This window comes from Gymnogyps californianus, chromosome 2, assembly GCF_018139145.2.
Source record: "Gymnogyps californianus isolate 813 chromosome 2, ASM1813914v2, whole genome shotgun sequence".
Taxonomy (NCBI): Eukaryota; Metazoa; Chordata; class Aves; order Accipitriformes; family Cathartidae; genus Gymnogyps; species Gymnogyps californianus.
Window position 1 is genome coordinate 141713077 of NC_059472.1, and position 229742 is coordinate 141942818.

General features: G+C 39.7%; 5 protein-coding genes across 9 annotated transcripts; 4 read left to right on the plus strand and 1 right to left on the minus strand.

Annotated features, from left to right (window-relative positions):
- Positions 1-14406: 14406 nt before the first annotated feature.
- CDK6 (cyclin dependent kinase 6) lies at positions 14407-143005 on the plus strand. The gene is made up of 7 exons (XM_050891876.1): positions 14407-14643; positions 44528-44663; positions 70444-70611; positions 112621-112730; positions 136282-136332; positions 140299-140434; positions 142287-143005. Exons 1-7 carry the CDS (start codon positions 14411-14413, stop codon positions 142431-142433), a joined length of 981 nt encoding a protein of 326 aa, XP_050747833.1. The 5' UTR covers positions 14407-14410; the 3' UTR covers positions 142434-143005.
- Positions 143006-160934: 17929 nt separating this feature from the next.
- Positions 160935-177175, plus strand: FAM133B (family with sequence similarity 133 member B). 2 transcript variants are annotated; one of them, XM_050892328.1, is made up of 11 exons: positions 160935-160993; positions 164928-165025; positions 165713-165791; positions 168079-168153; positions 168327-168359; positions 168747-168815; positions 169418-169513; positions 170754-170801; positions 172597-172692; positions 173485-173529; positions 175097-177175. In XM_050892328.1, exons 1-11 carry the CDS (start codon positions 160970-160972, stop codon positions 175181-175183), a joined length of 750 nt encoding a protein of 249 aa, XP_050748285.1. In that variant the 5' UTR covers positions 160935-160969; the 3' UTR covers positions 175184-177175. The 2 variants fall into 2 exon arrangements, with proteins under 2 accessions (XP_050748285.1, XP_050748286.1); XM_050892329.1 differs by lacking the exon at positions 175097-177175 and adding an exon at positions 174797-175016 and having other exon boundaries at positions 173485-173533.
- Positions 177176-177882: 707 nt separating this feature from the next.
- On the plus strand, positions 177883-188210 carry CLXN (calaxin). Of its 2 annotated transcripts, XM_050891970.1 has the most exons (7): positions 177883-177940; positions 178294-178449; positions 179938-180042; positions 182226-182377; positions 184569-184673; positions 186746-186815; positions 187950-188210. In XM_050891970.1, exons 1-6 carry the CDS (start codon positions 177883-177885, stop codon positions 186794-186796), a joined length of 627 nt encoding a protein of 208 aa, XP_050747927.1. In that variant the 3' UTR covers positions 186797-186815; positions 187950-188210. The 2 variants fall into 2 exon arrangements, with proteins under 2 accessions (XP_050747927.1, XP_050747926.1); XM_050891969.1 differs by lacking the exon at positions 187950-188210 and having other exon boundaries at positions 186746-186934.
- Positions 187087-192098, minus strand: RBM48 (RNA binding motif protein 48). The gene is made up of 5 exons (XM_050890927.1): positions 191961-192098; positions 190057-190247; positions 189781-189926; positions 188293-188828; positions 187087-187268 (listed from the first exon to the last, which is right to left on the minus strand). Exons 1-5 carry the CDS (start codon positions 192096-192098, stop codon positions 187182-187184), a joined length of 1098 nt encoding a protein of 365 aa, XP_050746884.1. The 3' UTR covers positions 187087-187181.
- A 358-nt stretch (positions 192099-192456) lies between these two features.
- PEX1 (peroxisomal biogenesis factor 1) lies at positions 192457-227431 on the plus strand. 3 transcript variants are annotated; one of them, XM_050891043.1, is made up of 24 exons: positions 192457-192585; positions 195030-195173; positions 197068-197151; positions 197394-197508; positions 197598-198370; positions 199805-199924; positions 202021-202144; positions 202427-202536; positions 203883-203983; positions 205500-205632; positions 206369-206465; positions 207570-207740; positions 209172-209326; positions 210601-210790; positions 210998-211164; positions 212022-212156; positions 212742-212806; positions 213634-213776; positions 213854-213957; positions 215133-215309; positions 216881-217111; positions 218582-218782; positions 219120-219250; positions 227139-227431. In XM_050891043.1, exons 1-24 carry the CDS (start codon positions 192457-192459, stop codon positions 227221-227223), a joined length of 3885 nt encoding a protein of 1294 aa, XP_050747000.1. In that variant the 3' UTR covers positions 227224-227431. The 3 variants fall into 3 exon arrangements, with proteins under 3 accessions (XP_050747000.1, XP_050747001.1, XP_050747002.1); XM_050891044.1 differs by having other exon boundaries at positions 210601-210787; positions 210995-211164; XM_050891045.1 differs by lacking the exon at positions 207570-207740 and having other exon boundaries at positions 210601-210787; positions 210995-211164.
- The last annotated feature ends 2311 nt before the right edge of the window (positions 227432-229742 follow it).

The window sequence follows — 229742 nt, forward strand, 5'->3', positions numbered from 1 at the left end:
AAAGAGTCTGTGACATACACATGTGCCCTTTACCTTTCTCTCCATCACTCTGAAAGCGGTTTTACTTGTCATTATCCTGTAGTTTCTGATACTTAGAGATAATTTGTATTTGGAGGATGAGAACATACCCCATGTCCTGGAAAGCATGTATATATGCTAGAGAAATGTTAAAACAGCAGCAAGAGATCACTAAGACAATAAGAGAAGAGGGCATGGCTATATCAATAAATACTTTTATTCAACAAGCCTAGTATATGGCAAAATGGCAGGGGGTGAGGGAAGGAAGGGTGCAGCAAAATGTCTGTGGCCTCGCTGCCAGCTTTGCCTATGCCAGAAGACAGGGACAACTGCTGGCAGGAAGGGGGTGCGATGGCACTGCTGGTAGCCATGCTGGGCAAGCTAGCCCCCAAGCGCCGCAGGTCTCAGGTGCCTCTGTCTCTCCCTCTCCTTCCCTCCTGCGGTGGCAGCTGTATCCAGCTCAGCTCTGCAGAGTCCTGTCCTAGCTCATCCCTTAGCCCTGCCGCTCCCTTTCCTGTGGCAGGAACAGCCTGCTCAGAGATCCAGGTGGCAAAATTCAGTTTTCCCTCCATTGTCTCTGCCTTGCACTAGGTTTTTTTGTCTCCATTTTCCTATCCATAAATTTCATGCAGTGTCTTTACTGAGTTTAGCAGTTTTGCAGGGCTTCACAGTGTCTTTATAGAGTACATTGAGATTAGGTACGAACAAGCATTGCCTGGCCTTCAAAACTCACTGCATCTCTACCTAAAACCCCAAAGCTAACAGTTTTCAGGTCTTTCCCAGTCTTCCCTAATTCAGAGGTCTGTCTCAGTTTTGTTATTAACAACACTGGAGGGGAACATTGATCTTCTCCTGCTTTCTCAACTGAAGTATGGCCAAGAGAAGAGGTCAGGGGATGCATTCCTTGGTGATGCAAAGCATGGTAAGAAAAACATCTGTCATGTGATCCCAAACTTTTACGTTGTTTTTAGAACAGCAAAGAAAAGGATTCACATTTTCCTAAGGAGACTGAAGCTGATAGAAGGAACCTTGACAGAAGCAATATTTTCTGTGGTGCCACATAACTTTTTTTTTCCGTTAGGCATGGTTTCAAGAGAAAAGGCAGTCCTCTGCAGCCTGTTTGTATTTTAGCCACTGCATGCTCATGCAATAAAAAAGTGAAAATTGCAATAAGATTCTTATCTTGCAATAAAATCCTGTGGACAATTAGTCCCTGATAAACAGTGGTTTAAGTATGGGAAAGTACTCTAGCTATACAATAAATATAAGAACACCTTTAGTTTTTAACTGCAACAGTCTGGTTTTCTCTGAATGGCAGGTGTTATAGAAAAGCTGTTACTCGTAACCGTTAAGAGCTTTCAAGGACTGTGGAAACAATATGTAAACGTATACTTGGAAAGAAACCAGTCTAACTTCTGCCTTCAGATAGACTTATGAGAAGCCTATGGTTCTTCATAGATTTTTTTAAATTACTGTCTTAATGACTTTTGTACTACGTTACTATTGGACATTTCTGGAAATAGCTGTATCCCCAAAATGCAGAAACCTGAATTACTGAATTCGGTGTACTTCAGTTTAGGCAGTAGGAGAGTGGGAGTTTTCGGGACTGATTATAAATCTGGACATCCAAATTCCTTGCAAGTTACATTTTGATGCATTAGTCTTTCCTGGAATCAAGCCATATATAAGAATAAACTGAAACATTCAGTCATAGAATTAGTATGGAGAGGTTCATTTCTGAACTGTGCCAAAGGGTAGATCTGGTCGATGTTTTCAGTTGTGACATAAAAACAGATCAGGCAAGTTTAATCAGTGAAGCAGAGAGGCTTAGAAACATTTCAATAAGAGCTGCTCTTACACCAATAATGGACAGGCTGGATGAAGCAGGCTGTGTACGTCTACCTCCTTTATTGGTTTCTGATCTTGCTTCTGGTTTGTTTTTTCCCTAAGTACTTAGAAAATATGTGCAGTAAATTTTGACATGGCAAAGCTTTTAGGAAATAAATAATAAAATAGCTATGTTAGTTGGGTGTTAGAAATCTCAGAAGTATGTCTAAGCCGATCTGCAGTGAGGAACCCCCCCCCAGGAAGTCACTGGGTTCTGTCCTTCCATCCTAGCAGGAAGGTGCCGCAGGTCCTGTCCAGCCCAGAAATCTGGGTTTACTTTCTGCAGAAAGTGGGGCATAGAGAATAAGGAAAGGAGGAGGAAGAGGGAGTTGTACACACCCTGATCTTGCCCTGACATGGAGTACTGCAGCACTCCCAGGTCTCTCAGCTTAGAAGAAACCCAAGTATTCAGTACAATTTTGTTCATAACTTTGTCATTCATTAAATCTGATTTCAATATATTTACATTATCACAAAATACACAATTATACAGTTTAACCCTCAGGTAATTATTTTGCCTTTTAATGTCATCTCTTTTTAATACCTGGTGAGGTTTTGTCAGCGATGTTAGATCTTGTTCAGAGCAAAATATTTGAGCTGTGTGTGTACACGCATGTGTGCCTAGGTACACCCACGCTTGAAAGGTGATGCAATTTCCCATTAAAGTTTGGGATATTCTTAGCTAGGAAGAGATAAATAATGATTTTACTTCACTGTCATAAATACTGACAGTGCTCCCTTGTGTAGGACCCTTCACAGTCTTCACTCTGTGAAACAGGGGTAAGGGAATCATGTTAACAATGGCTGGGCTGGTGCACACACTGTTTCTTATTTGCTCAGCTTTATGTACTAATAGCAGAGGCAAGGCTAGGAACTTGAACTTTGGGGTTGTAATCCCTTGTTCTAAGCATCAGACAATTTCCTTTATCTTGAAAAAGTAATAGTAGAGCAGGGAACCGATAGTACTACGCTTGAACTCTTCTCCTAGGCATACATTATTAACCACTATCAGAGACTGCACTATAGAGATCTTTGTTCTGACCCACTGTAGCTATTCTTTTTTTTTTTTTTTAAATTGGCTGTTGCCATTGTCTGGTACCTGAAATCCCATGTTCACCTCTTCTGCTCGGTGTAGAAATTAGAAATGTGACATCCTGACATCAACGTTGGATTTTAATAACTACTGCACATTGCTTGCACCAGACATGAAAACAAAAAATTAATTTTCTAAAGCAGCTTAAGGAGAATATCTCTTGATGAAGGCCAGACTGCATACTTAGAACTGACCATCATATAATAGTGGTCATACAAGTAGGGAATATTGGCAGGCATCCATTGTATATAATCTGCTGCATAATTATATTTGATAGAAGCTTTCTGGTATGTGTGGATAATAAACAGCTCATGCATTTATGAATCTGGAATGTTCCTAAAATGAGTTAGTGCATGCTCAACATGAGTTTCCCAGGTCTTTTTCATACTGTAGTATTACATTACATTTACTAAACAGATTAAACTGTATTGCAGCCTTAAGGGATACATTATTCCTGTGGACAAGCAAGGGCATTTATGCAAGTAACATTGATTGATTTTAATAGAAGTTATGCATGTAAATCTGTGTGCAATGAGATCACATTATACTCTACAGAATACTGACAGAAGTGCTTTTATCCTGAAAACACACCTGCCCACTATTTGCAAAGCCTAATTTTCCTTTAAAACAGTGGACAGCAACATTTTATAGCCACTGTTATCTACATGACTCCAGCATACATTGCATTTTGTGCCTGCCATGGAAATATTGAGGTCTACACAAATGTGCAGCATAATAAAATCAGTAATAGTGACAATTTGGATTCAATAGCACTGTATTTCTAAGCCTATGTCATGGGGAACATTAAAGAACTGTTTACCAGAAGCCATCAGTCCCTACCCTATGGTATTAGGGTGAGATGAAGAATCCACAGCAGCCTCCATACCACTCAAAAAGGCAAATATTCCTTCAACATTACATAGGTATAACTTCATAGAGACAAGAATAATGTAGTCAATTTTGTAGGCACTGCAATATATATAATGTATAAATATATATCTTTATGTAATAAAGTTTCTAATTTAAAGTGCATGATGTGATAGGTAAGTATATTGACATCACTTACCAACATTCACAGCATTGTGCTTTTCATTTATGACAGTTTACACGTAAGTGGCATCACTGGATGCCGAACACAGGTAAATTATACTGGCTGATATAATTTGTTGTCATTCCTAAGCTCTTAAAGTTTTGCCTTCCTTGTTATCCCAGCTTTCTAATCCATGGAATTGTGTAAGGCAGACCAAGCTTTCCCCTTTCCAAATTGTTGCTATGTGTTTGCCAGCTAACTGGGAAGAAACAGAGGTGGGTGCACTGATGTGACACTGTAGGCAGAGTGATCAGTATTAAACACTTGCTACTAAATGTTAGAGAGCAGTTAGCTACAGGGTTTCCATGTTCCCAGTGCTTTTCCAGAATATATAAGATGACTTTCTTATCCAAAATGTTATGCATTCTGTGACAGCTGTTATTGATGCTTATATACTATTACTGTCTTTGTACTCAGGAATGGTACGTAATCAGAAATGCATACAGCTAGATGGGAGATGATCTCAGAATGACCTAGTCCATCCCAGTTCTCTGGAGCAGGATTAGATCATTCCCAAAAGATGTTTGCCTCTTGTGGTTGCCTGACCCTGTGCTAGAATACTTGTACTTAACTATATGCTTGTCTTTAGAAAGTGTTTTTTAATGCCTAACATAGATCTGTGCTGTAAATTAAGCCAATTGTTTCTTGATATAGATCAATAAACAGCACAGATCTGATAGACCCGTATAAATCACTCAATGAAACAATGTAGCTCTCAGTTATTTCCACATAATAAAACAGCTTCCTACTGCAGCTGCTGAACGACAGCCATTCCTTATCCCCTCCATCACTTGACTGATACAACACGATGCTGCTTTGGTGCTTTAGGGCAGCAGTTTCTTACCAGCTCCCAGCAGTTTTACACTATTAATTTTTTCTGCAGTCAAATGCTACATAATTTCAACTTAATTTTCATTACATTTATTTTTACTGACTGACACCAGAGATTGTATGCGGTCCTATTTCTATTTGATTTATTGGCTAAATGTTCATTAACTTCCAGTGATATCATACTTTGGGCATGTTCCTATCTCGTACACCAGTTTTTCTAGCACACTATGACAAACGTTACTGCATTTTTCATTAAGCAGGAACAAATACGCCATTTCTCTCCAAAATGTGACTACACAGATGGCATGCTGGGGTTCTGGGTGAACTGGCAATTTCCAGATCAAATTTACTTAATTCCCAAGTGCAGCACAAAAAAGGCTTAGTGGCCACCCACCGGATAAATGCCGTGTGGGCTCTAGGATAAGGTAGGTTCTTTCTGCATGACAGAAGGAAAGCCACAACTGGAACATGTTTAAGAACTTGGTCCATGCATTATCTACATTCAAAGTCTGCTCCCTTTCTGTGAAACACTAACAGAAGAAAAATTTATAAAATCTTGTATTAGTCACTGTTACCAACAGATAAGACTATGTTTACTTGGGGCCAGATCAGCTGAGTAAAGTCCTGTTTTCTGTGGCCAACTTTCCTTATCACAGCTACGCTCTAAAATAAGTCATATTGTGAGTCATTTTTTAAGACCTGAATGACACAGAAAGTTTAGGATTATGGTGTACAAATCAAACAGGGTTTTCTTTGAAAGCTTCCATGGACAACATCAGTTTTCACAGCTAAAGATCTGTCCGCTTCTCTCCTACACTGAATGGAAAATAGAGATTAAGAATAAGCGTTCTACAAAAGGCATGAAGAAAAAAAGATACAGCCATGCATTGAATATATATGCACAGATGTAAATGCACTTATCTGAAGCAGATGTAAAAGCCACTAAAACAAATAAAGAGAGAAGAAAGGAAGAGGGAAGAATCTTACCCATGCCAAATATTGCTATAAAGAAGTGTAGAATATAATGCCAACGAGCAATGACTCTCAAATTAGAGAAAACACTTGGAAGAAAATAAAACACAGGTCCCTTCTCTACTGTGTCCCTCAATCATTGGCTATTGCCAACTTCAGGGTGGCCGATATTTCTGCCCCTATGAGCCCCATTCAAAAAAAATCTTAATCTTGAGGCCAAGACAGACACCCCTCGGCTCTGCACTCTGAGCTGAAAGGAAGAGTGCCAGCAAGAGACCACAGATGGGAGATGGCCCCGGCTCCTCGGGAGTCCCACCTCGTGCTGCATGCCGCAGGGTCCCAGGATGAGCTGGCAGTGCCCATCTCAGCAGACCCCACTGGCTTGCTTCCCCACTGTCACTCCTGTTAGGGATTTGGATTGCCCAGCAGCTTCCACAGCGGCACAGCCCGACTGCCAGTCCCGTGGCATAAAAAGTGCCACCAGGACCCCGCCACCTTGGACACCATCTGCAGCATGTATGCCACAGTTTATCTACCTCTGTGCTAGATCATAGGATCAGGGCTCCATAAATCTCCATCTTCTTGCTCTATTTTTTCCCTGCTGATCTGCAGTGTGATTTTCAGCAAATCTTTCCCCTTCTCTATCCCTCCATTTCCCTGGCTCTGACTGCAAGCAGTTTGGTGCAAAGATTGCCTTTCAGTATGATCCTGCATAGCATGGAGTGCAAAAGGGAACCCAGTTCCTAGCTAAAGCTTTGAGGGAACAATGCAAATACAAATAGTGAGCTGTTTTCTTGACAGTAGGTATAGATTTTGCCCTTGATCTTCCATTGTGTAATAATCCCCAAAGTCAGCTTTCTGAAGAAAGCCAATGAAGTTTGCTGGCTCTAGCATTAAGAGCTGGATAAGAAAATATGGCTGGTGGATTCACTCAGGTGCGTTCCTTGGAATATTCAGAAACGATTGGAGCAGACAGGCTTGTGTTAGTTGTAGGCATGCTTTTCACATGGCACATTTCTTGGCCACTCCTGCGACTGGTAATTACTAAAGCGTACACAAACAAATATGGGGAAATATGTGTATGCTTAAATGCCTAACATTATGTTATGGTTCTTTGTACTAAGAAACAATAGCCCCACAGTATAGTTTATTACTGTAATAACAAAAAGATACAATTTGTAAAACATAAAATTATCTGCTATAAACAAAGGCTCTGATTGAAAGAAAAATAAACTAAACAATCACACTGTAATTGGCTTAGATGCCTTAATCACTGCCAATTATGCAGTGGCTGCATACATTTTACATGGATTAGACTATTTTCTTTCACTTGAATTAGTTAAAACATTACGTGAATGTTAATGAATTATTTTTCTGTAAATATGATTTAGATTTTTTTTGTGTTCTTGTTCAACTATCTGAGAAGGTACATATGGAAAATATTTTAATATTTCACATTGGAATGGATTCTTAGTGTTCAGTTATATCACATTTCTCATTATGCCTATGCTTCATTAAAAGTAGCTTTAAAATGTTTAGTACATATTTATAGTCCATTTTCACACACATATATAACACAGCTAATGATAGGTGAAAATAATTATTTCCCAAGTTCGGTATGAAATGTGGTATCTGAAATATCTTTCCAGGAATAATTTTCTATGCAGTGTAAATATTAATTGTTATGTTTATAAAACCTCTTTCGGCTTGCTAAAGGGAACTTCTAAAAAGTCATAATTTATGCTACCATTTTAAAACAAATTGTGGCTACTGCAGGTTCTAAATATTCATATTCACAATAGTTGACTGGTGTCTCTCTACTACAACAATAGTTGGTCTCTCATCAGTTCAGGTGTTTCGTTGAGGATAAATGCCCAGAAAAATTGGTTAAAAATCATATTAACTGAGACTGAAGATGCAAGTTAAACAAAACCTGGCAGTAAGACCATAATCAAAGCAAACTGTTTTCCAAAGCTTTATGAAAATCTGTACTTTGAAAAGGAAGTTTCATGCTGTTTTGTAGAACACTTCTTGTAAGGTCAAACTGTGAATCCCCAGCAGAACCTCAGCTGTTCCCGAAACACAGATAAAATACACAAAGCAAAACAATACACTGTGTCTCATCCTTTCTGAAAGTCTTAGTCTATTCATCACACTTCTTGGTATTGCCCACCACTACCAGCTTATTTTCATCAACTGCTTTATACTCATTCTGGTAATTGCTTGTTATCCATTTCCACACCACTGGCTTATTCATTATTTCCAGCAAAACATTGCAGACCTCATTTTATGAAAATGATTTATATACAGCACATAACATAATTTTTTTAGTTTTAATGGAGTTTGATTGCAATTTAATTCCAATTCAAATGATATATTAGAATTTTCCTTTTTGAATGCATTTCAGTATAACTTGTTTCTCTTTTTCGCTGTGATTTTAAAAAAATACTAGAATTAAAAATACTGGAATTGAAAATATTGAAAAACATATTTTCACAAAGAAAAGGTGGATGGAAAATCGGAAAACAGTGATGTAGAAAGAAATTTATTTTCTTCCTCTTTCGATACACATTCCCAAATTTTTGTTTTTCCAGAACAAAAAATACTTTATAATTAAACAAGTTTAGAATTAGCAACAAATGGTATTCAAAATTCATTTCACAACAATATTTAATAAGCTTCTTAAAACATTAATTTTTCAAAATAGCTGTAAATTTCTAAAAATTAAAGTGTTTTAAATTATAAAAGAAATAAGGGATTTATTAATTTCTCTATGGGGAAACCTCCGTTGTTGATAAAAAATAAATGTATGCTTGCCTATTCTAAATCAGAAATGTTGGAAGTAGAATGTTGCTTTCATGAAAACAAAAGATTAAACATTTTTAAAGGTTGTTATGGAAAGAAAAAAAAACCTTATTTACAGTGTATTTTTTGTTTATTTATAACTATTCTAAAATGTATGTTATTTGAAACACCTTCTTGACTTCGAACTTTAAAACAAATGTAGTAGATTTTATATTTTCAAAGAATTCTGACAATTCAGGTAAGTAATTTCAGCCTCTACAACAAATTATTTGTAATTTCATCCATTTTAGCTGATGTTTCTGTTTAATCATGTTTGGAAATTTCTTCCTGAAATCACTTAACTTGTATATAAAGAAAACTGAGAAAATTGGTTTAGGTCGTTTTAGAGGTTTGTATAGCTTCTTTGAACTCTGTACTTTGGGAGACGAAGTAGTTTGATTACCTGATCTTCAGGTGGAGAGAAAGAAAAAAAATAGTCACATCATTTTTTGAAAAAGTCCCTGAAAAAAATCTGAGGATCATATAAAGCCACATTAACTATGTGACACTTCTATGTTTTAAATTCATTCCGTTTGACAGCATGAGCATTATAATCTCCCAGGGCAACCTCTACTGACATCACCACACAGAAAGGCAGATAAAACACTTCTAAATGACAGAACCATTACATATACTCCCCCAAAATATTGGGAGAGTATGGGATGAAAGGGTGAGTTTGTGTTGAATGCTGTTTATTAGGAGAATGATAACTCAGCGCATTGGAGCACGGAGGTAAATGTCAGGGGACTGCAGAAATCTCCCTTCCATGTTCATCCTGAACATGAAGATGCACATTTACCTGGCCAAAGGACCCGGTGCCCCTCTGTCCCTTCTCGGGAACAGAGCCCGACTGGAGTTTAAAGATCCAGAGATCTTCAGGGGGAGACAGCAACCGAGACTTCACTTCTCCTTCCCCAAAAGTGAAACCTTTTGCATGTAAAGTGAGACAGCTAATGTCCCTGGAACCTGAGGAGGGTTTTCTGTACCAAGCTTGTTACAGCTGCCTAAATATTAGGTTAAGGAAGGAAAGGAAAGGGGAAGGGGAAGGGGAAGGGGAAGGGGAAGGGGAAGGGGAAGGGAAGGGAAGGGAAGGGAAGGGAAGGAAGGGAAGGGAAGGGAAGGGAAGGGAAGGGAAGGGAAGGGAAGGGAAGGGAAGGGAAGGGAAGGGAAGGGAAGGAAACATTTAAGAAAAACATAAATGTTACAAAACAGAGGGAGGTAGTGTATGTACATATGAACCTTGTAATGTGATGTGATTTTTTACATCTTTAAAAAAAAACCAAAAGATTTGATCTGTGTATTTGAATCTGACACTTTCACATTTAAAGGTTATGGTGTTTGCCATTAACTTCAGCATCTTTTTCTGATACATCACGGACTTCAGAAGTTGTTGAGGAATTTCTGTGATTTAAACTAGAATATATTATGAGCATAAACTAAGTTCTTGCAAAGTATGCATGGTGTCCTGCAAACACTCACATGCCACTGGCCTTTTCCTTGAAGGCATGAGTGGTACCAGCTCCCTCTTTTCTCCAGGGGAAATCAGAGGTCTCCCTTCTGCTCTCAGCCAGTTTTCCCACACTGGCCCCCCAGGTGCTGCTTCTAAACCTCTCAAAAATAGGAAGGGCATGTGGAATTGCTGGGGTCAGTTTTGAAGCCAGGAAAACAAATTTTATTTAATCTATAGGATTTCATATATGCTTGGTAGCACTGTGAGTCCAGATAGAGTAATTACATTATATGCTGCTTTCTGATATGAATTTTTTTCATTTGTACAGTATTGTATCTATTTTTTTACTTATTCTAAATTGGTGTATGATGCCAAGTCCTTGACATACACTTTTTGAGTTATAAACCCACTTAGTTAAATTACACTTCTCATTGGGAGAGGGGATCTGGGTCCACTCCCTCGCAGTTAAACCACCATAAGAGCTGGTTCTGGAGCTGGACCATAATCATCCTTGAGGTCCTGAAAAGCATGTGCTAGAGGGTACCAGCTGGGAGAACTGGGAATTAGGCATTCCAGATGTGTGTTTTCCCCCCTGGAGACGGAGTACATTGGCATCTGTTTTGTGATTTTTTTTCTGTGGTGAATTTCAATATTTGTAGGAATCGTCTGCGTACAAAACGTTCTCCACATCAGAGAACGGGCTGACTACATGCCCAGACCCTCCGCGCACCCTGCCCTCCTCGCCCCCCTGCCCCCTGCATCTCCAGCCTTTGCAAGCCTGCAAAGACTTTGCTGTGGGGAGGTTCTTCAGCAACGAAGTTTCTTGGTGCTTCCCGACACCCTTCATGGGCGCTTACTTCCTGCCGGAGCTCTGCGCTCTCTGTGAATGCAAAGGAGCAAAAAAGCACCGAAGAATCCGCGTTTTTCTGGAGAAAAAAAAAAGATGGTTATTTCCCAGGAAGGGAAAAAAAAAAAAAACCAAAACCCCAAAAGGGTTATTTCCCAGCGCCTTGCACACTGAGCCCTAGGAATGAGTCAGGCTTCTCAGTGCTGCCGCAGCCGGCTGAGCTCGCGTCCGTGCAGCGCCGAGCACGGCGGGCGGCGGCGGGGCCGGGGCCGGGGCCGGGCCCTGCCGGGACCCCCCGGGGCGCCTCGCCCCGGGCCATGCCTGGCCGCGGCGCTCGCGGCGACCCTTGCGGTATGCGGCTGCCTTTGGCAGAGGCACATGAAGGATTTCATTGAGTGTGAAGACAGAGAGCAGAGACAGAAAGCAGAAGGAGGCGGCTGCAGCCTTTGTAGTCGGGGAGGAATGCGGAAATGTTGAAGCACTATGTCAAACTTTTTTGAAACGGGGTCAAGTCACATTCAGCCAGCGTGGGAAAGCAAGGGAAAAAAAAAAAAGTTGGGGGGGGTGGGGGGAAGCAGCAAGCTGCTGCTGCTCCCAGGCTGAACAGAGGCCGAGGGAGCGAGCGAGGAGAGGCAGCGCAGCGCAGCGCCGGGGGCAGCGGCGGAGCAGCGGCAGCGCCGAGGGCCGGTGCCCGAGCCCCGCACCGGCAGGCTGCGGCCGGCGGGGCTGCGGTCGCGGCGCTGCAGCTCCCCGGGGGCCGCCGGCCGCGATTTTTATTTCGCGTTTTCGTTTTCCCCGGGCAGGGTGAGGGCGGGAGGAGCGGGCTGGGGGACGAGTGCGAGCTGCCTTCTGCGCCGAGGTGCAGCCCGGCGGCGGCGGCGGCAGGAGGAGGATGCGAGCCGAGGGCGGCCGAGCCGCGGAGCAGCTACCTGTGTGGCCCGGGCGGCCGCTGCCGGGACCTGCCGGAGACATCGCCATGTGAAGGGGCAGACCCCGGGCCGGCTCTCCACCCCGCCTCGCTCAATGGGAGGTTTGTTTTAGGGAGGACTCACCCCCTCCCTCCCCAACCCCCCCCCCCCCCTCCCGGGGCTGAGGATTATTTGGGGATCTGGTGGCGGTGGAGGCGGCCGTGGCGCACACCAGGTAACGCGGGGTGCCCATGTGCTCCGCGCACCCGGCCCAGCGGCGTGGCCCACACGCCGCCCCCCGCCCGGCCTGGGGAGCCCACGCCGCGCACTCCCCCGCGGACGGCACCGCGGACGCGTCCCTTCGGCGGCCGGGGCCGGGGGCAGCTCGCCCCGCGGCGCCGGGGGCAGCTCGCCCCGCGGGGCCGCTGCACCCCCCTCGGGGTCGGCGTGGGGGCGCCCCCCGTGTCGGTGGCCGCGGAGGGGGCCGCGGGGGAGGGGGCTGCCCTCCCGGGGAGCCGCCGGGGGGGTCCCCTCAGCGTCCTGCCGAGCAGCCGAGCCGGGCCCCCCCCCTCCGTCCCCTGAGAGGAAGCGGGGGGGACGCGGTTCCCCGCGTGTCTCCCGCGACCACCCCCCGCCGCGTGTGGGGCGCCCGCGGAGGGGAGCTCGGTGCCGAGGCGGGGGGGCTGGGGGCCGGGGGGTACCCCCGGTATCCCGCCGTTCCCGGGGAGGGCGAGCGGTAACTTTCCACCCGGCGCAGCGGCCGCGCCGAGGCAGGCCCGCCGCCCCCGCGGCCACGCACACGCGCGTCGCCGCTGCCCGCCGCCCGGGGGCGCCCTCCGCAGCGGCGCGGCGCGGTGCGGTGCGGAATGCGGGGCGCGGGCGGCCCCGGGCGGGGGGCTGCGGGGCAGGTGTCCCCCCGCGGCGGCGGGGCCGAGGCGCGGCGGTCCGCCATCGGTGCCGGCCGGCGATGCTGCGGGCGCGGAGGTGCGGGGGGCGCGGGGTTGGCCGCTGGACGGGGCGGTGCGGTGGCGGCTCTGGTGGTGGCAGCTGAAGTCAGTGGGGCAGGGTGGTGGCTCTGGCTGCAGGAGGGGAAAAGGGATGAGCAGCGGGCACAGGTTTCCTTCAGATTGCTCTTCTTTTCATCTGCAGCTAAGGTGTAAGATCAGCATAAATGTGCAAAATACCTCTGGCTTTGTGCGTGCGTTCAAGTCAGGGGATCCCCGACTGAGCTATCTCGGGCTCTTTAATCCTAGCACGGTAAAAATGCAGTGTAGGAGAGGGTTACAGCCCTGGAGATCGCAATATCATTATATTAAAAAGGGGCAGGGGGAAGGGAGAGGATTGATGTGGAGCTTTGTGAGGGGAGCAGATTTGCCCACAATCCTGCAGAAAGTGTGGATGAAACTGGATGCAGAAGGAAGCGCTTCTGCTCTCCAGCCTCATGCACGATGCAGCAGAACGTGCTGTTCGTGAAGACCATCTTTCATCATGCTGCTTCACAAGGAACTGCCAGTCACACATCCAGCGGTAGCAGTATCCACGGCCAAAACCCTTGCATGTTAATAAGCTTGCTACAGTGTACATTTCTGAATCTACCTCAGCACAGAATGCTCGGTAACATATTATTATCGTCATTTAAATATGTACATATTTCTCCTCCCCACAGGCGCTTTGAGGCAGGAACTTGTCTCTTGCGATGTGTTCATGCAGGGCTTAGCACAGGGGAGAGCAGATCAAGGCTGAAACCTCCAAATGCTATTATTTACAAATAAGTAACAGTAATATAGCCTGGGATGTATTTCCAAGGCTCCACCATGTGCACTGAAGAAACCTTTGAGTCCTGCAATCCTGACATAAGTTCCTGGACATAACTTACTCTCACACGTGCATAGTTAGCTCTGGCATCCCCATCACCCATGTCTCAGAGGGTCGTCGTATTCAACCCATTGCTCAGTAAAATCCCACAGCACGCGGTTGCTCTGTAGCTGTGTGTTGTAGCCTTCTGTGCAGAGCACGATAACTTCGTAGTGTTGTATCAGCCATGCAGGGACGTTGATACATGCGTCACCCTGGTGGTTCACGTCTTCCTTTGCACCACGCTTTTGCTTTGCATGTAGCTATCTACTATATTAGCTTAATTTTCTCAGTTTTTGAACAATGCAAAATAATGAAGTAAACTAAACTCACTTTTCTTGCTTGGTTTGTCCTCCAGATCTAATTGGCTTTACACAGACAATGCTCCCAAAGACTGTATGATAATTCCTGGTGGCCAAAAGAGGAGGCACATTGGGGCCCCTACAGAAGAGGAACGAGAACAGGAGGGCAAGAGCTTCCTACTGCCCCTCTGGCAGAGGTACCAAGTGCGTGGCCTATCTGCAACGCGAGCAAAGTACTAGTTTTCAGAAAGCAAGCGAGACTGAGAGCCACCCCGAGGCACTTGGAGCACAGGAGGAAGAGGAGCTGTGCCAGCATGGATAAGGACAGCACAAACCTGGCTGACCAGCAGTATGAATGTGTGGCTGAGATTGGGGAAGGAGCCTACGGGAAGGTGTTCAAAGCCCGAGACTTGAAGAATGGAGGTCGCTTTGTTGCACTGAAGCGGGTACGGGTGCAGACCAGCGAGGAGGGGATGCCGCTGTCCACCATCCGAGAGGTGGCAGTTTTGAGGCACCTGGAGACATTCGAGCACCCCAACGTGGTCAGGTGAGGAAGTGGGGCAGGCATCCCAATTAGCGTGGTCCTGGTTTTAGTACATGAATTGGGCAAGCAAGAGTTTGGGTACATAAATGGACTGGACACTAGTTTGGGTTTGTGGATGAAGTGAGCACTAAACTGTGTACATGAAACGTGGTTTGAGGTTTCAGCAGGCCATGGTGCTGCCTGCCAGACCTCACCTCATCCCTGTGCATTGCCTCCCACACACACAAACACCCATCTCCAGAGGCATAGGTGTGTGACTAAAGTGTTTGAGTGGATGGGCAAGGAGCCATATATACATTATTTCCTCAGGCATAAGAGAGAATGAAAAAAACGCAACGTCTCCCTGGTTTTGTCTCAAGTATTAGTTCTGCCAGCTGCAGCTGATTTTTAGCAGCTCTATTCATTATCGAAATGGCAAAGATTATGACAGCAGTAGTGGAATGTGCGTTCCACCTTTTTAGATGCTTTTATAGAGTTGTATGTTGTCATGTTAAAGAGAAGTAACAGCTTGAGACTTCAAGCTTTGCAGGCAGCCTTACGGTTGAATACTGTTTGACTGGTACTAATTTCACCACGTGCTGATGATTGTGCTACCAAGAGTGCAACAGTACAGATGTCAGGCCTTGCTTGCAAAATGGCGGCAATGGCCCCAGGATGTCCTTTCTGTCATGTCGGTAGCATAAACCCCAGATAAATGACCTGTGTTCTTGAACAGATTCTCTCAATGGTAAGACTCGCCCTACCGTAACCTCTTACATTTTTGTATAGCTGGAAACCTCCAGCAGCCTGTGAGCGTCTTTTATTAATATTATGAACTTTAAGAAGTAAGCTTCACTTTGCAGATACCCAGGTACGCAATGATTTGAAACTGGTCGGCATCTTGCTGATGGTGCTGTATTAACAAGAATATTTCCTGTTGTTTGTGTTATTGTACACACATATTGCATAGCAAAAGGAAAATATTTTATACTTCACTAACACCAAGACTCTTTCAGTCCTAGAGAAATAGATACTCTGAAGTTAGAGGTGACCTTCAAAATGGCTTGTAGCTGTGATCCTTCTGTTTTAGAGTCTGAGATGAGGGGGTTTATAGTAGGTGCAAGTGGAAAGGTGAGACAGAGAATAATATTTAAAATACAAAAGTGAATAGCTAGAGATAAATTCATTTTTGTTCATTTCAAGGCAGTGTAATACAACAGCCTCATTTCTGTCTAAGCTGAATAGGCAAAGCATGTCTATTCTGAAATACTGATAATGGAGTGCGTGTCATCGGTCTCACTGCAGTGAGCAATGGGATACGGGCTGCAGCTCACACTTTTCCATTGCTAATCAAGCAAATCCACAATTTGGTTAATAACCAGTATTTTGACTGGCACCTAGTAATGCCAGAGGCTTAGTCAATACATTTCAAAAGTGGGGGTATCTTTGTGTGGACAACATGTTGTATTTGATCACCGAATCAAGTGGCTTGGTTTACAGAGGAGTGCACACAAAGTCCTTCCTTGGCAGTAGAGAGATAATTGAGAGTTCTCAAAATCTCTGAAATCCAGCCCAATAATTTATGAGAGTAAATGAGGATTTAGTTGTCCAGGTTTAGATGTTTACATATTTGAAAATTGTAAACCTTGTTTGGGAATAATTCAACATAACAATACTTACAAATTTTTCTGCCATTGAGATCTTTCCATGTGAAGTAAAAGATTTTTTTTAAGAGTGTTCTAATCCTGAATTCAGAAAAATCATGAAAATAAAATTCTTGTTTTCCAAAGAGCTATTTGATGAACTGACTATGCAGCTGCAGGCTTGTTTTGCTTGGGTTTAAGTGCAGTGCAATCTCAACATAGCATTGCATAAATACATTGATGCTTACAGTACTTTTACAAGTTTGAATGAAAATTCATTCTCTGCAAGCAGTAAGTATTTCAACCAGCAATATGAAAATGTAGTTTCAATATAAAAATCTCTGAAAGTGTGTTCCAGGTCCTTATAGTGGTGGTGTGAAGCCTGTACCTTTTGCGATAAGCAGCATTTCAGACACAAGGGGTTGGTCTGTGATGTGTCAGGATGCTTGGGACCTCGGCTGCACATCTTTTTCCACAAACAGGCAGGGAAATATACGAAGCAATTTCAAACATTATCTCTTTTAAAATGTGAGGAATGCTATTTTAAAACTCACCTCTGTTGTGCATGTTTTTAATCTGTAGAGCAGATGAAGCTCTAAGTAGCACTTTGGGAGTGACTGAAATCATATCCTTATAATGACAGATTATTTGAAAATATTTAAATGCCCCAGTTCCGTTACAAAATACGGTAGAAGAGTTTGTAATTTATTGAAATTAACGGTCTGTTTTTGTATTATGTAAATATACTCAGAAAAGGAAATACTGTAAAAGAAGATGTGCAATTTTAAGCAGCTGACCTAGCTGTACTTAATTATTGAACATATTATACTTAGAAAAATGTTCATTGTTTGGGCGTGCATTCTGGAAACTGGTATCATTTAGTAGGCCAGGCTACTACATAAAAATAATGTCAAATGCATTGTCTACATACTGGATTAAAATGTACATCATTTTCAGAGCACTGGGATAACAACACAAATATTTGAAATCAATTTTTTTTTTATTTTGAGGGGATGTCTAGCTTTTTTCTGAATATTACAGGCAACTAGCCTGAGAGAAATAAGTGAGAACTGCAAATATAATGTTGAACCTGTTACCTCTGAGTAATGGCATGTGTGATCCATGAGTTGGTCAATGCAAACCGACTGTCATTCTGAGTCAAAATTTAGACAGACTTCGAACAGATGAAGCCGCATACCCCCTGTGCTCGGCTGTGGTACTCTGGCATCAGCTGACAGCAACAGCAGAAATCACAGGCCACATGAACTTATGCTGAATGTCATGCTGAACTCAAATGGTAGGTCTGGGCATCTCCAGAGAGTACAGTAAGGAGCTCAGCAGTCCAGGGCTTCTCTGTCTCCATAAGGTGGTGCTGAACGTGAAGAACAGTTTGGTAAGGAAAAGACCCAGTACTTGCTAGGCAGAGGTAGAGCTCCATGGCTTTGTTTGTCATGGAGCTAGGTTGCAGGACCAGCGTTGCTACTGCAGCCCAGGTTTGTCATAGCGGTAGTGGATTCCCTTCCTCTAAAATCCACAGAAACACTTAGAGCCAAAACTGGTTTCCAGTGCTTGGCATTGGGGATGGAAGAGAATTTTCTCCGTAAAGTAGAAATGTCTAAATAGCATAGAATAATTTTAAACAAAATATTTATCATATTTTTCCGTGCTACTGCTTGCTAATTATGAGAGCTTTGTTTCACGTTCCTTCTCTCCAAGTCTATCGTTTCCATATTCATACAATGAAGAGATGCATTTTTCCGAGCACAGTTGCTTTCACAATGATAGATAATAAAGTTAGATAAGACTTTATTGCAGAATAAAGCAAAACGAGGTGCAAGATAAGAAGTGAAAGGAAGTCTAATCTTCATCAGAAAAGTGATGGTAGTGGAAGTCTCTGAACTATTGACTATAATGGAAATAAGGCCCGGAGGACTGATCTAAAATTTTGTAAGACTGTCAAAAATAATATACAGAAAGGCATGGTTAAAATACAGTTAAAAGGATGATTGCTATATGCTTAAAATCCCCTCCTGTTCACATTTGCCCTTGTATAGAGTTCCCCTCCGTCAGAACACCTTACTCTATTCTATTTATCTTCACAAAACAAAGTAAAAAATAGAATCTTCCAGAGTAAATCTTACTATGAATTGCTCTAAAATGAGGTATGTTGTAAGCTTTGAAATGTTCTTTGTAACTGGTAGGATGATTAAGGCGCTCCTCTAGCTCACCTTTCAGATAATACGATGTAATGCTTTACTAAAGCTTTACTATATACAGTAGTTAAATCTGGCAAAAGTTGGTCCAGCACTTATGTAGCTTAGTGCTGTTCTGTTTGGGAAAAATGAAATATATGTAGACAAAGGACAGACTTTGCCAGGAATAAATGACATACTAGATTCAGGAAATTCCTGTGTGTAAAACTGGGAGTATTCCCTGCTGCAATATATCTGTAAAAATTCCTCGTGTGATTATAATGCTAAATTCAGCAATGTATTGTGTTCATTTTATCTCTCTCCTGCTGGTAATCAGATGAATAATTTTCCCCTAATGTTAATCATCCATCAAACTGTGAATTTGCAGTCTGGGAAGGTGACATACAAGACAGAATACTGTAATTCTTGCCGTGCTTGTTTTCTAACATTATATATATATATATTTAACAGTTTTAATAGTGTTAAACCTTAAGCAAATAGAGCAAACCTGCAAAGCTGTATATTTTTGCTTCCTGGCTCATAGTTTTTTAAGAAATACAACTTTTTTACTATTTTCATGGGTTAGTAAGTCTTCAATTTTGAAATAACCAAAATTATATTTAATATAATCTATTAGACTATAGTCTCATCTAGGTTGTTATTATTTCAAAGATAAGTGTCAGAAATCTTGCCATTCAAGGTCATCATTACCATATAATAAGGAATTAAAAATCTTAGTTCTCTCCTTCCTGTTAACTTGCAGAATAGGTGCCCCAGCTAATTGACTTAGGTTCAACGGAATGATCCCCCTAGCTGGAAGTGTAACTCTATTCCTCAGTCTTTTCAGTATACGAATCAGTGAGGGGGAAATCCAGTAATTATGAGTATTTGCACCATTATGCCATGTTCAAGGTTTTCTGTTATTTTATATCCATTGAAATATAAATGACACTGTAAACTGCCGTCTGTGGTACAGCAGTACTTTGGCTTTTTCCCTGCTGTTGCAGTCCACTGGTCCATGCTGTTATCTCTTGGTTTGCACTTGAGTACTTGATGGAGCCCATCAACTGATTCCCTTGGCAAGGCAACCTGAGTGTGGGGGGAAGAGGCTGGGGCACACGTGACTTCCTCATCCCCATGTGCCCTGACACAAAGAGCAGCACTTGACTCTGTTCAGAGGTCCCAGAAGTGTGTAATGGCTTGTGCTTAAAATTGCATTATACTTAGAAGGTGTCTTTTTATAAGCGTCTTAAAATTCCCTGTCTAACCTGATAGAGAGAGCATTCAGAACATATCTGTAGCAGCTCATCAATGCCTAGCTAACCTTTTGCAAGGCAATTTGAACTTGTAGTTGTTTTGCTTTGTTCTGTTTGTCAAACTGAAATGATATGGGAACTTGCAGAGGGAAAAGAATTTCAAACTGCAGTAGCTAATTTTGTTTCTCTTTCCAGTTTGTGGTGACGCTGATATTGTCTGCTGGCTTTATCCCTGTACTGTTAATAAGTTTAAAGGATGATCTTCTCAAAATCATTGAGATGTTCCATCCCATCAAGTGAAACTTTTCTATTTTAGGGGTGTTGGTCTCCAGTGAATTCTGCTTCCTTCCTTACTTCCTTTTTCTGCCAAGCTAATGTTAAACTTCTAGTGTGTGACATCATTCTTACAGATCAGCAGTGTGCTGTATTGTGCGGTACAATTTATTTTTGTGTAGCACCACTCATATGACATCTGGCAGGCCCCTGGAGAGAAAGAAATGGTTACCTCTACATTGCTAGGTACAGGGATCGTCTTGCACGCAGAAAGAGTAAAATAAGATGCAAGGACGGAGTGAAGCGGAAGAAACTGCACTTGAATCTTGCCAAGGTTAAAGGGATTAATGTGGCAGATGAGTCTCAGCTGAGGTAGAAGAGGTGGATGAGTAACGGGAAGGAAAAACTGAATGAGCTTCAGAGTCAGTTTTAGTCTAACACAAACAGGATGGTCTTCAAGGCAGATGTGAAGACAGGAAGTGCCTTGGCAGGAGAGAGGCATTTCCAGGCTGGAGAGCGGTGGTGGTCGGAGGGGAAGGGAGATGGTCCCTGCACTGACTGGCCGCTGCGAGGAGGGACACTGCAAAGGCCTTGGGGAGGGATGGACTGCCTACCTGGACATACAGCTTCTCTGATGGCAAGAGGGCAAAGGGGAACGATGTGGTTGACACTGAACAGGGTTTGGCAGGAGGTAGGATTTGGAGAAGTTTGTTAAGTTGGCAGAGGACATTGTGAAGTGACTGCACATGAATGCTGGCCTGTCATCGTCTGCTTGCAACCCTACAGTACACAGAATAAGCACGTACAGGGAAAATAAGCTATATTCTTCCTGTCCATATGAATTGTTTATTAGCAATGGATGTGATGATTTAGTTTGAATACGCGGTCTGCCAGAAACAGGACAAGATAAGAGCATGTCAGGAAGGAAAGGTTCAATACGGAATAGCCTTCTGAGCCTTAGGAAATTCAGTTTCTGGAGTGAGTAGAAGCTTTCTTCAAAAAGTATTTTATCTTATTCTGAATCTAAGCTTTTTACAAAAAACATGTTTCCAGTCTTCATGTGAGTAAATGTTAGTCATCTTAGATTATGTCCAGTGCTCCCTTCCTTCTTTAAATCTGTGGATGGTTCTGTCTCTGCTGTTCTTGGAGAGATCTAGTCTTGCTGGGTCCTGCCAAGAATGGAAAACCAACTCATTTCACCACAACCATTGCTGGTGACAGCCTGTGACTGCCAGGAAAGGTGTCAGCATCCTCTGGGTTAATGGAGTGGGGTCCAGGATTCAAAACTGAGCATTGACAAGGACAGGAGAGTGGATGGTCCACTCCAGCAAACAGAGGCCAGGGTAGATTAGTTGGGACTTTCCAGTTTGCTTCATGGTATCTACCGCCGGCTGAAGAGCGGAACAGAGCCGGGAGAAGGAAAGTGCTCACTTTCCAGGTGTTTGAAAGATAGTCGGCTGGAGGCTGTGACTTAGCAAAGCACTAAGTGAGTCACTCAGGTACATTTAAGGCATTGTTTGAAGTTTAGCACAGATGTAAGTGCATTATCAAATAGAAATAGCTATGACATTAAGTATGCACTGAATTTTAAAATGCTTTTCTGAATAGAGTTCAGGGACAATATACATAAGAATATGAATCACAGATATTGATTCTTATTCATGTATTACATTAACTGAAGCCTTATTTCTAGAGAGTTTTTCTATTAAAAGTTAAAATAAATCATGCAGAATAAATAACTATCCTGATATAGCAGTAATGTGAATTTGGCATCAAGAGTGGTTATTTGTCTTTGTAGTAATTCTTAGTTGACTTAATTTAGTTCTGAAGTTTTAAAATTATTTTATAAAGTTTCGTAACCCTAAATAAAATAGAAGTTGCTGTTCATTCCAAAACTTTGCAGCTGTATATAGAGCATTTGGTTTTTACTCTTTGTATGAAATCTAGTTGTTTTCCAGTTTTGCTGAACAAGTTGATTCTTAATGATCTAACAAATTATCAAAAGATAACTGTGCCCATATAGATATATAACTAAGCTGTGTTTTTTCATTCAAAAGAGAGGAAATTTCTCCTCCTATATCAGTTCTTCATATATTTTTCTTCTATTCTGAAAAATATTTTAAATTATGCATGCATGATTATTTAACAGCTATACCTTTAAACTATAAAGCATTTGTATTTAATAAACAAACCACTTTAGAATTTTCCAAGGAGTGTTTTTTTCCATTGTGTACTTCGACATTTTCCATTTGGGAAACCTCCATTTGGGAAGCTTTTCATGAGATGATCATCAAAGAGTGGAAATGTGACTGTTGATTTCTGAACTGTTTCAAAATACCTCATTGCATCCAAATTATTGTATTGATTTTCCTATTTATTTATTTATTTACCCTTAGCCTTTGAAAATTTGTCCCGTCCTTAGACAATGTTCACAAGGAAATATTCCACTAAATAATCCTTTTAAAATCAGGCCTTAAAATTCTAACAACACAGTTGTGTTTTCTTTAGGCGGAACAAAGAATGTTTTATATGAGTAATAAGAAGCTCTTCCATATGATGCTTTGGATGTCTTTTTAGGGTTTTAGAAGAAGATGGGTCTCTAGCCTAAGAAGCATCCCACGTAATTTTAGGATCAGGTGATGATTTCAGATACCTAAATACAAGTTGTACTGGAATGTGCCAATTTGCTGATATCGGTAGAGTTGCCCTGGAGTAGATTTCCCATTATATACTTAGCAAACAAATTTACAAACTTAGCAAAAAGTTCCATACCGTTTTAAAAGCGTTCATACTAACACTGACTGGTTATCACTCTGGATTATCATTAACAGGTGACTGATCTTTTCTTAGCAAAAGAAAATAAAAAAATAACTCGCATATGAATTCATCTTTGAAGGAATTTCCCATATTTAATGATTGAAAACTCAGTTCTAGTGCAGATGAATCATACTGAGTTTAAATGAAACATATTGAGTTTGGACTTTTGCAACATTAGTCAGTGCAGAATGTTACATATTTTGATAGAAACAGAGAAAGGAAGTGAGAAATAGAATGGAAAAGCCTATGTGATTTTTTACTCTGTTTTATGTGAAGCTTTGGCTAGTCCTTTAATATCTATTTGAAGTGCGGCCACTACGATAAATAACTGAAGGTGTCTGTTGCTGTTTAACAATGTCAGAGAATTCCCTTCTCCCTGAAATCAATTAATTATAAACTGGAAATTTCAGTACTTTGTTCACTGTTTCTTAAGTTAGCATATTTCTAGGAGCTTTCTGTGAATGTAATTCCTAGCTGCACTGGTGCTTTTGTTTCTCTTCATCTGTGGAGCCAGGGCTCTACTGTAAGGATAGAATTCTATCACTTTTTTTTTTTTTCCACATTTGATGTGGTATTTTGCATACAGCTGCAGAGTAGACAGTTACCTTTGAAAAGAACATTTGGCTGGTTTAATTTGATTAGAGCAAACCACCTCAATCATTTCTGAACTAAGACCGTTTTCATTTTAACTTGGCAGTAGGAGTTGGGAATGTACTGACTGTGCTTAGATGTTTGGGGGAGGACTCGTTTGGATACACAGCTACCGCCGAAGTGAAACAACCTTAGAGGACTTTGCCCACTCTGCTCCTTCCCCATAAAAAGGAAGGGCTGTGAAGCCATTGAATGTCACATTTAACTTGCACTCATTATGACAAGGAATTGAACTCCTTGTGAGTGTTTCTACAAAAAAATGGAAACCTTTGATGCACAGAAATACATAATCATACATTTTTTAAAAATCCCGTGATACTAAAAACAGATATAGGATATGAGTGTCTTTTATTTACAACAAAATTAAACATCCCTAGCAACAGCATTTTGAATAACGTTATAATGAAATCCAACAACTAAATAGAAATTCGGTGGATTTCTTACAGATATATTGTATCAATGTTAAAATTCTGTCCCTTTTAGTAAGTCTTAGTAAGATTCCCACATTCTGTCATTCTCCTAGTTTTGACTTTCTACCTCTTTCCTCATCATATAAATATATTGTGATAGTTTTTTATGTTGCATATTAAACATGAAATTAGATTCTTCAGATTTACAATATTATGTATGATATATGATTTTTGCTTTTCAGTTGCCCTCACTGGTGATCAAATAATTTTCCTATAAAAGCTCTTGTGGCTGTCTAGAATATCAATGTGTCTCATAATAAATGACAGCCCTTCAATAAATTATAGTCAGATGATATTCTCCAGAAAAGACAGTTCTGATCTTTAAGTGCTCTGACTTTGCAGGAGTGGATCATCATATATACAATATTTTAACCAGAAGATAACAGTTGAAGGAAGATCTTCTGGTTATTCTTGTATTGTATTCTGAAAACCAATACGCACAGTTAACTGTTCATCTATGTGAGCAGCCTCACACGCACTACTAACGGGGGGATTGCATCCGCATCTTCCAGCTAATCCAAGAATGCAGTTATAAATTTAAGGCTTGAGTTTCCACTGCTGAAGTTAAAGTCCATAGAGCTACACTGATTCAAACAGCTGTGGTTGTTCAAATCATAAATTCCTGATGTTAAGATGAACAAAAATGCATTAGGACAGGCAGACTGTGCAGAGGTGTCCCATCAAGCATGCACATGTGAGACTTTACCATTCAGATTTTAGATGCTGCAACTATTGAGTTCACCAAACTGGGGTATAAAAATAGTTCTTTCATTAGGAGGTTTTTCACTGATGTGGACTTAGAGTTTCTGTTGATCTGTTTCACTCTTCCTAATTACATTCCCTTTTAGCACCACAAATAATTCCTCTCTACCTTAGTATGCACCCTCTGAAATATTTGATGTCTATCTTTATGTTGTCACCTAAGCAATTTATACAATGCTGTGCTTACCCCCGAACTCCAGGTTGCATCACAGTCATTTCAGTGCTATGTACATCTTCCTTCTTCAAGAGAAAATGCTTCTATAGCTACAACTAGAGACTTTCTGATTGCTGTACAGCATTGAAAGTTTATGTCTAACTTGTTATTCACTAGCACAGCACTAGAGCCTTTATTATTGATTTCCAGGTTTCTTCAGGAGGGTGAAAGTTAATGACCTATATTATTTTTCTCTACTAGGAAGTAGGTTATAAGGTGAATCTCGTTTTGCTAATTTTATCTAACAGCATACTTTGTATTTGTGATCTTTACAACATCGAGATTGAGCAGCATCTGCACTTTTAATTAGTGTGTTTTTTATCCTTAGATAACCTTCTAGATTGTTAATGGAGATAGGCCTACCGACTGATCTTTGTGGTTTCCTTGCAGACATCTCTAATCAATTTGTTGCCTTAATGTTCATCTCTGCTTTTTATAAAACGCTGAGCAACAAGTTTTGATCAAAGCAATAATACCCATATTCAGACAGGCTTGAATCAATGACTATAGTCTGAAAATCAGAATTAAGTGCCTCATTAAACTTAAAAGATTTGGCATTCTTGGAAGGGCCCAGACAAGTTAGTACTGCTGCAGAACAGAGCACCTGTATCTCTTCATTGCATGGAATCCCATTCATCACATTGCCTTTACGTTTGTAACATCATTAAAAAAGAAAGAGTTACCTGGCATTACTTAATTGTGCTGCTTATTATTCATGTTGTCTCTCTTCTTAAGAAATCAAGAAGGTTTTATTACTTTTTAAATTTTATTTGGTCAGATTAAAACATCTTTTAGAGATGTCAATGATTTCAAAAGCAAATCTTTATCCAGTAGTGAAAAAATACAAACAGATATGAGACTGGAACTGAAGACCATGACAGTACAACAGCAAGAATAGTTAGGAGATGCACAGAAGAGTCGGGTAACCCATTTGACTGAAAATGAAAGGTATTTGTGGCTATAGATAAAACCCAGATAGGTGGGTAAAACACTGATGAAGGAGTCTTTTAAAGAGACATTTTAAGTATATTGGAATGTCCCAAATCAATAGGTTGTTGTGATGTCTGTAAGAAAATACATTTCAAAGACTGCTTGGTTTCCAGTAACCCAGAGCTGAGAGTGGACAAGACCATTCTGCAGAAATAAAGCTTAAGTCATAAAAACCAAATTTAAATCTTCTGCCATTCTCTAGATCAGTGAAAGGATATTGAGCCTATAATTCTGGAAGAAGCTGGAAAGTCAACTAAGTTTATTAAAACAGTAATAAAGGACAATTTCAACCACTGTTCGTAATAAAGTGGACAAATCAGACAAGGTTTAAAGACAAAACTTACAGACACCATCAATGAAGCAGCTGTTCCTGGAGTACAAGGAAGAGAGATCACTCTCTGCATAGCCTGAAATAACTTGCAATAGCCAGTTTAAGAAATTCTTATAGTCAAGACACACAGTCATAGTGGCCGCAATAATTAAATCTGATATTTTTGGGAAAGGGATGGTTCTCAAACTTGATGTAGTAACAATAGGCTTTAGAAAAGAGAGATTAAGAAACAGGAGGTAATCAAAAATTCGTCAAGAGGAAGGATATGAAAATACTTAGATTTAACATGGTAGGTACTTAAATAGAGATTTGTAGCAGCACATTTTTTCACTTGGGTCATACACCTTTCCCTGGTGTGATGTTCTGTCCAGTCACTGAAAATCCTGGCTGCTGCTTTGGATCTATAGCCTCTTCCTGGGCGCTAGATATGGCAGGAGAATTTAAACGTATTGGTTCCTCAAACTCTCCGAAGGGGTGGGGGATGTCAAAGGGAGACACTGAACTTTCTCTACTCCTTTTATGGCTCTGCTCCAGTATATCATGATGGATTCACAGAAGGTACACATAGCCATGCATAAAAAAATAAAACAGGAATGTAAGATAATTGTGAGCAGACATCTAACTTTAACCATCTGAATATTAAAAGTACACTCCATCCTAGTCATTTAGAGTCTCCCCGTAGTGCATGCAAGAGAGAGTATGCACTTTCTGAGAATAATTCATCCCACTCACGCTCCGTACCCACCCTGGAGCAGAATGAATTGCCCTCTGGAAATGCCTGCCTCTCTCTTGTTGACTGCAGAGAGAGCCCAGGTGGCTAATGCAGAGTGGACACCCAACCGTAGCCTACTACAGCTAGATGAGATTAATGCCAGTCAGTATGGTTCAAGTTTGAAGGTGGAAAGTGGAAACACTAGCAGGGGGGTTGTACAGCAAATAAGAGAAGTTACAAAAGCCAATAGGAAATTATTTTGGGGGTAGGGGAACAAAAAGCTAGTACTGAAATCAGAGGGCACTTGAACTATAAGAGATTAGAGGAGGTAATCAAATAAGAAATTAGTATTATAGGGGATCTTATTTTTTTTACCAAAGTCTATTGTATATGGATTGTTGGTCACGGTTTGTACAAGACATTTTTTTTTATCAGTTGGCAAAAATGATGTACTTTTCCTAATAGCAGAGTGTGGGTTTCTGTGAAACGTACTGACTTCAGACAATCTGCTTCTAGTTTGTGCTTGGCATTAAAGTACTAAGGGGAACAGGACGTAGCTGGAATGGGTGGGCATTGCCTGGTTACCCTGTACCCAATTTTAAGCTCCAGCAGAAGCCATTTTGGTCAAAACTTGTTAATTTTTTACAAGAGGAAGAGTAGCTGAAGATGTGTGTTGGAGATGGCCAGTCATGCAGCCTACAAGTGGTTTAAGGCACCTTTCAAAGCTTTCTCAGATGTAGTTTCTCTTGCGTATTTTTCTCATTTCCCTTCACTCTGCCATACTGGTCTCATACAGGATTTGCCACTAAGTGGGCTAATTATCTCATTATTGATAAAATTCTGATGCTACACGTAGTTTCATTGCCTCAAATTCCTTTCAAACAAATTACGTGATTGTACAATTGCAAGTAATTGGAAAATTCTGGTGTCTAACTTACATTCCACTCTGAATTATCCAAGACCTGAGTGCTTGGAAAGCAGTGGTACTATACCTTTATCTCTTGGAATAATTTTTTTGCAATTTCAAGTTTTATTTTTCCATAATCTCAAAATGTGTCAGCCCACATTGCTCGGTAATAGCCTGCAAAATTAAAATCAATCAATAATCCTAACAGATTCTGCTCCATCATTTTTTATGTTCAGTGTCTGTTGGAGCTAGTTTTTTTATAGCTTGATTTGCAAAGCTTGAAAACAGCTTTTTTTATTATAGAACTGCTAAGACAATATAATTGTAGTAAAACAAATAAGCTGCTCTATTAAGCTGTTTGGATGTACATATTACATATGTGTGTGTGCGTATATGTGGAAAAGAAAAACCATGAAAATTTCAAGATTTGGCTGCATTTATACCAGGAAGTTCAGAATTATTATTCTGTAACATGGATGAGGATTTTCAGACATGTAGGCCTGCAATTAGTTTAAAGTCTGTGCCTTAAAAATGTCTGAACAGTTTTCTTTTTTTAAAGTTAAAAGAAAAAATTGAAAGGGAATGAGGGCAAGCCAGGAAAAAAACCATCCCAAAAGCTAATTGTTTTTAAAAAGTTACATGACATTGAAAATTGGAACTTGGAACTGAAATGCCACCTCACTCCTAAGTATAATAAAATAGTAAATTTTATTAAATGTATTCTGGAAAGAGTAAATGAAAATTATAAAGCCTGATGTGAGTGGCAAAGAGCCCAGGCAATATCCAAAAGAGTAAACATCTAATGGCTTAACCTAACTGGGGCACAGTCCACTGCAGCAGGCAATTGAACAGGGGATGTCAATATTTAAAAGCAGCAGAACTAATTTTTGAAACAGATGGCTTTTTTTCCCTCCTGTGTGCAGTACAAATATATATTTTTAAAGGCTTTAGGGAATATTTAGACAATGGGATTACGTGTCTCCCTTTAATATTGACCCTTTTTTAAATTTTTCAAATCTTGCAAAATTTAAGGTCACTTTGATCTTTCTTCTTTCAAGAATGAAATTGCCATCTTTAAATTGCATTATTCACTCAGTTCCAGAACTCATTCATCCCAGAGCACATCCTTTATACAAAAATATCACAATATCATCTTGTCAGCTTTTAAATGGAGGCTCTTCTTAAAAAGACTGTTGAGTTCTTGAAATAATTTAACTAAAATTTTCTGAATGGACATGATTATCATGGCATTTCTAATATATTGATCACTGTCATTTTCACAAGCCTGAAAAAGTGTTCTTGTGCTTTGGAAAATCTAAATCCATGTCAATTCTCTGCCTTCTGGAGTGAAATCCCATGGACTGTACTGCACTTAGATCAATAGTCATATACCATAGGGGCTTGCATACAGAAGCACTCATGGAAATGAAGACTACTGTGTCCTGGATTTAGCAAAAAAAAATGCTCTACTGTGTATGTTTCTTCCAAATGGACTTGAGATAGTTATTTCTCAGTCAAATATTTTCATAATCCAGACACAGATTCTTATTTCAGAACATATAGATGCCAGTTGTGATGTGTGAAAACCAAGACATGCCTGCATGAAAAGTAGGTAGGGGAAAACACCAGAAAGTTTGACCTTTTCTTCACAGAAAGTCACTTCAATTCTGTGATAACTCAGAAAGCGGCTGAATGGACCTTTATAAAACATATGAACTAAGTCACTTCTAAGTGGAGACAGCTGGGGTCTATTTAATATCCTGTGTAAAATAGTAGAGGTCAGCTTCCTGGAATAACTTAGGAGTTTTATTTCACAAATATCCTACTGCTGCAGGGACCTGGGGTGACAATGAGGCTCTCAAACTAAAATGCACTGTAAGGAAAAGCTCCAGGGCCATAGTTCTCGTTCTAGCTCTGCATTTGGTATGGGATGGTAGGAAGCATCTTGTGGCCTGCAATATCTGTGCATCCTCATAAATGCCTGTTGCATGGGTGCTTATTAATGCAGGCAACTAGTCTCTTTTTTTGTTTCCAATCCTATATTCTTATGATTTAGGCATTGGGATACTAATTGAAAATCATCGAGAAGTGACACTTTGGACAAAAAGTGATTCTCAAATGTACTGATGACCCTAAATACCTAGGTTATTTTGTAATTTGGGACCTTGGTTCCTAAATCACTTAACTTATCTTGACAGTTTTATGATGTCTTTTTTTCTCCTTGAAATTAATGCAGCCATATCTGTACTATCTAAGATCGTACATTTCCTTAATGTGTTCCCTGTATCTACTCAATTTAATTACTCTTGACTCCTCGAGTTTAAAATCTTATTTTCTAACTCCTGCTATTCCATCGTATATTGGCCATGTGGGTGAAAAAAATATATTTGTCTTTGTAGGCCAGTGCCACTGGTAAGTGTTCACCCTCCCACACACAGACGTTACACGATATAGCAATTGCTATAATTGGTAGTCCAGTGACACCTTAATTAAAAGCCTGTGGTGCAAAAAGCATGAAAATTCATATAAAAATTGTACATAAATAATGATGTCCATGATAATTACATAAATTTCACAGTGTGAAAATTTGGCTTTTCCTTGACTACATATTTAAACAGAAGATAAATGGAAGCTCTAAAGAAGAACTAAGAGGGGTAATTGTTTCTGATGGAAATTGAAAAAAACTAAATCGTAGTGTGTCACTGGAATAGGCAAGCTGACCACAGCCAGAAAAGGCTTTTGTAGACTGTGCTGATTCTGTGGGCCCTGTATGGTGTGTGCTGTTGCCTGTTTAGTCAACTGTACAAAGGCTCAAGACCATCAGTTGTGATATAAGTGTCTGTGCTGTTTCTCTGAACAGAGGTAAATAGGATGATTGTAGGGTTTGGGGATGGATTAGGGAAAATAATGAGGAACAACTCCTTCAGCCCTTGATGTCTCTTGACTTATTCTTGAAGTAAAAATAATTACATTAATAAAACAATTCATATATGGCTTAGAAAGGGTTAGAACAATTTCCATCTCACCCAGGATTTTTCTGAAGTGAGAAAGGGCAGATAGATAGCTTAGGGAATGGTGTAAGAGCAGGACAGACCTGAAGTGATAATTCCTGGCAAATTAAGGCTTGACAGTTTTGACACCGACTTGCTCTATGGTCTTAAGTAATCTGTGTCCACTGCTTTGTAAGTCCATGCAGCATTTGCAAGCAGATGTGAGCCAGCCCTGCCTCACTCCCAGGCAGATGCCTACTCGCTCTGCCGGTGCTTTGAGCCAGCTGGAAGCCGCGTAGCCATGTTAGCGCTGCGGAGCCTCAGCCATTACGCTCTGCTGTCCTCAGATCTTCCTCAGCTCAGCCTGAGCTGACACTGGCTGCCTGGACATCGCAGAGCACGCTCTCCTTTGCTTGCAGAGCTTGTTTTCATTTGCCTAGACGTAAAAATGTTTTAGCGCTCCAGGAACCAGACCTTGTTTTGCAAGATTTATTATAGTTTACGCATTTCTTTCAGAAATGTGAAAGATGTTGTTGCAAAACAACCAAAATACAGTTTTATCATGTATTTACATGACATACGCTGTCATTGACAAAATGCTGAATTTATTTCAAAACTATCCATGCATTAAAATGTAAACCCTCATATCATGCTGCTAAAAGACGCCCCAAAAGAAATAGTTGCCTTTGCCCTGAAGTAATAAAAGTCGAATAAAATTTATTGCCAGCTCAAAATGCTACTAACACCTCATTTTCATTGCCAAATTCTGCAAATAATCTTTAATTTGTTTTCTTTTACATATGTGTGCAAAAGCTTAAAGGAAATACTTAAAGAGCTGTACAGCCTGTAGAATACTTCACTCTGTGTGCATTAATCTTTAAATGGCTGGCTCACAGGGCCGTGTAAACTGGCTGGAAAAGGAGGAAACATGTATTAGACATCTACCTGAAGAACTGGAGGGTGAAAGCACCTGAGAATCTTACAGAACTAGACATTTTTAGTTTTCTTTGCATGTGCTATGAATTAATTAAAAAAAAAAAAAAAGACAGCTTAGTAGAAGAAATGGCATGACAGCCAAGGAGCTTGTATGGCCACGTGTGAATGACTATGAATGGGAAAAAGAGCAGCCATGAAGTCCACATTTTAAAAAACTCGTAATGTCTTAAATTCTGGTGAAACGTGTAAGGAATTTGCATGCTAATGGAAACGAGGATCCCTTGTTATGTATCGAGTGTTTAAGAGCAGTTGCCCCCTGGCTAAATTTATTAAGCCAGAAAAATCTTGTAAATTTCTATTGAAGATTTATTAGTCCCATTTGTTGCTGTTCTGTACAACATGAATATTAAACTCAATCCTGCAAGTTTGTCACAGGTGAAACTCCCTTTCAAATTACAGGAAATTCTGGACCTGAGCCAAAGCCAGTTAAATACATGTACTGACTTCATGAGGCTTAGGTAAAGGCTCTTGTGTGCAGAGCTTTTTAGGATTGATCCTGATCTGTGGGGGTTGAGTGAATAGGGCAGAGGCATTTTCAGTGTCTTTTTTTTTTCTTTCGACTTCTCATTTTTTTTTTAAGTTCCTCATGAGAATAAATATTTTTAAATATCTTCAAAAATCAATTGAACATAATCTGGAATCCCACTGTCGTGGTTTAACCCCAGCCGAAGCCAGGACACCCACCAAGTAAAATTGCTCAGTTATAGTCTTCCTGGGGAAAGAGTCATCTCTCCTAAATTCAGTTAAATTCAAGCATCTTGTCTAAATTAGTCATCTAGGCGTCTTCCATAGCAAGCAGGGAGAGACAGTAACCCCTCCTCAGAGTGATTCAACCAACCTACTTCTTTCCCTTGAATATATGGAGGCCTACATGACCTGTTCAGACTAACCACCAAACCCCTGAGCAGCTCTATTACATGAGTTGTGTCTCTTCCACGGTAGCTGAGAGGAGAACTCAGTGCTCCACGAGCTCTGCTAGGCTGTTGTGTAGATGGATGGCATTTGAACTGTCTGATGATGGGTAGCCAAAGACAGCTATGTTCAACGGAGTTGTTAGTTTTCTTGCAAGCCTTAAATCTGCCTTCTGTATGTGCTGAATTTAAGTGTTACCTTAACTTTGTATTCCCTTAGTTTTGATGCTTTGATTTTAGAATAAATATCCCCTCACTGTTTTCTTTCTCTTATAAAGTTATATATTACTCTCTGCCACTCAGTTTTTCTTTCAGAATGCAACTTATAGAGAGGAGTGCAAAGTTTAGGTGCGTAAATCTGGCTGCCTCCCAAAACCTGGCCAAATCCTGTTTGTTTTTCTTACCCATGTGAGCAATTGCCTTTGTCTTTTGATTTTTGGAAATCACCTGAGTGCTATTTACTTTTGGGCAGATGGGATGTGATTTATAGCATGTTGAGTGGTGGCGACAGGACACAGTACAGTGCCGCTGGGAGATTGGTTGAGTTCACTGTGCTCCCTTCCAGGTTTTGCTGAAGTGAATGGAGGAATTCCCTTTGTCTGAAGTTAGAGGTGCCCCTGGCATCATGGCACACAGGCTTCTTGGGAATGCATCTGGCATCACAGCTTGATCAAAGTCATTCCCCATATCAAGTGTAGCCAAAAAGCACTGTGAACTGCATCTCTATTTTTATGTCTTTTAACCTCATGCAGGACAAGCATGTGTGGAAATCAATGCACAAAATGTAAGACACCTTTTGGATTTTGACCTGGTCTATTCCTGAATGTGGCAACTGCTTTCGCTGCCTAACCACCATGCTTGCGTTGGAAGTGGGTGGATATGTCTGGTCCGTTTTCAGGAAATTTTGAGCAGTTCTAGTGAATCCATAAACAGATTCTTTCAACAGATTTAGACATTTTTTAAAAGTTGTTTTCATGCGGTTTAAATATCTGCTGTTAAATTGCTGTTTCCATTTGTAAAATAACAAGAACTTTTCATATCCTTTGCTGTTTTCTAGTCCCCCAGGTAAAGACTGGGAAAGCAACATTTCACAGTTTTGTTCATTTCAGAATTTAAGGAAAAACAAATATTGTGATGAACTCTTTGGAATAAATCATGAACATCTTTTTCAGAGATGTATGGCCATATTCAAGAATTAACTTGAGTCCTAAAGGTAATTAAAAAGTTAGGAAGGAGAGACTGTGGTATAGATAAGGACACTGAGGTGCAAAAGGGGAGCTCACATGCAGGGCCCCAAGTTATAGAGTTCTCACTGCATGGGTAAGAGAAATCAGACCAGGAACCACAAACACCAACTGTCATAGTAGATATGGGTTTAAATGGCATACAGGGATTTACATTGCTCTGTCCAGGTAATGACTGGCTTAGTATAAGGAAGAGAAAAATGGCCTTTTTTGGCCTTTTATCTTTCGTTCCATGTGCATAGACGGTGAATTCTCTTTTTTTTTTTTTTTCTTCTCTGCTTTCATTTCTGAAAGATACCAGGCATGTAAGGGAGACAAAGCTTTAAATGATGCTTACTTCCTTAGAAGTTACTTAGCTTATTTGCATGCTGGAAGTTAAGCGCAGCGTAAGTTCTTTAGTAGTTCAGGGCTAGCGGATTACGCAAGATCAAGATCTATGACAGGTTTTTTCCGCACACTACTACCCTAACTCCAAAATTGCATTTTTGTACTGACAGATCTGAAAATATTTCATAAAATACTGCTCAAAGCTTGTGTTATGTCAACTGACCGAGCTGTCATAGCAATAAACAGACTCTATAAGAAGTTTGCACCTGATTTCCCAGTGGTGCTTGTTTCGTTCTCTTACCAAGGATTTTCTTTGCTATAATGTCACCTAGAGAGCCAAAAACGTTGTATTTAAGAAATGATACATAATAATAAACCCAAATATAAACAAATGGGCATGACAGTGAACCATGCAATGTTTTACTGTGTTTTACTCCTATGTATACTAACTGCTCTCTGTTTAATACATGGATATATAGCATGTTACATTAAAAAGCCTACAGATTTCCTTAATAATTCCTTGACTACATTAGAACAACACAATTCAAAGGACTAAAAAGAATGAATTTGGTTTTCAAATTAACAGCTGTCTTTACTAACATATACACTATTTATTTACTTTGTGCATATCAGTATTGTCAACTTTAGCCAATTTAGCCTTTTATTTTTCTTTAGGCTTTTTTTTCTTCTGTTTTCCTGCTCTTTTGCTTTTGCAGTGGAGTTCACAGTATTGTTGAACCGTGGAAGTTTTCCCTTTCTAAAAGTCAGCTTTTGATCCTTCTTTGAGAAACACAGACCATTTGGTCTCATCTCTACATATGAAGCATTGTAGAAATGTATTTTCTTAAAAGGCTTTAATGTGTCAGTGTCTCACAAATCACTACAACAATATTTTTTTCTGAGGGTCTTAATCAAAACTGTTGTGAATGCCAGTAAAAGAACCACAACGAGACATTTTGCACCTAGTGCTCTCTCTCCCCTCCTCATCACCATCACCATACCAGCTTTGGGCTCCTTTCAGCTACTGCCAGTACTGGCCCTTCTTCCTAGGAAGTGGTAGCAACATCATAGAGTCAAAGAATCATGGAATGGTTTGGGTTGGAAGGGACCTTAAAGATCATCTAGTTCCAACCACCTGCCATGGGCAGGGACACCTTCCACTAGACCAGGTTGCTCAAAGCCCCATCCAGCCTGGCCTTGAACACTTCCAGGGAAGGGGGCATCCACAACCTCTCTGGGCAACCTGTTCCAGTGCCTCACCACCCTCACAGTGAAGAACTTTTTCTTTACATCTAATCTAAATCTACTCTCTTTCAGTTTAAAGCCATTACCCCTTGTCCTATCACTACATGCCCTTGTAAAAAGTCCCTCTCCATCTTTCTTGGAGGCCCCCTTTAGGTACTGGAAGGCTGCTATAAGGTCTCCCCAGAGCCTTCTGTTCTCCAGGCTGAACAACCCCAACTCTCCCAGCCTGTCTTCATAGGAGAGGTGCTCCAGCCCTCTGATCATCTTCGTGGACCTCTGGTCTTATTTCAACAGGTCCATGTCCTTCTTATGTTGGGGGCCCCAGAGCTGAATGCAGAACTCCAGGTGGGGTCTCACGAGAGTGGAATAGAGGGGGAGACCTCTATAGGGACCTGCTGGCCACGCTTCTTTTGATGCAGCCCAGGATACAGTTGGCTTTCTGGGCTGCAAGCACACATAGCTGGGTCATGTTGAGCTTCTTGTCAACCAACACCCCGAAGTCCTTCTCCTCAGGGCTGCTCTCAATCCACTCATCACCCAGTCTGTATTTGTGCTTCGGATTGCCCTGACCCATGTGCAGGACCTTGCACTTGGCCTTGTTGAACTTCATGAGGTTCGCATGGGCCCACCTCTCAAGGCTGTCAAGGTCCCTCTGGATGGCATCCCTTCCCTCCAGGGAGTCAACCGCACCACACAGCTTGGTGTTGTCAGCAAACTTGCTGAGGGTGCATTCAATCCCACTGTCCATGTCGCTGACAAAGATGTTAAACAGCACCCGTCCCAATACCAACCTCTGAGGAACGCCACTTGTCACTGGTCTCCACTTGGACATCGAGCCGTTGACCGCAACTCTTTGAGTGCGACCATCCAGCCAATTCCTTATGCACTGAGTGGTCCATCTGTCAAACCCATGTCTCTCCAATTTAGAGACAAGGATGTCATGCGGGACAGTGTCATCAGGGCTCAAGTGTATTTGCACCATTTAGCAAGCCCCTTTACCTTACTTGTTCAACAGCTCTGACGACTAGATTTGCCCTTCAGAAGTACTATCAGTCAGGCTGCGGTTGCTTGTATTCCTGAGGGCTTAGCATACGCTGGAAGGTTAATTCGGATTCAAACAGAACCTGAGTTTTGCGTACAGCCACCATCCCCCAGTAGAACTGTGGCTGTAGAGTAACCTGGAGGTCATTCAGGAACAACAGTCCCTGAACTGATGGTAAGCATCAAAACAGTAGACCTCTTATGTCATCTTCTACAGTACCTGCTTCTTGTTTTTTAGGTTTCCCCATGCATCTCTAAAAGCAAGAGTTTGGAATCAAATTTGCATTGGAATTACTTACCACTTAAAAAATGCTGAATTAAGCACTTTGGGAACTGCTGTGATATTGCAAGGATTTAAAGAACTATATGAGATGGTACAGAGTATCAAACAGGACATTTGATTTTTTGCTGTGAATACTTTTTATATGGAGTGATGGAGTGGAGGGTTATTATTTCCTTTGTTGTTTTTGATATGTTGGCATCACCATTAAGTCTCAAGTGTGGATAGATTAGATTATTAAATTACTAAACAATAAATGATAATTTATACTGTTGTAAAATCTTCTGAAGATGAGTTGTTGGTTTTATTTAAATCTAGGAAAGAAATATCAACTTAGATTTAGATCCTGTAGGTTTGGCACAAGCATGAATTCAAAATGTAAACTGAAATGTGGAGTCTGTAACAATCAGTTTGACTATGAGCTACACATGAATAAAGACTGGATTTTGTTGTATCCCATCTTGCACCAGGTACAGCTGGGAGTCCAGAATAACTTCTGTGCTCCTTTCATTTGAATTAAACAAAATCAATACTGAGACATAGGTTTTATTTACATGTTGAGCAATTTAGGGAGTGTAAAAAGGAATGCAGCTTTCCCTGAGGAAGGTATTCTACAAAAAATCTAAAACACTTAATAAGAGATGCACGTGCACTGTCAATGAATCGGAGCATCTTTAATTTGTACTCTGAACTGGAAGCTTATGGAAGCTTACTGGAAGCTCTCAGTACTGTATAACGGCAGTGTACATGACTCTGAAAGGCAATGTACATTTGCTTGCTCGAGGATCACATGAGAGCACTATGAATAGGTCAGACAGCTATTGCTGATCCTAAACAATCTGTCAGCAACTGTCTTCGTAACAGGCCATGTTATTTTTCTGATTTGGGGGTGACTTGGCCTGTCCCTCGCAGAGAGAATCTGACAGTCTGTTTGGTACAACAGCGCACAGGAGTAAGCACAGGCACCAGCAGGCTGGTATTTTCCCTCAGTAATGGCAATTGCTCAGTCTGTGGCCAGTTTGGATTTAAAATCAATTGCAATGAGATGAAGCTGTTAATGGACTGGTGAGGAGTTAAGGATTTAAAAAACTGGTGAACTGTAGGACAAGTCCTGAAAGTGAAGTTCTGCAAGGCAGGATATTGTTTGAATTACTGAGCCTTACCAGATCCATTCCAGGTCCATGCCTATTAAAAATAATCTCCCTTTGCAAAGAAGGTGAACAAGAAATGGCAGTGTGAGGGCTAAAAAAGACAGCATGCTGCTATAAACAAAGAGAGGTGCAGAGAACATCTTGTCAGGCGTATTTTTCCTTGAAGTAAAACTCTTAACAACAGCTGCATCTTTTAGTGACTTAGGTGGCACAGTGAGTAAATGTACTTGGCCTTTTCATCTTTTGGGCACAAATCTTGGCTTCTGTTGAAAATGAAAATTAGTTTTGGTGGTTTCATCAGAGCAGACATTTGTCTGCATCACAAAACCATTCAGTCTGGCACCAGGGCTCGTCATTGCTCGAGTGGGGCCCAGCGCAGGAGAGCAGGGGTGTTGCAGGTCAGGGCTGCAGTCGGTACTGAGCGTTGAAAGCTTGCCCAGTCAGCCCACACTATCGGACTTCAGCCAGTGCTATTTACTTCGCTTTCAAGAGCATCTATTTCTCTCTGTCACTTTCTCTGTCTCTCTTCCTCACACACACTTAAAGAACAAAAACCTCTTTTATACAGCTAAGCATTTTAAATAATTTTTCCAAGTCAGAAAGGGAGAGAGACTGGAAAAAATTACAGCACAAAGCTCAGCTTGCAGATGAACGATTGCCTTGCCATCCTAATATCCCCCTTCCTTCCCTTAAACCTCACTGGTGAGTGGGCTATAAGCAAGAATATTGGCTGGGCTCTGCTGGAGTAGGTCTCCAGGATAGGACTTTCTGCTGCCTTGCTTTCATCATGCAATTGCTTCTTTGCGGTAGCTCTTTCTGCTCTGTGCACAGCAGATAATGAATGAGTGACTGCAGGGTTGAAAACATCTATCTGCATAACATCTGCCTGTCCTAGATAAATTCATTTATTTTATCTGATGTTATGTTCGGCCCTTTTCTGCTATTTGCCTCAAAGACGTTTCTTCTGAAGACAAGAAGAGATCCTGCTACTCTTTCCTGGAAGGGTAGCAAAGCAGGAAAAATGTTCACAAACTCCAAGAACTGAGTAGAAATGTAGAGAATAAGGATTTGAGACGTAAAGTTGCCATGAGCAATGTAGAGATACCCAAGCTTATTTTAATTAATTGAGTTTGACTCTAGGCATCTGGCTGCTGCTGGATGGAGCTCATGGTGGGCTAGTTTACCGTGCTGCAGGCAGTGCTGTGCTGTCACGCCATACATTTTCAGTACCAAGGTGGGTCAGTTGAGCGTGGTCTAAGTGTCTCTGCATTATGTTGCAGTCTGCCATGGAGGCATATCCTAAGTATTGATGCCCATTGGTGCAGCTGCAGCTGGCGTGACGAGCACATTGGGAAGCTCCTGAAGACCCCATACGCTTTTGAAAATGGAACTTAGGTCTTGCATTACTACGTGGCTTTACAAATGTTATCCCAGAAAAAATACACTTAAAGTATGAGATACTTTGAATTTAGTGGCCTGTTCATCTGCATGTGCTCTTTTTTCATCTAAAAGTACTTCACTAAAGCTCCTTCGAGTGAGAAAAACCTACGTCTGAAATACCAGCTTTCAGAGGCATGGAGGAGTAGGTGATTGCTGATTAAGATGAGACAAAGCAGCATGTCCTGAACAAAGGGAAAGAGCTCTGTCATATGTTTCAGAGTGTGAAGCTCTATTTCCTGTTTTGCTACGTGGGACATAGTTCTCGTAACGCACATGTTCCACTCCACTTGCCCAGCTATTGTCTTCTTCATCTGAAATACGACCCCTTTGTTACAATACATTGCGTATATGTGATTCCAAGTAGAGACTGGTTTCTGTTAGCAGAGTCTTTTTCCTCTTCAAAAACAAGAAAGGAGAAGGTAGCTAATATCAAAAGTATGGGGAAAGCCTTTTTTTTCAAGGAGTACATAGTTTAAGAAGTTGGAGTGAATGAAGGGCTTGCTGCTGAGTGGCTTCCAGAGAACAGAAGTCTAAGGCTGCTGCTGAAATTTGGACTCAAAGGATGCCTGACTGTCATTCTTCAATGCTTTTAGGTATGAGAGGCTGAAGTTTTCTGTGGCCTTGAAAATTATGGACTCACAGGATTAACCTGAGCCAAAGGCAGTGAAAGCAGAAGCTATTCAGGCTCCCCCCCCCCGCCCCGTATTTGTCAATAAATCTCAATCATGACCTGCAATAGTCTTGGTATCCCAGTCTTGTGGTGTTCGCGTAAACACTGCCAATCATACATAAATTCTGTCCTGGTTTTCTGTCATGTGGATAAATACCTTTTGGAGTTAGGTTGAGACCACCAAACTCTTTCCATCTGAGTATTTGTCCAGACTTACGAAAGCTTAAAATTGTAGCATATTACTATGCCACTACTTACCCCACCACAGCCGTCTTAAACATTTCTCGTATTCATAAATCAATGGCTCCAGTTCTCTTTCTCTGTCATGCATAAGCTAGGAAGTAACTGTTTCTAGGAAGACACTGTTCCCAAGAAAATTAAAGTAAATCCATGTTATTGAAGAACTTTAGAGGTCAAGGACTGTGTTTTTATTCAGTGCTGTGAGTGACCAGCAGAGTAAAGGCATATGTGTTCATGTTGGATTAGTCCTACTGCAATAAAAATAACAACAAGCCTTTGGATGCATTGGCAGCAAGTATCTAATTCTTTGGTCTTCCCTTTGACTATGATCTGACTAATTTTCCAGATGTACTTACTCATCTGTTTGACAATAGCCAAGAGAACTGATGTCCTACAGTTTTTCAAGTCTTACAGTCAGATCTGTTTTTTGGTATTTCTTGCAGGTGGCTGGGACTGATGGATTTGATCCCCATCGCTGTTATCTCAGTTTGCTCAGGAAAAAGATGTTTTTTCCACTTGAAAGTAGATAACTTTATAGCAATTCTCAGAGCATCTCAAAAGCAAGTCCAGTAACATTTAAGGACTTTCTAGAAGCAGTTACCAAATTAGTACCAGTCAGTAGACGCAATAGTTTTCAAAGGAATTGGCATAACTGTGTCTTTTCTTGTAAAAGCATTAAGCATTCGGACTGTATATTGTAAAATGAAGATGAACTGAGGTTGCATTTGTCAGATTACATGTTGTAAGAAGCCATGGAGACTTCAAGAGGAGTCATCTAGTTCTCTGCATTGAAAAAAGCCAAAGTATTTTTGTAGGAAGGCAGGTATTCTGCTAGGGTATAGTAAGATCCACTAGGCACTAGACACATAAAATAAAACAGAGACATAGATTTGTAGCTGATAAGCTTTTTTTACTTTAGTACAATTAACTTGAAAAAATGTCTGCATTAAAACACAGGTGCTCTGTAAGTGTCTGTACAACAATGTTCCAGTTCAGATCGACACATCAGGCAGTGTATGACTCCCAGCCAAATATCTTGTTAAATACTTGCAGGATTTCCCATAGCGGATCTTACTTTAATCAAATAATTCAAATGTTTCTTTTGTAAGTACAATAGAAGGGCAGGGCTTGTGTTTACAAAGTATTCAGTATGGAAATCCTGTATTAATTGAGGTACATTTACTTCACTTAGGACAGCGTCCACATAGTAACTCTTTAAATGAAAGGCCTTTTGCTGTTGCCTGTTCCAGAGAGGCAATCACATGCAAAACTAACCCATCATGTACAGAAAATCATGAGGAAATGGCTTGAGAGATGTGCGCTGTAGACAGCAGAGATGTTCCTACCTAAAGAACACAACTTTATGGATGATTTTCTCACAGTGGATATAAAAGAATATAATCTATAAAAAGGGGGTTTATTCCTATGGAAACTACTAAATAAAGAGGCTGTGTCTTTCTCAATCTATTTCCAGAATGATTAGCATGGGCAATATCAGATGTTGTCTTTTTGTAATATTGCAGATCCGTATAAGCTGTGCTTTAAATTATTATATTTCTAAGGCAGCAGCTGTATTTTCTGTGAGTAAACACAATGTGCTTCCACCCAGCCTGGTGCAGGATCTGGAGTTTTCATTATTAACAGTAAAGCTCTTAGAGTTTTACACAAAGGGTGTATAAAAAAGAAAGATAATATTATTACTCAGTAATAAGTGACTAGAATTGCGCTCCTCTGAGTTCTTTATTTTGCTGTGCCAGAAAATGCCAGAATCAAAATAAGCCACATACAGAAGAATTAAACAGAGAATCAGCATTTCCCTCCACAGTGAGTTGGAAATTACGTGTTGCTTCTATATTCTATACAGTGAAATCTTTTTTCCTTTTTTTCTTGAATTATAATTCTGCTATAGTTGAAAAGATAATTTTGCCAGTGTATTAAATACCTGGCAAAAAAGGTGTTTTAGAACATTTTTAGGTAAATGTAGGTCAACACAAAGGAATCATACAGTTGGAAATATTTTCCAGTGTTTATGTTCAGATGTTCAGACCTGTCTGGCTCCTCTCTATTTGCATGTGTTGGGGTTATAGGCAGTCCGGCTACATTCCACATTGATTTATATAAATATATTGCAGATTATTAACCTCCAGCCAAATACCAGCAAATTTCACTTTTCAGGAAGGTTTGTGACTTTTCACAAAACTGATTTACTGTGTACAGGACATCTATCTTCCGTGTATGCCCCATTAAGGGAATCATAAAGAGAACAGTATTTGTCTTTATGAGAAATGTGCCGAGACATTTGCTGTTACAGTCACCATGTTACCATAATAATTTAGTTAATACTTGCTCATATGATGATTACAGATCAGTCTTCTAGTAGAGGTAGGGTGACAGTCTCTCCATATTCTGTAACTCCAGTTCCCAAATTATTACTCACTGAAAAGCTTCTTTAAGCTAAAAGGAATGTGCATGCATCCATTTTCAAAACATGGTGGCTAATAAAGAATTTTTAAGTGTCTGACCAAAGATTATTTAGGAAATGCTGTTAAAGTGGGACCACGGCCTTAACACATTAAATCTGTATCATCTCAAGTGAAACATACTGCTCTCTCAAACCTGGATTACAGTCTTCACAGATAATTGTGCCAATTCTTATCTTCCCTTCTCTTGTGAAATATTTTGAGATTTAAGGTATGAAAAGTGTTCAAAGTGTTCAAAGTGTTTAAGTACAAAGTGTTTTCCTAGTCTGTTTGTCAGATGTCCTCTTTGAAAAGCAGTGACCCCCAAGGCTTTGTGCATGATCTGTTGTCTACAGATCCTGCATATAAAGCCTTTAGTCTTAGGACAACGAACAAAAATATTACTTGATAACGTTATCAGGAATCCTGCACTTTGCACAAAGTAAGGAAGCAGTTATTCTAAGTAAGAGAATGAAAGATACATGTAGTAAAACAATGTAACTGCTATGACGTTGACCAAAATAAGCAGTAGTATCAACACTACTTTGGTTTGTTATCAATGATAGGTTCTTCAGTTTAACTGTATAGACATTTTTCTCAATAACTGTATTCATACATTTTTTAAATCTACTATCACCTAATAAAAGTAGCGATTGATTTTCTGCCTCGCTTCAGAGAGAAAGGCAATCTGATCTGTACAATTTAAAACTAAATGAATAAACACATTAGTAAAGTATGTGAGTGGAGAACAAACGTCCTTCCATCTGTGAGATGGTTTCCTATTGTGATTTTGCAGAAGTGGGACTTGAGGAAGGATAGTGAAAGTCACTGGTATGAGTGTAGGTGTGAAGCATAGAAGGATGGGCAGATGTTTGTGAAAAAGATAGAACAGTGATTAAAGCTGGTATGGTAGATGAAGTGGAGAAGATGAGAGAAATCCTAATTAAAAAGAGAAAACGATAGAAAATAGAGTAATCAGATAGGAATGTGACATTATGAAGAGCCTTGCAAATTAGTTTGAATTTGATGTTGTGCAACAAGGTGAAATGATAAAGAAATTTCAGTAAAAGAATGACAGAAAGCGATGACAGAAGAAAGCTTTCTTAGTAGTGGTATCTTGTGCACAAAGCTTTTTTCCAGGCTGTATCCTGACTCTGAAGGTATTCCTTGCATCCAGGAACTTGCAAGAGTAATCAGCAAAAAAATTCTGTTTCTGCCAAAGGAGATTGAATTATAAAGCCATGTAATGGTGAACATGGGAGTTATGTGGGAAGAAACTGAAGGTGCATGCAAACACCCTGTATATTTTTTCTCAAAAATGTTTCTCGCAATTTTTTTTTTAAATGACTGTAAGTGCTGCAGCATACAATGTGGATAAATATCAAGTCATTTTCTGTATTGACTGTAGTTGCTCTGTCCAAAAAACATTTTCTTTTCATGTAATTATTTTACTTTGAACAGCTGATGAATTCTTAATCCTATTTCAGAATTGACACATGAAAGCAAGATATGATATTATTGATGTACCAGTAGTTATCTGATGAATCAAGAGCTCAAAGATTGCTCTACCTTTGGAAAGCTCTTTTTTCCATTCTATATACTGTAAGAAATTTAAATAGACATGTATGAGCTGCAAGGTATGTATGTCTGCACTGGTTCCTGTATACTTACCTCCTCTTTTCTTTTCTCCTCTCAGATTGTTTGATGTGTGCACTGTGTCACGAACAGACAGAGAGACCAAGTTAACATTAGTGTTTGAACACGTAGATCAAGACTTGACTACTTACTTGGATAAAGTTCCAGAGCCTGGAGTGCCTACTGAAACTATAAAGGTATTTAAGAAGAAAGATTTTGGATATTATTTCAGAAAGTATTAGATAGGAAGGGCAAAGAGATAAATCACAAAGACAAACTGTGTTTTGATTCCATAGGATTTTGTTATATCAAAATTGAGTAATGCGCAGCTTGGGACATGAATTGCAGCACAAAGATCTGTATTCACTAACAGATGTAATCTCTTTCTGGAAATGTTGCACTTGGGTGTTTTTTTTTTCTCTTTTAGATTTATAAATCCCCTGAATCTCTACTGTTTTACCAAATGTAGCATTCCAAATCATTAAGAATGACCTTTGCTTGCAACTGTAAGCAGATGATTCCTTTATTGTTTAGTCCAAGACTACTTGAACCTTCCCTAGAAGGTGTCTGGTAGAGTGCTGGATATTGTTAGAATGGATAAAATAAATCCTGTGCTCGTATCCGCTTCCCTTTGCCTTTTGTTTCCCCAAGAGACTCCTTTTGTTTCATGTCCCTCTTGCCAGAAAGGTTTCTATACATTCCAGGAGCAGGAATTGTTCACCGTGGACCTGTGGTGAGCTCTGCAGAGGATGGGCTCAAGAAAGGGGGTAGCCATGACCAGTTGTTGTAGAAGCTGGGAAGGCTCTCAGTAACTGGAAGGATGATCATGAAGTTTTCTCATCATGTTATCTCATATTCTGCATCTGTAAGGGAGGACCTCTTCCCAGGATAGTACATGCTTGCATTATTGCTATTAAAATATGTATACCAACTCCTCTTCTCTCCTGGGAATTTCACAGTGAAGTGTGACATTGAGGATCATAGCTTGAAATGTTTGACAAAATGTTTACACCTGGGAAGAGAAGCAGAGGGATTGATGTTCCTACATTTTGACTGTGTCTGGTTGACATTTCTTTTGATTTTTCTTTTTTCATGAGGAGAAATAATTTATGCTTTCAGAAACGGATTATCTTGCATTTGTATAAGTACTTTCTGGAAGTATGTTGTGTCATCTTAGTCTGGCAAAAGTCCTGAGGGAGGAAAAGAAAACATGAAACCTATCTGAAATTTAGTTGTTTCAATATTTTTTTTGTTAACAGTTTCAAACTTAGGAGTTGTTTGATCTTTCAGTATAAAATTAGGCATAAAACTGATAAAGATCTTTTCACTTGTATCAAAGTCACAAATGTATAATATCAGTCAGTTCCAGCAACCATATTTTTTAAGCAACCTTAGTGGATAAAATAAAATTTAAAAAAAATGGATACAGCTTTGATTCAGTCCCAGCAGAAGACTGGAATGTACCTCTTGCATTTGAAGGACTCTTTTATGATAATGCTTTTAGGGTTCTACTTCCTTCTAGGGCGTTGAAGCTACCTAAGGGAACTGTATTTCAATGTAACTAACATTGTGAAGGTAACATACAAGGTGACTGACATATTATCTAACTAAATATATTGAAATGGATGGGAACTGAATGTCCAAGCCTCTGAAATCTCAGTTTGAAATATCTTTCGAGCTATGTTTCATTTAAAGCAAATAGAAGGGTGAGCATTGGACTAAAACATTCGTGATTTTCTAAAAGCCTCTTCTAAATTTGCACTAGTAGACTGTAATACATATGTGTGAATGTATATTTCATGGAGGTTATAGACTGGTGAAGGAAATGTTGGGTTTACATTTGAAAAGCACTATTCTTCATACTGATAATTTGGCACAATAAAAGAGAAAAATTTAGCCGCACAGAAACAATGAGGAGCAATTCTGGTCTTTCATGTACAGTGCAAGTTCCACTGCAGCCAGTGAAATTAGTGAGTGTGAAATTCAGCTTGTGGTACATACAGCTCTTTTTAAATGGGTGAGGAAAAATGTAAAATTGCTGTTTACTTGGTCGTCGCTGTTGATTTCAACATTTGCACAGTAGCTGATGTGTTATTTCTTGAATTTTGTTTGGCACGGGAAAAAAGAGAAATCCGGTTAACTTAAGTTGCACCCTGTTGCTTCACTATTTATGTGAAAACACCCAGTTTATGGCGGTACTTTTGCTGGTAGTCAGGGCTGATCACATGAGGAAGGGTCTCAAGGCTTATTCCTAATGCGTTTCGATACCTTTCTAATGATACAGTCTTATGGATATTCCTGGTAGAAATTGAAGGGAAACATAGTTCTTCTGGCTGCAGGGAAATACCGCCATTCATAGCAACTGAGCGTTTAAACCAGAGCACATACATCGTTAAATGACTAATCTGACTTTTTATAGTTTGGCTTTTGAGGTTAATATGGATTTGTATTTCATTTATTTTCCAGAATTGCAGACAATTTGTGTAGAGTATTTCCCCTCACCACTAGCACAGTACAAAACAACTGCTGGTATTGTAAGACCATCTGTTAAAGTTCTGCATGTGTCAGCAACACAGAGGTGCCAAATGAGCCGAGTGAGCTTCGGATAGCTTGAAGTTGAAGGAGCTAATATACCTCTTTGGCACCATGGTGTAAACTCAACAGTTGTTAGTGGAACTTGAATGACATAAAATTACTATGAGAGAAGTATCAGCCCCAAAAGATCTTTTCTGTGTGAATTAACTACCATCATTACATACCATTTGGGGGAGGGAGACTCAGCTTTTGCTGGTTTGGGGCATGCTGGGGTTTTTAGTTACCAACTGTCAAGGAATATAAGTGACACCGGTACCATTTTAAGAATTTCCTTTATGTTTAGCAGATAGTAGTCAGACTGTAGCAGTTCAGAGAAACTAACCGTATCGATCATTTAAACACAACTAAAGCTTTTGTCTTAATGCTGCTCAGCAACCCTTTTTTAACATCTAAAGCCCTGCAGCAGGAGTCACTCCAGAGGGTATTTTAGGAACGTATCCACAGGTACCCATAAAATGCTAGAAGAGAGGCCATTTCCCTTTGAGGCATTGCCTAGTAGTGGGAATACTTACCCAGGATGCAGGGTAGACATGCTCACTTCCCCTCCCTGTTGCCAGAACCATGAATGCTGTAGTCCATTTCTGTGGCTATAGCTCTGGCTACTGAGTTCTAGGTTATTCTGGACAGAGGTATTTTAAATCTTTTCTGCTGAAGCACGTCCATTATTTTTTAATGGAGTATACTTTGGGCTAGAGGGATGGAGAACATGACTCCAAATACTCTTTGACATGGCATTCACCTTTGAAAGAGAACTATGTTCAAGCCCTTAATCTAATTAATATGTCTTTGTAACTACTGGATTATAGTCCTGCTGACCCTTGCTGGCTTCCTCTGTCAGACCTGATTAATATATGTTCCATACGGGATGAATCAGAATCAGCAATGACAACATCTTCCTTCTTTCCTCTCTACCCATCGTCTCCTCCCTTCTTTTCTTCCTGGGATATTCTTTAACTCTAGGGCAGTTTATGTGGAAATGGAAGGTATGAGTTCAGTTTCCTTCAGACACAGCTCTTAGTCATGCACAGGTCTTTGGTAATGTTAATGTGGTTAGCAGTTGAGCCTCCGAGAGACTTGGCTCATTAGGACCTTTTGTTAGTTGACATAAGGGTAGTGGAAATGGGAATGACACGTCTCTGCCACAGAAAGATTTTTTTTACAAAAATAGTTAACAGGCCACTAAAGCATTCTGATGTATTAGTCTTTGGGACTGAAGCATGTTTAAGCTGGGTGGTCACATTTTGATGTGATGCTTGTGAGGCTGGCATGGGTTTTTTGATCCTAAAGGATTTGGATATGGATATGGTTGTTATAACACTAATTACTTTTTTAATATGGAAACCATGTGTGTGCAAACAAGTTGATGCTTATTGATTTAAGCTATTGCAAGGTATGTAATAATATTTAGCTTTAAATTAATATATGCATGTGATGGCTTGGTATATAAAGCTGTAAATTAACTGGTTTAGGAATGGCTCTTTGGAGTTCCCTCCAGTCATCTTGTTCTGCCGGGCCAAGGAGTCTGTAAGAATGAGAGGGGATAACAAACTGTTACCAAGGTTCTTTAATTTTAGTAATCAACAAAGTTAACTTTGCGAGGTAATGTCATTATAAGTAAACTTGTGGCTTCTTGCAATAGTTTTCTTACAACTGATCAGAACTTAGCCTACCCACGCTACACGTGCTAGCTGGGCTGTACCTGTTTCAATCTGACAGTCAACAGAGGAGGGAACAGAACAAAGGTCTCCAGTATAGCAGGTGCATATGTTATCTATCATGGGATGTTAGAAGAACTGGGAATGTCCTTCTACCCAGGTCCGTGATCTGTGAATCTTCGTGGTACTTCCCCCGGCCTGGAACAGGGCAGCCAAATCACAGAGAGAACAGGGCTTAAGGTATATCCTTTCTCTGGTGTTTCCTGATTCCTCACCCAAATGAATGGCTTCTGTGGATATTACTCTGTTTCTCCTTTGCATAGGATCTCCATCTGATTCAGGGATACGGATTTTGCTATTTAGATGCCTAAAATTTAAAAAGTACAGCAGTGAACCTAATTTCCTTTTGTGGATTTATCTGATAGTAGCCCATAAATTGAATTTTAAAATATTACCCCCAGTCCTAGAATAAATGTTGCTGTTGCATCCCTGTGCATTTCCTGGAACTTACATTACCTGCTATCAAACCAGGCAGACCGGTCACATCTTTGCAAGACTCTTAGAAAATTAATATGAAGATGTTGCTTCTCAGAAAGCAAACCAGTGTTCAGTGTTGTGAGGTGAGTCATCAGCCATCTGCCACGGTTGTACCTACTCAGTCGATCACGTATGAGATGCGGAGCAGATGTCACACAATCATACAATTCTGAAAACAACACAACATATTCCAGGAAAACAGATTCGCCAGTACTTAGAGTCTTCAGAGTGTGGCCTTATTTAACAACATCAAAGTTAAAAGTCACTATAAAAAGAGCCTACTCAAATTAATAAGAAAGATACTAAAGGAAGAGCTGTTACTGACATTTTCCTGTCAGTACTTTTGTGGTAAAGAAAGAAGCAAAACTTAGTGAGGAATTTAGAGTCCACAAATAATGGATCAGATCCCCAACTGATACTAAAAGAGGTGTAAATCCAGTAGCTTCAGTGAAATGATGCCCATTTACAGCTGCTAAGGACCTCATTCTTTGTGGAGTATTTTGCAATAAATTTTATTCTGAATCCGTATTATGAATTAAAGAAGAGCTGCCACTATAAATAAATGAAAAACAAAAGGACTGAACTGATATATTATTGTGGGATAATTTTTTTTTTCCTCTGTTATCCTACTACCAGGGGTTGGACTGCTGCATGGAAGGGTAGCAGGAGAGAGAGCAGGTGCCCTACAGAAGTGGCAGCTCTGAAGGAACTAAACCTTAAAAAGAGGATAGTCTCCAAAGGGTGGTTGTTCCCTCTGTTGCAGGTGTTGTCATTTCCTTCCCATACTCTGCTGCATGTAGAGAGACAGCCACATCTCCTTTGGTGCGGTGGTGCAGGTAGTAATGTATGGTCTGACCAAGGGGCTGGGAGGACTCATGATTCGAATGAAGGGACTGCTGACCACAGGATGCTACAAAATACAATGTTGTATCCATACAGTTACTTATTTAGCTTGGGCCTTTTTACAGTCAGTGTACAGCCACTGATTTTAATTATGGTGGCGTTAAATATCTCCAAATCCCTACCATTTCCAAATTCAAATGCAAACATTTTCAAACTGATGATAATGTATAGTTGGTTTTTTGCAGTGCTGTAGCCCAGGACTGCCCAGACCTCCATTGCTTGCAAACTGAGAGCTCATAAAAATGTGAGGCACTCCAATAATTTTAAATCACTCTGTCCTGACTAGAGTGATTTAAAATCATTGGAGCGCTTCACATTTTTTCAGTTGTTCCAGTTTGGAAAGCAGTCAAGCAACACTGTCGCATAATGCATGAAAGCAACCTGCCTGAAAAATAATTTTAGTCTTTCAAAACAATGACACTGAATTAGAAATGTCACTGTGAAAAGATGTCTATCAAGGACTCTCTAAATAGACGTCTCAACCTACTTTTCTTTTATGGCCCAAACTCTCAAAGCAGTACAGTCCTGTAGGGCCCGAAGGGACACATCCTTTTTGAAGTCAGAAGGAAGCTATTGTTTTCAATAGATGGAGGGCCAGAAATCATCCTTATTCAGAAAGTCAAAGGGAATTAAGAAACTGAAGAGATTCTGAATTGTGGGCAGGGATGGAGATTGAGGCTTTGGTAGAACAGAATTTATGATCAAGTCATTGCAAAATTGCAGTATTACAAACACTGGAAGTGAAATGTTGCTGTCAGCTCATTTCATTTCTGTTAATTCTGCAGAGCTGGACATTGATGTGATGCAAAAAAAAGCTTATGGATCCTACTGCTCTGGATTCCCCTGAGATGCTCTCGGATTATTAGTGACACTGGGTTTTTGCTATTGGAACATCAATGTGGTAGCAATTGCTATGTGAAATGCTTTCATGACACTGAAAGAAAGAAAGGGACCACGTGGTAGGAGTAATGCTCAAGCAGGTGTAAAAGTGGGGCCAGGCTGCCAGGCAGCATGTCAGAGACAGTGCCGTACTGTTCCGCAGTGAGCCAGTGGCAGTTCCTCGGAGTGGGGAGCATTTTTGAGATGATTTCCTTTGTCTCGTATAGTCGCAACTTGCTCTGCAAGTAAATCCTGCCTCAGTGATCAGCAGAAGCATCACTCATGTTTTCAGAGTCTTTCTCTTCATCAAAGATGAGATGCCACAGTTAAAGCAATTAAGAGAAAGCTGTTGCAGCTCATGGTGCACGTAAAGCAGGGGCAGAACAATAGGCTGAAATGTTTGGATTTACCCGTGTTCTAAATTTTGCTTACAAGCCATATGTTACTTTTGACAAGTAATTTGATGGTTGGACTGCAGCAGATGTGAGATAAAGAGGAGACATTCAAAGAGCCATTCTTGATTTTTATGGGGGCAGATAGGAATCACTTTCTTAATAATAGTAGTTTCTGCACTGGAAGAAAATCAGGCCCCTATGCCTCTGCATACCCACAAGGCTATACTTCACCCCAAAACAAGCACACAGAGATGGGGAAGAGGAGACAGAATGACACAAATTGTGACAAGGTAGATATTTGGGAAACTTGGCCAGCGTATTTTTTCTTGTTGAACTCCAGATTCTAAGGGTTGAACTCAGCAATCTGGGACAAGAAGCATTGCAGCAGGATACCTTTCCCATCTCAGCCAACCCAAGTTATTGCAGCTCAGATTCTCTATACTAGAATATTCACAAAGTGTCCATATTTATTCACAGCAAATGTACAGCTGTAGTGTAAAATAATTCAAAAGTTGGCCACAGACAGCTCATAGCTAATAGAAGATAATATAGTAATCAAATAAGTTATTTTTTTAAAACTGTTTTCTCTATTCCACCGCAAGAGAAATTTAATACTCTTGCACTAGCTGTATGCACTGCTTTTATACCAGTGAATAGGCAAGTTATTGTCTCCCACAGTAAAAATTAATTTGAAGCGCGTTACTTCAGTGGCACATTGATTTAATCAAGATATCTTGTGTTTGTTTCTTTTCCTCTGTAACAGATGTATTTAGCTTATGCCAGAGAACAAAGTCCCATACAAATGGATAGGGATGGAATTTTTTTGTATTGCATGTTTTCATATGTAGAACTTAAAATTAGCTTTAAGAATTTTTGAATTATTTATATATATGTAGGCACATAAACACACATACATATATACATATAATTATTGTAGAAGTCTTCTAACATATTTGCAGAAAAAATGTTGCTATTCGAGCAAGTGGGAGAAAGGGAAAGGGAAACTCGATGATCATCACTCTACTGTCTATGAAGTTCGTGATCTCAAAATAGCTGTGGGCCAGAAGAGGCCAGAACTGGCAACTCAGATGCTTAGAGAAGAGTCAAAAGTACAATAATACAGAAGGGGTAGCACCAGTTCTCCTCCTGTGCCTAGGGAGTGGTTTGGTGTATATTGTCTTTATATGTATACACGTGAAGGCATACTGCACATACACATACACGTATATATATACACATGTATTATCTGCTGATTCCCAGAGTCCATCCCATAGGCTTATGTTTCAGCTCATCATCAGATACCGCTGAGCCGGAATGAGGGCTGTTACAGTCATAGGGAAGGAATAAAATGGGACCCAACTGAGGCTGCGCCTCTCCCTCCTACTCAGTGTGTCGGATCAGAGACACATGGAGAGCCCCCGTCCCACCTGCCCCTGCAGATACCAGAACAGACATGGTTCCTCCCTGCTTCCCGTCCTCTGGCCATCAGGGACAAAACTGCAGAGAAGCACCAGCCAGTGGCATCAGCCAGCTACACTCAGCTGCTTAAGCAACCAAAGCCAAAACCTCTGACACGCAGAGAGCTTCCAGCGATTTCAACTCAATGTTTCCTGCCAGTGCTAATCCCATTTTTTCCAGCCCTTTCTTCCTTCCATCCTTCCCTTCCACCTTCATTTTTTCACCTCACTTTCACTCTATTTACACTGTGTAGCACTCTTCTCTTCTGTTCTTTCCCTCCCTCCAGAACTTTTCTCTCTATCACTTTTCTTTCCATTTTGCTTATCCCCTTCTAACTGACTCTACTCCCATTAAAAAGTAATATCATGGAACTGTCACACTGTTTCTCCACCTGGGGTCTGTCTTGTCCATTTTATTTGTGAGCTTTTAATGGAAGAGGCTGTGTGAAAACCCTTGACTGTATAGTGCCCACCATAATAGGTCCTCCTTTTTGGCTGGCCTTTACACAATACCTTGTTAAACATTAGTCGTGATAATCAGATCCTACAACAGCATTATTTGCTTAAAATAGTGCTTTTCTTCTGCTCTGCTGTTTCCCCACCACAGCCACTTCACACCACAACTGCTTCCTTCATATATCAGTGCTCTGTAATCAGCGTATGGTTCATGTTACAGGTTTCTCAGGTTTCAAAGTGAAATAAAATGAGCTTTCTTCCATTTTGAGAATATCCTTCTTTTTAAGAAGTCCAAACAAAGACACACATTATTAGTAAGTTCGCAAGCAGCTGCCAGAAGACAGAAAATTTAGAATGGAAACACGAGTGAAATAACACAAATACTGTTGTTTGCTCTTGGTGCGACAGCAAGGGAAAATATTTAGAAATTAAAATGATTAATTTATTTGTAGTTTTAATAAAGCAGACGTGGTTTTGTAATACTTGCCAATGTTGGTACTCCAGAGCACAACTATGGGTCAAATCCTTCTGTGGTGTAACTGTTGGCTTCTTAGGGTTCCTCCAGGGGTGAGTGTGGTGCAATGCTATTAGCATCAGTTAGCAAGCAGCCTTTCATTTGTTTTCATGCAAAGCCTGAACAGTTTGCAATTAAGAAAGAGCAAATTACAAGGGCTCAAGCTCCTAGTTCAAATCTGTCCTTAATTTTTGGGTTGGAAGCCTTATCCAAAGACGCATAAACATCAGTATTTTAGGTTCTTCTTACTTCTCTGTCATTGTTACAGCTATACAGTACTATCACTTACGTCAGTATACATAAAACATTTAAACTCATGCTGGAAAATATACCTGAATCTTCTGGTTCAACTTCAGACCTTAAAGGAGAAACCCCAAAGGGAGCAGAGGCTCTGCTCCAGCAAAGCACTTAAGCTTCTGCTTAATTTTATGTAAACAGATTGCTCCAGCTTTAGAAGAAGTGAGGTTGGAAGACTGCAAATTAGAGGAGCTAACAGAGGAGAATCAGTTGTTATCCTGTACTACTGACCTGATGAATTCCAAGGTTAGAGCAAAGAAGAATTGAAACCATTGTTTCCGTAGTCTCAGATTAGTCATAAACATGCATTTTGCTTGTGTTTAAATACTTTGTCAGAGCGAGGAAGTAGTCTTCCCTCAAAACTTATGTGTAAGCAATGTCTGTGCCTTTGGAACCAGACTCCTGACTATTCACAAAAGCGTGTCAGACTTGGTCATCATAGTAACCTGACTCAGTAATGGAAAAGGGCTCTGGAGGATCACAGGTTTGACGGACTGGTTTGTTTATTTCTTTTTTCATTAATATCATAACTGTTCTGGCCACAGAATTTATCCCATTTGCCTTTGAAAATCGTGACCCTTGAGAATACCCATTTAAAAGAAGAAGCTGTTTTTTACCATCATGACCAACTCATTAGAAGCCAGCGCATTATATCTTTATTAATGTTGGAACAGTGTCTTATACCATAAAGGGCCCATTGAAATTAGTGGCTTCATTGCAAAGAAGGTTACTGCTCAACAGTTTTCACTGTTGCTAAATATGTGACTTTACAAACAGCGCCATAAAAATTCTAAGTATTTCTAAAATGTCCCACTTCTTTGGCCTGTGCAATAGGAAGCATTGCACTGTAACTTTAAAATGCCAAAAATAATCAAGAAGACATGTTAGCCATCTCTTAAGAGCATTTCATTTCCAAGCCAATAAATTCAGCTGCTGAATTTTTGTCCTTTGTTTTAGGATGTGACAGTTCTGTTGCATAACTACAATTAAGGAATCTCAGAAGGCTCCGAAATGTTACAATATTCTGTGGATGCAAACACAGAGTCATTTTTCGTTTAGTTTTACAGCAGGGAAGGGGCACTGGAATGGCAGCGTGTTGCCTTTTTTTAACATCTAGTTTATGATTCATTCTAAAATATTCTTTCATTTGGAATTCACTTCAGATATTCCTGTTCTGACAAGCAGAGTAAATATTTTAGCAAGGACTTTTTAGAGAGAATTTTTGACAGTAACATACTCCTCCCTTAGTGTTACAAAAGAAATACTTGCTATCCAAACCCAGAGTCGGCATTTTAATGGAAATAGTTCCAAAAGAATACGTAGGATATTACAAATGTAAAATGCATTTAATGAAAGAGTATACAGATGTCTTTCATGTATTTTAAATAAAAATGTCTAATTTGAGACTTGAGAAAGTCAACAGCGATCTCCGAGCCATATGCTTGTTATTACCATAGCATGTTGTGTATAACTGTCATTCAGTGAGAAACAACACAGACCAAAAAGGAAAATACATATAAAAATATGAAGTTACAGGAGGAGAGACCATCTTACAAAGCAGTTTTTATTATGTTTTTGCCTTGATTAGAATATATCCCTTTCTTGCTTTTTGTTTGCTCACATAATTCCTGCTGATGTCTATAGGGCTTATTGAAGACATAGGAAAAGGAGAATAGAGGCCAAGCTGCGTGGGCTATAGTGAACCAAAACTGCAAAGAGATGCATACTTGACAGGGAGTTTAAAATAAAAATAAACCACAGTTTCTTTGCTTGGTTTCTGGAGCAGAAAGTCGCAAAACAAGCAGAAAACTTTTGGTTCTTGATGAAATGGTTAGTTTAACTTCCTTACCTCAACTGCTCTGACTGTTTCAGACTTTAACCTTCATTTCAATGAAAAGAATTTAGACCTAATTTGACTTAGGTTTATGTCTGTGAAACCGGGGCCTTGGAAAATATTTCAGAAGTAGCTTTAGCCTTATGTTTTCATTTTGTTCTTTTGCAAATGTGGTGGAGGTAACCTTGATTTGCTAGTTAGTGGAGTCATGCTTTATTGTGACAGAAAACTAAGAACAGTCCTTCAGTGAAAATAACAAAGACCTACCCCGTGGTGATTGATGAGAACGTTGTACAAGTGAAATGAGCTGGAAAGTCATCATCTTGTCTTTTCCTTTGCCACAGGAAAAGCATAACAGAGAGATTTCTTTTCTTCTGGTCCTGATAAGGAATCTAACGAAGCATAAGGAGAGGTTACACAGCATGGAAATGTGTTACACCCAGCTGCTCACTAGCTTGCAAAGCTGCAGTAAATAATACAGTTGCTATTTAATAAACAAAAGAAAACAGAAGTCCTTTGATAGTGATCCCTAGCCTCTCTCATTTGCCCTTCTGAAGATACAGTTTGTTTCTACTTAATTGACTGTCATTTTGGAATAACATAGAGTTTGATATTGTATTGTATGATTTGTAATGTTTTTTTTGTTCATAGGGAAAACAAAAGACTTATCTTTCTAGGGCCTGATTCAGCAAAGCACAGACGTATGTGCTCCAGGTCATCTGGATCGTAGCTACTTTTATTCTCATAGGTTCTCCATGAATGCTTACAGTGAAGATACACAAGAAGACATGTAGTTGTCTTTTCCAAATTAGCTTACATAATCAATAGCATACTTTTTTGCTTGTCACAAGTTACCCTTCTGAAAAGCAATGATGCATTTGTCACAAGCTACATTTGTCACGTGCATCATTTGTGACACTTTACTTTCAAAAGATACTTCTTCATGGAAGCAGTTTGTTCCATTGATTGGCTCTTTTTACAAGTTAACTTCTAACATACCTTTGGCTTTTTATTAAAAACCTCTTAGAGTTTGTTTTGTTTAGCATTCGGGAAGGTGGGGGAAAGGAGAGAACATTGTGCCTGTGAAACATTGGAGGCAATCTTCTCCCCTCCGAAGAAGACTGTTGACTCTTACGTTGCACGTTTCCCCCCATCCCCAAGTGTCACCCTCACCCCCAAAGCAGAGCTGATTCTTGTCTATTGTGCTAACATTAAGAAATAAGTAGGCTCATTGCTCATTGTGTCACTACAAGTTGAAGATGCCTCCTTTTTTAAGAACCAGTCAAGTGTTCAAAAGAAAACAAGGTGAGGTTTACACTAATTTACGCTAATGTAAATCAGTGTCATTTTGCTCAGAACTGGAGGGGCTATGGCCCATGGCACTTCGGAGAGACTCAGCAGATGTATGGGACCATATCCCGCCACTGCAGCCGCAGCAAACATCTCAGGCACATCACTGCCTGTAACAGTTTGTTATATCTGAAATCCAGAGATGAGCTGCTGAGGCATGCTAATAGCTGGCATCTTCTGCTGATCTACCTTGCTCGGTAATCACCTGGCCTGTGGGAGGCAGCAACCGAAAGAGATGGAGTAGGACCACAGGGCCTGAGAGTGAGTGTGGTGGGAGAGGAAATGGCTGAGCGGGATGGGGTGTAGTGAAAGCGTGAAGAGAAGGGTCAGAACTGGGGATGGGGCAGGAAAGGGCAACAAGGTGCATGAAGGGAGGGAAGAAAGAAGTAAAGGAAAAGGTAGGAAATCAGAAAAGAAAGGAGAAAGTGATAGACCATGTAAGTGGAAGGGAATGGGCAGCTATTCCCCTAGTCTGGCACTATTGGCAAACTTCTCACGCTTTTGGTGAAAATAAAAGACTTTGTGCACTTGCTTGACTCCTCTTGCAAAATCTCTTCTATATGCTTTGTCTGTAGGATAAAGTGCTTGCCTGTTCCCCTTGTAAAGCTGTTGGTTCAAGAGCTATTGATTTTTTAATTCAACGTAATAGAATTGCAAATTAATTCCTACTGTAAATATGGAGAACAACTCAATCTGCTAAGTGCTTCCAAGAAACAATTCTCTTTTTCCCTACTTTTGATTTAGGTGTACTAAGGCATCAGTAAGATTCTCATCCTGAAGACTATTTTTACAGTTCATACGATGCTATAACAGCATTGCAAAGCTATATCTACAATTCTTGGATTGAGGCTCCTGGCCAAGCTGAATCCAGTAGGCCACTGTCCCCTCTTGGCTCTTCCTTGAAGCCCATTTCTACCCATAACTTATATCTAAGAAATCTTTCCTCTTGTGTATATCCTTGGTTTTCTTGAAGGTTGTTGTGCTGTTATAACTGATAGCGAATTCTAGGTCTTCGGAGTACTAAACAAACATTAACCAGTTAATCTTTGCAACACTCATGAAGTAGTTAACCATTATCCCTGAATTTATAATACGGAGCAAGAGACGCAGCAAAGTTAAATGAACTCCTGTGACTAAAGCTTAGGTAGTAACTGACCCCAGTGTTGAGCCATTGTACAGCACTGACGAGCATCACGATACTTCTGCCATGCAAGTACATTACAAGCAAAAAAAAATTATTGAAAAATGGCTTTTAAAAAGTACACAACTAAGCTTTATTTATTATGTATTCCCTGGAGAGGTTAGGAAGGGATTGTCTTCTTACTTTCCTCTGTGTTCACATCTTTAATAAAAACTGTTAACTGTTTATTAAAAGAGTGTCTTAACTCTAGAGAATAGCTGTATTTTGATGTCTGGTGTCATGCTGACACTTTTGTCTCAGAGAAGGTTGGCTACATCTCTCTGAAGGTCCTGCTGGTTCTGATGAGTGTGGGAGGAGGATGGAAATATTAAAAAGTAGTGGGACCAGCTCAGGTCTTTGAAAATTGATGGATAGAGTCCCAGTGACTTCATTGGGCTTTGGTTATGCCTAATACGAGGCCATCTTCCTCAGCATGCAAGTGCCGTTCATGACTATGCTGAATTCCTAGACATTTTTATGATGGAAGCAATCAAAATTAATTAGGCCCTAAGTCCAAACTCTACAGTAACCCTAATTTCTAATTCACAAAAGTGACTCTGCTATCCTGCCAGCCTCTTTTACAGTGCCTTGAGCTCTTATGTATTTGTGTATGTCACAAAATATATTTCCTTTTATATCAGGAAATGGAGCAGGCCTGTGTTAGAGTAAGTTTAAACAATTTTTCTATTAAACAAAAATTGCTGGACTGAGTTTATAACTTTGAAGGAGCCATAGGAATTAGGTGCCCAAGTCCTACTGATTTTAAATGTTTGGGTTTCTAATCTGTAGGATCCTATTGACTGCTTTTTTCTCAGTTTTAAAAAAGCGTAACTTATTTTCTTGTTGCCATGCAGGTGTTTCATAAAGAACCCATGCATTTTTAGTGGATACTGTTTAAAAAAACAACTGAGAGAGAAATTAAAGGAACAGTCTTCTTGAGCTTTTTTTGTCTAGCCAAGGCTTTGACAGTTTTCAAAAAAGTCTTGGCTGAAATGTTCAAAGCTGCCTTGGGTGTAGGAGATCTGGTCATCCACATCCCCTGGGATACTTCTAAAGTCTCATCCTTTATTGTTATGTATCAGCGTGTAAACAAATCTCAGCCTTCTTGATGGCACACTGCAGACAAATCCAATGAGAATTTCTGCAGAAATGTCAGTAATGTTGCCAAGGTGTTGATAGACCATTAGGAAGAGTAGTCTGTCATAAAACTCCATGTATTTACATAATTGGAATGCTCCTCTGGACCAGAATCCATGTGGTCTAAGCTGTTTGCACATGATTTTGAGCATGTTAAGATGTTAGTCTTTGTTCTGAGGTTAGCCCTTCTTGTGCTCAGGTGACAATGTAGGGCAGACATCTTCCAGGGCCTTCCACATTATCTCTAATGTTAGCTAAGTTAGCAGTCCCCAGAAGATAAATGTACAGATTTACTTTTCTAGGAGACTTTACCTCCTAAGTCCGAAGCTGTTTGTAAAGCATTTTTCTTGATGTATGTGCACAGCATTGTTTCAGCTTTCTAATCACTGACCAGCTGGCTTGTTAGTGAATAGAGCTGTGGGCCCCTTGCCACGTTTCATGTGAGGTCTTGGCTGGGTGGCCAAGCAGGCAGCCTGCAGCCAGTGTCAGAGCAATTCAAGAGGTATTGGCACAGCAGTGTCCCCATTAATTTCTGCTTGTCACATGCTGTCATGCAAGTTACACCAGAGAGGAAATGACCGTTAAAAAAAAAAGTACGCTTGTGGCACTTGGTCCCCTCCAGACGTTATCCCTGAGGTTAAACAAGTGGATACAATTAGCTGCTATCCACAGACAGCTGCAGGGAAGGAGAAGCCGAGATCTGGGCCCCACAACAACGTGTCTTTCCTGTTAGCAAGGAGTGTCGGCTGTCAACATATGCCATATTTTTAACCCTTCATGGAGTTTGAGTAAATTAAAAAGAGCTGTTATGACCAACAGTGTCATGAAGCTGCTGGTAAATAGCTGTAGTGCTGATTGATTGAGCAGCATTCTCCTCTAGGAAGGGGTTTTGTTTGTTGGTACCATTCCTTGTAAGGACCAGTGTGAGCGGTGCTGGAGGAGAATCAGCTTGTCAGTGGTTGATAATTTACTGAAGTTTGTAGATTCTGGCAGGGAGTGAGACAGTGATTTCTGCGAACTCCTCTCAGAAGCGTACTGAAGTAGTTGAAGGGAGTCACATCCAGCTTTGTGTATTTTCTGGGTGGACTAATTTCTCTGATAACATCAGGAGAGCTTCCACAAGGATTGTGACAAGTGATGATATGCTTTGGATGTCCCAAAATACAGCTTGGGAATGCAGAAGCAAAGTCTATGAAGGGGAAATGGCAATGATGTCCCACGATGAGAGAAGGAAATATATACTATTAGAAGCAATCAAAAATCTTTTTCAAAAACTGAAAGCACTAAGCTCTACTGAGAGGTGATAGAGACAGGGGAGCATACACATTGCTCTAGAATAGATTGACTTAGTCAAGTGAAAGTCTGGGTTTTACCCAGAACGAAGAAGCTCACAGCATCAGTCGAAGGAGGGATGACTTGCCTTGTTGAGAAACGTGACCATTAAAGAAGCTGGAATTATATGAAAAGTGTACTCCAGATTTCAAACTGCAGCTCTGCCCCAGCTATCCAGCTTGACCTAATGTGATGCTTAGATAACAAATTTTGACTGGTGTCAGTCCCCAGACATGTGCCAGAAGGGGTTTCAGAGCCAATGGATACAAATCACAGATGCTATTCCAAGTCATTTGTATGGGGCTTACCAACTGAGTGAGCCAGTGAAGAGTTTGGGGGATTTCTTGGTTCATTTTAGTCCTCATCTCTTTTTCAGATGGTATGAGGAATAAAAGAACAGAGTGGGTAACAACTGTCAAACCAGGATGCGCTGTGAGAGACTACTGTCTCCAGTACAGTTTTATGAAAAGCTTGTAATAAAAGAAAGGAAATTTCCCAGAAAGTATTTGGGGATGTACAGAACTGTGATGATATCATCCAGAGATAAAGGAAAAAAATGTTTGTTTGCTTATCTAGACTCAATTCTATAAATTCTGTTAAGAGCTGTGCCTTCTATTGGTTTTTCTGCTGGGCACAAAGTGTGGAAAGGTTTGAGCGGTGAAAAAGATTGTTAATCACAAAGTTACATCTACCTGCTGTAAAAATTTCACAGCCAGGACAGGTCTTGGTAACAGTGCTACATTTGCCAATTTCTGTCAAATTGTTAAAACAAAATTCCCCTCTGTTCTCATTTAATTTGCATGTATTTTCTCTTAAAAATACCAGTAGCCAGATAGAAAATATTATGTGTTTCATTTGCATGTCTGGTAATTCCACTTTGATAGGAATCTTTGGTACACTGAATCACTGAAAATAAGTAAGTAGGACAATAATTACATAGGTTTCCTTTCAGTCACACAGATTCTTCTCATCAAATATGAAAAATAGCAGTTGATAAAGTAAAACTTGAAAGATCTATATTGCAAACTGACTTGACAGGTGTTGAGCTATAAAATGAGAAATTGATGTGGAAAGACTTATAGACACTTAAATTAATATTGATCTGGCTGAAATGAAATGCATCCACATGTGTGCCTATACATGTGGATGTACGTATGTATCCCACTGATGTCAAGTACACATTTCATATACTGAATTTGGTCTTTGGTTCACAACTACTGAGATCAGTATGAAAATCTGGCAGTATTAAGACACTGGTAAAACAGACATGTACTAAGATTGAAACTTTTAAAGACCTCTAAAATATTAATCCAGCTCTCTATTTTAAGGAGGGCAGACAGAAGGTTACTCAGAACAGTTCCTTGAACACAATTGGGTACATCCATTTGTCTTAATCTAGTCTTAATTATGTTGCCTTTGCTGCTGGTGAGCACTGGTGTTTGGGGAGTGTTTGGAGCACTCCAGAATATGCTTGGTCAGGATCTCCTGCAGCAGTACAAATTCAGTGGTTCCGTTCTAACTCAGAAGGGACAGCTGGTGAGTTTAAGTAAAGGGACTAGAACATGTTAAACCTGCTGTGGTGGCTATGAATTGAATTCAGTCTACAAACAGGAGCTTGACAATAAAAGGAAAATAGTGCCTTGGTATACTGAAAGCTATTCTATACACACATAAAATTCAATCAATCACAAACTTATGGCAATGCAGTAGCGTTGTTAAGCCTCAAACTTTTTCAAAGACTACCATGGACTTTTATAATTCGGTTAAAATTTTGCATTTTTCCTGAATCTTGTGCACCGTTGCAGTACTTTTGCTTGAAACTGACATATAATGTTCATGATATACAGGCAGGTCCGTGCATAATAATGACATATGCAAGTTTTACTAGATTGACTATTAACTGATTGACTGATTATTGTATTCCACAGTAATTTATTTAGGACTTTCTAATCTTGGTTACCTTACTATTTCTAATAGCAACCAAAATAGTCTTCAAGACAGTGTTTTAGAGACTCCAGTCCTTCAGGTATTGTATCTTTTAAATTGTTATACAAACAGTTCTAGCCATTAAAAAAACAAAACAAAAAAAAACCCAAAAAACCCAAAACAACCCAACTATATTCATTTCAGTGTTTATACTTTTGCAGTGGACTAGTATGGATAACATTGCCTTCAATGGGATTATTTAAAATACTAAAATGCATGTATACATACATGCATACTTTTGTGAGTGTGCATGTCTGTAGGGTTCTTCATCCTAACAATTGGATAACCCAGAATCACTTGTCTGAGCTGTGCTTTCTTTCTTATCAAAGTAGTTTAAAATAGATTAGAAACTGTTTATCAGAATATATTTTAAAATATCTGTTAATCTACTCTGAGTGTATTAAAGTATCTTTGATATGATTAAAATAATTTTACAATTCAAAAATAATTACACAAATATTTCATATTTAAAAATATATCTAACTGTTAATTTTCAACAAATTGTTTACCTTTAGGGTAGCACATACAAAACATCAACAATTATTAGACCAATTCCTTGCATGAGCTTGGCAGATATTAGTTCCCTTCTGCTAATAATACACTAAATGAATTTGCTGTATTTTTCTCTCTGCACAGCATTTTATTCTATGAACAGAAAATGAACATTTTGTCTTGTACAGTAAGGTTGATTAATATGACTAAGTGAACAGGTGATTTGGTTTTATTGTTCTCTTGTCAAAACAGTGAACATATTTAAATTGAATATGCTGTGAAGTTCACCTTCTCTTGGTACTCTGTAGTTAATTGACAGGAATATCACAGCAGTCTTCTCTTCTGAGGGGTGACCCTTACCCTGTGAATACTTTCATGGAAAGCAATAGGACTAGTCTGGGATAAACTGTTACCCAATATAAGGAAAAGTAAGAGCTCTGTATCCTGGGTGTATATTGGGTTGGATCATGGATGACTACTGAGAGGCTATAGTGTGGCTAGGTGAAGGCAAAGAGCACAGCCTCCTCCTCCCCTTTCCGAATGCCCCGCAGGGAGACCGATCAGAATAGCTTTCTCCTGAGAGAAGGAAAAGATTACAAGGGCAGGGATCTATCTGGCTCTTACTGTGTCCCAGCCGCTACACCCAGCCGGCTGCATGGAGAAGAGCACCCTGCAGCTCCATAGGCTGTGGCAAATTGCTTCTCTGCCCCCACCATCACAGTCATGGCATTCTAGATAGGCTGTTGTGATGGGTTCCCAGCCCAGTGTGAGGACAAGATTTAAAAAAGAAAATCACTGCATTTAACAGGGAGTCACTACATTATTACTAATGCTTTTGGGATTCAGTGTAACAACATTAATCATGTCTTTTGCTATTCATGTATCTGTACTGTGTAATTCCTCAGGAATGCCATTGTTTTTTTGGCATTAATTAATGTTGACTGTTTGTTACAAAGTATAACCATAGAAGTGCTGTAATTATTCTGCTTCAAAAATAGGCCCCAGAGAATGTGAAAGCTCTTTAAACTTTCATGCCAGCATGTTTAAAAAACACCCTTTAAAATGAAATCAGTTTGATGGTTGGGGGTTCTGTATAATCCTGTAGGATATGAAGGAAGCCTCATCCTGCTCCTCTTCTGCTCAGAGAAGGTCCTGCTGTTCAGTGAGAGGCAGTGAGCCTTTTTGTCAAACTAGGTTGACTGATTCATTACACATTGCAGTCTAAAACTCATCCCCTTTGTTTACACTTGTGGTTGTCTCTTACGCAAACACTCCTACAGGAAATGTTCAGGACGAGTATCCCAACACCTGCCATCCAAAATAGGGACATTCCATTCTGCTCAGCAAAAAGAGACAAATTAGTTACAAATAGAAACTCTGGGTGAAGGATGCAGGTTGTTGTGCAGGTGCATGAGATACTCCACAGAGGAGTAGGAGAACTGTTAGGAGATTCCAAAGGATTGTTGTGTTTTACCAAATGTTAGCACAGAAATTGAGCAGGAACAAGAAAACAGGCAGGTTAAAAAAAAAAAAGAAAAGCCATAAAAAGCCTGTGCATTAGTACAAATTCAGGGTCTGTTGTAGTTGACAAGGATCTGTACTGTGGTGCTTTTATTTGGTGATATGACCAAGTATATTTGTGGGCTTCCACAGACTTACTTTGTCTGGTATTAGGAACTCCTGTCACCATGACCAAGGGCAATCTGGTTAAAGGTTTTTCTTTCTTCACATACTAGTCAATGGAGGAAGAATGTGAGCTTCACATAATGAGCAGCCATTCATATGTGTATGTTACCTCTGGGTGTATGTGTTCTCTGAAGACATATTATTCTTTGTGTTTTCCTTCAGATTGCATTGTGCTGGGTCCCCCTTTACAAAGACAAAATCTAGCATCTATACCTTTACTGCAGTGGTGGGTTAGCCTAGCCCAACAGCCAAACTCCCACCCAGCCACTCACTCACTTCCCCCACCTCAGCAGGGTGGCTACAGAAAATAAAGAAGAACAAGGAACAAGAAAGCTCATGGGCTGAGATAAGACAGGGAGATTGCTTACCAATTACCATCATGGGCAAAATAGACTCACCTTGGGGAAAATGAACTTAGTTTAATGCCAATTAAGATAGATATTTAATTGCTAATTCACGTAGTGGGGGCAAAAAAAGACAAACATTCAAAGAACACCTTCTCCTGCCTTTTTCCAGGATCCACATCGCTCCTGACTCTCCCCACCCTGAGCAGCACAGGGGCATGGGGTATGAGGGGTTGTGGTCAGTCGATAGCAGCTCCTCTCTGCCACTCCTTCCTCCTCACACTTTCTGCCTGCTCCAGCGTAGGTCCTCTCCACAGGCTGCAGTTCCCTCAGGAATATCCACCTGCTCCAGTGCAGGTCCTCCATGGGCTGCAGTGTGGATATCTGCTCCATCATGAAGTACCTCCTCTTTCTCCTCTTCCTCCTCCTCTCACCTTGGTGTTCCCTGTGCTATTTCTCACTCCTTTTGTTCCCTCTTCCTCTCTCCCTCCAGCCTTTTCTGCCCTTTCTTAAATATGTTTTCACGGAGGCCCCTACAGCTCCGGCTGGCAGCACCTGTGCACCAACACCCAAAACAACTCCGTACTTTCTGTTTTCTTTGAGTAGATACTTGAATTATTTCATCAACAGCCATGCCATCCTCTTTTGGATGAGGCAGGCAGCGTACTCCAGAGAATCGGGCTGGTCTTAAATAACAAGTAAGTTACTGCAGGCAATTGACAGATATTTTACCTGGAAGTCAAGATGGTGGGTGACTCTTAAAGGATCTGAGTGGTATTTTGAAAACCAATGGCTTGGAAGGGATTTATGGATCAGAAGCTGGAGGAGGGTTAAGAGGGGTCAGTGAAGCGTAGCGTCAAGAGGGGATAGGACAAGGAGACAAAAGTCTGTAGGAAATCAAGGCTTTCTGCTCCTGCTGCCCCTGAGTCAGGAAATGTGAGCTGTGAAGCCCGCCTTTGGCAGAGGCAGCAACAGCAGCTGCTCAGCCTAGCCCAAGCCTATCCCCATCCTCGCTGATGCCAGAGGCAGAATATGCAGGACGTATTTCTGTGTATTATTGAGACTCATGACATAATATGGTATTGCTTGAAAAGTTCATCGTAATTTGGTCCTGACATTCAGTGCTGATAAATTCAGTAAATATCAGACTGAGCAATGCCATCACCGATACCATATATGGTGGAACATGCAAAGGATGCAGCATTTCCATAACAAATTTTGCTCCTAACTGTTTCCATTATGAGGCTTTTACAAAATTAAAGCTACATATTCACCTCTAAGGAAAGTGTATTTGTTCATTGCATCCCAAAATAGCTCAGTTTTCAACTGAGTTACAGAAAAATATTTTAGATTTGTGCAGAGACCTCATTGAAAATGTAGCCTGAAAAGGGGAAACATTGTAAAGCCATGATTATCTGAAAGTAATCAGAGTGGAATAATGTATGTATCTTCAACTCGGGCAACAACCATCATAGGTTTTGTGATATTAGAAGCATGGCAGAAATATCTAATCTGAAACAGCAGGCGTTATTCTGTGTCTGTGTTTGTAAACGTACAATATCCAAAGAACATCTGATAGACGTCAGTAGAGGTTTGATCATGACTCATTAGAGCTTGTTCCTCAAATCTGTTAAGGCATGAATCTTCTTGTTTGTCAAACAGAATTGATCATTTTTCAATTAACTTTTGAAATACAATTTTAACTGTAATTCCAAAGTATGGTATACGTAGCTACCACAGAAAATTTCTCAGGGAAAAGAAGACATGGAACAAACTAATCCTTGAGGCACATGAAGACTCTCTTGCAGTTATTTCTAGATCCTGGTAATTGAGATAATACTGGGTAATCATCACTAATAAAAATGGATGCATTTCCGTCAGATGAGTGGAATTATCCTGATTTAATTAGCTAGTGATCTGGTTTGTGCATGTTTACAGCCTTTATCCAATTTGCTAGCAAAGGTTAGTATCTTCTGATATTAGTTACGGTATCAAAGAACACACACAGCCCAGACTGAGTCTGATGTTTCTTGCAAGTGGCTGACTAAGAGTATGAAGTTATTTTCCAAACATGAGGCCTAATGGTTTTTGACTAGGCTTATGTACAGCACAAACTTAGTCATTCATTATGGATAAAAAAGTAATTTAAAAGCTCTCTCTTTTGTTTGCTTTGATATTGAAAATCTATTTGTGCAAACAAATATCAAATTCTGAGCTGCACAATTTCGTATTTTGTATTTAAAGTGCATAATAATAAGCCTATGTTATATGATTTTAGTTTCTGCTCTTTTTGTAACTGGCTGAGAATTTAAAAACAGGACAATAATGAATCACAAATAGCAAATGGTCTTTTTACATCAAAGTGCCCTTCTTTACACACACGAATCTTTAGGCTGTTCTTCCAAGATAATTTTGAACTGAAATCTGTTCATATGTGTAATAGTAAGTAGTAAGGGATAGCAAAAGAGCATAATCAACAGTCCAAAATGAATACTAGAGAATAGCCTGTATGGACTAACTCTGAATTTCCTGGAAGAGGAAATATAGCACTTTTTTCCCCAGTTTTCCTTCTTCTTTCTAATACCATTTAAATTTACACTTTCCTGGTACACTTTTGTGTGGCACATCTCATTTTTTGTGTGTGAAGAGAACTTCAGGAAATGATATTCATCTTTTGAGTTTTGTCAGGGGAGGGAAAGATATACCAGTTTCCATTTTCAAGTATTTTCTTTTTTTGCCTGTGCCTGGAAGAAGACTCTGAATTTAGAAACTGAAGACATTGCTTGCAACTTGCAACTAGCAGAGCAGAATTGCATTTGCTGAGCTTGAGGAAGAAAGTTGATACAAAACTAGCATCAGTTGTAGGAAAAAAATATTCTTGATATGTTTGGTAACTGCAGGAATGAGTTTACATACTTGACAAATGAGTAGGATGCAGAAATGTCACCAGAAAGGGACTCACCAGAGTTTACTGACTAATCCTTAAGTTCTTTACATTATTTTCTTATTTTATCTGATATTATGTCTACCTAGAATAAAAAAAATTAGGCCCAAATTCAGTGAAACCATTAAGTACATACTTAAGATTACCACAGGCTTAAATGTTCTTGGCATGTTCTTTACATCTGCAAGACTGATCCAAAGACTGCTGGGATTTGATTTAAGTTATAATAGCACAGAGTGAGCAGATATAATGTATTAATTCTACTGATGACTGAAACCTGCAAAGGTGTAGTCCTAGCTCTTCCACATATTTCTGAACTGCAAAGGGAAATTATGTAAATACAAGAGGATTCAATACCCTTTGTATATTTGTTTTAAAGGTGCAAACCCTATTATACTAGTTATCAAAATTATCAGATCTCAATTTTTCCTGGGGAAGCAAAGGGAATAAAAAGCGTCAGCTAACAGGGAATGGGGTTCTCAGTTTACCACCATCCTTCAGAGGTGATAATAATTAAATGCTGTCACAGCATCCATAGTTCCATGGTAATATCGCCATCATCAGAGTCTTCAAATAAAAACTGATTACTTTACGAGCAGCCCACTGTTACGACTGTTTGGCAGACAGAGTTATAGGCTACATATAGAAATGGCCATGTTTTATCAGAGGTCAGATTAGAGCTTCCAGCCTTAATATCTATACATTTTATAATACTTTCTGCAGAGATGATCAGGCAACATTACATGAAAATAATAGTTTTGTATTAAATTATACAGCAATGTCTATAAAGTGTAATGTAAAAATGCATCCAGGTAAAGCAATATTATCAAGTTGAATGTTTTGAGCTATTTTTAAACCCATTTTCAGATAGCACTCCTTTTAATAGTGTGCCTTGAATATTTACTTGAAACATGCCCAAGTCCATAGAGAAGAACAAAAGCAACCAACTTCAATTTATCCTTCTTCCCTTTTCTCATGTTTCATGCCATCCACCTCTCCAAGATCATTTTGGTTGCTAATAACAGGATTGGCGGACACCCTGCTGCATGGCTTATGGAAAGGACACATGTCACCACCAAAGATAGAGCTGGAGTTTCATGAACTCAAGTCAAGTGCATACAGAAAATAAACTTTTTCTTTATCCTTTTTGTTTCTTACTTGTTGCAGCATCTTCTTGTAACTGCCTGTTTTGCAAATATAATTTTCAAGTTGACAGTATCCTTCTAATTTGGAATTTAGGGGATTTCTAGTATTTAGTTTTGAGTCTGTTGGTTCATTCCTTTCACGTTACTAAGATTAATGTGAAAACATGAGTACAGATGAAATAGTTTCTTCAGCTGTGGAAATGTCATAGAAGATTGCATCACTCATAACAAAATAGAAAGCAAAATGATTATTACACTGTTGTAGTGCTAAACTTTGATCTAAAGGTAGTTTCTGTCCTATTCAGTAAATTCTATACAACAGGTTTTGCCAAGTAAACTTTTTGCCTCTGTAACATTAAATCCTGGTGAATTTGTCATTTAAACAGCTTTTCTGATTGAAACAGAACCCTGTGCCTGTTGAAGTGAATGATAAAATTTCACTTCATTGGGGTAGGACAAAGCATAAACTTGTGAGATGCAAAGTGGTGTGTGGTTTCAAGTTAAGAGCAAAAAGCTGTGATGTATTTTTCTTACTTGGACAGCATTCTTTTGAAGTTGTCCTGGGATTTACAGACATGCTTTTGCTATTTTTTTAAAGTATGTTGACCAGTCTTTATACTTCTATCAATTAACCTCAAATAATTCAACAAGAAACAATACATTAACTTGATAAGAACACCTGTTCAAGTTAGCTGGTTCTAGCAACATCCTGTCTATTTTATATTAATGGTTGTTTTTATCTCCTGTGCACATATTTAAGTCAATATTTATCAAATTAGTTTTGCAGATTATGACAGGGAGTTTACTTGTTTGCCACCTTGTCTTGATAAATGCATATTGATTTCTTCTTTATATTTAGGATATGATGCTTCAGCTGTTTCGGGGACTGGATTTTCTGCATTCACATCGTGTGGTGCATCGGGACCTGAAACCCCAAAATATCCTTGTAACCAGCAGTGGGCAGATAAAGTTAGCTGACTTTGGCCTTGCACGAATCTACAGTTTTCAGATGGCTCTTACCTCAGTGGTAAGTTTCTGTAGGCTTTTATTTTTCTTTTAATGCAGCAGTGTGCTTTACTCTCTGTGTTCCTGGCTTTTTATCCCATATTATAACACTGCTTCTAAAACCACCTCTGTGACTGAAGTTACTTGTGTCTCCAAAAACAATTGCTTTCCAGACAGGATTGAAGTTGTTGTGGTTACTTTGTACAAGAAATCAACTACTGATTACTGGTTCTAAATTAAATCATGACTGATTACTGAAGGATAGGTATCTGCTAGTTTTCTGAAACTCCGTCAGTCTAGCTTCTGTTGTGCTACGGACTTCTTTTGCACGTTAAGCCAGACAGGTAGGGTAAAAGTTTCTGAAGTACCTATTTTAAGATAAAACTCTTGCTGATCCCCAGGTATCTTGCCTGAAAAGATACACAGATACTTGTGAAAATGCCACACTGTCATGCCTCTGATTTTCCACCTCTGTGAATATGGGTTCGATGCTTGCTTCCATATGTTACTCAATGATTCCAAATAGGGCTGTGCTGGAGGCGGCTCAAGTGGACCTGGCAGCCAAAATCACAGCTATTTCCCAAGCCAGCTGTTAAAGAGCACCTCCAGTATCTCTAGGCCCCCTGCCACTGTTGCCCCTCTCCCAGCAGCTCTCCTGGTTGTCCTTGGCTCAGACATGAGCTCACTCCCAGAAGGGCTGGCCCTCTCCTGCATTCATGCTGGTAGAGAAGCCCTGCCAGCTCCTTGCTTTTTGACCCCATTTCCACGCTTGCTGGCCCTGCCCCCAGAATCAGCTGCTGTTAGCTTGGCACAGCATCTCTGAAGTGTATTGAAGAGTAACCATACTGCATGCATGTTGGGTGTCATTTGGTTTTGTTGCCTGCTCATGAATTTTTTTGTTTCCATTTTCTGTTCTGAGTACCACAACTGCCATGGCAGTATCACTTATGCTAAAGACAGGAAAGGGAGAACTGCTGAGAAAAGAAACTGAAAGGAGTCCACTTTGCATTTTACATCGAATTGTAGAACTAGCCTGGCTCACGTTGATAAAAAGCAATCCATTGTCATTATTAGTTACCGTAAGAGTCTTCCCATCATTGTGTGATGTAACTATGACATCCTGGGTTCCGGCTTCAGTGTGAATGAAGGCAGGAAGCAATAGAAAATTATATCATCATCTTGCTAAACATAGGAAAGTATCCTCATCACATAAAGCATATGTAAACTTGTGTTTTGGGGCTGGTTTTTTTCATTGCCTGTAGGATGTAGCCTAATCCAAAGCTGAAAGAATCTCTCTGCTGAGGTCAGTGAGGATTGATCATGTTGTAACTCAAAACAGAGCTTTGAAGAAAAGGAAAGGTTGTTCCTGAATTGCTGTAATTTTTCATTTCCCAGTTATCAGTCAGTAACAGCTTCAATGAGTATTTCTATTGATCCATAAAATTCTTAAAGCTAGAATTGCTGAGCGTTGTAAGGCTTCCAGCAGGGCGTTTTTTAAAAGTTCTGCATAAAATGAGGATAAAATATCTACAGAACTGAGCAGGAGTTTGTCCATGATCATGTAGCCTGCACAGGAAGGAAGGTCAAAAGATCCAGAAATAGAGTGCATCTACTGAGGCAAAAACGTACCAAGACCTGCTTGTAAGAGAACATTGCCAGAATTGCTATGCGAAGGATGTATGTATGCTCAAGTATCTAATACTTGTGTGCTAGAAATCACGTTTCAAAACCCATTAGCTAGTACCCTTAGCACTGCTGTGAACAAGAGTTGTTCAATCTAAGGGATTATCCACATGCAAGTTTGTACTGTGTTTGCACAAGCATTCAATTGTCATTGCAGCTATGCTAAAGAGTATTAAAACAATTGAATTATTCAGTGACCAATGACAAATGAAGTATATGGGCATAGGTGTGAATAATGGCTTTCACACCTACAACTTAGTGTATCATTATTTTCTTATTTAAAAAAACCAGCTATGACCGTGGCTTTTTAAAGTTAAAAATTTATTGGTTTTAAAACACTTAGTGTTTAACACCGTCAAAATCAACTTTTGTCTGGGTATGTAGAAACCTATAGGGGAGCGTTGCTTACAATGTGATAATGTGGTATGGTTTTAAATGTCAGTCTTCATTGCTCCTACAGACTGAGTGCTGGTTAGAAACTTTTACTAAATGTGTATTAGCTGACACAGGCCATCAGTTTTCCTTTTCTGAATGTAACTTTTACCTTTGGCTAGCTGCCTTGGGGCGCAAATTCTTTTTTTTCCTCCATTAAAACTCAGAACATGAAACAAAACTTTAAAAAAAAACCCTTCTGTTTTTTAAACACAAAGACATTCTTGACTTTACCGTTCCCAAAATAGTTTAAATTGCAGTTCTTTGCCAGGCAGTGAGTCAAACTTTCATTGACTTCAGCAGGACCATCTTTGTTTTGAAGTGTTTGCAGAAAAAAATGTTGCATTATAAAAGACAGCATATAGATACACATATATCAATTAATAAAAGTCCTAGCTTGCAAGGATTTGCTTTGGAGTTATATTGAAAAGTGATAGTGCAGACGGCCCAGTGATAAAAGGCACATGCGTGCGCTATCATTGTGATCAATACAGGGGCTCTGCAGCATTTCCTTCAGAAGAGAAGCTTACTGCAAGATAAACTACAAGAATCATCTTTTGAAGTATCAGATCATTCCCAAGACGCATCCTCATTCATTGCTCACAAAGAAACTCTTCACATGGGACAAAAAGAGCTTGCCATGAAAGTAATCCAGTAAAAACTGATCCAACCCAAGTACTCTGGGTGCTGCAAATGGTAACTTCAAAGCAGTCTCTCTCTGATAGCTGGTTATTTCCACAGAAGCCTTCTGGCAGATCAGTCATCCGGGCATATTGCTGTCATTTAAAGAAACCTCTTGATATTTCCGTCAGTGAATGAATAAAAGATTCAAACTAATGTTACGCAGGCTTGGGGGGGCAGGGTGGAGATCACTACTGCCAGCTGTGGTCAGACTGAGAACTGATACACGTCTGAAATAACAGCGCTAGAAAGAATGAGGTCGGGCGGGGGTGTCTCAGATGGTGGGTAACAGGGCACACTTTTGGTTTCACACAAAGTTGTACTCTTTTCCAAGTGTTGGTCTTAGCCCTTGGGGAAATTTTGAATAGGCTTTGTGATAACAGAGAAGCTCCATAGGACAGAGGAGGTGGATTGATGTGACTGTAATTTTAGAGTTTGATAGCAAAAGCTAATGAATGTCACTTTTTTTTCCTGGTGCAGAAAAATGGGCACTCAGTTTAACTTTCTCTGAGCAAAGGAGCAAGTGGCTGTCTGGAAAATCTGAAGTTATATTACAAAAAATAAATAAGCCATTTATCTATTTTTTACTTCTAACTGCCTTAAAGAAAGGAAGCGAAGCTGATCATGGGACACGAGAATGCTAAGTGAGATAAGTGCACGCAGTTGTGATCACAGCATCTAGGTGGAGCTGAGGCTGTCCAGCTTTTAAAACCTGACCCGCGTCAGGATCTGAGTGAAACTGGCAAAATGTTAGCATTTGTAACACACTCATAATACTTTCTTCGAAAACATGTGTGCTTTACCTTAGATGGCAGCACTACTGATGGGGGTTTGTCCCATGAAATGCAAACAAAATTGTTTTATGTCTTCCTTTTTAAAAAAACCCACTTGTGTTCAGATTTACTGAACATCAGAAGGGAAAACACATCACTTTCTCTGCTGATGCTCTAAGTTGTTGAATACTAGACTTGGCTAAATGGACGATTAAAAAGAGAAGACACAAAAAATCCTGCAGTTACTGTTAGTGAATAATTTTAGATTACGCTAGCATTTTATTTGAGTGTTTCTTCAGGATAAAAACTTTCCATCCATTTCTGGCAGTCACTTCAGCACAAATGGTTTACATGTCACATCATGCAGGAACTTGGATTTCATTTTGTTGGTATAGTAGCAAGGAAGCATAAAATAATTTTCACTAACTCGGCTTACTTTGTAAAAATAAATATATAAAATAGTTACAGCAGCAAAAACAACAACCAAAAAAAGATTGAAAAACCCTCTTCCAAAGAGGAACGAGTGCTTTCCTGTTTTCTGCCCACTGTTGCATTGTAATTTTCTAATAAATGCCACCTGTTAGTAGATAACGTGAATGTAAACTCTCGTCTGAACTAATATGATAGTTGAGAGCATAGTCAAAGAACTTTCTTTTGCTTTGCCTTGTTTTGGGGGTTTTTTCCCCCCTTTTTTCCATGGCCACCTCTTCCTGATACTACGCTTCCCAAAATCCGCATGTTTATTTGTATGTAATACACCCTGCCGAGTCCATTCCTATGTTGGGTATGTTCCAGCAGACCTGGAGTCTGTTGCAGTACAGCTTTAACCTGAGATGCATTGGGTATCCCTAAATGGACCTGATTCAGCGATCTATTTAAAGCTCGCAGTTAACATCAAACATAGGAGTAGACCTATAGAAATTAATCAAGCACCTGCCTCTGGTGAATCAAAGTCAAAATCTGGGCTGTGTTAAGGAGTGCCCTAATGGAATCAGTACAGTGACACTAGATTTTATCTCATACATAATTTGATAAGAGCATAAATCTTCCTCCCTCTGACAGGTGGAAGTGACATTGTTTTGGTATGCACTGAGCCTTCACTGTTGTGAGGAAGCACATCACCTTAGATCTGAGCCCCAATCTCCAGTTCCTTCTTCATGGTGCATTTCTCCAGTCCACCCAAATGTCCCTGAAAAGGAAAATGAGTCACAGACAGACATTGAGAGGATCAAAATATGTGTTGTTGAGCTTGTCAGTGCTGCTCCTGAAAGGTTGTGGCTATTTAGGAATGCAGTATGATTAAATTGGTTGGCTTATTTAAGAAAAATCTGTCTTCCCTACTAACACAGAGTTCTGCATAAAAAGTCCATGTATCTGGCTTTTTGGAGAAACGAGTGAATTTCTCTGATATTTTAACATCTGGATAGCTGAAGGAATCTTTATTGCATCCTCCCAAACACCCTATAGGAAAGTTATTTCCATCGCATAAAATGAGTCATTTATCTCCAGAGCCATCTTAAGAACAAAAATCATTATCAGCACATTGACAGTAAAGTCTACAGCTGACTAAAAACATTTTAATATATATTTACCTTGACTTCACTCAGATCAGATGTTCACTAAGAGGGCTCAGTTTTATATGAAAATAACAATGAAAAAACAGATTGCTCAATGTCACAATATTATCAAAGGGCAATACAGAAATACACGTGGACAAAGTTAGGAAATCAGAATAGAAGTTTCTTTTATTCATCTGCATTATGATCATATAAGATCATTTTCAAAACTGACTATGAATTTTTGTTGCCCATTGTAAGAAACTTTAAAGTTTTTAAGACCTGTCTGGAAGAGCAGTACTAGCAGCTCTCATCGAGAGACAGAGGATATATGGCAAGGTTGTTATTTTTAGAAACACATCCTAGAGATAATATTCTAAGGGTGCCATTTCACAGTCAGCATAAGTAGATGTAACATTTCTACTGCTGCTGAAAGGATGGTCCTGCTTTTGAGAACACACTCCCATCACTTCCCTTGCGTCGGCATTAATGGTTGCACCCTTGCAGTCCGACTGAAAATGAGCCCCATAAAAAGTAGTTATTCCTTTTCAGGTGGATTAGCGGATGCAAATCACTGCGCAGCCACATGGGTGAAAGCACTGACACACAGGGGAGGGTGAGCAGAAAGATGGGGTCATCCACTCCGTAGACACCACAGTCTTAGATTTGTTGGAGTCAGTTATGAAACCACATCTGAAGTCTTCAGCTGAGGACTCAAATAACTAAACTAACTCAAAGGCGGAAATGTTTTTCAAAACCTCACAACTCATGCTGACTTACACTGTTTTGACGATGTTAGATGAACCAGTTACCGGTTCATTTAAGGCTCTTACTGTATCCGACTTTAACAAAACTTCTAAGGGTATCTGTATCGATGTTTGAAGTATTTTTTACCCCCTCAGTGCCAAGGCCTGGGTTCAGGGCTCTGTGCTGTTCCTCCGCAGCTGATGCCACAACTCACCCTCGAGACCTGTCAGGAATGCAGGGAATGCAACCCTCTGCTCTGATTCAGGCCCAGGTTTATCATGAACCATAAAAAGCCTATCTTTTAATCTTTCAAAGAAAGTAAATTATTTCACAGTAAACAAGCAAATTGGCTCCCCATGAGAATATTTTCTGTGCCAGAAAACTCCTTTTCAGAGCTGCAAACATTAGAATATATATCATGTGATGACAGAGTTTGTCCACACTGAGCTGAGCATGTTTTGCAGCCCTGCTGCTGCACCAGTGCAACCTTGCAGAATAAATTTACCTTGTGCTGGCGGAAAAAGGGAAGAAAAGGTACAACTTCAAGCACAGTTCATATCAGAACAAAGGAAGTTTCTGCTGGGCTGGACCAAAGGTTGACTGTGCGCACTACCAAAGGATAATGTCCAACAGAGGATGCTTAGGAAGGAGACTAAGAACCAGCTTTCAGCAATCAGAAATGTAGCAATTTCCAGTGCTGGAGATTGTATCTGGATCATCGTCTGTAATAATTACTGAAGTACCCATCCTCCATAAATTAATCTACTTTGAACTATTTATACTTTGGGCTGCAGTTAATTTCTGCACTGTAAAACTCTTTATTTTGTTTTAAATCTGACACCTGATAATTTTACTTAGGTTCCTCTTAATTCTGCTTTTGTGAGGCATTCCCTTTTCACCTCTGGGTGAAATTTGGTACTCTTTTGCAGCAGTACAGTTCCATTGGTGCGAGAAAAATGTACTCAGTGCAAATAGGCCTTCACATGTTGACATGAAGATAAAATGAAATGTATTTTTTTCTTTTCTGTTCTCTTTATTTTCCTTCTCTTTCACTTAAGAAGATACAGTAGATATTGTTAGTAATGGTACGGTACTGACTTACAGTTTTCATACAAATATCTGGTGAACAGACTTTAGGATGTAGAACTGAATTTATAAGGAACAGACTGTGCTCAGTCTGCTGAAAAAATGGGGGGGAGGTTGTAAAAGGGGGAAAGAAAGGGAGAAAATTACTACTGTATATTTTCTTTATACTATAAAAGAGCATCATGCTGTTGTGTGACTGTACTTCTGTTTTCAAATATAAAAATACGTGGTGCATTTCCCCACCCAGAGATTTACATCTTCTTTGTACTATTTTTCTGTTGATTTAAGCGGGTTTGTTTTTACATCTACTCCCAGCGATAATTGAGTGGGTTGGATTGTAAAAACAATTCGATTGTTTGACAAGGTCTCTCCCTGTGTATTTACAAAACTGTTCCCACATAATTTCAAACCATCCTGAAACACTAAAATACGGCCTCAGGTTATGCTCTTATCAGAGCATACAGGATAAGCAGGCATGGGCCTGTTTGGTACTTGAATGTGAGACAGCCAAAGGAAGAGGAGCAGAGAAAGTAGCATACTCTCCTCGGAGCTCGTGCTATTCCAGAGTGAAGGCAGGTGTCTGTACACTGCTGACAGAAATGCTCTTAGGGCTTAATATATAATAAAAATGAGTCGCTGACAGGGTTTTGCAGTGACAGGGAAGTATCCGTAAATTTCCTCTGTGCAGTGGCCGAAGTCCTGCTGTAGAAGGTACTTCTAACTGAAAATTCCCTTGTGCAGGTACACCCAAGGAAATTTCTCTTAGCCTAACAATATTTAGTACTTATTCAGTGTTGCTGGTGTGGAATTCTAGAGCTCAAAAGCAGAAGAGACATGAAATCATCCAGTCCTTTTGTGAATCAGGCAAGATTGTTCTCTGTTATGTCATTTCTAATGTTTTGCCCATGTTAACTTTAAATGTGCCAAGAAATAGGGATTCCATCGCTTCCCATGGGAGCCTGTTCCAAAACCTCTATATAATCACTCTCAGAAAGTTTCCTTGATGTCCAGCCTTCTTAATTTAACTCCATTATATTCTTTGTTATTATATGCTGAATGGTAGCAGATGGCCAAGGCCGTGTAGTTGGCTCCCTGCATTAGAGAAATCAGTTACATATTGCTGTATACATTCGTCCCTGCAAAATGTGAAAAGATAATTCATTTGATAAACACTGGAAGTATAATAGTCCTAGATTATCCAGATTTCAGTAAATTATAGGGCACCAATGAATTAAGCTAGATTTCTCTAGACTTCCCATCTTCTAGAACTAAGTGGACAAATCCAGAGGAAAATATGTTATGCTAAAACAATTATTGAGCTACAAGGTGAATTCCTCATTTTTGAGGATCTTACAGATAACTTGGTAACAAGTTGCAGAGATCACAGGCAGGCTATGAGTCACTGTTTAGATGCATGAAAAGGGCAAATGGAAATTTAGACTGTTACGTGTAGGATATTTTATTAGAAATAGGAAAATACTGATGCCACAACACAAATTAGTTGATCAGACCTCATCTAGAATACTGTAAGCTGTTCAGTTTCTCTGTGGTTGAGAGATGATTTTGGACAGGAACAGACACGGGGAAGGACAGACTTCTGCCTAACGATCAGGGAAGGGGGGAAACTATTTTCTGCAAGGCAAGAAGAACCTGACTTAATTTAACAAAATGAATCGTGAGAGTAGATACAATTGATATCTAAAAACATCAGGAAGGAGCCAGAGAGGGAGAACAAGAGTTAAAAAAACAATGGTGGCATGAGAACTAGTTAGTTTAAACTGGGCTTAAATAACTTTAGACAGGAAGTTAGAAAACAAGTAGTGGGATTCTGAAGCAGCCTACAGTAGGACCAGTACAGGCAAGAAATATAACTGATTTTGAGAGACAGCTTGATGAATGTCTGTGATGCAGTTGGCAAATCTTGATGACTGAGGCACTCCACTCCAGTTCCTTATCTCTGTATTTGCCCATTCAAGATTTCATGTGCATTATATAGTCAACTTTATCAAAGAGATGCAGTTCATGAGCTCCACCCTGAATGGAAACAGCTTTCAGCAGGTCAGATGGATTGGCATAAATGTCAGAGCAAAATCATTTTCCAAAGAAAGAAATGGTAAGCTACTTAGCTTTATTAAGGTGAGATGGAGCAAATAGTGCAGATGGTCTCATAAACCAAAGGAGGCTATAGTTAAAATAAAGGCTAGCATGAGAGCAGAAAGAATTAAAATGAGATATGAAACAGAGAGACACTCCACTAAAGAAGCAAAAAGACAACTGGAAGTTTCCCAAATAGGGATGAAAGATGATCTGAAGGCAAAAAATGGAATCTTTGTTGGGACAGCAAGTTGAAAAAGTCCAGATGGAGTGGAAAGTCTGGTTGCAACGTTCCCCATCTGGAAATGGGATGAACCTGGCAAGTCACGTCAGTGAATGACAACCAACCTGACTGCTGAAAACTTGATCAGAAGGCTTTCCGTGAAACATGGGATGCCAGAAAAGCTTGGATAAACTTGGAACTGGCTAACAGAAATAAGCTGCAACAAGGACTTGAGCTGAAAAATCAGCACATGAAAGTAAGCAGAAACATAGGCTACTGTGGAAGTAAAGTGAACACCTGGATGTAAAAATGAACCTGTCGGGAGACTGTGTGCTTATTATTCTTTTACTTAGTGTGCATCCTGCAGACTTACATTTTCCCAGCTCAAATAATAGAAATGCCTACTGAAAATCCCAGGGAAGCTGGCTTCAGCATTGTACTCTATATGAATGGTGAGGAAAAGGAGCAGAAAGGAGCACTTCTGGTAGCCTTTCTAGGTAGCCCAGCTCTGATGGTGCTTCAGAATTTACACTCAGCCTCAGCTGTTCAGATCTGCTATAAGGCCATGATATCTATGTCAAGGACAGCCATCAATCTGAGTGGGCTTGGATACTACTAAGAGCTAGAGAGAGGAAGAAGAGAGGACACTTGCATTCTTACAACACGCAGACACCACAGAGCCTGACAAGACACATTAGCAGTGATTGGGGTTTGCAGTCAAGGTAAAGCAAAGAAGCCAAAGGCACTCTGGGGATCTGTAAGATTTGCCACAGAAATTGAATATTTTCTTATTGAAAGGAATCAGAAGATGATACAGCTACCACAGAATCTGCTTGTCTGAAACTCTAGGAGAACAGTTCTATGTTTAAAAGACAATGGAAAAGGAGATTCTGATCTGATAAATTGCATTTGTAGGTAAGTAGAAAAAATATTATATTTTGTTTATAAAACAAGAAGAATTGACATCAGTGCCAAGATTAAGAAATAATTCAGTTAAATATAAGTGTCATGAAAGATAACTGCAGAATGCTTTTCAAAAATACAAAACCAGCCAGGACATAATTAGTATATACCAAAAACTCCCAATATAGTTCAGGAAATTCCTCCAGACTGCAAGTCAGACCTTGGAGGTACAAGCAGTGGCATGAGTTTTTGTTTAGGTCAGACAGATGAGTAGCAGTAGTCAAAACTGATCTATTAAAATGTATAACTGGCTCTATGAAATGTGCAGAAGGGTCATAAATTAGTTACTGAATGAGACATGCTAAAACATTGAAGCAGGAGATTTGAAAATAAAACTTCTAGTTGTTCTGAAATGCACACAGAAGTTGTCCATTGCAAAACTGAGACAACTGAATTTGAAAATGGAGTCTTTAGAATTCAAGTGCAAATCGGAACAGCTAAAGTAACGGATAAACTACTGATTGCTTTGGATTTTGCTCTCTCTGTAATGAATGCAAGGCAAAGTTCTACAGATACAGTCTATGAAAATACCCTTTAAACTTGTGATCAACATGGAAGAACTAATTTGTGGGCAATTGGTTTGCAGTCAGCAAGTTGTTCTGCTCTCCAGGGCAACTATCGTAATGACATAGGCATCTTGTAGTAGCTTTCCAGTAAAGAAGAAAAAAAACCAAATAACTGCATACTATTTGAAGACTCAGTACATTTTTGCTTTTAAAGTTCAGATTTATTTGAAACAGGATCAAAGTTTTGATCATTTGCTGAGCTTGAGTGACAAAGAGCAGATGATAAAAAGAAAAAAACAAAAACAGCTAGCATTACAAAACATGAGCAATGAATCTAGTAAGCACAGATACAGGAGAAAACTCTGATGCAAAAAAGGAGGGAAAGCAACCACCTGCAAGTTCATGCTGATTGTGTTCTAAGGTCATGTTGTAGATTTAAAAGAGGAATAACAGAGTAGGGACTTTCTGCTTAGGAAGCAGGAGATATTTTTTTGGATTTAACGAAGATATAAGTTGTACTGTGTGGGCCCCATGCAAGATTGTAACCATGGAAACCTGCCATGTAAACAGCTAGTTCATTGTTGACCAGCAGGAAAGAAGAAATAAGTCTTGAAGAAATATGTAGAGACAGAGATGTGCCTTCAGCTAGTTCTTGGGCTTTACCCTTAGCTATGATTCAGAAGAATTTGACAGCACCATATTTTCTATGGCTACTAACATCCAAAATTAACACTGTTAACTTAAAAGAATTATTGTTTATTACAATTAATAAATAGTACCCTTAATGCTGTAGTACTTGGTTTTCACCTTGACTGTTAGCAGTAGATAATGTCAAGCGGGTCCAAAGGATGGGGAAAGTACAGTAACTATCCAAAAAACTTTGGAGCCAATTCAAAGCAAGAGGTCTTTGGCTGGGACAAGTCGAGTAGCTAGTGGAAAAGGCAGTCCACAGTATTTCTTTCTCGTATTCTGCACAGATTCATCTGCTGTACTTAAGGTAAATGACCTGGTTTTGGAAGAAACGTTTCAACAGCTTTATTCCTAGCACAAATTATCTGAAAATACATATATTCTGTTCTGCAGAACAGGAGGAAGAATGCCTAGTGGATGGTGAGTTGCTTCCAAAAGAGGTCTTCTACCTTGCACACACAATCTATGAATGGGGGAGTTTCCACTGAACAAGGACCTTGCAGCTGTACAGAACTGTCAACTCCACAGCCACCCACCTGTACGGAGCATTGCGTTCCTGTTACAGAAAGTTTATTTATGCATTGACCAACATTGCAAAATTATTTTAGGTGAAAAGCTGTGTAAGTGAACAAAAGAGTAAGACTTTTTAAGTTTCAGTGTTGGAAATGGTTCTTATGAGTTCTTCTCCCTTTGCCTATCCCTTTTCAAAACCCCTTCAAAACCCTTTTTGGCTCATACCGGGCACAAATTCTAGAGCTTAAAAGTTCCATGGCAATATTGACGCAGAAACACCACAGACTTAGATGATGATCTCAGGAGTATGGAAAGATCTTATGCCACTCAATAAAACCCAAACCCCATCTCTACAGTATCTTCACTGTCATTTCTATGAGAGAAAGTTTGAGGATAGGACAGATTGAGTGCCTTGGTGAAGTTCTGATTGCAAGCGTGGCCCTAAGTGGAACTGTGAGGAATATGTTGGCAAAGAAACGTGCATCGTCAAAAGATTTTTATTTTCTCCTTTCATGTAGTTTACAGAAGGATAAATGTTTATGGCTTATCCACTGGGACAGCTGGAATGATCCACTGTTCAGTTAAAAGCTTCCCAGACGAGAGCATCATGATATGTGAAAAGTTGTTTGGCAGGTGGAATTGTAGTATCATCTTTGGATAACACAACGATGGTAGCAGATGGTAGTAGTCTGGAAGTTAAAGATGAGATACAGAATCAGCAAGGATTGGGGAGAAACAACAGGTGATAACTACAGGTATCAGTGAAAGAAAGATTCAGTTGTGCTTGTTAAACTGTCGCACATTTTGGGATTGGGAAATCCGTGCTGAAACTAAAGGAAGAATTTTACTCAGTGGAGAGCGCAGAGAAGATGGAAAACAAGTGCAGGATATGCCATGGTTGTATGGCAAAGAAGTTTCTTCCCAAGAGAAAGACAGATCCAGCTTGCTACAGTATCACTGAGAGTAGCAGTGAAGCACGTGGCTGCTGATGTGTTTGGACCTCAGCATGGAGGAAGCCCCTCAGTCAATATTAGCTGTTAGCAGTAGGCCATTTTTTGAGATGGCTGAGGATACACAAAGCAAGGAACCAAGAGTTGACAGTAGCAGACATTGTAATGAATTAATTCTTCACTAGGTGCAGGATCCCAGGCAAATTGCACACAAACATAAGGAAAAAATTCTGTCAGGAATCTGCAATTTTGAAACTTGTCAGTCAAAGCTGGAGTTTAGCTGTGTATCTTTGTAGAACAGCACAAAAGGGACTGGAATCAGCATATAATATTCATTCTGATAGCACACAGAAGTCATTAAAGCTATAGTGTGCCTCAGCATTCATTATGTCTAGGTATGAGCTAATGATCTACATTTATGTCATGCACACTGCATGGATCTGCAGGGACCATGATTCTCCTGACAGGAATCAGAGAGATTTGGACCACTTGGTTGATGCAGAAACTGTCCTAATTTGGAGGAGCTCACATCTTTCTGAGGAAAAACTGGTGATAATCTCTCACAAGTTAAAAATGCCCAATGGCTTACAACATGTGCAAAAGCTTTTAAAAAGGGGTGTTGATACTGTCCCAGAGGGCTAGGAGAAATTAGGGGGTAAAAATCAATACTGAAGAAATTCAGAGAGTACTACTGTCCAATGCTGACCTGAATAAATGGAGTGGTGAATAGGAAGCCAATAGATAGATCCCATAGTAAACTCAGCATTGTCCAGCCAATCCCCACTGAGCATCTATCAAATATATATACATGCTGCCAAAACAAAGTTGAAAAAACTGTAGTAGTGATACATTCCCAATTAGGATAAAACTACCAAGGTGTATCCCTGTGTCCCAGACAACCTAGTATTGTTAAAAGCAAAAACCATTTCTTGGGGATATGTGAGAAATAGTTGAAATGAAATTGGACAAAGGAAGAAAAACTCTAAGGGGACTTGGAAGGCTGTATGAAGAATATCTCCTGGCATAGAAATACTGTAAGTGGGATTTATCTGACCAAATGTAGACATCTAACTAAGCTAGTCCACTGAGTACGTAGCCTAGTAGTAATCAAAGGAGATCTCCTAATCAGTGTAATCAGTAACGTGAAGAGTGAGTTATCTCCGCTTAAAGAAGACAGTTAACATAGGTTGGATTAATCAGACTCTAAAAGTACCTACTTCTTTCCACTGACTGTCCCGGGTGTCAAGTTCAGATGTGAACATCTACACGGTATTCAGATCTGAAGTCAGCCAAGATGAATCCAGCCCAAGTCAATCCTGATACCATTGCCATTTGGGCTCTTGGTGAGTCATAAAGAACATCACTATCAAGGATTCCATCAAGATATGGGCAGAGCTGAGACAGCTCCTGGTGAAATGAAGTCTAATTGAAGCATAAAAACAGTGGTATGTTTTGGATAAATCTGTAAAAGCAATTAAGCACTTTTGTGGAATATATAGCTGAAATAATAAGAACCACCACCTAAAATACATGACATATGCAAGGCCTGTTAGGAATCTAAGCTATGTGGGTGAGCAGGTTTGACTGAAATCTGAATGGAAATGCAGAAGGGCCAGCGGTGTTTGAGAAGGTATCTGTGAGAGTGAGAGAAACAATGGAAAGCAGTGCACAAATACATACACACACAGAAGTCACACACAGCCATCAATAGGAACATATACAGCAAAATGTCGAGAAAGCTGAGAGGTTCTGGGTGGAGTATTTGGAATAAGTCCTAGAGGAAAACTGTATCCTCCTGTTTGATTTGTTCAGGGAAACAGGATTTTCTACACCTTTTTTATGAAGCAAAACAAAGAAATACATGACTTCCATCATCACTTCATGTCTTCTTGCCCCTCCTCACCTAGCGTATAAAAAATTAATCTGTAAGTCCCCTATTTTGATTAAATTTTCAGGCAGAAGGCACTATAAACTAATACAGCCTGAGAATGTTGTGTCTTTGAAAAGCATGGAATGTTTTTCTTCTGTGTATACATTGTTATATACATAGCAGAAAGATTTTGGGTGTAAGAAAATGCAAGGCCTAAGTCTGTGAGAATCTTACTACCCCTAAAAGTAAGGTATGAGCTTGAAAATGAAAGCCATCAGGAGCTGCCAGTGTATAATATCTTTGGGAGTACCGTAAATCAGTTGAGAATTTCTAGAGTGGTATAAATGTCTCATACTACCCGTTACGGCAATAGTTTTCAGAGAATAATTAAGTAGTATTTTTTAATCCACTTGGAATATCAATAACATTGAGATAGATGCAAACTAAGTGCTAGTTTGGTGTTAAGGGACAAGCTGCCTGAGCACTCACACACCAATCAAGGAGTCGCACACACACCACCTGAGACTTTAACTGCTAGGACCGGAATCCCTTTGCAGCAGGTGACTCCAGTGAGCCGACGGGTGCCCCTTTCAACTCCTTGCACACACACACTCACTCTCGGGTGCTTCTTCTTCCCTCAGGCTCAACCCTAGGCTCCCAGAAGCAGAATCTCTAATCAAGGCCTTCAAAATAAAAAGCGTAATTTAGTCTCGCTATGGTGCAGAAATTCAGACAGCTCAAGCTGGGTGCCTCCGGAGAAGGACACCAATCACTAAAATCCCTGGGCAATTATACCCTTACAATCTAAATTCCCGCCCCTCACACCATAGTCTGGTCCAATAGTAATATTTGGGTCTGGGGTCATCTTCTCTCTCGTTGGGTCCTTGTTCTCATCTCTAGGTGGGTTCTTTCTCTTTCCTGTTTTTTTTAGGCTAGTTGTTACTATGTCTCCTTTTCCTGGCTCAAACTGGCTCTGGGGCTTTCTGAATCTTCTTATTCCTCCAATCAGGGAATAGGTCAACGTTAAGCAAAAGCATTAAGCAAGCTATGAGTTCTGCTTTATCATGAACAACTACTTTTAAGCAGCTAACAAAGTCCTTAAAGCACTCCAAAACATATTAACAGCCTCTATAACTGATATACATTCCTATGCTATTATAGCCTCACAATCTTATCCCATTATTGCCACGTGCTGTTTACATCTTGTTCAGGTGTGGTCCACATGCTCACGTAGCTCAGCTTTGCCACCATTCCCAACATCTCTGCTAGCACCACTTCTACTGACTGGCTCCATGCAACAGGCAAACTAGCTATTTAGTTCACTCTGGCATAAAGCCTGGCACTTCTTAGGTGATGGTGAACAAAAATTTTAGCTCTTTTACAGGGTTCACTACCAAGTATGGAAAACAAGTCGTTTTTTCACAAAATGTTAAGATCGTTCATGGAAACCCAGTTGTTTCTGAGTTTTTTGAAGTGCTTTCTATTGAACAGTGTGACTGAGTTCTTCAAGTGCAAGAAAGGAGCATGGCACAGTTTTCATGTTAGAGCACATAGAGTCAAGTTGAAGGTTTTGAAATTCCAGTGAAAAAACAGATAGGAGAACCTTTGAATATTTTTTAATTTGGGGGGGTACTTTTTCAGATGTTCTGTTGGAATCAAAGTATAATCAAACACACTTTTCCTGACTATTCTGTATTTTTAAACAGCTTCAATGTGAGTACCTGAGTAAATTTCTGCTAATATTCACTAAGAGTAATATATATTTCTAATGTTCATTAGAGGCATTGCAGTTTTGGCTACCTTGCAAATATATTATTGATCACTTCAAAGAATATGCTTCCATCACTGGTACTGTAATTTCAATGACAGTACATCTCAGAAAAAGATTTAGCTGATGCTTTTTAACCCTGCTTTATTTGGATATACATTTTCCACACGGTGCTTACATGGACTGCTTCGTATTGCATTTGCATGGACAGAACCAACGAAGTAATTCTTAAAATGCAGAAGATGATTGCTGGAAAATTTGAAAATCTTGGTGCGCAGTTTAGTATGCTGGGTTGATCTGAGTGCCATGTTACATTAAGAAAAAACATATCTCAAAACATGCTTAGTATAGCATCTAAACAGAGAAGATCAGAGGTAGATATGTATCTTCTTAATGTAATGGTATTTTCCTTAATTTTGTTTACATATTTATATTCTGGCTCCATAAAATGAAAACCAGCTTGGAAACAAAGCTTAAAAATTGGAAGCGCTTTACTGGTTTACATTTTTTTATGGCTATTGGAGTAGGTCGTAATAGCCACATACTTCAGCTGGTATAAATCAACATGGCTTCATCGAACTAAGCCAATTTATAAGGCGAATAAGAGGATCTGTCTTTAAATCAACAGTGAATATTTTGCATTTGGTTTATTTTTATTTTATATTTAAATTTACTTGATTGTCTTTTTGTTTCTCTTTCACTGTCTGATGCTGCTCAGACACTATTGCTTTGAAATGAATGGGACTATTTAAGTTAATAAAGACGCAGCTGGCACTGCGTAGATTCAGTGCTATGAAGCTATGGATAGATTTAAGTGATTTGTGACACTAAAGACATCCTGCACCTTATGTAATTTAAACACCCAAAGAATTAAATAAGGAGGGGCCTGTGCACGATATCAGTTCTTGTGGGAAAATATGCTTCAGTGACTTACTGGCACTGGTTTTGGAATGTGGCATTTAAAAGTACCTTTTTACAGTGGGAAAGAATTTGATCAAGAATAAACAGTCTGACCTTGTTAAATGGACCAAAGTCTGTGCATAACCTAGTTCCAGAAAACTAGTTTTCACCAGTCTGTGAAAAAAAAAAAATCAGTTTATAAAAAACGCAACTAGATTTTCTAGAGAAAAAATTATGTACATGGAACAGAGTGAAAAAAAAATTTTATTCAACTACGACTTCTCTGGTTTGTGGGAAGTTGGCTGTGAGCTTTAAACATGGTTCGAACCATTATTTCAGAGGACATTAAAAGCAGACAGTATCATACACTGTAGCCAGATCAATTGAAGTCATATATGGGATAAGTGAATAATTTTCAACAGAAATCAAGGCCATTTGTATTACCATCAATATCTGAAAATGTAAAAACTGTGAGTTTGTAGTAAAACTGAATTTATAATATGAGCTAAGTTTTAAACACGAAGCTTGGTATCTCCAGACATAGTCACTTGACTAGCAAGAATCCTTTGATACAAACGAAGAAGAAAAAATGTGGAGCAAGAAAATGACTCCATTTTGGTTTTAGCTTCAACTTTTGCTGATGGTGAACTGGCACACTGTCGTTGAATCTCCATGGTATGAAATCCTAGCTTCAATGCAGTCAATGGAAAACATCCCTTTAACTTCATTGTGGCCAGGATCTCATTCCAGGTTTTCGTGTTCTATTTGAAAAATACAGACACTTTCTCTGAACAAATATTCAAGCTGCTTTGGAGGAGTGGAGTATACAGAGAACAGCAATGACCATTGGAAATGGTATTGATATAAGTGCCTATCCAGTTCATAGGCTTTGGCCACAGAATTCTCACAGGTACTTTGTAGGATAAGAATACAACCTCTTTTTTTTTTTTCACCTAGTGTTAACACAACAGTGTCAAAATAACATATTAAAATTCTCAAGGCCTTGCAGGTGATCCATTTTTTAATGCAAGAGTGAATGAAAAATCTTACAACAGTTCAAGAATATGAAGTAACATTGAAAGACATTGTTGAATAATACTTTGAGTACATCATTTAAAAACTATAGCCAGTTGAGATCCACTGACACAACAATCATTGCTGCATGAAAATGAAAATGTAGCCATAACTGCAGTTATCAGCAAAACTACTGAAATAGTAACATTTCCATGTTATACAATTAAATTCGAGGTAAATTAAATTCGAGGTAATAGATGCAACTCTTTAAAAAGCAGCATTAGATAAAATATGTTTGCATCAGGTAAGTTCAGATTAAAAATTACAAAGTGTGTACATTAGGTTTTGACAAGTTTGGATAAAGAATCTGTATTAAGCCAGAAAAGAAGAAAGCCTCTCTCAATGTAAACACTGTTTTCAGATTTTTATAGTCAATGTAAACATCTTCTGAACTTAGCCTGAGTTTCCTGAATTCTGTCTCACTCTACTTTGTGTTTACAACATCAGCTATATATTTACCCTGCAGAGATTTCTTGAGGCCCTAAAGGGGGTGGGGTTCCCACCCTGCTGTGAGAAGGCTCTGTGTATATTCTATGTATAGTCACATTTGACAGATTGACTACTGCACTGCTCCAGTATCAAACTATCAGGTTCTGAAAATGGGAGTCATACACTGCTAACTCTGAATGTATGCACAGATTTATCCCCTTCTGTAGTCTTGGACATTACCACTAGCTCCCAGAAAAGCAAGGACAAAAACTACAGCTGTTCTTAGAATTTACAAGCCTTTTTCCCCAAACTTTTTTTTTTTTTTTTTACTTTATGTGTGCATGTTCTCATTTCCCTTCTATTCTGAGTGATGTTTGTCATCCAGATCTGCCTGATAGCCCAAGCCCTCACCTTTTTAAAGAAATTTTATCGTCAAGAATGGACGCACCAGGAAGGGATTAAGGAGCTACTATTTACCCTTCTCTACATCATTAGTGTGCAGAACAGTGCACAAATACCAGGTTGTCTGAGAGGGGAACTGCTATGCTTATGCAGAACCTACTTTTCCTGCAGTTGATGATACACCGCAAGTGTAATCTGACCCTCACACTATTAGCAAGTAAAATGCATAAATCTTTCAAAAACTCTTAGATTCATACTGAACTGAGGAAGCTATTAGACTGACTAGAAATAAAAAAGTTTATGATAAGTGGACACTAATTCTTATTTATATTGAGTATTTGATATCACTGTGTGTATTGTGTCACTCTTCCTCCTGGGTACTCCACTAGTAAGTTTTTCTTATTATTTTTCACACCAAGGGATGAAAAAAAGATTTTTTAAAATAAGAGAACTATGAACATCTTCCCATATCATAGGCACGTACAATCAAAAATATGCAAAATACCTGAAGCTTTTTAAGTCGTATTAAAAATCAAAGAGATTTTTTTTCCTCTATGCCTTCAGTAACATCACAAGCGGTGGTAATAGGCTACAGTACACAGATAATTAGTATGAAAAAATGGAAGGCGTTTTATACTTTATCCTGAAGAAGAGCTGAATGTGAAGGGAACCATGTATTTTGTATTTAATATGCATTGAAATAGGTTCTCTGTTCACTTGCTGCTTTCTATGAAATTGAAGTGAGTTAAGATTTTTATACGGTTGATATCCCGGTCTTAATTTTCTTTTTCAGTGTTGCTAGTCAAATCATCATGGCAGAGAAGCTTTCAGCTTGTACCTTGAGATGTTCACATTAGATTGACGTTAGATTAATCACTTGAATAACTCAATAGACAGTAGCTGTAATTAAGCCCAGAAGTCTGAAAAGACAGCATGAGTATTGAACAGACAATCATATCTGTTGGATCTAACATTTTCTTCTGAGGATTCCCTACATGTCCTTTAGGCTCTGGAACCCATTCAGAGGTGTGAGCACAAACTTCTCAATAATTCCTGGTGAGGCGCATGCTAAAATGGAGAAGAGAAGCCCTTTAATCCTGATTGAACATTCATTTCAGGACTGAAATGTCCTGCTCTGAACACTGCTTTGGGTATTTCCAAGAATTAATGTGTCTGTATAAGCACCTTGTCCAAGTGAGGAGCTCAACAGAACTCTTCCTGCATGCTTCCACCACAATCTTCATGCCATTACATGGCATGTATATGTATACATATGGCATTGGGTCAGTATTTACACTGTAAAGGATTCCAGATTTGGTCAGTGGAACTGAGGATGATGGGCTGTAAAATGAGGGAAGATATAGGACCGTCCTGTCAGGCTAAGCTCATTCAGATAAACTACGGATTTATGTTCTGACATCAGGAAAGAACTTGTCTACAGTTAAGCCTTTGCTGTCATAATTCCCTCAGCAGAAATGATTCCTTTTGAGACTCCCTGGTCATGGAACAGAACAGCATTGTGTTAAGAGCTGTACAAATTTGAATCAAGATCTAGTTTTCTTTCATAGCCTTTTTTGAAGACATTTTATCTTATTATATATTTATGGCCAAGCATTAAATTTTTCCGCTATGATAAATGCCTAGTTAACATATTAATTCTTCCTATTAGTCAACATAATTATTTAATCAAGGATTTTAACAATATCTCCTATTCTTCAGAAGAAAGAAGATTTCTTTATGTGAATGTATTACTCTCCTTTGAGATTTGTAAGCATCCGTGTGTAGTTATGCATATTGCTTTTCATTCTCAGGGTTTTATCCTCTCAGGAATGTAATTTAAATTCATGTAAATTAAATTACTGAGTTTTTACATTAGTATTCAAGCTTATTTGGTCAGGAAGTGAAAATGGGGAAGAAGTTTGGAATTGTAGGAGGAGCTTGACCTCTGTTACATCTTTAATGACTTGTCATAAGTATACTGTAATATTTTTTAAAATTGTAGTGTTCTGGCTAGAATACAGCCCATCCTACCTCTTTCTTTGAATTCTGCTCAGCACAGTTCCTAACATCTTTGTTTCCCGCAAATATTTTATGTTTGATGGCACATGCCTAGCAGTCTATGTAGAGTATATAGAGGGAGCTAGGAGAAAAGAGAGCAAAAAGAAAGTGAGGAGACATAAAAAGACTGGGACAGTCATTGCATTGACAGGGAAAATGAGGCCATACTAAATACAATGACAAGGATTTTTTTGTTGGGTTTTGCTTGGTTGGGCTTTTTTAATTTCTTGTTGCTTTAGGCCAGGGAGTGTTTGAATTCACTTTTATTTCCAGTTCCTGCTTTGCCTTCTGGACAGAAGATGCTACTTTTTTATATGCAAGCAGTTTAATTTGCCACATAGCTGAAATTCTTTCCTAGTGAATATGTGAAATATTATACCCTGAATTTGCAATTAATGTGACAAATGACATCGTTTTTGTCCTATTCCCTGCTAAAGGTGCTTCACAGACAGAATCATTCCAAGTCAATTAAGTGCTATTTTAAAACTAAGTAAAAGACATTCCAGAAACTTTTTAAGTCTTGCCCTCATCTAAAACATCCTGACTTGTTACATTATCTTTGTGCCCATGTGGCCACAACAGAAAATCTCTTGTGCTACTTTCCATTCCTGTGATGGGTTGGTGCATGAACTAATCAAAACCACTAACATCTATGTTGATCACTTGCAGACTTAACATGGCAGTATACCTATTTAATAAAAGAAAAATGAATGAAGTTCAGTAACATTTCCTCAGTTGCCATAGAAACCATTGCATCTTATATAGGATACTTGACTGCTTTTGGGCCCCCATCCTCTGATATGCCAAGTGGCTTTCTGTCAGTCCTTAATGTCCTCATCGCCTATTGAAACTGCAATCAAAATCAGGCAACAAGAACTTAAATGCTGCAACTTGAAGACATGCAATTTCTATCTTAGCTTCATCTACTCGAATTACAACCTACTACGATTGGATTCCTTTGAATGGTCTGCAGCAACGGAGAGGTAAACTACCCACGTGGAAATCAGGGCCCCAGTTCAGTGTGCTGAAATTAACTCATATGGTGGAACCTTACAGCATCAGATGGTTTCCCTGGCAATCAAATGCACTTTTTGAGCTGTAGGGAGCAAACTTTTGCATCACGTTAGCCAGTTCAGCATTGGTCTAACCTCAGCTGAAAAAAATGGCACCGTTTTCCAGGAAAGCAGAACTGACAAAGCGCTGCCTATGTACCTAAGCCTGCACAGCCAAAATCCCAGCTGACACAGTATTTTGAGTCATATGCTGACCTTAATATGAAAGGGAACTTCAATTAGATGTCTATTGTGTTTTCAAATATAGAAGAATGGCTTTGTATTCAATGGATTACCCCACTGATTAAGACAAGGAAGCAGATGCTGCAAGGGCATATAGAAGGAAATTTAATTTCTCCCATTTTATTATAATTCAGAATCTATTCCACCTACCAGAGCTATTAATACATAAAGTAAAAGCCCACAAACATATTAGGACCATGAGAATTTCCCAATAGACAGGGGTACTGGTACCTATGTATAATGAAACTCCCAGCACCTTCCGTGTCCCAAAAAGCAAATAGAAAGGATGGGGGAGGGAGGAGAATCATGAAGGGAAGTCTTTTTATTTTCTTCTTTTCACGTGAAGGTTTATAATTAAAGGGGAAAGTAAATTAATTACATGAATATTAAAAGGTTACTCTTCTATTCTAACATTTGGTCACAAGTTGTCTAATGAAAAGGAATGCAGGCTGGAGGGCTGCCATGCCTTTGCTTCTTTCTGCAGAGGGCCACAGGCTGAAGCAGTGATTGTGCGTGACAGATTCTGGGAACAATGAGCCTGCGCACAGATCATCCAGATGGAGCATGCTTTTCTAAATTACACCAACAACAGGGTGGCCCACAGGCAAACAAAATAGTTAAACAATACATAATAAAGTTTTTATTTGGTATTTCCTGTGAGCCTCTGCCAGTTGCCAGGGAGTGTACTGTATTTTTCTTTTGCTGTATTAATTGTTGACCACAACTGGCAAAGACCCAAACTAGCAGGGACAGATAAGGGGGGGAAAATGGCATCTGGACACTAAAGCCTCAAGTGTACTGGGAAAAAAAAGCACAAAAAATTACAGCATATATCTGGAATTTTCCAACTAACGATGTGCGGATGTGGTAGCGCTAGGGAAAAAGAGCCAAACTGAGCCTGCTTTGTTCACTAAGAGAGGCCCCCCTGTAACATTCCTTTTAGCTGTGCATATTTTGGCTTCAGTTGTGCAGTTTTAACTATATACTGTGTATGGAGCAGTTCAGTTGTTGCTGCATGAATCTAATGATTTTGTTACAAGAAATAAAATTATGTCAATGCATATGCATTTTTGTTGTTGTGAGATGTTTAAACAGAGGCTGTGTTTTAAATGTTAAATTATAGGTGCTAAGATTTCAGAGGGAAGAGGGAGAAAATTTCATTAAGTACAACCCATCACAGCAACAGCTGCAAGGAGGAGACCCTCAGTAGCAGTGAATGCTGCCTTTTTAAACTCATCAATGAAATCAGTCCTTACAGTTATCTGGTTTAGGGAAAAGCCTACGATATAGCATTAACACTTGGATAAAAACAGGAGGCTGCATAAACATGCTAGTTTGATACTGTTTTTCTATTTTTTTTTGTCTTTATAAACAGTTAAGGTATTGGCATCTCTTTAAGGAAGTTTTATACTCCTGATTTACTATACACAATGTAGTGATTTTGCTACTACTAGTACACAGCAAAGAAGAGAAGAAACAAGAACAGGTTGCTGTTATTTTCTTCTACAGGTAAAATAGCCTTGCAGGTATTAGGCAGTCTCTCCAAAGATGATGAAATTTGGTGTGAAGACTATCAATATGTATAAAGAAGAGAATGAACTGCACTAGGCAGTGACAAGGTTTGCAGCTACAGCAGGTCTGTAGTTCAGTTGATGGGGAAGAAATTATTGTTATGAGCTTAAGTTGCCATATATTTCTATGGCATTTTTGGATGTACTTGGACCATCTTCCAGTGACCAGTGGCCCTTGTTGCCACAGGCTTGTTTGCACTTCCCAACTCACATGCTCTTTCTGGCGTTAAGTACTTTGTTTTTTTCTTTGTTTGTGTTTTTGGTTTTAGGGCAGATTTTTTTGTGATTGGTTTTAGCTGCAAAATATGGAAGTCATCTATTTCATTATTTCTTTGTACATGTGCAGTTTTCTTCTGTAAGAAAAAGTATATTAAAAAAATGGAATTTCTTCACTTGACATTATATTCATGTGCACGCTGGTTATCAGCAGGGCTGAACCTATGGATCAGTCACATAGATTTCTTCAACCTGAGCTAGCAGAATATCTGGCTGTAGTGGATGGCTGTCATAAGTAGCTGATTAAACAAGAAGAAGGCAGGATGCATGCCAGTGGATTTCCCAGATTCCCATTCATCTTCCAACACACAGCTACTGCTATTCCTTCCTCTCAAACCTGTGTTCCTACCTCTCCTCCAGCCCAGTCTCCTCTCTCTACTAAATCTAGCTCCCACCCCAAATCCTCTGTGAAGTCTGCCCTCCCACTGGGCTCCAGACATGCCCCTCACAACTTCACAGTCTCCACTGCTTTCAGCTTCAAGCCTTCCTCAGCAGTCCCCATCTCCTTTAAGATCTCCATCAGACCTGTCTGATCCCGGTCTCACGCACCTTACTGGTCATTTTTCCTTCTTCTTCTCTCCATAGCTCATAGTCATCTTTCTTAGCCAGTGTCAGTTACCCCAACTCTCCACACACACTCCCACTCCCCATTGTTCTTCAGCCCAACAAGGGGATGGATGTCTTAATCTCTTCTCTTAATCTGGCTTTCGTACTGTCTTCCCCCAGTGTGTCCAGCTATTTTCATCTCTGTGGCTGAGACTGATAGGTTCCTCTTCAAACGTGGGATAGATCATTTATAGAGTAACATGCTTTCTGTACTCAGTCAAAAGCTTGAGATGCCATGATGTCCCACTGAGCCCCCTGCAGCTGGCCTGAAGCGTGCTCGTTGAAAACAAAACCTTCCGAAAGTGCAATAATTATACGCTAGTGTAAATCCTTACTGAGCATGTGCTGTTTTTCAGATTTATGACATGGCCAAATTTGGAGCCAAGTTTTACAAGGACGGCAAGAGACACCTCCTTGACATAGAGGCCAAGTGCCACAGTCCTTGTTCCAAAACATGAGGGCACCAGAGCTTCCCAAAAAGAAGATTACCAGAATTTAAGATGGGCAAACCATGTATTTTTCCTAGCCTTGCTCATGGAAACCCCTGAATGGCTTCAACTGAAATATTCCCATAAAGCTGAGTATATTCCAGAGAGAACCAGCGTGGAAAATATTATTGTAATCAGTGAAATTTTGGTGAAGTTAAAAAGTGCTGAAAACAGGGTCTTATCCAGATAACTTCAGTAATAGGCTATGCTAGAAGCTTGAATGTATTATATACGTGCTGCTTCTGATGGTTGTCCCCTACCAGAAGGAATCTGCAGAGTTCTGAGAGAGTCTCCAACGACTCTTTCTGTTTCCCTTAGTAAAAGCCAAGGTGCAAAATCACTCAGTTTTTACTAATATGTGTGCTGTTTGCTATGCATGGATCCCTTCTTCACACCCTTATAACCAACCGTTGTGTATCCTAGCACATGTGGAAACTGATTCTTATTCACTTTAAAGACCCTCTACAAATTTCCAGTCCCTAACGGCATCTATAAATGTAATTTATTCACAATTAGGGACATCAGTTGGGAACAAGCTGTCAAAGTGGTGTAAAAACAGTAGATGAAGAAAAGGGTCAGACCTATGGTAGAGATGAGTATGGCTAGCTACTGATCACTGACAGGCATGAGACTCCTTAATCCTGCTGAAGTCAGCAAAGTTCAAGAGCAGGTATATGCTTAGCAACATAAACATACTGATACCAAAATTCCTTTCCAAATTACAGATTCGTCTTTTTCTCTCATGACAATGAAAAATCATATATTTGCAACCTAGTGAGCTACTATTCATCCTAAAATATGTAACACTTCACTGAAAGTCAGATTAATTAGAATAGGCTTCATTTCCCGTAAGTACAGTGGTTTCTTCTCCAGTCAAGGACAAGGCAAGACTTTTAAACTTTGAAAAAGAAGCTGATTTATAGATCACTTATTATGGGAGCAGTAAGTAATCTACTCTGTACTTGCCTGAGATGTAATTGATTAAAATTACATTTGTGCCTCACGTGTGAGCTACAACACATGGCATTATTGTGTACAGCATTTCCCAGTCAACTGTCGTTCATCCCATGTCCTAGAGACAGGAATGGCAGGATGGTTAAGAGAGGTCATCTGCAGTACTCTACATTATTTTTCAGCCTGAAGATTACACCCCAGAATTGTTTTAAGAAATAGTGTGAGTCTCCACATAATTGATTTCAAGGCATGTTGCCAGACTAACACTTCAGTTATTCAGAATAAGCACTACAGGCCTCTTTTATTGTTGCTGATAACACCTATAACTGAAAAGATTTAAAATCCATTCTGTTTTTTTCATTAGTTGTGCTGTTCACTTCTGTTTTCCTTCTGCTGCATTATGCTAATGGATTATTTTAGTCTTCTTCCTACTTCGTTTCAAACAAGTTTCATTTTCAGATTTTCTTGCAGTAGCCCAAAACAAAACAAAGTTTATCTGGTGTTTAAAGATGCTTTGTAAATAAAAAAGCTTAAGAAGGGGTCATTTAGACCCATGTTTTGTAAAAGCTTCATATTACAAAAACTAACTTGGTCTAAATTCAGCCTGAGAGTATCCTTCTAAAAACAATCATACTGTTAGCTCTTGAAAACACTTAGTTTCTGATCCCACAATCATTAATGATTTTAAACAGCATATTCTAAACTAAATACGTTCTTTGTTTGCTATCATAAAAAATTCCTTTTCCTTGCAGACTGCCACTTTCCTAGAAAAAATAGATAGTATTTATTAGATGGAATTGTATACTCTCTAGAAAACATAGGTTATTTCTAATTTCTTGTTTCTAAAACTACTTTTAAAAATACTAACAATTAAAAACAAGGATAGATCTAAATATAAATTATTCCACTGACTGAAGATGTCTTCCTCTAACCACCCAGAGCTCCCACTGAAATCAGTAGGAATTACATGCATATTTGGAGTTAGGTTGGAGCTTTTTATGAGATGTCTAGTTGGCTTTTTTAACACAGGCTAATAACATTAGCCTTTTCATGCATGACATTTTTTGCCTCAGAAGAATAGATGAGGTCCTATCAGCTTGTTCTGCACCTTCTCTGTCTTTAGGTTTAGACCCTTAGACCATGCAGCAACTTTAGGGACTGTTGATCTGTGTCAATCCCAGAGCTGTTGACACTTGGGCTTGGTTTCTCTGCAGAAGCTCTAGCTTCTAGCACTGCTTCTCTCTTATCTCCTCCTCAGCATCCATGGAGCCATGCATTGAAGGATTTCCTGACCGCATGAGGATGTTATTTACAGGACTTCCTCTGAAAGTTCATGGAGCGGGGTAGGATGTTGCTGTCCCTATGTGGCTGTTAATGCTGTGAAAGTTTTCTGGAGGTGGCAGGCACTCTTATTCCCTTGCAGGGAATATGTAGGGAGATTTTTGCATGGAGTGATTGCTTCTGAGAACAGATCTTTGTGGGGAAAAGGCATGGACAAGCATCATGATGATGATGGGGAAACGCATATAGACTATGTAACTGATTACTCCAAGGTCAACTGATAGTAAGGTTGATGTTATCACAAGACCTCTTGGCTCCCTCTCTGAGACCATTAGAACATTTACACTAGTTCCTGAATATTAGTTCCCATTTGATTTATTCTCCCTTTTCAAGGATGGATTACATATCGCGATAAACATTTTAGAAGGCCTTTTTTGTATGTCCATTTTTATAATTTTTATAAGGACTCTTCCTGAACAGTTAGGAGCCATGAGTGATTCACGGAGCAGCAAAAGGGATGTGACAGAGGAGGAAACCTCCTGAATATTGTATTTTTCATTCTCAGGCAGGAGAGGGCAAAACCTTTAAAAGTAGTAGATCTCCATTCCACACCGGGTGCTCCCTTGTGGTGTATCTCCATTGCACCGACGGCAGTTCAGCCTGTGTTCAATTTTAAGTATCATTCCTCTGCCAAGGAGACCCCAGGAGAAGGTATTGCCACTACCAGCAAACAACATTGCTACTGATTGGCCAGAGAGAACTAAAGCATATCTCTGTAAACTGGATGTTTCCTTCTCTCCTGGAGACTCAGTATGCTCAGTGTTTCACAACCCCTGTGCCCGTAAACGGATGTCCATTGCCTGAAGTTGAGAACATTCACTTTGTAACATGCAGAACGCAGCTAAACACAGTTCTGGACTACTGAAAACACATCTCAGTGCCCCAGCTCCAACAGCAGATGCAGAGTACATATATTAGTCCACACTTCCTTAACCACTGCTGAAACCAGAGTCTGTCAAACAGATGCCTGAAAGTGGATTTGGACTCAAAGAAAATGTTTCCTCTCTAAGGCCTCTATGCACACAGTGTGCAAGGGGTTAACAAGGGAGCTACTTTGAAAACAGAGGCAGAAGGTCATTGGCGGCAACAGCAAAGACTCCTACAGCCTGCCATGGAGAGCCTTTCACCCGGCATTTCCCACCCAGGGGATTGTAAACATTGGCTCGCAGCCATGGAGTCCTACAGAACTTCTCTACTTTCAGCATATACATTTATACGTCTTAATGGAAACTGAAGCACAGCAAGTTATTCCTGCATGTCCAGAAGGAGAGAGAGAGCTTCTGTTCAAGTTGAAGAGATGAGGGAAAGAGCCATTACTCACTCTGGAATTTGAAAACATAGAGATATGCTTGTTTAGTGGTACTTCACATGTAACATAGCTGCTGTTCTCAGGCAAACTTTCTCAACTCACAGGAATGTGTAGAATGCTGTCACTTAATCAGAATCCAGAAGAGCTCTTTTATCTGCCATTTGTTAGTAACTAGCAATATTGTTCTTATCTCATTGTCCTTTAGCCTGATGCAGTGCCCTCAGACATGAGAACTTGTAACATGAAAGCACTCATTACCTTGAACATTCCTGTTTGTATTGTCTTAAGCTATTATCTCTTTAGCTTAAATAAGATGCTTTGTATCAATTTTGAGAGAGATGAGTCATCTGTAGAAGTCTGTTCTACAACATCATTTTCACAAATAGAACATTTTATATTTTTGTAAGTCTATAACCACTCTGGAGTAGAGTCTTCAGTGATCTAGACTAATTCAGATCTTTTTCATCCAACTAATACAATAAGTTATCTGTAATTAACTTCCCTTGGAATCTGGCTTCTTGAAAATAACATAAATTAATCATACAAGCTTTAAAGTTAAAATTGGGAAATAAAGCCTGGCAAGGTCTAGTATTGGACCAGCTGTAACATTCTAGTTTTCTGCTAAATCTTCAGACACTTAATATCAGTTTAGGAAATCCTGTAGTGTTTATAAGTGGAGGAAATTTTCTTTTGGGTTCTTTAAAAATCTTGGGCTTTGCTTTGTACTGTGAATCCTAAGTTTTGGCTCGTGAGTAGTGTATCAAGTAGCAAGGGAGGAGATGTTACTTCTTTCTCCGCAGAATAAAACAGACTGCCATCTTCTAGAGTTTTTATGAGTCCCATCCATTATAGTCAGAGAGATGGAATACAATCTGCTTAGATCCAAAGTAGAATCCAGCCTGGTTAATGTAATTAATGCCTGCTTTTATTTTTATCCAGTGATGGTCTAATGTAAAATGCATACACATTCCAGAGAGCAGTATCGAGAAACTCGGCTCCTCGCCCCTTCCAGCTGATTGTTCTTAAGCACTCAGCTACTTTCAGACACGATCTTGCCCCATGACTCATATACTCCTGGCAGAATAGTGACTTGGCTTCAGCAAAGGCAAGGAAAGAGCTGTCACCCAAAAAACCCCTAGCCTAGTGGTCAAAGTATTTGCTTGGATGTAGGAGGTGCCAATTAAGTCCCCTTCAGGCTGTTTCCACTTTGAGATTAACATAATAACATCTGTACAAGATGTTAATGTGGATGCAAACACATAGCGCTTCCACCACCACTCTTAGTTACAGGCTTCACCAGGTAGGACTCCGTATGGACTTCTGTTGAGAGCATCCAGGTATCATCTAGGGTATCTGTCTGCCTAAACATGCATCACACACTGTAGAACTTCAGCTGCAATGCAGATGGTTGTTTCTCCAGCACAGGCCTTTCTAATGTGTGCGACCGTCTACACTTAAGACCCACAGACACTTTCAGAGTAAGAAGAGGAATTTGATGAGTAAAGATGCCTACAAAGCTTGTAGCTGTGGAAAGTCAGCGGGTTGTGCCTGACATTTTATTGGTCTTAAGCTCACAAAGCTACTTAAATGTGAGATTCAGACAGCCTGAAGACTCCCCTTAGTCTTTTTGTCCTTTCTATCCAGTCCTTGGTTTTGCCATGAAATTACATGTCTACAGCAGGTCCTTGTCCTGCTGATATTTAGTTCAAAACTCAACTCATTTTTAATGATCTGTGGTATGTTTAAGTATGTATAAACACATACACCTATCCATATATTGCCTCTGTATATAGAAAGTTCATCTTTTTCTTTTTTTCTGGAAACCTGTATATTTCCAAACCTCTTTTCTCATTTGTTTTTAGAAAGAAAGATGTTTCATGAGGGTTTTGTTTGCCAAATGTAATTTCAAGGAGCCCTTGAAAGGTGTTTCATAGGAGTTTCATCTCTATGGTATCATTTACATTTTTACTTACTTCAGTTTAAACCCATACATTTATTTAAAGCCATAGTAAAATCTACTGCATTCAATTTCAAATGTAGAACAAATTTACAGTGTTTAGAGTTGCCCAGATTCTTTATGCCATAGGTGTAGGAAGGTCCAGCTTCATGTCAGCCATCATGGTGATAATAGGATTGAAGTCTGCACTTTGTGAAGTAGTGAGGGCAGGTACATCTGAAGAGGAGCTTCTACTGCAGAGAAGGTGCCTTGTTTGCAACTCTGGGTTCCCTTTGGGTTTTGCTGTAATACAGGAGGTTTAACTGTAAGCTATTGCTTCACATGAGCATCACTGACAGATGTTGCTCCACCAGCCCTTTTATATACTATACTAGGCTATCAATGAAATTGGTACTTTGCCTCCAGGCCCCTACTCGAGCCTTGGTAGAGTCTGTATCACTAGAAGCACAAGTTTCCACTTCCAACACGGGCATCACAATCCCAATCTGCTTTGGGGAAGGAGAGCTATGTGGCTGCATAACACTATATCAGGTGCTGTGGAAGCTCCCACCATACTATATCCTGCTGCTGGGGAAAGGTTGCAGCTCTTAGTGCCGCTGGTAGATGAGTGCTTCTCCTAGGAGCTGATGGGACATAGAAGTGAAGAGAAAGAGAGCCCAAAGTTACAACAAGAATTTTTAACAACGGTAGCTAAAATGCAGTAGAGAGAGATGAAATTTCTCCTATGTATCAGCTTTATAAGTTAGCCAGACAAATATCTTAATTTTAGATGTGCCAGAGACTACTCTTGTCCAAATCAGACTTTCAGTATAAAAGACATTTGGAGAAATATTTTCAGATTAATTGGGACTGAGCTTATTTTACCTTCATTACACATTCTGGGTAAAGATCAGGTAAGCTCTTATTCAGCAGCTAACCCGGTCATGCACACATGTCCTCTGTTCACCCTGCCACCTGCAAACAAGGTACACCTCTCTTGTTTATATGCCCTGGCTGCTATTTGTATCCTTACTTTCCTGTTCAGCTCTGGCCATTAACTCAAAGCACAGCATTAGTTCATAAGTTTCATTCTCAACTGAACGCAAACAGTATCTTGTAGAAGTTGTTTGCTCCAAGTTTCCCCTTTTTTAGAGTCCCAAGCTGAAAAACTTTATTTTATTCATAGTAGTCTATAACAATTCAGGATCCTAACAGAATTCTGTGTTAAACTCTGACCCAGTGGTTACGTTTGCCTCAAAATGGTACAGAGTATTTTTTTTTGAGAGTGACTCATTTGTTCAGGTCAATTTTGATAGTCCTGTTTCATTAAATTTTTTTTAATTCCACCTTCTTTCTTGTCTAGAAGCAGCTGTAGAGTCCATGGTAAAGCCTCTAACCTATAGAACTGGCAGTATTTAATCCATTCTTTGAGGCAGTATTTTCTTTGTGCATCGTCTCCTTTTGTTAAACATGGTTTGAAACAGAAGTGGGCCCAAGTTCCATGGGAGAGAAGTCTGTGGTGGCCTTCATGGTTTTCCTTTATTTAGGTTTTTTCTGTTCAGAGCCGAAGTCTAACACAGCACCCCAGGAAGTGGGAAGACTTTTTTCTATTAACCAGACTCTGGTTTTCTAGTAGCAATGGAAAGCTGGTCTTCATTATAAAGCCAAACTGTAAGTGGTAAGGCTCAGATTCTCTAGTCTGATGAACTCGGGAAGAGACCAGGCAGACACAAGGGCAGCTTCTGGGGATCTCAGCATGGAGCTAACCATGCTTTGGTCCTTGGCGCAAGTTAGAGCTACATGTTCTCCTTCTCCTAGGGACTGGGCATAAGTGATGTGAGAGACTGTAGAAGAGCTGGATGCCACCCAGTGGGAATATGTAGGGTGCTAGATGAGTTGGTTTTGTGGCTACATAAAGACGTAGAGTAGAGCAAAGCAACAGGAACAAGGCCCAAGATCTGGTACTAGAAATTATGGCTGTTCCCTCAGCTAGCTAATGCCAACAGGTGACTGAGTGAGTGGAAATGTGCCAGATTACCGCAGCCAGATCCAGAACCTGTATTCCAAGGCACAGTCGCAGGCTGCCACCTTTTTAATGCTTTGTTTCTTCTGGTATTGTGGAAGGAATTCTCTTCTTTCTTATAGTAGATGTTTGACTTGATCAGCATAAGAAGCCAATGGTGTTTATTCCTTTCTGCCTTTGTGCTTTTTTCAGCTGTGAGGTAATTATTAGAATTTGCTGTTTCAGTCTACAAATTTTATTTGATTATTGAGTCTTGAAGCATGACTGAAGAATGGCTACTTTTTTTTAAAGCCTGTCATTCTCAGTGTTGTCAAGTATCTCTATATGTAAATACATTGCAATATCAGCACAAGCCTCATTGCATGCGAAGCTGACCACTTCTGTAAAGAACTGAGCTGTCCCATATTCCATAGAAGGCTGCTCTGCAGCTCAGAGATTAGGGCATCATGGTTTTGATTTTAATACACAACAAGCCCTGGCAAGTCTTTCTTTGACTTCCATGGGCTCTGGATCAGGTACGGCAGTGTTGCTGATATTATTTTTGCTTCTTTCTTTTCGTATAAAGATGAAACACTTTTCAAGCGAAGTTTCAGGTAGTCTCTCAGAAATGTTCTCTGTATGGTGTCAGTAGAGAATTCTATGAAGTATTCTGCTTAATGGAAATATATTTCCTTGTATTAGTTTTGAGGTAAGTAAGTTCTGAATTATCACTAATGGTTGAAAATATTACCTCATTTTAAGAGCCAGTTTTCCTTTCTAGTAGCTGTTGCACACAGCTGCTTAGTGCAGAGACTTTTGAGGTAAAAACCACTGAATGTAGGTAAAGTATCTTCCGCTAGTATTTATATACACATGCATGATGTGCAAACACACACACACACACACAGAGGTGCACTCCTACTGACAACGGATGTACCTAGAAATATTCTTCAGCAGCACCATCACACTGGGTTATGTGGTTCTTCCTAGAAATAAAAAAAAGCAAAATTCTGATTAGTTTTGTGTGGATAGACCATCAAAGAAATGAATGGCTTCTTTATTTGTCAAGTTATCTTACAGTAGATGCTAAATCTTGCTTTCTTCAAAGCACAAATGTTTTAGCATCAAAAAGAGGAGATCATATTCTGAAATAACAATCTGATAGTGGGTGGTACATGTGATCAGGATTTGTGTCTTCTATAAATAGATAATTTTTTGCTTGATGATTTAACTAATGAAATAATAACAACAATCCTTCCACTTTTCACGAAGCAGTTAATCAAGCTTCTGCCTAAAACGGAGACAAATGTGAATAAAGAGATAAAATTGCTATTACCATGTGCACTTCATGAGACCCATAGCACTTGAAAGGATGTCATTTTTATAGATATTAAACCTTTTGTCAAGAAATAAAGTGCTTTCGAAAAGCCACCAGGGTAGTTTGGTACACTTCTACTTTAAAAGGGGAACTATTTTAATGTTTCTATAAACAGACAAAATATAATCATCTTTCTCTAAGAAAGAAATGTTCTCTCCAGCTATACCTATCTCTGTGATGGAACTGAAAACAGTTACATAATAGTGGAAGAACCACTACTCAAAAAAGAGTTTAAACAAATATAATTATTCAGGCCGATATTATCCCTGGAAACTAAAGCACATCATTGGATAATGTAGTGATTATTACCTTCTCCATCACAGTTAGAACTAATAATAGGTCTTCAGAGATAGATTAAAGAGAGGCTTGCTTTATAAACGCAGAGTGCTCAGCAAATGATTTAAGGATAGTGATGGGAAAATACAGTAAGACAGTCCCCAGCAAGTAAAGCAGACACAATCCTCTTCCAAACCAGGGATGAAAAATATGTTGAAGTCATTGTACAAAGGCTAAAAAGCGTACGCTACCATCACCTGTCTTGGCCTTATTACAACTTTTGGACAGGCAGGTTTTGGAAGGGCTCTCTCCCTGTGCTGGAGGTTGCTGTGCAAGGTGCTGCAGGGTGCAATGAGGCATCATCCCTCTGTCCCTTCCTCATCTCTTGTCTCCTTGCTCCCCCCTCCAGCATACCCCAGACTACCCCTTCCCTTGTCTCCTGGGACTCACACACACACACGAAAAGTTTCCCTATATGGCATAGGTGTGCTCTGCTCCCACAGGTCTTTGGGGTGTCCCTGGGGGGCATGGAGGTGGAAGGGGAGGTGGAGAATGTCCTCACTGCTGGAGTGGAGCAGCTAGGGACGATTCGGTGTGGAAGAGGGCTGGAAGCGGCTGAAGGTCTGCCTGCACAGCGCAGGGCAGGGCCACCTTGGGCTGCCCAGGGAGGCTCAGAGCAGCATGCAGGGCAAGTGTCAGAGCCTGTGATCCTGCAGAAATGCCATCACCTCATAACTTAGTGTCACCTACCCTCTGAATTGCCACTTCTGCCCTGCTCAATCCTGGTTGTCAGTCACTATTCCAAACTGCAGGTGATGAAACATTATTAGACAAATTCTTTTTTTTCCTAAGCAATTTTTAATATTACATCATTGACTTAATTTTAAGTAATGTTACACTGTCAGACCAGTGAGCCATTTGTAAGCATATTCATTTAAGAAATTACATTTCTTCTTTTCAGACTCTGTGGAGATTCAACACAGTGTTTCTAGCAAGCGAGAGGGAGATGTAGTAGGGAGAGAGTCTCTCCACAGTGGACATGACTGAAGCCAGGCTTCAATCAATACACAAACCCAGACTTTTAGCCGTCTGTAATTCTGTCCTCTCCAACTAGTCTGTGGCGAATGTGTCAGGCTTAGTCATACAGCTGACAAGAAATTTTCTACAAAGCTTGAAGAAAATTGTGCAAGTAATTTTAGAGTCCCAGACCTGAAGAAGCAGCCATGCAGTAGCAGCTCCATAGTGAAGTTGGAAAGATTCCACTTTGAATCCTCCTGAACAATTTGAAGCAATAGATTTTTTGTGAAGTTGGGAGACGACGAAATGACACTGAAGAACTATATTCTACATACTGCACCGTATATTCTATAGCTGTATTCCCTCATTTTTACTGAAAAAGAAAAAACAAAAATAAATGAAAAGAGTCAAAAAGATGCCCCAAAGGTAATGTGAAAGCCCCGTTAGTGAGAGCTGAACAAAATAACTGAGTTTAAGAACCATGTTAGAGAACTTAAAAAAAAATAGATTTACAAATAATCTTTCATGAGGTTGAAATGCTTTAAGCAATGAAATGAGCCAGAGTCTAATGGCAAATACAATTAGCAAAATCAGCACCAGAAAGAGTACAGTAGAAACCACAATCACGAAAGCAAAAGATTTGGAAGAAGAATTTTATTTGGATTCAAGGATACTTGGTATGAATTTAAGCATCCTGCTAATTACTTTTGTTGCATGATTTCTATGAAAGCTAATATTTTGAAAGGTTTTATAGGCCTCTTCAAAGTCCACTCAGAACTAATTAGAGTAGAATTAATCTCATCCAGCTTCAGATGTCTAAAAGGAAGATGTCTACATGTGGGCCAGTCAGTTAGATTCTCCCCATAGATAGTAAGCAGTTGCAGCATGTGTTCATCTGACCTGTACAACGCATTTATGATAAAATAAGGTCAGTTGCTGGGTGAGACAAGGAGTGGGCCATGCCTCCCCCACCGCATCGCCCTCCTGGAGCCCCCTCTGAATCAGCAGAGATGAGGGAAGCATAGCAAAACGCCTTCTCTCTGGAGTGAAAGGAAGACCCGGGGCCACAGCGTGACTCACGGGCTAGTAGATTAAAGAGTGCCAGGAAACATTTGTGGGTAGTGGAGCTCAATTGTCTATACTGTTAAATTATTAGAATAGTTCCTGGCATGGTTTTGAGTTATGCCAACCAGCCTTTCCCCAGACAGTTCCTAGGCACAGCTAAGCATGGACCAAAGACCATTCCCAATAAGCAGTTTGCATGCGGTCACCTTTTTTGGGAGGCTGAGAATTTAGTAATATGGACATAGGCCACTCTGTGCCTGTTGGTCTCGGTGCCAAAGGAACATTTCCTGTCCCATTTAATTTCCTAGCACAGACATAGCCGCTGTGTTACAGTCTGATCCCTGCTTTGTTCCTGTAGCTGTGCAACTGGGCATTGGTCTGTACTTAAAGTCTGTGGCAAACCGAAATGTAGTCTTTTGTGTCTATGTTACTCAACCCCATCCCTAAACCTCTGTTTGTCTTTGTCTTTTTTGAACTGTATGCTATTCAGACAGCAACTATATTTGGAAAGGGCTGTGTATTGTGCAGATCCATTTAAATTAAGCAGTTATCCAAAAGTGAAAATCTGCTCTGTAAAGTAAATGAAAATTAAATGAGACTGACACAATGCCTAGATCTTGTGTTCGCATTGCTAGTGAGCAGATACTTACCACTTATTTGATTTTTCATCAGAAACAGGTACCATGAAGTGCAGGATTGAAACTCCTGGGGCTAGATGGTCCCAGATAGCAACATCTGTCAGGTATAATAAGGCAGAAAGCTTTATTTCAAAATAAAGTTCTCTTTCTTCTTCTTACTCTAAATGCAGCTCTCCCCTTGCTTCTCACTGAGCACATTTCCTTCTTTAGGGGCTCAGATACAGCCTTGGTAGACTTTTGCAGATGTTCTTTTCCTTTCTAATGCCTCTCAGGTACACATTTCATTTCTTTTCATCCTGAAGTGCTGCCTAAATTTATTGACATTTAAATTGTTAGAAGCAGTGATCTGCAGCTACTGATACTGTTCTTATCTGGTATCGTCCCATCTTATCTGGCTAGTGGAAACATAAAATGTGCACTGGAAAAGGAGCATAGTTAGTCCTTTAGGTACGTACTCCTTCCAGTGTATGAATTATTCTCAATCTCTTCGTATGTAGCTTAATCTATGAAATACAAATGTCGTAGGGTATCCTCAGGACAGGCAGAGTGGGCTGAGAAGCTAAAGGGGGAAAAGGAGCTAATTTGGCCCAGGAGCATTTGGAGGCAGTTGGAAGAAGAGGGGACAGGGTGTGAAATTCAGGGGAGTTTGAGGGTGCAAGGGAGCAGAGGGGGAATGTGAGGGAAGGCAGAGCACATGCGACACGGTGGGGCAGAGGCTGTGTCCATCCGGGTGCTTGCACATGAGCAGCAGGGGGTTAGGCATGTTTGGTGATGCTGTCAGGGGGGCCACTGGCATGTGGCAGAAATGCAGAGGCAGGGGAGAGGAGCCAGGAGGTCAGGGGACAGCTGGGAGGAACCTGGCTGGCGTAAGAGAGAAGCTAAAGAGACCAGGCAGGGTGAGGAGAAGCGAGGAGGAGGCAAAGGAGGGAAGTTTGTTAGATGAGAGGACTAAAATGCAACATGGTCACTAAAGCCTACAACCTCCAAACTATTTAGGAGTCTTGCGCTGAATTTAGGTTCTCCGTCAGCATGTGAGCACGAACCCGTTTTCCTACAGAGCAATCACCATGTGCCACATTACATGTGTGTCAGATTTTCAGGAGAGGCAGAATTTAAGTGAAGTGTACTGATGCAGGTGCTTGCTTTTTTCATCCTAAAAACTGGACTTTATCAAGCAGCTCTTTATCAAGTGCTACTCTCTCAGGGAGAGCCTATCTCACTCGTGGTGTGGCTTACCTAAGCAAAGCATTTTTTCATTCTAAGTCAGAACCGTGCTAAAGAGGAAGTGATGATCTAGTTGTTCAGCCTCACCATATCCTGTGTTCAGAATAATTTTCATTTCTACTTATCTGCAAATGTTAATGGAATGTCCACAAATATTTTCTTGGTTTCTATGGTAAGAGAAAGAGAGTGTGAAACTCTGTGTCAAAACCACTGCATCATCTGCATCATCCTGTGCTTTTCAGGAGAAGACCCTGACCACTAGAGGAGTCATCTGTGGCATTACTTGTGTGCAAACTGATGTTTAGTACATTTTGATCCCTTTCAGGTTCCCATTTTGAAACACAGACTTGCATATTACAAACCATAAAGGTTACTTGGTCACTTTTATAATTACACAGTAATGACAGAGTATATCAAAACAGCTCAACACAGATTACTTCCTCTCTGACTATAAAGCAATCAGGCATTTGCTGGAATTTAACTGTAAGACTTTGGAAATCTTTTTTTAAAGGTTTAAGTTTCCAAATTACTCAGAAGTAAAATCTCCCAGTCCCCTGTGTATGCATGCATGGAGCGTAGCAGGGTGCAAATGCTTGGGGAACTGTGCCAGTAAGTGGTCACGTGGGAGAAGCAGCTAATGTGCTGCACACTTCCGCAGCCTTCTGAAAACAGCACTGTTCCCCCTCAGCAAGCACCCGGGGACCGGCCACAAGCTGCGACGCTCCTCTCAGGACAGAAGCAGCTGTCCTGTGCTGCATTTCCCTGGAAAAGGGACTTCAGTTTGGGGCATACCTTGTCAGAAGTATTCAAACTGTCTCACAATCATGCATCCGCCAATCCTTTGCCTATGAGAGTGCAGAGCCTTAATGTGGCAGGGCTGGTGGGATTGGGGAAAATAAAGCACCCTTTCACTCTGTGTGAGAAGAGCCGTGTGGATCTCAAACCAGGAATCGTGAGGTTTGGTGGTATTCCCGCAGATCAGAGATCACACAGCTCTTGCTCCTGACACTGTACCCAGCCATTGACAAACAATAATGGGTTGAAATTGTTATATCTAATTTCTCAGAACAACGTTTTTTCAATAAGCTTTTCCACAAATGTACTGAGAGGATAAAAGTGCGGTTCAGTTTGAGAGGTATATCTGCATCAGGAAAATTATGTATGTGTTTTAGGAGGAATTCTATCTGACTCAGATAGGGCAGCTCCAGTAAAAATCCCTGACCTCCAGTTACATTTGTCTTCTTTCCCTGGAGTGAATCTCTGAAGAAACTTTTCTGGTTTTATAAAGAGAAATATTTTGGAAAAGCATCACTGGTATGGTACCAAATCAGGAACAAAACAAATGGGGTTAAATAATGCCCAACTTCCACACAGGAATCTGTTTCTGTGGACAGGTATCTGGAATTCTAGCTTGCCAGTGCAGTACTTCGCACTGTGTTATTGAACTGTTTCAAAGACAAATTTTATGAATAAAGATCAAAGTGTTTAAGAGGACTGTTAGCAAATATGATCACTTGTGCAAATATCCGTGAACCTCCCTTCAATAGCCATTCAGTAGTTCCAAAGGCTGTCAGGGCGTGTAATGATGTATATTTGCTTTTATTTCAGTTGGCTTTGACCAGCAAATTCAGCTGATTACTTCCACTGTTATTTTTGCTTAGAAAACAATTATATTGTTATCATTTAAAAAACCCACTCTTCTGACACATTTCTTTGTACTGGTCTTGAAATTCAGAACTCACTATCCTAGTTAACATAATTCTAAAAGTTATTTTCATTCTTATCTTTGCACTTGTTTCTTTTCAGTGTTTTTGCTTTGTTTCATGCTCCTCCTGAATGCTGCATCTCCCACCTTTGTGTTTGTTGGAGAAACAAACCAATAATTGTTGAGACCCTCCCTGCCCCCAGATTAATAGTCAGAGGTTTGAATTATAGCACATACTAAGAAAATACTGGTATTTAGCTGATGATCATGTGTTGTTATGGCTGGGTTATAACTGTATTCAGGAACAGGATACTCCCGTAGCTCTGAGATTATATTCTAGCAACATAATAGCTCACGCAGGACTCTGAAGAAGCTCCTTTTGTTCTTCTGTAAATATACTGAAGATACAGTCAGCCTCATCTGTATTTGGTCTGCTTGTGGGAAACAAGAGGATAAATATAAACTGTCCCATCTCTGTTGTGGGTCCAATGTGCAGGACTCATCAAAGTACATTGATGGAACAGTGCTGGTAAAATTCCCACTGGGTCTCTACAACATGTTGCGACATGACCACCAGGACAAGAACAGCCTAAAAGCAGATGCTTTACGTGGCCTATGTCTCTGGGAAGGAGTGTATCATTTGGAAATAAATTGTGAGAGAAGTTCATGCTGGTCTAACCATCAGCACGTGGGCAGAGACACTCACACAACTATAAAGGTCAGGAATCTGCCAAGGATCCTTGTGCTGTGTTGCTTAGTTGAAAACTGACAGTTTAAGGTACCTCTTAAGGTACCTTTGTGTGCAAGAAAATCACAGTGGACAGCACTGAATGCCTTTGGGGAGGGTTTAACTTAATCTGTATCCAACTGATAAAAAAATAAATTATAATTTCTTCAGTTTCTTCAGAGAGAACTTTTGAGACAGGTCAGACATGTTTACCCAGGTTGGCCCATACACTTGAGCTAACCCTATTTCTTTTACAAAAAAATAATACATAAACTATGAGGGGCTTAGGACAGACATGGGCTACAGGTTCTGATTTGTCCTATGGGTAAACCCACAGTATTCCCTAGCTTGTTTGGTTTACAGTTTGGCTCTGGTGACTACATCTAAGGGGTCCACAAAAGTTGTTTGAGAAAAGGAGGCCTTGTTCAATAGACTAACGTTTGCTCTACAGAGAGTCCAAATCTCCACTGGAAAGTGTTTGGGGTCTGTAAGTTGCAAAAGCTTTAAAGAGTTGTTCTGGTAGTGTGCTGTGATATTGTGATATCACACCAACGTGGTACTCTGATATTGTATTTTTGTTGTACCCTGAACTGCACTGTTCTTGACAAGAAGTTGTCTCACTTCCCCACTCATCATCACTGCAGCTATCCATACTGAGATTTTCCATACAGGACCCTTTTCTATGCACTGGCCAAACCAGTTTGCCCTAATCTGTGAGATTTTACAATTTGGATTAAACTAAATGGGAGCTGTATACACAACACTTACGAGGTTGTAATTCTGTAGCTAAGCGTGCTCTCTCTTATGTTCCTTTTTGTTTTACAGGTTGTTACTTTGTGGTATAGAGCTCCTGAAGTTTTGCTTCAGTCCAGCTATGCAACACCAGTTGATCTTTGGAGTGTTGGCTGCATATTTGCGGAAATGTTCCGTCGAAAGTAAGAAATAATACAGTTTTATTTTCTTTGTGTTTTTCATTTGAAATTTGAAAAAATGTGCAGTAATGTCTGGTACAATACACTGGATCACATTTATATTAGAAAGGCCTGATAGAATGTTTTATTTGCAGTGCAAAATATAAATATCCATTGCAAATTCATACTTGTTGCCATCTTGGAGTCTTTCTTTCTTGATGGAAGTCTCCCTCAGCCCTTCGTAAAGCCTGTATGAGCATTGTTGTATTCCTGCTACACCTGAATCCAAATGCAGATAAAAGTGGGCTAGAGAGGCTGTTGATCAATTTGAGTAAAACTGGATTTTGGAAAGGATTTACCCTGAGGAAGGCAGGGCATGGTGGTCAGCAGAGTCTTCTTGCTCTGGAGTTTGTGCATTGGAGCATCAGGTATTTGCTCATAGTCCCTTCCTGGCATATTTGAGATCTCAGAAGTCACTGTAAAGTTGACTTCTAGAGGTAGGAAACAAAGGTAGGATTTTTTTTAAGAATAAGCTATTTAGCCTGAGTGTAGGGTAACAGAGATGTTAAATGTAGCCCAAAAAAAACAGATAAAAGACTTTTTTATTCAGCTGATTCGATTAAATTGGCTATCAGAACTGTCTTGCTACAAAATATTACAGCTGGATGTACATGAGTTGTGAATGCAAGAGGAACACTTGTGTGCTGGTCTTTCCCCATGGAAGTACACAAATATGGAGGTTGTACCATGTAGGGTGTGGAGAGGAACAAACCCCCAAGAACCTTAACAAGGTAAATCTGTCTTGATATTCACACAATCACATGCATTTTGGTTGAGCTTACTGCAAAAAGTGCATGTTGTCATCACCTGGGTGATCTCCATGTAGAAACTGTATAGCATTTTGTAACACACACTATGAAATCAAAGAATATACATAAAGAAAATGTGAAAGAAAATGATACACTGGGTGGCCTAAAAACCAAAATCAGTATAATTTACAAGGAGAAGCCATGCTGCAAGGGCCTTGAGAAACAACTATTTAATTTATACAATGTGAAGTTCAAAATACTAATTGAAGTCTTGCAAAATAACTTTGGGATTCTACTACTTATTAATGTTAGTATATGGAAAAATCATTTTTCTTGGGCTTCTTGCCTGGTCAAATGGCCTGGGTAGAATTATTATACTCCACCCTCTCTGTCTCTGACTCAGAAATGAGGTCAGAAAATGAGAGAAAAAAAGAATGTGGATTTTAGGAGTATCAATTAAACCCTCCATTGCAAACTTGTAAAGATTTAGTCTTATCCCATATACTGCCAATATACCGCAACAGCGTTAAGCCATTGATATTTTTTCTGATTTAAATAGCAGAGTCAACAACTTCATTTTAGCATTTGCAATAAGAGCGATACAGGACAAACAACTGAACACAGAACTTTATTACATGTTCAAAACTCTCATTTTTTTCTCATTTAATTTGCAGTATTCTGACAGATAAGAAATATTGCCATATACAAGCACCACCAATTTAATTTTATTTTTCCTTTTTTGATATATGAGCCTCACTGACTCTCCAAATCCAACACAGTAAATTAAATTAGGGACAATTAAATGTTCTACGTGTTTACAAATGCAAATATTACATTAATATTACAAAATCAGAAGTTTTTTTTTAATGGAAATGAGATCTGAGTTTGATAAGCAGAGTCTGATAAAACCAGGACTTCTATTATCCTTGCCAAATGCAGGGTCAGTCTGACATTCTCAGTCCTAAATCTGGGACACTCTCAAAAACTGTAGAGGTCAGGAATCTGCCAAGTCTGTATGTACTATGTTGTTTCATTGGAAACAATATGACTTTCACATACTTCAGTATACAAGCATGATTTGGAAGGCTAATCTCAAGGCTCATTGCCATAAAGCTACAATGAACAGCACTGAATGCTATCTCCATGGACTGTTGTATTGGGTTAATGTTGCAATACTCTCTGTATGATATATGCTGTCTTTCTGATTCTCCTGATGGATTGCAAAAGAAAACCCATGTTACTGTGACCTTGGTAGCAATAAACTGTAAAATTTTGCAAACTCCATGGATTATTTCCAAAAGATTGAATAAATGCAACAGCTATTTCTGCTGGAAAATGGTAGTGCCCTTGGGTAATCGCCGATCTGCATTTCCACTAGTGTTGATAGGATAAGAGTACGAGAATGCAGCTAAAGCTTAGAAGTAGATGTTGGTTTGACATTAAGACAACCCTTTCTTTTTACTGTCTTACTGGGTACTTGTTGCCTTCTTTCCCTACTCTCTTTTGCTTTCTCTTTGAAAGACTTTAAAGCTCTGTCATTTTTAAGAAATGTATTGAGACTCCTCTGGGCTTTTTTATATCATGGAGATTTCCCTGGAACAGGTTTCAAAATAAAACACTACACAGCATCACAAAACATATCAGAATCCTGTTTATGCCAAGAAGACATTTGACAGTTTGAGTTTGCAAGAATATAGTTTTGTAGACTGTTAGAAACACAGTCAGGGTGCTGTAGGTTTGGACAAGCATAGAAGAGAGGTGAGCTCTCTATGAATGGTCCAGTCCCTAAGTTACAGATTGCTAAGTCTAAGTGGAAGGCATTTCATTTAATTTAAATCACCCTTAATCCAAAACAGTTTAAGACAAATGTAAACAAAGTATTTGTTTAAGAAATAGATCTGAAATACACAAAAGTGTATAAAGGAATTCATAGACACAAAACATAAATATATCTCTGTCTAGATACACCTAGAGTAAATTTGAACATTTCTCTCATCTTGGCTGATTCAGCTAAACAAATGACATTTCTCAGCTGAGGACTCTGGTCCTCCTGCAATCTGAGGTTTATATAAAGTCATAGCTATATTTAAAACATGTACATTTTAATTATGGTGCAGATTTGTAGGCTTCTGCATATGTGAATGCACAAAGGTTGCATCCTGAAACCCCTCACAGAGATTCCCAAGGATCCTACTCTAGCTACAGATGAGCAATAAATTGCTCAGTAGTCAGGTGTATGTGTTATGTACACAGAAACTATTCTGCTTTGTGCATCTTTTTCTGTCCATGTGCACTGCTGATGAGAGCACCCCCAAATAAAGTGCTTGAAAATTTCCTTATATGGTAGTTTCAGTTTTTAAATTTCCTGTCTAATTAAGTAGGTTGCAGTGACTTCTAGACACATTTGGATGGACTGTCCTTATCTAACGAAAGTGTAAACGTATTTGTCACAGTGACTGTTTTCTTTGTGATTTAAAAGCTATGGTGCATTGATAATAATAACCAGTAAGGAAAACTGTAAGGTATGTTATGGCTTGCTACCATATCACAGAATCCTTCAGAGATACAGCTAGCAGACTGACGGGGACCCGATGACACGGGGGCATCCTTTGGCACAGCAAGAAGATTAGCATTTTTTTTAATGTTTAGGTAAAAACAAAGATTACTTATAAAAAGATTTCACTCTGAGGCTGACCATTTTCCTGGCCAGTAGGAAAGGGCCTTGTACCTCCTCCTCACTGAACAACTCATTAAAGAGAAAGGGAAACATGGGAGTAGCATCCACTTCTGTCTGGATACATGAAACTCTTCCAGCTGGCTCAAGGACTGCGGGCAGCTCCAAAGCAGGAAGCCATGACCAGTGTTTTAGGGAAGAAGGGACTGTCACTCTTCTTGCTTGGATTAGGTAATACTTAATCAAGGTGAAGGAGTGTGAGAGGGAAAGGACTGGAATCTGAATCTGGGTGAAATGATCTACAAAAGAAAGCAGGGATCACCAGTCTTAGACTCTCTTCTGAGTAGGCAGTCTTGAGAAAAAATGTCGAAATGTTTCGATGCTTAGTTCTTAGTGCATCTATACATGCCCAGTCTTCAAAACCACAATCCTCTCTGATTTCAGTCCTGCACAGACTAGGGTGTTAGTAGGTGTGTATGTGGGACTCATGAGTCAGATATGTATATAATAATTCCAGCTAGGCAAGTTTAACTATAATATTGCACAAGCAACTGAGTTTGTCTTCCTTTGTAGTAAATATAGAGCTAAAAATTATCAGAAGAGACCATCAGTTTTTGTAGCCTCTGTTATATTCACAGCCCAGTCAAGCTGAAGAAGTCATACATTTGAGAGTGGCCAGTGTTGTGACTGCATGTGCAATCTTCACAAACATTACAGACACCAATTTAAACCCAAAACTTGACAGTCCTTTACCAAAAACCTCTTCCACCTCTCCAAACCAGAAGTAAACCAGTATTATCTCAGTGCCCCAAGCTTCATCCAGCCAAGAGGGAAATTAATTCCATGCACATGGACTTCTTACTGAGACCGTTCATGCACCAGCTCCATGGTGTTTTAATCAGCCTGCTGTTGGTAAGATCATCAGTCCCAGAATTTCATAAGCCACAAGACTGGCACAAATAGCATGAGGTTATTATTTATTCATTTTTAAATGTTAAATCATGTTTTTAGCGGTTGTCTCATTTTTCAGCTTACTCTGCCAGCTCCTAATATATGTGAGACAGTTATTGCATTACCAGCCACACTTGAAAATTGTAGCAGCAGATAAGAGATATATGACTCTACTAAAATACCTATGATGGGACAAGTTCCCTGCTGGGCACAAACAACGGACATAGGGAAACAAGCTATAGGCATATAAGTCATCTTTCAATGGTATAAATTTGTCCAATTAGAGGAGTTAGTTACATCATTGTGTGTAGAAAAGCCATGAGCCCAGGACTTTGTTGCTCTAGGTAATGTGTACAGATGTGATAAAATCAAAGCTTAGAGCCTCGTCTGGTGATCAGGCTGTGATGTGAGCACTGGATTTGGGACCTACAGGCTGCCTTTAATCACAAAACATTTAACAGGTTTTAAAAAACTAGCAATACACACATATTCATTCTTAAATACAATGTCTTACAGTATAGAGTAATTGTAAAGCATCTTTCACACTAAAATATAGTAAATCTTTATTCCCCTTTCCAAGCAAGCTATAGGTTATTAGTAGAGTTTGAAATGCAGCCGTCAGATCCATTGCATGTGCTTTTTCTGTGTTGGCTCCAGAACCAGGTGGTAGGATAGGTCTGTGGAAGGAGACGGGGCACCCACCTTCCCCTGGATTCCACTTCTACTTGTGAGCGAGGGAAAAGCAGTCGGCTCTGCAGCTTAAGTTACATTTAATGCTTTGTGGGATAAATATGGTCAAGTGGTTGCAGAAGAAAATAGCCAAGTGTAACAGGAACACCTGTTTTTAAGCTGTCTGCATAACCTGAAACTGGATAGGAAAGTCTGAACTTCTATCACTGAGTGAAAAGAGCCTTTTTAGCTGGATCATGTGGTAAAGTCTTGGCTTCACTGAAATCATTGTTGAAGTTAACCCTGACTTCAAAGGGGATTGTAACCTCTCTAGAAACAATTCAGTGCGACAGAGTGGCACAAAGAGTGGCGGAGCTAATCTCTGTTAATGTGCATAGTACAGCACTTAGTTGGAGTGATCTCTGCAAAAGACCATGTTGCAAACTGGCAAGGAGGAGAGGGTATTGCACAGTGTTGTCCCAGCTTCCATTCCTTGCACTTCTTTCCGTGATCCTGTACAAGCTTTCAGTTGTCTTATCTGTGAAATAAACTTCAAGAGGTAACTCCCCAGGACTGTGAGACTTTCATTCAAAATAAGGGTTGCAATGTATGTGGGAGATATGAAGAACTGTCGGTTGAAGAGCTGAGGCTGGAATTCGCAGTGTCTCTCTTCTGGTCTTCATGAGACTGTGTAGCACAAGCAAAAGAATGTGTTCAAGCTAAATTTGCAAGAATTTAAGCCACTCTGCTAATATGATTGTTATCTGTCTGCTAAAATATCACACACACACACAAAAAAAGGTAGCGTCAAAGGAAATCAGGCTATGAGTATGTGAACTACTGTATGCGTGTCCTTATCCAGAGAAGGAGGTACATACTCCCATTTGTTACCAGTAGGCAACAAAGTGATAACTGATCACAGAGCCTGCAGGTTCTCTCCTGCTTTGAATGGGACAGGCAGCTTTTATCTCAGAAGAGATCTGTAGTCCAGTTCATCCTTGAGTCTGTTCTTCTAACTAGCATCAGTTTCATCGTGCGCTCATTTGGTCTGAATTAGCTGTTCCTATAGGTGCTAATCTCTCACAGATGTGGTCTTTTAAGGTTGCACTTTGAAAAAATTAGGTATACATCTGGCAACGTATGTTCAACAGCAGAACCACAGGTTCTCAACTGCCTAAGCATGTTCTTCATCTGGAGAATGAAGTAGAGAGGACAGTGGGCTTTGGGGAAAGTGTCTCACAGTAATACTGCTATTGCAGAGAATCGCTTGGAAATTTAAAGTGCTGTGTCCTCTACTCCAGACATATCCTGGGTTAGTCATTCCTTGTGATGAGTTGCTTTGCTGTTGAATGGTCTTGAGGAACAGACGATGAATCCATAAGTTCGCAAATGCATACCTGACAGGAGGATTTATATGTACTAAGTGACCCTCACTTCAAATTAAGTAACAGTATGTCATCACTTAAAAATGTTTTCCATTAATATTGTTCAATTATCCAAAGCATTGGAGCAGAAACATTTGTTTAAAGCCTGTAATCGACAGTAAAGTATCATATATTGGAACATTAGCAGCAAAATACTATGCAACTTAATATGGAGGTTGCTTTTCTAAGTACAGTACATATTCTTGCGATAGCCCAAGTGCATCAGTGCAGGCAAAGATGTGACTGAAGATACTTTGGTTTGGACAGGACCAGAAGAGAGAGACCACGTATTCATATAATATGCCATAAAGGAAACTCAAACTGAAATCAATGGATAAACTTAGCATGATTTATGTAGGGTAGGAAATAATGGAAAAATCGCCAGGATTTCTGTAGGGAAGGATTATATTCCTTGTCTTTTTAAAATTATCTTTATTAAGAGTTGTTTTGCACACTGTTGTGAATTGTCGCCAAACTGGGTTTTTAACTTCTTGCTATGCGTATAGATATTGCAGGTCATACTGAACACAAAAGAAAGAAGGGCAACTCTGACTGGTAGTAGTGAAAACTTCAGTTTTGTTTTACCTTTCTGCACATACAAGAATAGTACCATGAACAGAGTCTGAAAAGAGACTCTAAAGGTAATGAAGAGACTCTAAAATATGAATACTGCCATGTAAGGAATTGTGAGGCCTACTACTATGACATGGCTTTGTCTCATTTCAGATGCATTTTAATTCTTTGTCAGTTATTTTCCTGTGCTTCAGCATATCTGATCATTTAGTCCTCATTTTTAAGTGGGCACTGTAGCTATGCAGCAGTAAGATTATTTTGCTTTGCCTACTAGATCCTGTATTTCTCCATACAGTAAAGCTTCTACCTTTTTTTCAGCTCTTAGCTTAAGCTTCCCTTTTTGTGCTCTGTTCTCTTATTTTCAACACATTTCTGAAATGCCTTTCAAAAGCAGAGAGAGAAGAGGGCTGTAATATATTTTCAAATCTTCTTTATGTTGGAAAGAAGAGAGAAATAGAGGGAGCAGAAGAGGAATTCGTGAAAACAACAAAAAAAGGATGTATAACTGGATATTGGGAGGGAAGGTGTAATAAAACCAAGACAGTAGAGACATCTAGGCAAAAAGCAACTGAGTAAATACAGCCATGAATGCTGATTATAAGTTGGGTTTTCCGTATAAACTGGCAAACGTCTTAAATGTGGTTTAAGAGAGAACTGTTCTCTTTATCATGCAGCAATTTTAAACACAGACTTTGCAATCATATTATCTGGTGTTTTCCAGTGAACCTTAAACCAACATATCTAGTGGCCCAAGAGCTCGAAAGTGTAATCATTCACTTGTCTGTACTCGCAATGAGATTTTGGTAGCAGGAAAATTAAAACAACAACTTTTTTTTTTTCCTTTTCTGTTTTGTGTTTGTTTTAACAAGCAAAGGTGGATGTTGCAGCTTAGAACTGTAAAAGCTACACAGCTTGATTTGCAACCTTTGAACCAAGGTACTGTACAGTTCTGGCCTGAGTTTGTTTTTGCCATTTTTGGAAATTATCTTGTTTTGTTACAAGAATGATTTAAGTTGCAAGTGCCATAAAAGTTCACAACAGTCCACATCAACTGTACTGGGAGAAGGTTTGTTCCTTGGAAAGATCTTGTCAGCATTGAAAATTCTGTGCTTTGCACTTTTCCTCCTTTATTCTTCTGCCATTCATGTGCACATGGGTGTGTGGGAGGCTGATGGTTTTTCCAAACCAGACCTAATAAAATAGGATTTTTTCTTCTTCCCCAGATAAGTGGCCAGCCTATTACAAAGATTTTTTTCAAGCATTTTTTAAGTTGAATGGACCCAAGCCACAATTTAGCTTAGTGACCTTAGTGATCTGATGGAACAACAATGACATTTTGCTTCGAACTTAACTAACAAAGGAAGGCAGAAGACTGCACTTGTTCATGTTATTCCAGTTTTCAGATAAGCAGGATTGTTTTCTGTTTAATCTGACCTCCGACGCAGAACTCCCATTGGCTTTGGACAGAGGACAGGCGCACATTAATGGAGAGAAGGGCAAACAGTCAGAATAATACCACTGACTATCGAGTATGAAATAGATGTGAGTTTCCAAGACAGCATCACCCCATTAAAAGTAAAATACCTTGGGTTTTAGCTCACATTTTCCCTCAAGCCTTTTCTAGCTGATATCTTTCTAAGTGTCTACAGTTGGGCTGATTGATAGCCGTTAGTCAAATCCAGTAACTGTATCGGTCTGTGGTTGGAGATGAGTGGTAAGTGAGTGCCAGGCCATTCACTTGTGGTTTTCCTTCTAGTTTCCAGCTGTGCCAGACTTTCAGTCAGAGGAATAGATCTGTTGGTAAGGGAAACCGTTGATAAACCATAGAAACCAAAAACTGTCACTACCCATGACAAAAAAAAACAGAAGGGAACCTTGAGGCAGGGGTAAGAAGACCCGCAGAAACGGTGTTAGCTGACCAAGTTTAATTTGACTGTTAAATTCAGGTGTGGGGTCATGTCAGGCCAGGCAGTGGCCAAGGGACTGGGGCCGGGTGGCTCTGGGCTAGCAGCTGGCGACCGCACACAGCTCCAGCCCAGCGGGAGCTCACGAGAGAGCCCCCCTCCTGGAAAGCTTCCCGTAGCTTCTTCATGTGCAGGTGGCACAGCACTCATCTGAAATCCCCCTGAACACATAGTCCTTAAAAAAATATACATTCCTTAGAGGGGTGATATTCCAGTCTGTGACAATCTGAACTAGCCTGGCCAGAGGTCAGGGGAAAAGACCTTGTGGCTAGGAGAAAGACCACAACACGTCAGTCATGATGTAGATATTTGTAAGTCCTTGGTATTAACATCGTAGCATTTGTAATGGATATTTGGAAATGCAGCTGGCAGCAGAAACGCCTGGGTCGCTCATGCTGAGCTGTGCTCGGCACAGCTGCCAGCCAGTCAATGTGAAGGTGCACCACCTTTGTGTCTTCTGGAGCGTCTCAAAGGCTAGTTCATTCCTGGGATAAGCCAGAGCAGCCTGAGGGCTGCTTTGATGGTATCCCCAGCTGCAGACGGCTTTCAGTGGTCACTCCACCAGCCAGAGAACAGGAGAGAAGCAGAGCAATGTTACCTGTGCCCCTTCGTCTCCAACCCGGAGAGGGATAGCCAGCTGTACGCTGCCCAAAGACTTTCTTTTTGAAAGGGTCTCCTGGCTCTTTCACACAGCTTCCCTCTTCAGGAACTTGGCTGAGAGAGGCTGTGCTTTTTGCCTAGAGTTTGGCTGGGGGAAGCTCTGTGTACTTTTGTTTGACTCGTAATGGAACTAAACATTGTTTTTATTTACTTTTCTCTTTCATAAGAAAATGGCTGCAAAAAGGTATTTAAACTCCAAGTGGGTGTACGGGATCCTTTCCTGGACACTGGTGCACTCTGGAGAGGGGGGAGAAAGACTAGATTTTAACTGTGGCTTATGGTGCTGAGCTCCCAAGTGTGGGGTTTTTTCCAAATTGAGTGTCTAGTCAGAAATTTTGATCTGGGCAGCTTTACTGAGTTTTCTGTATTTGATTGTCCAGAAAAGAAATCTAATAATTAGCTACCATTGGTCAGTCGTAAAAACAGTATGTAATAGTTCAGAAGTATATAGGACAAATCTGTCTCGCGTTTGTGTCTTTTCAACAGCTTCGCACTAGCACTTCTCCATATGTAGGTGCTCACCAAAGCTGTTAGATGTTCTTTACATCTAAAAAAAAACATAAATCTGCATGAGAGAAGTGGAAAGTGCACCTAAAGGAACAGACAACAACAGGAGTTTAGAAACAGCTAAGGACAGCAGAGCAAAACATAACAACTTTCTGAAACATTGTACTACTTTGTACCAAGTAAATAATTGGCTGTGAGAGGAGAGTTCAAAGAGAAAGCAAGAGGAATTTTGATATTTAGATTTCTGGAAAACCATTTCTCCAAGGGAACCGCAGTGCCCAGAGGCACCTCCCCGCTGCCTTTGTGGAAAAGCTTACCTACACCGCAGGGTTCAGACCACTGCAGAGGACTTGCCAGCTGGTCTGGGAGTCTGTGCTTTGGCTGTAGTTGCAGATGTCAAAGACCTAGATAGAGTCCTAATTTGGGGAGGAAGGGAGGTGGCCACAGCCTCTCCTGCGTGTGCATGCTGACTGCCACAGAGCAGCACACGTGGTACCCACACATAGCTGGAGCCGCCTTTGCCGTCGGTCCTCAGGGTCCTGGTGTTCACTGTGTACTAAAAAATAGAGAAGAGGCATGGCAGGATACAGCTCACACTAGTTCCTGTCCCTTCTTCCTTTGAAGCCACAGTTCGCCTTGTGATATGAATACACGTGTTGTTGCCTTGCTTCTAATTTTTGTTTGCACACCACCTGTGGCACTGCCATCATATTCGCTTGCATGCTCTGCTTGACCTGCCGACACACTGGCCCTGTACAAACGAGTCCGTGTGAGACATAGCCACCATCATACGCTGACTCTGCTAGAGACAGAGCCAGGATCTGACAAGTCGAGAGCTCTTGATGTCAGCATGTGACATGCCTGGCTGGCCTCTTATGCTGGTGGCATGCTTCATTTTGCAGTCTTTGAGGAAACGGCAGTCTGGCTATGCATGGTCAAACCATATGACTTCTTCCAGAAACTCATGCATTATGTGCTCTGCTTTCCTTTTATAGATACACTGAACACATACCGTCCGGAAGCAGCTCTAAGACAATCTCTGATGCAGTATTTCTTCTTTTACTTAAATATTCTCCATATTCATAGCTTCTTTCCTAATGTATCCAGGTTTGTCAGTAATAAGTGCTTTTGGAATATAGACATTTGTCAAATAAGAATTTCATCCAAGGGATTACTTCATTTCCACTCATTTATTCTACTGAGCTGGAGTAAATTGGCATGAGGATTCAGTTACTATTGATTTTGACTGAGTCTGAATCAGTTACCTAAAGATAAATGACTCAATCAGCTATATCATCCAGCATTTGACCAACAATAGTGAATTATCAGATCATTTTTTATTAGATTATGTCCATGAAATAGGTTTTATTATTATGTCAGTACAGCATACACACTGTTTTATACAATTGAATAATTTTTTAAGTGCTCTTTATATCCAAATAATTGGAGTGCAAGCTTTCAGCATCTAAAGAAGTATACGTAGCAAGAGATTTTTTGGTAATGTTCCTATCTGTAGCTGTTAAATTAAGCCTGTCTGGCAGTGATGAATCATACTTTGCCGCTGTAAGAATGAAGATACTCAGTTACAACTAGATCTCATCAGACCATTAGCAATGAAAGAGCACACGTACAAAGTCAGAACTGTATCCTAGCTGGGTGTCCTACCCACTGAGGCACAGGAACAGGCATGCTTGCTTCTTTCCTGCCTTGGAATCAGTTTTCCTTTTCTGGAAAGTAATTGCAAAAGGAGAGGTAGGTGTTGCTCATCTCCTAGGTCTTTTAAGAGTTTGATGGTGAGGGCACTGTGCCGGAAAGTGAGAGCGGAGCTTAAAGAGGGCCCAGACTTTTTGGTAAACTCTCCATTTTTGGCAAACACTCCAGCCACAACTGTATGAAAAGCAAGGCATAAAATTACTTACCATGGAAGTAAGCTTTTACTCGGTTATTCACTTAGTCCAGAAGAGGATTCTGGTTTTTTAATTCTAAGCAAATCAGGGTTTTTTTCAGAAATGACAGCCAACTCCATCTGGATCTTGGGGAACTCCTTGTAGTGGACATGAAGGTGGCAAACAACCTGGCGATGTGGGGACTGAAAAGTTCAAGATGTGGGGTGGCTCAAGGAGCTACAGGTGCTCAGTACTTCAGAGACTGAGGAAACATTCGTTCTGTAAAGACAGAGTTGTATGCTATTCCCATTAAAATAATGTCAAAAGCCAATAGAGTTGTGCCACGGACCACACAGAAGCAGGGCTATGGCTCAGTAATGGCAAAGCAGAGATAACAGCATAGGAGTTGTCCCAAAATTAATTTGGGAAGCTTTGAAACACACAAATCTACAGCATAAAGTGTGTTAACGCTGCAGTTGCATAGGGGATGGTGGCATCTGAGCAGTGTCGTCACCTGGAAGTTCTTTTTTGTTTTTTCTCTTTAATATAGGAAATTAACTTACTCTTTCTTTTGGTCCGGATTCAAGTGGGAAAAAAAGACTTCATGTGAAATCACTAATAGCTGAACAGGATAAGTAACCAGAGACCTCTCAATAGGTGAACTCAGATTAGTATGCACTGTCATGGGCCAGTGAATGTAAATCTTGCAGCTTCTCCAGCCTGAGGAACAGAGTGTATTGCATGGGACAAAGTATTGCTTAGGGCAAAGTTATATCTAGTGTAACTGGCCTTTGAAAACTGTATCAGTTTTCCTTGCATGGTTGCTATATATACTTTCTACCTTAAATGCTTATGTCAAGTTTTTCTACAAGTGTTTATTAATTCACTGTAAGCCAGCACAGCTGCTAAAAATTAAAGTATTTTCTTCACACCATCCTTCTAATCCACTTTCATGTCTTTTGACACTCATACTCAGCAGCTGGAGAAAAAGTCTGAAGTTGAAATTTCACCTCTGCTCACGTAACAGTTTACTGTTTAGTACTGAAATGTTTTCCCTGCCTTTCTTGTCTGAAGGGTTGTAATCCCCTTTCAGAGATTTTTTCCTGACCAAGAGTGCTTTATTACAGCTGAAGGTGATGAGACATATTAGTTGCAGGGGGAGGGGGGTGCAGTTCTTCTGATGTTTCAGGTTTATCTGAAAATTTAGAGGGGCTTAGTGCAACAGGTGCCGTTAACACCTAATATGGGGGCAACAGAAATGATCGTAGATCAAAACATGTACTCAATACCACACAGGAGCAGCTCAAGCCCAGCTGGAGAGAAAACCCAAGGATTCTCTCTCTTAGCTTGTAATGTTTTCCCAGAGGGAAAAAAAAAATCCCTTTTTCTTGGATTTTATTCTGTATTGAGAATTTTATGTTCTAGATTGTGTAGAACATTTTGAATTCTATGTTTCCCTTCAAATACAGAAATTTGACATATATTGGAGCTCTCTTATCTGAAGTCTCAGAAAGTGCCCATGCACAGCCTCTGTTACCTCCTTATCACTCTGTCACTGTACTACTGCAGATGACAGAAAAGATTTTGTCTTTCAGATTTTTTTCCAATGCTTTTATAGTTGGATGTTTGCTTTTCTGCCTTACTCTTCCCAGCTCTAGAATTTAAAAAAAAAAAAAAAAAGTTAGACTAGTAATTTAGTCAAATAGAGGTACCATTTTATGTGTAACTCATAATGATGGAACTAAAGCATCATTTATAACACTGTCCTTTCTCATTATTTTATATGATGTATTTAGAGTATAAGCTCTTTTACCTATAGGGTATACTTTAGTCTGTGAAGCTCCTTGCTTTGCATTATTGAGAAAGAAATAAAACCCTAGAAAACCTGGGAATACATACTTGGATGTTAATCTGCTAAGTATCTTTGGGCAGATTGAATGAACCAGTATGTGTAGTATATGTTTTCCTTTTACATTACCTTGCTTCTCCTTTGATATAGACGAATCAGGGATAGGTAAGAGTTAGTTTCCTTCAGGCAATAATTATGTCTGCATAGACTTTCAGCTCATGCAAGAATGACAACGCTGTTACACATTTGGTTAAAAAGAGTTTATTCCAAGAGAAATCAACCTAATGGCACAAAATCTTTTAGTTTAAAGCTTTACTGGGAAAGCAATCTGATTGAAAATATATTCAGTTTGTGGAACGTGAATTGGATTTTAATTAGAGGGCCTCAGACTTGAAAACCTATTACATATCCCCTTGATTAAAACTAGTTCCAGCATTAGAGGCGCTCTCAGAGCAAAGTCCATTTTAAAAGTGTTTTTTAGACCAGTAAATATGGTTAATGTCAACTGATGAGCTTTCTCAGAGTCATCTTGGCATTGCAAGAAAAGTTGTGGAACTATAAAAAATTAATTCTGTATCTCTGAAAATTGTGATTTGGATAGATTTTCACAATGGAGTTTCATACAGGATAAAGGAGTAGGTACTTCATGTAGAAGACTGCTTTCATTACATTTGCATAATTGATAAAGAATAGGAACAGACTTAAACTCCTATTGCTTACCTTGAAGGTAGGTCTTTTGCTGTGATATAGATGTTTTAAAACCACTTCTTTAAAATACAGCATTAAAGAGCACCTTTACACTCTGACTAAAATGTGTCATTCTGGAGTGCTGTCTGCTAGATTTTTAAGTGAGCAGTAAGTTATGAGTTTAATGAAAGGAGTGTTGAAAAACAGCTCTGGCATGCTCTGGAAGGAGGATTTAGATCTTTTCAAGGAAAATATGGGCAAATTTGTTCACAGGCACAAACACCTGGAGGTGAGGATTTTCCTGAGCTCTGCGCAGACACACACACACACTGCCTGCGCACAGCATCCTGCACACTGATTTACACCATTGCTTATGTGAGTGAACTGGAGAGGAAGGAGCCCTCTTGGCTCCTATCCATCCACATAGGACAGCCTTTATCTAATCCATAGTTCAATTACTGCCTTCAAACCCTAAAACTGCGTTGCACAAGAAGAGCAAAGAAGCATGGCAGTTTTAGAGAGTGCAAGTTTAGAAAGGGGATATGAAATAGATTCATGAGAGAGAAGAGAATACAGAAAACTAAATAAGTGATCACGGGAAGAGCACGACCATATTGTATTTGTCATACCAGCAGTTCTTTCAGGATGCTATAAAAATGCAGAAGCCTGCAGTTTAGTTATATAATTAAACTTCAAACTGCTGACTGACAAGATAGATGTAATTTAACTCTGTGCAGTGATGGGGTGGGTGGTTAACACACGAACGGTTAAATCATATTGCTGGTAGAACTGTCAGTACAAACAAGAGGAATGCTTCTTTTTCCACCCTGAGCAAAGACCATACATTTTTTTTCCTTTCCCTTTTTCCAAGGTCAGTTATGTATGTATTTCCAGAACTTGCTTCAAATGTTGGGACAGTTTTCAAAATGCCGCTGTGATATCATGCTCCCTGAGCTGAGATAACGACTCTTAGAGCCCTGGTGAAATAAACCTACAAATCTTCTGGAGAAGCAAATGTCCACAGATAAGAGAACTGTGACGTGCGTGCTGAGGGAATAAGTGAAGGACGTTCAACCTATCAAGGCTCTTCCATTTCAAAAAGTAGTGTTAAATGATGAATGCTGAAGCAGTTCTGCCCAGGAATAGATGAGATCTGCCCATGTTTTAGAGCATGTTCTGGTCAAAGATAGTATCTGCACTTACCTTACTTTTGGGGTTTTATATATATATGTGTGTGTATCTTTCTGTTGAAGCACCTTAGTTTTCTTATAAGAGGTTGTGAAACCAGATCTCCCTTGGCTTGATCCTGGGGTCATTGATATCTGTGACAAAGCTGCCTTTTATGTCAGTGGTGGGGGGTGAGGCCTATCATTCTGCTCCAAGGCCACCTGGGACCTTGAAATACGATACTCACATGAAAGGTGTCAAGCAAATGTTAAGCACCCAGAAAAGATCTTCCTTTGCCCACTTCCTAAGGGAGTTCTGAAGATGCTTATATTTTCTCTCATTTATGCTCTTTCTCTTGCTTTTTGCTGTATTTTTAATCAACAACTGAATCTACACGGTAGGCTGGCCCTGCTTTAGTTGTAAAGCTGTGCGCAGTGCCCCTGTTTGGTTTTCCTTTTACTAACGTTTCCCTTTCAGTTACACATGCAAAGGGAACATGCATAGCCATCTGCAAATTTCTTGTGATTAGTCCACTTTACAACTCTGGCTCTTCCCAGGCTGCCAACCTGTATGTTAAAAACCCTCTGAACGTCCAGCATCTCCATGTAATACAATCATTTGCAGCAAAGCAGTGCAAACTTTTCATGATGAAAACCCACACCAGGAAACATTCATCTGATGAGCAATCTTAACCCCAAATTGATTTGCCAAATGGCAATCATTGATGGATGGTCTTTGCTCAGAGTGGAAAAAGAAGCCCCAGTGATCTTAGAGATGTTATTCATGACTGTGGTACTGTCCTACTTGAAGAATGATAGATTTCGAGTAAAAAAATTGGGCTGTTAAACGACTAAAATGAGAAACTCAAGATGGCTGATCTGTTTTCTGTCAGATTTTAGCTGAAGAGTGTTTCCTCAGTCGTAATGTTTATCTATGTCATCTTTCTTCTTATATGTAGGAGAAGAGAAGATAAGTTTCTTAAAAGTTTTGAGCAATTTGTGATCAAGTATAATAAGCTCTACATGAAGTAACTTCTTCCTATGCTGTGTCTGGCACCCACCCACACAAAGATATTATTAAAGGGAAAGGAGAGGGAGAAGTACAAAAAATGTTACGTTTAAAATGAGAACTCTGAATTGCACAACAGCTGAGGCAAGTCACTTGTGACTGGAAGTGGGTAACTGTCCAGAGCATGCAATGTTGTCAGCTGTGGCCTGTTTTCAAAGTGAAGTTTTATACTGTACCATATTCATTTTACCTATCAGAAGGGCCAATGATCTTCATCTTTAACGTGTGATACATATTTTTTTCCTTTTATCTTGCCTTAGTTTCTCTTTTCATGCCTGCAGTACAGACTTGTCCAGGGGATCTGTCAAAGAGAAACAGTGGTGGGAACAAGAGTGAGGAATCAGGTCAGAAATAATCCCTCTGAATAAAGGTTTCCACAGGACAGTCCAGATCATGTTATTTCTAGTCATCTCATAATTCTAGTTTTAGGTCTTATTTGTTTTTAATTCTAAAAATGAAAATATTTTCTTCATAACAAGTAACTAAGAATCTGACAAAATTGTTTGCCAGCTATTCACATTTTGTAATATTAAAAGAAAAAAAAAACATCATTTAAATATATCTCTGAGTCACAGACTATGTAGCTTGGCAGGTTTCCCATGGCACGATGCAGGATTCCTTGGCAAATGTTTCTTGGCTTTAGTTTTTTTAGTTTCTTCACCATCACCTTGTTGCTCTTATACACACAGACATACAAACTCCTAGACTTAACTACTACAACCTTACCAACTTCTAAAATTCCTTGTACCGCTTCTGTGAACTGCTGCTATATTCTTTCCCTTTACAGTTTTCTCTCCACTATGTGAAATTATCATGAACTTTCTCTTTCAACACCTCCCCCGTCTTATCTAATGCCTTCAAAGCAGCAGCTACCTGTTCTGAAATTGCTGCTCTTTTTCCCAACACTTCTCCTTGCCATCTCTTCAACCAGACTGTCTAAGCCCTACTTGCCCAAAAAGCAAGTTGTACCTTTCCCACCCATGGTGCTCTTTTCGTTTTAGGGAGTTCTTGTATGACTTCACTGAGTACATGTGGATTGCCAATATACAGACTTTTCACTGAGAATATTGTATATATTCAAGTCAGTAATCAAGAGATTATCCTTATTGTTTTTCTGTGATATCAAGGAAAGGGATGGGATTCCCAACTGCTGTTGTCACCACACTGAGCAAAAGGACTAGCAGAAAGAATCCAGATGATAGTTATTTTGGAAGTTATTTCTTACATACCTGGAAAGATGCAAGGCTTGTCTAGCCTTGGAGCCACTTGTATTGGCAACTCTAGAATTGTCATGGTAGCTCCGTAATATGTTTTGGTTGGAAAGAGAATTTCTTGACTTTTTTTCCTTCTCAAATACTGTTTTTCTTCACATGACCTTTCTTCCATGTATCCATTTTACCTGTAGTTTAATAACTCAATGTCAGAAACTGAAAGACAGTTTTGAATCAGAATGTCACTAATTGGTTCAAAATGTCAGCCACTACAAGAAACCTGCAGAAATCTTTTCCTGTGCCTCAATGCATGTGGTTTTATTAAACTATTTTTTTCCTTGTGTCTGCACTGTAGTGTAGACTAGAGCAGTGCTTATCAATATCTTTAATTCCAATCTTTACGAAAATTCTAACTTTTCTTATGAAAAGTTACAAACCCTCTTTGCTTTGTAGACCAAAGGCTGAAAGTAAAGTCTAGAAGTAATGTGGCCAGTTTACAGTTAAACCTCATTTATCTCTTGGCTGTCATTGCATTGTCATTGTATACAATACTTGTAGAATTGCTTTGGCATGTCCGTGGAGTTGCACCAGGGAAAATTTTTTCGTGGAGACTTGCTTAGGAAATGTTTATATCTCAGTTTTTACTGAGTGGCACAGACATGAAACACAGTGTCTATAAATTAAAGTACTGAACTTTTCAGACACCAATATCCAATTCAGATAGATAGAATATTCAGTGATGGTGAAACTCAGCATGAAACAACAACATGAGCTGAGTATATTCCTTTGGACAAGAGAAAAGAGCCTAAAGTTGGTGAATGGTGACATCTAATTTGTTCAGCTACATATAAGCATGAGAGCCTTTCGGCCAGAAGATTAGTGGTGCAAGTCCTTCTAAACTATAAGCAGATGGTAACTTTTTCAGAATTTGTGAGGTTTTACATTGCAACCTTATGTCATGATCTGTATTTTTATTTCTATATTATCACAGAATCACAGAATGGTTGAGGTTGGAAGGCACCTCTGGAGATCATCTGGTCCAACCTCCCCTGCTCAAGCAGGGTCACCTAGCACTGGTTGCTCAGGACCATGTCCAGATGGCCTTTGAATATCTCCAAGGTGGGAGGCTCCACAACCTCTTTGGGCAACCTGTGCTGGTGCTTGGTCACCCTCACAGTAAAAAAGTGTTTCCTTATGTTCAGAGGGAACCTCCTGTGCTTCCATTCGTGCCCATTGCCTCTTGTCCTGTCACTGGGCACCACTGAAAAGAGTCTGGCTCTGTCTTCTTTGCACCCTCCCTTCGGGTATTTATATATATTATGAAGATCGCCCCTGAGCCTTCTCTTCTCTAGGCTAAACAGTCCTAGGTCTCTCAGCCTTTCCTCATATGTCAGATGCTCCAGTCCCTTAATCATCTTCGTGGCCCTTTGCTAGTCTCTCTCCAGTGTGTCCATGTCTCTCTTGTACTGGGGAACTCAGAACTGGACCCAGCACTCCAGGTGTGGCCTCACCAGTGCAGAGCAGAGGGGAAGAATCACCTCCCTCGACCTGCTGGCAGCTCTGTTCCTCCCGCAGCCCAGGAGTTATATGCATCTTTGTGTTGGACTGCCATATAAAAAGGTAGATAGATTTATCCTGTGAAAATAGTCACAATGCAGACTCATAGCTAATATCCATTTAATTGCACAGCTGCACATTTTGTACCTCAGGAACTAAGGTACATGCTTATTGACTCAGTAGGAGTTTATTTTAGCAGGACGGGGTAGTAACATGGTGCCTCCAACGCATCTTCATATCTGTAGGCTAAGGGCATTCTGGTCCTACATTAGACGTGAAAGGGGTTTTCCTCCATTTGGTGGACATCATTCCAGAGGCAGTGGATAACGGTCTAGCTCCAAGGCCTGGAGAAGGAGAGGTCAAACAAGATGGACACTTGTAGATTCCCTGTAACTTTTCCCTCCTCCCCTCTCCCTAAAAAATCAAAGAAGCGACAACCAGCAAAAATAGGAAATTATGGGGACACAACAAAATCTGAGACTTCTTGAACAAATAGAGAAATGAAATGTCTTAGGTGCACTGTAAGTCTTTTCGTCCCATCTTCTTCCCTACTCAAGTGTGTGTTTTGTAACAGCAATGGTGTTGGAGCCCTCAGAGCATGGATTTTGTAGCAATCAAAATCAGGGAAGGTTGAGAGGATCAAGGAACCACACAAAAGGCAAATGTATCCCCATGGATAGCCCTTTCCTCCATTGGAATATCCCTCTTTCCTGAGACACACGTACACACAGATTTTAGGAGTTCTTTGAAGTCAGAGGACAGACTCACGTCTTCTGCCACAGGAGACAAATCCAGCTCCATGCCTTTCCCAAGGAAAAAAGAAGGAATTCTACAAAATCAGACTCTCAGGGTTTAACCAGTCTTACACAGATTATCATCACAGAGAGGAGAACATATCCCCAAGTACGGCCTTCTGGATTGAGCTTGCATAAATAAACCTCAGGGAGTGAGTGGGTGAGTGAGTCAAGTGAAAGATACCAAGAACAAAGGTGAAATTTCACATTTCTGTGGCTGCTGACTATGCTCCCAGTTCAGTGGTACTGGGAGAGCTGATGTCCACCTTTAAGAATAGAATTAAAAAAACAATCAGCTCGAGGTGAAAGTTTTTATGTGTACTGGACTTGCAGTGCTGGCAAGTCATTACTAAAGAGTAACTAGTGCCAAAATGTGAGACGAGATCTTCATATGGCTGCTGATTAAGTGGATCTACTTCCCCAATCATCCGTCCAATATTCCAATTGAACCTCCAGCCAAAATTCATGAGGCAAATTTCATTACAATAGTGGTGCCTAACCTGGAGTTGGCATTCTGTTGTAGTCATGATGGTGGGATGGATAGGAGGCTGAAAGATGAATTAATAACACTTCATTATGATGAAATATCAAAGTATGTTGGAAGGTCACCTTGTGTTGTATAATTATATATTCAAAAGAATTTAAATTCTTGCTTCAGCCTTTAGTGAACCTGAGACAGCAGCAACGATGGGAAAAAGCTCCCTTAAAAATCCCAAGAATCATACTTGTTTTGGCATGACACTGCCTAAGGTGATTTGCGAACAAGGCTGACTTTGCCAAGCTTTCACATTAACACAAGGTTCAGCATACATTTTAAAACATTAAATCAGCTTTCCATTTGCATGGATAGGATTATTTGATTGTGTAGAATTTGTTAGTTTAAAGGGCCCCAATATTCTAATGCTGGAGCCAAAATTAAATACTCAAAGTAACCGTATGATAATAATTCTAAGCAGTCATTCAAAAAAATGTCTAAGGTTGTCATATTGTCTGACTTTGGAAGATATGGAGTGTGTCTGCTGCCACAAACAATACTAGGATTGTAGCTACTGTCCATTTTGAAAATGAGGCTCAAAACTTATAGCAGAAGTAGATGCTCCTGTCTGAGTGAAGTTAAGCTTTGGTTTTTTGTAGAAGCCAGTATTGCTGGATACCTTAAAGCTTAAAAAAATACAGAAACCTCTAAGTATGAGTTGAAACGGTCTTGTCAAAGAGGCAGCAGTTAGTAAATATCATGTATATCTGGGAAGCAGCACATACCATTATTTGTGATTTATTTAGAATCAAAATAAATAAAGCCCTTTATGGACAAGTAAGAGGCCTCTGCATTTTACCCCATCAGTTTCAATCTGATGTCGTATGGTTTCAAATCACACTTGATGAAATTGTTCTCTCAATGTCCCTGCACAAAGCAGTTTGCAGTGTAAGTTGATACGACACGACCTGAATGGCAGCAAACATGAAGGAGACAAAATGCATGTTTAGTTCATCAAAGATGGTCAGCATGTCTTCCAGTTATTGCTCTGCTCTTTTTCTTGGTGGCACAGATTTCTGCAGAGATTATTATGTCTAACTGAGGAATGTCACAGTGCTCTGGGTCTACTTACTGTATTTGGTATGGACCTGCAAGATAGGCAGTGACATGGAGCTCTATTGTCTACATGAGAGTATCAAGATGTAAAGCACCGTTTTTCAGAATTAACTCATGGCTAGCAAAAGGACATCCAGATCCTACACCTGCTCTTGCGTATGGGCAATGAGAAGGGAAGGACTATAGCTGCGTACTCCTTGTTCTCTCAGTGTAGGTGGGAGAGGTCTTCTCCTATGAAGACCAACAGTGAAACGATGTCTTTGGCTGTCACAGCTGTTAAGGACCTGTATCAGACAGAAGAAAAGGAGTATGCAGAGAGAGGCAGGAGAACTGACATTTCTCCGTAACCAAAGGCTACCAGTGAAAACATGGGAATATGCATTGTTTGTCAAGTCACCAGGTCTCAGTTGAACAGCTTTGGAAACTGTAACCGTAAGTTTACAGCACACACTGTGCTCCAAGAGCTGTGCTCCAGAAGAGAGGGGCAGCCTGGCTATCAGTCGACCCAAGTTAGTATCTCAGTTTGCAGTGTGTCTGAATTGCGTTTCTTGGAGTAATCTACCAGCTGTTGAACCAAAATGGTATGCAACATCTGGGGCCGGATCTTCACAGATGCCCTCATTCTTGGCTAGATCCTGAATCATCCGCCAGTAATCTGTTGGAATGTCTTCGGAGTTTAAACATAAAATTGCACTGTTGATCACACCTCACTGAATTCAACACAAAGATGGCAATACAGCCATACAGCCATACAAATCGAATTTCATATTTTACTTAGGCAGTATAGGGTGATAGTATTTTATAAATGATGAGTGAAAATATTTTAAATTGCACTTTGAAAAGAAAAAGTGTGTACCACTCTCTGAAAGTATTTTTAGTCACTGTTTTTTCTGAAAGCCTTTGGACATTCAGCCTATTAATTTGTTTCTTTCCTGAACATATCTTTATTTATGCAGCAGAAGTATTCCTCTCCTTCAAGGTAAATTCTGTACCGTTTCACACCCCATTCTTTACAGACCTTCATAAATCCATTGTCATTTATTTGACCCCTTAAACCTAGGAGCACATTTCCAATATACAATATACAAGAAACTTAATTTTGAATTTATATCCATAATAATTCATCTCTAATTGTATTATGTTTTAATGAATTGCATGACATTCACTCTGTTTTTGTCTCTCTAAACAGCTATTTAAGTATGTTCTTTATAGTGAAAACTATTTTGTTAATGATCTAATTCATAGGCTAGTATTAGTTGAGAGAGAGAAAGTTATTTCATTTATGTTAAAGGACGCAATTAAATTTTCAAAAGTAGCATATTCAAAAATATGTCTCATCTGTCCCCTTTTTTATCAGTTTTAGCAGAAACTTGAAAGGTACACTCACAGACTGGATAAAACATGGAGGCAGAAGAAGTGAGGTCTCAAAAAAAATAACATGTTTTCACCCTACGTTGGCAGCTGTCAATGACAAATATAAATTCACATTAATTAAAGCAAGTCACATCCTAAAAATATTTCTTTATTCTTTCAGACCACTCTTCCGTGGAAATTCAGATGTTGATCAGCTAGGAAAAATCTTTGAGTAAGTAATAACTAGTTGCATCATGTCAATATCTGTTTAACATTGAAACACTGTGAGGTTTCTTTGCCGTGTTTTTATGCAATAATGTGACTAGAACAAAGTATCCCTAGAACAGATTTCTTATTGCTACCGTATGCAACATGATATTTCCGTGTATTCTGTGTCAGAGTGGGAGGAGGAAGCAACATGGACTATAGTTCTGCAGAACTAACAGCCATCATCAGGAAGTTGTGAGACTTCTGTTTCGGGCTTTTTAAATCTCTTAAACATATTGTGCATGTACCATTCATGCATATTCCTAAACAGTTAGATCCAAGAGATTCTCTTCACATAAACAAACACAGAAGTTTTATTTTTCAGTAATTTCTTTGTGTATTTCAGAAAACAACATTAGAATACTTTAAAATTGTTATTAAACTGAAATGATGATTACCAACAGCTTCTTTGCAGAAAAGACTTCTGTACATAAGAAAATACTTTAGCTTTTAAAATATACTATGTAGCCTGTTAAAATGATTACCAGTCCATATTTTGGTCAGGAAGGTAACTGTGAGAACAGAAGGAATATCAGCATTTTAACATGTGCTTTGTCGGAGATGTACTAATTGGCTTTATTTTAAAACCATTTTACAATTCTAGGAGTTTGTGTTTTTCTTCTCCAGATGTATCAAATATGTTGAGGAGGTGGGGAGGCTCTAAACTGTCTGAGGTAGAATAATTCTCTTCCAAAATATATTCTTAGTTAAAAACCAAAAAATTAAGTAATTGATATTACCGATATGATAATTAAGTAGGATCATATCACTTTTTCTTGTAAAAGCTCTTCAGAGCAAGGAATGTTTCTGAATTTATAAGAACCATGTAAATTTAAGATCTGATGTACATATCATGTAGTTAGGAAATCAAAGCCACATAGGGCTGGTCCCACTCCAGAGAATAAATGCCCATTTGCCTCTGCACCTCTGTCTTCCCTTTTCATATGGAGAGGCTGCAGGGATCCAGGGATCTGGATGAAATAAGAAATAGATAGCGCGGGGGGGGGGGGGGGGGGGGGGGGGAGAGAGAGAAGGCTGAAATATTATTCTCTTGAAGATATTCCAAAGAGAGGATAGTAAAATTTCTAAGGATAAGAGCTTGAACAGAACAAATAATTAATTTCTCTGTTTAACCATTTTTCCAGTTCTTAAATCATAACAGATCTGTTTCTAAGCATTTTCATTATTTAATATGAGGTTCCTAAATTGCAGGTCTTGATTTCACACAGTTGACTTCCCTTTCCTGCATACCATACCAGTGTATGTGACTCACTTGCGTGGTTAATTTGTCATGCGCTGAATAGCTCTTCCTGCCCAATCCAGAAAAATCAGTCCTTAAAGTTTACTTTTTCTTCTTCTGCCAAAGCTACTCCTTTAGTCCTACAATGTTCTGCTTTATTAAATGAAGACAGTTTTGATACATACAAAATATTTTATAATTAAAAAAGACATAGCTGTGATTTTTTTAAGGGTTTTGATTCATTTATGACATTTAAGGGGAAAAATAAAAATTAAATGGGCTAGGATTAAATGCATAGATGCTAGCAGCAGCCTCCGATGGGGATCTTTCCATCCCTAGGGGCCGAGATTACCTGTGCAGAAAAGAATTCATCAAGAAGAGAAAATGCCGTGCTAATTTTAGAAGAAGTTCCTTATTACACATCTACTTAAAGAGAAAGTTTGTTTTGCTTCTTTTGTGCAGTTCTCCTTAAATAGTTCAAAAGTTTCTTTCTTGGGTTCTGGGGGGGTTATGCTAAATAGTGTTTATTTTGTGTTTTCACAGCTGGAGAACCCCCTACAGTTAGGCATAGCTCTTCTTGTAGGAGGATTGTTTCTTTCTACAGTAGTGACTCATTCTGCAGACTAATTTGGACAGAAAGTAGTTTCGGGATTCTCGTGCAATCTGGACTGATACATTCTTTCAGATAATGGGGCTGTGGTCTACCTTTGCTTTACATGTGCCTTCTGATTTGCATCAGGTAAAATTCCACCGTGTTTGAGGGTAAATCCCTCGGAGGTGGCCCAAAACAATTTCCTGCTTTTCCAGGGCACCATCGGCAAGTGGGATATCCTCATAGATTTGAGGCTAAATGCTGCAATGGTTTGAGCAGACTTGTCTCCCGTTGTGATCAATGGGAGCCGAAAGTACTCAGCATTTCTCAAGACCAGGCCTGAACCTTTGGCAAGAGGTGAAACTCATCCAAGAAACTCCCAAACTTAGTCACTGAAATGGTAGTGCTACCAGACCAGAGTGAGGGCATCTACTCAGACATTCATTATTAAGAGTTTTGAGTACTACGTGAGTGTGTAACTAAAAATGCCTCTCCTTTCCACTCTTGGTCTTGTCCACCCTACCTGTCTGACAGGCTGCCTCCTTGTTTCTTTTTGTTAGCTTTGCCTGTGCCTGTGCTTATTCTGCCCTGTTCATGCTTTCCCATGCAAACGTTAAAAAAACTGGGACTAACCAAACACATTTGAATGGCAGGTGAAACGTCATTGTTATTTAAAATATTTAACTCCCACGTCTTCCTATGGTGCTATTTGTTTTATATTTAATACGAGTCCAGATGCTCAAACAGCTAATCACATGATTTTAACCACCGTGGCGAAGGGAGTTGCCCCATACCCCCTCCATACCTGCGGTAATAAAAGTCAAATTCAATTTTTCATACAGATTTCACTTATCATTTCCCGAGAGCTGTGATATCTTCAGATGTCGTAAAATTAAATTGTCCTGAGATTTTAATCGCTTTGCCCTTCTAGCCATGCTGTTGTTTTGAGGACATATTAGTTTTCAGAGGTATTTTAGGTGAGCCAAATTACAATCTAAAATCCATGTAGGTAGATGTGGAGTAATTCCACTAAGTTCACTGAGGTAACGTATGATTTACATGAAAGTGTTTGGCCCATGGCCTCACCCAGTCTTACTATGAACCTCAGTAAGAAGAAAGGTCAATGCTGCTCCCTAGTGGCATTGGGCTTAGTGCAGACCCAAGTGTTCAGTGACGTTTTTTCATGTTCCTTCTTGTCTTACCCTGTCAGTGTTTCCATTAAAAATCTCGATTTTACAGGCTGTAAAAATTGATTTTCCCTGAAACCTGACAAGTAATGTATGGTCTTTTCCAGAATTTCCATCAGAAACTGGCGTTTCAACCCCACAAATATTAGCATCAGACTAAAACATGAAATGTATGAGACATGATCCATCATTGGAGGTTTACCTACTATTTCATTTATTTGGGTTTTAAACCTTAGCGTGATTATTTAATAAGTATAAATATCTTCTAGAATTTAAAGCATAAAGAAATAAATTATAAAAAGAAATTAAAATATTCTGTTAAAGGGTAAAGAAAAACTAAAATACAATTGAAAGTAAAAACATAAAGACACTCAAGTCCTATGCCACTTCTGAATTGAGACTTTAAAACCTGTATTGTGAAGCAAATAAATTGTTTAAATTCAGACAGCAATTACTGCACATAGCTTTGAAGCATTATGAAACATCCCTTTTATTGCCTTACCCTCATCTTGACCCACAGTCTTCTCTCAGTCCCTATTCTTGTGAATAAAGATCCTTGCATGCAATTCCCCTTTGAAACTTACTGCTTTTAATCATCCTGGAGCGACATATGTTGCACCATCCAGTCAAGAGCCGAGCAACTTTCTTCCAAAGCACTCAGCCCTTTTTCAACAAAAAGACTCAGAAAATTGAGACCTAGGCCAGAAGATTGTGCTGGCCACAGAATGATTTCTACCAAGCACACTGAGGACCTACATGCATCAGCCTCTGTTCACAGAGATCAGTGCACTACTGTACAATTAATCTCATTTAAACGAAAAGACTTATAAAGTAATCTGCCACTCAGTATAATCAATATAAAGGGGAGACTGCATAAATGTTCAGACCTAATGTTATTTTTATCTTTCGCAGTGTAATTGGACTCCCAGAAGAAGATGACTGGCCTAATGACGTTGCCCTTCCAAGAAACGCTTTCACTTCCAGACCCGCACAACCTATTGAAAAATTTGTACCAGATATTGATGAACTGGGCAAAGACTTGCTTCTTGTGAGTTTCTATTTGTTGTTCTCCAAGTCACATGGCTGATAGTTCCCACTGTGCATGCAACGTGCCAAGAAATATTTATGTTTCCATTTAATGGGGTTATAGAAAAGCTCAGAAGTAGGTAGACAAATTCATATAAATCTGTGAAACATCAGCACAAGGACACCACCTTTGGCTCAAGAGGTGTCAGAGCTGAGAATAGTTAGAGACTAGGAAACTGTGTCAGGGAAGTACCTGTTTGACCTGTCTTTAGACCTTATGCTTAGATCCTCATTACTGACCACTGTTGTGCCACTGATTCAGCCATTCTTATAGGATAAGCCTGATGTGAGTACAAAAACTGATCTACCATTTTTCATGGTATAGTGGACCCAGTATAAAGCAGAAAACAGGCTGTAGAGGCAGATTACATCTGCATGTCTTCTATTGAATGCTGAAAACTTGAGATTTGGAATTCACCAGTTGTTGCCTCTCAGAAATGACAGGATTGAACAGAAACAAACAAATTGTGCTGGTACAACTGGTAACATTGAATTCAATTAAAATATTTCCATCATTTTTATAGATATGTTATAAACCCCAGCCCTGAAGTTCAGTCTTGGAATGGAATATAGAGAATGGCCTTGCCTCAGTTTGCTTTTTGCCATGCTTGTTGAAATCTAGCTAAATTTGTTCTCTGGAAGAAAGAACTTGGTTCACATGGGCTCAGTAGAGTGGGCTCAGTGCAACTCTTGAAAGATTTGCTGCATCCCTTCAGGAACTGCTATCTCTGGCCAACATTATCTCTACAGAACAGCAGATCGCCTTCCATTGTCCTTATGACTGCAGCTCCCAGCTGCGGTAAGCTGGACTACATCTGGACACTTGAAATGACAGGGGAGAAACGCATCTGTCGTGCTTGCAGGCAGCCTGGAAATGGAAGATAGATGTGGGACAAGAATTAGGTTCTGGGAACAACAAGGAATAAAATATGGCAGAGAGCTCAGTGAGTGTGAGGCATGATGGGAGGGAGGAAGAAGACAAATATCCATGCCTAGAAGGTGAGGTGGGAAGGGAAGCTGTTACTGTTAGGCAAAGAGATGAGAACTGGGAGTCACAGATGAAAGGGGAGAGTAGGACTGGAAGTCTCTGAATTAAATTTCAGAAGTTAAATGATAGAAATTCTGATACAAGAAAAGAAAGTAGGAGTAGGAAGGATTCTACAAGGATAGTAGGAAGAATACTATTTGGAGGTAAATGAAGGAAAAGAGAAGAACAAGGTATAAAACGCAAGGCTATGGGAGAGATTTCAGTGCTGGCTGGACAAAGGCTGGGATAAGGATCTGGAAAGAAGGCAAGCAAAGTACAACTAGGAAGAAGAGGGAGAAACTGAACACAAAACATTAGCATACGAAGGCTATAAAGTCAAAGACTCAACACCTATAGAAATGCTGAGCCTAGGAATGAACATATACCTTATGATGCCATCCATGTTTGTATAACCACAAAAGAACAGTGCAGTGAACGCTGAGGGGATTCAAAAGTTGTTCATGAATAGTTGCTCCCTGCACTTTGAGACAGATGTCCTGTGCATGTGAATTCAAGAAAAACTGAATTCTGGGATTTCCTAAACTATGAATACTTGCATTTTCTAACTTGTTATTTTCTATTAACTTTGGGGATGCCATATTCATATACTATGACCCCACTGCTTGTTTTAATATGGATGGTCACCTTATCATGCAGCAGCTACTGAGACCCTATTGTGTCTCATACTGATCATAAATTGAAGGTGGCAGGCATTAATATATATATGCAATGTTAGCACTGTTAACTGTACATTTTAGTTAAAACCAACTTCTTTTCATACTTACAGAAATGCTTAGCGTTCAATCCAGCCAAGAGAATATCTGCCTATGTTGCCCTCTCTCACCCATATTTCCATGATCTGGAGAAATGCAAGGAGAATCTGGACTCTCACATGTCATCCAGCCAAAACTCCAGTGAGGTGAATGCATCATAATGCTGACTGAAGATGAACCATAAATGAACAAGACACGTAGCTGACAAGGCCACTGTCCCATGCAAACCACATAGCCGTTCTAGTGAAGATCATTATTTGGAGGTTTTATGCACTTGTCTTTTATTTTGGGATTGTGATGTGCTTATCCAAGGAAATCAATCTAGTTTACTTTCATCAGAGCAACTCAAGGGCCAGGGCTTTAACCTGCTCCCATTGCAGCTTTATGTTTGTTTTGGTTTTGTTTTGTTTATCTACCTGGGAAAACTCCAGACAAAGAGAAGCTGCTGACCGGTTTTGCTGCCATTTTAGCCTTTTAATTGAATGCTGCCAGTGTGGAGTAGGATGATCGAGTCACTGCTAAAACATGATGCAATCTCTCTCTCTAGCTGCTGAAGCATGATTTGGTACTTTTATTATTATTATTATTGTTATTATTATTATTATTATGTGACCTCTTACAGTGATATTTAAAGAATGGCATTGAAATATCAGATCTCTGCAACCTGCAGTTAACTGATACATGCATTAATACATCCAGCTACTGTTCATTCATAGCATATATGCAGGTGCTTCCCCACTTGAAAACTTGGATGGATTATTTTATCATTTCATTGCTCTATAAAAATAACAGTGATGATGGTGATCATAATAAATGTCTCAACTTTTAGTTTTTTTCATACACAAACGAGTTATTATCTAGCTACGTTTGTGTGCATGTTGCAAAAAACAAGAGTTTTAAAAAACTTCTAGAGTCCTGGTCTTAAAGACTCTTTCGGTTTCCAAATGGTCTATTTGTGTTGAAATCCAGGCACATTCTAGTCCATCATCTAACCCGTCATTCCCCCCTCGAAACAGCTGCAAGCACATTTTGTTTATCTCATTCCAAATTTTCTGATATGCAGCTCAAAGACATGAGCAGAGCCAATGAAAATCAATACAGATTTTCGCCTTCAACCTGTTCTGATTACCAGCCAAAAAGGAAGATAGAAAAAAATATTTCCAGTTCAGAAGCAGAGAATCCTATACTTGTAATAAGCACAGATATGTATTTGTGCTGAATTGTATGCTGTATACTGCGCTGCCTTATCTGCAACACCCCCCCATGCATCACAAGTGCATGAACATTACTGTCTCAAAATCCCTCAGATGTCATTTATTAAGCAGACTTGTTTTCTATGCAGAAATGCATGAGCTTCTCTCCTAAACCACCATGTGGGTATACTGGCACATGCTTCTCCACTAGGGTTAATGTGCCATTATTGAATGTCAACATAAGTAAGCAATTCACATGCCTTTATAGCACAGTTATTTTAAATATTACGTTAAATTTTTATATTTAGTATTTTTACCTTAACTAAAATATATTTTCAGTATTTTAAAAAGAAGCTTTTATTTTTTTAATACTGTACTGGGAAAAAAGAAATATTTTAAATCCATAAAAGCTGTTCCCTAGCATGACTTTAGTGCCTTTACCTGGATATGACTTGGGGGAAAATATTGGTCCAACGAGTTAGCCCTTGCCATAAAACCATAAATATATACTATTGCAGTATAACTGATGATAAGTGAGGCAGCTAGCTTTGCTTACTCCTGTGATAGTCCCTTAGGCTTCTCTCTTCCTCATCTCTATTTCGTCTTGTCTAGCTAGTGAGCCAGCATTATATGCTCATTCACAGCATGCTTGGCAGAAGCAGGTCCTTAGCAGTGAGTTGAGCAATATAATTTTCCCAGCTGCGGCATGGGAACTTGTAGCCGTCTCCCTGGCAGGTTTCTCAGTCCTGTGATAGACTGGCTGTTGTGGCGAACTTCACTGTTAACTCTGTTTCAGGTCTCTGCACTGTCTGGGACATGGTCCATTGCTAGGATAGTGAGTGGATCTTATCTGTCTCTTGGATAAAGCTTTTCATTACTGTTAGACACATAAGTATGCGACGTGTGGTTAAATTAGGTCTGTTTTAAATAAGCCAGATTTTAAAAGGACCACTTGCCTGCATGCATGCAGTGGCCTGTGCTTTTCTTCATGCCCAGAATGATGCCTATGCAAAACCTACCAGCATGAACAGGCAAGTTGCAAATTAGGCCTGGCAAGAGCATGCACGAGGCATCTGCACACAGAGATACTACAGATGCATAACACAAGAATTTTGGAAGCTCTACAAGCGGCAAGCTGAAGGCCAGGGAGCGGTCACAGCAGCTAACCCTCTAATCTTGGCCTTGCCTCTGTCATTCTCTCTGTTCCTACATCCAAGGGGAACTGCAAACCCACTGCACTGGTGTTGTCCCAACCCTATTCCTCCATGGGTCAATAGACCTGAGTGTGAATAGGTTTTAGCATTCATAGAAAAGGATGGGCCAGAGTAAAATTTTTGCTAACCATTTTTAAACAATAATTAGAACAACAAACAGAGCCAAAATTCAGCAGAAGCTTGCGACAGGAACAAATAGAAAAGTTTTCTACACAGTTTAGCACTTTTAAAAACATTCCACATTTTGCCTAGCGCCAAGCTATCATACATACTTTATCAGGGCATTCAGCTGGTGTGGCTTTCCAGCAGCTGTCAGGGAACTCTCCCAGGGCTCTCCAGCAACTAACATAGAGTGAAAATGTAGAGGAGGACAGGGTATTTTCAAAGTAGGCTCAAAACTCTCAGATAGAGATGTGCATCTGTTCTGTGTTAGAAGACCTTGTTGTATTAAGCTTAGCGAAGCAAAGGCTAGAAGAGAATATGCTTGCTGAATATAAGTACATTATTAGGGTAAAACAAAAAGGAGGGAAGAGAACACTTTAAGCCAAAGGTTAGTGTTGGCCCAAAAGCTAATGAGAATATGGAAATCACAAGGAAGTTAACTACTGGAGCAGTATTTCCCAATCAGTAGTATCAGAAGAGCTCAGAGAGCAGCAGAGAAAAGCAGGGGCTGGCTGATGGAATCAGAAGCAGAGCTTCTGCAACGTGGTGCTGTATGTTGTCTAATATAGGATCAGGTTATAAATGGGGGTATTCAGGAGAACAGCTTGAGAAGGGCTGCATTAATGGTCACGTTCTGGAACACCCTTCCAGTGGGAATGGCAGGAACAAAAAAAGAAATCTAAGTTCTGTCTTGGCAGGGTTAGGGAAAAGATTTATCTAATGGGGTCCTTGCGGTAGCAAGGGCCTAGATTCAAAGGACCAACAACTTTTCAAATGACCTCCTTTTCAAAATCTCTTTGGGAAGAAATTCCATTTGACACACCATAGGCTTATTCTTATTCCAGTCTTCCCTGTGAAACCGTGGGGCTTCACTTACATGAGTAAACTGAGGAAGCCTGTTCTCTGGCTGGGCGAAGTGCTGGCACTGGCTAAAATCATGCCAGGAATCATGCTCATAATTAGACAGCACAGACAACTGTGGGACTGTGCTTGAGCCCATGCCCTTGCTCTTTTTATTTTACTGGTATAGCTCTAGTATTTGAGTACCTTTGCTCATTACTGCCATATGTGTAGGGTGTAGGAATTGTATATGTGAAAAAGAAAGTTCTCTTTGACACACATGTTCCAGACTGTGATGAAAACTCTTCGTACACCCTTTAAATAAGACTTCACAGTGCAGTTCTTCTTAGCAATAACTATGCCTGTATGTGTTCTACAGGAGTGGTTCAACAGCAACTAAAAACCACTGAATAACAAAAAATATATTAAAAATAAGTATAGATGTTCAGCTCCTAGAGCACCCATAACCAGGCACTGTGCTCTTCTCAGCAGACAACAGGGTATTCTAAGTAATGGAAGGAGCAATTTCTATCTCGCATCAACCTTTTTTTATCACTACTACATAATTCTGCAGGAAAAACAGACCGAATACCCTAGGAAAAAAATCACCAAAGCCAGCTAGTGAAGTGCTAATTGCTGAACCATAGCAATACATCTGGAGCAGCCCTTCTCTCTCTTCACCCTGTCTCCACGCTCACTCTAGCTCTCCAGTTCTTCTCCTTCAGCTCCCTTATGGAACAGGTTTCAGTGACGCTCACAGGTGCTATTTCCAACAAGATTCTTCCAAATTTTCAATAGCTACACCGTGTCAGTGTCCCCTACGTCCCTATTACCAAGCGTTGCTTCTTTTAGTCCAGCAGCCCAGAACCGATGATTAAAAAAGAATCTCTTTGTGCACCTCCTTACTTACCTTTAGTTTTGCATACACCTGTGTTGCCTTCTGTGTGCCAAGTAAAAGTCTAAAAATAGGGTTTGCGCGTATTTCTGTGTAGGCTGTGCCCACACTCCAGGTTTTTTTCAGTCTATTAGTCCACAATGGTAAATGTTAGAGTACCTTTCTCTGTTGTTTCTGTCCTAAAACACACCAAAAAATGAGGACGTCATGTTTGCAAAATATTGAAATTTGGTGCTATGTGTACAGAGCCTTTTATATGAAAGGAATCAGTAAGTTGTAGCATTTGAGCATCTTCTGCATGGGGGATGGTATCCAGCATCGTAACTCTCATGTGGTTTTTACACTCAATGGTTGTTTTGGTGAATAAGAAGAAAATACTGTGCCATGCTACTTTTCACAGGTTCACTCACTGTCTTTGAGAAGCATGTTTTATTACACATATAATTCTCTCTGCTGTTAGGTATTAGGCCAACTTTAATACAGAAAATAAAGAGAAAACATGCTGGTTTGGTCTTTCGGCCAACAAACTTGGAGCACTTATCTGACTCACAACTGAAAACACATCAGTTGTCAAATATGTATATGAATCATAAACCACACAGTTTGGTTTAAAAGGCCACATAAATTAATTATGTTCCATGTATAAGACACAGCTGAATAATGAGGAAGTTTATTCTAAGAACCCTGTTCTACAGAACCACTTCGCTAGTATTTTTCATATACAGTAGTTTCAGGAATAGATTGATTTTTATATACAATGTGAATTAGAAGATACTAGGCTATTAGAGTGATTTTGTTGTGTTATGCTTGAAGCTTGACTTGATCACAAGCTTAGAAACCTAACATATTTATTTTATTGCTACAAAACTGCTTCTAAATATCAAGATCTTTTTTGATGTTAACAGGATTTCACACTTCTCTTAATGTGTAAATGATTTTCTTGAAATTAGTATATTAGAAAAAATGTTTTTTCAAACGGCGGTTGTGCAGGAAAATTTAAGAAATATATTTTTACTTTCACAGAGAATAATAACATGTTATATACTGAAATCTTCAGTAACTGACTGTTAATAAGCTATCACTTTTACTTCTTTTTGATTACTAAGTATTGGAGTATACAGATTACTTTCCATGAAGAAAAAATTCAGAAACAATCTCTAGAAAAGTAAATGGGATTTTATATGTTTAACCTTCCAAGTTTCATTTTCACATCCAGTTTTTTTGTGGAAGTACAGTTCAGGTGTGCAAAAACATGACTACAATTTTAACAGTCTAACAGGCTGTACAACTCAAATAGGAGTTTTATTTGTGAGCTATTTATTTTCTTATATCTCTTTGTTTTGCAAATTGTTAGATAATGGCTGTAATATAATTCTAGTTTCTGGACCAGACTCTGTAACCATCAAATCCCAGTAATTTATGTAAAACAATAAGCTTTCTCATTGATTTAAATGAACTAGGCCATTAAAAGCAGAAAGATGTGGATATATGAACTGACAAATATACTTTTGCCAAGTGTTATTTCTTCCCTTTAGTTTGAAGCTTAGCAAGTATTGCATACTAATATGCAATATATACACAATATAAGAACCATAAAAAACATTTAGGAGTATTGTGCACAGATAATATAAAAAATGGCTCATTAGGTTCTTGCAGAAACCAGCTAAAAATCATTCTTTTAGCTGTAATACTCAAAAATTTGAAACGGATATATTTTTCCCTTTAAAAATATGCCTGAAAAATTATGTATGTGTTTTTAATTCAGACAGTGATAGACACCCAGACAGAACTGAATCAAATAGGAACTTGTTCTCAAAAATGATTCTGCAAGGCCAAGTAGATACCATCAGTTCTTTATGTGTTCAGCAGAAGCTGAAATTAGCCAGCACCATGCTTAGATGAGCCTTTTGCTTTCTGGGCAGAAAAGCCCAACATTGCTATGAGTAAAGTTAGTGGAAAATTTGCTTTGACTTAAATAGAGAGCTTCTGCAATATTCAAATTTCCAGCCTTCATTGAAAGACTGTGCAAAACAGCTAAGATAAACCAAAACTCCCTAACCATATGGCATTTTTTCCTTCAGATTAAAGGTTTTATCTGTGTTAGAATATATTGGTGGGCTTCATCCAGCCCAATGTCAATGAGACTTTTGCATGGCTAGAGAAAGTAAGAAGAGATTCTGCTATGGATATTTTGATACTGGGTGATTGTGGTAGAGCAGATTTTTTGTGTCCAAAAAAGATCAGACAAAAGATATTGCCTTCTTTTTAAAAAAACAGACAACTGACACTTAGTAAAGATTAAAAAGGAGATTTTAAGTAACTACTGGAAAATACTGTTGGGATAAGTGAAAAGGAGCGTATTTATAACATGAAAAATGTAAATACAAACATTGTGTATTAAATATGCATTGAAACTGATACTTTTTCACTGACCTTGCAAAGTTGATAGGGCTTTATGGAAGAAAAGCATCCAAGTATGAACTTACTCTAACTACCATTTTAATGTTCATTTGCACTAAAGCAACCCATACTATTTGACTGAAAGGAGAAGGGAAAACAGGTAATGTTTAACTTGTGATTTACTTTGGTGATGTCTACATGGATATGCTGTAAAGCTCTCAAGCTCGCTGTCCATTTTTGAGTAAGCTAAATTTGCATTCACGCTATTTAGCTTTCTGCACCTTAAACCCATCCACATGCCAGAAAAAAATACATTTTCTGGTGTTGACATGGATACCTGCTCCCATTGACATGTTCATGTTAAACCCAGCCAAAGAGCACTTGTCTCTGCCACTGCATGGAAAATGAATTTTCAGACTGCCAGCTTCCTTCATGCAATTACTCCTAAAGAGTTTGTAGTTAACATTCTACAATATGCAGCCTTTCCTCTTATTCCATGTTTCATATGTATGTCATGTTATGCAAATCCTCAGCCTCTTTTATAAAAAAAACAGTTCTTGAATGTTAGGATCAATTTTGAGTAGCTAGATGAGGGAGGAAAATTGTGAAGTGCTGCAAAGATAGGAAAAATGGGCAGAGATTAGGAGAGTTCAGGACAATTTTGGCAAGTGAATTTGAATATGTGGAAAAGTTACGTATAAGCGTAGGGGAAGGCTTCTTTTCCACGTATTTTGTTTTCTCCTATCATTCACTTTCATAAGCACAAGATGATAAAGCAAGACTCTTGCATGGGATTTTAGTTCCAGATACTTACTGTGCCAACTCAAATCATGAGTTCCAGTGCAGTTTTTCAACATAGCAACAGCTCTATTTTTTAAACCAGATTTTGCAGAAGCTAGAGGTTTTTCTGTGTAGATACAAAAAAAAAGTCTTATGAGACAACTTGAGAGCAGATTAAGCTGGCCACACAGACACTGCCTGTAGTTCAGCTGCAGACATGGAGAATGTACAGCTCTAATGCAGGAGAGTCATTAGCAGTGTCCATTAGTGTGCAATATCGTTGTGCATTGCGAGCTGACTCCTGCTGCAAATTGAAAATCCTTTGGCAATCCAAAATGGCATGGTTTTGAGCACTTGGATTTTGATAAGATTATCCGCGTGCATGTTTTGCTGGATCAGTCCAGATGGTTCACCATCTTAGAGGAGCAAATCTGAGAGCCTAGCAAGTCTGTCCGACACCCAGCGTAAGTAATACTGCAGAACCATCTGCCATGGAAAAAAAAGTCTTTTCGGAGGTTGTACGGCAGGAATGGAGCTTTCTGAGCTGCTGTGCCAACCTGAGAGCTACCGTTAACTATTGTTACACCACCTCCAAAAATACAGAATATAAGGCCTGTGTAGCATTTTGTTGTGTTTAGTCCATGCGTGTGGGTGGCTGCGTAAGTGTTGGCACAGAGCGGCTAATTTTGGTCCTTCCATTAAGCATGAGCAACTAGGCTTGGCACAGAGACAAATTTCACAGTTCCAGGGATAGGAAACCTCTAATTCTACACAGTAGTTCTCTGACATTTGTTAAATACATATAGTGATAGATCACTCGGCCACTCAAGCTGTCCTTTTCTTATCCCAGATCATCCTACTGTGACACTCTGAAAGAAGCCCTGGGGAGTCTGCTCCTCAACAGTCTTTCAACACTCTGCTTCCTCTCACTGCAGTGACACTTAATTACCTGTCACTTGTATCTGACCCTGCTGATACTTCCACGGCCACTTAAGACCCTGTGAGGTAAATTACTACCTTGTGATTCTGCAGCCCCCCAGTCTGCAGGCAGCCAATGATTTGTGCTATAGCTTTTCCCTGCTTCTCATTAGGAACTGGGAAATACTACAGTAGAATATGGCAAAGTGCGTGCTACTTTTACACTCTTTGGTTCAAGTAAAGAGATGAGCTAGAATAGATTAGATTGAACATAATATGTTTGATCAGACAGAAAAATTTTTGATTCAGAAGATTATTTACTAAGTATATAAGGTCCCTGGACAACTGTCTGTGATGTACATGTTTACAAGAGCAGCCAATGATGCTTCTGTTATACAGAAGTTTTTAACGGATACAAACAAGACTAGTAATGCCAGCCTCCCACTGCTTACCCCCCTTCCCTTCCCCTTCCCTGAGAACACTATTCCCAGGGAGAAGTTTCCTCCCAGCATGAGGCAGAGCAACTATGAAACAGTTCTTCCTTACATGAAGGTCCCCAACTCTCAAGATAACTTGGGTGCCTGTAGGCAATCAAGCTTATTCCTTTGCTTTTTGCTATGGCAGTTTTGAGTGCAGAGCCCTGCCACAAGTACTAGGCACAGACAGACCTTAACCCCCAAGGTAGCCTCCTGAGGAAAAGTCTTTCCCAGATCTAGAGGGGACAGTATGCTTACTGTTTCTATTGCATTTTAAACAGCAGTGTTGTAAGAACTCCCCTAAGAAACCTCTCTCACTACACAAAAAGGATGACTGTGAATTCTGGACATGCTGTGGGAAAAGACGAAGTGTTTTATTCCAGGTGGATGACGATGTATCTCAAACAATCATCCTTCATCGGTGATAGGAAAAAAAACCACCAAACTGGGTTCAAAATATAGCCTGGGTCTGCAGCATGCTAGTTAAATAAGAAGTGCTTCTCAGTCATTTTCCAGCAAGACCCAAAATCCATCATGATTTCTTGTAGGGACTTTATCTTGGAGTCCCTTGTAACAAAGGCGGCTGTAACCATGGGTTGCAACTACAACAACAAGTACATCAGAAATTGGATGCTGGCAAGAAGTTTGCGGATGCAAGGCTGTACAAGGTGGCTCATATAAGCTCAGTGGGGATGTGCTCATCTGAAAGTATTGATTGCCATGCACATTTTGAACTGAAGTTACCCGTCATAACATGATAGAAGGACTGCAGTGTCGTGAGATTAGAGGCTGAAGGGACTGCAAAGACTCATCTATCCTTTCCTTTTTCTCTCTAGATGTCTAGCAACCCAGTGGTTTTCCAGCTTTGTTTTGTTTTGATTTGTTTTATTTCACCTCCACCACCACCATTCTCCTTTCTATTGTGCATAATAAGTTGAATACAAAAGCATTACTCGAGTTTACCAGCTTAAAACCAGAGCAGGCCAGCACTGTCTAAAAATTTTGATCACTCTCTGGTGGTCAATATTAAGTGAATCATTTGTTTCTGTTTAGATTCCAACAAATAGAATTCAATCTCCATGACACCTTCCTTGCATTCAGCACTGTTAAATAACCTTGCTGTCATTCTCTGCAGTGTTCAAAATCTCTTTTCCTGTAGACTGAACTCCCCTCCTACAACCCACTTAGAGTCACAGCAATGTGGGCAAAAGAAGTTTACATTATGGCGGTGCTTTTTGGCAAGGAACGAGAGCCGGTTCCAATTGAAACAGAGCCTGAAAGAGTCTCGAGGACTCTTAGCCAGGCACCTTTCACAGGCAAGGCAGTCACTTCTGTTAAAGCGAGAAACACATTTTAAAATACTTAAGATAGAGAAAATATAAAGATGCCATTTATTTTTCTGATAGAATCTGTTTTCTGCACAAAGCTGTATGATTTTGGCACTGAAACCAAGCCCAGACACCCATTTATTCTTTCCTTTCAGTCTTTAATTTCTTTGTAAATACTTTTCAGGCGTTCAGATTAATGTATTTATGGTCTGTTTCATTCCAGTTCGTTTAAGTGGTCTATATCTGCCATTGAATCTCATATGGGTTTTATTTTTAGTGTAATATTTAGCTGCATTACTTTGAACAGCTTTAAAAGTATAATGTCTTTGAATGCTCTAGTTAAAGAAAAATTATACCCTCAGAATGATGTCTTAGAAGTTGAACTGTATACTTTGGAAATTATGTTTATATTGTAACTCCCGAAAGCATCACAGGGTGCTTTCGTCTGTATGTCTGTCTTCTACTTTCTGTGCAACAGTGTGTATTTGTATTTCCTCACTACCTTGATACTCTTCAGTCTGAAGGCCCAAGTATGCAAACACATGAATACTGTACCTCACCTGAGCAGTTCCACAGAGCTGAGAGGAGTTACTCCTGTGAGTATAGTTGCTCACAAAAAGTATTTGCAGAAAAAGGCTTTCCTTTAGTAATTGACTGTAGTTGTGAGGACACATGGTTAATAACAGCACCAAGACGCCAGTAAATGGGGTCAGTGTTTATTGAAGATGTGGACACATTTATCTGCAAGCTATTTGACATTAACCTAAATTATTGGTATTATAATTCAGTATATTATTTCTTATGAAAACACACTAGTCCTGTGAAAGAGTAGTTGCCAAAAAATGTGTCGAGTCTTGCTGCTTTATTGTTTATTTGCATTTAGTATACAGTTTGGTTGTTGAAGTGAAGCTAGTTTCATAGAGAGGCAGAAAGCTAGATCAGTCAAAAAAAATCATAAATAAGCTTCATACTGTACATTGAGTTTTGCAACTAGAGTAGTATGTGTGTTCAGATGTAGTATTTTTATGCTTTAGGGTATTTTTGTTTGTTTTAATATGTAAAGGAATAAGCAGATTACTTTGAAATGTTATTGTAGAGCTAATTTCACACATAGTGGGGGAATGTTGTCTGAAAAATCAAAATTAGAAAACATTACATAGGCTGCCTTTGGCTTTATTTTGTTTGTAGCAGGTCCAGCAGGTATCTGTCGATTCCAGATGCTTAAGCCAGGGCCAAGTTTGTGTGGCATCTTGTAACTGAAGAAAGTTTTTTGCAGTGATAAAGTTGCCCATCTGGGCTTTAAGTAAGATTGTTGGCTAAACAAAAGCATAAAGGCAGCAAATTTAGCGGGGCTTTTTTTGTGCATGGACAATTGCATGAAATAGGATTGGGGTTTCAAAGTATTTTAAATCATTTAGCATAATTTACTCTTGTAGCTCCACTGACTACAGTTAAATTAAACCAAGAATTTGACCTTGTAAGTCTACAAATTTCAGTGTCAGGCAGCTCAGGTCTATATAATGATATTTAGGCTTAGTAAATCAGCAAGAATACAATATAAATGGTAATGTGTGATAAAAATCTTAACTCTAGTAACATTATTTCTCTCGAAATTTCTATTCATTACTTTTTTATACAAAAGTTCAGAAGTGCACTTAGTGGCATTGGGATATGTGGAGGAAAGCATGATGCTGGTACAGAAATGTATCAGAAATAAGATTCAGTTCTTACTGCTCCAGACACTCCATGTGTGCCTACCTTACACGTTACAAATCCCACTGAAGTTAACAGAAGACGTGTATAAAGTTAAGCCTGTTTGTAACTCTCACGGGATACTGGTTTCAGAATCTGCAACATAAGTTATGTTCTCAAAAGGCATTATTAAAACTTGTGTTTTCAGGTTTACAGAATACTATGAACAGTGAGGACAGCTTCTGAGACACGTCCAGAGCAACTCTGTTAATTGATATTACATCAGACCAACAGCCATTAGCAAATCAAAATCTGTCTCGGTACCTTTACTTCTCAGTATGATTTTACAAAAAATAACATGAAAAACATTCAGAAAGTTAAAACAGCCTCTAATGCTGTTTGGCTTATTTTTTCTCTTTTTTTCCCCTGTTTTGTAATAAAATACCGTTTGCTCTGGAGGTGTCTAGGATTTGATAATTCAAGGAAAACATGCAAAGCAGTTTCGAGTATTTTTTTTTCATTCACCTTAGGGCATATACTCAGCTGGTGAAAATCAGCATAGTCCTGTTGACTTCTACAGCATTATATCAGCTTATACCAGCGAAAGAGCTGGCACGACGAGTTTCAGCATTTCAAGTCACTTTACCTACATATGCAGTAGGATTTTATTTTGCAAGGTGGAAAGTTACCTACGGTGCAAACTGTACTACCTAGACTGCCATTGATACCTACTCACAGGACATGATTTCACTGTATCACTTCATACTTGAAATTCACGATGTTCTTTTAATCAGGGTACAAACATGAAAAGGTGCGTGTGTTACTGTTTCTTTTAAAGGTGCATCATTTTTTTTTTATTCTGTGTGCTTAATAGTTACTATTCAGTGTTCCTTACGGTCTCTGCATTCAGCATTAAAATCACCTATGTGTGAAACACAGTATCACCTACAGAGGTACAGAAAAATGTAACAGATTTCTTGAATTGTTACTCAGATATGCTCGTTTACCTTTTAGTCATCAATATGACATCAAGGGGCTACAACATGCAAACTGTGGTATGTAAAAGTATTGCACCATTGCTGTACGTGAAATCTTGCAGCCTCTCTCCTCTTCTTGCACAGCTGCCGATTATCATATACGCATTGGAAAAAAGTATGTTTCTGCTGTACAGAATGGCTGGGAAATAGCGCAGACACTTTGGGAACTCCAGAGCTCCCTTTGCAATCTTTCAAACAAAGCCCTTTGATCTAACTGCATGCCTGCTCTGTGTCCCAAATTTCACCCTCTGGGGCTTTCTGCTTTAAGAACACCCTCAGCTGGGGCTACTTTACGTTGACTGCATTGAAGTTCATCAGAGCATGCACCTTACCATGCAACACATTCTTTAGCTTTTACAAGTTTCTAAAGATGGTTGACTGCAAAAATAATCATGTGTCAATACAGCGAAATTAAATTAAGGCACACAGAAGGTTATCAATATTGTATTATATCAGAATTACAGTCCTTTGGAACTGAACGTTTTGCTGCTGGCAGTGCAAGAAAAGCAAAGTTGTGTATTTATTGTTGGGTGCTGAGGGTTCAGTATGAAAATCAATATAATAAAAATTTTCACGGTGTCAAGTTCTTTTTAGTTGCTCCCAAATTATTGGAAAGTAAAAAGGCAAAAAATTAGTTTTGTATTTAAAACTGCTTTCCTGAGGTTTACTTCACTTTTCTAGCTATATTTCTCTTTCATCTAAAAATGTAAAACGAATACAAATGCAGTAAGTATTGTATATTAAATACAGAAAACTAGCAACATTGTTTTCTAGTTTTTATGTTTGCGAGTGTTTTTCTCAACACCCTGGGTATTCTAGAAAATCAACAAACATACACCCAACCAGACACAGAAACGTAAGCACATGCACACCTTTTCCAGCACCTTACCATATACCTTTCGTTTTATAAAAATCTAACCTCTTTTGTCCTGATTTCTCATTTCTGAACTACTTTATTGCTTACCTAGGATGAATTCCATTTAAAAAAATAAAAATCTGAATCATCAATTTTTCTTTCAAAGGCATAACGTTGCAATTGCTATCAACACTATATGGTTCAGCACTAGTTTGTCTTTACTGAAATCTTCTTTGTTTTGGTTTAGGCAAATTGTGCTTTAGTTCAGCCATAATGGCTCTCAGTCATTCATGAAACGCAGTATTTTCCCCAAACGTTACTTGATCCAACTGTTGCACTAACATGCGTGGTATTTGTGTATTCCTGAAGGTTCTGCTGCTTTCATCTTCCTTCTTTTAAGAAGCTGAGCACACTTTATTGATTGATTCATTTTTCTTGATTGGCTATAAATATGACTAGTAACATTTCTGGGTATATAGAAATGGTAAAAGGGCATGTTTTGAGTCAAACACAAAATGATACAACATCAAACTCTAAAACCAGATGCGTACTTTCTGCCTTCACTCCTAACCAACCAAAAAATCCTCATCAAAACAACTCAAATAAAGCTTCAACTTATTGTAAAGATCATTAAGTGCTCTTCAGAGCAGGATACAAGTAGTTTCTACTAACAAGGCCTCCAATGAGCCACCAGACATAGGAATCTAAAAACTATTAGCTCAAGCATCCAAACAGATTTCAGCTTCTGGATGAAAGCTTTAGACAGAAATGACTGCAAAGCTAACCAGACCCCAAAGCCACAAAGGATTTTGTAACCTAGAACCAAAACTTTGCGCTGCCCCTAGAAACTACAAGGAACCCTAAAAGTCTTTTACAAAACATCGTTATATACACTGCAGGTGCCACGCAGCATTAAATAAAAACAGCAGCTACCTTTACATTATGTGACATTCCAAATTAGTCTTTAAGCACATTATAAGATTACGAGCAGCAGTCCAGCCAGGGACAGACACAAAATCAACTGCAGTGAGGCCTGTGGCTGAGCAGACCAGTCAGCGTCGTAAATACCCCTATCAGCCATAGCTAATGCATTGTGAAAAAGGGGAAAAAATCATGGAAATATTTAACAGACTAAATAAGAGCTACCATACAGATCTGGATACTATCTGGTGTTTTATATCTGATAGTGCTCAGGGCAAGATACCACAGAATAAAATCCAACAGTCTGTGGACAATGATGGAACAAATTCTTCAGATGGGAATTTTCTTCCTAGCCCTCACCTGTGAGAAGGTGACTTACCCCCTGCATGAAGTTCATAAAACCCAATTATGGAAAAGAAAATTATATAAAAAAAAAAAAAAAATCCATTAAGCAAAATACTAAGGACCTTGTAGAAATAAGCACAAATGTTACTCTTCTCATTATTCACATAAATGTTGTCATCCTCTTCGCCTCAAAATTATCTAATGACACTAGATGTCACATGCTTATTAGCACCATAGAAACAAATGTTCATTTTAAAAGATTTAAATGCACTGTCTTTGTCTATCATTTGCCTGCCATTTACTGATGCACGGAAAGCAAGATTTACAGTATCTGTATCATTCCTCATTTTACACCCATCAGTTGTGTTGCTTTCCCCCCCCCCCCTCGATAAACAAGGTCATCTTTCAGTCTCCTGTCACACAGAAGTCCCTTCTCTAAGTATTTTCATCCATTTTTAGAAATCTGATTTAGCTGGCTGAATTGTCTGGCTGGACTCCCAAGCCTCCTTCGCAGCCAGGGAAGAAAAGCTAATGGGAGTCTAATTAAAATACTCCGGAGTGCCTAGCAGAGGACTCCCTCCTCCCCACTGCCTGCACAGGGAGTGAGGGACCCAGCACCCCTGGCTTCCTGCAATGGCAAGCCTTTGTATGTCCAGGCACCAGCTCAAAGCCTCGCGGCGCAAAGCATTGGATGAATAAACTCTCCTGGTTCAAATCTGGTCAAAACATTTCTGAAGAGTAATTCTGTCCTGGCAGACTTGACGCAGCTTAGGTATTGCCTACGCTGCTGCAGCTGAGCCAAAGCCCATGGAGACGTGCAGTCCTTCCACCGTGACAGCGCAGGGACGGACAGCCAGCCGTGCTCCCACACGTGGGGGCCACCCTTGTACCGCCAAGGGCTGCAGCTGCGCTGGGGACAGCCTGCACGGGTGCAGCGCAATGGCATTAGTCACCTAAAACTGGATTGCGTGGGTGTACTCCAAAATGACCCAAATCTGAAAACGTGTTCAGGGTGAGGACATCACCATGCTTCACAAAAGGGGTATCGTAATATGTTTAGTAATACTCCTAATCTTATTTTGTATATATTTTAATGCAGTTTGTTTCTTCTGTCTTCAACGTACTTCTCCAGCATCACAGGCAGCTCAGTGAGAACTTCAGCCTGATGTGTTTCCAAAGTAGCCACCCTTGTTTCAGAACATACCAACTATTTTCTGAGGAATTAGTTATCCCTTCCCTTATGCACTATCTTGCAATTTTCAACAGTAAATTTGATCCGCAATTGAGCAAATTTTACTTGCAATTCTGGTGTAGTAACCTTTTTAGTTTTCTTCAAGTTCCTCACAGCCTGCTCTTGGTTTTACTAAATAACTTGGTGTGGTGGGTTGACCCTGGCTGGATGCCAGGTGCCCACCAAAGCCGCTCTATCACTCCCCCTCCTCAACTGGACAGGGGAGAGAAAATATAACGAAAAGCTCATGGGTCGAGATAAGGACAGGGAGATCACTCACCAATTACCGTCACAGGCAAAACAGACTCCACTTGGAGAAAAACTAATTTATTACTAGTCAAATCAGAGTAGGATAATGAGAAATAAAACCAAATCTTAAAAACACCTTCCCCCCACCCCTCCCTTCTTCCTGGGCTCAACTTTGCTCCCGAGTTACTCTACCTCCTCACCCCCAGTGGCACAGGGTGATGGGGAATAGGGGTTGTGGTCAGTTCATCACACATTGTTTCTGCTGCTCCTTCCTCCTCAGGGGGAGGAGTCCTCACACTCATCCCCTGCTCCAGCGTGGGGTCCCTCCCACAGGAGACAGCTCTCCACGAACTTCTCCAATGTGAGTCCTTCCCACAGGCTACAGTTCTTCACAAACTGCTCCAGCGTGGGTCCCCCACGGGGTCACAAGTCCTGCCAGCAAACCTGCTCCATCCTGGGCTCCTCTCTCCACGGGGCCACAGGTCCTGCCAGGAGCCTGCTCCAGCGCAGGCTTCCCACAGGGTCACAGCCTCCTTCGGGCATCCACCTGCTCCAGCGCGGGGTCCTCCACGGGCTGCAGGTGGATATCTGCTCCACCGTGGACCTCCATGGGCTGCAGGGGGACAGCCTGCCTCACCATGGTCTTCACCATGGCTGCAGGGGAATCTCTGCTCTGGCGCCTGGAGCACCTCCTCCCCCTCCTTCTTCACTGGCCTTGGTGTCCGCAGAGTTGTTTCACATATTCTCACTCCTCTCTCCAGCTGCAGTTGCGCAGGTTTTTTTCCCCCTTCTTAAATACGTTATCCCAGAGGTGCTACAACCGTCGCTAATGAGCTCGGCCTTGGCCAGCAGTGGGTCCGTCTTGGAGCCGGCTGGCACTGGCTCTGTCGGACATAGGGGAAGCTTCTAGCAGCTTCTCACAGAAGCCACCCCTGTAGCCCCCCCCGCTACCAAAACCTTGCCACGCAAACCCAATACACTTGGTACCACAAATTCCTGTGGGCTCACCAATTTTTCCAGCTATTCCGAAATACGATGAACACAGCAATGCTATTTAAGAAACAACACTCATTTGTGCTTTGTATGATTAACGTATTAACATGTGATTAATTTTCTTCATTTTTACAAAGCTGTGACTAACATGCAGTAATTTTTAATGGTAACACTTTAAGAAAAGAACATTTTAAATTTGGAGTTAGTACGCCCTGGTAACTCCTGGGTTTCTCTTAGCATTTCCATTAACCTAATGCAATATTAATCATGTCAATATTACAATGTTCTCTATTTTGCAGTGCAGATAGCTAACAAGTGATGAATACGCACTTCTTTTCTTCTTTTTTTCAAATAGAGCCCCATTTGATTGAATTCTATGCCAGGACAGGCTGCTATTTCATAATACTTTAGTCTATGCATCTACTGAAGGAAAAAAGGAAAAGGAAACGCTGTAACTGACCACTGGAGAGATCAAGAGGAGATCAAACCCTCATAACGAAATTCTGTCCTCTCCTGGCATGCCTATTCCAGACGGGCGCCCCGGGCCCTGCGCCCCAGGATACAAGTGCACCTTTACATTTTACTTCTCCCCTCAGTTACCCGCCGCTCCCCCAGCTCCCCCTCACTCAGGCTGGTCCGGCGCCATCTTCCCGCCGGCAGGCCGGGGCGCTGCCGCTGACGGGCGCCTCACCGCCGCCGTCACGACGACGCTCGCCCTGCCGGGGCCGCCGGCGGCTCCGCGCCATTGCCACCACCCCACCCGACGCCCTGCGTTAAAGCTCCCCCGGTTCCATCATCCCTTCCCGCCCTTCCTCTTCCAACCGCTCCGTCCCCGGCGCTTTCCAGCGCTGCCGCCGCCTCCCCTCGCCCCCGGTGGCTGCGAGGCCTCGCCCCTCCGCCGAGGGGCCGGCGGAGCTGAGCGGGGCTGAGGCGGGGCGCTAACGCCCGCCACCCGCCGGCGGCGAGGGGCCGCTCCGGCCGTGGTGGCGCCGCGGCCCCGGCAGGCGGCGCTGCGTGGCCGCCGCCATCGCCGCTCCCCGCAGCTCGGCGGCTGCTCGGGGCCGAGCAGGGCCGAGGCGCCTGCGGCGCGGCTTCCCAGGCGCGGGGAAGGGGCCCTGGGCTGGGCCGAGGCGACGCCGGGCGGCGGCACCGGGTCTCGGCGGCGCCATGGGGAAGCGGGACAACCGGGTGGTGAGTAACGCGGGCAGCCCAGCGGGGAGGCAGCAGCGGCGGCCAGGCCGGCGCGGCGGTAGCCGCTGGCATCCGCCACAGCCGCCGCGGCGGCACCTTCGGGCGGGCCCCGGCGGGGAAGCTGTGGGGAGCTGGGCGCTGCCTCAGCCCGGGCAGCCGCACCGCGGCGGCGGCCTAAGCGGGCCTCGCCGGCCCGCGGCCGTGCTCCGGCCGCCGGGGCGGGGCAGAAGGGGGCCGCCGCCCCACAGCGAGGAAGAAGAGGGCCCCCGTGCCGCTGGGCCTGCGCCGCGGCGGGCGGGCGAGAGGCACTCGAGGGCGGGCTGGTTACGCGGCGTCGGGACTGGGGGGCTGGCCGGCCCTCGGGCCCCGTGCCGCCAGACAACAAAGGCGGGCCCTGCGGAGTCGTCCGGCCGGGGTGGGCGCCCAGGGGGAGCGGGACTCGGGCTGCCGGCTGCCGCAGATCCCGTGTGGGGTGTCCCTCCGTGGGCAGGCACGTGCCCGCGGCTCCCTGGCAGAACCTCTAATTGCCTTGTCAAATCCGGCAGCAGTCGTGACTGACGCCTGCTTTGTGAACTGCTAAGTGAAGATGATTAAGATGCTGGCCTGGCCCTTACAAAAATAAAATGTTCCCAGTGGGAGTTGCAGCATTTGCTGGAGTAGCTCGGATCCTTACTAAGCCGTATTTCCTTAAACTTGGTGTTCAGCTGTACTTGAGCAATTTGAAATTTAGCTTTACGCAGCACTCTGCTAACCTCAGGAGCCAGTGGTCAGAAGGCCAAAAATGCGCTTCTACACACTGGATTGCAGAGCCTAATTTTATACTGCTACCACATTCATCCCTCCTCGTATTTTTCTTTAAACTTTTTTGTACCAGTTAGCCATTCACCTTATGCTCGTGTTTCATTTAGGCCTTGTAAATTTACAGTTAATGAGGTTTAGGATTAAAAACAATCATAAGACCTTTTTTTTTTCCTTCCCCTTTCTTTGTCCCTTTCTAGTATATGCTATGAGTTTGTACTTGGATCCATTCAGGCAAATGTCTTTGCTTGCCTTGGTGGAAAAATATGTAATAGACATGATGGACATATACAAATGGATAGCCAAGTGTCTTTGATTACTTATTGAGGCATCAAAATAATGGAGTCTACTGGGAAAGAGTTGACAGTGTTAGACTGCAAGACCTGGCCTATGCTTGAAATGTATCGCCCTCCTGTAATGTTTTGGGGTGTATTTGGGTGTCTATTTATTCTTAATTTTCTTTTAATAGGACAGTTGGAATGTACCTACCAATGCCAGCAAATCTTCATATTCCTATATAAGGTTCATTATGCCATGATGGCTGCTAATACAGACAAGTTATAATATAGGACCCTTTGCTTCTCTTCTGTGATCATAGAGCTTTCTACCTGTTACTTCTTTCCCATGTCCCTTCTTAAATACACCATCATTTTGACTATTTGGAGATGGAAAATAAATTTGTTTTTTTCACATGTGAAGGATACTTGCAAGGCAGTAACAGTTTGTACTGCTCGCCCAGAGAACCCCAGCTGACTGAAGGTGCCTAATGCTTTTCATGAGCATGAAAGCTCTACAACAAATACCTTTTAATAACTGCTTGAGCAAACTGCCAAAAGAAGAAATGAATGTGCAGACAAGCACTTCCTCTATTGAGAGTGCATTCTGTGCTCTCTCTAGCTAGTGACATGCAGTTTGGCAAAGTAAGTAGTGTAAATACTTCTAAGAAACGTTTATTGGCGAAGTAATTCTTCATAAATAAACCTGTTTGAAATTATAAGAACATGTTTTAAGACGTAAATTTGCTAATCGTGGAATATAGAGCAGTATTCAGTCATTATGTGCCTGCTGCTGGAAAGTTAAAGAAAGCCACTGAACAGAGGAAGCTTCCTAGCTAGTTATCTGGGGTCAATTTGAGGAAGTAGAAAAACAACATTTGACAGTTGTAGCCTCTTCTGCAGGTAGAGAGTTTTGTTGGGGGGCGATGGGGTGTTCATTTCAGGTTTGCTCAGGTAAGAAAAAGTAGCTAATTTTTATTTAAGAGCAGCAAGAAACCTTGTTTTTAGGAATAATAATTATGTAAGAAGCTAGAGGTTTCAGATATAAATTCTTTCCTGGTAACCAAAAAGAGTTGACTCACTTTGCTCACTGGAGTAAGCCAAGTCATGGCTTACATTTCTGTTGTCTTCTCTAGTGGATCTAGTACATTGAAATTGCCTTTGTTTAATGAAAACAGTGTTCAAATACTGCTTTCCTGCATTGCTAAAGGAGCTCCTTTTCCACTCGAAGCTGGATTCAAATGCAAAATTTTTACTCGTTTGTAGATTTGTAATATAATAAAATGCTAGAGTTAATAATGTGAATATGTATCTTCAAGTCCTATAACTACATGAGTGCATACATCCACCTGGCTAAAAAAGAAGGTGCCAAGCTGAGCTTAAAGTAATTTAAATTGGCATACCTCAGCGTTTACTTGCCCATGTTAGCCTTTTTGTGTGAATTAAAGGAACAAAACCGAGCCCCAAGAAATGGCAGAAAATGTCACCCATAGAGTTGCAGAGTCAACTTGAGTCAAAAAATGGTTTACTTGAAAGAGTCCTCTGATTGCTTCAGTGTGGTCCACCTGATGGACCATCAGCCAAATTCAGTGAGGGGAGTGCTTCCCTCTGGCCCGCTGCCCCTTCCCAAGCAGAGCCCGGAGTCCCTCTTCCAGGACTAAATGTAGCCTCAAGGGCCGAAGGCCACCAGCCTGCTCGCAGTCCGGTCCAGAAACTCAGTGTTGCTGTGGCCACTGCTTCTGTGGTGGAGGGAACAGGCGGGGAGGCAGCAGCTGCTGCTTTTGACAGCTTTCACAAATGGTCACTTACTGTGCATGGTGGTTTCTGAATGCTTACTTTATGGCCTGATAAAAAGCAGTGTCAGACATGTGAGAGCTACGCATACGGTCGAATCTTTACTTTGAATCTACAAAATGTTGTACTCTTAAAAAAAATTATCTCAGACTGAGCAACCAAAGCTAGTAATTGTTTTGGCTATTTGATTTTTTTCCTCATCTCCAAACTGTGGATAGTAAGAACAGTGTGTGTTATGTTTTGCAAAAGTAAATTGTGAAGTGTTGGGATGACATAGTGATAAAAGCCCATGAGATAAGGGGGTATATGTACCTCCCTTTCGCATGAGCAAAATATTATTGGCATAAAAAAAACCGAAGAATTGTTTGCTAGATGAGAGTTTTTCCATTAATTGCTGAGGTGGATTATGGATTCTAAGTTTTAAATTAATCTTTTATAATCTATTACATTTTTAGAGTCAATGTGAAGACAATGCATGGGTTTGAGAGATGGAATATCTCCTAACATTGTTTTTTTGGGTTTTTTAATTTGTTTTCCTCCTTAAAATAGCCCTAAGTCACAGAATTTTCATACGTGTATAATTGTAGCAGAGCACCACCGCTTGCTTGTTTTGGTGTTACAGCAAGAAACTTCATGCAGAATTTGTTGAATCTACTATCATCAATTTTGAGCAGAACTTTAAAGGCAAAAGATCAGTTGTCCCAGAGAGTAAGAGTTGAAATTTAATTACATTTTCCATATCCCAAGGAAGAATATTTCAGCAATCATGATACTGTACTGAGTTTGCAAAATCATTGCTCAGGGAGGGGAATTATTGTAAGGAACATGGTCTCTTTGTGGACGAGTTCTTTCTGCCACAGTATAACTGAAATTGAAAGCACTTACCTGAGTCTTTCTTCCAGACCGAATCAATTTAGTTTAGTTAAATATTTTATATTTTTAGAAACAAGTCAGAATTATTTTTCAGTGAGTGAGAAGAAGTTTCTGTGAAGAACAAAAAGGACAGATTTTGGTATCATAGCGCAGCTGATTAATTTTATGTTTCTTCTTGTTGTTTCATATTCAAGGCTTATATGAATCCCATAGCTATGGCCAGAGCACGAGGTCCTGCCCAAAATTCGGGACCAACAATACAAGACTACTTGAACAGGCCAAGACCAACGTGGTAAGTGGCAAAACTTGTCTGCCCTTCTGACCTTTTGAGTAAAAGATTTGTTCCCTCTTACTAAGATGACACTGGTACCTACTTCCTCCCCAGAATACCCAGTAATACATTTTGAAAGATTCCTTGTCTCTGGCCAAGGTGTTCTTTTCCAAATATGTATTCGATCTCCTCTTTTAAAAACAATAATATTTCATTTTGAAATGCATATTTCTCATTTGTCTTTAAATATTTTGGCAACAGTTTCTCAAAGTTGGTCATTTTACCTCTTTCACAGATCCTAATACCTAAGGCCCGCAGATATATTTAATTTTTAAACAAAGTAATCTCTAGAAAAACATTTAGCTGGTATATTCTTAGAACACAGTTTACCCTGCCCAACAAAATCATCACTTTGAGATATTATCAACAACTTACTTTACGTTCAGTCCATTTTGCCTCCTCTCATAAGACATTAGAGAACAATTTACCTAATTGCAAAGTTAGCTTTAGATCTTTCAGAGGGATTTAGCTACCATACTTAAGTTATTAGGGTTAGGTTACCATATGCATAACATCTGAGATGCTTTCATTCTTCTTTCTGTTGGAAGTTCGGCCAAAGTCAAACTTCAAAAAACCCTACAAAAAGTTAGACACTGAAGAAGGTATTTTTAATTGTGAAAATTGTGATCTGTCATCCTTTTTATGTAGGGAAGAAGTGAAAGAGCAACTAGAAAAGAAAAAGAAAGGATCCAGGGCTTTGGCTGAGTTTGAAGAAAAGATGAACGAGGTTGGTAATGTTATTAGTGTGTTAATACTTGACTCTTCTTATCGTATATGCTACTTTTCTTCCATTATCATTAACAGCACCAAGTACCCATAATATTTCACTTCAGTCAAGCTTTTAATGAGTAAATGTTTTGTTTCATGTGTATCAGAAGTTAAGGTGACCACTTAACCAATGAAGAGCTACTCTCGGTTCAGAGAAACGCTATATAAAAAGTTTTGAAAACTGCTGCTGAATAAAACTTGAACTTTTCATAAATGTAAATATAGTTATACAAATGCATATGCTTATATTAATAAATGAAACTCATGCATTTTCTGGTATGATAATCCAAAGTCTGTTGTGCTGATCTTCACTTGTTTAAGGTCACACAATCCAAATATATTGGAAAGAGGTGTATTACTGGAAACAGCCGTCTTTGGCAAGGAATGTACACGTAATAATACAGGAGAAGGCACAAAGAATGGCCTTCAATATACAGATAGGACTATAAAGCGCTTCTTTTTCTCTCGTCCTAAACTGATTACATTCCATGCTGGTTCCCTACTGTAAATGCAGCTGTTCTGATGCTTGTGTTCAGTACCTACCGGAGATCACCACGGTATAAGAAAGTTTCACATATAACTCCTGTTGTATACATAGGAAGAAATTAGTATACAATGAATTTAACTGTTCCTGTTCCTTCTTGGGTTCTGGTATCTTGAGACAAGCTTCAAGTAGTAGTCTTCATCATTGTGTGTGAGGTTCTGGTTGAAGTAGGTTATGCTCCTCCTCTGTTACTGGAAGGGCATAGTACCCATAGTACTCTTGCTATACCTTTTTGCCTAAGAAGTTATACCAGTATTTGGAGAGTCATGGGGTGCCATTCTGAGAGGATCAGTTGTTCTGCACTCTGTTAGTTTTAGCTTGGTGAGTTTGGTTTAGTATTTTATCATATTCCTTTCCAGCTTTTATGTTTGCTGTATTGTAAAATAATTGAAATTGGCATGGATAGAAGATAACAGCCTTTCAGTGTGGCAGAAGGGTAGGAAGGGATGCAGGGAATTGTGAAATGGCCATGAGTTCTTCCTAAAGCTCCTAAGAACAAATCTGTGAACAGTTGAAAAGATTACAAGTCTCTGAATGAGGTGCTCCCTCTCCTATTTTACTGACAGATGATGTGCTTTTTTTGTTTAAAACTTAACACTAGCACAGTCTTAAAATAATTTAAAGAGAACACCTGCCTAATAAAGCACAGGCTGTTGTAAGAGACCCCTCAGGTAGCTCTGGGTAGTTGGTATATCAAAGTACACAACCCGCTGCAATATTGCGTAGATGCCTCCTTGGACCCTGGAAACATTACGCACAGCACTGTATCCTGGCTAATGTGCCATGTCTCTCAGCAGCACTGTTCAGCTAATTCACAGTAGGCTGAGTTGGGGATCTGTGTATCATACTGCATTGCACAGGTATAATCTTACTTAATTCCTGATACTTCTCTCCCTTCAGCACAATATGTGGATTATCGTTGCTTTGCTGATACAATACCAATACAGCTTCATTGTGAGGAAAGGGAGGATCAGAATAATAATAATAAAGCAGGGAGCACGTGATGTGTCTGACACAGGAAGCAGGAATAGCGCAGATTGAAGCTAGCAGTCTTTCAGTCTGATGGGGGTGGGCTGGATGTTTCAGAGCTCTTGAAGGGGGGATTTCAGGTAGACCTAGAGACCTTGTGAGGGATTGAAAATGAGGAATGAGAGGAGACTTTTATCTGTGCAGTGTGCTTGGCCTAACAAAAATAAGAGCATTTCTATGAAGATGTGTATAATAATTTAATCTAATCATTGTTGACACCAGCAAGGGCCAGAACAGACACTAGAGACACCCATACATTGAAGAAGGGCCAGGAGAATTTGTCTTGAAATTTTGTTTCAGGTGATTTTAAAACTAAGACAAAATAGCAATTTTTCTGGTAGGGTGCTCTGCTTTCTAAAGTGCTCTAGCAAGAACACTGTGATATAGAAGCAAAAATACCATAATTGATGACCTTCAAGGTAAATGACAATCTCTTAAATCCAAATAACTTGAACATTAAGGTGTGAACTAACATGGTATTTCGAAGAATATTAATCTTCAGTAAAATCAAATGCATTATAGCCTTGGTTAACATTATATGTTGTTTATTTTCTGTGGGTTTTGTGAAAACTGTAATGTCAGGTAGAAGACAGGATTTTGAAAAAGGTCTCTTAAAAAAAAGCTGTTTGGAAATGACGCTCATGTCACTGTTGCTGTTTGGTTTTGTTGTCAGAATTGGAGGAAAGAACTGGAAAAACACAGGGAGAAATTACTGGGTGGAAATGAGAGTTCCTCCAAAAAGAAAGAGGTAAGTTATTTTCAATGTCATACAGTCTGTGTTTGGAACTGGATTTATCATCGATTCTGCCAATACAGAATGTCATAAATACATTTTAAAAGCCAGCATCAAAGTACATAAACCCAAATGCACGACAGAAGAACATGATGCCAAAGTAACATTTGTTTTATTCTATTTTTAAGAAAAAGAAAAAAGAAAAGAAGAAATCTAATAGGGTGAGCAAAATTTTCAGTTTTCTGAGCTTTTTTGCTTTGGAGTTGTTCCTATTTGTCATTTAAGTTCTCTTCGAGAGACACAGTATAGCTGTAATTTTGAATTTAGCTGCTAAATTAACTTATTTTTATTTGAGAGGGGTGGCATACATTCTGTACAAGGAGAATTTTACTTCTGCTTAAAGGGAGGAAAAGAGCATTAAATAGATAATATTAAATGAAAAATGTTAGAAGTGACTTTTTACAGTTTTATTTAAGAAAATCTGTGTAAGACCAGCTTCCTGGAAATAAAATTCCATTGATAATACTTTGCAAATGAAGAAATTTTGACTATTTGCCAGACAAAATGCTGCATCTCACAAGCTTCACTTTTTGTTGTGTTTGGTCAAGTTGTCTTCATCTTCCTCTTCTTCATCAAGCTCTGATTCTTCCAGCAGTTCATCTGATTCAGAAGATGAGGTAAGAACTAACTTACTAGAATCTAACATGTTTTGTTCATGAGATTTATTTAATACAGATTTTGGTAATATATTTTAGAATACTGTTTGAGGGCTTGGTTTGCATAAAACTATTTAATTTTTATGCATTTGGTACATATAGTAAAGTTGTGAATTTTAGATATCTATCTGTACAAGAATTTCTTTATGAACACTAAATTTTAGGTGGCTGGCTTGTAAACTGGATCCATTTCTGTTTTAACATTGAATTGTATGCTTTTTCAGTAGAATCCCCCATCTAATCATAAAAATGCAAACATACCATTTTTACTTCTTAGCGAAAATCTTTGTTACAGATAATCAGATTCTACAGCTCACATCTAAATAATAAACAGAATCTAGAGAACCTGGATTTTTCACCAGTTTACATTTTTTCAATGCAGAAGAGTTATGAAGGTCCTCTGCTAAAAGAATCAATTGTAGTGTACTTTATTCCTCAAGAGAACATGACAACATGTAGGAATTTGGTGTTCCCTATTCTTTACATTTAATGTAAGTCTTTAATTCTAGTGTGAATAAATTCAGGGTTGTGTTTTTCTTTCTTCCTACAATATTTGTGGATAGGATAAAAAGCAAGGGAAGAAAAGAAGGAAAAAGAAGTATCGCTCCTCACGGAAATCTTCAGCAAGCTCAGCTTCTGAATCTGAGTCAGAGAGCAAGGTAAATATGTGGATGTGTTACCCTTGGCAAGTTTTCTTGATCTCTGTTCTAAAGACAAACATTTCTGACTTTTGCATATCAGTATGGGGTTTTTTAATCTTCCAAATTTAAAGCCATGCATTGTTATTGTAGCTGAGCTGTGCTTGTATCTTCCAGATGCAATCAGGAAATCCACCTCCACTGGCCACAACACCTGGCAGAAATAATTTGATCTTTAGAAAGTGAACATGCTTTCTTCCAGCAATTTTTAGTTATTTTTCTGAATTCAGACATATGCAGCTTTTGTGCTGCTCAAATGTTTAGTTTTAATACTACATTAACACTTAAAAAACCAAAATGTTCTGTGAAATTCTTGCGAATATGCTATTTAATTGAACACCATCTGTGAAAATACAGGTATTGCAGGATATCAGTGGCCAGAATATTGCCTTTCTAAATATCTGTGGACTGAGTAGTTTCCTGTTGGAGAACTGAGCCTTTCCCAAGTGCCTTTTAAATTGAGGATGTTTTTTTCCTTTTCTGAAGGTAGAGCAATGTAGATACACAGGCTTACTAAATGAACAGAAAAGTGGAGAAGATACATGAGGCAATTTGTTCTGTTATGTTAGCATTTTTCTGTGTTACAGTGGATAGTACTTCTTGCCTAAATATTAATAATACAGCGAGTTTTTAAGATTCTGTGTGTAGAGTTTATCACAGGCTTTCACAGGAATACCTAATTCAGTGTGGTATAAATTGTGATGAATCACTGTTTGCATACACCTATGCATTTGTGCTAATGGGAGTTTGAAAACTTTTGTTACATAAAGGTACACAGAGGTACCCTTACTGCTGAAATTGGAAGGTAGAAAACTCCATGGAAATACCTGCTTAACCCCTGCCTGATCAGCGGAGAGGGGCATGGATAGAGAATAAAGACTCCAGACTGTTATATGTTAGACATATGTTATATGTGGTTACAGTAGTGATAGCTGGTATCCTTTCCAGAGGCTCTCTGTGTGTACTGCAAGTACTCTGTTACCTGCTGGTACCACTGCTGGTTCAGGAAATCAGCAGCTGCATCAAAATTATGGCTTTTTCATACTTTTCCTGTTAACTGAAAGGTAGAAGGAACAACTGTGAAGAATGACCTTCGATAGACAGAAAAAGACAATGGGTCAGACTGCTTTTGGGAATAAAGGTCAGACTGTCTTTTTCCTGAAATAATTTTATCGTGGTTTATGTTTTCTTTTCTATTTAGGACAGCACAAAAAAGAAAAGGTCAAAGGAAGATTATGAAAAAGAGAAGGTATTTTTACTCTTGAAATACTTACATCAGAACTGCATTTTACATACATAATGGAGCTCTCTTTTTTTTTTCCTTTTTTAATATTGAATGCCTCAATTTACACCTATGGAAATTTTCTGTCCAAAACTACACAGTCAGAAGGTATTCAGTACCCCCAATTTGAGGTAGACTTTTAGTTGGGTTCAGCTCCTGTTTTAGTAATTGTTAGTGGAAACTGCTGGATCTGTTCTTGTTATGAAGGTAAATGAAAGAAGTATCTAATCTGCTGTAGTAGATCAGCTGCATTCTAGCATTTTGGGTTTTATCTTGAGCAGTCACATTGAGCTAAAAATATGTGTGACGATATTTTAGTGGCATGCCTGGTAGGATACTGGCTCGTTGCTGTAAATTAAGGAACATCAAGCAGAGGATATATTTCTCTAAATGTAGTCATAATTATAGATATTGTACTTATGACAGCTTTGAAAAATTGCAGAGAAAAATGTATTAGCTTAAGAAAAATTACTTTATTCTGTCTTTTCTCTGAGCATGAAAACCCTCTCTCCTTCCTACCACCTCACCATTTTTTACACACATCTAAGGACCTTCTTCCTTCCGTTGTGTTTAATGCAAATAATCCTGTTGACTTAAATTTTAGTTATTTCTACCCTATGTGTAAACTAACAATGCTTTCAGAGTCCACCCTAGTCTTTCTCTCCAATTACCTTTCTTATCACATCGGCTTCTACTACTCCAGTCAACAGTATTGACTTTGATGTACAGATTCTCCATTGCGTAAGGCAAATGTGTTGATTTTTTTTTTCCCTTGCTCCTGCTTCCTTTTCACAGAGTTTCCATTTCCCATCAACTCCTTTTAACTTTTAGTAGCTTTTCTTTGAAGACCATTAGTTTAATGTCAACAATATTTAAAAATATAGCCCCTTACTGTAATGCTACTTTCAAACATCTTCTGAAAGCAAAGGGCATTTGGGGACTAGAGGTCTTCCCCTACCTGAAGATCCCCCGTCTCTCAAATGGGCTGCATCATGTGTACTTTTCATGAGCACTTTTGGGAAGGGATTGAGGTACCTATCATAGACAAGTAGCACAGCTGAGATGTGTGATCCCACCTTGCAAAAAGATGATTAGCAAGAATTTTTTCAGTTTCTGGCCTTAGAAATTGAATGGAAGAAAGTAGCTTCAGTCTTAGGAACACCTTGCCTGGTCCAGGGCAAAGGAGAGGGGGACAGAAAAGTAGCTCATCAGAGCAATCTCATGCAGCATCAAAACTTTAAAAATAAAAAAAAAAAAGATTTTCCTTTAAATATACTGCGATTATATATGAAGCGTTGAAGTGCAGCTGGCAGGGACAGCTTGTCCTGGTTGGACACAAATATAGAGGGAGCTTTTTCTTCTAATTTCATCAAGAAAGCAAGAGTCTGAAGCTGCAGTGTTTGTATGCGCATATTGAGACATCTTCATTTACTCAGTATTTAAAAGTGGTGAAACATTTTATTTTCAAATGCTTACTCCTTCATGTGTTATTTGAGAGGCTATACTGTAGTATCATTCCCCTCACTTTTAGAAGGCTGCTGTATCTTGGTAACAAGAGAAAGGAATATACAGAAAAAGATTATTTCCACTAAAAGCATTTTAACAGCAGGGTAATTTGTTGATGATGAGTAATTAGTTTAATGTCAACAATATTTAAAAATATTTCACATCTTAGAAATAATATTTCAATCTAAGTTTTCAGCAGAAGTTTTACAAAATTTGAAAGGCCTGACTTTACTCACAAATATATTACTTTGTGTAGGAAGGCAAAAATCACCACAGGAAAAGGAAGAAAGCCGATCGTGGTGACGGACCTTTATCATCAGAATCCTTATCAGAATCGGATCAGACAGAGGAGGTCAGTGTGAAACCTCAGTTTCAGATGTTATAATCCTTTTAACTTACTGATTCGTGTGAGTGAACTAACTAGCTTAGATTTAACACATTGTTGAAACTGTTCTGCTCTGTACAGTTGAATTTAAGAGTGCAGCATGCTCAAAGTTGTTTGTATTTTTCTCTTTAATAAAAACTTTTAGTAAGAATTGTTTAGTACAACTCCTATCACCTACAAGTCATTTTGAATTAATTTTCTTGAAAATTTTCAACTTTTTATGGGTATTTTAGAGCTCAATGAAATGAGGCTGATTGGTGTGGTGTCCTTCACAAGATTTCTCTCTGGTGTTTGTAACTAGATTGGCAGATTTCAAGATGGCTGAAATTTTTTGGCTCCCTTTTCCAGTGAATGAAAAAATTTTGGACATAATAATCTTACTCTCACCCTTGTGTATATCTACTTTGAGGATTTGTATTCTTGTAGGATTACAAAATTTGGGAAGGTTTCAGTGTGTTGCATTTTTTCATTAAGAATTTTTGCCACATTATTAGCTTAGTAATTTTACCTTTATATCTCTGCTGTTTCTTGTTCTGCTGTGTATTAGAAGCAGAGTGTGTTCCCAAATCGGATGTTTATGGGATAATGCATATTCTAGAATATAACACAGATAACCAGTGTTTCTTCATGGGTTATTGTTCAGTATGTTCTACCGCTGTTGTGCCATCATTCATTTATATGCAACAAAAGCTCAAACTTCTATTTAAAACGGCATTTCCAAAGCTGCTCTCCCATTACATTTCATTTAATTTTTTTTAGGTGCAAGCGAAAAAGAAGAAAAACAATGAGGAAAAAGAGAAAACAGCAAGTATCCTTCTTAGTCATACTGTAGTTTTAGGTTATAAATACTCTGTACTTGGTTAATTTCCAATGTCACATTTTTCAGTAATACAGATGTTTTATAGCAAAAGTCTACTGTCACATGAATCTAAATTTACAATCTCTCTACCTGCTGAAGTCACTTTTTCAATTGTTGAATTAAAGGAAGAATTTGTCACTATTTTACCTATATAGATATATGTGATTTGAGATTTATGTAAGTTTAACACTTACTGTAGCATGTGTTTTACTCTGTATCAACTTACTAGAACTACTAATATTGATATAGTATCGGGTAGGGTAGCAGTTTGCCACACAGACGTCAGTGCTGTTCCTTTGTTAGTGTTTATAATTCTTCCTCGGTAAGCCCCCTCTACCAGATCATGAAAAGGGCCTTAGGACATAATCGCTGCAACATCTACACTAATATAATTCTTCCCCCAACCAAATAAAAAGCTGTCAGCAACCTGTTACTTTTCTCAATTTTGTTGATTTGTTTCTGTTGGTAAAAGTGAGAAGAAGGTTCAGTAGTGATTTATATAGAACTCAGATTCATGACGTGTACCTGAGGCTCCTTAATTAGGAGTATAGTGTTTTTGTGATCCTAAATGCCGACTCGAGATGTCTGTACATCTTTCTATCTCCGCTGTCAGCAGTAGTGTTCCCAATTAGACATCTCAGTTGTCTAGATGAGTTAGGGCAAAGGGGAGGTTTACATTAGTAAACCTCAAAATACAAGCATAGGAGTATTAGTGATACTCAATACACATTTTCTATGGCACTTTTTTTTTTTCATAATCATATAGGCTGTTTGCCATAAAATTTCTAGTGACTGATTGTGGTTTTTTTCTTAGAAGAATTATCGGTGTAAGTAAAATGTATAAAACAAAGCTTTTATACCAAAATTGTTTTGTTTACATAATGTCACACGTATTCAAGAATTCCAGTTGAAATTCTGCTTGCAAAAAGACAAGATTGTATCTCTCAGCTTCTGTATTACAGTGATCGGGATAATACCTTCAGGACTGAATCCAGTAGGGTTAGTTGAGTGTATGCATATTTACAATTGAGATCATAATTATTTTATTTTAAATGAGGTGCAAGTGCTGAAGATTCTAGCCAAGTGTAGTTGAACTATTTAATTTTGCACAGTAAATATAAGCATTTACTTTAACATCTGTACACATCCTAGTTATTCCCACATATATAAGATGTCACTGGTTGTCAAAGCACTTCCTTATTACTTTCTCAGAAATCTCTAAAGCACTGAAAATCATTTAAAAGATTAGCAAATTTAATAGTGACAGTGATGAGAGGTGTGAAATAGCCAGACCATGATGGAGATAAATTGAAGACTGCTCATAATAGCGTAAATTACTGGGTAAAATATGAATTTTCTTTTTGTGATTTCTCAATAGGCTTTTATAGAAATCTCTTTTGAAATGTCTTTGTAAAGGTACCCTTTCTGTGTTCTCATTTTGCATTAGCAGAATTTAATAGATGGCAATTTTATTATACAATAACTTCCATTTAATTTTTTTTTTTTTTTTAGGATAAAACAAAAAAGAGAAAGAAGCACAAGAAACATGGTAAAAAGAAGAAAAAGAAGATTGCTGGTTCAAATTCAGATTCAGAATAATATTTAAAAAAACCCAAGACTATCAACAGAAGTGCAATGACTAAAGGAAACTTAAACTGTGAAATGACAGCAAACTTTACCAAACTGCATGAGTTTTCCTGTGTTTTAGAACTATTCCTAATCTTTCAGTAGCCAGCCAGATGCAGCTGTGCTGGGAAAGACCATTGTTATTGCCTGCTGCTTAATACATGAGGTACAACTTTTATAAAATTCCATTAAGCAGTGTTAGATGTTTGAAACAATATGAGATGGTAGTCCAGCTGAGGTGTAAAATATTGGAAAATAAGAGTTAAACTTTTTAGATAGTAAAAGTAGTCTTTTAAAGCATTAGTAATACTCTTTTATTTGTAAATCAGGACAAATAAAATCCCAAGTTCATCCTGCAGGTTAATATTACACACAAACTATTACAAGCTGGTGTCTGCTAATGGCATTTACAAAATGGGTAATTAATGATAACATTTTAAATGCTGCCTTTGTAGAAATGTTTATCATCTGCCCCATTACCATCTTTATGCTTATGAGAAGGGGAATGCTACCATTTTGGCTAACTGAATAGGGTGCCTTTGCCTTTGATTCTTGCAAATCTCTGCTATTTTTAATCCATGCAGCATCTCTGATTCTAGGGAAGCAAGAACTATTGTCAGCAGACTTTTTCTGAATAAGCAGTTCTGGGCTTCTAAGCATGTGCTTCTGCATTAAGCAAGAGCAATGACATTTTGCAGTATAACTGACATTCAAAACCTGAAGATTTTACCTCTGCTTCTTTGAAATAGCGATAGATCTTTGCTAGTAAATATGCGTATTTCATTTAATGTAATTTTGGTTTAGTTGAACACTTCTTGCAAACACTGGTAGCTTTCTTTGCATTATCTTTAGAATTGTTTTGCATGATTTGTACCATTTTTAAATTAACAAAAGGCAGGTAATCGTTTGTTGTAACCAGTTCTATGAATTACGTTCCACATGCAGAGTTTCATGTATGTATTTAGTTATTCTTATAGTTAAGTTCATTGCTGTGTTTAAGTGCACACTTGCTGAAGATATTTAGCATGTAAAAAGCAGGGTTTTGATACCTTAACAGCTTCATATTGAAGCTGATTTTACTCTAAGCAAGTTCAGTGGCAGACCTGTTATGTGATGTGTCGTGTTAGATAAAAAAAACTACTGCCAGAATCTCATTAAAGATACTGTTTAAACAGTTTGTATTTATATTTTTGTACTTGAGGGCTACAGAATGTTGACCTAAATCATAAAGCCGTTTTACTTTAAATTAGTTGCTTTAGAAATTGAAAAAAGCTTTTATAAATTAAATGTGCACACAAGAAAACACAAGCAACCATTTGATTTTAGTTGTTACATGAAATTCTCATTATATCTTCCATTGAAGTACCCATTGCTGGGGGTCCTGTTAGCCTTTAACAACTGCCCATCCATCCCAAGTGGTCAACTATAGATTGTACTCTTGATCCACCCCTTTTTTCATTGCTAACTTAGAACGTACCTCTGTTGCGTACAGGTGTTTCAAATATTGTATTGCCAAGAATTTCAAGACCTTTAAGATCTTGATTATTAGTCTGCAAACCATAACTAAAAACGGGGGGAGAAAGATGATTTTGTATTGCCATTCTACAGGGAGATTGACTTCAAGTTCTTGAGAAAATACAACTATTGAGTTGCAGCAATGTCCCTCTAAACCATAGTAAGAATATTTTGATCAAATATTTTATACTGTTGGGCTTGATGTTACTGATTCTAGACACTGTTTTGTCAGTGAGGTTAAAATAAAGGCAAGATGCAGTGAACAGTAGGGATTTGGTTTGGGGTTTGTGTTTGGTTTTGTTGGGGTTGTTTTCTTTTTACGCTGTGGTGTTGCGGTTTTGGTAGAAGAACTTGTAATGAACCATAGCATAAATGGTCTGTCCTGTGTGATACCTTATTTGACTTTTACACAACTACCTGCAACAGAAAGAAATAAAAATGGAAATGAGCCCCAGTCTTCCAAATACATAAGCCAGTATGTCATTTTAATTGTCTGAATGTAACTATTTGTTTTGGTCAGCTGTGGGTTTCAAATGCTGCTGTCATGCTTTGGAAGTGGTGTAGCTGCTTAAGGGGCTTATGGGCTTTGTCAGTTCACAGCAAAGCTGCTTTAATACTGACAGTGAAATGTTTCCATTTCCAATATGTTAACAAATACGTTGCGACTCCTCTTGCATCCTCTTTTTCCTGGAGTAAAGTCTGGTCACAACCCTTCAGCTTTCCCAGTTTGTACACGCTGAGTATGTGAGAAGGTGGTGTGGGTTTCAGGTGGCACCGGGCAGCCTACAGGCACGTTCCACGTTTGAGCAGTGGGACAAAGTAGAAAATGAGCAATGTGGGAATAAAAGTGTTTTAACAGATTTCTGTCTTCTGACAGCAGATGAACAAACAGTATTGTATGTAGTATTTAATTTTTAGCTCTTCTTTTCAAGAAACATTTTTAGACGTTTGACATTCAGTTATTTTCTTTTGTACAACCGCTATTTTTTAATGTATTATAAAATTTCTCTTTGTTATGCCTATATATATTTATGTATGACCCGCCAGTGTCACCAAGCGGCACCGCCTGGCCGCCGCCGGCTGGGCCCGCCGCTGCCCCGCCCGCCCGCGTTGCCAGGGCAGCGGCAGCGGCGGCGGGGAGCGGGGAGCCCGCCGCCATGAGCAGGAAGAGGCTGGAGCAGCTGGCCGACTCGCTGGGCCGATCCGCCAAACACTGTGAGTCTCTCCCCCGGCTCGGCCCACGGTACCCCGCGCCCGGCTCGGCCGCCTCAGCGGCGCGGTGGGCTGCGAGAGCCGTGCCGCTGCCGCCGCCTGAGGGGCGTTCGCTGCTCTCGGCCGCCTCCCGGTGTCCCCCTGCTCGTTCTGTGGCCCTGTTCACCACCCACCCCCCAAGGGGGGCACTTCCCGCCGCCCCCTTAGGAACAGCGGGTACGGGGCGGAGGGGTGTGGGGGCATCGGTGTAATGGTTAACACCTGAGGTGTCCGGGCCCTGTAGCTTGCCTGTGCCTGCCGTGTATTTTTACCAACTTAAGTTACAAAATATGTTCACTTGTGTTTCGACTGGGCAGTTAACAAAAGCGAAGTGGAATGTCTGATCAAGCTCTTCAACACGCTGGTGGCCGAGTCCAGCAAACGCTTTGCTGCGGTCGGCTTTGACCGTAACATGTTCAGAGACACTCTGCACAGCGCGTTTGGCATGACGGATGATATGATCATGGACAGAGGTGAGACTGATAGGTCTAAAAAAGATGCAAGCTTTTAGTTCTACGTTGTTGACCCGATGAGCATGCCTAGACAAAATAGTGCCATCTCATCCCTGTAAGGACAGCAAAGGAAGAGTTACGCTCAGGACCAGCTGAGTAAAGGATATCTTTTTTTTTTCTTTATGCGGAATAGTTTTCCCTTAGTTAGGATAGCTCATGCTCTTGTACGAGGGAGACCAGCCAGAGAGGCAGTTGTAGAGCTATTGTGTGGCCTTTTCTGTCCCCGTCACTGTAGTGTGACAGAAGAGGGCAGCATGGTGTCTCCGGTGGTTCCATCGGGAGCTGCAGTCGCTGCTGCTGGTGGACAGCTCTGTCTCGGGCTTGGAGGCCCCAGAAAGGCATTCTGTTGGAGTGGATAACTTCTGGAATAGAGGCGCTGTGAACAGCACTGAAGGAACTAGGCAGACAATACAGGGAGATGAGAGTAATGAGCCAAATAACCCCTGGAAAATATAGTGATTTCACAGATTCATAATATGAGGGCCACATTTGCAGTTGCTGTGAAAGTCGGCGTGAATGATCTCTGACGTACGGGTGTCGAGAGGAGAATGTGGAGGAGGCATGAGTCTGCCATTCTTTTCAGTCTCAGGCTGCCAAGAGCCGCCTCTTGGTTCAACTTTCTCCTGTTCTCTAGCAGGAGGGGTATTTAAATGCCATAAAATAAAAACTTGTTGCCATTTTATGCAACAAGTCAAGTGTGTTTTGGAAGATACCTTACATGGACACATTCTTAGAAATTATTTTAATGCTTACATACAGGGGGGCTGATTTCAGTTTGCAAAAGCAAACCTGTTGTTTTCCAATTCCAAAATGCTTGGCTCTGCGTGTAGAGGTGTACCTGTAGCCACCTTACTAATTAATATTCTAAAATATGAATTATAGATGTTAGTTAATGCTTTGAATTATATCTTGGATTTGAAGTACTGTATTACAGGCTGTATGAATAGTGAAGCTGCAAGATTGAAAGTTTCTTATTTCAGGGAAGGGAGAAGAAAAAAGATTTTGGTACATGAAGGACAGGAGAAGGTTATTTTTCTTTGTATATTTAAAATATTTATGTAGTGTTTCTAGGATTACTTTCTCCAAGATTTTCTGAGACAAAACCTAGTAATTAAAATCTTCTTCTGTATGCAAATATGCTTTAGTGTAAGGGATACTGGTTTATTTGGTTTATATCTGCATGGAAGCATACTTCCTGTAGTTGTTTAAGTCAGGAAAGCAACAGATCAAACAAAACGTCTTATCCCAGCAGGATTCTGGAGTGGAAGATTGGTAAACTGAGGGGCGAAATCCCCTTCATTGTTACAGCTTAGAAAGATTCAGTCATACCTTGGTGAAAGCAGAGAAACATCTTCAGAAAAAATACAGTGTTATATTTTCATTGAATTTAAGAAAATATTCCTTTCTTTGTGTTTGCCTATTATAAAATGTATCTAATATGCTTCCCAGTGTTCCGCACTTTTGATAGAGACAACGATAGCTGCATCAGTGTGGTGGAATGGGTGGAAGGCTTATCAGTATTTCTTCGGGGGACATTGGAAGAAAGGATTAAATGTAAGATTTATCTGTATGCTAGACTCTAGTAGTAATAATTGAATTCATGACTATTAGATTACACATTGCTTTTGTTATAATTTAGTAGTTACTCTTCTGAACTATTTGGTAATTGAAGAGTTTTCTTCTGTGTCGTGGTTTAACCCCAGCCAGCAACTAAGCACCACGCAGCCGCTTCCCCCTTCCCCCTCCCAGTGGGGTGAGGAGGAGGAAAAAGGGGGGGGGGAAGTAAAACTCGTGGGTTGAGATAAGAACAGTTTAATAACTAAAGTAAAATATAATACTAACAATAGTAATAATGAAATATAATAATAGTAATGAAAAGGAATATAACAAAAAAGGAGGGGAGGAAGGGAAAAAAACAAACAAGCAAGCAAATAAAAAAAAACCCACCAGTGATGCACAATGCAATTGCTCACCACCCGCTGACCGATGCCCAGTTAGTTCCCGAGCCACAATCCGCGCCGCCCGGCCAACTCCCCCCTGTTTATATACTGGGCATGACGTTCCATGGTATGGAATACCCCTTTGGCTAGTTCAGGTCAGCTGCCCCAGCTCTGCTCCCTCCCAGCTTCTTGCACACCTGCTTGCTGGCAGAGCATGGGAAACTGAAAAGTCCTTGGCTGAAGATAAGCGCTACTTAGCAACAACTAAAACATCAGAGTGTTATCAGCATCATTCTCACACTAAATCCAAAACACAGCACTGTACCAGCTACTAAGAAGAAAATTAACTCTGTCCCAGCCGAAACCAGGACATTCTGTATAGTTTAATGTAATGAAAATGAGTTCTGAAACGGCTTCTCTGAGACAGAGGTTTTTCTGTGTAAACTGCCGTTATCATAGCTGCCACCTGATTTTGTTGCTTACAAAAACTAGCATTTGAACTGAAGCTTGTTCTACAGTATATAGTTTTGACAGAATATATGGTTTTGTATTCACACACAAAATTAGAAAGATGCAGATGTAGCTCAAGGGTGATTTTGGCTAAATAACACAGTCTCAAGCCAACCAAGGCCTGTGCCAACATTCATTTACTGGCACAATGGGGACACAGCAGCAGTTGTGTTAATTCCAGCAGTTCTTCAGCTTGGAGGCATAGATGGAAAAACTGAGTCTGTTTGTAAGATGGTCATGAGAACCTCCACAGTAATGATGGAGAAAGATAGGGGAGAAAAAATAGCAAGAACTCTAGAATTTTGAGAAGCAGGAAAAAAAAATAAAATAGGGCATGTGGGGAAAAAAGTGTAATAGAAAAAGGAGAATGACAGCTTGTTGTTTCCGTAGTTCCCAGGCTGCAGCATCAGCCATCCCTAATGCACTGTATAAATTCATCTGGAAAGCGGCCTGGGATGTCACAGCACTAGGATGTGTGCCCAGGATGTAATTCAGTATGTCAGTACAACTACAAGCAGTAAAATATGCAGCCCTGCTGTAAGCACTATAAAATACACTAGTGTGTAGTGATACACAGTGTTGTCTGTCCTAAGTGTGTGCCAGTACAGTTTTTCACTGTAGACATAGTCTTTGTCAGGAAAAAAAAACCTCTTGTGTTCCAAAATTGAAAAGTTTGTTTGTTTGTTTCAATAAGTTTTGTGAAGGATAGTAAAGTTTATTATGGTTGTAAATTTCTGATTCCAGGAAGGCAGAAACAATTAGAAGAGGAATTAGGCAGATACTCAAAATACTCTGTTACAGGGATTTTCTCTTTGTATTAAGGGATACTTCAGTTGTCTTTTCCACAGCTCTTTCTTACTTTTCCTTTACTTTTCTAACCCAGCTTCTGAAATAACGAGGATGTGTTTTGTAGGTGCAAAGTCCTTCTGATATAGACAGGTGGTCCCCACCATGGGAAATTGCGCTTCTAAACCAGAACCTTGTTTATATTCTAAATAGACAATTTTAGAGAAGTTAAGATCTGTAAGTTAGTATGGTTTCTGTGAACTGAAGATTATTTATTTGAGCAGAAATAGATTTTAACTATGAGGGTAAATAGGCAATAATTGACTAGTATGTGTATCAAAATGATACATATATTTCATATATAAATATATATAATAAATGTGGCTCAATAGATATACTGTACAACATACAATTCACATTTTCTGTCTATAAGTAACAGACAGCTTTAATGGTGTGTGATATAATTTGTGTGAACTTAAAATTGATTTATCTTTCAAAAAGACTGTTTTGAGGTTTACGACCTGAATGGTGATGGATACATTTCAAGAGAGGAAATGTTTCAAATGCTGAAAAACAGCCTTCTCAAACAACCATCAGAAGAAGATCCTGATGAGGGAATTAAGGACTTGGTAGACATAGCACTGAAGAAAATGGCAAGTACTTACTCATTGTGATACCTGACTGCCTTTCAAACATGCATAAACTGAACCTTAGAACATTCCTATGAGGTAACAAAATACTGTGTCTGATTTGCAGTGGGATTCTGAGCCACAGAGTTAGTTACATACTTGAGATAAACAAGTCTCCTAAGGAAAGCCAGAAATATCATCCAGATCTAACGAGTCCCAGTCCAGTATCCTCACATGAAACTGTTAATTTATTATGTGAATGTATTATAAACTTTATGTATAAACTAGTATGTGTATGTGTGCATACACACATGTGGATGCCCAGTCAAAACAAAAGCCCAGTCAAAAGTGGAAAATTCAGAAGTGTAAGCTGCATTTATTCCAGTGTTAGGCATCTGCAGTACCTTTATTATTAAGTACATTTGTGTTTTATCAATTGATCATGAAATGTCTTTATCCAATTTATATATTCTATTAGAATAGTAAACTCAATGTTATTAACATAAAACTTGTCTTACCGTGATTAATCTAGGATATCCAGATCAGCCAGGGGCTGTGTTTCAACATTTCATCAACTCAAGAAATGTAACCTCCCCTCCTGTGGTGGTGTTCAAAAAATATCACTTAAAACCAGGTCTTGAATCTCAACTCCTTTTATTTAACCCCGTCTTTTCTATTTTTCAAACCCACCCCTTTTGCACACCCTCAGCTGAAAGGTCCATCTTACCCTTAGTTCTTGACAATGCTGAGTCTAGTCTCACGCAGAAAGCAAGCTATGACTCAGCAATTTGTTCATCTTTGGAGCACCGACATGCGCAGCTTTCCTGCAGGTTGCATCCAAAATGAACAGCCTCATATTCTGGGCAGTCGGTAAGTGGGCTGTGCTAGTCCAAGCACAAGCGCTATGCTCCAGACATAATGAATCTTCATATATGTAAGAACATATTATAAACTAATCATGTACATAATCCTGTTTCAGCTTTTGCACGAGAACTTAATAAAGCTCTGATACATGTTTGAAGAATGTCTAGATCTGATTTGGCTGCTGGGCAGTTGTCCGAGTAGGATATTGCTGCCCATCTCAAATAACTGAACAGCTATGAGATATCCAAAAATGCATTTGTGGAGTCCATCACTCAAAGAAGAAAAAATTACTCTTTAAGCAATTGCCTGTAGGTACCGTGGCATTGTGACTAGGCATACCTCCAGTCCCATGATACCGTTTTCATACTTAAAAGTATTTGTAATGAACATGCTCATGCCCTGCTCTCCCTTGTGCTGAGGAGTGTAAAAGGTAGAGGGTAGCCAGCCACTTCTGTTTAAGCATCCAGTGGCAGGTTTTCCTGTTCAGGAATCTCTGTCTGCGTAGCTCCTTGTCTCTGCTTTTCTGGCCATTAGAACCTGTGCTCCCTGCATGTTCACCTGCTATGATGGTTCCATGGCTTGATCTTCAAAAATTTTGTTTTGGCCCTGTGCCTTGAACACTAGTCATATCCACCCATCAATCTTCACTTAAAGCCTTTATTTTATATGGTTTAAAGAAGTACTTATGCTCACCGTAGCATTTGTTGGTGTTTTAAGCTGCCATGTCAGTAGAAACAGGAGGTTTTCAAATTGCAGAAATACTAAAAACACAAGGATGCTTTTCCCACCCCCAGAGGAATATTCTGCTATGCTGAGATTCTGCAGTACGAAAGTGGGCTGGCATCAGCATACTCCACCATATGCTTCTGGGTGCTGTACATGAAAAAGACAGGGCAGAAGTATGCCTACTATAGAAACCACTAGGATAAAGTATTTCCAGCCTCATGAATAGGATGTAGGTACACTCATGATGTAAATACATATACAGAATATATCCTAACGTTTTCTCCTACTTTTAAGTCTCCTACTTCTAATTTATCTCAGTGCAACTGTGCTTGAGATTTGTCCCTGCAATTCTCAGCTCAGCCTCTTCCCATGTTAAAGTTTTGCCTTCTCTAGAATTCTGTTAGCAAAGCCATATGAGGTAGTTGAGCTTGCTCCACCTTTTATGCCTTAGGTAGAGGCAAATGATACAGACCTTGTCTGAGCAGAGGCTGATGGCCCAAAGAAAATTATTTTTGCATACATTCAAACTAAAAATAGAATCCATGTCAATAAAACACCTGTTAAACAAAAATACAATTACTACGAGTAATCATCCTTTGCTGAAGAGTTCCCTTCCTTTTGTTAGGACTATGATCATGACGGCAAGCTTTCTTTTATGGACTTTGAAAAAGCAGTCAGAGATGAAAATCTTCTCTTAGAAGCCTTTGGACCATGTTTGCCAGACATAAAGGTATGTCAACCTTGAGTTTAAAAAAAAAAGTGCGATACTTTCTGTACTATTGGTAAGGAGATACACGTATTATGGTATTAACTGTCATTACATGGGGCCTGCTGAAGTCAACTGATGATAAATGCTTCAGTTGTGAGATATGCATATGCTGAGTTTACATCTGCCTTTCACAGCACCCATGTTTCCTTATACAGTCAAACACCGGTACCAGAGAATGTAAGAACACACTGTTACTCAATGTTTGTCTGTCCTGGGGCAGCAATATAATGACTGATCCTCAATGACCACCCTCTCAGACTAAGAAAATGAGACCGTTCTCTTGAATTGTTTATCCGAAAGCTCTCCAGGAGTACAATTTTTATTTTTCTTTCTTCAGTGCCACTGGCAACACTGCAATCACCTCACTTACAGCCTTTTGGGAGAGGCTGGTAACTGTCTGAAAAAAATACCTTGAGAGTGTTCTTCATCTCAGAGTGTGGCACTGCTGTTTTTTAATTACATCTAACTGGGCTTATTTATTAGCAATACATCTAATTCAATTCAGAATTTTTTTCTTTTTTTTGGAAGACGGTAATTTAGAACATGCTCATTTCCTTAGCGTTAAGTTCAACTGTGGAGAGCATTTCTGCTCTATAATAAAGAATAATTTTTTTCCTAATCCAATAATCATTATTCTATTTGAACTGCAAGTCATTTTTAAATACTGAAAGCTGTGCCTTCATAGAGATGGAAAAACAAAATTCTGAAATACACACAGTGATTCCTAGAAACAGAAAAGTTGTGTAAGACTGCTGAGAACACGGCAAGTAGTCATTTGCTGGAAACCTACACTTCCTGCCAGCGCACCTACCTGGTAGGCTGGAGGACGGGAAGAAAGGGTCTTGTAGCCATGATTGCAGGCTGTATTACATCACGTCAGCTGCAAAAAGCAGCTGTTTCCAAAATGCCAGACTTCTCCTGGCAGGCTGTCAAAAGACTTTCAAGGATTTGGGAAAACCCAGGTAAGTACTCTGTTTTTTACACCAGTGAAAAGGTTTTAAAAAGTTTCTGAACAAAATTATGTTCACTAATCAGTGTAAGTCACAGAAAAATGAATTGCTTTCTGTCAGCGATGGTGGTAAAGCAGGGACACAATCGAGGCTAATCATGGCAAGAGGTGGAAAACTTGGCTTGTTTCTTGCTTACAGTATTTGTGCCTGCTGTTCTGTACCCTACCCAACTGCTGCCTTTTTACTAGGTCTCTAGTTTCACTGTTAAAAGAGAACTCTATTTTACATGTCCTTTCAAGCCCTAAAAGCAATAAATAAATTTCAGCTATGAGCTTTCCATGAAGAAAACCCATCATTTACTAGATTTCCCAGTGGGGTTTATGTTGGGGAATTTTAGTTGTACCCCTTGACATAAATTAAACGCTTATTTGTACTTAAATGTACTTTAAAAAAAATGTAATGAACAACCTATTGGCTAGAGTCCTACCGCCATAAGCCGCTCTACAAGGAGTCTGCAAAGATGTGCCATGAGCAGATTCCTTATATATGCTTGCTCCAGCACCAATCCTGTGAGCGTCAGCATGGGGGGCCTTACCCCAGCGTTGGGTTCATCCCCCCAGCACCAGTTCTGCTGCCCAAAGGTGGCCCCTGAGCGCTCCCACTCCAGGACTGTTACAACACAATGCTGCAGATATTCATCTCATCACCAAAGGAAATTTCACTCGTTCACATTAAGTAAGTCATCTCAGTCTCTGGCGTTCCTGCTTCCAGCCAGTTTAATTCACTCTGCAGCTGGGCATTCTTGCCCTCCATGCCAGATCATTCCTTGATCATACCTCACCACTGCTGAGCAGTTACAATTTTAATTTCCCCTTTAGTTATAACTTTGAATGTTCTGATTGGTCTCTTGGTGATGACATCATTAATGCTATGGAATTTAGCTTTTCTAAGCTAAAAAGCACAAGGTAGCCTAAGTGTAGGGACTGTCACTGCTTACACATTTCAGTTTAGCATCTTTTCCGATTAAATTTAAATCCTTTAGTTAACTGAAAATGAACGTTGTTTTTTTTTTCCCCCAAACAGAGCAGTATGGCATTTGAACAGAAAACTTTCCAGGAAACTCGTAAACTGTAACTTCAAGTGGAATACTGTTGTAAGGTTTTTTTGCTTCACCATTCTTCATGAAATAGTAAAAATAGGAGCAACTTGAAACTATTACTAAGTTTCAGTATTCCTTTACTGTAAAAGCTACTGAATAAATAGAATTTACTTCTGTTACTCTACCTAAATACGGTTCTTCAATGAATTATGAAATATGTTACAGTATGAGGTACACAGGACAAGATTGCGACAATAATATTACACTGGTTTGTTCATTTCAAGAAACAAATTGATACAATTTTTAACAGCAAATTGCTTGGAAATACAGTATAAAATAATTTTATTTTTTAACATAAAAATAAATATTTTAAACTATATCCTTTAAAAAATGACTGTTGGAAGATGCTGCCAGCAGTACCTATATTCTTCTTCTCTGCTTTACAAGTGGTTTGGCTGAGCTACTCTCTGGCTTTTCCACAGATGTTCTTGAAACAGAATCTGCTACCTAAATTGGAAGGGGGGGGAAAAAAAAATCTTAGTAAACTGTAACCACTCCTTTTTTATGCTAGTTTTAGAGTAAGGCCATGTCTCCAACATTTGAGTATTGGGAGGGATGTATTACTATAATCACAGTTGTATTGAATTTTCCTGCAGCCAAAGGCAGCATTAAACACAAGAGAGGTGAAACTTAGAAGTGTTAGCAGTACCATTTTTGTATTGTAACCACACAAACTGATTTCAGATACTCAGTGATAGAGTGTTACATATCTTATCACCCCTCTCCCTACCAGAGGTGTTTTCAAAGTAAGGTTTGGTATGCTTTTTAAACTCAGGTATTCCAGGAAGAAAAGGGAAGGGAAAGGAAAAACATGTGTTTTGACACGTATTTTAGAAATTTATTTAATATAAGGGGTGCTTATTTATCAGTTTGTCTGGACATAAGCTCTTTCAAATCAGTCTAGTTAGTCATAGTCAAGGGAGCTTTTTCATATCTTAATTTAAATGGAAAGTTTTATCAGGAGTGTTTGACCTGCTAATTGATTAGTATCCTCCATAAAAGGTTATATAGCTTAAGACATGCTTCTCGACATAGAATTTGTGGTTCTGTACATCTTTTAATGCCATAAGAAGTGTTGGAGCAAAATTACATTGAACTCTGACTTTGTTATTTTTCACCCCCTTTCAGTCAGAAACCAGATAGAAGTACCACACTGGCGTCAGCAGGACTACCTCCAAAGTTATCACGCCTCCCCACGTGGAAAAAAAAGTGTAGTTTACTAAAAATTGTTTAGGACCATGCACTGACATTTATACTTTCTGAAGTGTAGTGTAAGAGGTATGGAGCAGAATGGCCTGCGATATTTTGCATTATGGAAGAGTTTAATAGTAAGAACGTTAGCTTTAAGTGGCAAATAAACTGTCAATACTGAATAAATGTTGAATTATCTTAGGGTCTCTATTTTTATGGATAACAAGCACATAATATATATGTTTGAAAACGAAAATATCAGAACTTTCAGAACCCATACCTCTTTCAGTTTATTTCGAATTAATGTAGCTGAAGTATTCAATGACTCATCATCCATATCCACTTTAGGTATTTCTGGTAGCTGTGGGCCAATAATGACTTCAGTATTGTCCACACTTGTTCCGATGAGGGAAAACTTGTTACCTTCTTCTCTCTTCCTCTTACGTTCTTGCAGGTGAGTTGTACGAGGCATAAACCTATCAACTCCATTATCAATCGGAACCGTTCTTTGCTGCATTAGGGAAGTTGGTGGAGTATGTCCTCCCGGATGTACACTTAGAGTTAGGGATGTGTTTTGACCAAAGTACCCAGAAGTTTCAGCACAATTGTTATCACACTGGGGAAATGACAACAGGCTCCGATTATGATTCCCAGATGGATACCCTGTGTTGTGGGATACTCTGTGAGAACTTGTAAAGCAGGATGGATCCCAGTTACTGGCTCCACATGATCCTGACGTTCTCTGTGGACAGTCATGCTCGGAGTTCTTTGAGACTGTCTTCTTAGGCCCCTCTACTTTCTTTACCACAAAGCAATCTTTAAAACAACAAAAAAGTAGCTTCACTATTTTATGTCATTATTAGTTCTAACACATAAGAAGAAACATTTAATACAATTACAGAAGCAATACCAGTGATACTTCATTCCCAGTCACCTTTCTGTGATTCTTTTTTCCTAAGTGGCACCTTTCAACTAAAGTTTTGCAGCCTAGCCCCTCTGCTGGTTTGTGAGGAATGCCCAAGCAGAAGTATTTCAGCAGTTTTGAGAAGACAAGGAAAATATTTCTAATGTTGCAAATCAATGACTTTTACTTCCAGTTATGATTTCAAGGATAGGCTGTCTTGCAACATTTAAAAAACAGGTGGTTTGATGTTAAAAATCAGTGATTTTACTCCCTTTAAATATCCTCACGCAATGAATAATGATACCAAAGTACATAAGCACAAGAAAGGAGAAGCCTGTGCTCAGCAATTTGCTTATTTCTCAGCTTGCCCAGCCTTCAGTGCTGCCTGGGAACTCTGCAGTACAGTAGCCTTTGTAAACCCAGTCCATTCTTAGCATTCCTCCAGTGCCAATATGTACGCTGGAGAAATTTTTTGTTGAAGGTTCTGGTCACCTTCCTTACAAAACTGTCCCTTTGGACATGCCTGAATAAGCTGGAACAAGGGTGAAAAGATGATCTCAAATTTCCTGCCAGGGCTTGAAATTTCTGATAACATTTTGAAAAAAAAAAAACGAGAAGGAAATACTTCATTATTAAAGCTTATGCATTTTTTTATTTTAGTGCTAACCAAAACCAAAAAGTTGCTTTGAAAAAGATACAGCCCTCTAAATATTGAAAGGTGTCTCCATTCTGCTGCAAACATACTTAAAATGCATCTTTAAAACAGCCAGATACAAAGCGTTTTCTTTAATGGGCACTTTAACCAAAAACCCACCCACCACTGAAGTGAGATGTTAAGATTCTACAGGAAATTTAATTACAAACCTCTTTGATTTGTTGCTTTTGCTATATACTTTCTTCTATCCTGCAACTTCTCCCTAGTTTCCTGGACTGTTTCAAATTCTGGAGCATAGCACACATGGAGCAAACTACCAAAGAAACTTCGTTCATCCATTTTTTTCTTGGCCACCCTGAAGGGAATGAAATTGTATTGGCAAAACTGAGGATTTTACTTCAACTCTCTAGAGTCTTAACAGAGTGTAAATAAAGAAGGTGTAAAAGATTAAGACAGCAAGAGGCAGATGTCGCCCTGTCCAATACCTTGCACACTGCAGTTTTTGGAATTTTATAAGATAAACTTCAGTAAATTGCTCTGCTGGATATTCATCTAGAGCATGATACTCTTCAATGGCACCATATAATGCAAATTGTTCAACTAATTCCTTCATAACACCTAACGCAGGAACTCCTTGTATTAGTAAATAACGAGATTCCAAGTTGATAGTATAAACCTGAAAAAAAAAAAAAGAATAGAGTATTCTAAAATGTTCACATTCTTGCTTTACTGCAAAAGTAAGGAATTTTCTCTGTGTTTTCTGTTGTTCCTCAAATCCTCTAAGGATGCTGAAAACCCCTCTATACCCTATTTTGACTTTGGACTCTTGCAGGAGCAGTAAGCGCACAGTTATCTGGGACCTCTTCATCACTGAGCGGGAACTGAACTCAAGCTTGTTACTCAAAGAACACCACAAATTAGAGTTGACTCTTCTGCACCAGGTCAGAGTACTGCCATTTGCCAAGTAAAATCTCTAAGTCTCTGGCAGATTTCCTTGCAAGACTGACTAGTAACCAGTTAATATGAAGCACTGTCAAAATAAAAAAAAAAAAAAAAACACTGAAAAACCTGTCTTGTTCACAGGCAGAGAGGTAAAACAGGGAGGAAAAGAAAAAAAAAGTACCACGATTCCTTGGGGCAGATCATGGGTGTGCAAAGCTGTCCCAGTGATCAAACAGGATACGTTTTTAAGACAGATGGGTACAAGATGCTAAGAGAAACAAGGTCTTCCCCCAGCAGGTTAAAAAACAAACAAATCACTCTTTTCTGTTTTGTATAATGACTGTCACATAACACAGACTCCATGGAAAGTTCTGTGACAGCTCACTACATACAACAGGTAGCTAAACCGTAAGATCAAAGGAAATTCATTCTGATTTTGTTAAAAAAAAAAAAAACAACAAACATTTAGACCGCATGAGCTACGCATCTCTCTCAAAAAACAGCAAATGCAGGACAAAGGGAACCGCACAGGAAACCAGCTGTCAAACTGCCATCATGAAAGATAATCTCTGCAAATAGGTCACATAAACTGTTCCTGCGATAGCAGCTTACTCCTACCTGCTGTCATTCTCAAGTCAGCCCTAGAAGGTGCCATTACAGCACACTGTACGTTAACCACACACACAAAAAGCAAATCCAGCATTTTTGCTGCTGTAGTGAGAAGTTCCTGCTATGCAGTAGGCAGGGCCCACGATGCGGGGCCTTCCCTCCATCTCCCCAGGAGCTGCTGGACACCAGCGCATAAGTACAAAACCAGCCGTGTGCACGGGAGTCCTGCTGAGTTCAGTGGCACTGCTTACCCCGCTGCGTGTTGGCTAGTAACAGCAACATTCAGCTCTGCAAGTTTCCGTGCACTGCTCTTAATCTTTGGTTTTATATTTTGCACAGAACTAGCCTACTTGTGCTACATGCATTTCTAAGGGATTAATTTAGAAAATACAACGTGGGAGTTACCAGACTGACCAGACCCAACTCCAGCTATTCCTTCCGGGGCCTACCGCCTGCCTGAGCCCACGCCCCGATGCACCTCAGCAGCAAGGCGAGAACAACTGGAAAACAGCCAGAACGGGGACAAATCCTAACAAAGGAGACCAGGCGGCCACACAGCTGCAGCCGGAGACCTGCAGGGAGCTCGGCCCGGGAGCTCCCTGCCCTCGAGACGCCGCAGCCAACAACCCCGGCGGCGGGCCGGGCGGTTCCAGCCCGCTCCAGCGCCGCCCACCACCGCTGCGGACGCGGCTCTGCGGGACCGGGGCCGCCCCGCTCGGGTCCCGCTTCAGCACGGGCAGACCCGCGCTGCGGCCCCGCCAGCCGCGCCCGGCCGCCCTCACAGCAGAGGCGGCCCTAACACGGGCCACGGCCCGCGGAAGGCCCAGGCCGGCCCCACCTTCACGGCGCGCGGTCTCCGCCCCTCCCGGTACTTGGCGCGCGACTCGCAGACCCCCAGCTGCGCGTGGTGCTTGCAGGCATCGCCCAGCCCGCCGCCGCCGCCGCCGCCGCCGCCGCTGCTGCTGCTCGCCGCCATCTTCCCACCACCCACCGCGCAGGCAGCTCCAGCTGCTCGCCGAGACACCAGCCAATCAGGCAACGGACAGAACTCTCATTGGCTCCCACTGAGGCGGACATCGACGGCGTCGATGAGCCAGACAGAAAGAGCCGAAGCCCTCGATAGAGAAGCCAATCAGAGGCAGGGAATGCGTATATGCCGCGCCCGCATTGGCCGGCAGTGGGTTATACCATTGTTTCGGGGGTGGCAGGGGGGAGAAGGGGGAATTTCGGGAAGGCCTGGCCTCGCTCGGCCCGCTCGCCCGCCTCCGAGTAGGCAGCTCCCTGCTAGGGCGGAGCGGGCGCGCAGTGGTGCCGGGCCCCGGCCGGCCGCCGGCATGTGGGGCAGCGGCAATCCCGGCGGAGAGGGAGCTGGAGTCGCCGCGGTGACGGTCGCCCTGAGCGGGACCCGGGACTGCTTCCTGCACTTGCCTCCCGAGCTGGCCTCTCACCTCCGCCTGCAGCAGGTACCGGGTCGGCTCCGCTCGGGGCCTGGGCGGAGGGACGCCTCAGTCAGAGAGGATTATGGGAGAGCGCCGTCGCCCGCACCCCCCCCACCCCGGCATCCCGTTGCTATGGTGACACGAAGAGCCCTCCTCCCTCCCTTCACGCCTCAGCCCTCCCCACCACCAGCTGCGGTGTCGCTATGGTGACGGAGCGCGCGAGCCTCCCCCTGCAGTGGGGGGACCCCCCCCTCCTCACAGGGACGCAGCTGCTTTGTGGCCATAGCAACGGGGAGCCCCGCCCCTTCCCCCCCCACCCCCCGCGGCGCCCCGTGCGGCGGGGCCCGGGCGGCCCCGGTGGTGCGGCGCCTCACGGCGGGAGCCGGTGCGCAGCCCCGGGCGGCGCTGGTGGCCGGGCCCCGGAGGAACTGCTCTGTTTTGTCATCCGTTCTTCTTAATGAAGTGCGGGAAAGAGTCGAATTTTTCTCCCAACGCAGTCGTGCACTGTGGGCGTCTGCGTCTCTCTCAGCACTATGTATCTTACACCAGTTTTCGCAGTAACTCATCAGCATTAACCGAATAATGTGTAAATTAATCTTTCAGGTAGGAGGTAAGGTGGTGAATCCAAGCAGAACCGTCATTCTTGGTGTACATAAATCTTCCACTATATATTCATGTACAGAAAGGGACTCCTGTCGTGCAAAGCCCTATTGAGTACATGGGTCAGTTGCAGGAAGTGCGGCTTAGATTTTAAATAACGTTTCACACCTGAAAATGAGCAAAGCCTGCGTGCATCCCTTGTGCCATGAACACAAGAATTAAGGATCTGCGAAGCAGAACGGACAGGATGAAAAATGGCAAGAATGAGCAGGTGAAGAGGAGGAGATGGGAGCAAAGCTCAGGGGTGGAGATGGCGGCCACAGTCCTGGCAAAGCCCCTCTAGGCCAGGCTGGCCTCACCCAGCATGTGTAACCTGCTAATTTCCCAAGGCCAAAAAGGACGTTTCAGAAAAGCAAAATCATCTAGACTTGTAAAAACCTGCTCTTTTTTCTATGTGGGGTAGTAGAAGGAGGTTGATGGGGTTGCAAGAAATCCAATGTAAATGTTAGCTTCATTTCTGCTGTGGTTTCTGGATGTTATACAAATTTGCTGGCAAGAGAGAGGAAAAAGGATTGCAATTGCTTTGAAGTCTTGTAGCGTCATTCTGTACATGGTTGGTTATGGTGGGCTCCTGCTTTTACTTAACATGATCTGCAAAATGAAAATGTATGATCTCCAAAATCTTGATAGAAATAGCATATTAAATGCAATCTCTTGAATAAAAATGTTAAAAAGGGGATAAATAATTATGTTAATAGATTACACTGAGTAAATCATAAAAAAACTCAAATGGAATCAAAAGCTAAATCTAATAGCAGAAGCTATGAGATAAATGGGTGACGAAATGGTCTACAAAACTCCATGTTGTGTGAAGATTAAGACACTCACAGAAAAGCTTTATCTGTATGAATATAGGGAAGAGCTGTAAATTAAATATTATGTTTGGTAAAAGGATCTTGGAACCATTGTAGATATTCTCTGAAAATGTTTTCAGAGTTTACCAAAAAGTCAAATAGTATTTGGAATTATTAGGATACAGTTGAGAACAGAACAGAAAACATCACTATGTTAACAAGTAAATCTGTGGTATATCCACAGTGTACATTGTCTTGGTCACTTGATTTTCATAAAATTAGTCATTTTTGAAAAAAATACAGAAAATATCAGTTGAGTGATACAAAGTAGGATATTGTCTCTTTATATGGAAACTGAACATATTAAGATTCTTCAGTTTGGAATCAAAATAGCTGAGTGGTTCTGAAACAGATTGATAAAATCATTTTGATCTGAGTTTATGTGATTTGTGACTTACTTTAAATATTCCCCAGCTCATGAAAGCACTCTTGGAGTCCATGCAAATGTTACAATGCATGTGAAGTTTAAGCATATGCTTATGTTTTTTCCTCATTTGGGAAATAGAAATGCGTGGTTATACATTTCTGTAAGATATTTGTTTGATAGACTATAATACAGAAGAAGGGAAGAGGAATTATTTTCCTTACTTAAAAATAATTCATAAAAATTAAAAGCTGTTTAACAATTGAAATCAACACGCACTTCTATGTTGAGAGTTGTGCAGATAGGTAACATGGAGAAGAATTCTAAAGAAGGTCTTGGTTAATAAGAAGTTAGCCCATCTGCCAGAAATAAAAAAATTTCTGTCATTGCTAATAGAAACACCTTTTACTAACATGTTGTAAATGCTGCAAGTTATTGTTAGGGGATATTAATTAAAATAGGGCATGTAAAATCCAGAAAATATTTTTAATTCCTTTGATCTCTCTAATCAAATACAGTTTAGGTTAACTAATAGTCATCCTGTTTAGCTTCTTTGATGTTAATTTATTTTATTTCTTTGAAACTCACAGGGCCAGGCTGTGAAAGTATCCTGTGGTCATCAGCCTATATTTTTGAGCTGGATGGAAATCAGGCATCGAGGTCACCAGGGTGAAAATATTGCAGAGATTAACAGACAGTTAGCAGAGAAACTTGGCATTACAGATGGAGAACAGGTTTGAAATGCAATCTTTTTTTCTTATTTAAATAAAGAGTATATTGCAAGATACCTGAAAAGGTAATAATTTACAAATTAGCTATGACCTTCTTGTTTCATGTATTTAGACAGTTACTTCATTTATATCTGCTCATAAGAAAAGTTAATCGTCATGAAGTGTCTCAAACATGAAAAGATTTGCTCATTAAATCATTAACAATTGCCTAAATAATGTTAGGATAGGCTTGTGGGTAGGTGTTTGCAGGACTGGAGCCACTATCTGCAGTGCCATTAATTTTAGGAAAATACACTTTTAAGCAATTAAACAATTTTGGAATTATCTCATGAGAATATTTTGCCTGGAATTCCTGTTATTTTAAAGTAATTATTGACTTACTGCATATTTCTTCTTGTTTGACTTATTTGGGGTTCAAGTTTTCATCCCTTTTCTTCCCCCTTCACCGTATATCCCTGTGTGTCCTCTCTCTTTGAATGTGTATTTAAACTGGCCTCTTCCTTTTGGACACTGTGTTAAACTTCTTGTAAACGATTCTTTCATTGGACAGAAGTTGAAGGGATGCCCAAGAGGCAGGCAGAGCTTTCTGACATGGGACTATTAAAATCTCAACATCCAAGGGTTTTCTTTATATTAATAGGTAGAGATTTAATGAACAAGAATAGAAAAGCATTACTCTACACAATGTTATGGTGTAGTATATTCATATACGCCTATTCTCTCATATAGAAAATTTTATTCAGCATAATAAGACATCAAAGAATGTGGCTCAAAGCTGTGTATTATCTTACTTTGTTTACTTTTTTAGCATATTCTCTCTAGAAATGATGTATCTATTTGCAGAACTTTACAATTTACTAGTTCAGTGGCAAGGCAACTACCCTTTTTAGTTCTAGCAATTAATAGCCTTCAGCAGAAAAACAACTGACAAAAGAAACATAAGAAAACCTCACCCAACTGTTGCCTGGAAATAATCATCTGTACACTCAAATGAATACATGAATAATTAGGTGGTTTTGCCATTGTTTTGGATTCAGGAATTGCATGTTTGCTGTCTTTCATAATAATATGCTCTTCTATTTACCATGTTGGGGAAAAGATATTCCACTCAACTTTTGCTTCAAACTGAGGACCTAGAGGAATTTAAAATTGTTACTTTTATAAAAGCTGACCTGAAATAAATCTCTCTCAGAGGACAGGTAACTAGCTTTATGTAAAGAAAAATTTAATGAAGTTTATTTAAAAATGTATGACATGATATTGTTTGAAAATTGTTACTTTCTGTCAAATGGAACCTTTGGTAAAAATTGACTTTTGAAATATATGTTTAATGCTTTCTGAAAAGCCTAAGCCACAATAGCTTTTATCATTCCTCCTGATATACAGGACCTTAAAACTGTTCTGTGGAAGTGGGGCTGCTTCCTGTGAAACCATTCATAAAGGAGCTGATTTTGCTTTTGTATTGTACTTTTTCCTCATTTTTTTCAGCTGTTTCTGCCTCATCTGAATTTGTGCACAACTCAATGATTTTTTCAGCATTCTAAAGTCCAGAACATTTAAAAATAAAAATTAAAAAATGCAAAGATGATTATGTGATCAATATGCATTAAAAATTTATTGTTTGTTGTCAGCTGATAAAGCTCTTGATGCTTTTCACATTCACTTCCATTCATGGTTTGTTGAAGTCCCCAGGCATGCCCAATGCAATCCATTTCCAATCTGTTGAACATCCATCTTCTGCTTATGAATTACCTAGTGTCATTAAGAAGATGTATGTTCAAAGTAGTGAAAACGTATAATGAAGGAGATGTCAGTTTTCTAGTTGAATTAAAGATGGAGCTTTTATGTGTTTAAAAATAGGAAGTTAAGTGTTTTGAAATGATGTTACTTTTGCCAGGTATTTCTTGAACCCTGTTCCCACGTCTCCTCCTGTCAGCAAGTAGAAGTGGAACCACTCTCAGCAGATGATTGGGAAATTCTGGTAATAAAACCCTTTCCACTGTTCACGTCCTTTTCTTACAGATGACAGAGATTCTGACACAAGCAGTTTTTTGCACAATGCCCCATTCTTTTCAGGCCCTAAGGAAATACTAAATGTGGTGGGGTTTAATTGTATTTTATATTTCAAATGGTGTATTAGAAAGAGAAATAGAGTTTTTATCTTCAAACAAATGTTAAAAATGTATGCAGTATTTAATTTATAATGATATCACATTTCCCTAGGAACTGCACGCTTCCTCTCTTGAAAAACGTCTTCTTGACCAGATTCGAATAGTATTTCCAAAAGCCATCTTTCCTGTATGGGTTGAACAGCACACTTATGTTTACATCAAAATCGGTAAGCAACGGTGAAGGCTCTTGTGGCACCTTGAGTAAGCTGTTTTGCAAGAGTGGATGCATTCATTGCCCTGCTGTGTTCATACTCAGGTACACTTATGCCAGCAGCCTCCTATGGGAGATTAGAACCGTGCACGGAGCTTCTGATACGTCCCAAAACACGTGAACTTGAGGAAAATATCACCAGCACGCCTTCCACAGAAAGTGACATCTTGCTCAAAAGTTTTGTGAAAAATAACATGGAGCAAGAAGAAACAGTAAAGGATCCTTTTGCCAAACAACCTTACTTAAAGCCAGAAGTCCTTGAACAGAGTAAGGCTGATGCAAACATGACGTTTGGCTCAAATGTTCTCCCAAATATATGGAATTTCATAGGGAGCATTTTCTCTCATGCATCTGAGCAGAAACAAAAGACTTTGTGTGATAAAGATGAAATGAGCACCTTCAAAGACAAGCTGCTGAACTTAATTCACATGGATTCCATTTTTAGAGTATGTCAGTCCCAGCCTCCCAGCGTACAGAATGCATCCGCCACTCATGCATTTCTGAAATGCAATGCTATTCATGTTTTTCCGTGGAATTTAGAATTTGTTGATTTGGATCCAAATCCTGTAGTATCTTATGGGAAAATTAATGAGCTGCTTTCCCCAAGACAGCGTCATCAAGAAGCAAAGCAAAATCTGCCATTTGAAAAGCAAAAGCATTTGACTAGTACGCAAGACAAAAATCATTCTAACTCTAATAGCAGTCAAGCACCCAGTGAGGGATCTGTTGTTCAAATCGTTTGGAATGGATTTGAAGACCTAAAGAGTGTCATAGAGTATGGCCACAGTGGGGACGCCCTACATGTTGGAAGAGTTTGGGTCAGTTTGAGCACACTATCTTTTGGGCTTTTTATTGGATAATATTTTCTATTGGATAATTGTGGAACTGGCTAGTTAACGTGCAGTTTTGGGATACAGACTTTGTGTTAAGCTCTCAAGTATACTAGAATCAAATAATATTTACTAGAGCTGTGCTTTGCTAAGCTGTCTCATTCTGGACTACATTACTTACCATCATCGTCCAAGATGCACAGTGTACTCTGCATTTCTGCACCCTTAGTATTTTTTCACCAAATGGGGAATATTCTTCAGTGTTTCTGGAGGGAACACATGCTTTCTTCAAACTCTGTTGGTAGCCATTGTATTCATGAGAATGTGAAAGTTCCTACTTACAGACGTTCAGTACTGCGTAATGAGATTCTTTTCATCAGTTAGCACTTTGAAATGTGCTTTGGACTCTAGGTGTCATCAAACTGTAAAGTAATGGGATCACATATCCTAGTGCTACAAGATGTTTGCAATCCTTTTATATACTCTTTAAAATACATTTTAAAAAAATAACAAATAACTAGCTTTTATATAATTTAAACTATTTTAGTTTTTATATACTATTTTGCAAGGTGGCACAAGTCCTGGTGTGCAGACACTGACATTTCAGCTTGTTCTGATAGAACTACAGCCTGCTTCTGTTCTTTCTTTCCTGGAAGCACATGTAGGATCAACAAAAATAGATAAAATGCACTGCAAATCACCATTTGACTATTTTGACATAATAAACTTCTCACCATTCACTTATATTTTTGTTGAGAATGAAAGCAAGAGCCTGCAGTGGTCTTTACCACTAAATCTTTTGAGAGATGTAACAATTTTCCAAATGCTAGCAACCATAAAGTCTTTCAGACTTAATAAACATTTATGAGATGTTTTCAGGTTGGGTATATGTTTAAAATAACACAGAACATTTGAAAAGTAGTTTCCTTTTTAAAAGGGCAAACTGACTCGTACAACTTAAGGAGACTGGATTTTCTCTCTCTGTGGTGCAGATGTGCTTAGTTCTGATCTGTATAATGGCCTATTTGTATTTACCTGCCCATGTAAAATTAATTTTAATCAGCAAATGAAAGTAGAGTTGCTGTTCTTCTCCTAAACTAAGAATTCCTCCTAATTCTTCTTTTTCAACCTTCTGGTTTTTATTTAAAGAAGTTAGTAGATGGTCAGCTATAGTGAGCGCTTTAACCAACAGGATGAAAGGCAATTAAAGTGTGCATGAGAGAACAAGATTTGGATACCACCATCAATTTTATGGTTTCCTTCTTAATTCTCTTGCAGATTACAACCAATAAACAAATCAATGATCAAATGTAGAGGTTCTAGTAGTGATGAAGAAACTGATGTTGTATTATATATGCAATGTTATAACTGTTTTACTTTCTGATATTTCCTTTTTCTTTGCTTTGATTTTAAATATTTCAGATTCCAGATGGTCTGAGAAAAAAACTACGTATTGAAATACATTCAACGGTCCGAATTAAGTCAGTTGAATCTGTTCCTAAAATTCCTGTATCTCTTACACTGCAACCCAAACAGAACTTAGTGAGTTGACATTCTTGGTCACGTATTTGTTCGTATATTGGAAAACTGATAATGTTGCTCTGGTCAAGTTGGGGTTTTTTTATTTGTTTTCATTTGTTAGGTGATAGTTTGGAAGTTGTCTATGATGTATGACAATTCCAAAGGAATTTCTTTTTTTAATAATTCCTTGCTTTTTCTTTTTACAATGTAAGTTTAAATTAAGAAGATGCTATGATCTACTTAAACAAGGCTTATCTAGTAATACTATTTTGTATTTTGATCAATGATACTGTAAACATCAAGCCATTAAATTTTGTTTTGTACTTGGTAAATATTTCAAATAGTTTGGGATGCTATCCTTAACAATTTTCTATTTAATGGAACTGGCAGAGGTCACAGAGGGTGGAGGAAATAGAACTTCTGAATTTTGACTCCTAGTTTCCTGAAGCCATTACAGGAATGCTGTAATAGTACCTTTTAAATCACAGGGTCTTCCGTTATTCTCAAATTGTGAAAATTTCTGATGTCTTTCTTATTAAAAAGGATGTTGACATGAAGGAGAAATGGCATTGGTAGGGAAAAGATACATTTTCTGTTTAATTAGGTCTCAAACATAAACAAAATAGCAACAATAATCAGTAATAATTTTGCCTCAGACCCTTATCTGCAGTACCTAAATACTAGTTCAAACCTAGCAAATTTTAAGTGTATACATTTAAGCCTATAAAAACAAACACAAAAAAGAAAAAGAATCATATTGTTAAAGTGGAAATATCCATTTTAAGTCTTCTGGGAGAAGACATGCTTATACTCTTCAAACATTGCAGTGCTCAGTGGATTTCCTAAGAAAGACAATTGCAGTAAAATTATGATTTTTTTAATGTGCTGTTTAGTTTTTTACTTCCTTTTAATTGTTCTTTTCCTCATGCTAAAGATTTAATTTTCTAGAGTTATATCATTGAATCCCTCTGTTTTCCTGTGAGACATATCCAGTCTTCTGAGTGAGCATCTGTGACAGTAAGAGCATACTTAGTACAAGTTCTCACAGTCTGTCAGATGTAGCTCTGGAATGATGTATTTCTTCATACTGTACCGTATGCTTGTTTCTGTGTGACACTGGCCTGATTTTTTCCCATGTTAGCTGCCCCTCAAATCTTTAAATACAGCACTTCCCATAGTAGCAGGGCTTATGCAGGTTTGTTCTTTATCCCCGATATTCTAATTTGGTTTCTTACCTACAGAGGAATGGTTGAGCTGCATTGTTTTTTTTTTATATTGGAGTTAAAAGAAGTATTCTGGCAGTAATCTGCTAAAATCGTAAAAAGTAGTTATGTGTGCTTTTATATGTTTTAAATACAGATTTCTCCCTTTCCTTTTTAATTCAGTTGAAGTTTTTGTAGTTCTTGGAAAAAAACAGACAAATGCAGAAAGAAATATGACAGTAACTTTCATTTTCCTTTCTCTACACTGCTTCCATGATTTCGGTTGATTCCCCCTTTTTTAGACAGGAATTATGCTTCTCTGATTAGGAACTCAGCCAGGAGATGCGATCTAGACTCAATTTCTTTTCCTATTCCATTTATCTAGGTGATCTGGGGTAAGTCGTTTGGTCTCTTTGGCTGCCTGTTGAAGTTTGTTGGTGGTGCCCCTGACCGGGATGAGCCCAGGGCCCTTTGTATAGGAAGCAGGGTATACAGGGAAGAGAGGGGTGTAGTGAGCACCCAAAATAAGACACAGGTCAATATTGGTGCATAACTTGGGTGCTTTCAAACCCAGGAGCTGAGTAGTGCTCTTGGATCTGGCAATACAGATAAGTAAAACAAGAATAAAAGCTTTTCCTTGCCCTCACATCAGTGTTCCAAAGATAAAATCTTTAGAGGTCGTGGAAGATTCAACTGTTGCCGTAGCAAGGGCTAGACAGGTGCTTTCCATAGAGCAGTTGATAGAAATGGTGTTTGTTGGCAAAATGCTATTTCCTAAATAAATAAAACTCTTATATCTTCTTCCATCTCTCTTCTACCATAAGAGAAGCAAATGCCTCATGCCTAGGAAGAAAACAGTTTTACTTACTAACACCTTGGTTTATTTTATTTCCCTCTTTGTTTTTTCCTATTTAGCATAAAGATACACATGAAGATGATGTTAAATCTGCTTTCACTTCTTGGCTGCAGGAGTCCACTACTGATGATCACCCGTGGATAATGACAAGCACAGACTGTATACATCTGTCTGTTAAAGAAGGTAAGGATAATACTGTCCTGTGTTGTAGCTGTCTTAACTCTTCATTATGGAATTTACTTAAGCAATATGCCATTTAATCTCTGTATACACCATTTAACATAACAGATATCTCTTCACACTGAAACTAAGCATGAATTATGCTTTAATAATGATTAACCTTTTTTATTCTTTCACTTTGGATTACATTGTAGTAATTCAAGATACACTAATCTGTTTCATCTTGTGAGGAATAAAAACTGAATTTATTTGGAATTTTAATAGTTGTTCCTCGGGTTTTTACAGGAATGGAGGAGTTTGTCCTTAGTGTAGTGCATCCTGCGCCCATTGAAGAAAACAAGTCTGAGAATATTTTTTTACTGAGTCCCAGTTTGCTGCAAAAGACTAATATACAAGTAAATATCACATAGTATCAGGTATCAAGTAATTTAAATTGTTATATTTGGTTAAAAATATATTACATTTTATATATAACATATTTTGTTTTCCCTTTTTAAATAAATAATGTCAGTCTGTGCATTAAATTATATCTGCATTCTTTATATGTTATTGTATAGCCTGAGGCATTGGTGAGATTCTAGGCATGCCACACTTGTCACTGAATTTCATAGTCTATATCAAACTCTCAGAAAAATCAGTTAGAGCAGAGGAAAGTCAGTACTGTCCAAGTTTGAACATACTATCCTTATACTTGTTGTTTCCCTTGTTCTTTCCCTTAATACCTAAACCACTGTAAAATCACTTCACAGTGTATCTGGCAGGAAGAGTAGCTTGTTCTGACAAAGATGAGACATATTCCCCATTCAAACCTACCAAGATCACACTGCCTTCTCTTTTATATAGTTTCTGTGCCTTCTGTTCCTTCAGTCTTTACTTTCTCAGGAGAATAAATATTTCTATTTAATATTAGGATTATTGTTTCCATTAATAGTTCTGGTTGAACCAGTGCCCGTGACTCCAGGGTTATGGTTATAGGAGTGGGATAACATTTTTTCGTTTTTAAACTGATACAGTTAAACTTTAGCGGAGAATTAAGGTGTCCTCTTTTGACTGTTTAGAATAGAATTTTTCTGCAAAATTTAGGATTCCTGTTCAAAAAAAAGTAAAACGAGCTCTATTTCTACTGGTAGTAGAGAAGTACAAGAAGGCTTCTACAAATTGTGCTAGTGACTGGTACTAAGATGAAAGGGCAAAATGCATTTCTTAATAGCAGTGTCAGCATCCCCTACCAGCCTGTTCTTACTTGTGAACCTCTCTGTTAGCCCTGTTTGCCTGCCCAGCTTTCCATACTAGCTCCCCGGTGAACTAGACTGAAAAATTCATGCGGGTGAAAAAAGCCAGGTGTTTTGTCAGGTTACTTTTCACCCAGGTCAGACTCCTGATCTGATTCGCTATTCTGCCTCACAAATGCTCATGCCAGCACAACAGAGGAGGGCACAGGAGAAGGAACAAGTAGTTACAGGTAGGAAAAGAGATGATGGGCTGCATAGTCTGCTATAAACAGCACTTGGCCTAACGTCTAATCATAGATTGTTACATCGCTGTAAACACTGGATTGTATTTTAGGAATAGTTGTATCTATGCCATTTTACCAATGCATCTTTCTTTCAAGCACAATAAGCTTCAGGAAAGCATACATGCAACATCTTCTTTACACAATTCCAAAAATGGCTAGTCACTTCTATACCCTTCTTCTGTAGTTATATTTAATGTAAAGTACTGACTCTTTCCTTTGTTGTAGGTTCTTTTACATCCTCTAACTAGAAAAGCTGATGGTGACAGCCAGCCACCTATGTGTGATACAGACAGGAACCTTCCTTACCACAAGCTAAACGATTTAGGGTGAGACATTTTCATAGTAGAAAACATGGGAGGGAATGGGAATGGGAATTAAAAAAAAAAAGAATATCAGTGGAAATGCAGATTTTTTGAAAACTAAGCCAGATCTAAAAAACCTCTGCATCTTTTGGCTTGTGTCAGGTTCAGACCTTATCCTAGTATATGTAGATGGTTAATTTTGTCCTCTGAATAGTCTTACTTCAGTGACTAGAAAACTTCATGTGACTGAAGGTACTCACGTACTGAAAAGTTCACCATGTCTGACAGTAGGATGGGAGGTCTCAGAACTGCATAAGTTTCAGAAGAAATACCAATAGTTCAGTGGCTCTTGGTGTGCTTCTAAGTAGTATGAAACAGACCTCTACGTAGCAGTAAGGGATACTGCGGTGGTTTTAGCTGGGGTTTCCAAATGAAGCAAAACTTATGATATGTTGCAGTCTGTCTGTCAATCCTTTTCCCGCAGTAACTTAAACCTGTTTACTTGTTTGACTACATTTAATAGTATGGGACTCAAAGAAACTTAGTTCCTACAGGTTTTATCAGAATTGTCAGCTGAGGTGAGAAATGCAGAATCGTGTGTCCACTGGTAAAATGTGCAATGTAAGTTCAACAGCTACTTGGTTAACCTGCTAGGTGGCCAGTGGCAGAGGTGTAGTCTGGAGCTAGCCATAGGACTTGCTGGCTCTTTCCCAGCAAATAAATAAGTAATACGTAAAGCTGTGGTCATTAGTATAAGGGAAGACAGTGGTACCGTGTAGCAAACTTGAAGTAGGGATGGGGCAGAGGGGACGTGAGAGACTTGGAGTATTGTGGTAGTATGCTATCAGCATTGTGAAAGGCGACTGAGGATATTATTATTGAAGAGGGAATGAGAACTGATGTGGGGGTAGTGTGGTAGGAATGGGATGTGGTAGGGTAGGGATGTTAGAAACCAGGATTCATTTGTTCATTCGATTTCTCATGGAACAACACTTTTTGTTTAAAGTTGAAATACAAAACTGATAGCCTTGCTGTTTGTGGACCTGACAGGAACACTGTTGTGTCCAAAGTCACAAAGATTTAGGACCGGTGAAGGATAAGGATGCCTTCAAATGAACTATGTGTTGCTTTATTTCTGAAAAGGCTGAGAAGTTTTCTGACCCACGCATGCTCCATGTTTTACCAATTTGTTACATTCCTTAGTAGGTTGTTATTCAGACACTCAAATAGATGAAGCCCCAAAAGATGGTTAGCTCTTATCTTCTGAGACCTACCTCATGCTAGGATGGTGTACAATGACTAGGGGGTGTACCCTTCCATTGTGGGGGTGTTCTGCAACGTCTGTCTGTGTCCCCTGTGTCATCACTGCAGAATAAAGATGCTGTCTCTTCAGATTGAATTGTCTTTAGCTTTTTCTTGAAAAGGTAAAGTACATCACAATGTGTCAGCATTGAAACTTCACCATACTGCAAGCTGTTACTATTTACATCGTGTGTACTGATGCTGCCCTAGGCCATTTAATGTTTTATTTGCTCTGCAGAGGAGTGGACAAATTAGGAACATCTTCCTTTGAACACATAAGCCACAGTCTTCTGGGGCGTCCTTTATCTCAAAAGCTGGCTGCTATTGCTGTGGGACTGCGAAGCGGAGGGGTGCTTCTCACAGGAGGAAAGGTACACACTTCACTACTCTCTACTTGCAAACCCTCCCAGATTGTTTTCCGTAGTTACAAAACTGTATTCATTAGTTTTCCTTGATACCATGCGAATTCCAAAGAATTAAAGAACAAGCTGAAAAAAGAGCAGTTAACTGAACAGAGTTAATTCAGTAAAACATTATATTATATATAGGTATACACATTATATGCACACTTCATCAATATATATTCTTATTTCATGTATATCTATAATATAAGTTTTAAAGATTGCTACCAATGCAATTTCACTTTGCTCCCTTAAGGGATTAATCTACTTTGTGTTTATAGTATAATAAACACTTCTTGTCTCTGAAATATTTGAAAATAAGAATATAGTATTTTCTCCTGTGTTCTAACATAAAATGGCAGTGGAGTTGATACTCTTATTTTCCTGTTGCCTCTTACGGTGATCCATGTAATACCGTATTCCACTGAAACTAACAGATGTCTTAACACTGAACTCAGTGGAACCAGAACACTATCTGTAGTGGATTGTATCCACTCTGAATTTGTTTATACTTGTTTCACTCTAGGGCTTTGGTCTCTACCAAGTGATATAAAGATAGAATGCGTATATACTTTTGGTGAGGAATAAAACCAGTGTGCGTACAGCTTTCCCAGCTTATGAATTGGTGTATACTGTGACAAAGACTCCACAGAAGCAGAAGGAAATAGTTCTGTCAATTTACATTAGCTCACATTTATTTTTGTAGGGAAGTGGAAAGTCAACATTAGCAAAGGCCATCTGCAAAGAAGCATTCGATAGACTGGATGCTCATGTAGAAGTAATTGATTGTAAAGCTTTAAGAGGTATGATAATTTTTTTTTTTAATCTCAAATGTTTGCTGTATGATGAAGCAGCACAATTATGAAGTTGTTATATTTAGTCTGAATAATTTTTCTAGTATTATTACTGCTTTTGCAAGGATATTTTATGCCCCGCAATGAGCATCTTTAACAGTCTGATGAAAATATAGCTGCCGTAAGCTTATTTTGCACTTTTATCAATTTCTGTCCCATGTAACACCACCAAATTCAAACCACACTTGCCATGCTTATTTCTGATTGTTACAAAATAGGAAGAAGTTGCAAGTTGAAGTGTGTGTTTTTTCAGCTGTGCTAGCTAGAACAAATGTTACATTAACAAATCATAAGAGTTAAAGGATACCTGTATTACTCAGTGAAAGGATGACACAGGCACCAAAGAAGGATCGAACAACCAGCTGAAACCTGATTTATGATGACATATTTACTAACCTAGTGTATGTTGGCAATAGTCATCTAACACTCATGATTATAATGATGATGAGATGAATCCTTAGGTTTTGTGAGTTCAAAATAAGTATTTTGCACCAAAGATGGAAGAGGACAAAAAAAGCTTTTTTTACTCTTTCATTTACTGGCTTTCCTAAATAGTCTTTGTGCTACAGAGGCAGAGAATACGCAACTGTTTTCTTGCAGACCCCTTATATTGCATGGCTATACTCTGTTTGCTTAAGTCCCTACTAAGCTCCTTGCTCCAGAGAAAAAGGGAAAGATTGATAAAGAGCTAGGTCCTTCACTCTGAAAATGTCTTCTAATTGTGGGACTCTTTAGTAGCTAATTTAGAGTGCTGCTGATACTGCTCTGTTTTTAACTGTTTAGAAATTAGACCTGTAGGCTTCTATAGTGGTTAGTGAAAGATGATTAATCTCATTTTAGGACAGGTGGATCTTTCTAGTACTTTTTTGATAGAAGATGTGGACTCTTTTCTTTACTGGCTGTTGACTCCGGTTTAATCTTGGTACCTGGATTTATAGGAGTAAGTTAAGCTACATGAATCAAAACATTGAAGTATTACACGAGCAAGATGTAGTCAGTCTGATGATTTTTTTCCTGATATGTTTTGTCATTAAAATTGTATTTCTGTTTTAGGAAAAAGATTAGTAAACATAAGGAAAAATGTGGAAGAAGCTTTTTTAGAGGCAGCATGGAGACAACCATCCATTCTTTTGATGGATGATCTTGATCATATTGTTGGAGTACCTTCTACACCAGAGCATGAGAACAGCCCTGAAACCATTCAAAGCAATAGACTTGCTTATGGTAATACTGTGCTACCTGTGTCTGGATAAAAATATAATGCAACTTAGAATTTCTTGCACCTGAATTGTACTGTCCTACCTGGACAATTCTGTATCATTATTGCCTCTGGACCATGTGGTATTCCATGGCAGGGATTCACAAATTATGGTATGTAGACCGTTTGTAGACCATTTGTGGACCACTAGCTGAATCAAAATAGTCCACTCTGGAGCTTGGAGTAGTCACTGCCAATGGTACGTACACCACCGCTGCTGATGGTAATGCCTGTTGTAAGTACCACTGCCAGTGGCAGAGGCTTCTCAGTTCCTTTTTATATTGTTCATGCACTCAAATACGTTGCAATTGCTTACAAATTACAGATGCATCTTTAACTGATAATTATTGATAAGATCAGTATTATAATTGACATATCATTAAAATTGATCCTGTTTTCCATAATTATTATTTATAATTACAGAGATATATAAATTTGATACTTACTGATGTTTAGAACCAACTTCTTTCAGCTGAGTACTAACTTCTTTATCATCCTACTTGGTATACTTTTTAGAACTTCTCTTATTTGACAATGTAACAATCCACAGATTTTAAAAATAAGATTATCAATTGTAGTTTGACATCCTGTATATGGTTCCTTTTTATTCCCTAAAATCTACACAGTGGTAAGTTGCAAAATAAAATTAAATTTAAATGATCAAGATTAATATCTTTATTTTTTTAGCTGTATTTAACTCTGTTCATGTAAAATTAAAGCCATAGCAAAAAATATCTTCCATTTCTTAGTTCAGTTTGAGGGAGTTAGCATAATTTTTTATTAAATTACTTTTGAAGTTCAGAAAATCTTACTATCATTTCTTTTTTAAAAATGTGCACTTAAGTTACTTGCAGAATTGTTTGTGTTTCTTATTACTTTATTTACAAGTATAATGCATACAACAGAGGTTTAGAGTTTTAAAGACTATTCCTTGAAGATCTACCTTGCGTCCATAATTTCTTTGACTTTCATATATTATTTTTTCTGAGATTGTTTATTTTCTAGGCTTAGCATCTATTTTTATTCTTATAACTTTCCCTTTTTTGTTTGCATGGAGGGAATAATATTTCTAGAACAGTGATCATAGCGCACCAAAAAAATCCACGTTTAATATCCTGTGGTAGACATCATCAGTGATGTTACAAACTTAGCTTTTAAAGAGCACTTCTGATGGCATTTTTTTAATGGAATGTACTGTCCTAGAAAAAATAACTGTACATCTTTTATTTTTTTTAATTTAAAAAAAGCCTGTAAACATGGGAATAAAGCAAATATATAATAAGATGTTACATTTTGTGTGCACTAAGGCTGCTCTCCAGTACAGTAGAAATGTCTATTATGAAATGCAGAATCTTTTGTTATTTTGCAATTCATGGAGCAATGTCTTATGTGTTTAGTTTTGAAAGATCTGATAAAAGAAGTTATTTCCATGGGGAGTTTGATTGCATTAATTGCCACAAGTCAGTCTGAACATTCCCTACATCCTTCCCTGGTTTCAGCTCAAGGAACTCACATATTTCAGTGCTTCAAATGTATCCGATCTCCAGATCAGGTAAATTCAGGTAAAATGGTTAATATGTTGTTTGCCTTCCCTGCAGCCTCAAATACAGTACTGGAACAGCTGCAAAAATAGTAGGTTGCACCTGAAGATGAGAAAAAATCTGGAAATCTTAGAAGTTCTTTCATGATACTTAAATACCTCAGAACTTACATCTCTCATTATAAAGTTTTAAAAGAATGAAAGTAATCCAGTGAAAACTCCCAGTTGGCCCCATTCTCCTTATCTTCAGTGGCGAGAGCAGGTTGTATTCAGAGGACATTTCAGTTCAACGTAAAACAAGTCAGGTTGTCTAACATAGGTGAGATATGCATATCTCCTTGTTACCTGTAAGGAGATTCTAGAGGAGCAGCTTTGAAAAAACATTTAAGTCACTACGGTTAGATAAATGAGATTAAACCTAAGTGTGTTTTTTCACTGCTCAGAGGAATAAGTATGTCCCTAGAACATGTATGTTTAAAATGTTATTAAAACTAGATGTTAATTTTATAGGAAGGTTTTGGGTTGGTTTTCTATACTAATTATATCCCTCTACTTTTGAATATAGTCCATTTTGAAAACTAAAAAGGATAGAGGGAAGAATGAATAGTACAGCTTCATTGCAGGAGAAAGCTGACACTTTGTACCTGTGCATGCCCTAATGACATGACACAGACATGGCAACTAATTTGTATTTAACACGCGTTGTTCCTGCCTGCTTGTCTTCTGTCACAGGCTAGCAATTCAAAGCCACTGAGGAAGGGATTCTGTGTTACAGTGTAGCTTTCTCCCACTTCCTGCAAGTCTGCTTTTATCATTTTTGATACTAATACATGAATAAGGATGAGACATCACTGGAAAAGTCAAGATCTCAAAAGATACCAAATTATCTGATGTATTTTTATCTAATGCAATAGATTTAACCTCAAATATATTCTACTCATATTGGCAAAATGAAAGATGTTCCTTTTCCTGTGAAACAGAAAAAATGGGTGTAAAACAGTAGAATCTGGGGGGTGGAGGGTTGTTTCATTATTATTGTTGGATTTAAGATATCTGTGGCGAGGTAAACATTTAAAGTTATAAAACTGGTGAATTTATAGAAATTCACCTGAAGAACTGACTTTTGTTATATTTGTGCCTGGTCAGATTTTGTTATTTGAAGGTTTGGTGACATGTAAATATTTAAGGAAATTTTAGTAATTCGTATGGTTTTTACTTTTTGAATTTCTGAAATCCATATAAATAGTAAACTCAATATACACTTGCTGCACAATTCTATTTTTCAGAACCAAAGATGTGAAATGCTGTATTCCATAATAAAAAAGAAACTGAATTCTGATATAAAGAAGTTCTCTGATGTTGACCTCCAATGTATTGCAAAGGAAACGGAAGGTTTTGTTGCTAGAGATTTTACTATGCTGGTTGATCGTGCCATTCATGCCTGTGTTTCCAACCAGAATGCATTTCAAAATTGTGGTATGTTGACAAAAAAATCTGTTATTTCATAGTCTTACTTGTGTTATCCAGCATCTGTGGAGTAATACAGAAATAAAGAGCCAGGTTTTATGTTTTACATTTAAAATGTATTTAATTGTTACATATTGTGAGGAATTTGTTACTGGTAGGCTATGTGTTCTTTTTTTTTGTTCAGGATTTTTTTTTCTTTTTTTTTTTTTTAAGCAGAATTGAATCTGTCAACTGTGGATTTTCAGAAAGCTCTAAAAGATTTTACTCCATTAGCTCTGAGAAATGTCAACCTTCATAAACCTAAAGACATTGGCTGGGACAGGATTGGTGGCTTAAAAGATGTGAAGCAAATACTCATGGATACCATCATGTTACCTGCAAAGGTACCTAGTTCTTTTAAATTAGTTACTTGAATTTTGTACATAACGTTAGTAGGGGAAGAATGATTTTTAAGGTGTGACACGGTATTTGACGGAAAGACCACAGGTATGATTTTAAACTACTTTTGTAGCTTCCCAGTCTTCAGCTGTCTTCAGCTACTGGAAAACTCTTTCTCCTTCCCCTTCCCTCTTCCAAATACAAAGGGCAATGGCTTGTGCTTTTCTACAGATCAAATGTTGCTCTAGAATATTGCAGTCTTGCTAACATCATCTTTGCTACACTCTCTGTTGCAGGGTTTGTGATTAGGCTCTGTAAAGATAACATTTCCAGCTGTCTTCTGCAGTGCTTTTGCTAGAGGAGTATTCTCTTTTGGATGAATGCCAATCCATCCATTTCCCTTTATTTTACTTTTGGCCTTTCTGCCTTGCTTGAAACTTCCAGCATTGAGATGAGCCATCCATTTCAGTCTTCAGAGAAATGACTGAACACTTTTCTGTATAATGGACAGAATCTTTTACTGTATACTTATATAATTTGATCATATCAGTCAGTGATTAAAATAGGAATTTAGAAGTACCAATATGGACATTATAATGCTCTAGTGCATCCCTATTCTGTCCTGTTTCCTCTTGGTAGAAAATGCCACTTCTTTGTATTTTAAGTACCTATGAAGCCTAGGAACCCACTTCAGCCCCAAGTAAACTAACAACAGTCCAGATGAGCTCTTGTGATAATAATGTGGATAAAAGAAATTAGACACATTCTGTTTAGACAAAAATCAACACTAGTCAGTGATGTTACAGTACACTGCAGAATAATTACATATTTTAGAATATGTCTTGTTGAAACTCTTTTCCAGTATCCAGAATTATTTGCAAACCTGCCCATACGACAGAGATCAGGAGTCTTGCTGTATGGAGCACCTGGAACAGGAAAAACACTGTTAGCAGGAGTAGTTGCTCGAGAGAGTGGAATGAATTTCATCAGCATCAAGGTAGCAAGATTTTGAAGATTAATTGATTCATTTTATTAACTGAATTAAATAGCTTAACATAATACCTGTGAGTATGGGCTTGTGAGGGCAAAATACCAAAGTAAGAAACTCACATTTAAAATTTGGTATGTCTCTGGATATCCCACCATCTGACTTCTGGAACTTCACAGTTTTATTACTGAGATTTTTTTTGTATAATTATACATTAGGCAGAATTATAAAATTTAATTAGATGTCCTTAGTTTACCATTTTTTATAAAAAGATCCTGGATTTTGGTTCCACTGGGCAATGAAGTTGAGCAATGCATTTTAAACATAGTTTCAAAATACACTGTAAGACGTTGCCTTGTGATACTGTAACACATGTTCTGTTAGAGTAGAAAAATGGAAATTATGACTTTAAAATAAGTTAGAATGCTTCAAAGATTCTTTTGGCTTATCTAGACCCCTCAGCTCTTCTGTTAAGAGATGCCACTCTGTCGGCTACAAGAAAATTCACTCTAGTATATAAAATCTATGCTGATGTTGAATTGCACATTAAAACTAAGAAACATATCATGAATGTTCTTTTCTGATTTTTTTTAGGGACCAGAGCTGCTCAGCAAATACATTGGAGCAAGTGAGCAAGCAGTTCGAGATATCTTTAACAGGTTGGCTTCGTAAAGATTTGTGATGTTATCAATGAATTTTATTGGTTGAAGTTCCAAGAAATAATTTTGTTGTCCTAGGAGAGACATGGCATCAGATAACAAAACCATCTGAAATAATCAGTTGTGCCAAACCAGATGTTCAGACCTTGGCAAGTTCAGCTTGACCATCGTTATTTAAGAACTGAGCATTTCAGCTCAGATCAGGAGTGCGCTTTTGAAGCTGAACTCCCAGTTCTCTCCATTTACAGTGTGTTGGTTCACATCACAGAACTGTCTTGGAAAACACATGCTGAATTCCTTTCAGATGATTCCAGGAGACAGTCCAGTGTGCTCCAACTAGTAATGAACACTCGGTACATAGGATCATACTAGACTTGGTATTGAGGTCCTTGGTGCCAGTTGTTTTGTTTTTACAAATCTGCCCTTACTGACCCGCAATGCTCACTAGTGTAAACATACCCTACATAGCCTTTGCTTCTCTTGTAGTTTACATTGTAGGCAGTCTTTGTGTTAGATGTACATAAGCCAAGACGTGATCTGCAGTGATTGGAGTTTAGAGCTTTCAGGTATATTAACACGACAGTTGAGTACTTCAGAAATTGTAAAGTGAGTGCAAGGTATGTCATCAAAATGAGCAGTGATTCCATAGCAGTCCAATTCTTCAGAACCTCTTAATTTCTACAGAAAACAGATTTTCTATTCTCTCATTGAAGATAACTGTTCTCTGAAGTAAAAAGCAATTACCTTTAATATTTCTAAGCAGTTTTACCTGTGACCCAAACTTAAACAGAATTTAAGTATTGCCTTTTTTTTTTTTTTCCTTTTAGAGCTCAGGCAGCTAAGCCTTGTATCGTTTTCTTTGATGAGTTTGATTCTATTGCTCCTCGCCGAGGTCATGACAACACAGGAGTTACCGACCGAGTGGTTAACCAACTGTTGACTCAGTTAGATGGTGTGGAAGGCTTACAAGGTAATAATTCACCTGTGTGCTCCTTTTTATGCAAAAGTATAGCAGATGTTAATGATATTTTTCTGCACTTTCCTAAGGGGTTTATGTGCTAGCTGCTACTAGTCGCCCAGATTTGATTGACCCTGCTTTGTTAAGGCCAGGTCGACTGGATAAGTGCCTGTACTGTCCACCTCCTGATCAGGTGAGGAAACAAAACATTTTACATGAGAGGCAAGGAAAAAAAAAATCAAATTAATGGGCTTTATTCTCCTTTTCTTTGTATTTAGTGTCATTTCAAACCTGGACAAAGTGGACTTGATTGCCCAGCTCCAGTTACACAACAGTATAAATTCACTGATTTTAGTGTCAATGTGTTCACATAAAACTGGGGAAAGACAAGGCTGTTTACCAGTCTTCAGGATTAAATCATGTTCCTGTGGATATAGCTGATTTAAAAATAAATAAATAAATAAATAAAGAAACTAGTCTGCAGAAAGAAATTGGATGCAGGGTAGTGTTTATCATGTTCTGCATCTTTCTGTGAATTACGAGACCAGTGGATCTGCCATTTGCTTGAAGTAATGAACCATAGCCATTCCCAACCCAACTCTTGAATTATCTGAAGTTTTCAGAGCAGTTTTATTCCGAGTTCAATTGATCCCACTCTTCTTTACTCACATTTAATTTGGAATGTTCAAGCTTTTTTTTGAAGTCAGATGTGTCACTAGTTAGGAAAGGAATGTTTCCCATTGATTTTAGTGGGTTTTGGATGAGGCCTTTGAGGGTGTATAATGTGTGTCTTTGATTCCCCATTCTATGAGAAAAAATTAGTGCTGCTCACTTTCAGATTAGTTGGCACATTGAACAAATACCATGTCATTTCATTCTGAAACACACATGAAGATGATCCTGTGCCTTAAGAACACAGATATACTTTTTTTTTTTTTTTGTAAACTTCTGGTTTAGAATATGATCATTCAGGTAAACAGAAGTTTTTCACTTTTGTCATACTTCTCTTTGCAAAAGGATATATGAGTAGCAGAGTTCAACTTCATATTTTTATATATTTCATATATAAAAATCCCAGATATTAACTGGATATTTAGAGAAATATATTTCTCTGTATAGTGTGTTTGGTACAGTTTCTCTTAGACTCCTCAAGAATATGTAACAAAATGTATGCCTATATTTTAAAGATTGATTACTGTACAGTATGTCCTATATGTACCATTATTAGGGTAGTATCTTCTTTAAAAAAGATCCTTTCTTCCTCAGATACGAAGTTGCTTGTGACAGGGCCAAAGCACTACCTAGCAATCAGGACAAGGAAAATAACAGGTTGCTTTACTGACATTTTATTTTTCTCCCTTTTTACAGAATTCACGCTATGAAATCTTAAAAGCTCTCAGTCATTCCCTGTCCTTGGCAAACGATGTGGACTTTCAGGATTTGGCAGCAAAAACAGAACGGTTCACAGGGGCTGACCTAAAAGCTTTATTGTACAATGCCCAATTAGAGGCAATCCATACTAATTTAGGTTCAGGTTTAACACAGGTAAATAAAACTGATATAAAAGAAGGCTCTGCTCTTTTTATTTTGATGTTGATATGTTTGAAAGGGTTAATTTTGTCCATGTTTTTTTAGCAAAATTATGTTTAATAAGATTTAGTTTTCCTATATTTGTATACAGAGGATTAAAATCTTAATTTGTTTGCAGAAAAATGCAAGAATAATGTAACAAATTAGTTTACTTCTTAAACACAAGGTTTTTTTCATTTTATGATAAGTGTTTAATGTTAAATAGATTTAGGTAAGCCAAATCTGTTTATCATTGTTATGAGGAATGACTGACAGATCAATAGGAGGGATCCCACTCAGTTTCTTAGGAGCAGCTAGCAGATTTAGTTTTGAGGTGGCACATTTTGGATGATGGAGGAAGCAAGGAATTGGTGGGTTTTGTGGAGTTGTTCCAACAGATTGAGTGTGATCTGAGGTCAGGAGAGAAGTGGAAAGAGGATGGTGATACCTGAAGTGGCCTGGTCTGGCTCATCTTCCAGGCACCAGCTAATACTTGCACTTCCAAGGTGAAGTCACTTCTTATGTGACTGACAGATCCTTTCCTCTTTTAGCCTCTATTCAGCCACCTCTTCTCACATTTTTAATGCCTGTCTTCTGGTTCTAGCTGGAAAGGGGCAGGCATGGCTTCCACTACTTGGAGGTCAAAGGGAAGGGTTGGGTCAGGGGTGCAAAAGCAAGGAGACCTCTTGGGTTCTTTTTGCCCCAGCTGTTACCAAGGGATGGGGCTCTGAGGATGCAACTCTTAGTATTGGGAGGGATCTCCAGCATATCTTCCCTAACAATCCCTTCACTTGTAGCATCAGTAAGTAAGTAGTTGTAAGGATACCTGATGATTATCTGTCATTAGAGGAGGCCATTGTCTAAGGCAGTGATCTCCAGAGTGGTGTGCACCCACTCCAGGTGGTGCACAAGACAGTCCACTGAGGTGCAGGAAGAAGATATTAGAACTTCAGTAGTACATGTGTATAAATTACAAGTAAATAAATATGCATATATTTGATGGAGTGTGCTCAGAAATTTTTTACTGATAGGGGTGTACAATCAAAAAGGTTTGCAGACACCAGTCTAAAGCAACAGCTGTGATTTCCACATCAGTACTTAAAAAGTGTTGACTATGACTAAAGATGAGTACAGCAGTTAGGCACTGTAAAAGTAGACTCACCACAATCTCCTAGAGCACTTTACACAAGATACTAAATTGCCTGGAGGGAATGGTTGAGACAGAAGTGAGACAGTGCTACAACAGAAAATGTACATTAAGTTTCCCAACACTTGCTGTTACTGAGTGAATGAAGCAGTTCAAAGCAAACAAAACCTTAAGATTATCTCCTCAAATTATTTTTCTAGCGTGAAGACAGAAAGTTCTGCTTAAAGGCATTGGATTTTCTTAGCAAAATATTTGGAAATGTACTCCCAGAGAAAGACAGATTACTAGAATCAAATATAAATCGGTACTTTCATTTGCACTGTATATGAAATTTTTTAATGTATTTCAGATTGCAATTAGTTATGAGTTAACACTTCTAATGTTCTGTTCTTTGTCACAGGATTTTGGTTCTAGTTCTGATAGTGACTTCAGTCTCTCTTCCATGGTTTTTCTAAACCACAGCAGTGGCTCAGATGATTCGGCAACAGATGGAGAAGCAGGGCTAGAGCAATCTCTTATTTCTTTAGACATGTCTGACTTGCTTCCTGAAGATCCAAGGTCCAACATGTATCGTCTTTATTTTGGAAGCTCTTATGAATCAGAGCTGGGAAATGGAACTCCTTCAGAACTGGTAAATTACTCGCTTAATATTTTGAATTTTCTAAATATTATCAGTTTTGAAGCAGAAAAACTGAACTAGGCAAATGGTATAGTTTTATAAATACAATTATGTCTGCTTTGTCCTTCAAACTGTCTTCATCCTATACCTTGTGGTCCACGGTGGGGAAGAAGATGGAAGGATGTTATCTGACAAAATACACTATGGACTTCTCTGCAACTTTACAGGACTTTAAAATCAAAATCCCAAAATACTGCTTAATACCTTATAATCAGGCAAACTGCATTCATACTAGATCTTACTGTCTGGCTAATGGCTTGTTGCCTTCCAAAGTTTACTACTAAAACAGTTTTCGACTTTTTGTTTGGGTTTTTTTTTAACTTAGTTTTATTACTAAACCATGACCATCCAGCTTTCAAGAATTAAGTCAATCTTAAGAATCAACAAACATTATTCAGTTTCCAGTAGAGTGTGCATTAATGGAATAATCTGACCGTGGAATTGTGTAAACAACAGAAGTAAACCTTAGCTTCCATCGTTGCTCTTCAGAAGCAGAATTCCTGTTGTTGTAGTATCACATTGCACAGAAAGCAGCATGTTCTCTGGCTAGCTTGCAGGTAGGGATGTGCTGGTTGGCTACCTAGCACCTGCATAGTGATCAGCTGGCCAGCTCGTCTCGCTTGGCTGCCAGGTCAGCAAAACAGAATATGCTGCCTCCGAGCTCCTGATGGTGAACACATGACTTCAGAGTTTGCATGTGATCCATGGGAAATTCATTTTCAAGATCTGTTGTAGAACTGTTATTACAAGTAGTCATTAAAGTTGTTAGACTCTTGTTTTCAAAACTGTCTTGCATTGATTCTTAAAGCCAAAAATAACTTATTTTGACGTTGGAGAACTAATTACTGACTGCTAAGGTGCTTTTGCATGTTTTATCTTGCATTATAGATGATAGTGTTCAATTAACGTATCCTTAGAGACTTCAGTTTTCCTCTGACTGTGAAAGTTCTTCAGCAAGGCTACAAGGACTTTGATCTCTTAAAGCTGTTGAACTTGAAAGTTGCATATTTTATCAAGTGCACAGAGAATTTGGAGGTGATGAAAATTTAAATTATGAGTTGTTTTAAAGCTAACTGCATAAACTTGCCCAGATTTCAGAACCACTGATTTTAATCTGTAAATAAAACAGTGGACTTTTAGTAACCATTTATTCTTTTTGAGATAGGCCATTGCAAAAATATTTAGATTTTTTCCAAACATGAAACACTTCATTTTCAAATTTGTACTTTTCCCCAAACACCTTGGCAAATTAGCCTAAATTGTTCTGTTCAAAAAGTTATATATGTGATATATTTTTAAGAGAAAGTACTCTTTTTGCCAGTGGGGGCAAGCTTATACTGAATTGTGGGCTAAATCTTAATGGTGGAGTTGCTCTTTTGGATCCATAATGAGTTAATGTATTTCTCCTTGTGGTCAATTTAGAGCTCTTTGTGTTTGTCTGGACCAAACTCCATAACTCACGATTTTACCAGCGTGACTCAGAGAGACGCAGCATCATCACAGCCTTCAATGCTTAGAACAGCTTCTCAAGAAGACTCCCTGGAAAATAACCAGGAGCAGCAAACAGAGCACCTGAGGACAGAAATCAATGCTATCAAAGCCAATTACAGAAGCAAGAATGGAGTATGGCAGTTTTTTCGATTATTTAGTCTTAACACTTTTCTATTGTTTTCCCACACTTCTTACTATTTCCATAAATAATTTCTGCAATAATATTAAATATAATGTAACAAAAATAGCAAAGATAAATGACACCTAGTTTGAGGAAAATAAGCCAGATCTTAACATTCATATAACTAAATAGTTATTTCTGTGTTATTAATATGGGGGGGGAAGTTGTGACTGTATTTATAATGCATATGTCTGTACATGTAATGAGGAGGTTCCAGAGTTACTGATATTCATGGCACTATGTTTTTGTGGTAATTTTTCATTGTCTTTTCATGGCTCTGTTTTCAAGGAGGACAGCACCCTTAATCAGTCAGTGCTTGCCAAGAACACTTTAATTATTACCCAGTCCCATCTGATGACTGCACTTGAGGGTATAAGACCATCCATTAGCCAAGATGACTGGAAGAATTTTACTGAACTGTAAGTATTAAATTTTTTAGTAATTGTGAATTCAGTGAAGATTTGGTCTTTTCACATTCCTTATTCAGCAGAAACATAATAGTTATTTAATGTGGGGAATGGCAGTGGAGTTGAATAGCTTCTGACAGCAATCTTTTTCAGAAATACTGAATTACATACTGGGAAAGGGAAAATATTTTACCAGTGCATTGTCTTTTATTGTTTTTATTAATGTAGGACCTAGAAATTCTAATCACAGACCAGAAAACCCTTGTATTATGTTAAGAGCTGTACCAGTACAAAGACGCACCGATTCTCTAAGACTTAGATCTAGGTCCTTCCTGCTCCCACTGAGTAGTAGCCCCTCATATTTTCAAATTGCTGGGTTTTAACTCTCCGTAGCTGTCCTGGTTTCGGCTGGGATAAGAGTTGATTTTCTTCTTAATAGCTGGTACAGTGCTGTGTTTTAGATTCAGTGTGAGAATGATGTTGATAACACGCTGATGTTTTAGTTGTTGCTGAGTAGCGCTTACCTTAAGTCAAGGATTTTTTTAGTTTCCCATGCTCTGCCAGCAAGCAGGTGTACAAGAAGCAGGGAGAGAGCACAGCCGGGGCAGCTGACCTGAACTAGCCAAAGGGGTATTCCATACCATAGAACGTCATGCCCAGTATATAAACAGGGGGGAGTTGGCCGGGAGGGGCGGATTGCTGCTTGGGCATCAGTCAGGGGGTGGTGAGCAATTGCATTGTGCATCACTGGTTTTTTTTTTTTCTTTTTTATTTTTTTCCCCCTCTTCTTTTTCTGTTATATTCCTTTTCCTTACTACTATTATTATTATTATATTTCATTATGATTATTGTTAGTATCATATTTTACCTTAGTTATTAAACCCTTCTTAGCTCAACCCATGAGTTTTACCTTCTTTCCTGATTCTCCTCCGCATCGCACTGGGAGCGGGAGGGGGGGAGTGAGGGAGCGGCTGTGTGGTGCTTAGCTGCTGGCTGGGGTTAAACCACGACAGTCCTTTTTTGGCACCCAATGTGGGGCTCGAAGGGTTGAGATAATGACAGATCTGACCAGAGCGTGTTAAAACAAATATGTAATAAGCATTCATTATATTAGTTTAATAGTCGCTGGTGGCAATGTTGATTAATTGGCTCTTAGAGTTGTGGCGCTCATTCTTAGAGTTGTGTTATATATCATCTCACTTACCATATATAGTCCCTGTGCTGCTGCTTATCACCCATGGGAGGAAGTGCATTAAGGTTTTCACTTTGCTGTACTATGTAACACTGGTTTATGGTACAATAAAATTATCGGTCGTGGGACTAATACGGTATTTGCACTCAGCATTGCCATTATCTCCGTACTTTGGGAGCTATCTAGCAGAAACTATTAATAATTACACCCTTTATCTTTTCTCTTTGGAGAGCCAGTCTATGGGGGAGACACCTTCCTTCACCTTCCCCTCCTCCTCCAGGCTAATTACAGTAGTGTTTGAGAATTTTTAAAATTTTGAATATCCTTGGAATGTTGAAACTAACATGGTCCTGTTGCTAGGAACTAGCGTGTTCCTGAACGTGGTTCAGGTCTTGTTCAGGGTTAAACAACTATTTAAGAGGATCACCCAGAGATCTGCCCCAAGGCTGGAGAGTTATGAGTGGCAGGGTGTGTGGGGTAGCATGGGCAAATGCCTAGGACAGTGGGCACCTCCAGTGTTTTGGAACTTCACCCTTGGACAAGTGCAGAATCCTGAAAAACTAGTAGAACATTTGGAAAAAGTATGCTGTCGCCCAGACAATTCCAGGGAGACACAAATCACTGCAACGTGCTGGGGCCTGGCCCATGCCTACCGAGCCCTGTTCAATGCTATTCAGTACCCTCAAGGGGAAGAGAAGGTCTCTGGATCTGACAACAAAATGACAGGCAGTGCAGCCACTCCGACCCCCGTGACAGGCACTGCAGCTGAACCAGAGAACCAACTCATGCCAGTATCAGTTGTCCCTGTACAGAAGAAGAAATACGCAAAAAAACCAGCTCGCTTAGCAAAGGATGAAGGTGAACCAGGGTCATCACAAGAACAGGAGGAAGAGGCAGAACCGGAGATAATCACCCGATCCCTATCCTTGAGTGAGCCGCAAGATATGCGAAAAGACTTCAGCCGTCATCCAGGCGAGCGCATTATCACTTGGCTGCTCCCATGCTGGGATAATGGGACCAGTAGCTTGGAATTAGAGGGTAGGGAAGCCAAGCAACTGGGATCCCTTTCTAGGGAAGGGGGCATTGACAAAGCAATTGGAAAAAAGACACAAGCCCTCAGCCTCTGGAGGCGACTTCTGTCAGGCGTGAGGGCAAGGTATCCCTTCAAGGAAGATGCTGTATGTCATCCAAGCAAGTGGACTGCCATGAAGAAAGGTATCCAGTACCTGAGGGAATTAGCTGTGCGGGAGATGGTTTATTATGACCCGGACAATGTGCAGTTACCCACAGATCCAGATGAAGTCCACTGCACACAACCCATGTGGCGGAAGTTTACACAGAGTGCACCATCGTCCTATGCCAACTCATTGGCAGTAATGGACTGGAAAGATGAAGAGGGACCAACGGTAGATGAATTGGCTGGCTGACTCCGGCAATACGAAGAAAGCCTCTCTTCTTCCCTCATCTTGGCTGTGGAGAAACTGCCAGACATACTAGCCAAGAAATGGTCCCGAGAGTTCCAGCGATTTGAGGATAAGTTCTGCCTCCCGCCTGCACGGCCTAGTATCTCAGCTATTAGAAATAAGCGTCCCTTTGCTCAAGACAGAGGAGATAGAAGGTACACACCATGGGGTACCCTGTGGTCCTACCTGCGTGAGCATGGAGAGGATATATTGAAGTGGGATGGAAAACCTACCTCGGTCCTAGATGCATGGGTATGTGAGCTGCAAGGAAAAACAATCACAAATGAGCATTCTTCCAGGAAAATTGCTGGTCCAGTCTCCAGTGGGCAGTGTGAGCCGTGAGCCAGACAGAGTGGAAGGGCTGATCTTACTCCTGATCCTATGAGAAGGAATTCTAATCCATTTTTACAAAAAGTGAGTGGAGAATCCTATGACCAGGACTAGAGGGGCTCTGCCTCCAGCCAGGTGGAGGAAAGGGACAACCAGATTTACTGGACTGTGTGGATCCAATGGCCTGGCACATCAGACCCACAGGAGTATGAGGCTCTAGTAGACACCGGTGGACAGTGTACCCTCATGCCATCGAGCTATAAAGGGGTAGAACCTATTTGTATTTCTGGGGTGACAGGGAGATCTCAACAGCTAACTGTATTGGAGGCTGAAATAAGCCTAACTGGGAATGAGTGGCAAAAACACCCCATTGTGACTGGCTCCATGCATCCTTGGCATAGATTATCACAGGAGAGGGTATTTCAAGGACCCAAAAGGGTATCGGTGGGCCTTTGGTATAGCTGCCTTGGAGACAAAGGAAATTGAACAGCTGTCCACCTTGCCTGATCTCTCTGAGGACCCTTCTGTTGTGGGGTTGCTGAGGGTTGAAGAACAACAGGTGCCAATCGCTACCACAGCGGTGCACTGGCAGCAATATTGCACCAGCCGAGACTCCCTGATTCCCATCCATACGCTGATTCATCGACTGGAGAGCCAAGGAGTGATCAGCAGGACTCTCTCACCCTTTAACAGCCCCATATGGCCAGTGCGAAAGTCTAATGGAGAATGGAGACTAACAGTTGACTATCGTGGCCTGAATGAAGTCACACCACCGCTGAGTGCTGCCGTGCCAGACATGCTAGAACTTTAGTATGAACTGGAGTCAAAAGCAGCCAAGTGGTACGCCACAATTGATAGTGCTAATGTATTTTTCTCAATCCCTTTAGCAACAGAGTGCTGGCCACAGTTTGCTTTCACTTGGAGGGGCATCCAGTACACCTGGAATCGACTGCCCCAGGGGTGGAAACACAGCCCCACCATTTGCCATGGACTAATCCAGAATGCACTGGAAAAGGGTGAAGCTCCAGAACACCTGCAATACATTGATGACATCATCGTATGGGGCAACACAGCAGAAGAAGTTTTTGAGAAAGGGGAGAAAATAATCCAAATCCTTCTGAAGGCCGGTTTTGCCATAAAACAAAGTAAGGTGAAGGGACCCGCACAGGAGATTCAGTTTTTAGGAATAAAATGGCAAGATGGACGTCATCACATCCCAATGGATGTGATCAACAAAACAGCAGCTATGTCTCCACCAACTAGTAAACAAGAAACGCAAGCTTTCTTAGGTGTTGTGAGTTTTTGGAGAATGCATATTCCAAATTACAGCCTGATTGTAAGCCCTCTCTATCAAGTGACCCGGAAGAAGAACGATTTTAAATGGGGCCCTGAGCAACAACAAGCCTTTGAACAAATTAAATGGGAGATAGTTCATGCAGTAGCCCTTGGGCTAGTCCGGGCAGGACCAGATGTTAAAAATGTGCTCTACACCACAGCCGGGGAGAATGGCCCTACCTGGAGTCTCTGGCAGAAAGTACCCGGGGAGACCCGAGGTCGACCTCTAGGGTTTTGGAGTTGGGGAAATCAAGGATCCAAGGCCCGCTGTACTCCAACTGAAAAGGAGATATTAGCAGCATATGAAGGTGTTCGAGCTGCCTCAGAAGTGGTTGGTACTGAAACACAGCTCCTGTTGGCACCCCGACTGCTGGTGCTGGGCTGGATGTTCAAAGGGAAGGTCCCTTCTACACATCATGCAACTGATGCTACATGGAGTAAGTGGGTTGCACTGATCACACAGCAAACTCAAATAGGAAACCCCAGTCGCCCAGGAATTTTAGAAGTGATCACAGACTGGCCAGAAGGCAAAGATTTTGGAATATCGCCAGAGGAAGAGGTAACGCGTGCTGAAGAGGCCCCAGTGTATAATAAACTGCCAGAAAATGAGAGGTAATATGCCCTGTTCACTGATGGGTCCTGTCGTATTGTAGGAAAGTATCAAAGGTGGAAGGTGGCTGTATGGAGTTCTATACGTCAAGTTGCAGAAACTGCTGAAGGAGAAGGTGAATCAAGTCAGTTTGCAGAGGTGAAAGCCATCCAGCTGGCTTTAGACATTGCTGAACGAGAAAAATGGCCAATACTTTATACTGACTCATGGATAGTGGCAAATGCTCTGTGGGGGTGGTTGCAGGAATGGAAGCAGAGTAACTGCAACACAGAGGTAAACCCATCTGGGCTGCTGCATTGTGGCAAGATATTGCGTCCCAGCTAGAGAACCTGGCTATGAAAGTACGTCGTGTAGATGCTCATGTACCTAAGAGTCGGGCCACTGAGGAACATCAAGACAACCAGCAGGTAGACAAGGCTGCTAAGATTGAAGTGGCTCAGGTGGATCTGGATTGGCAACGTAAGGGTGAATTATTTATGGCTCGGTGGGCCCATGGCACCTCAGGCCATCAGGGAAGAGATGCCACATATAGATGGGCTCGTGATCGAGGGGTGGACCTGACCATGGACACTATCGCACAGGTCATCCATGAATGTGAAACATGCGCTGCAATCAAGCAAGCCAAGCAGTTAAAGCCTCTTTGGTATGGAGGGCGATGGCTGAAATATAAATATGGGGAGGCCTGGCAGATTGACTATATCACACTCCCACAAACGCGCCAAGGCAAGCACCATGTGTTTACAATGGTGGAACCAGCCACCGGATGGCTGGAAACATATCCCGTGCCCCATGCCACCGCCCGGAACACTATCCGGGGCCATGAAAAGCAAATCTTATGGCGACGTGGCACCCCAGAAAGAATTGAGTCAGACAATGGGACTCATTTCCGAAACAACCTCATAGACACCTGGGCCAAAGAGCACGGCATTGAGTGGGTGTATCACATCCCCTATCATGCACCAGCCTCTGGGAAAATTGAGCGATACAATGGACTGTTACAGACTACATTGAGAGCAATGGGTGGTGGGACCTTCAAACACTGGGATACGCATTTAGCAAAGGCCACCTGGTTAGTCAACACTAGACGATCTGCCAATCGAGCTGGCCCTGCCCGATCAGAACTTTTATGTACTGTAGAAGGGGATAAAGTCCCTGTAATGCACATAAAAAATATGCTAGGAAAAACAGTTTGGGTTACTCCTGCCTCAGGCAAAGGCAAGCCCATTTTTGGGACTGCTTTTGCTCAAGGGCCTGGGTGCACTTGGTGGGTGATGCGGAAGGATGGGGAGGTCTGATGTGTGCCTCAAGGGGATTTGGTTTTAGGTGAGAATAGCCAATAGATTAAATTGTATGATGTTAATTGCTATATAACCCTGCCACTGTATGTCATCATTAGTATTATAATTGTTATGTGCTATATTAATGCTATTACAGTAAGAATTACTTAGATTAATGAAGAATGAACTTTGATAAAACTGAGTGAAGTGCAGTAGTGATGGAACTAGGACTGATTTCGGCATGCAACAATCCAAGACCACACACCAGCCTCCTGCTGCGCCCAATGTCACCTGCCCACCACATCGCACCAAAGCCCGATCCTGTTCTGCCGACTGAGCGGACTTTGCACCATCCCTCCTGCCCAGACAGACTGTTAGGACAGATGGAGCCCAAAGTCATGGACTAAATGAACTCAACAGACATTTGATAGAGATGGCCCATAGACTGCAGGAATGATATCTGTGTGTATATATTAAAAGACAGGAAAAGTGATGGTGATTAATTGGAAATGTATCGGAAAGTGTGGGATCTGGGCATCACATAAATGGTATAGAGTAAGGGGTCTTTGTAGCTGCCGTGTTTGGGAAAAGGCAATAATCTGCAGAAGTATAAACATACTGAAAAGGAGAATTTGTCTCCTTAGACTTGGAAATGAGTGGAGTGAAAAAGCTGGAAACTGGCATCAGGATGTAGGGGGTTCTTCTGACATGAAGATTGTTAAGGACTTGTCTTCCTCAGCTGATACATAGATGTCATGGTTTAACCCCAGCCAGCAACTAAGCACCGTGCAGCCGCTCACCTCTCCCTGCTCCCAGTGGGATGGGGAGGAGGATCGGGAAAAAAAGTAAAACTCTTGGGTTGAGATAAGAGCAGTTTAATAACTAAAGTAAAATAACATGTAATACTAACTAATAATAATAAAAATATAATAATAATTGCAATGAAAAAGAATATAACAAAAAGAGAAATAAAACCCAAGAGAATACAAGTGATGCACAATGCAGTTGCTCACCACCTGCTGACCGATGCCCGAGCAGTGATCCGGCCCTCCCGGCCAACTCCCCCCTGTTTATATACTGGGCATGACATTCCACGGTATGGAATACCCCCTTGGCTAGTTCAGGTCAGCTGCCCCGGCTCTGCTCCCTCCCAGCTTCTTGCACACCTGCTTGCTGGCAGAGCAAGGGGAACTGAAAAGTCCTTGGCTTAAGATAAGCGCTACTCAGCAACAACTAAAACATCAGCGTGTTATCAACATCATTCTCACACTGAATCCAAAACGCAGCACTGGACCAGCTACTAAGAAGAAAGTTAACTCTATCCCAGCCGAAACCAGGACAATAGATAGGCAGGTTTTACAGCAGGGGAAAGAGAGAAGGAAGGGACAGGAAAGGAGAATGAGAGGTGCTTCCCAGGAGTCTATACCACCCTGTCCACTTCTGTTCCTTGTCCCACCTTCCCCACCACACCCCAAAAAATTTAAAAAAAAAAGCAGGGCAGAGAGCTCTCTGAGTTAGGTTTGTGGATAAAAACTCCTCCAGGTCCACAGGTCTCATGAGACAGGCACTCTACATTTCCATAAAAATAGACCTAAACATCTGTAGTTCTGTGTTGCATTAATGTGCATCTGAAGAAGCATATGCAAACAAAGGCATTTCATAAGAATTTGCTAATATCTTTTTCTGTTTCCAGGTATGATAATTTTCAGAATCCCAAGAAGAGGAAAGGACAAGTTGGCTCAACATTCAGACCAGGACAAAAAATTACTTTAGCATAGTAACTTGTATTTGCTTGTAATTGCTAAACTGTAACTGGAAATGACAGATGTGATTAAATCAGATTATTTATATTCATATGGATTTATTAACACAGCAGCTGAAGATAAGTTTCTTTTAAACTTACATGCTGTAAAATTATGTCACATTTTATTTTGAAGAAAATTGTCTTCCTTCAGATTGATATTAAATTTTTGAGAACACTGGTTACGTTCTGTCTAGTTGTTTATCACATAAAATTTTACATTTTGCTTTTTATCAATATAGTTGCCAAAACCTAACAATGATTTCCTATCCCTGTTTATTTCCTCACAACAAATAGATTCAGTTCGAATGAACTCTAATATCTAATAGTGGAAATGTTTTTAAGAAGTTCTATAAAGCCATTCTCTAATGGCCTTTGGAGGGCTTAGAGAAGGGTGGTACTTCATACGTTTATTGGTAGGCAACTAGACTAATACTTCCAGAATAACTATAGCAAAAAAAACCCTTATGACAAACCGAAATAATTTTATCTTGTTTTCTGCCACTGTTTATTATTCAGAAGAATATCAAGTTGCATTTCACAACAACTGTATCTTCTTATCCCCATCTTTTCTTCACATCAGAGTGTTCAAAAACATCTTTGATGTTTGGAAGCTTTCTAATGTTACATCCTGAAATTATTCACAACTGCTGTCTTACATGAAGATTGTTAGAGTTGTCTTCCTCGGCTGATAAATAAGACTCGGCAGGTCTTAACAGAAGGGGAAAGAAGGAAGGGGCAGGAAAGGAAGAAAACTAGAAATGTTTTCCCATGAGTCTATACCACCCTTTCACAACATTTTGCCAATGCTGGGAGGTTTTGCTTGGTTGGTTTTTCACTAATCTTCCTTCCCTACTATTTACCTTCCTGAGGTAATTAGAAAACATTGATTTTTTTTTTTTTTTTGGTGGTCTTTCCTAGCTGTTATGTGCCTTTTCACACCTGTGTTGCTTTGGGCCATTGGGCATTCTTACCCTTTCTGTGACCAGACGGTATGTCCAGGCTTCCTCTGATCACTTCTTCAGGTACATTAGTAGTAGCAGCCTTCCTCAGGCTGCTCCTAAATGTTTGATTGTATGGTCTCACTACATGTTGCAATTTGTTATTTCTTTCATTGAAATGTATCCTGCTATGTCAGTAATTAGAAGAACACGTGATATTGACCGTATGATTATATTGTTCACTGCTGCCTATTTGTAGTTCCTATTCCCAGTGCCCGCAAATAACCCAAAGAATGTATGATTTGTATGTTTATGCTTGCAGCCTGGTACAGGTGAAGCCCATATACGCTACAAGCCTTGGTACGCTACAAGTCTTAGCTTGTAGCAGTTAATACCTCTGATTTTCTCATTTATGCTGAGCTATTGCTTTTTACTCGCACTTAAGTCTTGCTTCAGTAGGTTTTGAAACTGAAAATCCTTATTGCATTACTACAAAGCTCTACTATTGTCAATACCACTATGTCATTAACATCATGCTTATTTTTTAAAAGTGGATATATGTTTGTTTAGCATTAGAGCCATATCCTAGATTAACCTTGAGTTCATCTTTCTTATATAATAGTGTCATTTCTTTCCTTGTTCACCTTGTTTTAAATGGCTGTAGAGGTGAATATGAATAGGGGTTGAACAGATATAAGCAATTTGCTGCGAAGGAGCAAGTCATTGCCTGTCAGATGCTCCATGGTAACTCACATTTACACTGTGGTAAATGTAAGGTACTTTGAAGTAATTTATCTTTTAACAGAAGAGGGCCAAAAAACATGGATATTGTTAATGAAGTGCAGCAGCTGGCAAGCCGTAACTAGTTACTCTGCTTTGTTTATGTGACAAAACTCAAAAACTTCTTTTTTTTTTTTTTTTTATTTCCTTTTCCAGGTCCAGTAGTTCATTTTGGGCATCTCTGGCCTTCAGGATGTAGTTTATTTATCAGTTTCTTGTCATCTTTTTTCCTGTGATTATTCATCCAGTGACATTTTGAGCTCATTCAAAATATTTTTTTCTCTTCCTTGAGCTTCAAATTCCAAATAGTTTTCATCTCTGACCAAAGGAAATGTTATATTATCTTCTATTCAAATACTTGCATTTGAAACTTCAGCCCAGTTAATTTCATTGATTAGTTCCTATAGTTTCTCAGATAGCTCCAGGAACTTTTCACTTATTCTTCCACCTACTGTCTTAACGATTTTTCAGTCAAAGGTTCTTTTCTACAACTAGTGCTTCTATAAGAAGGTGGTCTTCTAGCTCTTTCCTTGCTAAAATTGTTTAGAGTACATGGCAGTTAATTACATCTTGTCTGTTTGGTAAAGAAATCTTCAACTATTAAAAAAGCATCCAGATTAGCCCAAGGTAGTAGCAGCATCTGTTCTTTAACTTATGTCTAGATAATGGATGTACCAGATTCATTAAAAATGGAAATGATTTAACCTTCCTGGTAATGATAATCTCATAATGCACTGATACTTAAATCTGAAAGGACCAGTCAGAGGCCGATCAT

Excerpts from the sequence above, each read along its gene's own strand:
- CDK6 (XM_050891876.1), top strand. The coding sequence starts at position 14,411 with ATGGATAAGGACAGCACAAACCTGGCTGACCAGCAGTATGAATGTGTG. Across the intron at positions 112,731-136,281 it reads GCGGAAATGTTCCGTCGAAA|ACCACTCTTCCGTGGAAATT; the intron begins GTAAGAAATAAT and ends TTATTCTTTCAG. Across the intron at positions 140,435-142,286 it reads TGGGCAAAGACTTGCTTCTT|AAATGCTTAGCGTTCAATCC; the intron begins GTGAGTTTCTAT and ends TCATACTTACAG.
- FAM133B (XM_050892328.1), top strand. The coding sequence starts at position 160,970 with ATGGGGAAGCGGGACAACCGGGTG. Across the intron at positions 160,994-164,927 it reads GGAAGCGGGACAACCGGGTG|GCTTATATGAATCCCATAGC; the intron begins GTGAGTAACGCG and ends TTCATATTCAAG. Across the intron at positions 165,026-165,712 it reads AACAGGCCAAGACCAACGTG|GGAAGAAGTGAAAGAGCAAC; the intron begins GTAAGTGGCAAA and ends CTTTTTATGTAG.
- CLXN (XM_050891970.1), top strand. The coding sequence starts at position 177,883 with ATGAGCAGGAAGAGGCTGGAGCAGCTGGCCGACTCGCTGGGCCGATCC. Across the intron at positions 177,941-178,293 it reads GGGCCGATCCGCCAAACACT|TTAACAAAAGCGAAGTGGAA; the intron begins GTGAGTCTCTCC and ends TCGACTGGGCAG. Across the intron at positions 182,378-184,568 it reads ACATAGCACTGAAGAAAATG|GACTATGATCATGACGGCAA; the intron begins GCAAGTACTTAC and ends TCCTTTTGTTAG.
- RBM48 (XM_050890927.1), bottom strand. The coding sequence starts at position 192,098 with ATGGCGGCGAGCAGCAGCAGCGGCGGCGGCGGCGGCGGCGGCGGCGGG. Across the intron at positions 189,927-190,056 it reads CAAAAACTGCAGTGTGCAAG|GGTGGCCAAGAAAAAAATGG; the intron begins GTATTGGACAGG and ends CATTCCCTTCAG. Across the intron at positions 187,269-188,292 it reads TTCGAAATAAACTGAAAGAG|GTAGCAGATTCTGTTTCAAG; the intron begins GTATGGGTTCTG and ends CTTCCAATTTAG.
- PEX1 (XM_050891043.1), top strand. The coding sequence starts at position 192,457 with ATGTGGGGCAGCGGCAATCCCGGCGGAGAGGGAGCTGGAGTCGCCGCG. Across the intron at positions 202,145-202,426 it reads ACATCTGTCTGTTAAAGAAG|GAATGGAGGAGTTTGTCCTT; the intron begins GTAAGGATAATA and ends GGGTTTTTACAG. Across the intron at positions 213,777-213,853 it reads TGGTGTGGAAGGCTTACAAG|GGGTTTATGTGCTAGCTGCT; the intron begins GTAATAATTCAC and ends CACTTTCCTAAG.